This window comes from Phaethon aethereus, assembly GCF_964289735.1.
Source record: "Phaethon aethereus genome assembly, chromosome: 3".
Classification (NCBI taxonomy): Eukaryota; Metazoa; Chordata; class Aves; order Phaethontiformes; family Phaethontidae; genus Phaethon; species Phaethon aethereus.
Genome location: NC_138576.1, coordinates 81,148,574 through 81,436,931, shown reverse-complemented (window position 1 = coordinate 81,436,931; position 288,358 = coordinate 81,148,574). Strand labels below are relative to the sequence as shown.

Here is a 288,358-nt window from a genome sequence, read left to right as displayed (position 1 = left end):
GTCAAGTAAAAAGGAAAGAAAAAAAGAGAGGAGGATAGGGAAAATGAAAGCTGGAAACCCGAGGGTCCCCCGTGTGGCAATGATGTACCTAATGAAGACCAGAACCCCCAGTTTTGTTACCATAAGAAGGCCAATTTTGTTGTGGATGGAGAGGGGCAGGGAGTTCCCACATTAATTCCGTTCCCACAACTAAAAGTGGAATTTGGCCTGTTGCATCAAAGTTTGTCAGCATGAGACTTCAAAATTCTTTTGAGTTTTAAGGTTTAACACTCTATTCAATTCTGATTTTGCCAGTTGCTGTGCTGTTTTATCTTCACAAATCCATATGCTCTGCTGTTTCACAAAGGATAGACTTTTCCAGACATAAGTATCTTCAGCTGTTAAATCCCAAGGAATCCAAGTTCAACTACAAGGCAGACAGGCTACAAAAAAAAATAAGGAAGAAGGATTTTTTTTTTTCCACAAATGTCTTACCTTCAAAAACACCTAAGATTTTCCAGAAGCAGTAAGCTGGGAAGGAAATAGAACATCTAAGGATTTCCTGTGATGATACAACACCCTAGGAAAAATATTTACAGGGATGTGAATTTGAAACCAAATGGAGTTCAGTGACTTCTATGGTAATATCCCAAACACTCCACTGCCTCCCGGTGTGGTGCTATTACACTAAGCATAACCTTTATACCATAGTATATTTATGGTGTTCCACCGAGCATACGTGTTCAGAAAACAGTGGATATGAAAATGTTCTATGATAGTCTGATAAAAAATTGAAAAGTAATATTCCTCAGATCGAGAAGCTAGCCTCAGTCCCTGAGTGCTTCCCTTAGAGAAGGTCCTTCCTTAACCATTTGGAAAGAGGGGTTATCTGTCCTTCACATAGAAGACCACCGAGAACCAATCAGGAGGTTGAAGTTAGCTTTATTGAGGAGGAAGTGCATTTGGAGGACCAAAATCTTCCTCCTTCTGTTAGTAATCCCAGGATTACCTAAAGGATGAAATGCAGTGTTGCACCTCTCCCATCATCCATCTGGATGGCAAATGTACTTTCCTTTAAAAACAAGCCTTGTGGATAAGGACAAGGAGTGCCCAGACTTCAATGACGTGAAGGCTGCAAAAGATGTTATTCACATGCTAATGGACACAGCTTTGTGGAGGTCTCTCCTGCATAGTTGACTATTTTTAGTTTTAACGTGGCTTTCTGTCCTTATTCAGGCACAGCATTTAATGAAGGCAATGCACCTTCTGCTGAACTGAGCTGAACTTATTCTGTGAAATGGAGTAAAACCCACAAAGTCACTAATAATAATGACTCTCATGAAGTAATCTTTACAGGTGTTATCATGCAAAATAAAACCCCAAACAACATTCCCCCATTTCCTGGCAGAAAATTTCACCACTATCACTATCATTGTTGCTTTTACTGCTTTTATGGTACATAGTAGATATAGAAAAGAAGCTAAAACATGTCCAGGAGATGTCAGCAAGAAAAGAAACTCTAACTTCATGACAAGAGGTGTCCCCAGGGAATCTCGGTGGTATTTTGTGTTTCCTCTCCTCGTGCAGATACAAGTCCTAAGTTCCCATTTTTGTCAGTGGTTTTGTTATCTCCACCATGCAACCCCTTCAAACATTAAATATAATTGAGCTACAGGTTTCCCATGAATCTTAATTAATCAGAAAGATGAGGTGGCAATATATGATTCCTGTTCCCTTCCCTCAGTTAGTAAACACTGAATTTATTCAGATACACTCACTTTGTACAGGAGACCACGTGACACTCATTTGTTTTATGAATTCTGTCCCTTGCAAGCTAAAATTTAGCATAGATTACTAATTCTATATGATTTGGGACTGTTTCAATTTTATAGCCACCTTTATGTTTTATAATGTGTTGTTCGTGAACCAGAATGCAAATGTGACAGAGAAAAAATGCACTGTCTGTATTTACTTGTTAAGATGAATTGAATTTACTTTTTTAAATTGATTTTCTACATATTTATATAAAAACTGGAATTTCTTCCTCAATTTTACAGCTGGGTCCCTAAGGATAGTTAATGTTGCTATCTGTCCGTTCACCTGAGGATCTGCAAAGACTCACCCATTATTGCCTTATAAACTAGAAAGCATGCAGAGACACATGAGGAGAACCTTTGCAGGACACAGAAGACACGTCCATACTGTAGATGAGGCAGAAGTCCTTAGGAAGAATCAGAGCAACTTGAGTTTTGTGCAAGAACTGGGAATTCCTGCACCTAAACTAATATAGCCCATAGTACAGAGTGCAAAAGACTGCTGTATCTGTGCATAAGTGCAGGAAGGACCATCAATGGTTTTATTTGAAATGTTCTTTTTTGAAAGCTCAGGAAGCCGTTTAGTGTCAATGAAGTACTTGTTCAGTCATTAGTGGAGGACTTTCCTTCTGCAAGTCTCCTCTGCATGAATACCAGAACCAAAAAGAAACAGACAATCTGAAATCACATGTATCTCTGCATCTTGATGTGTCTGTTCAGGCAGCTCATAAGACTGAAATACAGAAAGTGCGTGTGGGCCAGGAGTGGGCTATCCATTTTTCCTTCCCTCGGGGGGGAAGTGGCAACCACTGTTTCTTGGCATTCACTCAGCCCTCCTGCTTTGGCATAATCAGGAGCTGGAAATGTACCGTGACTAAGTCTCTTTTATACCAAATCCAAACATTCTTGTCAACGCCAGGATTCAATTTACATTTTCAATGCCAAAGGTCGGCAGAATAACTCTATTCTCTGTGTATTAAGTCAATCCAATGGATGAAGGGGAAGACCTATTCAGCTTAATTTAGATTACCAAGGGACAATTCTGAGACTTGCTACATAAATTATAGTGAAAAAAATACAGAATATGGGGGGGAAATGGTCCTTTTTTTGTTTGTTTTTTGAAGAAAGATTTGTTGGTCAGCAACAGTCTGAAGACGTGATTTTTACCTTCAGATATGACTGAGCTCATCCTCAGCTGTTTCTAAATGAAGGTCCTACAGTAACCCCCACACACACCTCCACCAGCACTCAAGAGCGAGTGTGCAGCCACTGTAGGACTGGGGGATTCAAAGGCAGTATGACCAGAGGAGAAGGTAGGGAATCAGGTTGTTACCACAGTCATGGAGGTATTTCCTCAGAAATCTTAAGGCAAACTACAGACATTTGTAAAACTTTCATAATCCAGGTTGCCAGATTGCTAGGAGCATTTCTTGATTGTATTACCTGCCAACCTCAACTCTACCCTCAGTTTCACAGTTGGCAGACTTTTCACCTCCATCTCCATCATTTGTCTGTGTCTCTGATGCACTGTATGCTTTCTTGGTTCTCTCCTCATCTTTGCTATCTTTGCTCCTGAGTTTATCCTGTGCACCAGATCTGGAAGAAGCACCATGACTTTAACAATATCGTAGAATCATAGAGTCTTTGGTTTAGAAGGGACCTTTTAAGGCCATCTAGTCCAACCCCTCGGCAATGAGCAGGGTCAGCTTCCACTAGATCAGGTTGCTCAGAGCCCCGTCCAGCCTGACCTGGAATGTTTCCAAGGATGGGGCACCTACCACCTCTCTGTTCCAGTGTTTTACCACTCTCATTGTCCTATGTACTTGTAGCGCTTTCTTTTCTAGACAAGCTTCCTTCTTTCTTATTCACTGCCATACTCTTTGCTGTCATGGGCTGACTGAGCCTTCTCCCTTTTGTTCATTCATTTCCCCATGTCCAGTATTTTGAAAGTTTGTTTAAAGACCAGGCAGCCATTTTCTAGAAAAACTCTGTGCTTTATTCCTTTTTCCCTACTCTCTGTTAATCCTGTGAGGTCCAAAGCATCTCAGAGTCCTACCAGCTGTCTCCCTCTGTGTTTGCCGATTTCCTTTATTCCCTTATTATTCCTTTGTCTTACAAGTTCTTTCCTTTCACATTTGCGCATGATCTCCCTCAACACCTAAGGAAACACTGCTCATGTCGACATTCTTTTCCCCAAGCAGGCAAGCTAAAACCTTAAATAACCTCTTAGTTTCTGAAAATATTTTTTTTGTTTTGTGCAGGTTCCATGATTTTTCTGTCCTCTTTACCTCTGACAAATGATCCGATTTCACTAAGCTTTCCTCAACTTTGTATTTATGATGGAATGTTTTTCCAGCTTTTTTTATTTGCTGACCTTACATTCAGCACTAAATTTAAGGAAGGCTTTTCTTTTCCTGTGCTCTTTAATGTAGATTTCAGGTGAGTTTCCTTCATCTGGTGGCTGCTGCTGTCATGTTGTGTCAGAGTATCATTCTATTTAATGCAGAACAAGGCCATAGGATGCTAAGGTTGCAATGTTAGAAATAAGTGAACCTGAAGGGATGCCCAGTAGTAGCATTACATGGGTGTGCACACTTTTGAATCACTGCATTACAATTTAGCATGCCTACACAGATTAAGTGGGCATGTTAAAAGAGGCAACTGGGTCTTCCCAGTGGGATAGTGTTGCTGTGCCACTCAGGTGCACTTAGAGCCCTGTAAACTCCCCAGCCAGGCATTTCCACCTTCTGGGGTTAGAGATGCACTCGTCTGCTGAGGGTGTACAGAACCAGCCAGCTGAATGGCAACGGGAGGTCCAAGGCTAGGTTCACATTGTCTGTTTGGTGTGGGATTGAGACTGGTTTGTTAGAGAGCGGTAGACGTGCCAGGCAGGAACCGTACCCCATGGGGAGGCTACACTTTCCACTCCCCTTCACTGCTGGAACAACTGAGCGACCCCACCACCCCTCCATCAAGCATGGTAACACAAATCACAGGGTTCAAGAGTTCATTGTCCTCCACCTCATGCTTTTCTCTTCTGCCTTCCCAGGGAGGATTGGGCAATGGACCTTCCTTTCTGGACAGTCTTTTTTTCTAGAGGAGTGGAGATGAACTGCAAGGTGAATTGGATGTGAAATTAACTGGAAGTTTGGCTAAAATCTGTAAATTGTTTTTCATTGGAATAAACAGAGGCAGAGGACTGGTGCTGTGTATTTTGTGCCTTAGTTGCCTGACTTTGCCCATTTAAAATCGGAAATTGGCACTTACTGCAAATGTGTTACAAGAGTTAAGACTCCACGTGGCAAACGTAACCTCTGCTCTGCTGTGGTTCAGCAGATTCTGTTATGTTCAGTTGTGTTTACAAGCTGCCTCTACCACTTGACTCTGAACAACTCTGCTTGAACTCAACTACAATTTTCTTATAATGGTGGATTTCTATATGCTTTTTTTAAAAAAAGAGTGCGAAGAGAGAAAAAAGAAATATTAGAAGTGAGAAACCTAAGAGGGATTAAAAGCTCTCTGTCTTGGATGTCTCTGGAACTGTCTATTTGGGCTGTGTCTACCTGCAGCAGGCACAGGTAAGAGCACAGAAACCCACCGTGACACCCACAGTGCGAGGCGGCCCCATGTCCTGTCCCTGATGGTCACCAGCATCAGCAGGCAGGTGTGGAAAACTCTCCTAACGTTAGTCACAGCATGGATTGAGCCTGGAAGTGTGAGGTTTCATGTCCATTCCAACATTTACCTTAACTTTGGTTATTTTTATTCCAGATATTTTTATCGTTCATGTAAATGCTCAAGATGATTGAAACAAAACCTTGCCTTTTCTATATTAGATAGATTCCTCTCTCTTAAATAAAAACAATACTGCCGTATAAAGTTTGTGGACCAGAAACACAGAGGTTTCTGTGTAAGTTATTTCAGGGCAGATGACAGAGAGATGTGAACTTGATATTGCTGTTTTGTGAAGCTTCTGCTCTAACAGTATAACCCTTGTCAGATCATGACTGGCTCAAGCACTTCTCTTTAATGCAGAAAGTGGGTGTTTGGAGGGTTACTCTTAGTTTAGTTGCTTTAGGTGCCAGGATTGAAGCATCTCAGAAGATAATGTTTCAGGCTTCCCTGAGTTGTGCACAGTTTTCAAGGGGATCTGTAGTTTTAACATATGGAACGTTTGTGGCTCAACATGTATTTGTTGGACTTGTATCAAGCGCAGACCTCAGTGAAACTGCTAAGTCAAAACTTTCCTCAGATGTTGTCAGCCTTGCTGATGCAGCAGTTGTAGCTTGCTGGCTTGGTGCCATGGTGCAGGTTTGTAAACTGAGCATCTTTTGCCAGCAGATGTGAACTCACAGATTCCTGAGTGCTTCTCCTTAATCTTCTCACCCTTCCGTATGTACTGTTCTCCTGGGTGAGCTCACTACCACCTCAATGTCCTGTCTAATGCCTATGCTGCAATTTTGCAATCTAATTCTTCAAATTCGGTATCTTCCTCTGTGCAGACCTTTTCTATGCCCTCCACCCCCCACCCCCCTGGTTTAATCAGAAAGAAGGGAAATTCTTGTCTTTCCTCCAAACCCATTCCCCATGCCTTTTCTTTCGTCACTGTTGACGACTTTTCCATCTTCTCAGACACCCAGATTGACAACCATGAAATTATTTTTCACTCCTCACTTTCTAATATCTGTGTCCCCATCAATTTTTTTCTTCTTTGCCTCTATAATCTTCTAAACATGCCTCTCTCTTTTTCTTCCGTGTCACTCATCATTTTGCTCTCATGGCCTACTTCAGCTTCCGTTTTTGTGCATTCCCTGGCACTCAGCTTCCCCAATGCAGCCTACTCAATACTCATCAGCTAAAATAATTCCTTCTCTCTCAGCTAAATCAGTGTTTCTTTCTTGCTTTAAGTCCTTTTTTCTCTTACATCCAATTCAAAAGCACGGACAGAAGTTTTGCTTCTGCTGTACCCTACTGTCTTGGATTCTGGCATGATTGTTTGCCCTTCCCACTCCTCTCGTTTCATTGTTGTATCCTCCCTTCCCATCCTTGCGTGTGGTATTTGGGTCATGCTTCTTCCAGTGTGCAAACTACCCATTTCTTTTGTTTAAATCTTTGCTGACGTACCACCTTTGCTGGTTTTGTACCCCATCATTTTCTCCTAATGTGCTGCTTACTGTTCCCCGCTGGAACAGTACATGCTTTCCCATATCAAAGGTCACTACTTGTGTAATTAGATCACTTTAACATTTAAGAAAGGTGCTTGATATAATACAGTTCTGTTTATGCCTGTGTCATATTTCTTCAGCTTAAATTGTTTCTTCTGTCTTGGAAGTGGATATTCTGGTACAGGAACTCTGCTTTATCAGTTAATGGGTATTCGGTACTGATGTGGCCAATAGACAGGAATTTGGCAAGCACCTTTCTACAAGGCTTAGGGGGAATGTGTCTGAAAAACTCACTGCTGAAGAAGTTTTGCACCTTATATGTACATGTTTTTGGGGGGAATGTCTTGCAGAGAAAATACTGTGAGTGCTTATTATTCATCTCTCTCACTTTTCCCCTTTACTAACAGTTTCCTAAGAAAAAATGATAATGCTTTTCGTTTCAAAAACACACAGTATTGATTAGATGTATATATTTTATATTTATACAATTTGGGGAAAATAGCTGTCTTTTCCACTGATGAACTTGTACAGCTATTTGAGAACCTTATCACTATATTGGTTTTGTTTAACAACACAACTCTTCTTGCACGACAAACTAAATTAAATTATGCACTCAGTGGTATAAGTTATTCCCACACAGTTGTAGCAAATGTAATTGTTAATGGCAGCAGCTACAGCCTTCGTAGCTCAAACGAATTTATGACTGATGTGATCTGTTTGTTTTAATTATAAAAGCTGTTACAAGTGATAGGAGTATTACTTTGGAACAGGCTTGTCAAACAGAACTTCTCTCTTTGTAGATATTTTCATTACAAGATCCACTCTTCAAGCCAATAAAACTCCCTCCAGTCTAAAGAGGAAACATTAGAGTCTGTGGAGAAGTATTACTTCGCCTCCTGAGGATCTAGCTAAATGATGTGATACATACATACATACATATTTATTTAAACATTTTAACAATGTTTCAGGTAATGTATTCAGTCTCTTCTGCAAATCAATGAATTTTGGCTGCAATTCAGAAATCTTTTGAGGCAACTTTATACATGACTTCAAGAATAAATTGTTTCTGCTTGGGTTTCAGTCTGTCTCTTTCGTGGGTAATACACAAGGATAAGGGCTAAAATACTTAAACTCTTAGCTACACTAATTAGAGCTAAGAAAATCAAACCTTATTTGAGCCACTGCCTACTTTGAACTTGAACATAAAGTTAATATTTTTGGGAAGTGATTTCTGAATAGTTATCCTGTGACTGTTAGCTGAGACTGCTGAACATGATGCCCACTGACTTCATTTGGAAGTGCAAATACCTACACTTTTTTTTTGTTCAGAAACAGCATGAATACAGCAGGAAAAACCTCATCTTTCAAAAACCTCCATGGAGTAGAAAAATTAGGCCTGTTTTATTAATGACAAGCCTCCATGGAAACAACTAACATATGGAAGATAGGTGAAAAAATGTCCTTCCTCCCAGGTATATTTGTTCTACAGTATTTCATATTCTGTCCCAACAAGATAAAAAATTAATGTGGTAATTTCCATACACATGTCTCAAAGCACATATCAAGTAATATGCACATATAGATGTTAGAGAGGAAAACAAATATCTTCAACCATGTGGGATGAGAGCAATTGTGAAACAGTGGCTGTAATGAAGAAATTTAATGCAGATATGTATACTTTTCTCATCAGATCATTGTAGATTAAATTTCATGGTTCCACAAAGAAAATGAGAAACAATATAAAAATAGGACAATTGCTATTTGTCTTGTCAAAATATTTGCTGAAGGAATAAACTCCTTGAAACCTAAATGTTTACATTGCCACAGTCTAAACAAAAACATCTTCAAGGCAACTTGGCTTCAAAGATTAATCCTGTGTGTGGGAATAGGAACTCTAGCAACGGGACCAGCTTGGCTGGGCAGTTCTGATTTATATGTGATTTGTAAGGCATACGTGCCAAGTTTATGTTCCCCATGCAATGCCAAAGACCAAAGCCCCTTCTGGTGCCAGCCAGCACAGCTCCACTGTTTACAGACTTACCTAATAAAAATGAGCCAAGCATGTGTCTCAGAGTTCCTGGAATAGCCACTTCTATACTTAACTATTCGAGTAAAGTATTCCAATGAGAGATTTACCAGACTGCTACAACCAAGCCCTGGCTCTGACTCTGATGGAGTTTATTGCAACATGTATGTTACGCATCAGCATTGACATGGGTGTCCTCATGTATGAACATAACTTAATTGGGTCTAGAGGGATGCGGTCCGTGTTTGCAGGAAATAATCATAATATTCACTGGTATATGCATGCAGCCATGTGCCAAAAAAAGATAAATATCATGTAACTGCACAAGGTTATATTACTGGCACCAACAACTAAAGTCCAAATCTAAGGCAATTCCTCACCCATGGACCTTGTGCCATATGTATTGCCATCTTCCTTACCTGGTCCATAAAATTTGCAGTTGATTTGGAGGGTCAGTTCCACATGAGGACAAGCCCCTATTACCCTGGTTTGAAGAGCAAGTGGAATTCAGAGATTTACCAAGGGAAAAACTGAGTTATTTGCATCATGTCTATGTTGCCCTAGGACTGCTTTAATATATTTTCGGGACGAAAGACATGATAATATTACATGTGTATAATATTAAGGATACGGTTTGGCAAAGCAGGCATTAAGCATCAAGCTGCCAGTCAATATGTTCTCAAGGGATTTTCCACATACAAGCTGGTCAGGAATTTTTTTTTGCTTAAATACCTCTTCCCTTGAAAATGCTGATTTCTTGAAATTGTAACTTCTTAGGAAAAAATATAATTTTGACAAAATTTTTTGTAGTAAGGAGTCTCAGGTCCAGGATTACATTTCTGGTGAGGGAAGGAGAGAGAGCATGCTGTGTCCCATGTTAACAAGTGGCTTGGAGTTTGGAGTTATCGGGCTACTGGTGGTGAGGCTTCAGAAGCTTAGGGTAGCAGCTTTCGATTATCAGGCTTCTGTGTTTTTCTGAGTTTCAGAGGAAACAAAATAGAGGATTTCAATATATCCCAGATTCTCCCTTGTGCAAAATAAAACCAAATGCTGAAACTTGGTGTGCATGTACATGTGTGTATGTATGCTGTACGCGTGTTTGTATTGGAATACTGGTTTTCCAACCATTGCTGTCACACAGCTGATGTATGGTACCAGCTTAATATTAACTTTTGTGAGGTTAATATTTTCTGTGGATCCATCAGCAGAGGCCCATCTAGCTGCTGAATGTTCTGGCACTTACAGACTCTGTAAGGCAGCTGTGATCCGCTTTGTGTAGAGACTGTTTTCTGCCAGACAAAGCTAATTTTCACAAATTCCTAAACAGCACTGTCTCATGAAGACAAAAAAAAGTCCAGATGTAAACTGAAGTCCATATTCTCAACTGGGGTAAAATGGTGACTTCAGCTTTGCCATGCTGAAGTCCATGCAAAACCACAGCTTGGATTTGACCCACCATTTAGGACGTACCACAATGCTTGATTGCAGATCCTTTGAACCACTCTGGATGTTGTGGGCAAACTGAGAAAATTTTTATTTGGCATGAAGCTGCCACATGGGAAGCCACACTTCCATTTTCCAATGAAGAAAATCTTTGTAGTGAATGTTCTGGGAGAATTACAGTCCTTAGGCATTTGTAAAAATGCCTTCAATTCCTTTGAGTAGTAGCAGTAGCCTCCATGCAGATGCTAGCATGTAACTTTCCAACATGTAAGTATGAAATATCATGTCCCTTTCGCAGGGGCATATCTTACAAATTACTATTTTGGAACAGTGCTCTTAATCAAGGGAAGAGAAGAAAGAAAGTTTCTATATGACAGAAAAGTTGTCCAGTGCTCTTGCCAAACTAAATCTCATTGTGCAGATGTCCCAAAAGTTTGGGGATGTTGTTTACTGAACTCCATACCTGGCTTTGTTGTGTTCTGTGTTTTTAAAGAATTCGTAATCAATAAAAACAAGAAGACTGAATATTGGTCAGATGAATTTCAGTGTGAAGCATGTCATGTGGCCCGTTAGGTAACTGCTCTTAAGGGCAGGTGCTGTAAAAATAGTTTTGATTCAGTCATGGTTGTGATAAAACGATCTGATCATCACCCCCTGAAGAGAGCAGAAGTTCAGAACTTGCCTTTTGTTGTTATCAGTGCAAACAGTGCATGCATTTTCTCTTTGTTTCCAGACACCTGGTTGAACTACAGCCTTCTCCTTTGAATAAGTAGTAGAACAAGTAGGAATTCAGTCAATATCTGAGAATCCTTCTTTGAGTGATGGTCAGGCTTTTCATAATTAGAGAAACAGTGTTGTTTTCAGGCTAAAGCTTGAGATCAGCCATCTGAAATCCTCACTCCTCTTCCTACATTGCTACTGATCTTTTGGGGTGACCTTAGGGAAGTTGTGTTATTTATGCAATGCTTTAATTTTACTGCATGGAAATAGAAGATAATGACATTTTCTTTTCTTTGTTCAGTCTTTAAATATTTTCCAATTAAGAATACTATGTGGTTGCAATCTAGGGAGTGTTGACCTCAGCTGAAAGCTTTCTCCTAAATTCAGCCTGTTTTATCAGTCCATCTAAGAGTAAAGAATTATTAAATGTTGCTGATGTATTTTTAAAAATCCCGTTGCTTTGAAGTGCATCAGGTTCCAAACGCTGTTTGCTCCATTGGGGCTTACAGATCTTAGGATGATTTTTTGTTCATAGTTTCCTAGCGCCTAAGATTCTTTGAAAATTCTTCTCGTTATAGTTTCACATTAGCCAGAAGCTCCAAGATGACCCTGAAGCAAACTCTTTCAAATCTTCTGAAACTCAACAAGGGCCTCTGAGGCCCAGAGTCTATTTAGCAGACGAGGCTTGTGTGTGGTTTTGAGTTTTATAGCAGTTTCCCACAGTTCCGCTCTTAACATCTCTTAGAAATGATTTTAAAATATGTGAAAGAAGGAGAAATAGCCTAACAACTAGTCTGAAGAAGGTAAATAATCTGTGATTCAAAACATGGCACTGCAGCTTTAAATGCCATATCAAATTGTTGAAACCAAGCCAAACTTCAATCATATTTGCAGAGTTGGGTTTAAATAAACAGCACTGCAGTAGCAAATGGAACATTCTCACTTCACTGTTTATGTTTCAGAAAAGCCAGATCTGGAGGCCAACTCTGTGGTGAGGAACGGTTTCAGATTCATTTTGTTCTTGACTTGCTTTACATTTGGGCATGGAGGTAAACCACTACATGTAGTCAGGCCAAACACATGACCTGAAATTCTGTATGTGCTGCTTGTCATGCTATGTGACACAAACTAGAACATCTTTCCAAAGAAGAATTGCTGCTTTAATATGGTAATGTTTGCATGAAAATGTATGAGGTTTGGGGCATACTTACATGTGCATCTCATTTTTTCACTTTCCCCTAGACCTCTGTGTTGCTGCCTTTTTCTGCATCAGTCAGAGGTGAGACCCGATAAAAACCTGGTCTTCTGTAGGAACACTGATGTCTTAGGGAGGGTTCACCTAGGTCTGTGCCACAGTACTGAAACCATGCTTCCACCTGTATATGGAAAACCCAGTTTAAAATGTTGCAGTTCAGGTACATAGTGGTGAACTAAAACTAAGCACGGTGCTGACAAAAGCTCAGCAGAGGGCCTCAGCAAAACGAGTATCTCTATCAAAATACCCACCATTCTCTGCAAAAATCCTTGTGGTTCTACTAGCTCTTTGCCAGAGCTATCCCTCATTTCTCAGTTGGTAAGATGGATTTCAACACTCTCTGTCAGCAACCCATCATGCATAACCGACACCGTATTTGGTGGTCTACTGACCTTTTCCAGGCCAAGGCTTAGATCTGTAGACATGTGTGTCCTGAATGGTGTACTAGGAGAAGGCTTGCTCAGCGTGCACGTTTTTCTAGCAAACATTTCAGTAGCACCACAGTCATAAATAATCTCTTTTTTTTTGTAAGGCTAACTAAGCAAGTTTTAAAATTTCCTAGTTCTTTATGCTTTAAGTGCTTTTACATCTTCTGCTATTATATAGGATTTCTTCTGTTACAGCCTAAGGATCACAGTACTAACTGCACCTTATTATGATCAACTACCGTAACAAGGAAGAAAACATCATTTAGATTGCATGGTCACTAAATTATATTCAATTTTGGACTATATTTGAGCTAGTTATTCCCACTCATGATCATTTTTGTATAATGCCATAGTCATGAATGAGTGAGAGCTGAAATGCTCTGTTTATGTCCACATGAATGTGCACAATCCATTACACTACTAACCAGACATTTCCTGACATCCTACATTTTCAAGGAATCTTATCTTTCAACAAGATTTGTAACAGGCAGTTCAAGTCACACAGACACTCATATCTTAAACATCCTTTCCCCTGACCTTGACAAATGCAGTCTTGTCTGGTCAGAGCCTTTCAGAATGCTGCTTTAATGATCATTTTCCCAGCCTGTTGCTTTGATCTTGGTACCCCTTCCTTGTTGCACACAATTGGTTTCTCATCTCTCCCCCCCGCCCCAACCAAAAATGACTTCACTTCCAAGACCATTTATGGCTTTCTTCCACCTATCTCTTATTCATTATCAAGACATCAGCTTCCACCTCTGATTGACCTATGGTGTTAACCTTTATGGCTGCATGTTGCATCTTCAAGCGAGACCATATTTGCACTTGTTTTCAACTTGGGAAAGACTTCTTTAGTTGTGACAGTCACTTAACTGTCACTTAACAGTTCTCTGCTGAGTCGTTGCTTAAAGCTCTTTTTTTTTTCCCCAAAAAATGTCTAAAAACACTTTAATGCTGATGTTGCGCCAATGCTCTTTATGTGTGCCCATAGTGTGTCTGCATCCCTCTCTTCTGCCCTGCCTTACATATACATTGTAGGTGTTTTGTGAAGATCCTGTAGTAGGAAGTTTTGCCAGTGTGGGGCCCTAGAACATGATCGGAGCATTTAAGTGATCACAAAACAAAGCAATGAAGATCCTTTCCTCTCCTAATTATGTATATTTTTTTCCACAACACCTAATTTTATAAGCCCCTCAAGTAGGACTTTCCTTAGGACTATCCTATAAAGTTGCCCTGACATGACTACATTTGCTTTATATGAAAAACTCACATACATCCTCCTCAAAGTGATGATCTTATGCCAGCAAAACTATTGACATGAACATCACTATGTTGCCAAAAGAAAGTTCTAGTTGGCTTTGATTATGACTTTCAGGAAGGTAGTTTAAGTACACCTATAAAACACTTCTCCAGTGGGCAAACACTGCATGTGCACTCTATTTGTACTAAGGGTTTTTTACCAAACCAACCATGATAACAGAAACCCTACAGTGCAGAGAAGGGAAGAAAACCAATCAAGTCCCTAAAGAAGCCAAGCAGTGGCTACATGACTCCATTGACATCCATGGGAATTTTGCCATTATCATGAGTGAAGCTAGAATTTCGCAAAAGATGTTTATGAAACATAATAAAAGGAGGCCATAACCTGGGCACATACCATAACATCCAACTCTATAAATGCCGTGAATCTGCATCCACATTCTTTTAGTGATGTTTCAGAGGTAGGTCAAAGTCAGAGCTGATCTGAGTACTAAAAAAAATCTGCATTTACTTTTCAGTGGCCTGTTGTAGATTCCTAACACTGAGGGAAGTTCAATTCCTCACAAAGTGTAGTAAACAAATAAGAAGAGAATCACAACACTTTTCCTTAAAATGCAACTGACAGGTTGTAATGAAGCTGTTTGAAGACAGCTACCTACATTAACTGAAGGAATTTTCTAGGCTCTGAGCTGCTTTAATTTTCTGGGTTTTGTTCAGACAGCTAAAATGGAAATTTATAAGACTATTTAACCCCTCAATGTGGCTTTTGTGATAAAAGGTCAGAGTTGAAAATGGCCAGACCACAGGCTGTTCCTGAGAGGTGACTTGGGTATGTGTGGGGTAAAACTGGAAATGAGTTACCTGATGAGTCTAGGAAGTCTATTTAAAACATGAATGTAAAAAAAAATAATTCACAATTTTATTTAAAATGGTAAAGAAATAATACAAGCTTAATTGTATATGGACTGAAGCAACTTTAATTTTTCTTAAGTTTTGCCTGGGGACATCTGACTTCAGAAGAAAAAAGAAGGTGGTTGTAGAAAATATGGAAGGACAGTAAGTGATCTGTGTTAAAGCAATGATCCTTTCAATGATTCCTCTCTTGGCTGAAATATTTTGATGTGTGCTTCATTTGCTCTAGTTTTGCACATAAAGAAGAAAGAAATCTGAGTCAGGATAGCAGGGGGGTAAAATAACTGGAGTGAAAATAAAAATAGAATCTTTTGTAACTTTTCATGCTGACTTTTATTTTAGCAGTATGCCAGAAACCGGGGCTTCTGAAGACGTTCCAAAAGAATGGCCTTTTAATTATCCTACTGTTATATGGCTCGGTTATGAATCTTTTTGACAGAATAAGTGCAAAAAGCTAAGAAAATGTATTTATAATCTTTTCCCTACTGTCTTTGCTCTTTTCCTTCTCTCATGCATTTTTTTTCCCATATTGGAGTAATAAATATTGGCATCATAATAGGAAGACACACTGAGTAGTTCGCTAACAAGCTGAGGGAAGAAGCTGAGTGAGTTTCTGAAGGCAGAAAGGGAAGAAGCTGAGTTTCTGAAGGCAGAAACTTCACCCGGCAGTAAGGGGTGTCTGTGATGGATGAGACAATAACAGTGACTTGAAAGCAGGAGCAGGACTAAATACACTTAGGGTCGGGGTCTTTTTTTCAGCACATACTCTCTTTTGCCTCCTGGGACAGTTATTTCAGTGGGATTCAACCACTTGTCCAGGACCTTTGGAAAGACCTGGCTGTGGCATCAGATCCAGCAGAGCGTCTGGACATCCCGCGGCCCCAGTGAAGGGTGTCTATGCAGTCAGGGAGCTGCAGCGCGTGCGTGGCGAGTCCTGCACAAGAGGAAGTCCGTGCTCTTGCTGCACTTCAACAAGCAAACCCACCTCGCGCGCCCGCGCCCGTCAGCTGCGTGGGACATGTTCCCTTGACCAGAGCACGAAGAAAAGAGAGGATTGCGTATGCCCTGGTCCTGCCGCTGTACTCGCCACACAGCAGGGACATTTCGCCTTCTCTGCGTAGCTGAGCTGGGCTGGGGCAGAAGATGCAACGGGCCGTATCGCACTGGCTGCGGGGAATTGCTGGGTGTGTTATGGCACCGCAGCCAGAGATGAAGTTCAGGTATTAACCTGAACGTGTGTATTAACACACACATACTTCCCCTTTATTCGTGATGAAGGGGGCAAAATAACCTTACAATTTTCCGCTAAGATTTTTCCTAGTCTTGCTAATGTTTGACTTCTACAGACATGTAGACATGATGTTTGTGAAGACGTCTATTGACCACAGGGCTCGCTGTTACAGTAATCTGAAAATTCTTTGGGAATTTCCTCTGCATGTTCATATTCAAACAATCAACAATTTCCTTTTAAACATTGCAATTGCTTTTGACAATGTCCTTACCTCAATCTAAATTGCAACAGGGAATGTTAGGATTATTTCACAGAGAATAAAAAAAACTTCAGAAGGAAAAGATCTCATCTCTGATAAGTACTATTCGCATTAATGAATTCTCACTCTTTTTCTGGGAGATACCTTTGTACCTTCTACCAATCAGTAAAGTATCAATCAAGTATATTGAAGCAATTATTAAAAAAAAAAGTAAAAAGCATTTAAACCAAACATGAGGGCTTGTAATCTTACCAGAGACTCCTGTGCATTTCAGAAAGAGCAGCAGATAAAATGCTGATGATTCTCATCCAGAGATTTTTTTTTTTTCACTTTCTGCTGGAATGAGACCACAGGTTTAGGTGGATATATGTGCAAATCTAATGGAAATTCGCATAACTACATATAAAATGCTAAATTACCAAAGAAATCAAGCAAATATATATTTATATCCAGCATATATATTTTTAATGTTATTGTAGATTTTGCAAAAGACTAGTTGTGACTTCAGCATTTTGCTTTATCAACTCAGACTTAGAAAAAATCTGAGGAGGATATAACTTAATGTTTCTGTAATAATCTTTAAAATATATCCATAGCCCCTGATAGAAACTCTGTTCTAAGGATGGAGATCCAGCACATTATTGCTTTAATATCTCTCATTCAGTGGACTCCCTTGAACTTCAAAATGCCTAATGACCTTGCAAACATTTAAACACAAGTATGATCTTGACAGTGTTTGTATCCTGTCTTATGTGTCAGTATAACAAGGCAGAGAATAAAAAACTAGCCCTTTCCCCTGAAATCTGTTCTTTAGAAAAGCTGACCTTGTTTTTCTCCAACACCAGAGAGATTTTCCTGTTTTGTTTTATAGTAAGAAAACTTTGTTTTCCTCTTTGCTTTCATAAGAATAGTTGGAATCAGTTAGTTCATCTGTGCAGCCTGAGATAGGCCCTGCATTTTAGGTATTTATCAGCTTAGTACATATTTTTTTCCAGTCTGCTTGCCAGCAACTTTCAATTAAATTTATCAGTGAAATAGACCACAAGACAGTGAGTGACTTAGAGATCCTGACGAGGTTCTGTCCTTGCTGTATGCTCTGTCCTTGTCTCACAGATGGGGTCTAGGAAAGTTTAAGCATTTTTGGCAGAAGCTAAAATACCTTTGCTACAACGAAGTTGAGGGGGTTTTGGTTTTGGGTTTTTTGGGTTTTTTTTTTTTAAGTATTCTGAATGTCTGATGGGACCTGGATCACTACCTATTTCATCTTGTAATTCACACTGGCTTTAGCTGGAATTTTCTCCGTATTTTATATTAGATTGGAGCTTTGGCCTAAGAGTTAGGCACAAAGGTTTTTATGTAAGACTTACTTTCTTCAGCTTTCTTTTGCTTAAATAAGTCTGTGTTGAACCTACTGTAAACACCTTCATATAGCTTCCGAAGTCTTGAGGCTTGTTATTTTATTTTTTTCAGTACAGATTTTATTGGCAAATTAAATGCCTGATAAAATTTAACAGAAGTTTTCTGGGTTTGGTTTAAAAGAATGTTCAAAACGCTGATAAACTTGACAAGTGACATCTAAAGTCTCTTTAGATGCTAAAAGCCTGGAAATAGAGATACAATTTCTCTCTGAGAATCTTGTAGAAATAATTGCTAGAGCTAGTTCTGATTCTGTTTCATGTACCTCTTCAGATCACCTTTGATGACAGTGGCATTATTAGCCACTTTGGATAATTTAAAAAGAGGCTCAGAAATCTACACAAAGCCTTAAAGAAATTACTTTTCTCAAAAATTATTTAATTATATATTCTTCATTTACAGAGGAGGTTTTAAGCGAACGTTGAGATACCAAGGGGTAAAATAAAGAAGTAACAGAAGTTTCAGAAGTAAATTTCTTCTTGTGAGATTTTCATTTCAGCACCATGAAAGCCGGGAGAAGCAAGCATGGCTTAGCAAGACCAAACGTCTGGCTGTTTTGCAGCACCTTCTTTATGTGCCCATTTCAGAAAGTTTTTGCTCTGATGAAGAAAGGTAAAGTATAGATATACCGCAGATACTAGCACTCTTTCGCCTTTTGGTGTTGCAACATAGTGAGAATAGGGTGTTGCTAGTATTATCTCATCTTTGGATGGTGGTTTGGGGGTATCTAACAGGATCCCAATACCTGTGAGGAGGTCATTGACAAGATGGAGCCACCAGTGCATGGTAGAAGGATGAGAAATAACACACATAAACTGAAAGGAGAGATTCAAACTGGATTTAAGGAAAAACTTTTACACTGTCAAGAAGTGGAGGGTGTTGCCCGGAGAGGTTGTGCTGTCTCTATCCTTGAAGGTTTTCAAGACATGACTGGCAACTGTCAGTACCCTGAGCAACCTGGTCTGACTTCAGAGCTGAGCATGCTTTAAGCAGGAGTTTGAACTAGAGACCTTCTGAGGTTCTTTGCAACACAAATCAGCTTATGATCCTACAAAGACTGACTGTGACATCAGTTAAGGGTCACCTGGCCCAGTCCATCCCATGCAAGGATGGATGCAAGACATGTTGCAAATACAAAATGTGTTAGATTCTCTTCTTATGCCTCAGAAACATAGTACAGGTGGTAGCCAATGTGCTAGCAGGCAGAATATAAATCTGTTGCAACACAGAATATGGCAGAGTTAAAATCAGAGAAAATAGTGCCTTCTGGCACCATTTCCTATTAGAATGCCCAGGTGTCCAGACGCTTCCCTCTTCTTTCACCCCTTCTCACCCTGCCACCCCCTCTTCCCCTCCAGCTACAGTCCTTTCCATCACCCCCTGCCCAAAGCAGATTCCTTTCAAGGAAAGAATTCCACTTTTGAATTCTGTTATGTTCCTCTTATGTAAAATAATTGTAGCATTGTCTTTTCTTCCATCAGTGTTCTCCCTTAGGGGAATTTTTCTAGCCTTAATACCCATACCACCCTTTTTCAAATAGCTTAAGGTTAATGCAAAAAACCTGTTCATCAGCTTATGTTTCCAACAACAGTTATTTCTAGCCAGGGTGTTTAGGAAGTCTTACACCTCCCTTTGCAAGTTGTAAAGTTGTGGGTTTGGCCTCCATGAAATATCCTTAGTATCATTTCTGCTTTGCCTAGAACTGCCCTCAATCAATCCCCTATGAGATTATCTTGGAAAATGCAAAGCTGTGTTTAACACATCTGAACCTCTATAGTTACTGCTCTGAAGTTGTAAGTGTGAAGATCATCACCCTGAACTATTTAATATGCTTGTTGCTGGGGCTTCTGTTTATGAATCATTTTTATTGTATCCTTTGCACTTTTTTTCCTGACTTTTTCTCCAGCATGACTTTGTAGGAGCTGCCTGTGTGGTAGATGTCTTCCAATGTGCAAGGAGGGAGGTTTCTGCCCAATCCTTTACACTGGAATAAAAACAAGTGAAAATATTGAACCAAAATGTCATTGAGATGTATTCACTCAGCAAACTAGCAAATCCTGTAGTTTTGCACTGTCATGTATTTTCAGTTCCCAAGTTCCCCACTTCAAATTTGTCAGACATCTGTGAAGTTTTGTCTGCTTTCTGCTGCTGTAAACTGGAATTCAAATTAGTGTCAAATAACCCTGTGAAATTTTGAATTAGTTTTACGGGTCAAGTTTGTCAGTGAACTTGAGGAAATGAGACAAACAGTCCCCATCAAGTACCGAAAGACTCTGAGCCTCTACACAAGCCTAGAGCTTGAGAAGGGACAAATGAAAATGCTCTCAGGACAATTTTGCCTTAGCTGTTGAATTCTGGCTGCTTTCATACGATACTGAAGTACCGAGTTCCAAAATAATCTCTCATAAACCACCAGTTAGCCTAAGATTTGCTTTAAATTCAACCCCCGCAGGCATTGAAAAGGCTGAAGGATTTTGGATACATTAGAGCAAATTTCTGCATTTTAGGCTGAAATCTTCCCCATCCTTCATGTTTCATGACCGCTAGAGCTGTTGGTAAGATTGCACAGGTTCAGGATGCTCCCACTTGCAGAGGGAACAAAACCTCTACGTGTGCTTCTACATAGCAATGGGCTGCTGCCCAGCTTGTGCATGTGCAGCTCTACCAGAGAGCCAAGGTAGAAGTCAGGCATCAGTGCGTGGAGATGGCCTCTCTGAGGAGGTGGGAGACATTAGTTGCCAGCGCTATCTCATAGTCCTCTGGCAGCAAGTATACCTAGCCCAGGCTCCATCACCCTCCACCCCAGCTCTGTCCTTCCACTCCCCCTCCCATGGCAGGAGCAAATCAGCTCCAAAAAGACTCCGATCTCAATCGGGACAGCATACTGCAGCCTTGCCTGCCATGCCTTGCCTTTACGCTCACATTGGTAAACAAATTTTTAAACCAAGAAAGGGTCAGAATAGTCATCTTCCTTGCTTTTCAATACAACACAGGTCACGTCATATCACAGAACAATTTCTAGATTAAAAGTATCTTTATGAGTCCTCATAATTCTGAGTCTAGAGATGCAGATGCACTAAAGGGAAATACCTGCTAAATGTTTTTTGTCAGGAGACAATTAATCCCTTCCACCTACATTTGACCTAAGTAACTTCCCATTAATATCTTCTTGCTTCCTAACACCCAAAACTCACTCTGCACTAATGAAGAAACGGATTAGAAGCACTATTTGACACCTGCATCATGATCAGTCTGTAGCAGAGGGGTGTATGTCACTGTGAATGTACTGCTCAAGATGCAGTGTAGTTTAGCCCCGAGCATATGCTCAGTAGAAATGGAAAAGAAGGAAAAGCAATTTTTGTGTATTTCCTGTAGAAGGTATCCCCCACAATTTCATGCAGTAAAATGGATAAACTTCACTTGGAATAAACACAATCCCATATAAAAGGGTTCTTACATTAAATGTACTCTGAATATTGCAGGGAGAAGAAGGTGGACAAAAGAAAATGTGGGAAACTAGAAAAAGTAGGGGATCTGATGCCTATTGCAAAAATGACCCCTCCATGGAGCTTGTGGAGTCTCCATCCTTGGAGGTATTATAAAATCATGTGGACATAGTCCTGGGCAACCAGGTTTTAGGTGACCCTGCTCAAGCAGGAGTGTTGGTCCGGATGACCTTCACCGGTGCCCTCCAACTTCAACCATTCTGTGATTCTGTAATTGCTGTCTACAATTAGAGTAAGTTACAGTAAATTAATACTGTACTCAGAAGGGGTTTTGGCTAAAACATTACTTCAAACTCAGCCATTGCATTGACGTGAAATATCTTTGATTTATCTACTGTATGTGGGGTGATCAAAACAAAAATTTTCCCTCTGGTGACAGAAGAGCAGCCTTTTCTGTCTTGTTTTCTTCGTTGTTCATATTACTCTGTACTGTGCCATCAAAACCAGATGCATTTTGCATCTGTTGCTGGAAGCTGACTTAAACAAAAATGGAATTCCAATAGATTTACCAAAGGAAAAGGGCATTGCTTTTTCTCTGAAATCTGTTCAATTCTTTTTTTCTGTCCATGCATAGCCATAAATCTACCTGGTGTATTGACAGCCAAATGTTTTCTGACCTGTGCCAAACATAGTCAAATAAATTTTAACTCCTTTGATGCAGTACTTTACCAAAACTGGAGCCAGATGTTTCACAGGTGACCTGACAGAATACCATTACTTCCCAATTACTATAAATAAAAGGCAAAGCTGTCACAAAGAGTGTGCAAAGATATATCATTCCAACATTCCTGAAGATTTAACCCTTCCTGACCAGTCACAGACTGAACATCTGAAAGATGTTCTTGGGCTCAGTAATTAGACATAAGGATCTTGACATTATCACTTCTCACTTTTCTCAATATTTAGATGCTTTGAAATGAGATATTTGAGGGGATTCCAGTCATTTCAGAAGCTACAGTTGTCATACACAGACCGGCAGACAGACCTGCAGCAGCACTTCAGAGCTACGCAGAAGCTAGAATTCTGCCTCCTATCAGGCTCAATGAGAAGATAAATCGGTAGACTAGTATGGCTCCTGATACATCAGCAATAACCCAGTAGCCATTCCCAGCACAGATTTTTCCCATGTCATTGTGTTAGTGAATATAACAAAAGCTCTAAGAGTTTGCACTTTGTATTCCTCTCTGTGGCGTAAGCTAGGATCTTCAAGTATTTTCCAAAACGATAGTTTTAGCTTCAAGCATGGGTTAATTTATCTAATTGCACTGTGGTCATGGCATATACGTTGCTGGTAAGTGTAAGTGGTCTCAGTGATGGTGGGATAATACGTAAAATTAAGCCTAACACTACTAGAAATGTTTACACATTTTGCGAAAAGCAACTCTTATCCTAGGATGGTGGACAAAACAAATATTTTCCAGAATCCACTGAATTAATGGATTCATTCTGACTTTCATGGGCTTTCAACTAGACCCAGCGTACCCAAAATGTTGAAGGAACGTCACACCCTAAGAGAACCCTTTGGAGTGGTTACACTGAGCCAAACAGATACAACTGAGTCTTTGAAGGATGAGTTCTGTACAAATATTTACAGTGAAGACATGGGTAATAAAACAATGCAATTATATATCACTCTGGCAATTCAGTTTAAGCAGTAAATAAGCAGGTTGAGAAGATTTCCAAACAGTATCTGCGGTTAGTGCTTGAGATCCAGATGATATTATTTGCTGATTGCTGTAGCATCAGCTGGTGAAGTCACCCACTCACTCGGTTGATGCCAGCTAGAATACCATCTGCAATGGATTTTTCAGCTTAGATTCCCAATGGAAACAGGTTCATAATTGTCACTTCAGATGCATATGCCCAAGGTACATTTCCACCAAGGACAAGAAAAAAATCCTTCCTTACTCTGAAGGTACCGAAGTTCCCAAGGTCAACAAAGTGCCCTCCGCATCTATACTTTTCTCATGGGACATCATTACCACACCGCATCTATCCTGAGGGCAGGAAGTTAAATAGCACCGATCCCATGACTGCCAAATAAAATTCATATTTACAGGCCTGTTTGCTTACCCTACTCAAGGGCCTATAAGAGAGGGGAGGTTGGGCATACCTAGATTCATACCTAAAAAGAGGTGATGCCCTCTTACACACTAGCTGTAAGGATGGCCACCTAAGGTGCTGGAGTCTCAAATCTCCTTTTGTGCAGGAGGAAATTTAAACATCACATCTCCCAGCAACATAATCCAACCTAGGGTACTGGCTATCTCCTCTGGAATTTGCTCTATTTTGCATATATAAGTCTTTTGGTACAAGGACTTGAACTTCCCTGGCAGACAGCTGAGATGAGTTTTCTAACACTGGGTTACCACACTGGTAACCTGCTCTTGATCTAGCTGAGTAAATATTTACACATTTTACAGAAAAGTGGAACAGTTTCAGCCAGCTGGATGAGGGTAAGCCATGCCACATATAGCAGTGCCCAACAATTGAGACGGTAAAAGATCTGGTTTCAAATCAGAGGAAGGAACAGGAACTTTGCCTTCCCAAGCCCAAGCAAGGGCTCTGGGTAGAAGATGATACTGGGGAAAACGGAGCGATACCACCGTTACCTCTTCTAATGAGAAAGTGTTTGTCCAGCCTTTCATTTTTACGTTAGGAGAAAGAGCACAGCAGTGAACTCTGAGCAAATGTGGGCATTTAACTTTCATAGGGAGGGGAAGTGAGGTCTTTAGACACACATCTGTGCTCAGCTTTTCCTACTGTCTACTTTAAGCAGCTCCCCACATACCATGCTTCCTTCTGGCACTTTTTTTCTGGACCACTTTCTGTCCCCCTGCAATTTTTAGGATACCTGGGTGACTAAATGTATTGCAGTGGACAATAACGTACAGATATCTAGAAGTTAGGCACAGCTTTGGTGACTTCAGCCCTGTATTCCTCTATAGTCATCCCTTATTAATGCTTACTCTGACTGTTGGACAGGTCTGTATTTTCATGAATTAACATACCCATCTCCTACACTAAGCTTTTAATGAGTAACTAAAAATAACTGAAGTTTTAGCAAGAGGATACAATAGAGCTACACCATGAAAAAGTTCTGAGCCCCATAGTCCTCCTTGTGAGTCGTAAAGCGAGCAGGCACAAAGCAGCATGCCACCCTGCTCCCCACAGGCACACAGGCATCAGCATGAATGCAGACACGACTGTCTTTCAAAAACCACCCCCATGACTCTGAAATGCCAAAATCCAGTGCCCTCGTATTCCCTGAAAAAAGGCCATTTGGAGCAAATCATTTAGCCACAGGAAAAGGATTCTGCCTGCCTCTGTCTCCACTGAGACCCATTAGGCACAGAAGACAATTCACACTTAGCCAGAAATACTCTGTGACCAGGTTTGACAGGTATCACTCAGGAAGTAGGAGACTCCTGTATGGCTTGTGAGCAGTGAAGCAACAAGAACAGCCCAGGGTTAGTTGCAACTGTCTGGATTTAAAACGAAATAGATATAATAACAACAACCACCACCTTCCTTTTCAGCCCTAGTACTGTATTAATGTCACAGACCTCTGCAGATTTTCAGTCACCAGAGGGGGACAAAGAACCATAAAGCTGAAGACTTGGTTACGTTTTAATTTGCCTAAATCCACAAAACTTTCACTTCACTGTCTTCTCAGATGCTGGCTCACATTCCTACTCCAAAGCAGTCTATTTCTCACATCTTTTCCAGTTTGGTATACCCTTTTAGCTGCTGTAACTCACAGAGATGCATACTAGATTTCAGGATTGCAGAAAGCCAACAAAATTAAACCCTCATGAAGAAATAAGAGCTTGAGGTTTCCCAATATTCTTCCCACTAACACCACACAACATTCCTGTTGATTTTGTCTTTCTAGATGGAAATATTGTTATCCAACTGGTCATACAACTCACACATGGCTTCCTGCTACAGTCACTGACATTTCATGAAAAATTCAGATACTGCCAAATAGATTTCCCTAAGATTTACTGAACTCTTTCAGTACAGTTTTGGTTTACCTGACCTTTCTTTTACACTAGCTGAATTACTAAACTGGTCTTCTTTCCTTATTTGGCATTTCTGTGCAAAAGAAATTATGTCTAAAACATATTGACCACTTGGGACCATTGAGCTGTATACCAGCACCAATGAGGCAAAGAGTGCCTGATGCTCCAGTAGTATCTCCTTGCGGAGTTTCAAGGACTAGAAACTGTTATTGGAAAACTCTATTTATCCTGAAGTATACGCAAGAAAAACATTCTTCTCCTCATGCAGGAAAGTATGAAATGTACGTATTAATTTATGGCTTGCAACTGTGTGGTCCCTGCAATCACAGCTTTGATCAAAACATAGAACTGCACCCTTCAGAAGTGTGCTCTAATTTCCCACCAGTCAAGGAAAATAACAAACACTGCATGGAGTGCAGTTAGAATTGGCTTCTGCTGCTTCTTCTTTTATTACCCAGCCCCCACCCCCTTCAATGCAAGGCATCAGCTTCCCTCCCCCCGCCATGCCCTCTTCTTCCAGGTAATGAAGCATATAGACGGGATATATGCTGAGCTTCTAGAAGACAAAGGAGTGGGCCCTGTCCAGCCAAGATTTGCTTTCCTTCATAAGCAGAAAAGGACAGTAGCAATAACCTGTAATTCCTCCTAGGAACGACTAGGGAAGGTGTTTATCCCATAAAATAAAAACTTTGCTTCACAGACTTTTTTTCTGTAGATTAAAGCTTGTGACTATCTTATTTGGTATCGTGCTTACAACACATGAGGAGAAAGCCTGTCAGGTGTTCTTTCTCTCCCAGTGTGTACTTATCAGAAGGAAGGACAATATCATAATCGTGCCACATGCTGTCCTGTCTTCAGACATATATCGCCCCTGCTGCATAGTCTGGTATTTAGCATAATGCATCATGAATCATTTGCTATCTCTTTTATTTGTATGTCATTACCTAAAGTACATGTATTAAATTCTCAGTGTTTTTCAGACTCTCAAAGACGCAATTTCATGCCTGACAACTCCATAAAATATATTAGATATTTTCATTTCTTTTAAATTTAAACCAGAAACCTGGCTTCAGTAGATGTTTCAATTGTTTTTTTAAAATCTCTCCAAGCTTGTGACATTTGTAACTGCTCAGATGTTAACCCAAACCATTCACCCATTCACCTTGGTAACAGCATACTTTTGGTTTTTATGTACTGGGCTGGACATCAAAGACATGTTTTTATTGCAGAGATTTTACTAGCCAAGTCTGGATTCGTAACAGACCCCGTTCAGCAACAGCTGAATTGTATAGGCAGTTTTTCTTTGGGATAAAAACAGGTGAACCATGATCAATCAAGTCCTAAATTGAAATCTTCCCTCCATATTTGCTCCCCCCCCCCACCTCCCTACTCAGATTTTGGCTGGGCTGGGCTACTTTCTGGAAAGAAATTCTTTATTTGGTGTGCTCCTTGCCATAGGAAGCCTCAGTCTTCCTGCAGGAAGACCAACACATACACACACCCACGCACAGAGTTAACAGTATCTATCCAGTGGAGATAGATCCAGGGGCTCTATAGCTACCTTATCCAAAGGGAACTTACCTAATGTGGATGCACTGAACAATTCTTCTTTTATGAGAGATGCCTTTAGCACCTTGTGTTACTTTGCCTTTCCAACCCTCTTCCTGTAGAGCTTCTAGACATTCATATATGTAGCTGTGGATTGTCCTATACTGACTCAAACCATCACCTCCTCCTTCATTCCCTCCAGAAAACACCAGCTGGCAAAATAACTGCTTCTCGCTCCATTTAGTCAAGCTCTCTTTCCCTGCAATCCACACTCACAAGTCTTTAAATATTCGTGCTACGGCACAAGTAGGACCGAATATATTACCCGATCAACATTGCCGCTTCCACAAACACTTGTTTTAACAGTTAAGTGCTCGAGATGTCTAGGCAGAAATGAGACAGGGACTCAGAAATCCTTTTGGCAAAAGATACCTAAACTACATGTTAAGAAACGTAAGCAGTGTTCTCCGTCATTTTCGTTTGTCAAGCTTCACATATGAACCCACTTCCATTAAACAAGTCAGCTGTTTCAGTAGATGTTATCAACCAGTTTTTATGGCGAATATTATTTCCATCTTATTTCCAAGAGAAAGAAATGAACAGAGGATGCTGCTGAATGACAGTTTAATAGTAATGATATCTTATATTTATATAGTGTCTGCCATCCCAGAGCATTTTACAAATGATATTCATAAGAGTTACTTTGCACATCCTTGAAATACCTTCATCTCTCAGCTGGAGGTTGGGATACAAGCAGACAGTTGGCAAAGACCAGAAAGGAGATCAGCAGAGAAAGGAGAATTTTGGCTGAAAACTCATAGACTTGGGAAACAGCGTCTCTTATAGAAAAAAAGAATACTGTGGAATCATTAAGCTCCCCATAGAACAGAGAACTTTGGTCTTGTAAAAAAAACTTTGGTCATACAGAAACCTTCTTGGGAGTTAAATATCTACCACTGAAAGATGAAAGAACAAATTCTGCCAGGTTGTGAGTATATGTTGCCAAGGAACATCCAGAAGCCAAACACAGGCCATGCCTTCCAGGTTAAAGTACAAATGAACATGTACTTGAGAAGGTTGGGCAATTATGTTTATGGATCTGCTTTTACTTGCATGTATTGTCAGTGCAGCACACACAACTGTGTACCACGCTCCCTTCTATAATTGACTATACTACTAAGTGACTATACCCAATTACGAGGTATGCCGACATGCTGCAGTGCCTGATCTGAAGCTTATGATGGAAGCTCTCATAGAAATACTTCTGCCAACGTTTGGGTCTATCATTTGAAAGGAAAAAGGAGAGCTATACTCTCCTGCTATGACAGCTATACCTCATCATTGTTTTGGTGACTCAAGTCAGCTCTGGGTTGTTTGCAGCACAGCAGTGATTTACCAAAGAATTGGGGGAATTCTTTTTGTCACCTTCATGTTTCCCCCCAGCAGATTAAAGACAAACAAGTACGTGCTTGGTCCACTCAGAATTATGGGAGGTACAGACTTACAGCCTTCAGGAGTCAGGCATTTAGAAGGTGTGCTCTGTACCTCCGTTCTCGGTTTCCCAGCTCTCAGACAAGTACCTTAACCATCATTTTACATGATGTTTTCTGAAAGGTTAAAACACACTGATCTCAAGATGAAGCATAGTACACAACCGTCTCAACTGCATTACAGTTTAATGAAAAATTACAACAGTGCCAAACAGATGCTAGTAAGTGTCCTAGTCCAAAGCATTAAACTACAAGAGGCCTCTAATTTTGTTTCAAATCTGACTTTTTCCCCTCCTTCATCCATTAGTATCTTTCCCAAGGCAGAATTTTCCCACTAGCCATCAGGCTCTGGGAAAGCATTTGGGAGAGAGAGGTGATAAGGGAAGAATGATTTGAGAATAAAATGTCTGCAGCAGAGAGACAAAAGTAGCTGGTTTAGTGCTTCAGTATGTAAACTAGTTTGGGCTTTGAAGCAAATTCATTTTAGAGGCTGACAGTCCAAATGACAAGTGAGGGAACTCCTCACAGGAACATTTCTCATGGTTAGAACAGGGCAGCAGGTTAACCTGTTACTGAAGGATTAACTGTTCATAAGTTATGTGCTGACATGTCTGAAAAACATTTGGCCCCTTTGTCTATGATTCACTTTAATTCTGCCAGCCCTTTGTAACCCTGAAACACCTAAGGTTTCTGTCCTCTCAGAGGTCTCCCAACATGACAGATGGTTTGAGAAATACTGTGGCACTACATTTCAGTACAGAATTTACTGTGAGCTTTAGTAGAACACCAGCCTGCAAAGTAAACTTTCTCTTAGTTTGCAAAATAGCTCATTTTCACCTGTTACACTCAAATATGCTCAGGGACATTGCTTCTGAAAAAGAGATGCCAGAGTTGTCAGGAACTATAGCACTCTGAGGAATTCAGTCATTTGTACACTAAATTCTGAAACTGAAAAAAAGAAAGAATACGTAATTCCCTCTGATCTAAAAATCTGGTGATTAAAGATCCCATTCCTCCTCAGCCATGCCATGAAAATGAAGGCAGACAGGAAAGGGCTACTGTGTAGACCGTTTTGTCCAGTTCTGAGTAACCAATACTAGAGATCATTTTGTCTTCTTGCTCTTCCCTTCTCTAGTTTAATTTACCAGTGTACTTGCCCTTTGCTGCTTGTTTTTTGGTGTGGTAGGTTTTTGGGGGGTTTTTTGGTTGGGGTTGTAGACTTCTTTTTAAAGGTGAGATAGAAGATAAAATATAAGAAATATGAACCCAAACATGAAACTTACCAAAAGTTAGCTCCAATAAAGATTACAAAACAGACAGTACTGTGAAAGCCACAAGCCACTAGTGCTTATTTATGAGGAGCTGGAACCTTCATAGATCTGTGTGCTGAAACAGAGCCTGGAGGAGATCAGACCAGAACTCAGACTCGTCAAGGAATTTCTCCATTACACTGGCTTTTTGATCAGGCATCTAGAGTCCCGTTCCCCCAGGTCCTGAAAAATTTTCTTGCATTTTGCAGTGTTTAGAAATTCCTGCTATATGGCCAGTACCGAGATAGGCTGTAAATCTGACCAGCAAGGCAGCCAGTCATCTTGCTCAGGACTGATCACTTTTTATCCAGTTTTGACTGACACTCTTGCAGAAGCTCTCCACTTTGGATATTGTTATACGACAAATAAAAGTTGTAGTGCAAAACAGGTAGCTGAGACAGATCCTGCTGCTGCTTTAGGACTGCGAACAAGGTTGCCTGGCAAGTTTACAGTTGCTGGGTATGGGCTGTTGCAGCCAGAGCATAAATTCAGTTATTTTTGGGATGTTGTTTCACTGGAAAACTGATTTTCTGCTCTAAGGTTAGAGTGAAAAGAACTGAGGGATTATGTGTTGAATAAGATGCTCTGTGAGCTACGCAAACACGCAGGGCTGCTGCTGTCTAACAGGGTGGCCACTTCAGCAGAGATACAAACCTTATCTGAACTCGAGCACACTTCCTGATAAAGTGGGCTGTGCAGCTGCTAGGCGACATTTGCAACAGATAGTTTTAATAAGAAAAAGGAAAGACACTTTTTTTGTTATTACTACTTGGGCTGGAAAACCAGGAATGACTTCAAGCCAAAAAACTCCCAGCTTCTTGGGATATTTAACTCAAACCATGAATGTGCACTAGTATTCTCCTCAGATATTATCTCCAGATTCCCAGTATAATTCATCAACTCAATTAAAATACATGCACATTTTGATTTCAGTCTTACATTTGCTAGAACATTGACCAGTTGGGGGGGGGGGGGGCGGGGCCGAAGGGCAAAAATTTAATTATTTTTCCATGATGCTTACACTCATTGCACTAAGACTCTTCTTATACGGAACCTGAGATAGATACATTTCTTTCAAAATATTTCCTCCTAGAGTTACTGCCTTTCCAAGTGTATACACTGAAGAAGTGGCTGTGGTAATCAACGCTTTAAAAGATGTTGTATTCCTGCATCAGCAACTCCTGCTCTTGTTATACCGACCCTTAGTGATTGTCCCTTGCTTTCTCCGTAACAGGGAGAGGTCTTGTAAACTATGCCTATATGAGTTTAATGTTAGGACTCAGATGTACAGCTATTTCTATCCTCAAAGCTCCTTCATTCAATCAGTATAATGACAATGACATCCTCCACAGTGATGGACTGCAAGCAGAGCTGTACGTTATCTATTGCTCCTGGACAACTTCCATGTACCAAACACCGCCAAATCTGGTCATTGAAAGGTAAGAGTCCTTCACTGGTTGCTATAGATTTCAAGTAAACTCTGCGATAGGAAATAGAATATTTATTTCTCTTAAATCTTCATCATCAATAGAATCTTCATTCTTCTTAAAGCACTTGTAAATGCAAAACAATATAATTCGCTTAATGGAGATAACCTCCGATAGGCTGGAGTAGTACAGACCTGAGAAGAGTACTACAAAACTACTTCAGAAACAATTAAGGATACGGAGCTATGGTTGTATGAAATAAACTTCGACTGTGGGGAAGATGATGATAAGTACTCATAGAAGAAAAATATGTACAGGATTTATGTCTCCTCTTCCAAAAGGATGAGGGGACATTCACTGTGATTGGGAAGCAGAAGTTTTTTGGTTTTTTTTTTCAATGCGCAAGCAGATCTTTAACTATTTGATTTAAGGAAAATTCCACATGATTTGCTTTGATACCTCTACCTACTGTGCCTTTTTTATACTTCTGCTTTAGGCAGCTGGGTCTTGCTGCCAACAGAAACTGTCCCACTTTTTCTATGAACTTGCAGGTGCTGGTAGGACTTGGGCTTCCTCTCTTCCTCCTGCTTGGCCATCTTCAAGGGATAAACAACTCATATTCTTTCCTGCTGAGAAATGGTCTTTTATTTCTAACCCCTCATGTCCACTAGCAGGTGGACGTCCAAGTGAGCAAAAAAGCTAAGGGACTTTTTTACACACTAGTGCTGTATCTATTATTCTTCCTCCCAGAAAGAATTCTCCAGTGAGCATTGTACAATTCTGCTAATGATTTTTTATTTAACAAGAAGTTGGAGCTTCTGGAAATTTAAGGAGTGGAAATTTCACTAGATTCCTGCAGTACTGAGGCCAGCTATAGATGGAACTTAAAAAACTTACATGGTTAGTGCTAAAGGGGAGTTTTTGAGGTGACGCAGAGCTACTTTTTTTACACGCAAAATATATAACTCTTTCAGTTTCATTTATTTTCATGGGTTATTTTTTGTATTTCTCCATCTATGCCTTTAAGAAACCTAATACCACATCTTTTTCTATCCAGGTCCCAAATTATTCCAGGTCTTTTCCATTTCTACACAGAATATCAGTTTTCTGTATTACACTTGCTCTTCCTCCTCACAAACTCTACACTCCACTGGCCATGTGAAGTTGCATAGAACTATCTAGTATTTTCCCAGCCCTATCACTCCTTGGACATGTCTAAATCTTTTTTGTTTTCTTCATGGCTGGCCCTGAACATGACTGTATACCAGAGGGTTCATTTTTACTTTATATTTCTGGGGCTTTCCAAATGGTACGTCAAAATACAGTTTGCATCTCAACTCTAGAAATGTACATCTACATCTTAGATTTCCTATAAATGCTTATTGACATACTTATGCCAATGTTTATGCTAAGCCTTCTCTTCCTGTAGTATGTTGGTAAGAAGAAAATAAACATAGAGAAGCTATCTGAAAATGATCTGCAGTAAATCATCAAAGTAGAGTTTTCTTGAACACCTTAGTCATGAAAATCACAAACAGCTTCTGTGCACTAAACAACACCAAATGCTAACCCTGAAGCTCTAAGGAATCATGGAAACAGTTTGTCAGTGTATTTCCCAGTATTGATCCATATGAATTTTCATGCTTCCAATTTTTCATAATTCTCAGGTTGAAATGAACTCAGGGCATGCAATGTGAACCTCAGCCAAGAATTTTTCTTCCAATAATTCCTGCTTAAAACCATACATTGGCCTGACTTCTCTCGAAGCACTTTTCACAAAAAGCATGCAAGCATTGACCAACCCCATGCTGGATTCCAAATTTGTAATATGGTTTTAGTTTCATTGTAAACATATTGCATAGCTTTGGTTTTCTGTATTAAAATGTTTTATGCAATCTTCAGAAGGGTCTAAATGAGGAAAAAACAAAATGAACTCCAGTGTCAATAAGCCCATGACTCACCTCCTAGTCTTTGGACCCTGAAATCACACTGGCTCCAGAGCTCAATTCAGATATTAAGGAATAGTTTTTGAGAAATCTGCAGCTGATCTTCCAGGTTTTGCAGCAGACATTGCACATCTCTTCCAGAACAAATTATCTTCTAACACAATCCACATAATTACCTACCTCACAAGTAATTCTGCACCATCCTATCACTGCAGCACAGAGCAGCAGCTCATGCAGAAATCGTCCAGAGGAAGAGTACCTTCCTAGTGGACTGTATGTGAAAGATCTCTTGAAGGAAATCCTGATACTCGGACCATATGGATCTAGGAAGAGCAGAATCACTCTTAAGTTCAGATTTTTATAACTGAAAGGTCATTAGAGAGGCTCTTCCTTTCCTACAGTTTTAGCTAAGCTGCTTAACAGCTTGCAGCTGTACATACAAGTATCCTAAAGAGTTGGGAGCTTCCTAGGCTACCTTGGCTGTATCTGCTTTTTGCAACATTTAGAAAAAAACTATTAAAGATGACAATTTTCTTGGATGCATAACAGGAGCATTCAGGCAATCAGTTAAGGGGCTCTCCTCAACCATATTTACCATCATCCCTACATTTCTGAAAATAACTCAAAGAAATTTGCTTGACCTCCTAGTAATTTAAACTGATTTTTTTCACTTTGCAGTGAAAAGAATGAAGAATAAAATCTCAGATTAAATTACAACGTGTCCTGAGAGGCTGTTTAAGAAGCTACTGTATCTCAGCTATTAATTATAACCTTCCACAAAATGGTAGTGCAGTGCTATGATATATTTGCAGGGTCATCGACGTAAGCTTCAGATCAGGGCTTACGTGTATGTATTTGTGTGGATACCTTTGCTACTGTCATTTCTGGAAAAAGTGAGTATAAGTACAAATCAGCATGAAACCAATGAACAATTGCAGCTTATGGATTTTGTCTTGGAATAGCCAAAGCTCTAGCTACAGCTTTAAGAATATGACTATTAGTATCCGTAGAAGGAGGAAAAGGAGTTAGAGCATGCTTCTACAGGAGGACCACAGAGAAGATGCGATGCCCCAGGTGGCATGGTGGAACACAGTCCTCACCCCCTCACTGGGCATTTGTGAAGCCTTGAATGCGTTCAGGAGCTGCTGCCTCTTCAAGAAGGCTGATTTTAGCAATCCTCAACCTACGGGTTGGCTCAGGTTTTGCTGGAAAGCCTCTACAATGCCCTGTCCTGTGCTGCGCTGCTGTGTAAGTGTGGACACGTTTTTCAGCTGGGCTTTGCTGCAATTCTTCCTTCTGCAGAATGTACATTAAACTCTCCAGTGGAAAAGGGATGTTGTGACGTCTGACTGAAATTTGTCCCATTGTCTTGCTGTTGATAAGTGGTGTCAGAGTAGTGTGAAGTGGAGCTAGATATGACTCTTACTCACCTCTTCAGAGCTGGAGAGGTGTTCGGGGCTTGATGTTTCTAGCTATCCGCTCTTCAGTATTTATTCAAGACAGAGTTAATGACTCATGGTTTTAAAACAAACTTTGGAAGAGGAAGTTGGACTAAGACAAATAAGCGAATGTATTTAAAATTCCCCGAGTGAAGGTATTAGGAAGAAAGAACTGCTGAGAAGGAAGTCTTTCTCCCAGCTGTGCTTTCTCATGTCAGGTGAATTCACACTCTGGTTTGACTTTAAATGATGGTAAAACATCTTTAACACAAACAGTATATTTAACAAAGATAGAGGCGGCCTCATTAGAAGTGCAGTAGTTTCTCACACCTCGTCTGCTTTCAGGGAAGGACTGGTAACTCTTCACAGTGGATGTGCTGCAGACACATTCCAATTCCCGGTTGTCAGCAGCGGCTGCACCGAGAGCTTCGTTGCTGTGCAGCATGCCTAATTTGCCAGAGCTTGTCAGATAAGGAAATAAACTTATTTCAGCAACTATGAGTTATTCCCATCTAAAGAAAATCTTCTTGGGCCCTAATGTAAGGATTCTGTGAAAATTTTGTTTCATGATTGTCTTACCAAAAGTTAGGCTGAATTTTCTTCAGATTTATTGAGCACTGACAGTATCCCTGTGTAACTGAAGAGAATTTAACCTAGAAGATTTAGCTTTTTTTATCAATTCTTCTCTAAGAAATTACTACTTCAGTGGCTTGCACAAAATTGCAGACAAGCTGTGTTATGTTCTCAGACCAACATTGCATGCACATGGATCCTAAAGATTTTCAGACTTTTCTCTATTCAGTTAAGTAGCCATAGTACTTCCACATGTAAAAGCACAGCAAATTTTAATGCTCCCTGTCAGAGTCCCTGAGATCTGGATTATTCTTCAAAGTGTCTTTGCTGAAGACCTCCCTGCCTGCTGGTTGTGCTAAACTTCCTCCAGACACCATCCTCTCTTACACTAAAGTCAGAATTAGGCTTCTTGTGACCTTCTTTCAAGGTGTACCTAAATAAGCATCAGCTAACATAGCCCAAACTGATGACTGACTCCTTGACATCCATTTCCCTCTTTCTGCTGTGTTAGACCTGTAAATATTCATTTATCCTCTGCCTTTGTCCACTGCTCCCTACTACTCTTATGTTAGCTCCTGCTCAAAACTGCTTAGTCTTGAGGAGTCAGACTCACCAGAGTCTTTATCTGAAGCTCAAATACGTTATTTAAGAGTGGAGGTAAATTTTTAATTTTGTAGGTGACTACAGAAACTCCACTACTAGTCCTGACTACCATATCCTTTCTTTTCTTTGCCTCTGCACTGCCACAAATATAATATTTTCCTGACCCAAAGTCAAGGGACTCAGTAGCAAATCCAGGATTTAGACCCAACTCCTGTATGAACCAAGGCAAATCCCAAAGTTATATGGTGCATATGTGACCATACCTGTGAACTCTCACTGTTTAGTGTAGCTTGGTATTCCTAAATTCATGAGCATAAATAAAAGAAAGTTACTTAGAAGAAGTAACGCAAATATTTCTGTTTAATCAAATTAGCAAACATAAGCACTCTTATGTCCATCGTAATTGCTCTGAGCCGAGAAAGTCTTTACAGGTGAATTTGGGCAGTGTGAAGCATGCTGGCTACATCCAGTAACACAGCAGCAACAACTAAAACTGATATATCTTTAGGCATCTGGCACCTCCAGCCCATGAAGTGGCTCAAGTTAAGACCTTCTCTTGTAACATGCTAGGATTATTGCACAAAGGGAGAACTTCAGGTTTTCTGCTTCAAGAGGTAGGTTGTGCGGATACCCTGATGTGTTCAATCAAGACTCTCTAACCAATTTCCAGAGCACTGTGAAAAGCAGCATATTTTGAAGTAAATGATGCTAGAATTTGAACAGAGGCTTTGTAATTAAGACCAGTCCTACATGCATAACTGTTATACCTCATGTGAATGTGATGAGAGAAAATTAAATTTAAAATGTGCGGGTAGCCTACTGGAGCCTAACTTTTATGAATGTTGCCTTAGACAAGGCACATATAGCCTAGAAAGAAAAAGACTGACATTTTATAAAATATTCTGCCATTTTGTGCTCTCTTCTTAATTATTCAACACTAAAGTACCTACTTTTCCCTGTGATTTTACAGCACTCTTGTACCACTTAAAAAAAAACCCAAAAAACCAAAAAAAACCCAACAACTAAACCAAAAAGCAACAGGTCCTTTCCAGAGTCTTTGCTTCTTCTGACAGATGCCATCCACTGTGACCACGCACTTCAAACTGACAACGTCAGAGGACTGAGCTTTCATTCTCTGCAGTTGCGGGTATCCTTGTAACTTGAGTTCACCCACTTATTTTGCAGGAATTTTAATTCTGCAGCTTAAAGAAAATTCCAGTTTCTAGGAGCTATTTGAATATTACTGCTGGAAAACTTCTCTGTTGAGAATTCTCTGAATTCACTGATACATACAAAGGAGTTTTGTTTGCTACTGAGCTCTTGAGGTGTGTCAGCAAACCTGTGCCTTTCATACAAGCTGAGCTGCTGGAAGCCTCATATATAAGGCCTGTCCTAGTGGGTGCTGGGAAGGTTTCCTGTGCTGCATAAATTGTGGGATTTTAATACAGAAGAGGGGTGTTTTGCACCAAATAATCAGGTGCAAAATAGGGCTAAGGCCATCTATTTTAGCTAAAAGATGAGCTGAGTGTGGAATTTTCTTTAAAGGACACTTAACAGTAATTCTGCAACTTGACATAGTGTGACGTACATGTTTTCATGTCCAGAAATAGGTGACTGCCAGCAAGGCCAGTGTCAATGGGGCAGGTAGTATACACCAAACAGAACATATAGAGAACAATGCTAAGCAAATGTTAAATAAGTATGATCCAGCAGGAAGCACTGCCTGCTGGAAACCCCAGTCATGAAGCCCCAAAAATTTAACCAGAAATATTGGTGTTCCCTGAATTCCTTCATGACCAAACTAACACAATCACAGCTGCTCATTACTCTTTTGTCGAAAAGAAATTGGTTAACATTTGGGAGGAGGTAAAGAGAAAAGAGATGTGATATCACTGCAGGTGCAGTGTGGAAAGTGGTACCAAATGGTGAAACTTTTCCTTTTTCTGTATTAATTAGAGTTAGTATGAAAAAAGAATACATTAATTCTATCTTTCCAAATACAGTAGTTTTAGGAGGACAAAATCAGCTTTAAAAGATTATATTTAGCTCTTTTGCCTTTTTTTTTCTTTTTTCCATTAAATACAGTAAGAACATATATTGTTTAGGTATTTTTATTCTTTTTTGCATTTATCTCCTTCAAATTATACCGATTCAGCACTTCCAGTTCTCTTAAATTTACACTGTATCAAAATGTGGAGTTCTCATATTTTCTTTCAGTATTTTTTTTTATTGTCCATAAACTGGAGATGTTTCAGAGACTTAGAAAGAAAGGAGAAATAAAACCACAACTGAAAACAAGCGTAGCTCAGTTCTTTCTGTTATACTTGGTATTTAACAAGCTAAGTTAAAAAGGTGAGAGAACAAACAAAACTCTCAGAACCCGAGAAAAAATGTAGTTGAGACAGGATCAGCTTTCAACCTTTCAGTCGGTTCTAATCCCAGTACAGTATATCCAAGATAAAGACAACCTGAATGCACAGACTTCAACCTGCAAACCCCACGTGTCAAAGCCATACTTTTCTCAAGTTCTTCAATAGATATGTTCCAGCAGGTTAAATCCTTAGCTGATCCGTTTTTAGACTTCCAGTAGACACGTTGTCCAAGCAAAATGATCCAAGAGTACTTTGATACTGAAGTTGATGTACAGTTTGTCTCAGGCCATAGCGGATCTCATTTTATTCTAAAAAGAGAATACGGAGAGGAAAAGCAACGAGTCTGCCGGGGCTGGTTCTAGCCCATTTGAACTAAAATGAACAGAAAAGCCTATGTGTGATGAATGCTTGCTTTGCTGTGGCTGCTCCCCTATGCCTGTGTGGGTGTGCAGTCTCGGGGCAGAGGAAAGGGTTAATCTCAGACAGTTCATTGTTAGCAAGGTTCAGGCAAGAAATGGGGCGCATGTACCAGGAGCATCCGTCCGCCCTGGGACTTGAAATCCTGCTGCCTCACTTCCATGGAGGAGTTGGAAATGTCAGAAAGAGGAGAGAGGCCCTGGGCTTGGGAAGGTGTCTGAGGAGTGGCTCCGCTCCCTGGGGAGTGGCTGAGCTGAATTTGTAAGATGCTGAGCCCTAGGCTTTTTGAGTCTGAAAACTATTTTCATGTACCTGTAACCCAAATAAGACCAACCTACCACTGCAGGAGCTGACTTGCCTCTTTCTTTTGCTACTGGGTTTCTGCTTGGCAAAAGATCTCACCTGCAAGTACTGGAGAGACCACGGTGAGCGGTTGGGATGCTGTAATGCCCAAATCCACTGACCACAAAAGAGCCCCAAATTTACCCTGATGTAGGGCTCAGCCAGGACAGTCCCTCACTACCTGAGGTTGAACAAACACTTGAAAAGCAGCCCAGCTTCACACAGCAAGATCCTTAGGACACAAGGATCAGTGACAATTTCAAGCTGGCATTTTATTTCAGCTGTCACTTCTTTCCTGCTTTCTGTCACTCCAGTCCCTACTGGCCAGACTTAAAAATAAACTTTTTTGGCTCTAGAAAATTAATGACATTCCTGTGGAAAGCAGGTTGGTTGAAAGAAACACTATCAAGTCCAAGAAATAAACAAGACAGTATTATTAAGAGAAAAATAATCTTTAAGAGAAACAGATTTAATGATTAACAGCTCTTAATTTACCACAGGCAGAATTCCTGTGGTGATATATGGAAACCCTCTGGGACTCTCAATTTTTACTAGATAATCCATCCTGAATGTTAAAATACTGCTTTATCCCCTGCACATCACCTTTTGAACTATTCAGGCATTTTACTAATTGACCTCAAGAATAACTCTGGCCCAGATTGTCTGAGGCACATGGCTGCCTGACTCCCAACAACAAAATAAAAATTTGGTTGTTTTGTTGTTGGAGGTTTTTTTAAGTTTTTGTTTTAAGTTTGTCTTAGAGGCTTTACTTTTTAACAAAAAATGAGGAAAAAAAACCTGAGAATCAGTATCTGTGGACCATGAGTATTCCATTACTCTTAATCGTGATATTGTCCACTGTATTGTGCATTTGCTTGGTCACATAATTACCATTTATTCACAGTGCATTCGGTGCACAAGAATCAAAGGGAAAAACAGACATTTTAAATAGCATTCATTGTTATTGATTATAGGAGGTCCTTTACAGTCAAGGAAAAAACATATTTTCTCCCAAACCCATCTTTTAGAAGTAAGACAATGGACAGACTCCAACAACTGTAGCCATGAAAGAACTTTATTTCTTGGTATTTCTTGCCATAACTCTCTAAGTTTTCCTTAACAGAAGTGAAAAGTGATGAAGCTTCACTTTTTAGTAACTTGAATCAGCACCAAATCAGTCACAGGAGAAATGCTGTAAAATGGTTGTTAATACTTATAAAAGCAAGTATCCTACTAAAGAGGTACACGAAGTTCCTGGAACCTGTCACGGAGAGGCAACATTTGCCATTCCCTCCCCTCCTACAAGGGTTGGAATAAAATACTGACAGTTAATTTTATTAGTTAAAGCCAGAGAGTAAAAATCAAGGGAGACAGCCTTGTATAGCTGTAGATGCGTATAGCTCCAGTCAGCATTTGCGCAGGTGGAGTTATTTACACCCTGGCACAACCATGGGCCCAACCTGGGCCAGTCACTCTGCAGACACAGTCGAAGAGAACCCCTGCCTCGGTGAATTTGAGGAAGAAAAGACAGGAAGACAAAGAAAGAAGGATAATCCAAATAATCCTGACTTTTTTCATTTATAATTCAGGTACAGAAGTAGTCAGCACTACTGATCAAATCTGCATTCAGTTTTCAGAAACCTCAACCGTAACAAAACCAACAGAACTACCACCAAACTTCTTTACTTCGCTTCTGTACGTCTTTAAGTCTTTACTTCTTCACTTCTTTTCCACGCTTCAAAATATATCCTTCAGGAGGTATGCAAATAAATCACAACTACATGATGATACCACAGCACATGATGGGTTTGTGTCCACCAGAACGTGTCATGGCTGAACAGGACTGGTCGGGTGGTGGGACAGATGCTACACGGGGTTAGTCAGCACTACTAAGGCACACAACACCTATCTATTATTACCATCTTTTTTTTATCTTGCAGATACTAAACAAAACAACATGAAAAATGTAGGCTGGATGGTGTAGGCTGGCTAAGCCTTTGTCACATTTAGACTTCCAGACTTCACATCTTCTCCTGTAACATTTTGAATGGCTGCCTTCTAAACTCCCACCAAACCCCTTCTTGTGGCCCTGCTTCCTGTCTGGTTTTTTCTTCTGAACTGCCTGGAGGAACAGACCGCCACTAGACAGAAAAGCAAACCAGTAAGCATATGAGAAGGTCAAAGCTGTCATGTACGCAGCAGAACAACAGCATACAGTCAAGATGTGACCTGAAGAGATTTCAAGGTGCCAGCTTATACTTTTCTCCGATGGCTGGGAAGTGGTAAGTCTCGGTGATATCTGATTGGTGGCTGATGTGAAAAATCAAGGATGTTCCTAAAGGCCAAGTGTCAGTAAAATTAACATTTTTCTGCATAAATACCCTTCCTAAGTAGCATCAAAGAACTCAAAGAATGAGTCAATGAGTCATTTGGTCTGACCCTTACTTTTCAAGACTGATTTAGAACTGAGGCATTTAGCCTGGAAGCCTGATATTGAGAGAAAATAAAAGAGAAGATGCTATTTGATTTGTCTCTAATCCCACATGGCAGAAGTCAGAGATACCGAGGTGCTTTTTATTTGTTTGGGAGAGCTCTGACCTGCATGCAGGGACAAAAAAAGCCTGTCAGACCCAAATGCAGTTAATTTTATACTGCTTGGGGAAAGACCTCGAATGTGGGAAGAAGCAGGGAGGTTACAAAGGGAAGGCATTTTCTCAATTTAATGATGAGTCAAGTGTCCTTCACCGCAGTGCCTGCATAGCACCAAGCTGTTTACAGCAGAGTATGTTGATCCTCTGGAGGGGCATAACCATTTCACAGATTGTATTTTAAATTGTTTCTATTAGGACGCTGTCAGCTCCTGAGCCCTGGCTGCTGCTCTGTGCCTTACAGATTCATGTGTATGTGACTGCATGCCTGCATGCCCACCCACCCCATGCATGCTTCAACCAAGCTGCAAACCTGTCAAGGAGAAAGCCATCTGATTGCTAATGCTCATGGACATTTTCCTCCCATTTCTGCTATGTACTTCTTGTCTGTTTCAGGGTGCTGCCTCCTTCTCAGAAGGCGACACAGGCTGCGATCGGTGCTGTCGTCTTCACAACACAGCAGCCCTCACAGTGTCCCCCATCTTTGGTTTTTTTCGTCTATTCATTTTTCCTCTTTGCCAAAAAGAAGTGCACTGCAAACTCCTGCTGGGCGGTTTCACCCTCTGATTCAAACCAAGTTTTCACATTTCGAGTGTCCTGTGTACAGGGTTGCATTTCGATTGATCGTACAAGGCACTGCAGAGGTAGTAGCCTCACCCGATGGAGCTGTGTCCTTCTGCCAGCTTCACCTGTGCTGGCTGAGCAGGCTGCTGCCCTAGGCTCTCCCCGCGGCGGGTCCCTGCCCCTGCTGTGGACTTCTGCTCTCGGTGATCTGCCCAGCGAGCTGTTTGCGTGAGTGCTCTCTGACATGCCCAAGACCAAAAAAAGTCAGCGCAACTTTCAGTTCAGATCATCTCCTGTTGGCTACAGCAGGTTAGGAGATGCTGATGTGACAATATCAGTTGAATTTGGGTGGTCCTTTTCAAGGCAGAAGGATGAGTAAAGAAAGATAGATGAATTCATCAGCTGACATAGTCCTGAGACAGTCCTTGTGCTCTTCAGGAGTAAGAAAGCTCTGTGGTTTAATAGTAATTCACATTGTTCATTTAAACCAACCTTTCAATGCTTCCTGGACAAAGCTATGGGACCCCCCTGCCTGGGGCATGTAATTAGATGTGCGCTTCTGCGCACACTTGTGTGTGACGCAACGCCTGCACGTTCAGCAGGAAAGCCTTCAGCACGCAGCTGCAGATGTATGGTTTCTAACAAAACTCCACTGAGCCTCTGACTTTGCTAAATGGCACATTCGCACTCCACGCCCCAGCAGCCGCATGATATGACACCCTCTTTTCCTTGCTGTGGCCCTGAGTGCCAGGTAAAGCCAGACTGGTCTGTCACAGCTCAGTCCATAGTCCTGCCTCCCGTCCCACAGTGTGAAAGAGGCCACGGCTCAGGTGTTACAGTGTCTGCTCTGACAGAGCTGAGGTTAATGTGGGATGTTTCTGCAGAGCGTAAGTTTTCATAATTCTACTTGCCGATCCTAAGGTGTTAGTCTGAGGTTTTAACCACGCGCGGGAGAGAAATATCAATGGTTGGTGCTTCACTAACCATCAAAATTTTAGATACATTAATGTAAATGACACCCTGACAGAGGGACATACTATAAGAGGCATAGAAAAAAAATTAGAAAAAAATTTTAAAGATGCAGTGCCCCGTTTCAACTACAGAGAAATCCCGTGTGCTACCGACAGGTTTTACCGAGGTAAATCCTCCTATATGAAGGGAGGCTTAGTAGAAGCTCATGGGATGAATTGAGGCTAACTACCAAGGCATGAAAATATGGATTTACAGCAATGACAAGGGAATACATTTGTCTATGGCAGTGCCCCCTGATTGAATGATTCTTTTAGACTGCTAAGTGGAAGAGAAACCCTACTTGGCATACACTGTGACCTGGCCAAAATACAGATCACGTGACAAACTATTTGATATCTTTTGAAAAGAAAAAGTGGGCTATGAACAAGTTGTTTCTTCCAAAGACAGAACTGAACTACTAAGACAAAACAATGTTCTCAGAGAAACAGGGCGAAATGACTTCATGACCAAGTCATGAAATTCTGATTCGGATTTGAATCTTCAACTGGCTAGAGCATTCAGATCAGTGATTTTTGTTATGGAGATGCTAACTCTGTCAACTTGTATCTCAAAATATTGGTATTACCTACAAGGGTTTGCTGCATCACCATTTGACAGAGGTTAAATATTTCATTTTATTCAATGTATCAGATTCCAAAAAACTCAGGCATGAAGTTCTTTACATGATCCATTTTCTGATCATCATAAATTTACTTTTTACTGTGAGCTATTTCCTTTTTTTCACGTTGGGACTAGTGACTGCGTATATTGTGATTAAAAAAAGCCAAAGTATTATTCCGCATTACTGAATCTGTTGAACTCTTTAACGTAAGCTGAGCAACTATATCTCAAAGAGAAAAGACTTTTTGCTTTTCAGTTAGAAGTTCAAAGTGTGTAGAGGGATTTCAAATGTCTATACACCCTGTCAAATGCTAAATCGAATGGAATAACCTTATGTATACATACTTTACAATCCTCAACAGCTTTCTGATCTCTTTCAGGATAAAGCGATAAAGCAAACAAAAGTTGCTTTCTCATCAGAGACACTTTCTAGTTTGAAGAGTTTCAACTCTGAATTCTTTTAAACACCTGTCACCTTCCCCCTGTACTTATTTATAAATTCCTTGAAGGTAAAAATATGCTCGTTGAAAGTTTCTGAGCAAACACCAAAATATTAGAGGACTCCAAATTATAGTAAAATCTTAGCAGATTAGGAAATTGGACAGAAATATAAAATATTTTTGTGTTCCTTTCTATATTCTTTAATTTATATGTGCATAAAAGAGTTAATTAATAAGTATATTTATAATATATTTATATATTATGTATGCAGAATTTCTACATAAAGAAAATACCCACATTTACCTTCTGACTCATGAAGAGATATCATTAGAACTTAGTCCATAAAACCAACTCATTCCCCAGTTATCTCAACCTAACATTTATTTATGTTCCCGATCTACTTGTTGTACCACGTTATAAAGTAAACGTCTTTGGGGACTGGTTTTCTGTTTCATTTGTGTTCAGCTCAGGTAGAGTATGGCTTCCACCACGTGCGAGGACAGAGTCACTACCGGCCATCAGTATCAGTAATCATGATTTTCTTAACCGAACAGCTCTTGCAGACGTGTCCATGCATGGGCTAAGGGCAGGTCACTGGTGCCCCTCTGTGCTCTAGGAGTACTGCCATGAGAAGACCTCTGGCTATAATAATTAAATTTTAAAAAAACAAACCCAATCTTAACTGAAGCCAGATGTTTTGATTACTGTACACTGCACTCTTGGGCATCCTTCCTTCAGACACTCTTGCTTTCTTGCCCTGCTACTGCAGAGGGGCGATGCAGGGACCCCTCAGCCTGCCCAGCAGCAGTCACCTGAGCATTCATGTGCTTATCCCGTTGTGCTTCGGTGGCCCTACTACCTCCCTGTGTGCTTCCATCATTGTACGGGGTTTCAGGAGTTCAGTGTGTGCGGAAATCTGCTGTTATAAGACATTGGTACCCATACCGGCATGATCTACAGGGCTGCAAGTCTACAGCAGGGCTGGGGAGAGAATAGAACAGCTCTAGACCACCTCTCTTTACCTCAGCCACAAGACCATCTTCACATTATAAAAGGTATATATTAGCTTAAGCAGTCTATATTTACTTAAGTAATATTTATAATATGTTTTCCTGTCCCCAATGTTTTCTTTGCAGATTTTAATGAGTTTCAAGACTGTGATTATAAAGAGTGTATAAATATGACACTCAGCCCTGACTACAGAATTACAACCAGTAATTTTAAATATCCTACATCAAATTTTGAATTAATTTGAAGCTAACATGGTGTATCTCACCAGTGTTTGGTTGTATAGTTGATGAAAGCTGAAGTCTTTACCACTCTAGGAGGTTTTGCTCTTTTGAAGGTCATTTCCACTCATATATCACCTTTGTTAAAATCCAAATGGCTTAAAAATAATTCAAGCAGGAAATGTTCTGTGATAGAAAAAGAAAAGCTGTTTCAATTAGCATGAAGCAGCAATTCTGTAAAACTGAAATGAAAGATTTCAACAGCTATGTCTTGTTACACTACATCACCATCATGCAATAGCACTACTGCTGACATGTCTTCTTAAAGAGTAACAAAAAAATATTGGCTAGAAAAATCCACCAGCTTCTGAATTAATAGCAAAATAAGCAAACCCAGAAACAAATTTTCTGAACTTGAAAATGGTCCTTTGGGATTTTAAATTATGTCAATTGAATTTCATGAAAAAGATGGTTCATTAAAATAGGTTTTTCTCAGGGGACAAAAAAACTTAATACCATTTTACTGTTTAATGTATACATTACTCCAAAAGAAGAATTAAATAGTATGCAATTGAAAATGCCATCTGCAATGCAATCACAATTTGTCACTCTCAGCTTTGTTCATTCTGTAATTATCAAATCTCTTTACCTGGGGCAGCCTTAATCCTGTACATATGTATTAATTTGATGTACTTTGCCAATGCAAATATTGTTCTTTTAAATAAATAAATACATACATTTGGTGCAAAATCAGAAGTCTGTTGCTCAAATGCTCAAAATGTAATTTTTTTCCAAAATGGTCAAAGGGACTTTTTTTAAGGAGGTTTTTCTGCATTTTAACAGGTCTTTTTTGCTTTAGTCAGCATTGTTGAACTGGTTTATGAACCTTTTATTCAAGGTTCATTTATTTGATTTACCAGAAAACAAAGTGTTGGAACTTTTGAATTAAAATGAATTAAATATATCAGCAGCTATTTAACAATCTTTTGGTCATGTAATATATATATGAGAAGAGCAACATTGTTATGAAAAATTAAGAGGTTTGAGGAATAATTTTAATATTCTGTATCTTTGGAAAGGGCCCTCTTAGCCCTTTCCACTTTTGCAAAATATAAAACAAAGGAACAAAAAAGCCATGGTCTGTAATTCTGATATTTCATACAAACGTTACAGATGATATTTCCATCATGTGGGAATGAAAATTTGTTTCTATACGGAATATCTCTGTTTCACTAGAGAAAAGTAAACATACATGAGAAAAGGTGACAGAATTATAAATGATGGCACAATTTATAATTTTCTACATATAAACATTGCAGAGAAATTAACTCACCCACAGAATTATATTTAATGTGTTACATGTGAAGTTAAATTACATTTGAAAATGTAAGAAGAGAGGTGTTAAATCTCATTTTGCTGTAATTATCAGGTTGCCATTTAAAAGACAGTGCAGCCTGTACTAGAAAGGTAAGAGGCCAGTGTTTGGCTTCTAGGAGTCATTTTACATTCATTGAATAAATTGGAAAGACCAACCTGATTTGCATTTATGTATGTGATGTTCATAAAATGCATGGCTATGAAATTGTGTATCCGACCTCGTAATGATGCGTGGCCACACAAGCAACCAGCCATCCAACTCACTGTCCGCTGCCTAATCCCAGGGTTAGAATTCCACCTAATCCCACGGTGGAACGGGACCAAGGCACTGCTGTTACGAGTAGCAGGGATGCTGTTCCCGTCATGAGAAATTTTCGGGGAGAAGTAGGGGGGGTTACTATTACTGTTACTGTTACTATTATTATTAAGATAAGTTTGATTTTTGGGGGGTGAGAAAGCAAGACTTCTGGCATGCGTTTCTCTTCTTGGGCCTAAAACAGAAGCGGATTACTTCAAACTAGGCAGCATGCTAAATTGAAACTGAGCTGTCATTAGCTGTTGGAGGTATCTCTCTCAGCCAGGCTTTATTTGTGGGTGGTTTTCATACAAGCAGAATAGGAGACATGGAAACATAAACTCTTCTCGCAAAGTGGCATACCATCTACTGCAGATGTGTCTCATTAGTTACAGGTACTGATAGCTGAAATTAATCAACTAGGATTAAAAATTTGAAATCAGTCTTTTACCCAAACCTCAAACCAACAGTGGTCACATTAAACTAAATCCACTGACTTCAGTGGAAATATACTGATTAACACAAGTTGACTTCTTGAGCCAGGGTTCTTTTTTCTTTTTTTTTTTTTAGACATGAAAAAATATGGTCTACATTTTCTGTGCATCTGTCTTTATAAGGGCTACTGAAATGCATATTCTACAGATTTCAGTAACTTGAAGCAAACGTCTAACCAAGAATCCCTAAAATGATACAGGAAAATTTTCCATTCTCCTGAACCCCACATTGTCATGTATGCCCATATGACACAAATACAATATTACCACAAATAGCCACTAAATCAAAATGCTACCTACTTTGTACATTTATGCTTGCATATCACAGAATCACAGAATCACTAAGGTTGGAAAGGACCTTCAAGATCATCAAGTCCAACCATTAATCCAGTGCCACCATGTTCCCTAAACCATGTCTTGAAGTGTATGTATAATGATCACTTAGATGAAGAACAAGTTTCCTTAAAAAAACCCACAAAAAGTGTGAGTGAAGACATGGCTATTTCTAAGCAAGTTTGGAGTCATAAAATGTATGAAATGTCTGTGAAGGGATGTCTAGTGGTTAGTAACACCAGCAGCCGCTTTGGGCTCCGACGGTTGCTAACAGCAAAATCCTATGGTTATGGTGAAGGCTGCTTCTGCCTGCACGCTTCGAGGCACCAGAGATAACTGCAGAGCTTTGGCAAGAGAGAGCAGCAAATCAGCAGTGGGTGGCTTCGAGTAGGTGTCCCAGCACCGGTGAGAAAACTCGGTCTCAGCCACTTACGCTTTTAGGCTGACAGGATAGGATTAATTAGCTGAATTTGAAATACCTAGCCTAAGCTCGTCCGCTGGGCTCTCCCTATGACAGAGGAGGCACAAAAGGTCATTTTTTCAGGACCCACCCATTTAAACATGAGAAAGGCTGGATCACCCTTGGCAGGTGCCTGCCTTTCCCTTTCACCTCAGGAGTGCAGGGAAGTGGCTTTGATGCCTGTATCTTTGGTCAATGAAAGTCGGGCGAGTTGAACCCCATCATCATTCCTGTTTCTCATGTACACCCTATTACGTGCCATAAAGAAACGTGACAACCCTCTAGCTGTCTGGAAAGGTGCTGAATATTGCCTGAAGGATCAAAAACGGTTGGTTAGTGGTTTTCAAAATAAAAAAATATATTGCTAATCTGTGTTAAGCATTTTTTTCTTTTCTGAAAATCAGGAGAGTATTACTCCCCAAATTTACTGCATACTGTTCAGTTCTGCAGGATTCTCTTAAATCAAATACAATGAGTTTTTTAATGACACAGAATTTTTAATAGGATCTTTTTAATTAGACGGAATCTTCCCACATCGAGTATCTTAGGAAAATGAAGAGGGCTAAATCTACAGTACTTGAAATGATGCAGACAAAATTCCCACTGAATTTAGCCAGGGCTGAGGACAAATGGTGGGATCTGGAGGAAAGTAACAATCATTCAAGCAGCTGTTACGGATGAGAGTATTTGCCAACGCCTTCCCAGTGGCTTGATCTATTTGGTTTTGTATATTGCAAATTATAATCTTTGCAATAAGAAACTTGCTGAGCAAATAAAAGCAGTGGGACGTCAGCCACCTCACAGGCAGGTACATTGAGACTACAGCAGGAGTGTTTCCTAGTCACCCAAACGGCGCTCATTTCAGTGCAAGTAACTGTATTTCAGAAAGAAGAGCCTAATTTTGACTCTGTCACAGATATGATCATCATCCCCTTTCCCTTGAAATGCCTTTACTCATTAATTTTTATGAGTGTTTCCATTCTCAGAGATAAGAAAATTGAAGAAAAGAGCCATAAACTGTAAGTGTATTAATCTCCAAGTGGACTTTTTTAAGCTGAAATACACTTCCCTGTTTACGGAATGAAAGGAACTTGCAACCTTTCCAACCATTACCTGAGGCTGGCCATTCTCACAAACTGTTCAACTATCCCAAGAGACTAAGCCACTCATCAGGCTTAAATTTTCACCTACACTCTTCTGTAAAAGGCGATGCAGATTTGGAAGTCACTTCATGTGAGAATTCAGGAACTGGTGTCAAGAGGTGAAAAATGCTCAGTTATATATATCAGGCAGAGTTATCACAGATTTCAGTGAGATTTATAAGAGAAAGTAAGTTATGAAGTTTCTATCTAATGCAGCGTTTTAACATATCCAAGTGCAACATTTCATCATGCCTTCAATTGTGTGCCATTAGTTACATTACTTAGATTCCATATAGATTAGAAAAAAGCTACGTTGTTTTCATCTTTTTTTTGATTGAGTTTAAATAGTTGAATGGTCTGTGTATAAGGAATTAGAGCTACCAAATTATGACATCTTTTCCAAAAGCAATGTGACAGTTCAATGTTTTTAAAAATAGTGTCATTTTCTTGATGTGAACATTTCTGGTACTGTAATAACATTCTTTTTCATATTCTGAAGCTCTGAGAACTTTGGCAGTTCCAAATCCCCAGGGTTCAATATATAATCTTTTTTTTTTTTTTTTTCATTTACTGTGGGTTCACACACTCACTGAGTTTACCTTTGGGTTTCTGGGCTCATGAAAACCCAAAAACTCAAAGCAATACTCAACCATAATCATTAGTTTTCCACGGTTTGGAACAAAACAATAAACTTTCTGTGGAGCTTGGAGAGAGGATTAACATGACAGTCAGTCTATACTTTGTAAATTCAGCCTGAGTTTATTTCAAGGGTCGGTAAAACTTGGAAAATCTTTTTGACAAATCTGGGACAAATTGAGGATTATGAAGACAACTCAAAATATACCATCTCAAAAAAGACAAGTAATCCCTCCTGTGTATCCTTTGTCCCCCAAAAAGCCTCTGGCAAACCAGTTGCTATAGAAAGAAGCGAATTTCACATGGCTGTGAACTTCATAAAAAAACTTACAAAATTCATTCAGATGAGAAAGGCTTAATTATTCTTATGCTCTTTACAGTTTCGCTGTTGCATCTGTCCCACATTCAGCTGAAATACTTCTCATTTATGCTTACTTACATTAAACAAAATTCAGGCCTATAATTCAATGTTGATCAAATTGTATAAAATAGCTCGCTCTCTCTGAAACAAATGGGTCTTTATTTTTTTCATGTCTAAAGGCACCTACCTACATTTGACCCCATTCAAGTCATTTCACATTTAAGTCCAGATCTCAAAAAAATTAACCTAAGTTTAAAAAAAAACTGAAAAATAAATGTCCAGTCTTTCATTATTTACATACTTAATGTTGTTTGATTCAGAAACCACAATATAAATATTTTCTTTAAGAAAAATCTGTAAGTATCAAGATATATATATATAAATATTCTACAAAACGATCAGTGTGCTCTCACCAAAAACAGATGCCTTGAAAATATTTGGCTTGTTTTTAAGAAAAACACTTAAATCATTTTTTGAGGTCGAGCCATCTATACATTCAAAGAGCAAGTGCTTTCAGAAGAAATACTTCTAAAATATTTATTCATACATATTTCATATGTATATATGAAACAGAAAGTCTTTACTTAATACTCAGAAAATCCGCTGTGGTGCAGGTGTACAGGACTTTCCAAAAAAGACTTGGGAAAGAGAGGAATTTACCCAAACGGCCCCTTCAACAGCAAAGTTTGCAGCGTCCCAGCGCACGCCTTCAACTTCCCAGCTCCTTCCAAGAGACAAAACAGCTCCAGGCTGGCGGGTCGGGGCGTGCCGGGACCCCGGTGCCGCCGGCGCAGCGTGAAGCCAGCCGGGCGCGGGGGGGCACCCTGCGGGCGTGGGGGGCGGCGCGCAGGCTGCTGGGCGGGGGATCAGCCTGAATCGCGGCGGTCCCTCCGCAGCGCGGGGAGAAGCTGGGCTTGCTGCAGCGCTTGGCCGACGTAGCAGGTGCCAGAAAGAAAAAAACAAAGGTGTACAAGTAAGCCTTCTGCCTGGCAAGCGTTGATCTGGGTCAGCTGCTGGCTGAGGAGTCCGGACTTGAACGTGGCACCTGTCTGCAGCGCAGCGCGAGTCTGTCCCACGCAGCTTTGCTTTTTACTGAGATAAAACGTGGTTCTTGTACTCCGGTAATTTAAGCATATGAGTTGTGTTCTTCCTCTGGTTAAGCTTTCCTTAGTTTCCTAAGTTTTCCATGCTTTGGGAGCAGTCACTGATCTAGACTGGAATGCGGTCTTTTCTTTTTATTATTTGCTACGTTTATTTTCGAAGGAGGTCTCATGTCGCTGAGCTACAGCACATCTGACAGGGCCTTATCCCGAAACACTCGCTGACCGAGTCAGGAAATAAGGGCAAAAATCACAGCTAACTAATTGCAAACAGGCGAGGCGGGATCCATCCCTCCTTAATTTGACAGCCTAAAATTTAGGTATCTGGTCTAAACTAGTCCATCTAAACTCCTTCTCTCATCAGAGGAGAGACTTAAGCTTTCTCCAGGGAACAGTTTATTTCACCGTAAGTTGGGCAGCTAAAATACAGGGTCCCTGCAAGGTGCGTATGGCTCCCCTTCATTTTTACAGGAAGCCTAAATCACTGACTGAAACTAGATGCCCCTTTGAGGTGAAACGGAGCCCACTCTTGGTGCCTGCATCTAACGTGAACCTGGCACACGCCAAGTTATTTCACTGTCGGGTTTCTTAATTGCTCTGCAAGGAACAAACACTCTGAGCTGGCTAACAGCGAGCAGCCCCCACCACACACGGATTTTCAGCATAGTTTTAGTTACGCTTCTCCTCTGCTGTTGTGAAATGTGTGACTATACAACAGAGCAATTAAAAAATGGCTTTTATGCACAAATACAAATGTGTAACGAGGAGATGTTAAAAGCAAAGACGAATGAATACATGATGAAGTAATTAGAAACAGATCGCACTATAGTGCTCTTTGGAAGGAGTGTTTTTCACTTGGATCTATTGATGTATGGAGGCCTGCAAAGCACTTAAACATGGAAGAAGCAGCTTTCTAACACATACTAAGTCGCAGAGAAGAAACAAATAATAATAAAAAAAATCTTCCACTGCTGTTTCAACTGAGTACAGTGTTCTTTTTCCATACTTCTCCGAACAAATCAAATTACAAAGCATAAACAATACATTTTACATAAAAACCTGATGTATACGCAGAATTATTTTTACTGTGAAAGGCAATGTGCCAGTACTTTCAGTGTAAGATTCAGAAGGTTTTTCTTCCAGTTTTGTTGGCAAAAATAGTATTAGGCATGTACCAGGATTTAACCACATTAAGTTGAAGTGCTCTCTGGCCCAGCTGCACTGAAGTCAGTGGAGATTATACTTCGGGCTCCTTTATTCTCAAGGTCCTTTGATATTCCAGAAGATAGTTTACTGCTCAGATCTCCTCTTCTAGTAATCAAAATCATATTTTACTATTTCTCTCTCCAACATGGTAGTAATTCCTGCATTCTCTTTTGTTAGCACTCAAAGATATGCGAAGCAGGACCCTCTGCAAGCGGCTTTGTCTATGACTGATTTTTGCCCACTGGTTTTATAAAACATCAAATTCTAAACATTACACAATAATGTACATTTAATTCCAGCTTTTGGGTAGAAGTCAAACATGTGAGTTTCTGGTCAGAAAACAGGCAGGATGGTTTCCTGGCAACTTAATGCCATTTGGCTTTATAGTTAAAGTTCATAACATATAAAAAGACTCTTCAGCAATCTTTATTACATTCTTAGTAAGGAAAGAAAACAATCTCAAATACTTGAGTTAAATCCTGGAAACGGACAGTTCTAGCAATTTGCTATATAATCTCCCAAAAGTGGGTGAACTGTTGAACAGACAGTGTAAGGAATATTATCATTTATTTGGCCATGGTCCTTTACCAGAATTTGTGATGTGTTACATGAAGAGCCCAAACCACACGACACACACAGTCATTTGTAGAAAACTTTCCACTTCTTCATGCTCTGAGACTAACGTTGGGCTGAATTCTCATGGATTTCAGGAGGAAGTGACAGCTGACCACAGATTTGGCTCAGAGATCAACTCTGTTTTTACATCAGGGGCCATTCTTTTCTAGAGGGCAAGTAAACATTTTCACAGGCACTGGACACAAGAATATCAAGGCCATCACTCAAAACTAAATTACCTCTTAAGTGAGATGTGGAAAGAAAAGCCGACTATTTTCCTCATTGCTAATATTACAGTACATTCTTGTAGAACTGAAAGGATCTCATTGCGCCAGAGAAAGACCATCCAGCAGAGAACTTACAATCTAAGCGACAAGAAAGACTAAAGGCAGAAAAGCTGCGCTTACTCCCCAGTGTCAACTGCAACAGGATGAGGAATGACAGTCTGTCAAGAGTAAACCGTTTTATACCGTGTGTGACTCAGGTGAAGTTACCACCTCATTCTCTTTCTAAAAATTTACAAAGGTCTTCTTCCTTCTTGACCTCAACTGTCTCCATCCATCCCCCAAAAAAGAGCTTGCTATAATCGTAAACTTGAGATGAAACAGCAAAACCATGAGGGTTTACCGATCTTTAAGGGTTTTGTTAATATCAATCTAGTTAAAACAACGGTTGTTTCAAAATTATGCAGATAGGTGTCAATAATGAAACCTAAGATGGATAACATTGTAAGCAATTAGCTGAATTGTTTTTAAAGTGTTAACTCAGTATTTATATCAGCATATTGTACTATGTAGATATGCTTGCTTTAGACTTTCGTGCCTCTCTTGGCAAGCCTTGTAATTGAGGATCTTCTGTGTAAAATCAGTAGCAGTTCTGACATTCCTAATGGCCTGAGATTTACTTTTCCAGATTCAGACATGGTCAGAAGATGTACTTCAATGCATCCTATCAAATGTTAACCACTCATTTAGCAAATAATAGCAAAGGCAGATATCGAACATGAACTTTGTATTCATTTTCTTACAGAAAGCCCAAATATTGCAACATTTATCTAGAAAATTTTGCATATAAATTAGAGGAAATTTTGGCCTTGCATTTCCAATAAGAAAAAAAAGAGAACTGCATCTGAGATGTGTAAAGTGCAGTATAAAAACATGAAGAATTTTCAAAATGTAATCATCTTATCTTCTTTTTAACCCAAATTCATGTTGGAAAAAAGTATTTCATGGTTGTGTATATGTATAGGTGCTTCAGTCTTAAAAGTTTTTAAACCCACAGAATAGCTCAATAGCTTCTAAATCAACTTGCTCATTTCAGCCAATGTTGTCAGAATAGGTTGTAGACTACTCGGAGACTAATGCTCTCCTACAGGTTCTATGAAACTGTGTATCTTCATAAATATTTAAGGAATCATTAATACAATGAAGAGAGAGACAGAAGATAGAAAATAAGAATTAAGTGATGATAGTGATCCCCAAGATGGTATATAGGTGTTGAATGACTTGAACACTGTGAAAATTACTAGGGTTCATTTGACCTGCCACGTATAAGTTAAAAGCCAAGATGTGGCTTTAAATAGTCACTTTGTTGATGCCAGGATTCTGACTTTACTGATGCCTGTCCCTCAGTACCATACCTTGAGTCTATTGCTTGTTGTTCAAGCAGCATGAGGCTGCTTAAACAGGCATTCTTGATCTCAGCAAAATGGAGAGAAGTCAGTCCAGACCTAACAGCTCTGTAGGTTGGATGATTTTGGAGCTTTGCATTTACTTTATGCTAAGGATAAGGAAATTTTGCCTAGTCTGTGTTTTCCTTGAAGATATTCAGTCTTCTGTGAGCATGGAAGGAGACTGCATAAAGCTACAATGTCACCTGGAAAATTCTCAATAACTGAGGTCAAATTTGCAAGCTTTACAACCGCTAGGAACCAAAAGAGTCAAGGCGTGTCCTTAAAACACTGGGCAAAATGTCCTCTTCTTATACTACAAAGTTTACACAATTTCCCTCCCCTTTGCTTGTGTGATTCAGGCTCGGTTGCTGCTCTTACCAGCTGCCTGTATGGGTGGCATATCCATGAATTGTGTGGGAAACGATCCCACGCAAGCAGAGGATAGGCAAGATGACCTAGTACTTTCAGGCTTTTTTCTTCTAGCCGTGCTAGCTGACATAATCTGCGGTACGACTCTGAAATCCAGACACTATATATGAGAGATATATGAGTGTACAAAATCTTTAGTGGACAAAACACAAACACTAACAGTAACCAAAGTCTGCCTCCATAGGCCCTCTTAGTAGTCCATGGAGAGGGAGAAAGGCTGCTTTGGGGGTTATTTGGAGCAGACAAGTGTCCTCTGGAAGTGGCTCTGAGAGAGTGAACCTAGGTAGACAAGGTTCCTAGGGCTAACGTTAGGCTTCATGAATACCTTCACCTAATTGTTGTTTTCAGTTCTTTTGATATGCAGGAATATATCCAAACAATCCTAGGGCATCTGGCCTTCAAAAAATTGCTGTTTGAAGGACTCTGAGTGAGTGCAGCCTGTATGGTCTGAAGTTAGAGAGTGGCAGACGAATGCTGTATATCCCATGGAACTTCCCAGAGCAGCCTGCAGGAAATGCATTCATCATAAACCTGTGAAAAAGTTTGTTACTTTCATTCTTTAAAAAAGTGAAAACGGAAACATGCTGATGCAGAGACTGACTTGTTAAATACAGCTTCTGGAGGATCAGGTGTAGAGGGTCCTAATTCAGAAATTTTGAGGCCAATTGTGACTACACAATGCCTGGGAATAAGGAGCTTCTACACAGGACTGTGAGAGGTAGGAATTACAGTCATCCCCAGTCTCATAGGCAACTTGCTGTTTCAGATCAGGAGCATCATATACTATATAGGCTGGCCAACCTGGAGGCAGAGAACATCGTCACTTAGAACTTTCTATAAAAGCTAATAGGGTTCAACCAATTACTTCTTCCAGCTGATGCATGCAGACAACTAGCAATAGAGTATTTAAGTGCAGTTAGCATAAAATGAGGCTCTGGGCAGTTCTGAATGAAATTCTTCACCTTTAACTTAATTTTTAACAACCCTGTTTAAGTTGGTCTGTCATTGCCTCAGCAAGCATGAAACCAGAGACACACAGAGGACAGAGCTCGGTGTGTCTCTCATGCACACACATGTAAACTGAACATCGTAATAATAAAGCCAATGGAGTAATGGAGTAATGTAAAATTCCTCTCTCCTGTAGTGGGAGGAGAATTAAGCCTTGCGTAAATGCTCCAATTTCAATATATGTGTGAAACATGCAAGCTAATCTGCGGAGCTGCATCTGCACATGTAGTTATCTGAGCATGTTTACCATGTGGGTCAGAAAGCTCAGGAGAATAAGCTGTATTAAACAGTAGCCAGCCTTCCTTCCTTCCTTTTGGAGGAGAAGTGTCGGTGGAATAGGATGACTCCAAGGAACTTAGCACAGCTGAGCTCTTCACAGCTGGAAATAACAAAAGTAAAAGTCCTCAACATAATAAAAGATAAAATATTATTTCGGAAGAAAGGTGACTAGGGGTTTTTTTGGGCAGTGTTGGATGAAAGTGTGCTTCCTTCTTTACTTTTATCTAAGCCCATCTTTACCACAAATTAGAGCAAAAGGAAGCATGAAAATGTATTTTATTATCTGCACGTCTTTTGTCTTGCATTTTGAATGTATTTCTCCGTACTGTGGCTTGCTTGAACAAGTACTTTTCATTGTAAACACTTTCGATTGTTTATGCAAACTAAATGTCAGCCAGTGCTAAATGCATTTGCAACTAGAAATATACCAAATCAAAATAATGGCAGATGTATCTCAGGCAATATTAAAGGACTTTAAACTGCAACTGTATCCAAAACAAAAAGTCTACATCAAAGATGGAAACACATGGTTAATCTGTCACATCTGTTTAGTTAAGTGATGGCCTTAATTACGTTTAGTCACCCATGACTCTCATGAACAGACTCTACTTTAAATTTAGATTCAGACATTTTTCCATTTCTCTAATTAGCATTTATTCATGTGTAAACAAGTTCAACATTGGCATACCCACACACATTTACATTTTTTTACTGTGTGGCCTTGTAGAGAAAATCCTGCGTGCTTTATGCATATTCATATAGTTAGCCTCCTCGTCCCACATGTAAACTGCAGCAATAGCTTGTTGACCAGTGATTTTTTTTTCCATAAATAGGCTTTGAAACAAATATCCATAACTGAAACCTCGATTTGCAGAACCATCTTTCTGGTAAGCAGAAATTTGTTCTTTCTCACGCATCCCTTCTTCCGAGTATCTGGGAGGGAAATACTTCTGGGTTATTTTTTCCCTCCTCCTCTTTTCCACATCATACTGGTAGTGGATGGAGCATGGAGACATGTCAGCAGGCAGATGAAACTTCCAAATAAAATTTCCCATGTGACTGTGGCTGGCCACTGACATAATAATCAGCATGAATTTCATTAAGGGTTACACATTTGTGGGTATGGTCTTCTATTCAGCCATCTCCGGAATGATTTCTCTCAAGCACAGAATAATGCAGGCTGATCACATTCCTTCAGGTTTAACCCTTAAATGGACTAGATTAGACATAGAATTATTATTTGCTGGAGTTAATGCTACTGAGAGTCCCTCAAGAGAACCTATTCCAGGTCATGAAAAAGAGATTTAAGCATGTTGCTAGAGTTTCTACCCTTACAGTTTTATCTCAGTGACCTCTGTTAACAGGCAGAAAAGTCTTTCATGAACATCCACGATTTTTGAGTGCCCCAGAAATGTGATTTACCATGTGTTCGTGACCACCATGACCAATTTACAGAGGAAAGAATTAAAAATTTTAAGTGGCTGTTCTACAAGCTCTCAGCTGTGTCAAGGGGTCTGCAATATTCCATCACAACAGCAAGAGCAACAGAGTCGGATACATTCAGGCTGATGCTACACCTCATATGACACTTCACAATTAAAAGCGAAAGTTGTAAGCAAATACGTTCAGAGTGCTTTATAGTATTTTTCTCATCCAGTTTTATAAAATTCAAATTCTAACCTCTTTACATTTGCTGTAGCATTATTTACATTTGTCTGCACATTTTAGTATAATGGTGTACACTACATCTATTGCATAAACTATACCATTACATGCTGTTTTAAGAAAACTAACGAATCATAATTACAATAATTTTCCTGATAAAAAGCTTAAATTTTGCTATTTAAAAATAATCCTTATTTAGAAAAAATCTTCTTTATCCCATGGTAAATAATATCTCCTCGCTTCTGTCTTTGAAATACAATTTTCTTTATGGGCTACTTGTAATTGTAGTTTAGCCAGCGGTATCTGGTTGCTACAGCCAAGCATTATTTGAACATAATTAGAACTGCTCAAGATTAATTCTATTGACAATAACTGCATTATATGCATGTCAAATTGATACAATCAGCTTGAGACAGTTCTCTATATAAACCGCATTTATTTATACCTGGAGTCCCTCCACTGTCACTGGACTTACATAGTATTTAGAAAGTTGAAATCTGCAATTCAGGTTCAGCTACTATGCTATTTTTGAACTATTGCTAACAAATAATCCTTTCTACGCCATTACCGCTTGTTGATGCAGCTCTTAAATTTGACCTAGGTCCTTCAGTCTGTACTAAGTGTTTTCAAGTCCAGATGCACGTCTCCAGCTTGAGCAGACTGTGAATATCGTTGCTCTCTGAAACTCCTCTGACAGAAGGCAGCCTTAGTTTATGAGATCAGAAAGAAGCCCAGTTATAAGAAAGTTACACATCCATTTAACATACGGTGGGCATTTTATCTGAGTACAGTCTCTTTAAAGTTTGCTTAAGGAGTGGAAATGAAGTGACAATTTACATCTTGCTAGCTCTGCTCAAAGTATTACCAAAAGACTTGGTAGGAGAAAGGGGGAAGCAAGGACAGTGGTTGTGGTTGTGGTTATCTTAGCGTCAGGATCTGTGATGGGAGCATTTAACGTGGTTAAGTTTTGCAAGATGGCAAATGCAGTTGATGAGGGCTTCTAAAAACATAAAATTCAAAAGGCGTTAGAAAGATTTAAAATGAGAGAAGAGAAAACACTTAACGGGCTGAGAGTCATTAGAAGAAACGCGAGCAGGATCCTATTCAAACATTTTATTTTTTGGCAAGGAAGCAGACAAAAGCCTTTTGACAGAAGATTTTAAAGTCACTTATAAACTAGCTTATCCCATATCAAACTTCTGTGGCTTGTAAATTAGCATCTTTATATTTGTACTCCACCAGAGTCTTTCTTAACCCATATAGAAAAGACTGCTCACAAACAGCGAATGCTCAGAATGGGTGTTGGACCACAGAAGGAACAGAAAGCAAATTCCCAGGTTTTGGCTGTGGGGGAAAGTAAGCCTACATATTGTCAGAAAATCACTTACCAAATATATGAATAAATTTAAAAAAAATTTAAAAATATTTTTTGGTCTTCCAGACACAGTTAATACTGGTGTCCTGTTTAAAAACAAAAGAAAAACCCCTTTCTCCACCCAATGGCTATGACCAAATTAATCTTCTACATTTAAGTGCAAAGATGCCCGGTTTTTGCTAGCAGTTTCCATGTATCCATCCCTGCTCTCCAATTTTGACCGCATTTTTGGATGAAGATTGTGCCAGTGTCCACTTTTGAGTGAAGAAGTCAGAATCATTGCTGGGGAATGATTAACAAACTTCTTTATTTTTCAATTTCTTCTGCAGATTTGCATGCATTTACGCAGGGCTTAGTAGCTCTCAGATGGCTGGTCTGTTATTACTACCACTATTACTATGTAGTGTTAGTGTAGTTAGTGTAGTTAGTGTAGTAATAGTGTTATGTGATGATACCTTCAAACTTACTGTGATTTTTCTGTGTGTGTAACTTTTCTTCCCCAGGTTTCTTCTTTCTCTGATGTGACATTTATTCTATGGAGGGTTTATTTGTTTGTTTGTTTTAGGCCAGAAGTCTGGCTCCTCCAAAAGTGGCTCTGAGCATCTGGACTTGCTTTTCTACCATTTTTCTCTTGATGAGATCATCATGTGTATAGAGCTGAGTGTACTCTGTACAATCAAAAATGTGTTTCATTTTCTGGTGAATCACTGTGGCTGCCAAACACAACCCAAATGGCAGTCTGAGGATCAGTGTCTCCTAACGGGAATAGGGAATGTGCAGAAATGTTTCCTTAAGACACCTGCCAGAAACCTGCTGATGCAGCACGCGTAGAAAAATATTTGGCAACAGTCATTTCGGTAGTGAGAAAAGTTGCATTTACAGATATTTACTTAATTTCTTTGGTCTGTCCATAAAAAATGTCTCAGTCATTTCTTTCTACCATGAGCACTTAGTGCACCTACTCAGCTAGTTCTTCTGGTCATTTTAATGGGTCTTGGACAAAGTTTGCTCACTCATTTTGCTTCTGCTTAAAAACAAAATAACCTTATACAAGGCAGGAGTCACGGGCTCCTAGTAATAATTGGCACTGTGCTGAAATCTTCCTTAGTAAGGCAAAGACACCTTGGCGTTTTTAGTTGTGTTTTTTTTCCTTCCCCTTTCAGTGAGCGCATCTTTAGATAAAATCATCAGATGAACTCATTTTTACCTCATTAATGGATACCTTTCTGCTTAATAACTAACAGTGAAGAGAAACCAAAATACAACATGCCACAGAATGCTTCTTCAGGTCAGAAGAGTCTATTCTAAATAGGCGTGACATTAACGAAGGTACAGGTGGTGCAGGGGAACGTCTCAGCACCCACGGCTCTGCCTGCTCACCCGTCTGGTTAAACACGCTGGGGGCATTGTCAGGCTGTGGTTACCCACTGCAACTTCCAGGCAGCAGCTAACAACTAACCTGGGCCAGCATCTCCTCTCCCACCCATCCTATCTCAATTTCTTGGCCTTAATGGAACGTGGCAAGGGTGGCCGACAGCAGAATGTGTTCAGCTGAGTGAAATGCAGGTAGGAACAGCAGCCAAATGACTGCATATCTGATCATCTGGGTTAAAATCTCTCTGTAGATAAATTTAGTTTCACACCAAGATAGAATCTGCTTCTTTGGTCCATGTCAGGATTTGGCTGGTATGTATTTCTAAAATGATGTGACATCTTCTGCCGTTTAAGGTCACGGATTAATACAAGGAAAAGCACCGAGGAAGGTTCAGAGCAGAATTATCCATCGATCTGAACAAGAATGGCATCTGCAATTACTCATGCTGGGACAAAAGTCACAAGAACCATTAATCCTCACGCTTCAGGACATAATTGAGCAACAGCTGGAGTCAGGAATAATTTTCCTCTATGACAGAGCATTGCACAATTTTGTGTATTATGGGGTTTTATGTCTACATTTGAGATGACTGGCACCAGCTCAGTTGAAGACAGAAGGTCAAATTAGATGGTCTTCTGGTTTGTTCTGTAGCAGTTATTATGTTTGTACACTGATACAGTCACTGTTAACAATCCTAAGCTGTCTCGGGCGTCATGTAGGCGTTAATGGCTGCTTCTTCATTCTCTGTGTTCCATCTGCTTTGGATAACCTCGAAATTAATACCAGTTGAGCCTGTGGTTAAATCTTGTACCAACAAGTGGCAAAATGCGGATATAGAAGTGCAAAAGCCCATGCAACAAATAAACAACTTCTACATCAGCCTGTTTACCTCTGCCAGTACTTGCTAATTAGCAAACACCCTCTATTAGGAAGACCCCTCTGCCAAAAAAAAAAAAAAAAGGTTTCAATGGCTCTTTAGGATCACTTCAGTGCCTCACTATGAACAGTTGTCTCTCTATGATTAGCTCTCAGGTGAAGTATTAGCAAGGATGTTCAAGAGCCACAAAGTGGAATTTATGGAAATGACAATTCAGATAAGAATGAGTGAATAACTTAAATATAACAGTTATGGAGGTTCAGTCCTGCACTCTGCTCTTCTCAGAAGAAAACTTTGATGATGTTGATTGCTTAGCTAACTCAGTATGCAACCTTGTGTGAGTTAGAAATGCAAATTCAGTGCTAGATGATTTGATTCATACTGATAATGGAAGGAAATGGGGAAAAGGGGGATTCAGTCTCCCCCAGGTATTTCCAGTATCGCAAGTGTGCATAGTTTTAGGATTTATATTGCCACTCTCATTAAGACAAGGGAGATGATACAGCCTGTTCCGAATATTATCAGAGTAGGGAAATTTTCAAATTCTGCCCCACTTCAGGCTCATCTATGGAGCTTCTCTGTCTAGTCTGAGCCGTAGCTCAGAAACCAGACTCACTCATTGCCCCGTGCAAGCACAAAAAGCCTGAAAGTAGTCAGAGGAAAGCTCTGTAATCATCTAGTGTAATGGCTGCCTAGACAGTCTTCACATTTGAAATTGATAGTTTTATTCTCTACAGTTGCTTAATCAGGTGTTGTTTGGCTTGCTTTCTGCTTCTTAAGGGTAAAACTCACTTCTGTGTAGATTGTCTAATAATTAAAACCTCAAAAACTATTTATTCTTTAAATGCGATATTTGCATAGGGGACAACTTTGATTGCTATTTCCGAAGAGGTGAATTTTAATCCCTAGAAAATGGCTGTAGTTATGCAGAATGTACATCCTTTTATGATAGTAACAGACATAAAATAAATTGTATCCTATAACGTTATTTACTGAGAAGTTTCTGAGTAACTTCAAGCAATATTCCTGTGATAGAAGATCAGGACAAAGTGAAGCACCATGAATTTAGACATTTATGAAATCTCCTTGTATTTGACTATCTCTTTTCAGTGGTGCAACAAACAGAAGCAGAAGCAAAGAAATTCAAGGAAATTGTAAATAACATAGATGGTTCAGTAATAAATCAAGTCACTCTACATTTATATAAGGCATTTTATTCCAAGTATTTCCAGCAAAGCTCTTCTGAAAGTCTGGAAATCGAGACTTAGTTTATAGGCTATTCTTCACATTTCCAGGTTTATGTTTTTCATAATGAATAGTTGACTTCTAAAGGAAAAGCTTTGAGAATTTAATTTTAGTAACCTTTAAAATACCCTATAGAAGATATGTAATATGGATTATAAAATTATTTATGCTGTAAATTACAATTTCCAAGGAAGCAATCTGCAGAGAAAGATTAGCCACACATAATAATGTTTAAATGGAAATATTCTACCCATTTTTTTCTGTGTGTCAGATATAGAGAAAAAGAAAATTAAGAGGAAGAAAACTCAACAGTAAATTTTCTTTTTGTCTCTCCCTACCCTCTTCTTTCTTTACCACTGTGGTATTCATCTTATCTGTTCCACATTAGATGCACACCTCTTTATATGTTCTCTAACCAGTTCTTGTGAGAGATAAAGGGAGACTGGAAAGAATTGAGAAACATAAAGGCACTGAGAGGGACATGAAGTGAAAGATGGACACATCATAAATCAGAAATTATAAGAGGTTTTGGACCTGTGAAAGGACAAGCTTAGTACATGAGAGGTGCATTCTAACTGAAGTCTTGCTGTTCAATATCTGCACTAACTTCCACAGAAAGTGGCATATAGAAAGAAGTACGGTCAAGCTTATACCCCATCGATTTATTTTATTTTTGCTTATACTTTTTCATTTACATATGTTGACTTCGCAGCACCATGCTGCATAAGCTTCCATACTTTCCATAGTTCTTGATTTGCTCCAAGAATATTTTATTGCCTCCATGTATATTCTAAGCTTCTAATTATAAGGCTAAGTGACACCTCCTTAAACTGAGTTCTGATGAATAACTAACTGCATTAAGTGATAACAGATGTTTTTATTTAATTTATCTATTCACAGACTTACTTCAGTGTTGAAAGGAAGCTTAAGCAGCTTGTATACCAAAAGCCAGGAGTTTTCAAGAAGGAAGATTAAAAAATTTGTACTGACATATGTTCTCAAGTTTTTTAGAAAACTTCAAAAACAGTTTCCTGAAATATTCTGAAACCCAGGTCAGAGAGAGCTATGCTAATGCTTGAGTGCCAGTTTCTCAGACTGACCAAGGCCAGCTTATTACATCCATACTTATTAACTTTAACCACTTGCATCACACTATTGATGCTAGTTGGAACACTTCGTAACTAACTCAAGTAGGCACATATCATTATGAAATCAGAGCTATGATAGATGTGCAAATAAGTATTCTGGTTCAACTCTTAAGATAAGTAAAATGAAAAAGTAAATCAGGAGTAACAGAGAAGAAATTGTGGTTTAAGTTTTTTTAAATCATAATATTAATAATATTTTCAATATTATTAATTCCATTGGGTAAGCAGTTAAATATAATTGTGTCATTTGTACTGAAAAATAACTTTATTGAGTCCAACACTGAAATAATTGTCTTGAAAATACTTTGTAACCATGAAGAAGCAGCCCTGTATATACAGGAATGACATCCTTTTTCTTCATCTTTTTGGCCTTGCTCAGTAACATAATCCCCATAAGGCTGACTCTTAGCTAAACCTGTACTGAGGCTCAGCTTTGTAATTCTTCCACTCTTAGACTGTAACTCTTGACCATGGTAACCATGCCAATCCCACTCACTGGAAAAGGTCATCTGGCTTTAGCACCTGCAAATACTTCCTTCAGGAGGTGGGATTAGTGCTGTACTATGGCCAGACAACTGTCTTGAAGGAATTTAGTGAAGAAAGTTAAAATGTTAATTCCAAGGCTATACTCATCTACCTTCCTTCTTTTCCTAGGTCAGCCCTTCTCACCTTGCCTCTCCCTGCTTAGAAGTTTGGCTTCTCCTTAGCACCATGACCTGTATTCTGCATGTCAGAGAAGGCAACTCATTGCTGAGATCAGACAGCTCTTCTCTCTTGTGTCTTTAAGCCTACTTGGACTGGTTTGCGTAGATCACTGATGAGTGAGGACTGGGGTATAAACCAGTTGACATGGTATTCTTCTGCTTCCTGCATACCAACCCCTTCTTGAATTAATATTAATGATAAAAAAAAAATCCCAAACCGAACAAAAAAGTTGTACAAACATATGGATCACATGATATTGCTAACTTAGAGCAGATTCAGAACTAACCCGATACACACAAACAAGATGTCTTTTGGAACAATGTAAGTAAATAGAAAACCACTATATGGAAATTATTTATTCATGTGACATTGAACAATAGCTTTGTTTGGAGTGGCTAATAGATGCAAGAGTTACGTTAGGCCTCGGTCAGATTACAGAATATCAATCAATAAAAAAATGTAGAGTCTTCACAGCAGAGATGATTGCGTTTCCTGTTTCAGGAAGTCACAGACATGTTTCAGAAGACTTATGCTTGTCCTTGCTTGAACTAACACATGTAAACCACACTAAGAAAATAGCCTAAAATTAATTCTGACTCTGACTCTATGTGCTTCTTTACAAAAAATATAGTGCAAGTCTGAAAAAAGTATGTAAAGACAGTTTAATGAGCTCTAGCCTTTATTTCATAGTTTGCGCTATCTCTCTGGTCATGTCCATGCTAAGCCTGCTCCTTAACTGTTTTGTCATTGAAACAGTGCTTCTACAGCTGCTGTGCTGGTAGCCACAGTGGAGACATTGGTATATAAAAGGCAACTGGGCTTCCATCATCTCTTCATCTCATACTACTCAGAACAAGGCTGGGTGACATGACAGGGAGAAAGGACAAAGATCACTATTTTCATGTCTTTGCCAGTATCCCCACCATTGCTTCTGCAGGGACTGTTGTATTTCTCAGTTGAATAGAGAATTAAAAGCAGACAAGGATGCTCAGGTATAAGGGCCCTATCATTTGCTGGACCTCTGAGCTGGCTGTACATGAACCATTCCTGAACGGGGAGACGTATAGCCTCATTACTATGGCACTGTTACCATGAGCCATCTTACAGTCAGGCACTTACACAGCACTGGGGTTGGAGCTTATATGTGCCCCCGCATTCCTAGACTTTGTAGACTTTGTAGAAGCTTTAGCATGAAATTCAAATTTTGTGGCAGAGTAGCCTGCTTTGGTCTTACTCAAATTCTTGACTATGAATGTTTTTCTTCAAAGACACTGAGACCTGGACTCATATCTTAATTTTTGTGCAGGACTCGTTTCTAATCTTTGCAAAAAGGGACAGAATAACCCAGGATTTTGAAGGAGAAAAGTAATTATATCCATTTATTGGCCTCAGCTCTTAGGAATAGCATGTAGTGTAAGGAGGATGAAAATTGTGCGCACATTGATTCTGAGTCACAGGACAAGAGAAAAAAATCAAAACTGTACTCTCTTTTACAACCAACTGGCATAAATTTCACAGTTTCCAAAAGTAATATAAGTTACTGATGCATAAACATATTGAGAATAGTCTGTGCTCTGTTTATTTCTGGTGGAATGATGAAAACCATTGATTGAAGGCCAAGTATCAATCTTAGTCAGCCACACTGTAGTGAAATAATTGCAGCTCCGTTGATCCAACTCAATCCATCAGTCACGTGTACTGTCCTGGTAATTAAGTATTTAACAACCTTTGTTCTTCTGCCACAAAAGGCTGAGGCAAAGCAAAATTTGGATCAGGCTGTCTTGAAAGAGAATAGAAAACTCTTTTTGTGATTATTTGGAAAAATGAATTCCTTATTTTTGCAAAACTCAGTGAAGCAATTATGCATTTCTGTGCCACTGCCAAAAATGCAGCACTTATTTTCCTCTGTTCAGCAACTCTGTTTTTTCTATGTAGGCATTTATAAGTGAAAATAGCTGCATAAGGGCTCTTTGTGTCTGCTGATTTAAAAAAAAGATTAAAGTATGTGAGGTGGGGGTATGATGATTACTGTGACAAGGTATTAGACAGCAATATAGTCTACTCAGAGAAGTGATGAAAACCTCAGTGTTTAAGATTGTAAAACTAAAAGGGACATATGGCCCAAAATATTCGAATGGGAGCAATTCTTCCTTCCAGGTATATGGGCTAGAAGACACAGAAATTTTTCATCAGTGATTTTATTTTAAGGAAATATTTCATAAAACTCCGTTTGAAAATGCTCTTATTGAAAAGAGCTACTATAACCTCAGCAGAAAAGTATTTTTTTCTTTGTTTCCTTTGTCTTTCCTGTCTTTATTTGCTGCCATTTCTATTAGAGAAAATCAAGAAAAAAAACAAATGAAATTGTGAAGGGGATCTGCTTCAAATGCGCTCCTATCTCCTGTAGATAAGAGTGCAAGATGTGCTTCCATGTATGAGTCCCATGTGAGCTCAAACCATTTGTTTCTTTGGGCTCCAGGTCAGTGCCTTCATTCAGACAGTTCTAACACAGTTTGTATATAATGCATCGTCCTGAAAGCTGGTGGCTTGAAAACACAAAGGTGACTTGATTTTTCAGTTAATGTCACACTGTTTTCATAAAACTAGTAATTATGTCCCCTTTTTTTAATTTATTTTGGTAGTCTTTTTTTCTTTCCCTTTTTTTTCTCTTTTTTTCTTTTTTCTTTCTTTTTTGGTCAAAACTATGAAGTATGTGTTCAAAATATCCTGCAGTACCAAAGACTTTTTTCTGTGAAGGAAAAAGAGCTGAATCACCAAGACAATTTAGATAGACTGGGAAGCTGAAAAGAATTGGGAAGAAACTACACGTCAGGTTTCATGACACAAAGAAGCCAGGGAAAGGCTACAAAACCGAAGGTAGCCCTAGAAAGAGCAGGGAAGACAGAAACTGGCTCCTTACTTGAAAAGGTTACGATGGTGAGACAGAGATAAACACATCCTGCATTTTAGCTCTTCCATGCTGTAAAAGAGCTGTGATGCTATAAATACCCCACTCCTGGCTATGTGAGGATCCCCTTGCCAAAAGCTGTGAGCCAGACAGTAAGAGCCTCTGGACAACGAGCCTGGGGAGGTGAGAGCAAGCATCATCTGGCCGGGCATGAAACCCAGGCGTACGCAGCAAATCTCAGCAACACCAGGGATGAAGCCACCCCAGGAGGCTGCTGCAGCTCAGCCTGCCTAGGCAGGAGGTCAGGAACCAGAGCATATAAAGCTATTTTTGACTCCACTGGCCTGGTCTGCAAGCTCCTTGCAGTACAGTACAGAAAGGCAGACGGGGATTTGATGAAGCACAGGGGTGGAGTATTTGCAGGATTATGTTAGCTGAGCAGATTTGTCAAATCCTGTTGATTCAGTAGGTTTTTCTCTGGACTGAGATAACAAAGCACATTTTAGTAGTGAGATCCAAATTTTCTCTTTTCTTTTTTTTTGCTTGCATCAAAGCTGTGCTAACGGTTTGAACAGCAATGAGTCTCTTTATGCTTCATTTGCTTTGGAAATACCTAAAAGAGATAGTATATTGTTCCACGAGTGCAGAAGAATCTTGTATCAGTCGCAAATTCACTGATACTCCAGATATTTCCCACTGATTGACTCCCCTAACATTTAGAAAGAATCTACAGTAATATAAACCTCCTCCATAATCCATGAGATAAATGAAAGTAAGCAACCCAAGTACTTACTCAGCATGTTTCTTTTGGAAAGGGTGGGTAGATAAGTCCTTCAATTCTGATGCTCAAATTCAATGACATACACATTTATCTCCGTTTCTGTTTCATGCAAAGAGACTTAATTGTTTCCTTTCTCCTTCCTTCCTTTCTCCTGGACCACAGACAGGGTTTGTTTCCTGGATTGCTGAGTTACAAAGTTCTCTTCTGTGTAAGAGCAAGACCAAGAGCAATAGTTCTAGTATAAAGATGCTCTGTTCTGTGGGAAAGAAATATGGAAAACACATTTAATTAGGACATTTCTAACTTGCTGTATATAATATAGTATGTGTGGCAATATGGCACAATGTTGGTTCTAAGTTGCTCTCTCTAAAACAGCCACTCCAAACAAATGGTTATAAAATGTTTCTACTTCACCACATCATCATAGTCTGTCTATATATTTTATTTATATGAATGGATGTGCATATATACTTATGTATTACCATACGTTCAGCAGTTTACCAGTACGTTATCAAATAACTACTTATTTGGGGGAGTTCAATTTATGACACTTTCCACATACCTAATTTTCAGAAAATGCTGAGCATCCAGTGTTCCAGGCTATAGGGCAATGCAATAAATTCAGCACTTAGAATTGCCAGTCATCTCTACAGATTTTAGGCATACATTACCAAAAGAAAGGGGGTTTTGTTGGTTTTTTTTTTTTCCTGAGTGAAAATAAATAGTATCAGCTGTAAAAACCCATTCCAGAGTGATTCCAAGGAGGAAATTGACACATTCACTTATGTTTTGAAAATATAAGTATGTGAAAACTGATACTTATGGGGGATTTCTTGCAAAAGACTGAAATTTAGAAAATGATTGGAGCATCTCTTACATAGTTAGGAAAGAAGTTTTTTGGAGGGCTGGGGTTTTTTTTTCAGAATGAGCAAATGTAGAAAGAAAAACACTGACTCACTGATTCACATATCCTGTTCTGTAGCTGTCATTGTTTTTTTCCAGATATATTTTCCTGATGGAGGAATAAAGATCTGGATTTAAGCTGGCACTTAAACATATGTGCAGACAGGAGTGGCACACTATCTATCTCTTTCTTCTGTCTTTGAAACAGAACTTTAAATTGATCTTAACTTTGATGTGGCCCCTTTGCTGTAAGAAGTATTTTGGTAAAGTCGTGCATCTTGCTAGGAAGACACAAGACATGGCTTTCCAGGATTTAAGTGCAAATCCAGAGCACAGGCCCATCTCTTGTGTTTGCCTCTCCCCGTCACATGAGAGATTCGTACATTTATGCAGCCATTCAGGCTTTGGTGAGGTGCTGGTTTTTAGCTTTTTCTCTTTCTGGGAGAATTTAAAAAAATTAATCCCTCCCTTTCCCTTGCCCTTGCCCTTGCCCTTGCCCTTTCGCTTTCCCTTCCTCTTTCCCTTTCCCTTTCCCTTGCCCTTGCCCTTCCCTTTTCCCTTGCCCTTCCCTTTTCCCTTGCCCTTCCCCTTGCCCTTGCCCTTGCCCTTCCCCATCCCCTTCCCCTTTCCCTTGCCCCTCCCTTTCCCCTTCCCATTCCCCTTCCCCTTCCCTTTTCCCTTGCCCATCCCCTTTCCCTTGCCCTTACCCTTCCCCTTTCCCTCCCTTTCCTTTCCCTTCCCTGGTTTTGGTTCTTTCAAATACACCAAATTTAAAAAAAAACAGGAGCCATTTCACATTCTGTTAATTTTTATCTGAATGTGAGTCACAGCACACCCAGAGTTTCCTATGCCCGAATCCTACACGCACGCTGCGTAACCAGCCAGCTCTGGGAAGAGGCACTCCAGCCATGTTAGCTGGCTGAGTCCTTACAGCTGGCTTCAAACACCAGCGAGGTGATGGTAGCCAAAAGTCCCCCAGTAAGTTCCCTTAAGCAGTTGCTTGCTGTTGTCTGCTGCTCCTCCTGAGCTGCTAGCGTGCTGGGAGCGAGCAACGGAGGTCCACCCAGGCAGGAGAACTGCTGGTGCCAGCGTCCCCGCGCAGCCTGTGTGCCCCTGCGCTGCCTCGGCCGCTGCGTCCTGCCTCCCGCCTTCGCTGACACCGAAGAAACGTGAAATGGCGTGGTCTGGTGTGAGTGAGTGTGTGGGACGCCGGTAAGTGGGGGGCAGGCGTGACGGTAAGGTTGGTTTTGTATCTGACTAGGAATATCTTTCCACCTACAGCAAGTATGTCCAATCCGTGCCTGTACCCGTGGATCCCATGGGCGATCCCACGTGGCTCCCACCTCCACAGAACACCAGCCCCAAAAGCAGCAGGAGGGGTGAGGCCGAGGGAGTGGATGACTGGGTAGAGAAAAAGACCACAGCTGAAGAGCCTCTCTGCAATGAAAGACGGCAGTGTCATGATTTGGCCTGCTTTTATGTCACTTGTTCAGTATTTTTGCTGGGCAGCCCCCAGGTTCACAGACCCCCACAGCCTTTCTGGTGTTGAGGGCTTGATCTCAGACCGAGTCATACCCCTTGTGTTTGGTCCTGGAATTTAGCCCAAGCTTTGCATAGATACAGCACTGGCCAAAATACGTAAAAAGAAATAATTAACAGCTCAATGCACCTATGGGGATGCTTCTGAGCCCTTGAACAACAGAAGAAAAAAATAGCCAAGGCTTGTGCTCCATGTATTGTATGTGTGCCCTGGCAATAACTGTCGCACTGTGATTGCTTTGATGGCTGAGTACAAGGTAGCCGTAAAAATCTCTGCATGATTCTGCATTACAGTAACTAATAAAGAGTTGACAGCATCTGTAGGAACAAACTGTACTGGGGCAAAATTTCCAGCATGCAGAGGGGAAAATATGCAAATGTGCTTATTCTTGCACTTAATTTGTATAACTTTTCAGGACTGCAACTAAGCACCACGCAGATTCTCACTTGCCCCCCATTCCCCAGGAGGGATGGGGAAGAGAATCAAAAAAAACCTCACAGGTTGAGATAAAAACAGTTTAATAGGACAGTAAAGAAAGAGGAAACAATAATAATAATGATAATAATGATAATAAAGGACTCTACAAAAATAAGTGATGCACAATGCAACAATTGCTCACCACCCGGTGATCGATAGCCCGTCCCCAAGCAGCGATTCCCACCCCCCGGCCAACTCCAGTTTATGTACTGGGCATGACGTGACATGGTGGGGAATATCCCTGTGGCCAGCCTGGGCCAGCTGTCCCGGCTGTGCCCCCCCCCGGCTGCTCGTGCACCTCCCCGCTGGCAGAGCGTGGGGAGCTGAAAAGTCCTTGACTGAGTATAAGCACTACAGCTACTTAGCAACAACTGAAAACATCAGTGTGTCATCAACACTATTCTCATACTAAATCCCAAACACAGCACTATACCAGATATTAGGAAGAAAATTAACTCTATCCCAGATGAAACCAGGACAAGGACTATCATAGGCTTTCCACTTTGGATTTAGTTTCTGATCTGCACATGACATTACTCACATAGTAGTGAGTTGCAAACTACAGGTAGGATTTCTGCAAGCAGAAATACCAGTGCATTCAGGTAGCTTCCTCTAGACTCTGCATCTAAAGTCAACTTGTCTGCAGTTGCATGTGAATTAAATTAGGAGGACAACCTTCATTTGTGTTGCTTTCCCGTCTGATCATGGTGTTCCTTGCACTCCTCTCTTCAGTAAAATATAGTGTAACCTGAGGTTCATTTTGGTGCTGCTCTCACCACACATTCACTAGCAACATTTTCCCAGTCCCCAGATTCTGGTTCTCTACTCTGCAATGAAGCTTGCTTCTTCCAGTCGTTTGCCCAAAGAGACAGTCATTTCTAGTGATACCAGTGATTAAAGGACAAGCACGTACTGTGCAGGAAAAAGGAGTTCTTTTGAAAGGAGGAGGAAGATCATTGATTTGAGACACATGATGAAATTGCTTATGCAGCTATTAACAAAGCATCCTTAGAATGTTCCACCAGCACCTATAACAATTCCCAGATCAAAAAATTAGGGAAAAAGCTAGAGATAAAAATAAATTGTTCTCACAGTACTCTAAAAAGTTGTGCTCACCCAAGCTGACCCAACCTCATAGACAGAAACAGAATAAAATCCGAATTAGTACTATATGGAGCTTTACCAATTTCAGAAAGCTCAAAGCAGTTTTTAACAAGGTCAGCTTGTAGGAATAATTTTAAGCAGAAAAGTATGAACAATAATTGGGAATTGCTTAACAATATTTTCACTTGTCGGTCAAGAAGCTGCCATCCTATAATTCAAAAGGAAGGCCGCACTGATTAGAAAAACAGCCTGACTGAGAGTGAAAAATTAAATCAGCTATTTAAAACATACCTGACTATTGGAACATGAGGTAAATTGGCAGAAATTAAAGTAAACCAGAATTTAAGATCTAAAATTGATTAGGCAAACTAAACAATGTAATGAACAATATAAACCTTGCGGTATAAATCCTTTCCTAGCTGTCAATGGTAGAATTGTTAATTGTAGTATGAAAAGGACAGAACTGTTTGGGAAATATGTTATCAGATAAAGTTTGAATAAAATGAGAATTTCAACATTTTCCACATTCAGTACATAGGGGAAAAACAGAGGGTCTATTCATACTTTACAGCTATCATAGTAAAATCATAGAAAAACATCTTGATGTGATTTTAAGAGGTTATCTAGTCCATTTCCTGACCCCAAAATACCTTTGTCTTTCATGACAGCTGTTTGTCTCATGTTTTTACAGACCTCCAGCACTGAAAAAGGCAATCTCCTTTGGCAATTTGTTCTAGTGATCTACTTTTCTTGCCCATATAAAGTTGTTTCCCATCTAACTTTTCCCAATATCTTTTATTTCTTGCTTCAGATTAATCCCACTGTTTACTGTCCAATCCACCGTGGTCACTGAGAACATATTATTCCTTTTATCCTTGCAAAACTGTTTTATGCACTTGAACACTGTTATTATGCCCACTTGAGTCGTCTTTTTGTTAGGCGAGACAAATCCAGTTATTTCATTCTCTCATCATAGGTCATGTTTTCTAGAACTCTGATCATTTTCGTCACTCTTACTTGGATGACCTCCAACAGTTTCACATCTTCCTTGAAACGCACTGTTCAAAACTGAACTCCAGCTGAGGCTTTAACAGTGCTAAGCGGAGCAGAAGGATTATTTCATATGCCTTGTCTTGTTTATACATCCCACTGTGATGTTAGCCTTTCCACAACATCAGAACATTTTTGACTTGTGTTCAACTTATGATTCACTCAAACCCCCAGATGAGCATATAAAAAATGGCCACCATCCTGGTTTTTTGGTGGGTATTTTTTTCCCCATCCTGTACCTTTGTGGCTGATTTTTTCTTACACTTGTTACTACTGATTTTCATCCAGTCTTTTTTTCAGACCATTTCTTCTTAGTTTACTAAGATCATTTTGATTTCTTTTCCTACCCTTCTGGCCTCCAATCAACTATAAATTTAATCAGCACGTTCTCTCACTCCTGAAGGTCAGTCAGTCATTAAAATATTAAGCACACCCTAGATCCAGGGCAGCACATGAGTGGATATGTCCTGTCACTGACCGTGGACCATAACAACTGTCTGGAAGTGCTATCCATCTGATTTTGCATGCAGTTTATACACAACACAAGATTTTCCTAGGATACTCATAAGATAGTCAAAAACTTCATTAAAAGGAAGATATACAAGATCTTCTGTGTATTCTGTGCTCTGTTACTGTGTTAGAAATTGGGCATGATTTGCTCTTGGCAAATCCCTATTAGCTCTTAGTCTGATGAAATAGTTTCCACTTTGACGGAAGGTACTAAACAAAAACTACTAAAACTTGACATTTCAACCAGTGAATAAAGGTTAACTTGCATCCAAGATTTTAAAAAGAACTGGTTGAGTGTCTGTTTAAATTGCAAATATTATTTTCCAGTAAGTTTGGAAAGAGTAGGGAAGTTCCAATAGAACAGAAAAATCCTAATGTTATGCCAATATTCATAAAAGATAAATAGGATGAACCATTTATAATCCTGGTCTTCCCAGACATTAGTCTAGCTAACTAAACAGCTGATGAAGGAGTTCATTAATAAAGATTGAGAGAAGGTGATAAAACAGAAGTCAATTAATACAGCTTTTATGGGAAGTTGTATTTTCACAAAAGACTTCGTATTATAACCATAGTAACATTTTGATTGGTAAAAATGCAAGAATTCATACAATATTGCCAGACTTCTGTAAAATATTTGACATGTTAATGTGTTCCACTTTATTTAAAAAAAAAACCAAACACAACAACAAAAAAAAAGAAAACCCTAATAGAAAACTAGTTATTTGAGTAATAACTGAAATGTAATTGTTCACAGGAAGTCGTCTCTGAGTGGGTAAGTTTCTGTGGGAGCCCAGAGAGGATGATCTGGCACCAAATTGTTTTCCCTTTGTATTGTTTTTCTGCAGAAGCATGTGAAGTCATTTCTGACAAATTTTCAGGCAACAAAATAATAGTAAGAGTACTGATAAGAAAGAGGGGATTGCCTATGAGCTGGGTGCAAGGAAACCAGAAGAGTTTTTAAATATATTGCATGTAAAATCATGTGTTTAAGAGAAAAAAATGGGTATCAGAATTATATGAATGTGCCAAATATCTCATAAAGTCCTGACTTTGATCAGCTGGATCATGGTGGTGAGCAGATCATATTGCAAGACTATAGGTAAAGAATAGCATGTTCCATAACTGCATGAATAAGAATATATTGAGTCAAAATAAGGAGGTTTTTAATTTCTATTCAAGGAATTCCTGTATTTGGTACAGTTCTAAAAATAGCGTGTCTGATTCTGGTCATTACAAGGTTGGTTAAAGCATGGGGAAACATGCTTTGTTCTTAGCTTCAAGAATTTCTGAGATTTCTTTTTGCAGAGAGATAGTTAAATCACTTGACTGGAGCAAAATGTTAAAAAAAAACCCTACTTGCATACAGTAGGGACTCTAAGTTTATTATTTTTTGAAAGACTTCGTCATTTTTCAGTGATTGCAAATGGCAGAAGGAAAAATTAAAATGTCTAAGTATATAAAATGCAGAGTGTAAATAGTGTGCCTGCATACTAAGGGGAAACCAGTCAAACTTTTTATAGGTTTACAAAACTGGAATAAAGTGGAGAAAATTAAAAACTCTACATATATATTTCCTAAACTTTTGTATTTTGTTACAGAATGTGTAATACAAAAGGCCTGAATTTCAGTCTCTGCAAAATGGAAATAACCTTTTACTTTCCTCATTTTTCTCCATATTGCCTCCCCTTTTTTCAATGAGTTCTGCTGCAGATTCTTACCTGCTTTCTAATGTTCTCTTTTACTTTTCACATAAATTAATTAACAGATTTTTTGGTTTGTTTCTACAGTTTCTCAGATGTGCCTGTAGAGAAGGGGAGAAAGCTGTCCAAGACCCAAGCTCCCTGTATGTCTTAGTTCTACGTCACTAGTACATCTTGCACAATCTCACACAGGGTGAGCAATCAATCTGAAGATGACTTTGGAGGCCCCTTGGAAATGAACTCCATATCTACCTGTGAAATAACTATACGGATGAATAGTGATGGTATTTGTGCCCAATCTGTTAGCTCTTATAGACAAGAATGAACAATAACATCACCTGATGAAACCACAAATAGTGCAGCCCATTTGTTTAAATACACCACAGTAAGTCATGTAGAGAAGTACATTCTTTGGAAATAAAAATGAGCTTGCAGTTTTTTCTAACCTTTTGCAGACATAAACATTAGTCACTTTCTGAGATTTTCCTGTAATCTGTCCTAATTATATGTGTACAGCACGTTTCCATCATTAAGAATATGAACTAAACTTGCATAGATGGTTTTTTTAATTCCCAGTATGGAAACAAAACCACACTGATACACCGTGAGCGTTCTCTCTTTTGAATTCTACTTCAATGCTCTATTTCTGAGAGGCGTATATTTTATGAACACTTACAACTTGCACAGGATTTTTGTTGTTCATTGTGACTTTTTTCTTTTTGATAATTTAGAAGGGTATCAGTTGTCAATTTTTACGGCTTCCGTTTCATCAGTTTTCTTATAAGACATGATACACCCAAAAGATACTTCTCCCATTTACCGAGAGCTTTAAAACCAATAGATGAAAACCACTGCTTCTCTCAGAACTCCCAAAGGCTGCTGAGTCGGCTACAGCTCTGGGAACAGGAGATATCATTGACTGAATAATCCAAAACACCAATGATGCATTTTCACAGCAGAGATAATCCATTTCTGTGAATCATGAAAGAGGTATTAGGTTTTGTTTTCAAAGACAACTGCAAAGGAGATGAAAGGAAAATGCAGGGTTGGGCTGACTGACAAGATGACAGTATTTCCTATGCTGCTTGAATAGCATCTCATAGCTGTAATGTTAATCTTGGGAGATGGGATACATACCTTAAGTGTGGCAAAGCCTGCTGAATTTAGTCATTTATGGTGTCTATTCTTAACTGTTGATCATCCATTTAAAAACTTAAATCCATCAACACAGAAGCCGTAGAACAGACAAGAAAATTTGATGGGAAATCTCTTCTTTTTTACCACATCCATGAGTTAATATTCACCACAAAATAATAGCAAATGATAAAAAAAAAACCAAACCCAAAACTGGTGTTCAAGGCTTTGGTACATTTGAGCTGTGCCAGATATTTTGAATGAAAGTGAATGAACGTGCACCCAGGCCATTTAAATGTACTTTTACATCCAATATGCCATGTTTGGTTATTCCCAAAAGATATCTGACTGTATTAGCAGATGAGAGGTCACATGATATGTTTGCTGTTTGGGGAAATAGTGCGTCTTTAATGCATGCCTGTCCTGGGACATCTGATACACACTGTAATAGACTAAAAAAAAAAATAAATTTATTGCTAGTAGGTTATGACTTAGGTGAAAAGTTAAATGCTCGGAAGCCAGGAAAAGTAGATTTACACATATGTACGGAACAAAATTCCCTTCACCTGTGCATGTGAGGCACATAAATGTGTTGCCATGTAATTAAAACCAATGTGTAATATGTCTGTCCATGGCAATACTGCTAACTTGTCCATGCTGCTTTTGCTGCCTAGTCATACCTTCACATTATGCCATATGGATATTTCACTTGCAGCTGTTCCCGGCCTGTGGCACTCTTTAGTACTCTCTATTCAATTTTGCATTTTTGGATTCTCTTTCTTTTGCTGCTGCTCCTACCTTGAAGCTTTGTAAAGCACAATTCTGTAACTGCGTTTTGTTCTCTGGCAGTGATCAGAGAAAAATTAGCACTGGGAGTTTAAGCTCGGTCTTACACATAACAACAAGCAGGTTAACAAATGCGAACAGTTAAGTGGGACACAGAGCACTTCTATCTCCGAGATAACTCATTACCTTAACCTGGTCGGAAAGGGTCCCCCAAGTCCAGTGTCCATCAGATTCCAATGTCAGACAGCAGGTCACCCAACTGTACAATGTGTACAATGTACACCCATTTAAGATCTTTCATTTTTCAGAGAAATATTTTCTTTTTTTAAGAGAACTGTTAGTTCATCCCGGGGAAACAGAAGGGGACCAAACAGCCCTTTCCTGCTTTGCCGAGCTGTCCCCAGGACAAGAGAAGCAACTTACAAAGAGAACAGAGAGAGAAGGCAAGGTGGCAGATGCCTCCCACTGCTGCTGCCATCCCCTCCTTGTTTTCTAGCGATTGCAAGCAGAACATTTTAACTTCTGCTGTTTACTTAGTTTACATGGTACTGAGTTTGGTTTGTCCACTTTAGATTGCATATTGTTATTCATTTCTCTCCTCTCATCTGTATTTCTGAAGCAGATCTCTCCTATCCTCTCTCATAAACAACAAAAAAATAAGACAAAGGTTTGTCTTATGAATAAAGAAAACATTTGCCTTTAGCTGTATGTCACCCTTTTAATTTCTGAAAGACTTTTGAAAACCAGAGCAAACAATGAACAGATTTTACAAAAAGTCCTTTCACGTCTACCCAGAGGGCTAGACAGCTAGAAAAAATTTGTCAGCATGGTATTGTAAAGTGCATTCCTGGAAGCTGCTGGGCCCCTAATCCCACCATTTAAAAGTACCGAACTGCAGGGCTGAAAGACTTGAATTAGACAGTTTAAAGTTGCAAGGTTTTAAATTGCTACAAACTAAAGCCCAACAACTGAAGAGAAAAAGAATCATCCAACACTCCCTCTTCTGTTTACATCCTTCCTCATGCCTGTCTGTGGCTCTTATCCACAATCTCCACATCTGTTAAAAAGGTTTTCCTAAAATGTCTGTACTGAATGATTTTCTACTGTAGCAATACATTGAAAGATATTTCTGATATGAGCTAATTGTATACATGTACTTTTTCTGGAATTAAATATTAGCTATCAAAATGTTTCTTAAACTTTTTGTTTTCCAGATGCCTTTTTTATGCAAGACAGATTTTATTTTTCATAAATAATTACACTTTTCAATATCTTCTCTCCTTAAAAGCATAAAAATTTAGAACTACTGTAACAAATTTAATTTGCAAATAAAAAAGTATTCATTAGTCAAAGAAAAAGGGGGTGGGAGAGGTAAGGTCAGTATGAGAAGCTGAAGAGGAGGTAGAGGGGAAGGGAGGATGCAAACTTGAGATCATCCCTGATTATTTTCCTTTCCTTGCATTTGAGTACTTTGAGATTTTGGCTGGGGAAGAAGTGCTGAAATGCTGTGACCAAAACTGAAATTGTGGTGTTTTTGGACAGAGTGGAAACAAGAAGGATAAATAACTTCTTTACAAAACAACCCTTTTCTCTTGAGACCTCCAGCTTAATTTTGTAGTTCCAAGTCACTATATTCTTTTCAGCGTGAAGATATACAATAAGATTATTAAAATACTATTTCATATTGCAAGCTAAAGCAATACAGTTTTGCATAAGAACAGCGCAAACATGTATGTTCTTACATGCCAGGGTGGTGTGGCTGTTGTATGGCAAAGCTCTGAGGGGTTACATCTCAGCTCTAATTCAAGAGCAGATGCCTACAGAGAAATACTCAGGGCTGCAAAATGTTGACTGTGCCTAGTTACATCCCAGGAACTGTTCTAACAATTTCACAGCACAGATGATCAAGGTTCAGAGCTTGTGCCCATCCTTTCCTATGCCTGTTTGATCTACCCGGTCTGTTCCTTCTTAAGCGCAGAAAGTACATTTGATGGAAATTGAAATGTCATCAACCCTAAATGATGGCATCTGCTACCTGTATGTAGTCACGTGATTTACAGAACTTTGGGACAGCCAAATAAAAATTTAAATATATTTGGGTTTAATATTAGGGGGTTTATTTGTTCATTTCTTTGTTTTTTTAGGTATATGGGGAGATCAGAGGGAAAAAAATAACACACTGTTTAGTTCCTCTGGAAACAAAATGCTTTTACTTCCGGGCACACTTAGTGAGAGCCAAAGATACAAACTGCACGAAAATTGAAGCACTGTTTACAGAATAGGTGTGCTCTCCCTTCCTTCCTTATATAGCCACACTTAGCAGATTTGGGTTCATCTTTCTTTGTTCTGTGTTCAAGAACAGCGATATTTTTGAACTAAGGCTTGCCATGTGCTAGCAGAGTGCCTTAATCCCAGGCTGCTGAAGCTGCTCCACTTATATACAACACTGAGAGGTTTTGTTTAGGTCAGCGTGACTATGAGCTGTCTCTGACTGTGTTCTGGTTCTTAGGATAGGCTCTGTTGTTGGGACGGCCCAGTTTGGAGTCCCTGTTCTGATTGGATATTTGAAATTTTAAAATGGTTATCTTTACAACTCTAAGTCCTTTAAAAATGGATTGTTATTAATCCTTTAATGCAAAAAATTTGCATTTGCATGAAATTACTTTTCTGGATTTAACACATTTCTTCTTATCCCAATTTCAACTGAAGACAGAATCTGCAGTAAAAGCCCTCCTGCTTGCTGTCTTAGAGATCATTTCACTTCACTTGCCTGGTCACACAACATCCCTGAAGCCATTGGAGCACTTGCTCATGTGAGAACCAATTTGGGTTTACTGTGGCGAGTAAGCAAGCGTTGTGCTGAGCCCAGGCTAGAGCGACTCAGGTGCCAAGTTATCAACACGGTGTGCAATTTGGCAGGTGGCTCCAATTTGTTCCTTGTACCAGGATTTCTGTCTGCTACTCTACATCACTGAATTAAACATGTATGTAGCTGTCTTTAATGCAGTGCAGCAGTGGTAAACATGGGTATTCAACAGCATGAGGCAACAGCTCTCTGCAGACCACTCCCCGTGCATGGACCATAGTTTGGGAACCACTGAACTATCCAGTGGTTATAAAGGGCTCTGAAGAGGTAATTGCTATGTCAGTGGTAAGTATTATTATTATTTTGCTAGCTAGCAAAACCCAAAAGATAATGATACGATACACAATACTTCATACTATACCGGAAGACATACTTGTCCTCGGTTTTGGTTACAGTTTTGTGGAATCAGAAATGGAGGGGAGCCATATCTTTCGCTGCCCGTAAAACAAGAACAGCAAGAAGAGGGTTCTGATCTTATACACAACTCATGGAAATGTGAGGGGAAAGAATGCTTGTGGAAGTACCTGGCCAAGATTCAGATCCTACTGCCCCTGGCTTGTTCTCCAGCAGCACAGGACCTGGGGCATCCCCCTCTGCCTCACATGTAGAAGCACTTGCAGAGTGCTTGGGGAAATCTGGAATCTTTGTCTGTTCACATGGCTGCTCCTCACCCTAGAGACAGTTAACTTCACATTTATCAGCATGTACTGGTGATGACATTTTTGCCAGTTAAGTTAATAACTTCTGGATTTCTATTTGTTGCATATAATTCCTATTCCCAGAGGATTCCTGCACTGCTAGGCTTCATACCTTAACCCTCCCCTGAACTATGTGATACATGAATGGTCTACAATCCCCACTTTCCAGAAAAGGAATTGCATCACATAAATGAAGCCCAGATTTTCAAACTGGATTAGGCATCTCATTCTTTGCTGGATTACAATGGGTGTCAGGTGCTTACATATCTCTGTAACTTGAGTGATGGTCTGGGGATCACACAGAAAGCTACTAGCACCCCTTGAAATAGTTCCCAGCTTTCCTAAATCCAGATTGAACAATCATAGTAGTGGGATATGTTCACTGTTTCCAGCTTCTGATCCTTTAAATTCAAATTAGTAAGCTTTTATTTGCAAGCAATAACGCCAAGGAACTCACAGGTTTTGAAATTTAACAGCAAAGATTTTACTGTAATCACAGAGCTGCATGCTCCAATGCTATAAGGAATACATAAAAAAAGGTATGACTTGTGATGAAATTATTAGTGTTGGCTCTGTGGTGGATCTACAGGGCAATATCAGAAGTTCTGGTTATATGTTGTTTGCGTACTGCACCCCTTCCTTAAGCACCAACCTCTAATAATATATCACAAGACAGCAAGTCAGCATTCAGATGTCTGATAATCAGTTATTTTGTGGGTTGTGTATGGCCTTGCTGAAAGTGGGTCCAATCCCACACAGGCAATACTAATCCTTGCAAATACAGTCAGAATCTATTTGCAGATAAGGGCAGGAGCAGTCAGTACCAGTTCAGGTTTTTATGGTCATTTAAATACCCAACAAAGAATCTGTAATCCCAGTCCTGCAATTACCCTCACGTGAATGGAATTCAGTAATAATGCCTCATTCTTAAAGGATGCTTTCCACCAGTGCAGCCTGAGTGGCTTTACAAAGGGAGACACATACCTTCACCCTTTTTTACAAGCTGGGAAACCAACGTATGCAGAAATGCAATAGCACAAAATGAAAAGCCAGCAGTCAGGACAGGAATAAACCCCAGCCAAGCTGAGCCTGATGTGCTTTTCTCCAGTGTACTGGGGGAGCTTGGAAGAGCCATGCAGGAGTGGAGTCATGGCATCTGCGTTCAAATCCACCACTAAACCCATCGCACTCATATTAATTTCATTTTATACATCATAAAGGCTCATTTGTGTCTTCAGGAATTGCTTTTCAATCAACAGTTTTGAATGTATTTTACCTGATTTTTCAAAATCTGCCTACGGAAGAAAACAACATTTCTAGTTATAGAGACATTGAAAGTGGAGAGACCTCAGTTATGCCTTCTCTCACCCTTATGCCCTGATTCTTCACGGATATGAATAAACTCATACACAAGGAGTCACAAACACTTTATTGGGGTGTCTCATACTTCAAGCTAAGTCCGTGTGTACATGAGAAATATTATTCTTACAACTCTGTTTTCAACAGCATTCAAGTATTTCTGAAGTGACTCAGAGAGTTAGTTACAAGATCTACTGGAATTTGGAAGCTGTGCTTTTTAATGCTTTTCTGCTGGTTGTGCATAAAAAAGCCACCCATTATTGAGTACAAGGTGGAAAAGCATGAACCATTTATTGGAATTATGTTGTTTTGGGCGAGCAGCGTAGATATGGTTTGTTTTGTCAAAGAACTACTAAATAGTGACTTCTGAAAAGCAAACTCTCCTCCTCCTCCCCACTCCAATGTTATTAGGATTTATTCCAATTTTCACTGTAATATCTGAATGCTCAGTCTGGATAAAAAAGTCCATTTAGTCTTGGCTAGGGTTTTCAATGGGAGATGTGTGGCTCAGACTTCAGGAAAAATCCAAGCTCTTAATAAAGTGCTTAAACTGTAGTCTTTTCTAGGACTGGGAAGCATTAGGTCTAACCCATTTCCCATGACACTGGGGTGAAGAGTCAGCTTTGTCTTGCACTTTTGCGGTGCCATCTAGTCATCCAATGTCTCTTCTCTGCCCAGTACTGCGGATAAAATTTTTTGGCAATAGGCAACCTTCCACATCTGACTGCATCTGTATTAGCTACATGGGTCAACTCATCCCAGCCACAGCTGTCAGTTCACTCCACTCACCCCACTTCTCCTCCAGTCTTTCCCATGCCACATACCCCAGCTGGAGGTTACTGCTACATCTAACCTGTTCCCCTGAGTTGTTTCAAAAAGGATTGACCTTTTCAAGGAAAATTAACAGTTCTGGTTTAGGACATGTACATAGATGTTGTTTGTTAGTCCCTGACTGAAACAAGGCACAGGGCATTTCCAGTCATGCTGTCAGCACAACTATGAAATAATGGACTGGAGACAGCAATTTTTTGGCCTGCACAAAATCAGCTACAGGTCACCTTCTCTTGATACTTCACTATCTTGTCTGTTGTCTGTGTATCTCATATGTACAAAGTTTACATATATGCAGTTTACATATATATATATGTGTGTGCATCTTTTTTATATGTATAAAAGATATATATGTGTGTATATATATGTACACACATATATAAAAAATGTATATTATGTATGTATGTACTGTTTTCAGTACACCAGTGAGAAAAGTTAGCCATAACAGAATTGTCTTTGCTTGATGAAAGGAAAGAAAAATAAATTGAAAGCGCTCAAAATTGCCAGGCAGAATGGAAAATCTTTTAAGAACACAACACAAATGTAAGTCCCCAAATAAAAGTGTGTGTTGCCAGGAAAAATTACCTTTGAGCCAATGTAACAATGACAACAGCATGGAGAAACCAGTAAGAAAAGAAATACAGAGAGAGTAAAAGAAAGGCTCTAAAGACTCAGAATAAAGGTACAAATAAAACTGACAAGCCAGCTACTGTTTTCTAAACCTCTAAACTGAATAAGTTAAAGGTAAAGCTGCTAAAAAAATGCAGCGTCAGTTCATTAACCTCTCTTTCCACACACTCTTACAAAAGATACAGACCTGAACCTGGCTCCCTAAATAACATGAGTATCATCAGCTGCAAGGAGTATCTTAGGAAGATACAGATATAGAAAAAAACTGCCGTCATTCACTATCTTCTCCACAGGCTGGAGATCAGTGATGCATCAGACTTTCCATCAGTGTCACCTTGCAGCGAGCTTTGAAAAAAGGGTAGCCAATGTTCAAAGTTAATGCCTGAAGGGGTTCATTGCAAAAGGGGTGAAGTTCCTACAAGTCCCATTGGGCTCATACCCAGCTGGACTCTGCAGCTCCACAGGCATCTGAGCTTCAGTTCCAGTGGGCACTGAGGAACTGGTCTGGTAGCAGGGAAAAAAGTGGGAAAGTTGACAGAGAAATTAAAGGCACTTCTTGTCATGATATGCTCCCTTCTCCTCACAGAGAAGGAGCAGAGACTTTGCCAAGCATCGTTATTGGCATGCTAACCTGACCAGCATGATCAGGCCTGCAAGATCTTGTATGTTCTTGGAAGGTGTGTTTAAGCCTCTCCCTGCACAGACTATGAGTCTGGCCAAGGTGATGCTGACCTATCCCCGCTATATTCCCTCCCTTTTTTTTCTTTTTCTGTAAAATCATAGAACAATTTGGGTTGGAAGAAACCTTTAAAGGTCATCTAGTCCAACCCCCTGAAATGAACAGGGACATATTCCACTAGATCAGGTTGCTCCGAGCCCCATCCAAACTGACCTGGAATGTTTCCAGGGATGGGGCATCTACCACCTCTCTGGGCAACCTGAGCCAGTGTTTCACCACACTCAATGTGAAAAATTTCTTCCTTATATCTAGTTTGAATCTTTATAATGGTTTAAATAGTTTAAAACCATTACCCCTTGGTTTATTGTAACAGACCACGCTTTCTTACAAGCCCCCTTTAAGTACTGAGAGGCTGTAATAAGGTGTCCCCGGAGCCTTCTCTTCTCCAGGCTGAACAACCCCAGCTCTCTCAGCCTGTCCTCATAGGAGAGGTGTTCCATCCCTCTGATCATTTTGATGGCCCTCCTCTGGACCCTATCCAGCAGGTCCATGACTTTCCTGTGCTGAAGGCTCCAGAGCTGGATGCAGGACTCCAGGTGGGGTCTCACCAGAGCGGAGTAGAGGGGCAGAATCCCCTCCCTCCACCTGCTGACCACGTTGCTTTGGATGCGGCCCAGCATATGGTTGGCCTTCTGGGCTGCGAGCGCACATTGCTGGTTCATGTCCAGCTTTTCATCCACCAGTACCCCCAAGCATTTCTCCACAGGGCTGCTCTCAATCCCTTCATTCCCCAGCCTGTATTGATACTGGGGGTTGCCCTGACCCAGGTGCAGGACCCTGCACTTGGCCTTGTTGAACCTCATGAATTTCACAGGGGCCCACTTCCTGAGCCAGAAACCACATCCAGGTCCCTCTGGATGGCATCCCATCCCTCAGGCGTGTCAACACCACTCAGCTTGGTGTCATCTGCAAACTTGCTTGAGGGCATATTCAATCCCACTGTCTGTGCCGTTGATGAAGATATTAAACAGTACTGATTTTGTGCTGTGAAGCTTCCCCTGTGGGGCCACACAGAGGCTTGAAAGGGGTGGCAGAAAGACAGAGGGAATATCCTGGAGGGACAGAGAGACTCAAGGGGAAAATATATTCCTCAGGCAGCAGCCAGAGCTGGTGAGGCCCAGCAGCTGGTGTCTATCCCCATGGACCCCTGAGCTCCAGCAATGACTTCCATAATCGCTGACTTCTTCCATGCTGAAACAAATAGCAGTCCCCTTAGAAAATGAGGTAAAAGACAGCCATTGAAACTCCCCCACAGGGGACAAGGTTTGGTTTTCAACTTTAGTCTGAAGAATTGTATCCTTATCTGAAACTCTTCTGAAGGCTCTAACCCTTTTATGTCTGCACAACTGGTCTGGAAAGCTCATCACCTGTTTTTTCATTAAAGTCTCAGGGAACCTTGCTTCTCTCAGGCCTGCAGATAACTTAATGTTTCCAAGACTGTACCCTTGCATGTGTCGAATGCCTCCAAACCTCAATAGCTACTATTGGTTTGGGGAAAAATTCTTAGGGATGAGGGGTGTAAAACCTCCAGTTTTCAACCTGAATTATCTCCCCACCAAATCCAGACTTCCCATAGCCTTCAGCCATTCAGCCATTTGCTAAGCACAACTTGCCTGCACCAGTGCCCAGTTCATCCAGATTATTGTTATTTTCTGTTTGCTTTTTTCCCAGGCTGGTTTAGATTGTCTCTTTCTCTTAACCATACAAGCTCTTTTTCCTGCATGTTTTGGTTGGCAAGTGGTGTGGAAATCTTACACACCCAGGTGCTTCTGAGCAAGACTCCAGGATAGGTTGTCATTGCCACCAGTGTTTAACTGTCAGTGGCAAGTACTAAGGCAATACCTGAGGGACAGTAAATACTTAATTTGACATAAAACTTTACTCCAGGAAGGTGCTTGACATTCTGGCCCCTGTTAAATGCCTGTGTTTGTGCCCTGGTAGATGAAGGCCCTGCAGTATTTTCCTTGGAGTCAGATTTGGGAGGGATGTCTAGCTCGTAGGCTGATCCAGGTTTTTTTTCGCAAAGTTAACTTCATGTCATTTGGAATATATTATTAAAAAAATCACTAGTCTGAGAGAAAGAGAGCCTGAGAATGATTAAATACTTTAAATAAAAGAAGACAAATAATGTGAGAAACTACCACTAGCTTAAATTTTACTATCCATTACATTTCATGTTAGATGATTTAATTAATGAACTTGTCTGCAGCTAGTTCCATACAGAAAACGTCATGCATTTCATTATTTATTTGCTCATTGGTGTGGTTTCTTTGTTTTGATTTTTTGTTTTGTTTAATTTTCTTCTGTACCCCCAGCCCACTGAAGGCAAAGCATGATGTTCAAAAGGTTGTTTATATTAAAAAACAACAACAAAGCAACAAACTAAAACCACAGTCCTCTGCTCATCTATAGCTAACAGTTAATAATAGATAAACAATGTCTAGTAAAATAAAAGCCTACATGGCCACTTGCCCAAAACACAGAACAAGTCATATTTGGAGGTTTGGAAAAGCTGAGTTGTTTATTCTCCTGAGCACACCTCTGGAGCTAATATAGTCACTAAGTCTAAGTCACAGACTGTGTTTTGTAAAGAAGGTCATCCCACAGCATTCTTGAATCAGGCAGGCAAAAACAGAACTAATTAACAAGCATACAAAAGAGCAGCTATATATTTCTCTTAAATTACTTTGTATTTACTCTTAAGTTAAAGCATATTTTCAGAAGCAGCTAAGTGATGTTTTAATTACAAATAGGTAATCTGTTAAAATAAATTAAAGGTGAAATGTATGAAGACTGAAATCTCCAGGCCAATCTAATCTCTTCAGTCCATTTTTTTTAAGAATATGCTATATTTTGAGAACAGAAGCCTGGGAGCTGTCCTATACAATGTCTGAATACTGATTTAATTAAATCAGTCTAGAGTATGTATGAGAAAAGTCATTCAAATAGATATTGTGTAATAACATATTCTGGAATAGTTTCCATTAGAAATGCTATTCTGAAATGAAAGCTTCTTTATTCCACAATCATTTGGATGCTGTTGAAGTGGGGGATTTTTGTCACATTCCTTAGTTCCAAAAAGCACTTAAGATCCTTACTTTGTAATATGCAAGAGGTGTGAATGGAGAGAAGTGGTTTATTGATGAAGATCCAAGACAGATTGCAAACATCATTCTTTATTTCTTTGTTTACAGTTAATTGTCTATGAAAGTGCCAAAATAATGAAAAATGTGCTATATTTTAATAGCTGTGGCTACATGGAATTGATATTAAGATGCAAACTTACACTTCTTAGTCTTTAATACTGAGCCTAAAGTGCTTCACTTCTAACATATAAAATCATGACAAGAGTCACAAAAATGCACATCCATAAGAGGGAAGAGCTGAAACTGTCTCCACCAACATAATTAAACTGGTTCTGAAGTGGTGTATAAGGATAGTTGCTGCTGTGATAGGAAATATGTGGTCTCTTCTCACTGCTCCTGACTCGCTACTTCCACTGAGCTGTTCTTCAGCTTCAGAATTCATATCTCAGTCTTCTTGTTTCATAAAAATGTATTTAACTGTATGAAATGGTTTAAAATTGCTACACGAAAGATATTGCATTAGGACAAGTTAGCCCATATTATAAAATCTTCTCTTAGTAATGGCCTAGCTAAATGTCCTGAGACTACTTTCATTTTTTCTTATTATTACACAGGGGTGTTGTGAGGGAGTAAAGTGTTTCTTAGTCCTGCTTATCTCAGCATTTCTGTTTCAATGCTACCTTAAAACAAAACAAAGGTGGCTGTGAGCCCAGGGATAAACAAAGGCAGACACAGACCATGGAGAGTAGGTCAAGTTGTGTCAAAGACCTGATAATAATAAATGCAGGAGAGAAAGAAGACGATTTAACCGGATCTAAAATACTTTACAATCTAATGCTAGGCATATATACGTTTGTCACTGCAATGTGAACCACTGGGACATGTTCACATCACCTCTATCCACAGTTTCCTGTTATTGATGTATTTATGGGGACAGTTTCCAAGTGATACAAACCACCACAGAAATTAGAGAGGAAAGAAGAAAAAGAACATGTCCTGTCTTTCCCCATTGGATGATCTTTCCACTGTCATGTTACAGAGGTATGGCCTTTCTGTTAATTCACTTATTTTTTCATGTATAGATGTCAAGGAATAGATTTCTTCAGACAATAACATGCTAAATTCATTGAAAAGTGATGCTGTGTGGTGCAGAGCTTGTATTTAAAACTGGAAGACCTAGGCTATATATGAGGGACAAATATCTTGAGTGTAATTTTGGAACAAAGGTACACTCAGTCCGCCCTTGTGCCCCAAGACTTCATTTGTCTTTGAAGTCATAAAAAATAACTGTCAAAAAGACCGCTGCCATCTTTTGCAGTGGCATCAGAACTATTCAGGGAAATGCAATGAAATAATATAATTGTAGTAAAAGATTGGAATATATTGTGCTGGAAAACCACCAGGTGAAGCCAGGAAGGGAAAATCTGAAAGGAAGAGAGAGAGAGGCATATCTTATGCCCTATTCAGTGTATTGTGATAAAAAGCAACACTCAGAAACCAATATAGTTAATCTAAGATTATTAATCTCTAAGATGAGATAACACAGAAGTAAGAGGGAAGTAAACGTGCTTCGGACAAACACCACTAATTTTGACTCTATTGAAATCAATAGCAAAACTCTCATTGTCTTCCTTGGGCTTGAATTTCATCCAAAGCATTCTTCCAAGTCTGTTAATGTGCAAATCACTTGGGCATGCAAAGAATGTTGAATTAGTAGCCTGTCTTTTAGCATTACAAAACTTGTAGTCTTGTTGAAAGTAGAAGGCCAGTAAAATGAGAGGAAATGGCATGTAATTTTGGGGGAGGGACTAATTAGAAGCAAAGAAGAAGAGAAGGCAAAGTGGAAGAGGAATATTTAGATATGATTTATTACAGTATCATCATGTCCTGATGGATAAACAGTTCATGATGATGGAAAAAAAGTGACTGGCAACGCACAAAGTCTTCACTGGGAACAGAAATGTCAAGTGTGTATTCGAATGAGCTATTAATGAAAGTGGTAGAAGTCAACACCTACAGTATCTGATGTTCGTGGTTTAAAACCAATTTATCCATGGTGCTTTTATCATTATACCAGATTAGAAAAATGCCAAAGTAACATTTCTCAGGTGGTCCCAGCAGAAGCAAGCTTTGCCATATAAGCAGTCATCCAGGCTCAGATGAGAAGGTAAGGAGGGTGGTGGAAATTATTGTGAGCCACATATACTGTGTCGAAGCCTACCAGTTTTAAAAGTAGAGTGAGTTTGTATCATTTGCAGGCATCAAAATGCAGTCAGATGTTTTCTGAGTCCTTTGTCTTCATATGTTTCTTTAAAAGCTCATAACTACTAGCCTGTACATGTAGATCCTCTGTGGAGGGCAGGCTTGGGGATGATGAGGAGGAGTGAAATGAATGAACCTGATTAATTCATAATAATCTTTGGGATCAGAGAGCTGGCTGTGATGGAGATGCCACGGTTCCCAAACGAAAGGGGAATTCTACCTCACGCTGCCTCTCAACCAGAGTCAAGCTGGCTAAAAGAGCCAGACCTGTTTTGTGTAAAGCCACAGGGCTGGCACAGTTTCCTTAATTCTGGATAAAATTTTCCCAGGAAATTTCACTCATTTGGGCAAGTTCCCAAAACACAAAGGCCACACATTATAATATCCTCTGAAAAGTTAAGATTGGGCAAAGGAAGGGAGAAAAAAGATGAGACACTCCTATTTGTCCTAAATCTATCCAAACGTGTCTTTGTATTTTTTTTGTTTGGCTTGGGTTTTTTGGCTTTTTTTTTTTTTAGGGGGGAGGGGGCACAGAATGTAATATTTTATCTGTCCAGAAAAGACCAACTTCAACTCAAGTGGCAAGTAAAAAGACTCCAACAGTTCAGCAGCTGTTGCGATGAACTAAGAACTTCTGTCTTCCCTGAACTTTTTCCATCATTACTACTGATGGTTCAGCTCCTCTGATAGGATGTCTGTATATAATGCCAGGTTACACTATATGCAACATTATCTCGATATGTTCAGAGGAAACAAGAATAGAAAAGAATTTAAATCTCCAGTCCCAGCTGGTGCTGTATCTACACTAGCACTCTAATGGTAGCACTATGATAGGAACGAGAATGAATTATTGGCATAAAAAGCCCTTTATTTACATAAACCCATGGAGAGTTCTGCAATGACAACATTCAGATGTTATTCTGGAGACAAAGTCAGCAACGCCATTCTGGAACCAGACCATATACCAATAGGCAATAAGTTGCAGAAGCTGGAGACAGAGGGTGAAGTTAGATACATTTATTCAGGGCAATCTCAGCAGCCCCCAAAAGTTAACAGTCTGAAGGATTAAAGAAAAACAAGTCATACAATGGTCGAAAAGAGGTTAAAAGGGAACATGAGGTGATGTTTGGCCCATCCCCTTGCCCAAGTGAGAATCAGTCATGTCTGATTCTTGTCTACAATATGGACAATCTTAAGACCCTAAGCACCTTTCTCTCCTGCAATCTTTAGCACTTCCCTGTCCCTACTATTGGAAAGGTTTTTGTGGTGTCAAACCTGAATCTTTCCTGCTACAGTTCAAACTCATAATTTCTGTTCCTTTTCTTCGTGGAAAACAAGAACAATGTTTTCCTTCGCTTCAACATTTTAAGTGTGTGAACATCAGTACAGTGTCTCTCTTCAGTTTTTTCTAGTCTCACAGACACTAAACGTACACAATTCTATCAACTTTGCAGTCAATTTACAATCTAATTACTCTCATTTAATGAGCAATAAGTAATTTCAGGTACTATACTAATACAGTATGCCAGGGGTTTTTATGATGGTTTTACATTCACGTTTTCCCTATTGAAAAATAATACAAGAATGACAAACCCCCTCTCTTTGTAGTTTGAAAGACCCACGCAAACAAAAGAGAGAAATGACTAACTGATTGTTCACCAAAAAAAACAGTTCAGCTGACTCATTAAGTACTGTTGAGATGTTGAAAACTCTTTAAAAGCCTTTTACATCATATAATTGTTTTCAAGTGGGCCTCAGATAGTGACTTCCCAGGTCTCTCATGCACAAGCCTGGAGAGCTGTAGCCCTGCTGCCTCCAAGCCTGCCTGTGTTGCAATGGGCAGCCTGGTCACTGCCAGGCACAGGGGATGGAGGTGTCCTTCCATGCTCCTTTCAAGCTAGAAATGCCCAGGGCAGCAGCATGAAATTTTGAACTTTGCAGCAGAGCAGAGTGTCTGGGCCATGGGAAAACCACGCTGCCAACGTGGTATTTAAACTGTCTGGGCCTCATATGCTACCCTGATACCATATGTATTACTAAAATCCCCATTTCAGGCCTTGAAGAATCTATTTTGCAAAACCTGCTTTCTCCCTCAGGGTCTATATGTACCAGCACAGCAGTGCAAGTATGTGTGTGGCTTTGTACACTATTTTGGGATTCTGTTCCAAGCATCCTCATTCCCAGGTCTCTGCAGACTGCTTTTGCCATGAATTTTCTGTTTCTCTTTAGAAACAAACATCAAACAACTCAGGTTGGAAGGAACCTCGAAGGATCATCTGGTTTAACCTTTAAGCAACATTTCCTATTCCTCCCTTTACCATTTTGCAGTATTTATCTGACATTTTTCAAGTTGACAAATGATTATGCAAATCCTAAAAACTCCCAAAACAAATGCTAAAGCCTTTTGTGGCATTTTAAAATAGATGTTAACAGGTAGTGGAATATTTGTGGTAATATGACTATTTACCACTGTGCAAAAGGCAGTGACAATTCCAACTTTACTGATTGCTGCAGAAAGATCGTCCAAAAAGCTTTCAAGTCCTCCAGCTCTTGGTCCCATTAACCCAGTTGGCAATCTGTTAACACAGCAGTCAGTTGAAGAACAGCTTCTGGCAAATGTCCGTGCCTTTGCTACAGTACAGTAATTGTGCTTACCAGCTCTCAAAAATACTTGGCTTTATAAACAACAGCTTCACTAAATGTCTATAATTTCTCTATCTGAATTTGGGCAGAAATGCACACGAACTGTGTCATCTCACATGACAGTTCAGAGCCCTACATCATACAGGAGAGAGCTTCATTTGGAAAAAGTCTTTTCCACTGCACCATGACCTGGCTAGGGTCACCTTGCAATGAAGTGGTCAAGAAGAAGCTCCTCTGTTAATGTCACTAGCCCCAATTCCTGCCTGAGAGTCCACCAGATCTCCTGCAGGCAGTTGATAACTTCTGTTGCTTGATTTCCTTGGTTAGACTCTTCCAATGAAGAACACAACAGAGGTGGCCATGTCTTTACTTGACATTTCAGGAAAAATGGTCTTAGGAGATCTTCTGTGTTAATTTAGGGTTTTATGACCTGATAACCTGGTCAGGACCATACCTGAACATATCCTAAGTTCAGCCTAAAGCCCAAACATGAGCCAATAGATGCACAAAAATTGACTCGGACTTAGTTGAACTGAGGTAATTGTGTATACGGACTTGCTACCAAGATAAGATATTTCACAATATTTTTTATTTGTTTCTGGTGCAGGGAAGGCCTGATTTAGGCTGAATGGAAACCAAGTCTAAACCAAAGTAGGACAGGAGAACCACAGACTGTGAGACCATAAAACACCAAAAGGCCATGTTGTCCGACTGGGCTTATATATTTTCAACAGCAAAACCATATCTTCTGGAAAAATCACCCAGGATTCATTTGAATACTACAAAAATAGAGAATATTCTACTTCCTTGGGCTGTACTGGGGCTGACCACTCTCTCTGTTAAAACATATGTCTTATTTCTCCATGTCAGCCTCCTAAGGAGCCATGACCTTAATTGTCCATGTCCTTGCCCACCCCCTGGGACTCCCCCAATGCTGCCCACAGCCCAGGGCTCCATGTCAGCCCCCGGGGCCATCAGCCGCTGCTCCAGTGACTCCACAGCAGGACCTGTCTCCAGTTTCCCTCAGCCCTGCCCTGCCCAGCCATGGGCCCTGTAGAGCTAGGCCCACCCGCAGGCCCACATCCTGGCCCGGCCTCAGCCTGTCCCCATTCTCAGGGAGGTGCCTGATGCCCCGGGCTGGGGCTGCCCCAGTGCCCCCGACTGCCCGGCTCCTTTCTTGGGGTGGGATGGGCCCTGGCTGCCAGGCTCTGCCCTGACAGACCCCCATGAGCAGCACCCTGGCCCTGCAGGGCCCTGACACTAGCAGATTCAAGAGTAGTACCAGGCGTTTTTTCCCCAGAAGATACCCCATACTAGTTAAATTGCTTCTCTGTCTTCTGTTTGATTATTTAAGCGTATTGAACTGTTTCCTTTTCTCCTTGCAAGGTAATTTTATGAGCATTTAGCTCAAACCCTTTTCTGCGCCTTCTCCGGTTCTGAAAAGCCTTTTCAAAGCTGTCAATACCCAAGCACAAAGCACACCCCTGCTTTCCTACAAACTGTACCCATATCAGAAACAGAGATAATATTACCTCTCTGTTCATCTTCACAGGTAAGAAGCCAAAGGTCCTTTTGGAAATGGCTTCACCCAGAGGCTCATCTTTGCCTGTTAGACCAATGTAATAAATGCCAACCCGGACATCCACGTATGCTAGAGTCATGTGGTTTGAAAGCCATATTGTTACTTAAAAAGGTGAATTTTGCTGTGGAGACAAGGTCCAGAGCTCCATTTTTAAGTCTATTTTATTGTGATCATGCTTCTGTTAACTTTAATGGTGATAGCCTGAGGCTCCTAGACCTGGCAAACATGAACAGCTTTTCATCTTCATAAAAAGGAGCTGAGATTGTTCACTGAGTTTTCCATTGTTTATCAGCCCTAGTAAATATTTGCGGGTGTCCCTATTCATAAGCTATTTCATATTTGCAAAGGAGTCTTTCCAAAAAACGAGAGGGGAAAAAACTGGGGGAAATATCTGGAATGCCAGTGGTAGCAGCAGCCAGTGCAGTGAATGCCAAGGTGGCTGTAACGTTCTCTGTGGTGGGTCCGTTGTGTCTTCCTATCCCATTCACATTGTCTTTTCTGTATCAAGGACAACATTGCCAATTAAAACAAACCCTTCACATTACAGCCCTATTTGCAAACAGGTTTTTACTGAAGCTTCTTTCCGGAACAGTTTAAAGTAGCCAAGAAACAGACAGACAGACATCCTGAATGCAGTAGATGCTGTTTAAAGACAGGCTCAGAGCCATTTTTTCTTGGTCGTGACCTTCCCATCATATAAAGGAGAGTTCAGCTGTTTCAAGAACATGCTCTTGTTTAGTGTGGAGATTCCTGAGCATGCCATTCATAGCCTTCCAGTCTCTGATGGAGATTTGAAAGCACTGACACTGCCTTTGCTGAGAAAATATCCAGAGAGTACCTCAAGTCTTTGCTCATTTCTAGGGCCTTTTAGATACAAAAGTGTTATGCTGTAGGTGGAAAGAGACAAAAAAAGAGTTACTCAAAGCTTTGATGTTCAGTTTGGGCCAAAAATCCATAGTAAATATGAATATTGTTGTTGGGAAATGTCATCTTTATGTATTATTTTGATGTTTCATTTGCTTTCATCATTACCAGCCAGAGTAGGTCTCCCAGAGCATAAAGTAGTAGACATCATACAGGATCCATTCTTCATGGTGCAGCCCTCATGTTGTCCAGAGAAGACCAAGCTACCTGAACGACACCACCTATGTGGCAACAACTCCAAATGTGATCTTGCTGGATTTTTTTTTTAATAGAAAGTTAATTTTTATATGCAAAACAGATGCTTTTACTTCATCTGATCCAGATCACTTTTTTTTTTTCCAAAAATAGTTCAAAAAAACCCATTTTCAGCTAGCCTCCACACTTTGAAAAATCCAATTTGCTTATGCTTATTCTTTTCTGGAAAATACAGCTGAACTTTGGCTAAATTTTTCCCCATTCCCTTTGTCTGTGAAAATGTACGTGGCATTTCTTTTAATTTCAATTTCTTTTTCTTTTTATTCTGCATTCCTACCTATAAGATGGCTCCAATGGGGGACCTCACAAGAGGTTATAAAGCTAAATTAGTTATGCCAGTCATCTTAAATCTTGGGTAGTTAAATTATTATCAGTAAAGTTTGGTTTAATTCATTAAAAAAAAAAAAGAATCCTACTCATGGAAAGCAAAACTGCTAAAACAAAACCAAACGGAATGAACTAGAAAGACCATTCAAGAGGCAAATATAGAAACCATTATTCCTTTTTTCCTCTTAATCTGTCATTCAACAAAACTCCCACAATGTGCTGTCCGACACTGGTGCACTCTGTAAGTATTAACATAAATATACAGAGAACTGCTACTAACTGCTTGGTGATTTAAGTGGTTTAGGTTTATGCTACAGATTGAGAGGTCTTACATTGTTCCTTCTCGTATTGTTCAAGCCGGATTCAGCATATTTTTACTAGGTGGAAATGCTGTTTTAATCTTGTTTTACAGAATAAAAAGAAGTAGTAGGAGATCCATATAAAAAAAAAAAAAAAGGTACCCAAACAATATTACAAATGTCAATTCCAGTGCATCCAGGATTAATAGCTGTCATGTCTTGACCATGGGACCAAACCATGTCCTTCTGTGCATACATGCACAATTACGTAGTTTTACATAATAACACACATGTTGCTTCTTGGAAACCTGATTTTATCCACTGCACAGACAGCAGGGCAGAGGAGAACCTATTAAAAAATGTATAGAAAAACAATGATATTTTTAATATATATATTTTTATATTTTAAAGCACTGCCCTGGGACTCAGAGGAAGTGGATTCTCTTTCTGGCACTCCCACAAATGTCCTGTTCAGCCAGGCCAGTAATAATGCCAGTATTTGAGGATGTCAGAGTAACAGGTTGCATACCAACCTCAACCACAGTATTTCCTGTTTTTTGCAATCTGTACATGGTACTAACGCTTGGTATTTTTTCATGATTTTGGGAAAGGTGGGAAGGAGGGAAGGATATCGGGAGACAGAATTTTGGCAATACGTATGCAAGCTCAAATTTAGGAAGGTAAAAAGGAGAAGCCCCAAGTCCCACCGTGTGTCAGAATGGGAATAAAACACATTCATCTTAGTCATCTTGTCCCTTTTCTGTTTATGAAGCAAACCTAAGTCTCACCTCTAGCTGCATGCTCAGTCTACTTGGGAATATAAATTATTGTCACAGCTTATGTTGGCTTTATATGTTTTGGTTGCTTATGATGAAAGGAGTCCTTTTAAAGAAGCCTAGGTAATATTACTCTTGTTTGTCATGTTCTCCTGCAATCTCTTTCCCAAGATGATAATATTTGTAATAGAACAGTTGTCATTCTGAGTTTTTCATTACTTCCCTTGAGATAGTTGTCAATGTAAACAGACAAAATCATGTAGCAGAAACTGCATTGCTGTTCTCCAAGAGATCCCAAGTTACCAGCATGTGGTTCTCATTTGGAAAGACTGAGAAGGAGCAGTGTTCTTATAATAGTTCCAAACAAAAAACATTTACTTGAAACTGAAGAGTACAGGGAGAGGTGATGTCCTCAGGAATACTTTTTTTCATTTTTAAGCCAAAAGTGGTATAAAAAGATGCATTCATTTGCCAGCCTCAGTACTTGCCAGGATATAGAGAGAAGTCTCCTATATGACCTCAATTAACAGAAGAAGTACAACTGAAAATGAGAGCATTTGCACCCATGCATCACGGTATCAGATTGAATACATATACTGATTGAACGTGAAATGTATTTAAGGGTTGATAAAATCTAAAGCATTATTTAAGTTTATATCTTCCGGGCTGCTGCCACATAAAAACTATGCTCTTCTAATTGTCTTACCTAGCCATGAAACCACTTACAACTTTCCCTTGTGCCTAAACATGATGATAAAATCATAATAAATTTTACCATTCCAATATGAATAATTGTTTCTATTTGACTTTATTGGTGGTACATAAAACATCAGCCATAATGCTGAAACCTCCACAATACTACTGTTTATTATAAATGTAAATTCTCTCTGCTACAGAATATCACACGTACAAGTTGTATGTACCTAATCCTTTTCTAGAATAACAAATATACATGGTTTGAGTTAAAAGGATTTTATTAGCCAACCTTAACATCTGAAAGATTCATGTCCCAGACCTAACTTGTCTTTGGTTTCCTCCTAAGTTATAACACTTGGAAAGCAGAAATGATCTGACGGAGTAAGTGGGCAGAGAAGTTTATATCATAGGTAGTTTACTCTTAATAGAAAAAAAACAGTGGCTGTGAAGTCTCTTAAGGAAGTTTGGCTAAATAGGAGGAAGTGTAGATCAGAATAGAAATCATGGAGATTGGGTCTAGGACATGCTATTGTCTTAAGCTTACGGCGCTGGAATATGTGAAAGAGATGGCCTTGCTGGGCATGATATTATGGTTTCCTGATAGCAAAAGACACAATCATGAAGATATTTTTAGAGTAAAAGGAAAGATTTATAATATGTGGCAAACAGTTCAGCTTCTTATGAGAAAAAGGACTCCTGTCCTGAGGTAGAAGTAGAAGCAAGCCATATTATTTTTTAGGAGACAAATTTTCTGTTCTAAAGAATGTGAAAGCTAAAAAAAATTTAACTTTTGTAAAGAAAGTTTGTGCTTCGGAGTAGGTGTCTCCTTCTACATTGGAATTAAGTTCAGCTTTAATAAAGTCTTCTAATAAAAAAAAAATGTAAAAGATCTGCCTTGAATGACTTAATAATTGTTTCTTTTTCACTTGCTCAGTGAAATTTCCCCCAATTGACCAAATAAAGATAAGAGAGTTTAAGAAATCTCAAGTTTTCCCTATATAAGAAAAGTTCCCCATGTTGCTTGTCTTCTTCCATGTCTTTAATTTGGGTACTTTTTAGTTCTTTGTTTAATCTGAAAAGGGAAGACTTTCAGCTTGCACAGATACCAGAGTGTGAAGTGACCATGTTGTTATTTTTCTTAGTAATATTGTTGGTTACTCAACTGATTAGTCCCTTTTGGTACTAGTATAGTTTATATCCCAGGACCATAGTTTGAGATGGGGAGTCAGAGGAAATACATGTTCTATGAGAGTGGGTGAAGTCTATTTTTTTATGTGGAGTTCCCAAAAGCTTTCCTGAACGTGCTGAGGCAGAGCACAGATTTAAGAACAACCCACACAACCAAGATGATTGTCTAGTCAAGCACCCTGAGTCTAACTTGCAGCCATCAGACTTGTAGAGGTTTATTGGGAGTTAGGCACAGACAATGGAAGCAAGACAGGTTGTGAGAATTAGGGCAGATCTGTAGATATTCTGCCTACTCTGTGTTTGAGTTAACTAAAGCAAACCTCTAAACACTACAGAATGACTTTGGATATGAGAAAGTCCAGGATCGCAACCTTGAGATGGATTAAGTACCGTATTTCTTGGTCATTCGGGTCATTTTGCTGTTCAGGAATGTTATAAACTATGACAAACATGCTAATAAAACATGCTTTTATTACTGAATTTTCTCTCAGTGTCTCAATGCAATGTACAGTCATGACTTTTTTATGTTTCTGACACTCCATGAGACAGTATAAATGCAGTTATCCCAATGACATGCAAAGATGGGCACAGAAGGCATCTGCAGACTGCTAGGCAGGTATTCAGAGGAGAAATCCGGGCAGGAGAAAGAAGTACACATAACTAATTACAGTGATGTTAAAAAGCCAACCGTCCGCATAGGTTCCACTGGGAGGTAGAACAGGATGGGTTGGGAGTGGCAGCAGGGATTTCTGCCAGATGTGGAAAGCAGAGAGAGGACAATGCTGGCTCACTGCAGGACGCCTGTTTTCCTCCTACCGGTTTTGAATGACTGCCAGGGAAAGAGTATACTCAAGAATATCCCTCCCTCGAGTGCCTGCGTTCCTAACAAGTACGAAATATAGGCAGGAGGGCTTGACTATACCTTCAAAATATGAAGCAGAACTAGTCAAAAAGCTTGAGTGTAATCTTTCTGCTAGTAAAGGGGATTTTGTCCAACAGTTATAATGAAAAATTATCTAGTTATTTTGTTTTGAGGTTTCCAGCAGAAAGACAAAATACTAAAATAGGTCTCCAGGACCCCAAAAGTTAAACTTTTTTTTTATTTTTTTGCACAGTAAAATGTTTGAAGTATTTTTTCCCCCACATTTTACCTTAGTTTTTTCACCGGTGTGATTCCTTCTTTCTTTCGTTCTAATAATTAAAACAGCAAAATGGAAAATAATTCAGTTTCCAGTCAGAAAGACTTTTTACATCACCTCCATTCCCCAAAAAACTTCAGATTAGAAAATAATGCTCCATTTTATTATTTGTAGTATTTCAAGAGGAGGAAAACAACTCCCTAAGAAGGCAATGCTCTGACTAGAATAAGAGGAGCCAGATTGTCTGACTCTTCCTAATACGTAGAGAGCCCTCACATGCTACCAGTGCTGTTGTGCCATTGCCTTGAAGGAGGGACTAGGAAAGCGACTGCAGCCTTTTCCCTCTCTCACACTCCCGCCACCCATGGTGCAGAGTTAAGTTAGGCATCTTCAAAGAGAAAAGGTTCAGACAGAGGGACCATAAATCTATCTGGAATTGTTCTCATGGTGGTAGATTGTTAGTCTACTGGCACGCCATTGGGTTTGGCTTTGTTTAACGGCTTGGCATTCTACAAAAAAATAAATCAGGCCTTTAATTTAGACGCTAACTTTATGCCTTCAAGTTTCAATATTTTCATCCATTTAAAATGTACCCATTATTTCTGCAGATCACATAATCAGATAGTACTAATAACAATACCACCTAATTGGCTTTTCTTTTGGCTAGAGCATATTTCTCTAGTCGTCATGATTATAATAAAATATAACGTGTCAATTGTTACGCAAGAAAATTATTAAAGAAGTTTAATACTACAGGGGAGTTTTGTTCCTGCTTAGGTACAAAATTATTTATTCTGACACAAGTTTGGGAGTTGGAGTTCATTGTGATCCCAATTAAACAAAACCTGCCATAACTTCAGCAAAGCAGCATTTGCAAGTAACTGGCTTTTCTTCTTTGAGAGCAAAGAGGGAGCAATATTTCTCTCATACTCAAAGTCTGGATTCGACTTCCTACAGATCTGGTTTCTGTGGTTGTTGCATCAAGCCCGAGTCTGAGTGTAGTGAAAAATGTCAGGTTCTGTGCTGTAAGTGATTTGTAGGTCTCAGATTAGACTGGATCTCTGTTCCTCATATAAGTATATTGTATCTCCATAAAAATCTAACAATTCTTGGCAGATTAGTAATAAAAAAAACCACACTGTGCATGATTCCCTCTCTAAATGTGTCCTGGGAGAAGATCTGCTAGTTAAGAGCAAACACACAACAGGAAAAGATTACCACCAGTATAATAACAATGCAGCTGACATCTTTTTTTTGAGAAAATGCTGTGTTCTCCACAGCACAAATGCAAACAAGCTCCTGAGCAGTTAATTTATTGTATTTCCAAACAAAATTGTCTTAACAGATTACAAACAGAACAGCAACAGAAGAATTAGGGCAACTGTACAACACCAGGTGTGGAAAGAAAATATGGAGATCTTGGAAAGAATCCTTTTGTTCATCATCCTCCTGTCACAACAGAAGAAAGCTAGCATGAAATTTCTTGAAGCTTATTTTGACTGGGAAAGAATAATTTTCCTGTGTTCTCCATAGGCTGGTTATGGTTTCAAAGTAATTTTCATGTGTGTACTGCTCCCTAAGAAATCTATTTACAGGAATTAAGTAAACCACATACAAAAATTATTAATATTGTCCAAGAATGAAGGTGATATTTTCTAGCTCCACTTAATTATTGAAATGTAATAAACATAGGCAAGTGAGGAAGATGTTAAAGTGGACAAAAGAAAGCCAGGCTTCCATTTCATAGTGTCAGACTTATTCTTTGGGCAAATTCCATGCCTACTTTGCTTCTGTACAGAATATAGCCATTTTTTCCACTGAATTCTGCTGAGGTGCTGCAGGGCTTAATTTGTTTCAAAATGCATTCAGATTTTCTGATGGTATTGCAGAATGGCATGTCCTAAACTTGGTTTGGAAGTGCATACAAACACATACGCTCAGCTTACGTGCACTCAACTGCCTTAAGACTGAGCAAAATTTGGGAGTGAGTTGGACCCACCTCTTGGCAGATACCAGTTAAATTGTGCCAGGTAATGTCATGTGTGAGTTTGGCCTACTGTATGCACAGACTTTTAGTACACTTGGCTAATTATATTACAAAATCATAAGAACACCACCTTGTGTGTAACATAGAACAGACCCATCTCTTCCATCTTGGCGGAGTTGAGCCATGCCTTTGAGTTTCTTTGAGGTCTGGCCAGACCCACCTAACAGTTAAACAGGTCTTGCTATGAATTACACCTGGTTCTCTCTTTCCTCTGGATCAAGCTTTTTTCCCTTCCCCTCTTAAACCCAGCAACTTTGTGGGATAAATTGTCCTTAGTGTTCAATGACAGAATGAATTTTGGAAAAGAGAGACAAAAGCATTATTTATTTGTAGCAAGAAAACCATCATTAGGGCAACTCAAGCACTAAAGTAGGCTTATTCCAAAGTGTTATAAAATGCTCGCCTTTGGAGCCCAAATTGACATGTCCTTGTCCAGGTGACAAATCTCAGGTCATGAATCAACTTGAAATTGCTGCTTCTGTCTAGCCTCCTTTCCTTCTCTTAGCGAAGCATGTTTTCAGATAGTCTTTACTGAAGGGACAAACATAAAGTGCAGATGTTGTTATTTAAGAGAAATGACTAATTGCTATGAAGAGGCTTCTCCCTCCACTGGAACAGGCATGTTGTTAGAATGCACACCAGGAACAGGAACTATCCTTAGCAGTCATGGAGGGTTGAGATTTCTTCACAAATTCAATTAGATATGGAAGAGTGATCAGGCACTCCAATTAAAAGTAAAGCAAACCTAGCTTAGTAGGAGGTAAATCACGGTAAGGCTTAGCTGAATAGCTCAGTTCTGCTGCCTTCTTCTGCCAGTTCTTCTGCAGAAGACAATGGATCTTTTCAAGTGAAAAAGTTTCTTATGTCACTGGCTTAGTACCTTTAGCCAAAACTATAGTGGCATTAGGTAAATGTTTTTTAGAACTCAGCTGAGCAGATTCCCCTCGCTCTGGTTTGACAAACAACTTGTCAGCTACTAGGAAAGGTAACTGTGGCAGCGATGTTCTGGAAATGCTATTATAGTCTAAATGTTCATTGATTTTTCATGTCTGTGGGATGGTAGGAAAACAGTAATTTCCACTAGCCTACCAAGATGTGAGGAGAGATTGTTATCTAGAACTGTTTACAGATAAACACACCAGAAGTAAACATGGAAGCTGCTTGTTGCAGTGCTGTAGCTGAAGCACAAAAACACCACATCCAGCCAACTCCCTGATGAGTTTGTTTCCTAATTAATGCAGGCAGGGTTAGAAGCTAGATCTCACTCCCACTGAAACCAGTGATCATTTTCTCTACTGAGCAAGACAGTTAGCACAAGACTAAGGCATGTAATGCACAAGATGAAATTCAGTTCTCTACAGGGCCAGGTGGAAGAGCTATGTTTAACTCCTCATTAAACCCTTATGGATTCTCATGAGATCAAAGTTGTTCATTTAGCTCCTGTTAGTCCTGAAATCTTTAAGCCTCAGGCAGAAAATCATTCTGACTCTCGTGGGCGTAACACAGCATAAATTTGTAGATGTGAACAGATTTGGTTCCATGAAAGTTGGGTATCATCTCATGCGCCTCATATATAATTTTTCACAGTATGACAATAACGACATAATGCTGCTGAGGTGGCTCAAGCCTCTCCGAGGAAGCCCCGTGCCATGGCCCCACTGCTGCCATGGGATGGGAATGGGATAGTCCATCAAAGAGCTGGATATTAGGTGTCCCTTCAGGTGATGTATGTAGAAAACACATATCTAGGACACAGTCATCCTCGGAGTTTTAACACCAAACAAACAAATACTAGTGACAGTTTCTCTATTTTTAAGCATAAAAAACCCCATGAAGGCTCTAAAGTAACTGCAATAAGTTTGCAGTTGCATTGGACAAAGCCAGGAAGGAATGTTTTACTAACCTAAACTGAATCATCCTATGTCAGGTGATGCGGAAGGAAAAGAGAAGAACAGAAAAGAAAGTGTTTGCTCGATTTTTCATTTTAGTTGAAAGGTAAGACATTGTGTGTTAGTATTGGTTAGTAAAAATATGTGGCCACTTGAATAGTATATGAACGCTCCTAGCCAAAGACCAATAAGAAAGTTTTTCTTTAGAACATATTTCTTTCAGAGTTGCTAAGTAATCATTACAAACACCTCTGCAATTCTGATGTTTTAAGGTAATGAGATCCTAAGCAGCTTGAACACAGACTGAATTCTGAAGAACTGCTGTGTTACTATCCCCCTACAGCACTAGCAACTGTAAGCTCAGATATAGTGCACAAGCCAGCTCTCATTTAATAGTCCTGTTTAGGAAATTATGCTTAATATTAATAAATGAAACAATAATCTAAACCACAGCAGACTTCTGGTTTCATTTTACACAATAAAAATCCTTTGTGAGCTAGTGGTAGTGCATTTTATAGACACTGGGACAGCAGCGGGGGGACAGATGCTTCATCTGGAGGAAAGCTTTGAAAGATGCTATTATCAGCACTCTCTGGCTAGCTGAGCTTTGATATTTTGCTATAAAATCAATCCATGAATGTGAGTTATGCTTTGGGACAAAGAATTCATACTTGTGGTGCTAGGCACCACAAGAAGAGAGCAGATTTTTTTGAGGAGTACTCAATCATGCTTTTTGTAGAAATGGTTAGAAAACCTGAGCATCGCAGCATGCCTTTAGGTAGTTGTTTTAAAGTGTCTAAGTTTGAAAATTTTTATTCCTTCCTAAGAATTGTTAGCCAGGTTTCCTAGGCAAGTGTGATGTGTTTATGTGTATACCTAATAAATTTTTAACTCCTCAGACAATTTCAGGACAAAGGAGGTAGGATCTTCAAGGTATTGTTTCCACAAGTGTCTTTAAAGTTATATCTTATTAGATACCAGGAAATTCAATCACACATGTCAAGCCATCAGAAATCAGGCCTTACCCACTGCTCGTAGAAATACTGACTTTTTTTATAAGTCTCCTTCCAGTACTTACCTGATTCAATGTCTATTTACATAATTAGCTTCATGAAACTTGTTTAAACTTCTCCATCAAATGTCAGGACCTCTTTGCATTCCTGGGAAATGCATAAACAAGTTAATGTAATGTAAGATGTGGGGTGAGATACACAGCTAGACACACACGGGTGAGTCCAGATGTAGGATCTCGGCTGCTTAAATCTGCAAGCCCTTCCCCGAATGCCTCACTGAGCAAGAGCTTCAGTGAATTTCTGTTTGGTTTGCTGAGTTGCAGTGATGGGTAGCTCTCAACAGGATCCAGGGCAACTTTGACAGCTTACAGGCAGAGGATAAGGGAACAGGGGAAGTTGCTTTGGCCAACTCCATCTTTGTCAGTCAATGGGTCCCAGGTCAGTCTCTCAAAGATTTCATCCCAACACAGTTACATCTCATTGTGCAAAGGCAGATGAAAAGAGAAGCAAACCTAAGACTCACAGTATAGGTCAAAACAAGAGTGGCTAGTATTTGTTTTTCCCACTTGGCTTTCAGCTAACAAGAAAAAAAGTGCCATTGGGCTTTGGTAACTACCAAATGGCACAATATATTGTGCAAACTTTTAATCTTTGTTCATTTTAAAAAGGGGATGAAACAAACATGAACTCTAAAGTAGCGTGCCTGAAACTAAATGTTGGAGCCAGTATTTCCCTCTGGAAAATAAACATCAGTAAAGTTTGGCACATGCAAGTCTCCGAGTTAATCTCACCTCTAATTAAAAGTTATGTTGAAGAGTTCATTATAAATGAGTGGCATTAAAGGTACTTTACCTTTCTTCCTCTGTATCACACATCTATTTTGAAATTTGCAAGCTGTGACAGCCAAGAAGAACTATACAATTGACAGTCTGAGCAACAGGGATCTACACAGACCCTCGCTCAGTCAACTACCACTCCAGACTCAGCATTCTGGCTGAGTCGGTTAATATCTTCAGGGATACACCAACCTTGATTTAAGAAGTGAAATTCTGTCCCCACAGAAGCATATGGAAAGTCTTCCCCACATCCTGCCTATATAATTACTACCTAAACTTTTGGCTATGACAAACTTTCAGCAAATATGAAGAAATACAGAGGAACCTGGAGGCATTTGCTTTGCACATCTCTGTGTTTGGGATCTGCAGTGATGTTATTTGATGAAGTGGTTGGTCTCTAGAGCTCTGAGTAATTCTTAATTTCATTACATGTGACCAGAGATAGATTCAAAGTGACATACAAGCACACTGTAATCTAAGCAATCGGCAGCGCTGGTACAGATACCAAAACACAAACCAGCAAATTTACCAGGCTGCAGTATCAGTGAATTTGCAAACTGGGAGAAATCAGATTTTCCAATAGACTGCATGGCAGAACTGATCCTTTTCTAAGGTGCAAGAATAAGCATTAGCAGATGAAAATGAGTTGTAGTCGATTCATGAGTAGTAGTATCCATACTACCAGTATTCTCTGTCTACAGTGGTAGTCTCAAACAGTGAACTGCATCTGCTCATGGTCCATGGACTGTTTCTAAGAAATCCAAAAAATATAGTCAAGAAAAATCTACTGTCAGTAGCTTGTATTAACTCAACCAGAGACAGCACCTCCTTTGAAAAAAAGTAGAAGATTTACAATTTGAGAAAGGTTAGAAAATATTATTTTAGGAGTCTATTGTCCTGTTCCCTGCATTAGCAAATTAATAGGAGAGTTGACTCCTGAAAGAGAAGACAACCTGAGACAAATGGAAGAGAAATTATGTAGATGTAACAAAGAAATGACAAAAATACCTGCATAAAACAAATATGAAAAAATACCATTTGCCCTGAGAACATTACAATGAAATTACATTTCATTCACTCTTTTTCCATATAAGAATTGTACTGCCTAAATCCATATTTGAGTTACCAATCTGATGAAGTATATGGAATTGCTTACTATAAAGCCACAAAATTATAACATACTTTCACACCTGCTGGCACAAGGTCATTAGACTCCAACATAGAGAATCCTCTCTGTAGGGTTGGAAGTGTTGGACTTTACTACTCCCATGCTTGATGGCCCTAATGACTGTAGTAGGTGGGAGTTTATGTATGTCTGGAAATGTAGATTATATATTAGGAGGGAATTAGATCATTATTACTTTTTATTTCCTGGAGATATTTTTTTCTGTCTTCTGGTGGCCAACACTTTTTGTTAAACCTGACCAGGACTTGTGCCTAACTTTGTGAGGGCAAGTTTGCTATTCACCACAAACTTCATCACAGCTCTACACAGTCAAAAAGGTTTACAGAAAGCCTTCAGTTTCTCTACTTTCACTTAGAATTTCAGTATGAAACTGTTTTCAGAGTAACTAACTAAATTAAAGCTGAAAACCATTATAAAACAACGCATTTTTTTTTCTTCAGAATTAGTGCATTTTTTTTTTTCTTCAGAATCAGTGCCCAAGTCTTTCTAGAACACATGCAACCCAGTTTGTGATGCAAACTGCAGATTTGCCATGCTCCTGGAAGCAGATTTATGTATAGCCTGGCCTGCCAACCTTGTTCTGTTACTGGAAACAGGTTCTCAGAAGACTTGTGGAAGGATGGTGAAACTCAACTAGGATGTAAGCACTGCATATAACCTCTGCGGCTCTATTCAGCAGGACAGATTTTATTCACTATTAGAAACAGTGGAAAACCTAATTTGCTGATTGACCCTTAAATTTTAGATTATGCCCTTGCTCCTAACTCAGCTTTCTTCAGATCTCTCACTCTAGGACTTACAATTTGCTGACTTTTCACAATACATGGATCAACATTTTTTCCTTCTGATGATAGCCTAAACCATTACATCAGTACAGATGTCTGGATTACACATTAGATACTTTGATCCTTTCTTCACCCATGAGAAAAAATAAAATTAAACTTAAAAAAAATATATCTGGCCCATAAAACCAGCATTGCCTTGTTCTTGAAATCCCTATCTTGGATTCACATACTCCTCATTATTCAGAAAGTCAGCCAGTGAGCAGAGATACATTCCTTTGTATCTGGGGCCAACTATGCCCTTGTCTGAGGTCTTGGTGTGAATTAAATTTGAACTAATGGTTGCCCTAACTTAGCGCTGGCAAACGACCATTTCTCCTCCCTGCTCATGGAAGCCAGTCCTTGTGCAATACAGAGTAGATCCCATCTGTCTGTTCATGCCCACACTTATTAAGTCTGATGGAAAGGCTGCTCTGAGCCTGGCACCATTTTGTAGGGATGGCTCATGCTGGGGCTTGTCCAGAGCCTCGCTCAGTGTCTGAGCCCACAAAGCCATGATCTAAAGCGACGGCGCTGGAGCCCTGCTTTGAAATGGACCCAAGCACTACATTTAAACCTGGCGCCTAACCAGATGTGCATTTAGCCCATCTAGCAGCACCCTCCTGACAGGTTTTTAAGGCAAAGAGCATAAGGAGGAACTCCACCGTGAATGGAGTATCACAGAGGAACACACTCGCTGCACTGTAGGCTGAGGTGGAAGGGGAAATGGTAGCAGCCCTTTGCAAACAGCTCGGCTCACAGCCTGAACCCACTGCACTGTCAGCCCCTGGTTCCAGGGAACCGGGTATGCCCCTATTTCAGAGCACCTAAACTCACCACTTGTGAGAGCGTTTGTACGTTAACTCACAGGAACGAGACGTGATAAAGCGATTCTTCCATTCCCCTCTCAAACCTGGCTTACTCTTTAAATGCTCACCGTGCTCATTAGAGTCGCAGGCTCTGGTCTTGAACACTGGCTTAATGTCCCCAGTGAACCACAGCACAGCTGGTCTGCACAGCGTTTTAGGGAAAGGTAGGGATCTTTATGTGGGAACAGAAATCTGCCCGTGTGTTAGGTTGTCTGAATAAACATAGGTTTTGCTATTAACCACAGCACTGAGTGTTTATTGGAGGCAATTCACAAAGGATATTAGACAGAGGGCATTTTCTTTATACGCAGAAACATCTGTACACGTTTTCCTGTAGTGAATGTAACATACTTCACTATCTATTAAATGTTGTTCTTAAAAAACTAAGTTGAAAGTTCACCAGAAGGCAAGCTTAAGAATAGCACAAGAAGGCATTTTACAAGTTTCCACATGTAGTTTTGCCCTTGCGCTTCCACCTGGATCATTTGTGTTCCACTCCTTGCTATGGTGGAAAGAAAGGCTGTCAGCCACTTCCAATTATCTCATAGTTTTGTGATATACTACAACCACATGGGGGTTAGGACGAAAATAGTCAACTCCCCTATATTTATGGCAGACACTCAAGCAATGCGAAACTCTTTTGTGAAATCCTGTAGCTAAATATAATCTAAATATATGAAGAGCAAAATGTGAAAATACCATCAGCAAAACTTCGTCACCAATATACTGATGCTGCATGATCTGTCCTGTTCGGTCTCTCTCAACTGTATTTTCCATTGTCCAGAAGATTGGCGACAATATTTCAATATAGGGAGCAATTGGTACAAGTGTGGTGTTTCATGGTGTGAAAGACTGTTTCAAGCCCACCAGAAAAAAAATCAAGATAAAATAATAAGACAGCAGATACATTAACTGTTGCAATCAACCAAGGCTGCTAAAGTACCCATTACTGGCTTCTCCCCTGTGACAAGGCCTATATACTAACAATACAAACTCAAGCAAGACCTGTAAAGGAAAATATCTCTGAAACATACTGTTTCATTTCTATGGCTCAGGCCATAATGACCAATTTATTAAGCAAAATCCATCAAAAATTATGTTGAAAATTAAAAAAAAAAAAAAAAGGGGGGTGGGGAAGAGAGGATATGTGATGATGAGTCTCTATGCTCCAGTATTAATTTATGTGTTCAGCTTCTATTTAAAAGCAATGCTCAATGCTTCTGGCTAAACAGCGGTGGCATTTGGACCATCTCTTCACAGAGACACCTGGCTGATACCACAGAATCACAGAATCATTAAGGTTGGAAAAGACCTTTAAGATCAACCATCAGCCTAACATCACCGTGCCCACTAAACCACACCGGTGTCTTGATCCACGTTTCTCACTGTGAAGAGGACACCGACCCCTGGGAAGTTGCATGTGATAGATTTCAGGAGGTAATGAAGCTTTCTTTCTATTTTAAAAAGGCAAAATAGAGCAGAGGCTCCAGAGTTTAAAACAATCTTTCTTTCACACACACTTGCACTGCCAGCAACCAGTAAACCTGTGCCAGTTGTCATTTTCTTGCATTTTATAGCTGTTACTGCCTGGGTTAATGTGAAAGCCTTCCAGGCAGAAATTGTCCTGAGAACCACAGAATGGACTAGCTACTCTGCTTACTGCCAGCATGTAGGTTCTGGACAGTTAAAAGTCTCTTGGCTTTAAGCAGTGCAGCAGGCACTGGTTGTAAGACAGTTTGGCTGGCACCCCAAGGGTCAGCCTCCTCCCCTCCTGGTGCTGGACCTCCTGGTCCCTCTCCTTCAACCCCCTCCAAGCTGTGCGTGGGCGTGTAGCTGTCTCTCCCCCTCTCTCCCAGCTGCACCTAGGTGAAGCCCTTTCCCAGCCTTTCCTGGGACCACAGGAAGGTCCCAGCCACCCCAGCCTATGTCAGTTTGCTATTTGCATTAGGACAGCATGTGATGAACTTTATCTTTTACCTTCTGCACTGCACCACTGAAAATATGAAGCCTGCGGAAAATCTGAAGCGTGAGGCATTTCTTGTCATTAGCTATTTTCCAAGTTATTTTCTGGGTGATTATTCATGGCTAATGAAGTCAAACTTCTTGTCATCAGGTCATTGCAACATTTGTTACCTTGAAAATGGTTCTAGTCTGAACCTGTGATATTTTCTGTAGGCTCCAAAGTTTTCTTGAACATATTTTTTGCTCTCTGTTTCTCTGCCTTTTTTTCTCTGACACACAGATACAAACCTTTAGATTAAAGATTAAAGATTTTGAGAAGTATTTAAATAATTAGTTTTTAGCCACCCCAAGAGTGAAGATAAAGGCAACCACAAAAGAAGACAATGAGAAGCCAGCATTCTCTTGTAATCCTTTGCCATCAATGTGTTGATTAAAGAAAATGTTAAACTGTAGGGTATCAGCCAAGTCTCTAGAGGATATATTGGTACAACGAATGAAATAAAAATCTAAAACTAAAAAAAAAAAATCTAATTACAGTTTGCTTGCATCTTTACTGAATAAGAAATACAAAAGGAAATTTATCTTTGTTGTGGTTCAGATTTCCTCATCCTGCTCAAATCTGCTCTTAATTTAGAAATATGCTGGTTTCTGCTTTCACATTTTCATTAAATGTTGCTTAGACTTCCTGGATCTAAAGGAAGCCTTGGGATTGGCCATGAAAACAAATGTCTCTTGGAACAAAGCGTCGGAGCCATTGGGATACAGAGGACCAAATTCAGACCTTATGCATGGACAGGGAAGCAATCCAAGGGCAGGATGTACCTCTTGCATAGGTCAGAAAGTGATGTGTGAAAGAGATGCAATGCCCAGCAAGGAGAAATTGAGGTCTCCTTTTCACCTGTGCTCCTTCTGTTCTTTTTCTCTCCTGGGTCCCTCAGACTTTTCCTCCTCATGGAAGTCTTATAGGAAGTTCTGTTTCTTTCTGCCTTTAACATTGCTATACTTGCTTTGTTTCCATACCTCTTTCCTCTGTCATTCCTCTCCTTTACCCTCTCCTCCCATTTTTACCTGCTATCTCTTCTTCCTTATTTGTTCTGTCTCTGATCCTCCTTCACTCCCACGCATGGCTTTAACACAGAGCTCTGGCGACCCTCCTCATTTCCCCTATGGTCTCTCCATGATCCTCCTTTCATATCTCTCCTCTCTCTGTTCCTCTGCTTCATTTTTTCTTCTCTCACTCTTTTTTTATTAGTCCTTTTTAAAATGCATAGTATTTTTTTTTTCTTCCACTTCAGCACCTCATTCGTCATATATTTTGTCTTGGAGGATATTTCCTGAAACCTATATAAAGCGGCAACAATACAATCCAGACTCCTGGGATAACAGCAAGAGATGGGCTAAAGAACAAGCTTCCTCACTCAATGCTGAGCATTCAACACAAAGAAATACACTACACACTGAGAGAAGCAGAGCTCCCATCTGCAGAGCACTAACGAGCTGATGTGTGCAGACACTACCCCATCATATGGTGCTGAGCAGAAAGAGGAATTGTTAGGTGGCAGTTAACTGAGAACATACATCTGTTGAGGGGTCACAGTATTTCTCAAATATTCCTCAGCTGAGACTCACGTTTACTCCCACGTGGTTAAAGCACGACGTTCTGTTGCTCTGAATATGGATTTGATGGATTAAGAAGCAAGAAATTAGGGTTTGTCATTGATGATACAGGGCAGGAGTTTTTGGTGGACCACAGCCCACCAGGGTAAAAAATTTGAGCTATGGAGTAATATCCTGTAATTTACAATATCTGTCATTGTGGTTTTTCTTGTGTTCTTTGTTCTGGATCTTGGTCCCATTGATATCCCAGTCTCAGAAGACTGAACCCAAGCTGTGGGTTCAGGAAGACTGCCTGGGGAGCGACATGTCCACAGAGCCAGCACTGCTCCTCAGGTAGTGGTCAAAATGGGGTTTGGCACACGTCAGCCTTTGAGTGAAATGACTGGTAAAAGACAGAGATAGTCTAGGTTACTATTTTAGGTTTGAGAGTGTTTGCACTCAGTCCCATGGCAGGCTTCTTTTGCAAGCTGGAGAAGTGCCGTATATATATCTGCAGGTCACTAATTCACACTGCATCAGCTGTGCTGCATAGACACAAACTAGTATAAATACCCTTACCCAGTTGCAGTGTTCTTCATGTTCTGTCTGCACATGGTGCTAAATCCATCAGTTCATCAAGCTCCAGTCCTGTTAAATGAAAATGTAGCATTTCTTTGCCTCATACAGGGATAGCAAGTTACTCAAAGGCTGTAAAATGAGACTCAGATGAGGCATGACAAATTAATGTTTGTAAACCTGACTTCTTTCAAACAAGTATGATTTTTTTTTAAAAGTTGGGGGAAGAGCAAGAATGCTGCTACCTTTCACAACATCTATTTATGGGATAAAATTGGTGTCAAAACGCCCCTTTTCAGTGTTGACACTTCATTTAGTGTCAACTTTTTAGATGAAGGAAAAGAAGTTTCAACATAAAAATAACCACTAAACCAAAAAACACTTTTAAAAGTGAAATTTCATGGAAAGCCTCAATGACATGAAATCAGTCAGTCATGGTTTAGTGAAAACAATGTTTCTCTATGGAAACTTCATTCACCACTTTTTTTTCCCTGACTGACTACTTAGAACACATATAGGCATCTTCATGGATGTTCTTCAGGTACTGAGTGGGCTTTATAAACCTTCATAAACTTTCTGATTTGTGGTGTAATACAAAATTGCAGCCTTACACCTACCATCTCATAGACTGTGTTAAACTTTTATGAGTGATTTCCTTCATTAAGGACCCACTTAGCCAAGAATGGATTCCATGCCTGTGCAAAGAAGAATTCTGTATTTGATAAGAAGAAAGGAATCTTGTGTATTGAACTGATGTCAAGGGTAAAGAGAATCTCTAGGGAAAAGGTGCCTCAGATGACTTTATTTTATGGAAAAGATTGTTCACATGTACAGAATGGACTCTCATTTCACTATCTTCCCTTCCAATAGGCTTTGTATTCCAGCAGTGACATTAGTCAGAGCACAAAATATATGACAAAATGGGGAAGGTGAACACAGGAAAGGCAAAATATTGCATATATTTCTATTGCTAAACAAGGTAAAAACCAGACAGACTGCTCTCCCTGTCACCCCCCTCATTGGATGTTCTAGAGAAATGTGTTTTTCTGAATGCTTTCCACATGATTTTTTGTTTAAAGAAAAGAATAACATGTATTATTTATGCTTTTTAAACAAAGGGCATATTTTCACTTATAAAACTTGAACTGAAACAATTAAATTTAACAATTAAAAGAGTACAGTTTGTATCAGAAATTTACTATAATCATTCTAGTGTTTCAGACGTCAATAAACTTAGTTGGTTGCTATTTAATGTTGAAGTAATTACTCCAAAATGACATCAATTTGTGTAATAAACCTTTCACTCTCTGCGTTAAAGAGTCTTTCACACTAGTTTCTATAACCTACTTATATAAAATGCTAGTGTAAATATTTAAAAGGGGTAACTAAATTATCTTTGCCAGGGAAGTTTTCTTAATCTCTATTAATCCATCTTTTATTACTACTGTAAAAGGAAAATATCAAACGTTGGGCACGCTTAAAGTTCTTTAATGATGCGATCTATATTTTTGTTTGTCCTTCCAGCTTTCTAGGAATGCCTGCTTTCTCCCTTGGCTTATGGCACTTATGAAGGGCAAAAGCCTAGTCCAAATGAGAAAAGTACTGTGTATTCCTTGACTTCTATGCAGTATTTAATTTAAGTCTTCTCCCTTATGATCATGTGAACTGATGCTTTTTTGCTCTCTTATTATCTGAAACAACATTAGAAAGAAAAATTGTCATTCCAAGAAATCACCTAGGTCCTGGTTCTGCAAAATGAGTATCTGAAAACTAGGCATTTTGTTCGACTGGGAGAAGGCTGAGAATTAAGTGATTTTGGTAAAACTGGAACTATGAAGCTGGCCTACTTCTAGGGCTGGGAAGAAGATGAGAAAGTTATCCAAAGTGTTGACAAAACACAGAACATTTCTCACTGTGTGGCCTGTTGACTAATGGACGTTGCAACAGGCTGGACAAATCATTGAACACATACACATTTTTGAAACGTAATGGTCTTCCACTTACAACTTTTAAAAGCTCTAAATAAATCTGCTCAGCAATAGCTGGAACTAGAACAAATATTGGTCAATGAGAAGCAGAATATAAGTTGTGCTTTCAATAAAGAACATAATTAAAATTGAAACTAAATTGTTGCACATGGAATAGAACAAAAACTATAACTAATTAATTACTGTGGAACTAAATAAACACTGGTACAGTGGTGTGAGCCTAAGGGCCTATCCACGTGGATTCCTTTTTGGTATCAAGGCTGTGCTTGGTTACAACTAGAAGGCCCAAGATTTATCTCAGTTTAATTATCCTGTGGATATATGGGAGGTACAGGAGCCCAAGGTGAATTTAGCAGCTTTCAAGTGTCTTCCAGCTAGGGATCGGGACTCTAACTGTGAGAACTCGGTATTGCTTACAGCCAAGTGGTGTAATGGCTGGAAATTTAAATGAACCATAAATGTGATGACATGGAAATATGTACAAAGATGAAATACCTCATGTTTCAGTCATTGCAGAGCCATTAAATGACTCTATGTTGTAGAAGTCTTTGGATACCTAAGAGAATGCCTATAACATTTATTTGTGTTTTGATAAATATTTAAGGCTACTCGTTCCAGAAACAAGTGGCTAGTCCAAATTTGCCTCCACACACACCCTCCCAGTTTAAATGGGCTGCCATTTCAGACCATGGACATGGCAGAATATTTGATTGACTACACTTATATTGTCTCCAAAGGCCACAGTGATAGAATTATGTGCTTCTTACAAAATGTTGCTATTAACCATATTGTGCCCACCTAACCAGCTGCTAAGTATTCTCAGGGTTTGACTCTCCTCATTTTTTCCAGTCAGGTTGGAAGTTGCTCAGCAGCTCACACCCACACTGAGGGGAAAAAGTGTGGTCTCTTATCTATGAACTTTGCTGAGAAGAGGCAAAAGACCAAGCTGAAGCTATATAGAGATAGCAGCAACAAAGGATCTGGCCTCAAGATCACCATTTTAAGAAAACAATGGCATAAATAAGGCATGAACAATCTTAGGAGAGAATTCAATAAAGAAGCAAGGGAAGAAAAGAAGATGGAAACAATGTGAGGTCATGAGGTTTCTTGTAAATTCAACGCAGTAGTGAAGTCACCACTGTGTGCACCTGCTTCCAAACACGGCTATCTGTGTTGCAGAAGAAAAACCACCAGCATAGTTTGATAACATACTGATCTTTAATCTATAAAGAAGATTAAATTCAAAGTTTAACAGTATAAAAGGATAACAAATACTTTTTAAAACAAAAATACAAGATAACACACAGCTGCATCTTGGTTCCTCCTGCTGCCGAAGCTTACACAATTTCTGGGGTACAATTCCACTGCATACAGTGTTTCCTATCACTTCAGCATAGGTTGAAATTGAAATGAGACATTTTTATTTGCAAAAAAGCTTTTCCAGGTACAAGCTCAAGCCAGGGTGCTATTATGATTAGCTAGTCACATGTCAGATCCCACACATTATTTAAACAAACCAGAATGAAATGACTGCTAGTTGCAATATTCCTGCCTTTTCATGTCAGCTCCTAGATGCCAACAGCCCATCTACCACTGCATCGATCAACCCAGCTGCTTGTAACTCACAGTTGTTCAAGAGCTGAACCTTTTTTACTTGGGTCCCCTGCTCTAAATTCACATCCGCAAGTTCTTATTCCCCTCAGGCACACATACAAAAAAGCACTGGGGGGAGAAATGACAAAGGCGGCATGGAAACTTGTGAGAACTTCTTTCAGACAGCAAGGAAAAAGCCTCAGGCAGGGGCGACATGAGTAGCCCCTCCTGACGGCAACTGTTCATAATTTGTTCAGCTTTACCTCTAGTGGACCCCGAGGCAAACCAAGGAGCTGATGGGGGCAGCCAGATGGAGGGGAAGAAAAGGCTGAAAAATCTGTTTAGCCTTCCCTGTCTCTTTTTAGTTAGATTTACAATTTTGATGCATACAAAGTCTGCTCCTGCTTTGCACTGACCACAGAAACATGCTTCTAGGCCCAAGTTGAACCGGACAGGAGTGACACTATAATCCACCTTGCTCCTTGTGGGTTTACTGTATAATACCCCAACTGAAAACAAACAGGGGAAAAAATCCTACCAAAACTTATAATGGAAGGCACCTCAAAAATCGATAAAAGGTTATGTTTTTCTACCAGTATCCCAACTGTAGAATAACTGTTTTGAATCCATTAGCGGTTGCATTCTCATTGCATGACCTTTGGAAAGCATAATAATAGCGACAATAAAAAAACAAAATGAAATAAAATATTGCCACCAATGAAAAATCTGTTCAGTTAAAAACTGCAAAACCAAGTCAACAGCAATTTACACACTTCCCTCAGTCCTGCAAACCTGAAACACCCAACACTGCTTGGAAAAGATTGAGAATACAGTAGACTTTTCAACATAACTCTACTTAAATGACAGTATTGATTAAGAAAAACAAGGCATAATATTGAAACCAAAATACATAGAATCAGGTTTCTATGCTACTTTTTGCCAAAAAGCTATTTTTTTAAAAATGGTTTAAATGCAAACTTTTACATCTCCAACACGTTTTACATATTTCAGACAACAAAAGAATACACATACATTGTATGTGATAATTTTTCAAAACTAGCCATTACATTTTCACAGATTAAAAAAAGTCTGCTTAAATATTTCATTTCTACAAAAGTGAATTTACATTTTTAAGTACAAAGTGCAAATACTACAGTTGTTTTTATTGCCTTTTGGTGAGGAAATCTCCCACATGTCAGAGATCTGCCTTGGATCAGTAAGCTGTTCACCCTTGCTTCTTAGAAACTTGCTGAAAGAGAGAGAGTTGGAAAAATTTGCATTATTAATGACATTTTCAAGTAATCTAGTATAAACATTTATCTCTATTTTTCAGCAGCATCCACATCGCACTGTGAGAACAAAAGTTCTGCACAAATATATATGGGGAATAAAACAACCCCTGCCCTGTAGTCCTTCATGGCACCTACGAGCACGAGTATGAGCCACATCTTCACTATTTCTTACCTATGGTCTCTTTAAATCTATACCTGTCAAACACACAGTTTTAGCAACTGCCTGGGCAAGTCCCTGGTGCAATATACCTTTCTATGGCATGCGATGTATAAGGAACGGGCTGCTGGCCAAAATCTTATGAACAACCTATAGTTTCCTTGTAAACTTTTTGCGAGGCTGCAAAAGACCCTCTGGGTCTCATTGACAGCGTGTCTGCAGGTATGTGTATGTTTGTTGGGCAGGGTGGAGCTGAGCAAGGGAAATACACCTGGCCACCACCCCAGTTCTGTCAGATGCACCATGTATTTGACCTCTTTTAGAGCAACTACAGCTGAGGCTCAGTTAGCATATTAGTATATGTATCTGTATCTGCTTGCTTTCAGTAAGCTTGTATGTCCATGCACACATACAGATGTACACATATATAAAAAAAAATATTCAGGAATACATGCCTAAGCACACATAAACATATATATAACTGAACTGCCACAATAAACTAGTAGAAAATGAGCTCTTGAGTGTCCATCCCCTGAGTGGTGCAAATCTGACCACTCCTCCTTAGATGGGTCGTTTCCTTTCAGTGGCTTCCACCCAGCCCAGTTGCTTTTCAGTAACTTCCTTTCAAGTGAAAACTTTTGCGATGAAAGCCACCTTCTGCATTTGCAGCCGCGTTTTGTTTGAGCATGAAACTGCCAGCAGATGGTTTGCTGAGCCAGCCTTAATTCAAGGCTATCATTTGTCAGCAACAGCTTTTAAAATAATTGGTGCTGAGTCAGCAAAATTACTGGACAAAATTAAAAAACATAGACACTCTAAGACAATTTTATTACAGATTCTGCAAGTCAGGATCAGATTACAGGAAAGGGGAGAGGTCTTGTCAAGCTTCAAGTGTAATGCACGTGTGCCAGTAATTGCCATTATATAATTAAAATAACCCCTTTTAATGTTTTTGAGTTCCGACAGGATAATTGTTTTCAGGCTGCCTTGTTTAAAGCATAAGTGATTTGTGGAGGAACTTGAAAAGTTAAGACCACAAACATTTGTTTAAACAAACAGAAACTTATCACATCCCTCTAGCTGTGAGATTATTTTATATTCCATCAAAGGTATGTAGGAGGTCTCTGGTAGAACCCACAACCAATGTTGAGCTTGCCTTAGGAAGTGTGAACCTAACATCAAACAAATCAGAGATAAAGCAAGTAACAAATTGACTAGCAACAATGAGAGGAAGATTTCTCTTGGCTTGTGGGAAGGTTCACCCTGGGTTTAATTTTTAACAAATTAATCTAGCTTTCTGATAGGTGGGAAGACATTAACCGCAACTATGGTTTTGAGATATTTTTAGCCAAATTCCTATTTTCCCAGCTTCAGGGTTACCTAAACTGTTCTTATAACATGTTTATATGAAGGTTTTTAAAAACAATTCATCATTTACTGATGCTTTTGTGGGAATTAATCATTTAATTCCTCCAACATACAAAAGTGAGGCAAGAATGGTATGAAGATAATTCTTTTACTGGACCATTGAAGTAACTGGCAGAGTCACAAGTCCTTCTTCAGACCCATGCAAAAGTGCTGGGAAGTTGTGTCCATGTTGTCCAGAGAAGTGAATCTTTAGGATTAATAATTATAAAAAGAGACACACACACAAATGAGAAGCCCTTTTTAAACCTTTTTCCTGAGCTTCCATTTGAATCCCTCCTTTTCAATGTGTATCTTTCCTTGATTTAAAAATTCTGCTTTTGTGCCTTTTGTAGCTCTGAATGCCTTGAGTAGCCAAAATACCATGAATGACATACACTGGTGTTATTCAGAAAAACAAAATCAAGTCTTTGCAGAAAATTGATGCAAAAACAACTCACAGATTATGTTGTCAGGGCACTTGACATTTTATTTGCTACAGTCATTCTGCAGACCTAAACAATTTCAGTTTTGACATGCATCAGCAGACTGAGGCAAATCCTAGTTCTCCAGCATCATTTTGCTCAGCCAGCAAGGGCATTTGAAAGTGACAGCTCTTTTCTCTACGCTAAGAGTTTAAAAGGTGTTTAAAACCACCACACAATAATTCAGTGGGGTTTGCGAAATAGAGATTTTCACAGGGCATGGGAAACGCATGGCTTTTTTCACAAAAAGTAATTTCAGTCAAAGTTTGTGTCTATAGTATGACTCACGAGAAAGTTAACGGAATTCAGTTAAAGCAAAAGGTAAATGAAGATAAAGCCGCGCACATTTGAAAGTGTTTGGGAATGCTGACATTCAGGAATGCAGAAGACTCATACAAGGGCTCAATTACACTCATCTAATTATCACTAACCTAGATGTCAATTACACTTTACTAGGAACATCCACATGCAAGCATAATTCACTTCTTTGCATTTATACACATTTACTCTGCATCTGTAGTTGACTGATTCAGCTTTCCTTACATAGAACTTAAGTGAAAATATGTTAATCGGGACGCTGCTCTACATCTTCCTGGCAAGTCTGCAGAATGGCAGATGAATGCAGTTTGAAGCTGCAATGATAACTGCTAAAGCCACAGGAAGTTCTGCTGAGCAAGACAGGAATGGAGGTCTCGCTCTCAGTACTCACCTGCCTGCTGGATGAAGTACTCTCAGTGTTGGTTTTGGGCGCCGCTAAAGGAGGGAAAAAAAAAACGTTACTCATTTAGTTTGCAAATTATATGTAGCATCCAGAAGAACTGAAGCCCTCATTTTGGTATTTTTTAGAGCAGGGTAACTGCACAGCTTTCACTAAATAGGATAAAATATTTCAAATCTTTCATTGAAACATCCACTTTTTTTGAGGTGTTGCTTCTATCATGTTGTATGAAAGCTGAATGACAATCTGACATTTCTTGCCGGTTAATACGTGACATTTGCTTAGGACAGATTGCATCTAGTCAGTGTTGAAAATTTAAAACTTATTAAATCTTTAGTAGTAAATATAGCCTATTATCCCTGGTGGGAAAGAAGCATGGACAAGCAGACTGTTTGGAAAGCATTCACTTTACTTAAAGACATTGCACAGGAACAGCTCTACCAGCCAAAGATGTTGTCCACATTTAATCTATAAAGCAACAGCATTATTCCTGGTTTTTAAGTTTCTTAGTGGTGAAGTCCAAGACAGTGCTCTAAATGAGGGGGAAAAACCCCAGCTACATCAGTCTGCTGGCCCATTCACCTTCACAAGCAAACTTGGGAGGTTCGGGAGGACAGTTTTCAATGTCAGTTTGTTAGTCAGTCAAGCTGCATTGGGACAAAGAGGAATGAAACTGGACCTTGAAAAATACTGCAGAAACTACCATTCCCCTGAGAAAGTACGTTTTGCAGCTCTCTGGCTCTTATATTACTTCAAATAATTCTCACAAGACACCTGGGGACTCACACAGAATGATACAGAGCAGCCTCCTTATCTCAGCTTTCACACCTCACATGATGGAGTCTCACCTATTCCTAGAAACGTAACTCCAGCTGTAATGGGGTGGTGACTGATTTCTTTTGTGCAAGTGAAAGGTTTATCAGAAAGGAAATTTTAATTATCAAGCAGGAGAAACAAAACAGAATGCTGATATTCCAATGAAAGCAGTTTTTATTGTCTTGTCTTTAAAAATGGTTTGGTTTAGAATTTTTTTTCAACTGGATGCCATTAGTTTTTCACTGCAAAAGTTCTGAGGTATTTTTTCCTTCCAAAAATTAATGTTCTCATTATTGACTACGTTTTTTTGGGAGAAGCTCTGTTAAAAATCTCCAATTAAGGTGAACATAACTTTTTCTTTAGCTATATCTGTGTGTTATCTTCATATAATTTCATATAAAACCAACTTTCTTTTCCAAAGCAGGAGAATCCTAATCCTTGGGGGGGGGGGGGGGGGGGGGTGTCACTGAAATGGGCACAGGAAAATCTGGATTTTGGTTTGAGTTTTGCTATAGCTTTCCTTTATGTCCTGGAGTATTGGACACAAATTTAACCTACACTAAGACCAAGGAGTGCCAGCTGCAGCAGGACAGAATTGTCTGGATGTTAACATATGGAGTGACCATAACGGCCTCCACTTCAAGACACTAGTCTGCCAAATAGTGTAAATGAAAAAGCTGTTACATTTCACAGAATCACAGAATCATTGAGGTTGGAAAAGACCTTTAAGATCATCAAGTCCCACCATCAACTCAACACCACCAAGCCCACTAAACCATGTCCTGAAGTGCCATGTCTACATGTTTTTTGAACACTTCCAGTGATGGTGACTCCACCACCTCCCTGGGCAGCCTACTCCACTAGAGAGTAAGAGACACTGAGAGTCTGACCACTCTCTCAGTAAAGAAACTTTTCCTAGTATCTAGTCTAAACCTCCCCTACTCCACTAGAGAGTAAGAGACACTGAGAGTCTGACCACTCTCTCAGTAAAGAAACTTTTCCTAGTATCTAGTCTAAACCTCCCCTTGTGCAACTTGAGGCCATTTCAGTTTCCACATTTATAGCAAAAAGATAACAACAGTCATCCACCTTCATATACGGTTTTTTCACCTCCCTCACCTAAGTGAAAATTGCAAGGTATTATTATTAGGTCCACAAAAACCACAGAAAAAATATCCTGCATATTAAATATTTGTTTTGAGATACATGTTTCTGTGAGACATAGACAATTTACTTTATTAGTACAATGTAGAGGTATTCCTTCTTTCTCCAGTATTCCCTTTCCAGGACTGAATACAACCAATTTTGTGGACACCATTTTATTTCTGACTGCATTCCCTATTTGACTTGCTTTTCGTTTCCTATCACACCTTTGTTTTACTGCCCTGGCATTATTTTCAGGTCCCAGCGAAACAAAACAATTTGCCTATATTCATATTCTACAGCTTCTTGCAGTATGGGGATCTACTGTTGTTGTTTACAGTATTTTTTAAAAATTCTTCTTTGTTTTCAGGAATCATGTGGCTGAACTCTGAAGGGGCCACTACACACCGTAGCTAGTTGTTCCCCTTCCTACCAATCTGGCAGCAAGGTAAGATAGCTATGTACCAGCAGTTGTTCCACCTGCTTGGCAGATGACGACATTCCTCACTGTATCTCTAAACCACATTTGAGAAATGAGAAGTCATTAGAAAGCTCAACAATCTGCTTCCTTCCCATCAGGAATCCAAAAAGCACAGGTGTGATCCTTCGACTCATTTAGGACATAGTACTATAATAATATTAAACTGGCTTTTTGATGACTGTTAATGTCATCGTATCGTCTTAAGTTTCCTACTGTAATATATTTAATGGTCAGAATCAATGTGGAGTTCTTGATTCAGTTGGAGCAAAGTAATGATTTGCCTACACCGAAGCAGCTTTCCTGCCATCTGCCCTAAGCAACAGCTGCATTAGCTACAGACAGCTGTGTTCTTTTATTTTGTAGTCTTCTGACATATACGAATATCAGACTTTGCCAGCTTTGCAGAATCTAGTGAAAAAGGTAGAAGAGGTTCTTACTATGGCGTTTCTTTGTTTCTGCTTTACCTTCTTCTTTTGTTACTCCCAAGCAGCCCATTAATTCTTGAACTGATAAGGACTTATCATTGTTCACATCACAGTATTCCACAAACTTCTTCACACATTTCTTGGGTTTTGATTTCTTTCTTAGGAATCTCTTAAATGGCTTGATTTCTTTCTTGCCAATGTCACCACTGGAATTTTTATCTAGCTGTTTGAAATACCAGTGGACCACTCTCTCTTCCAGAGTATGATTCGGATCAGGCTCTGAAACCCTGAAACACAAGAATTTAGTCTTAATTTTGATATACAAGCCTCAGTTTATACCTTTATTTCAGAACAGTTAAATCACCATCAGATACTTTGTTACATAAAACTCCCTGCTTTTGGCCACTAGCTTCTTGTAGTGAATCCCTCTTTTTTCACTTTGGACAACTGTATCCTAAATTTTACACTAAGGGCTGGAATTTGCTCTTAGTTAACTTTCTGAAACTGTGTTGAGGTCAGCACCATACTCAGAAAACAGTGCTTTCCCCTTTCATTTCCTGAAACAGAAAAAAGTGAAGACAGAAATAAAAGAGAAAAAGACAGTTTCATGGTTGGCAGACATATTAAAACGCGTAATATACCCAGCTGACATAGGTCAACAGACAGCATCACCAAATACCTAAGCTCCGATTACAACCCATGATGGATGCTATTAGAGATAAAACACTTAAATATATTGAATTACAGGGTAAGTTATAACAATAAAGGCCACCTCCTCTTCAGATGGTAAGAACCTGACCTGCAGACACCTGAAGTTTGACAGCACTACTTGTGCCTGTTGATAGCATTGTTTTGTTTTACAAGCAACTGGGCAAAATATGAATCAGGAAGGTAGCACACATTCATCAAGTAAAGCCTGAGAGGAGAACAAAGGCTGAGACACAGTTGCACCAGCAGCTACAGATAAACTCTAATCTGTGCTGCTGCTGAGAATTCACCTATCAAGGGCATCTCTTGTCCATGGACTACCACACATAGTCCACAGTGGTAACTTTGAAGTAAATTCTCCTAGATAGATTCTTGGAAGTTTATCCTTTGTGAAGGCAGAATAAGAATTACCTCTTAAAGCCCTCAACAATTCATTCACCAATGCCAGAATCCTTTTAAAGACACACAAAAAGGATCTGAAACCCACCGGCTAGAAGACAATGATGGATCAGAGACTGCATGCACCATATCCGTAGACAATGCATCCAAAACACTAGTCAGGAACTCATTCTTCTTGGCCCCAGGACAACCTAGAAAACAAGATTTTTTTTTTTTTCTTATTTCCTCTTTTTACAACATTTAAATTCCGACAGAAGTTCAAACCTAGAGATAGATGTGACCCCCTGTACACAAATTCCTATAAACTGTGGACAAGTTCATAACATAATTCAAAGACAAGCATCTAAATTCAGGTACCTATCTGTAATATACAGCAGGAATAAAAAACAGCCTTTTGAACTCAAGCAAGTGGGAATATGGTTTACATATCTTGGGCCCCTTTCTTTCAATTTTGTCCATTACTTTTCCTTCTTTAAGATATTTTTTACATGGGTGTCACATTTGGAAAAGAACAGATTTGAAACAACAGAAGTTTCATGACACAGGCCATTTGAAATGCGGACTAGAAGCCCATAGCACAACACTTCTTTCAGATTTCCACCTTTCCTCCTCTGAACTACCATTGGCTTTCTCAGCATGCATTCTCTCAGTGCCTTGATCTTCCTCTCTGTAAAATGACAGTCAACTCCTTTCCTCTTTCACTTTCTCTTCGATGGGGGTTAACTCCCACTGTACAGCACCTAGCCCAATCAGATGCTGTTAGTTGGTACTTTGGTTCACACTCTGGGATCCTATGGTGATGCTAGATCATCCTCATAATTACATTCCCTATGCCACGAAGTTCTTCCCTGAAAGAAACTGACAGCACATTTCAGACATGTAATACATCAGATACATATATACTGAAAGATATACTCTTAGAGCAGTGCAGCTGGAGCAGATAAATTCATCTGACAAGCACATGGATGTTGACACATGGAGGTTTGCTTATGCGATTCTCCTCTTCCCTAGGGCCCTGAGCGAAACACCAGGTCTTCCCCTAGGCCTGTAATAGCTGGCTTAAACTCTAGGATGATCCACAAGCAGTGACACAGAGATGACAATCTTGAAGCTGGAGTCCATGGAAGGACTTTCACAGACCATTCTGTGCTGGAGGCCTGCTTTCCCGCAGTTCTGTTCTTAAGTGAAAAAGAGAAACACTTCAAAGTGTTGTGGAAAAGGAAGATTAGTCAATCAGTAAGGATTCGTTCTTTCATTGCACTTCTCAGTGACCTCTGGAGTAGGTCAGATAATCAGTAGGATTATCTGAGCCTGAAAAACCTCATCTTGCCCAGAAAATTATTTTTTAATACATCCCATGTTGATCTAAGGAAATTAACTCAGCTGTGTTGCAGTAAGAATAGCTCAGCTATTATGTATAGCAGCAGCACCCACTGCATATTAGTGTCTAACACATTCATGCAGTTATGAATTTGCTGCTTCTTACGTGATTGCCTTCAGCACCAGGGACATTTTATACCAGTAACTGTAAAAGGCATATAGCAGGAATCCACTGAAGCAAGTTTCAGTGCGCTAAAAGTACACATCTGAAGCCAGATGTCACTTTCCTAGGTAAGTTCTTCTTCTCTTAGCCTTTAACCAGTTGGGTTTTTTTCCTGTCACAACTGGAAAAAAAAGAAAAATGAAAGAAAAAAAACCAACCCAACAGCCACGACTATAATCCTAAGTTTGAATTCAGTGAGACAAGCACTTGAGCTTTCTCTGTAAGGCACAGAAATTAGAAGGATGGCAAGAGATTAACAGAGAGGGACAGAAGACTATACCAATAGGTTCCTGGCAGCATTTAGTGCATAATTCAAAAGTATATTCTCTAGAGCAAAGAGCTTGCTGGTAAGTAAGGCTCAGACACCACCACTGTGTAAGTAAATTGTGCATTGTGATTTAAATGAAGACACATAAATTTGCAAGTCACAAAAGCACATTTGCCCAGAGATGAGCAGGCAGAGCCCAAGCAGTTCCCATGCAGAAGGTACATCCAGCCATGTTAGCACGGCAACCTGCCTGAACCAAGCAACTAAGTCTCTGAGCAACCTACTGAGCTCAGCACTATCTCTTGCTAGCAAAGGTACTCAGCCTGTGGACCAGAGATGCTTCTCTTCAACAGAGAGGCAAAAAGAGGTCTGTTTGAGGCTCTCCCTGTAGACCTATCTTGAATGACACAAGCTTTATCCATTTTGTGCTGGGGCTGTGTTACTATCAGGCAGAAGCTTGAATCCAAACATGAGCTGTGAATTCATACAGGCTCGTGGAAAATGGAGATGATAATACCGCAGCGTATAACAATGCAGCAAAATATGCAGACAAGACAATTTGACTTTTTCTCTCTTTCTGTTCTTTTTTGGATAGAAATAACATTAATACTCAGTTTGATTTAGGAGCTCCACCTGAATTTTTCATACACTTAGTTATGAGTGTATTCCTGAAACATCTGGAAGAAACAAAAACGTATGCTTTAGGTAGTTTCCACTGCTGTCCAGGGAGCTGCTGAATGTACACGTGCTACAGATTGTAGAGATCAAAATCATGACTTAGCTTGCTATTTATGAGATACAGCTATGTAGGGAAAAGTACCAACTTCTAAATTCCCAAGAAATCAAGGAGAAAAAATTCCATCATTTAAAGCCCGTCTCTGACAATTTTCCCTAAGATTAAGAAAGGTTTCTAAATGTGTATTGCATAAAGTTGCAATAGCAGCTGACAGCAATAGAAATCTTCTCATAGAAAAGAAATCTCACTGTTAAAACAAACACAATCGGTTGCTGTGAAACATTCTGAATTATAACTCTACTACTTAACGTAAAATGACAGCCCACAAAATCCTCACCAGTTAAATACAGAGAAAATATTCCGTTTCTCCCAATTACAATTTTTGCTGATGTGTGGGCAATCACACAGCAATTTACCTTACAGTGAAATCTCTGTTCTCTGCAGGTGTTATTAACTCAGAATAATTCTCTGGAGGTTTCACGCTGAGCTTTAATTTTCAACAAACTTGCGGATGAAATGGCAAGACTGAGGGAGCTTTAGCTTGATTGTAATGAATAATTCACTCTTACTGGACTAAATATAGAAAGGGAAAGACTAGTCTCTTATGGAAGCCTTATGCTTCTCACTACGGTTTATGCGCTTCAGTTTCTTCTTCTGCAGCTGCTTGTCCTGTGTGGATTTGACAGCTTACATAAATAATAATTTGTTGTTAAAGGGTTGAAGTTGAAACCACATGGAGTTAACCTACAGGTTTAGAGACGTAACGTAGAGTTGAGTGTTTGCTTTAAGGATAATTTTATCCAGAGTAAACCTTAGACCAACAAATACATACCACAAATGACAGGAATATACAAACACCTCATTTCAGCTATAATATAAAGGTAATCAAAGAATTGTCATTGTACATTATATATATCATATGTATAGGTGTCTTTATAAATATATCTACCTTTAGTACTGGGGATGGATTTTTGGAGTTAAATCTGTGGGGCAGTTGTTTATAAACCTTCTAAAATATGCACCCAAGTGCCTTAGAGCTCCCTGCTTGGTTGATAATAATCTACTACTGTCAATCTTGGAAGATTATCTTTTACAGCACATCTGAAGTCATGGTTAGAAAAGTATTTTGTTCATTCCTGTAAAAATGTGAATACAATAGATAAGATTAATCACTTTAAAAGGGAGTTTACATTAATCTTCCTGCAAGAGAGGAAACCATCTTGAGTCAGTCAGTCACTCAAGTAATTAAAGGCATGACAACTTCCAATTAGCAAACTTAAAGCTTCTTTTCTATTCCCTATTTGTTAATATGAATATCAGGCTTAGCAGTGCACTCAAATGCAATGACCAAGTAAGTTTTGATCTGTCAAAAAACACTATTCAAGTTTCTTTTGCAGCTTTGACTTCACTGAAATATAGTGGTATACAGGAGAAAAGGATTTAACAAAGTTTGTCAGTGCTACTGGTTATGCTGGGAGAGCAGACGAGACAAGGAAAATATTCTTTTCTTGGACTTTTATTCTATACATACATATATGTACATTTCATGAGTTTATTTCTGTTGATCCATATAAATCACAAGTTTGTGTTTGCATAGATGTGCTGAGGGTCCTCCTCATTTTTTGGAGGACTTCCTGAGCTCTTTCTGAGCCCCATTCCAGAAAAAAAGCCCTTCAAAAGGTGAGCCTGAGCACTGAAATTTGTAACTCTGCTGGGGACTAAAAATCATGGCCTCAACAGACTCACTGGTTTTATGGCTCTCACTGCACCTCCTGGTAACCTCTCACAAACAGTAATTATCTACCTCTTAGTCTCTATCCTAGAGGGGTTGAGGACATTATCATCTCTGCTTGTTAACATCCTTGAGGTATTACCCTTTTTTTTTTTTTTTTCTGTTCTTTTTGCTCTCAAATATTCTTACCAGTTAAAAGAATTAAGTTAAACTCAGAGACAAATTCTCTTTTATCTGTGCTTACCCAAATTTCAGAAATTAATACAGTAGAATAGAACAGATGTTAGCTGGAGGGGAGCTACAGATCCATTGCTTTGTAGCCTCAGATCTCTATGCCTTACAGGGAAGAACTTCTGGAGAAGAGTAGGAAGCAGATTTCAGTTATCCACATAGATTTGAATTTCTTTTTGTTACTATTTTAAAATTATCTTTCTGTTCTAATTTCAGGGGGGAAAAACCAAAAGAGTTAACAAAGGATGCTCTTTCAAGGCCCTACCCTTCAATCCCAGACATTCATATCATACCAAAGTGCATTGAGTGGGATTTGTTGAACTTGAGCCTGCTGAAATGAGGTGTCTCACCCATAACAGTTATTTAAACTCTTTATAAAGGAACCTATTCAGAAGGCGTTCATCCCAACTACCTTAGACTTTTTTTAGAATAGGATAGGAATTCCCTTAAAATGTGTCTCTTCTTCCCCATTAACTACTGAGGAAGCACAGACAGCAAACTTACACTCCCAGGTGGTGTAAAATTGCTTGTGACGAATTCTATACGTATCTGGTTTGTAAGTTCATTTAGGCTCAAACTACTCTGTTACTCTTCAGGTAAATGTGGTGGAAAGAAGGGATAATGTTCATAGCAGAAACACATATGATCCTATAAACAGTTTTCACAGGCAACTGCATAACAAAGTTAAGCTAGGGCATTTGTTGATAGGAAAAGCAGTACATTACGTTTATTTCAGTTCTCGTAATATTATTGTTAAACAAGAAAAGGAGAATCAGAACATCCCAGCATAACACAGGAGTGTGAAATGACTAACTTTTGATTACCACTTTTCAGTTTGGTTTTTCCTCCATGAGAATTTGAAAGGCTTTTGAGAAGCAAATTTCTTGCTGGTAACCATTCAGAGATGTCACTGTGAGGACAGGCAGGGATGAACCACCTAGAACACTGTAATCCGCTCAGATGCCATCCAAAACTCACAGCAGAGCTTGAGAAGGTCTGTGGACCTTATTTGTCTTTTTTAAACATTCTCTTGTAGATTTTCATCTTTCTAGGTTTGACTGGGGACTGGAAAAAGATCTGAAAACTCAGATGATAAGGAGATCTTGCTCCTTTGCTGCTTAACTGGACACAAGGCAGATGATGTTTTTATTAGGTAGTCACTGCCTACACAATATCTACCCCAGTTTTGGAGACCAAAGACATTTCAGTATTCTCAGAAGAATCTGAAATTCTGAGCATTTAGGTTCAATTTGTGCCAATGCAAACACCTAACCTTTAGAGGCTTGTCACCTTACATTTAACCTGACCTGCAACACAGCCATGTGGATCCAGCGCCTGTGTAAGAAACACAACGTATTTGTCTGAAGTGTTGGCACAGTGAGACAAGTCAATCAGCCCACTGCTTAGGACACAGAGAGAAGGGCTTCAGGATTTGAAAGGGACGCAAAAAAAGCCCAGAAGACAAAAGCAACTGGATCCGATTTTCCAAAGGTTATACTTCTGCTTTTCATACTGCATTTCATGACTGCCTCTCCCTGAGATATACAGCTGGTACTTCTGACTACAGCAACACTTTCAACAGTAGCTTATTAAATTGAAATATTTTGGAATCCAGTTTTGTATAGCATGGCAGGCATCTGGATCTCCACATTATCACTCTGAGAGCCTTAACAATTAACAAACCAATATTACTTAGGGAGTCAAAATGCAGTCCTTTACAGTAGGCATTTATTACTTCCAATTCATTTGTATTTTCATCATGTTGTTATGTTTCCTCTCAGGAGATGGATATAAAATAGCCATATTTAATTACCCCCATTTAACTATCCATTAAAAACGAAAAGCTATTACCAAAAAAGTATGTTGTTGCAATTATGGGAGTGACCTCAGAAATAAGGTGCATAATTCTGGTCTCCTGCTGGAAAAATTGAACTATGGGGACTTGCTTAGTGGGGATGTTTTCTACATTACTTAATTAATCTAAGCAGTCTGCTCCTTGGAAACGTGCATGAAAAAACAGCCTTTTCTGCATACTGATGTTGGTTTTTTAACCTTTCTGGATATCTCTTACTGAGACTTTTGCCATTGGAGGCATCAGCTGAAAATCTCAAAAGCATCCACTCTCAGCTAAAGCCAGAAAAAAACTCTCTATTCAGATACTATGAACCAATGGTCATTAAAGCAAAAAGATAAAGGAAATTCAGAGCTCAGTTAGAAACTGAGCCCAGCTGCACACATTATGTGAGATCTATTTTCTAAGAGTCCCTGTCCATGGAGTGGTACCAGGTTTTCAGAGAGAAGAGCAGAACCTTCAAGGCAGTCTGCGGTTCTTACACTGTCGTAACACAGGATGGATGGAGATGTAAGGCCAGCACTCCTTAAAGATACCTTTCAGCCCCTCAAAGTGAGTTACATACATGATGGATTTTTTCAAATGCACCTTTGAAACACTGCCTTTTTTTTTTTTTTTTTTTTTTAATCCAAATGTAGGTGGTACAGAGCAACCACAACCTGTGGCACATAAATGGGGAATCCCACAGATGCAGTGACTTGGTGTCATCCTATCCTGCAATGAAAGCAGTGGCAGAACCACTAATTAGGAAGCTACGTCACGGCTAAAAGGACAGAAAGCATATTGTGGGATGTTGTAGGATGAGCTGGAAAAGGAGATGGGGAAGGGAGGAGCAGAAAGGAAGCAGAAGATCTAGCTATATTGCAAACAGTCAGGTGAAGTACCAGAATCCTTACTTATGTTTTATTTTGCTTATACAGATACCTACAAGTACTGAATTTGAATCAGGAGACAAATTTTCATCAGTGTTACCTGATTATTTTTTCTCCCTCCCACAGCTGGCAAATGAAATATTTAGAAATTGGATTTCCAACACAGAGGGGAGCTGGGAATAAGGGGAGGCAGGCATGGCTATTTCTTGGAACATTAACTGTATACTGAATTTTAACTTAGAATGAGTTTTTACAGCAGTGATTAAAAGAGGTTTATAAAATGGAAAATCTGGAAGTAACTGAAGTGAAACAAGAGTCAGCAAGAACCGCGAAAGCATTACTTGAACACTATGGAATGAATCAGTCCTTGGAAACCTGGCATCACAAAAATCTATCTCTCTCTTTATGTAGTATTTAATTTGGGATTGGCAGTTGTGTTACCTTCTTGGACAAATTCCATTAAACATGACAGATTACCTCTGCAAATACCATTTCAAATCTCACTGGCTCATCCTTAGCTAAATAAAAAAGTTGTAAAATGTCTAATACAAAAGCATAAATACAGCCTTACAATTGCTCAGCATGAAACTTTTACAAGGTATGATATTATGCAACAACGAAACACCCTTGGTTCCTGCTGAAGGAAGTGGGCATACTATGACAGACTGAAGGCTCAGGCCTTAATAATTAGACACTATTAATTTAATTTAAAAATTAAGGTTTGCTCCTAATTCACCATTACCCAGCTCATGTCTCCAGGGTTGATAGAGGGAGATCTCTGTAACTACAGCAGGTTTCCAAACCAACTTTCTTTGCAAATTGGCTTCTATTTGGAATGGATCCCCCAAGCCAAATATAATACTGTGTACCTCATTAAGCCACAATAAACTAATGTTCAAGTAATGATGAGCTTGACTTCATCTCAAAAAAAGCAGGGAAATTCAGAGTCGATCATGCCACCCTTAATTTGCAATCTACAGTAAGCACTGAGGAAATGCACACACAGCGCTTGGTGGCAAAGATCCTGCAACGACAGAAGCAAAATGGAGTAAATTAAAGATGGAGATGAATGTAACTATGGTTCTAAAGCGTCTGTCAGGAAGGATGCAATGCAGCTGACTTCATGTAAAATAGTTTACAGTGTGCGGTTTGATTACAAAGTGCCTCGGGTCATTTTACAGCAGGGAGATCCAATTACATGATAGCACTCCATTACAGGTTATGAGGACGGTTTCCTCACTGGACCACTACACGTGTGCTAGTTTCATTGTGTACGGTGTGGTCTGTTTCCCTCATGTGCTGCACATCCTGCATTTGGTCAGGAACCAGCTAGGAATATCCTGCAGCCATGCCAAGGCCTGGATTTCCCTGTACTGGTGCAGAAGCCCACCCTGTCAAACTTCAGCAGAGGTGCTGGAGTTTAATGTTACTCAGGTTGCCCAGAGTCAGTCACTTGGTAGTGACCAACTACAACAAGTAGTATCCGATAGGGCTGAGGAGAGAGGCTATTGAAAGTGGAAACCATCTCAGGCTTACTGACCAGGGTACTATAGAGGAAACAGAGAGACAGAGAAATACCCTGTCAATCATAGCCGTGCAGCAGTCGGGCTTGGTCTGCAAAAAAGCATGACCCCATTTTATACACAGGCTGACATGACATGGACTGCTGCAACACTGAGCACGTGTACACAAGTGTGTGTGTCCTATTTCTGGAGCAGGACGCGAAATCTCGTTGCAACAGCAACACATGAAGGAGGTTCTCATACACCTTGCTGGCTGCGGCTGTATAAATGGAGAGAGATGCAAACAAGACATCACATTATGTCTTTGTGTCCTGGGCATTTCAGGGGATAGGGGAAAAAAAATCTGAATGTACAACAGCAGCATCCCAAATGCTCATACCCAGCAAAACTGAGTCTTCTTGTGCATGTATATGGTGCATGCAGGAAATAGCATTTTGCAACATAAGTACTTGCCCGTTGGTGAATGGAACTGAAATAATGACACTGATTATAATTCATACACCCCACATTTCCATTCTAACTCTCATGTGAATTATTCTTTGGTATAAATATGCATACTCTAATGTTAATTTAGTAAACGGCAATCATTTTCCTTCTCAAGTGAATGAATGTAAAGCTCTCTTATTCAACATTAGAGGTCCATGCTGCATGCTTGGAGATACCCAACACTGCAAATTCCAAGAGACACAGACTTTCAGTCCATGACCTTTATATGACTAGAGTAAACCAAGCCCTCTGCAGATGGCTATAAAAGAGTTCACATGCTAGATTGTCAAAAATCAATAGGTGGTCTACTGTTGGTTAAAATCAGAAGGCAGAAGAGAAGGTAATGAGAAAAATGATCCTTATACCTTTAAAAATGCCTGGGATTAGATTAAGAAATTCAATATGTGTGTGCGGATTACAAGGACAAGACAAACAGTTAAACCCCATCCATTTCTGTCAACTGATATAAGTACATTCACAGAAGGTTTTGCAGCAGGGTTCAACTATGTGTGCCACCACAAAGACCAAGGCTTAAGCCAGAACAATTTCTTTGCGAGAAGCAGAAGGACATGAATATATGGTAAGGGTAGTGAAACGAGGAGACAAACATCAAAATTAGAGAGTACCAGGTAGAAAGCCAAGGGAGAGAACAGAGGCATAGAAACCAGTGGGGGAAAAAAGCGGCTTGAAGTTTCAAGCAAACGCACACAGAGAGCCTGTGCTTTGACATGGACACCTCTGACAGCACCAACACTGGCAGAATATTAATCTCCCTCCCCCATTCTCCTCCAAACAAAACTGAGATAGCTCCGGGGTTCACATGAGTAGGTTGCTGGTGGTTTTGTTGTCTCTGCTTCTGCCAAAGCCATGTGGATAACATGGCTGAAACTCTGCATCTTTAGCTGCATTTGCAGACACAGAGGGTTTTTATATCTTCCTATTGCTTCTGGCACTCTCGGTATGTGACCACGAAGTAGTTCTCTCTAGGCCTGGCTAGGAAACAACAATTCCATCATGTGGAAAGTGTCAGGATTGAGTAATTCAGATTTTACTCTGGTGCAGAATGAGCTTTTTTTTTTTGTCCTTTTTTTTAAGAACAAAACAACCCATCTTGGCCAAATAGCTTGGTGATGAGGGCACGCAGCTGAGATGGAGGAGACTGAGGTTCAACTCCCTGATCCAAACCAGACAGAGCAGGGAGTTGAAACCTGGCTTGCTGCTATCCCAGTGGAGTACCCTAATCTCTGACACTGGAGAGTCAGGTTCAATTCCCTGCTCTGTCTGGTTTGGATCAGGGATTTGAACCTAGGTCCTTTCCTCTTCTGTTGAGTGCTCTAATCATAGGCCTATTGTGTGTCCATAGAAGGGTTCCTTTTGTTGTGAGCAAACTCTTCAGAACAAAGAGAGTGTCAGAAACCACTTCTATTGCTACATGACAACTTTTTCTTCAGTAAAAATAACAATAGTGTCAGACTGGACAGCATGTTCTTTAAGTAAGGACTTAATCCTGCACGGTGTAAAGAAATGCAACCAACACCTTCCAAGAAGCCTGGCAAGTAGGTCAACAAACAGAGTGTTCTCACTAGATCAAATGAATTAATGAGCTTAAAGAAAAGCATGGGCTTCAGTGCTTTGCTGGCTCATGGCCACTGCACTTTGCACACTGAAGAGTTGAATTCTCAGTAAATAAGTCTTTTGCCTTGCATGTTTTGGACTCAAGACTTTCTGCCTTATCAAACAACAGAGTTGTGGATGCTTAAGTAGCACTTTAGCATTCTGCCATACTATAAGCCACTGTTTACCTTTTTTTCAGCATTGCATATACACAAGAGAAGCCTGTTGTTTGAAATAGGAACTCATTAAGTCTGTTGGATTTTATTTTCTAACTTTAAATCCATTCTATTTAAAATTGAGTATTTAACTTGTCTATTATTCAAGATAAATGTTTCACTTAGGACACAAAAAGAGGGTAGATAATACAACATTCCGTGGGATAAAGTGGAATTCCGAGCACAGTGGAAAAAACATGGGAGCTGGAGGGAATCAAACATGCAGACATCATGGGAAAGAGTGAAAAAAAGGAAAAGATCACTCATAGGGGCAACAAAAAGCATAGGGTATTTCACTGGTTCTATCTCAATTTGATAGTAATATTTCCATTCACAACACAGAGCACAAGCTTTATTTCAATTACCTTTTTCTTTTCATGAAAAAGGTTTCATTCAATTGTCTAAATTGTAAATGGAAATGGAACTCGGGGTTCTCACACAGTACCTTCAAAAACATCACTAAACTTTATTCTTAATGACGTGACTTAGTAAAGCACCTAGGCTTGTTCATAATATTAAGTGTATCTTGGGTTGTACTGATATCTGTGATCTGCTGGAGCAGAATTGATATGATCTATGAATTTCATGGACGTATCAAGACAAGGGAAGAGGATGGGAGTTCCAAATTCAAGTTTTACACTAATATTTTAGTTACCTTTAGTTTTTCCATTTTCTGTTTTTTCTGCATGAAAAGGATCACTTTTCATCTCTCAAGTATTTGAGAGATTCCACTAACGCCACTGACTTGTTTTGAAATGGTTACCAGGAAACACTGCAAAAGAGTGTAACTGCCTAGCTATCGAAGCACGTTTTAAGAAAAAATTGCTCTTCTTTATGACAGGCATTTATCTGTAGTCTCTACTGAAAATATAATGAGTATAGAATGTCCTCACTTTATCTGTCCTGTGTTACAGTGTTCTGCTTTATCTGTAAACAGAGATAATACACAAAGCAAGCAACTGGGGGGTAGAGGGGTTGGGGAATGAATCTTTTGCTTTTCAAGAAAGGAGTTCAAATTTTGGTTTGGTTACAAGCAAATTAACCCAATTAATTCCTGCTTGTCTCTGAATTACAAATATTACTAAGGGAAAGTGCTGAAGCTAAACAACTGAGAGAGAAAACAAATCTGTGAGGGGAAACTTGAATTGAGCCTATGTACAGGGTATGAATCCTTACTTCAATACAAAATATATTTGTAAATAAATACTTCAAAAAAATAAATGTATTCCTCAGTGTTAGGACTGAAAACAGGCCACTTGAGTGCTATTTGAGATACCAAGCATACAAGGTACCCTCCTCTGCACAGCTGAAATTCATTGTAGAAATTCAATTTCTGAAATTCATTGTAGAAGGAGGGAAAATTTCAGCATCAAGACATTCACTACACCCTGTAATGAACTCACTTTTTGTATATCACCATATCTTCCTGAATTAAGAAAATGGCATAGTATTACAGTTAGAGTAAGATCTAGTGGATCTAATGTGTGGGTTTTTTCACCCTCCCTCCAGAAGACCAGGTTTGATTTGGAACGAGGAGTCCACATTTAATAGACTCACTCAGGTAAGTTTTATGATGAGAAATGCATGCCTCGCCTCTCACATAAACCAGAGTTTTCTGACCTGCTTCCCAGGGCAACTTTCCTTGGGCAGATTGTAAAGAATGAGAGCAGTGTGTATCTGCTCACATACCTCCTTCTCCCCCAGCCTTCCACACAAAGCAACTATCAAGTGAAGCCTGCCTGCAAGATACCCCACAGCCAGATACGAATGAGAGCTAGTGACAACAAAGCATTCACCCGAACGCTTAGCTAGGTCTCCAAACTTAAAGCTCAAGCAGCTGCGGAATTTGACAAAACAAGGTTTCACTGTAGAATAAACCATACAGTTTTTACTCTCCTGGAAGAGTTCTGCTTTCCCAAATAATCCTAGTTTCTCCAAGCCACCTGCCTAGGTCAGGGAAATTAATGAACTTTAAAAGTAAAAACAACTCACGATGAACAGTGAGCCCTGTTTTTCTAAACATCGGAAATGCCAGCACCACAGCAGTGTGCCTTCTTTTTTACCAAGCCATACAGGGAGCTGTAAATTAAAGCCTAATTCCTGGACCTGGACAGGTCCAGCCACTGCACTGCACATTAATCTCTTTCCTTGAATCAGTTGCCAAGTTTACAATAAGGTTGTGTGACGTATACTTTGAACCATGAGCTTGGCTCCAAGAGAACTGTGCACTCTGTTAAAACAGGGGTCAAAATACCTGTCTTAAGAAATCAATTTTTTTTTAAACTTCAAATAAGTGATTTTTTGTAATCCCTATTAGATTAAACTTTTCCTATTGAAAAACTCATCTAGTGAACAAAAAGCTATGTATAAAACCTGCACAGCTTATACAATTAATGAAATGGGTTTGTAAACATGTGAGACACAGATGTTGTGGCTCTGTTTGCCTTTATATTTTTAATCAAGAAGCAAGAATAAGGGAAAAAGAAACACAGTAGACAAAAGATGAAATCAGCATTGTGTCAAAGAAAGTGGACAGTCAAAACAGAGAACATGATTTCAAACAGCTCACAAGAGATTGGCATTTTAATATTGCAAAAAAAAAACTTAGCTCTGCTTGCAACAGGAAAGCATTGGAATTTCATGAAAAAAATAGTAAAAGTTAAACTAATTCAGGAAACAAAGTAATTTTCTTATAAGAGAGACTAGCTTCCTTTGGTTCATTAGGAACCAGACTAAGTCCAGTCAGAGAAACATACTTTCCTTCAAAATCTGACATCAGGATTGTATACCTAATATTAATTATTTTTATCCATGACTTTGGTTCAAATCAATATGGCAATGTCAATGACATCTAGAGCATGAACTCTCGGTAGGTGCTGTTTACATAGTTTAGATAATCCCAACCTCTACAGCCCAGCTGGTGTTCTAATTATGCTGAAGTATGCTTTGCACAAGCAGATAGAAAAACTTGGATTCCACTAAATGATTAAGGAGGAAGAGAGATATTTACCAAAAGTTCTTAATTAACTAAGTGTCTTGGCTTGCCAGGGGAAAAAATCTCATACTGTATACAGAAAATAGTCCTTTGATATATATACAGCAACAGATGCATCAATCATATTTTTTCAGAAGTAATCTTCCTGCTTTTCTAAGAGAAAAGATGTTGAGACACAGTTGTAAGGGCTGGGAAGTTAAATTTTCTCTCATGCTTAAGTAGACTCCAATTTGTTAATAGGTCTGCATGAGAAACCTGAAAGATAAGTACGCAGAACAAAGGGGTGAAAACTGTGGCCATGTCTAGTGCTGTAGATGGTAACCTACTACTCAGTAGCTTTAAGGTGCATGGAAATCATTGATAAATGGAGACTGCGGATATGCTGAAGGTGTCACATCATATGTGCAGTGCACCCAACATCGCCTTGAGGCTGTTGAGCTCACTGACATGGCATAGAGTAACTCTTCTGCCCCGGAGGAATGTGCCACACAACAAGCTCTAGGCAAACAATGCAGGCACATACATGTGCCTACAGGAAAAGGTGGGCTGGCCAGAGCAGCTTATCCCAATTCTGGCAGGGGAATAGTTCAAAACTCCTGCTAGGTCTCACTGACAGGAAAATACAAAGAGCTCATTCATCACATCTCGCCTCCAGCCCAGACTCCTGCCTGAGCAAGCTGGCCTCTGCCACATGTGGAAGGAGTTGATTGTCCCAACTCATCTCAGCAGAGGGGTGCACACAGCTGGTGTCACCCCAACCTAACCTCCCACAACCCCTCCAGAGTCTTGTGTCTAAGCTGCCTCGCTCTGGAGCAGGAGAGCAGAATCAGAAGAATGAACCTCTGCTCAGGTGTTTGGAGAGCAGAAGACATGACATCTACACTCCAGGTCCCAGCATCTCTCTCTAGGCCAAGTCATTATTTGTGAAAGATATCTGGATTGTAACACTGACACTTCTTGAAACCTTCTAACAGTCCTTGCTACTGAACTTCACTTATTTCTTCCCTTCTGTGAAATAAAAAGCAATAAAAATACTAATGAATATATCAGAGTTCTCTGTTTTATACTGAGCTCTTTGTAGGGATTGGTAGGTGTACTGTCCTGGTTATCAGTGTCATTTGTACCACTTTAAACCTTAACAGAACTGGTTACAGTGAGATTATTTTCCATTCAAAACAATGAATTAGAAGCAGAATTTGAACCGTAGTTTTACTGATTAAATAAAATAAAAATAATCTTTAGATTATTTAGCATACCAATAAGCTATTATTTACTAAGTCAATTACAAAGTTACTTCCAGGAATTATATTTATAATCATCTGGATGATATCAACTAATGTTAGAGAAAGTATTGACACAATACGTATTTACTTATTTTTCTTATTCTTAATAAAATGACAGCATATAATTCTGATAGCAAAACCACTGTTTTCTTAAATTTGAATAGTACAGTCAACTTGAGTGAGGCTGAGGAAAATTGTAATTTGTTTCTCTAAAATATGTCACAGCAGTTCATTACAAAGAGCAGAAATAGGAGATAGGTCTCAGAATGGGTTCAGTACAGTTCAATACATGAGAAAACTCTTTATTGAGCTGGCTTCAGTCCATTCATAAGCAGAACCTTTTCAAGACCCTTTCACAGGAGGGTGAATTGAGAGGCAGAAGAGGATCTCTGTGTGTACACATGTGCATGTTAGTATAAACACAGATTTAAATTTAGGGCTATGTAAGATATCATATAAAAGCTTTCAACCTGCATAAATCAGAAACACATTATTCCTGCATGGTGAAATTACAAGCGCACATCACCCCAAACAAACACCAGTAGAAACTATACCCAAGTGCACCTTCACAAACCCTGTACAAGCACATATTATTTAGGGGAAAAAGAATCCAAAACTCTCTTGTATAAATATTTTAGAGAGTTTTAAAACGTTTTATTAGGAATATTTTTTGTGTTCTTGCAGCTCTTTCTTTGAAAAGGTGAATTCAGCTATACAGATTTCAGAGGAAGATAAAAATACTAACTAATAAAATACTTTGCTAAATAACTTCAAATTGATTTTCTGCCTTTAAAGCCTAAGGGATCAAGTACCAGATATACTGAAAAATTTCCAAGGGCGGAAATATGTGCTACATATCTTAAAGGAAAACCAGGAATCTTCTTTCCTCAGTGGTTCAGAGATCTTGTTTCATGACCATTTAAATATTACTTCTCTGAATTGAAATTACAGGGATGGATATCTCCAGCATACATGAAGGAGTAACTCTCTTTAATTGCTGGTGATTCTTTAGATGCATACATATACACATACATACACAACTAATGAAGTTTTTTACAATGCCTTCTTGCTTGAGATGTTGAAAATGAGACACACGTAGGAATAATGGCAAGTGAGACTGTAGAACTGAATGCCAAATGCAATTTATGTGTTAAATCCAAATTGCAGTATATTCTTTTCACCACCAGATATATAGTATATATAATACAGCTAACTACATGGTTGACTATGTCAGTCAACAGCTATGCCTGGATTTTGCTTTTCTCTTCAGAGAGCTAGCTAAATTTTTAAAACTCCGGGTTTTTTTTTCTGTGACCAAATCTACCCAGCTCTAGTAAACATCTTCTGTTATAACTGGATGGCTCCAAAACCTAGGAACTCTTTGCTTATCGGTACTTTTCCCCATTATAATGTTCACAGCACGGAAGGGTCTATAGTAATGAATAAGTCATAAAAAAAGCTGATGGTCATTCTGATTCTTAAATTAATTTCATTCAATAACCTTTGCTTTGCATTTAAATGTCTTCCAAAGCTAATTTCAAGTTGGACCACTACAAGCAAATCTGAATTATGAAGAATAGAATACGAAGACCCCAAAATTCAGACTCCATATCAATCCATATGGATGGATTCTGTAACTCTCCACTTAGGGGATAGTAGTACTCCGGGACTGAAAAACTCTTGACTTTCCACAGGTTCTGAGTGCCTGCATCTCATTTAGCAATCAGAGACTACGTAGCACGGAGAATATCAAGGGTTATGGAACCAACCTAAACCTTTGTCCTACAAACACTTATGCCTGGGCTTAACTTTACAACTGCATGTAAAGGTTCCTTTGATTTTAATGGGACTAATCACAGGAAGAATGTGGGTAAGTGATTGCAGGATCAGAGTTCAGCAGGTCATGAATTGTATTTTAGGAATATTTACAATGAATTGCTTGTAGATGACTTGCAGAGCAAGAGGCTTTAGCAAAAGACATTTCTAGATAGCAAATTCAAGAACTTCACAAGCATAAAGGGCAAAATTTGTGAATAATTTATTTCCCAAAATTATTCATGGATTTTTGCCATATGCTAACATCAGGAATCTATGAACAGTAGCACTCCTGCTGAGCTATAGAGAAGCAAATTCCTGAATCTTGTGAAGCATTCTGAATCCTTTGAAAGAATTCCCAGATGTTTGTATGGAGTAATTTCATTTCCTCCTCGAGGGCGCTCAGTTGTGGAGGCCTACAAGTTGTATTGAACCCAAGGAATAACATCATGTATTTGAAAACCATTGAGATAGTCTTGTCTACGCTGTCATCTTTGTGAACAAGAATATTTGTTCTACATCTCTTTACTGAGCCCAAAGAAACACATTCTCCACTTTCTAAATACCTGATGCAAAAAGGGACCTGGAGGAAAGCCAGCTGGCTTAAGTTCAGCCAGCGTGAAACAGAGGTGACACATGTTGGCAGACTGAAGCACTTTGAGGAATTGGCAGGCACTTTCACTGCCTCTTCTGTTGATGGCATCTGTCCACCCATTGTCCAAGGGGCGTTGCAATCAGCTAAACTGTAAATTTGCCAGGGATCCTCTTGTTATTCTGTGTTTGCACAGCACACGGAACACTGGGATCCCAGACTATAAAACTATAAACTACTATGACACAAACAATTAACTATACTAAGCATGGAGACTTCCCAAGCTCATCTCTGGTCCCAGGTTCTCCGTATTAATACTAGCATCCTCTAGCTGTGGCTGCACCAAGGTTTGCAGCACTTCCTTACTTGTCTTTGGTCTCGCGTGACTAGGAGGTCATAACCTGGCATTACCTTTGAGCCTCAGATGGAAACTCTGCTTAATACTGATATTTTACCTTCTAAAATAAAATCAACCTCAATGAGAGCGTGCACCACTGATTTTGTCTCTTATGCTGGAGACCAGTTCAACTGGTCTTCTCAGCAAAGCCATGTTAGTATCTAGAAAACATGAGCAACAAATATACTCCCTGATTGTCAGAGCCAGCCTTTTTCTGAAAAGTAAGTGAACAGAAAGATTAATGCAGCAGGCTAACATCTGAACATTTTCTTCAGAAAAATATACCTACTGATGTGAGATCGCATTATGAAAAATTTTTACTTCATCTTGTTCATTTTCCTTGACGAATGAGCTAAACTCATTGCTTGACACTTTCAGTCATTACCCAGCAGCCAAAACTGCTGTTGTTTCTGTATTATGTATTAACTTACCCAAAACGTTAGGAAGTGGCAAGTCTTGCACTGGCTTAATTTTTCACAAGTCCTAACTTTGTAACTCTGCCTGGTTTTCAAAAAGTCACTGTCTGATACAAAACAAAAATTACTAGAGTGGTTCATTATCAGCACAGGGTATTTTCAAAGTTGCTGGGAACAGAAAATCCCACTGGACTCACTGGGAACTAAGTGCTCATCTTATTTGAAAACTGGAACACTTCTCCAAGTTACTAAATGCAAAGAATAAATGCCTAACCGTTGCTGTTCCCTCTTAAAAATATAGCTGCAGATGTACATTCATTCAGAAATGAAAATAATTGTTTTCCCCTGTCCACAGATTGAACATGAGAGCTGTTTCTGCCAGATAACCATGTATCCAAGTATGAAAACACAACAAAGCAAGATATCCATTTTGCAGGGAACAGCCTTACAAGTCAATGGCATGTTTTTATTCAGTTTATACCTATCAGATGAAAAAGGAGAAGCCCCATACCATGCGTCTTAGAGGAAATAGTATCTTATTATGCAACTCCCACTCACTGCCATGATAAGGTTCAGGTGTCATTTTTCATTATGATTACAGCCCTGGCAGACTAAAAGGTTTTCATCTTTTCCGTTCAGTCATATGAGGTTTTCCTGCCATCTTTCAGATTGTGAGATGATAATAATTGCAGGCATTCTGTCAGAAAACACTGAGCTTATTCTACATCAATCTTCCCCTCTTCTTGTGTTGTTTTTTCTACTCCTCACCCAAGAACTGCAATAAAGTTGCCCCAACTTCTTATGAGATACCCCTCCCATGTCTTCACTGTACCAGAAATTATTTCAAGATTTTTTAAATGCATTTCTTGAAGCTTAGTAGCTTTAGGAATACAGCATCAAAGTTTGTTCAATGACAGCAACTATTTTAATCCCTTTTATGTTCCAGTGTGATCAAAGTTTCACTCTGCTTACTCTAGGATTTTATACTGGGCACAGAAAATACCTCAGTATCTATAGTCATGTACTTGCAAGTAGCTGTTTTAAAACGGTCTGAGGTATTTTCATTGTAAACTTCAGACTTCTTTTCAAAGACAGTAAATATCTTGATTTTCTTAATATTCACATGTATTTTCTGCAGAGCCCTTGCTAAAATTAACAAAGCTGTTTAACGTGCACTGTTTTGCACTTTCTTTTGGATTTCTTGATTAGGCTGATCTCTGCATCAAAATGTTTTACATAAATACATTTCCTTCTTCTTTTTGGTATTAGAAAAAAAGAATAAAGATAAAAGGAGAGTAAATGCAATGTTCAGTAGAAAAGAAGGGCTCACAGCTCTCAATTCTAGAGCATCTCTGTTTATTCCCAGGACAGCTAAATGCTATGCGCTTTTGAGCAGCTGAATACTGACTGACAGAAACCTCTTGAAGTACAGAGTATTAGTCCACGCACAGAGGCCTGGGGCTTGTCACCAGTAAGGAGGGATGAGCAGTCTACATGAAGTGCGAATTTAAGGAGAATGAAGTTTAAGATTTCATTAGACTAAACTGGTTTCATGGGGCCATTAGTTATTCCCCTCCCCCTCCCCCTGACCCAATATCCACAGTGTAGGTAATATTCCAAATACTTGTCTTAAGTGATATAAAGGAGTATCAGAAAAAATGCTATTTTTCAAACAGATGCTCTCATACCCTAATACTATTGTCAGACTTATTTCCCTGCTAAAAGCACTCCAGAGTGGAACAGTGCAAGAAAAAATGTTGCTGCATGATCCAACCTCAGTTCAGTAGCATCAACCACAACAGAAACAAAGCCAGGCTGTATCTCACTGCTTGTGGAAAACCACAGCTGTTCATTTTCATGATTTGTTCAGGTGAGGTGCGAATTACGTCATTTAACTTGAGCTATCAAAATATATTCAACTACTGATGTTAGCCATACTTGCTCCCTCTACAGTCAATGGACCCAGGCATTTCCAGAAAGAGATTCAACCTAAAACAGATACCAGTGGGACACAGAGACATCATTCTACCATTAGGATATGAACTCATTGAATATTTATATATCAAAATCTCTACTCTACTTTTAGGTATTATAAAAATGATGATTTGCTTGAATGGGTAAGAACGAATGCCTTGAGGATTTTTTTTCCCCCTCTTTGGTGCGATGACTACAAGCCTGTGATAGATTTTCCTACTCTGCCAAGTCTGGTTTGGCAGTAATGCACTCTGAGTTTCATCCAGGAGGGACGTGTATTATACCTTCTTGGTACAAGTTAATCTGCCATACCATTACAAAGTCTGTCCAAACTTTCACTGACTTGCAAGATACCATTTGCTTTTACATAGGAAGTTCAGTGTTTTGATCACTGTTAATGGGTGGGCTCCTTACTATAAGCAGTTCAGAGATATCCAAGTAAAATTACACCATGTGGAGGTACAGAAGTGCTAAATATAAACACAGATTTAAAGAGCCGTTAGAAACTTTTCAGTAAAAGACAAATAAATATTAACTGTCTCTAAATTAGTTCAATGTTTTAATAATGCTCATGATAATGAAATTGTTATCCATGAGGCTGTTCTGCTATTTAAAAGAAAAACATATGTGTTCATCCAAAGCTTTTTCACTGCTGGATTTAGAACACTGTATGTATTGAATTATGGATTAAATGTATGGATTAAAATGTCTATATAAATTAAAAGTAGGAATTAAAATATCTTTCTGATATGTCTTTTTTCATCTTTACTGAAGTTTTATGGTGAACAGGCTTCACTTACGGTGTTACTTCTCACTGAGGGGAAAACAAATATGTGTATTTATATATATTTGTATGCATATATACAATCACTCCAAAATCATCATTTCCCTAGTAAAGATCACAGAACCATAGAATAGTTTGGGTTGGAAGGGAAGATGGAAGAAAAGGGTCCATCGTTATCAGAATCAACGGCAAAACCACCAAGTGCAGGGGGCACATTTATCTACATATTTATACCATTGATGAGCGTAAACCAGCACAGCTTCATGAGAGTCAGTGGACCATTTCTGTGCATTCAGAAAAGGCATTTCTGGGGGAAAGCATTCTCTCACTTAATCATTCTTTGTCCCAGAAGACAAAAAAAACACAATCAGAAACTCAACTGGAGAGTGTTGGTGCAGAGACAGTGACTGTACAGCTGCTGGGTGACAACCTCCCAGGAAGCCAGCCCGACACAAGAGAATGTGCCTTTCTGGGCATGTGATCCCTGGAGGTATCCCACTGCAGGGACCTTCTCAGCTCCCATTGAGGGCAGGACCCAATGGCACAGAGCAGCACAGCAGGCAGGGCTGCTGTACTTAACAAGGGATTTGGCTGGAAAAGGAGAACAGCAACAACTGAGGTGAGAAACAGAATTTATATTCTTTGGCATAGCCTCCAGCATTTTTTTTTAATGTTGAGAAGCAAATGAAGTCAGTGTTTATTAGTGTTAATATAGCTTTTTAAAGTAAACATTAAATTATAGGTTAATATTAAATAGTGCAATGAATGAAATGCTATTGCTGAGCCAGGAGCATCACCTCTAATTAGCCAGCTTTTCTCTGTTGCTAGCTGTGACACAGCTGTGTCTTTCACTGGTGCTTTACTACTAGTTCAAATGCTTTCACTGTAATGTTTTTAGACACATTCACACAGAACTGGAAGTTACAGCAGCTCTTAAGTTATGTGCTTAATAGAATTAAAGAATTTTTTTTGTTTCCGATATTCGTATTTCTGCTTCAGTTTGGGGGAAGATATTGTTTAGTTAAGAAATGACTACAAATTGAGGCAAAAATACAGCAATATGAGGAACTGTGGCCAGACGATTAGTAATTAAAGGCAGGATGGGGAGATGGACAGAAGAGGGTGTGCAGGAAATAAATGTGATCTGCAGAGCTTTGAAAAATAATTTGCAGGCCTGCCTTCCTCTGGAGCAAAACTGCCCGCTGGGAGACTACAATATAATCATGCAGCCAGACAATAGGGTAATAATATCGAAGCTACTAAACCCAAAATCCCAGCCAGACTGGTGTAGGTTAAAGAGACAGAGTCCTCATTGGAGGTTCGGCTGCTCTGAAGCCACGTTCCTCAGGACCTACTGCTGCAGGCCTCCCTCTCTATACGGAGGTTTGACCATACGTAGTCATGAGAGGGACTGCCTTAGCCCAACGTCCTCCCTAGGCCACCGCTCCTCAGTACTCAGACAACCTCTCGTGCTACAGTGTGGGCAGCCTGCCTGAGCCGGCGCTTGCCATACCAGCCCGTGTGCTGCGCGCACCCCCTCGTCCCACCCACCCAGCGTACGGGCGCTGCGTTAGCCGCGCCGCGCAGGCCCCCTCTCTGACAACACATCTTTGCCCGGTCAGCATCGCCCACCGCCTCTGCCTCAGGCTGCCAGCACAGGGTAACTGTAGCGGACGTAACAGGTGGAAAGGGCCCTTCACTGAACTGTCACTAACCTGTATGAGGCCTATGGTATTGGAAAGGCATCCAGCTGCTCAGGGTAGCAGAGGGCTGGAGAGTCAGGCTTCCTCCTACAGCCCCGTACATTCCAGGAGATAGCTACTGCTCTAGAGGGGGAAGCAGCCATTTCTCTGCCTCCCCCAGAGCTACCAGGCCGAGGAGGAGCAAGCCCGGCCCTCCTGCACCTCTCCGTTGAGCCTCGCTTCTCCCGCCCTCCCTGCAGGCCCTGCCAGGCTCCAGGCAGGCCCCCTCCTTCATCCTTGTGCCAGGCAGCTCTTCAGTCCTGCCACCACTGCCGTGAAGGCTCACACCGGCTTTGCACCAGCATCTCCTGGTCACAGCTCAAACGCTTAACTGGGCAGGTCTGCTCCACATACAGCCTTTTTTCCAAGTATCTCCTGGAAAATAAAGCAGTATAGAGCTCAAGACGATCATTACAGGCCCATTCAAAACAGCCAGCAACTTCAAATGGTTGTTTGACCACTTGGAGCTTTAAGATTCAGTAGCAGAAAGGGATATTTTATATTAGCTCATGCAGCCAAAAAGCTGACTACATCATAAAAATATAACCCTTTTAAATCACAGCTCAGTGGAGAAAGTTACATGTCAACTGACCCAACAATTTGAAGCTCATGGGAAGGCAGGCATACATACATAATCTGCATTATCATCAGAAATACTCAATTATTTAACTGATACCTTTAAAAACAAGCAAAGTTTTAGTCATTCAAACATTTAAGAATGTGTAGTAAGGTAAGATTATTTTCTACTCAGCGCCGGTACTGGACTACAGAGATGAAACAAAGAACTGTGTGAAACTACAGTAAGCAAGATGAGGCAGACCAGTGGTGGTACCTCAACATTTTAGTTAAGAAATCGTCTGGTAGCTTATGAAATCTGATGTGCTCAAGGTCAAAAGCGGAGCAACTGTAAAAGTATAATTCTCAAAAGGAGAAACAGTTAAGCCTCTATCACTTTCTTTTTTTTTTAAAGATGCCTTTGAACTAAGACACTTTATATGATGGCTGTTTGGCTGTGGCTCTTGCATCATCGTGGTTTGAGCGTTTCCGATTATTTTGTTTTAACTTTGGAAAAAGAAGATGCACTGCCAACAACCAAAAGCAAACTGTACTTATCCGCACACAATTCGCCCATAACTTAAATCTGAGTTTTGCTCCACAAAATATAAACTGTTCAAGGTCAGTGATGGATTATCCCATCAGAAACAGAGTAAATAAAGCCATTACAGTAGGAAGAAAATTGGGCAGTTAGAATACTTTTGTTTTTCTTAAGTAACACAAACGTGAAATAAAGAAATGAGTTAAACAGCTCTCATGCATGATTTTCAAGAGAAAATATTAAGTTTTTGAATGCCAAGGTTAAACTAAGCTTATGAAGACCCATAGGACAAAACAATAGCTGAGAACAGAGTCACTACTAGGCTGTGAAATCAGAAAATAACCTGTAGTTCAATGCAACCATATTTAAGGAGGAGTTTTAAGGGAACTTTTTTGTTATTAAGTAAGATGATTGACTAGAAAAGGGACATGCATTAAGACATTTCAATTAAGTAATATTTTAACATTCTTAGCTTGACTTAAACTGTAGACTGTCACAGTACCAACACAGCAATCAGCAGAGCTTAGGCCCTGGATGGAAAGCAGTGTTTTTTGGTTTTGGGTTGCGGGGAGGAGGGGGAAGTGGTCTATACTCTCGTCCAAACTGAGAATAGAAATCTGTCTCACAGAGGCTGAGCAAAGATGCCAATTTTTCTAATTTGGATCCTTCTTGTATCACTGAATAAACCCTAGACATTAAAAATGGAAACGTTTCAGATGGTTATTAACTCAATGCTATCAAAAACCCAAAACACTGAACTTTTTGGAGAAATGCTCTAGGATCAAAAATTGTAATGAGAAGCATCTGAAGTAAGGTCTTCCAGAGAGCTGCAGGATTGCCAGGAAGGAGAAAAATAAGAGAGAAATGCCAATCTCATTTCACCAGTAAAAATCTACAGTGACTTCAATGCAATTGATGCATTCTCCTGCATTCCAGCTGGGTTAACTGAGATCAGCATCTCAGGAAAAAGAAATATTCAGCAGTGAAGAGCTATGCTATTTCGAGAAAATATTTCAGGACTTTTAGTAGATGGACCTACTGTATCTGCACATTCCCCCAAGTCAGTAGATTGTATTACTCTTACGGTTTATATGGCACTGTCATTTCCAAACTACAGTTTCCCCTCCCAAAATGTCCTTTTGTGTGAGAGGAAGCATCACAATTATAGGAATTTCAAAAAACTTACTGTATTAAAGAAAAGGAGAAACTTAAACAAACCAAAATGAAATGTAAACAAAACTAATGGTCTGACTTAAAGCCACAAAACCTTATAAACCCAGTAAAGTCTGAAAATCCAGCTTGGCATTGTGTCCATCTCTCAAGCCTGTGAGCCCTTCACTTATTTGTAGTTCGCTGTTCTTTGTGGGTTTTTTCTGCACAAAAGATAAGGGTACTTCTAATTAAAGAATGTTGTGTGAGGAAAATCACATTTCCCATAATACTTTTCAAATTTTTCCACTTACTTTTCAAATTTCAGGTCTTGGTAATACAAATTATATTACAGGAAAAACAGATAAATTCCCAGGTTAAGTAACAATATAAAAATCTTAAACTATTTAAAGGATTATCCAAATTTTATCCAGCCCTCACACACAGCAGAGTCTAAAACAGAACCTTCTTGCATTCGATGCATAATTTTAAATAAGAAAAAGATTTGCACTTGAGGTAAATTAGCCAAGTGGTCTGGCACTGTCTCAGTATGTTATCATGTCTTGCTCTCTTACATTCCAAGTGTCTTTCTTCCAGGTTGCTTAGAGCAGAGGCAAGACTAGCTTTACGAACAGGTAGCTTATCCATTGCCTAAGGCACTGCTCTCCAAAGTGGGGTGCACATACCCCAGGGGGGGCACAAGACAGTCCACTGGAGTGCAGGAAGAAAATGTTTTTTGTAATATTAATAAATAAGATTTTAAAAATTAAAATTGTATTTCATCTTTATTTCATCCTTTTTTAATTTCTATATTTGGGTATATTTTACAATGCACTTAGTATATTAGTAGAGTGGTACATCTACACAATTTATAAATAAATATACACCTATTGAGGGTGAGTGCTGAAGAATATTTTACTGATTATTAAAAACTAGTGACTAGTGAACCCTTTTAAATGCTCTTGACCAGCTGGTGCAGAAAACTGAATTTTTGTTTAACACACCAGTTATCCAAAAGTCTGAAATAAAGCATTCAAAACCCTTTACAGAATATGTTGATTCATCACAGGGCTTCCATTTTACTGTATAACACAGAGGAGAAAAAGGATCAAAATAAGAACATTTCAAAACTCTGACCATGAGAAAATTAAAAAACCCTTGTTTCTCCAGTATGTGACGTTCTCTAGACTTCTTTTTGGGTTCATTTTCATTATCTTGGAATAACTAGTTTCTGAGAAGGATCAAAACCACAAGTAACCTCAGAAAAATGCTTTGGTTTTAAAAAAAGGACTAGAAATCTAATGGGAAGAATTATTATTATATAACTTCCAGCCCAATCTAATAGATACAGGTGGCTTGGATCGTTCTTACAAACATTAGATTAGCCTTCAATTTCAGATGCTTTATATTAAGTTACCCTTAGGATGTGAGGATATATTCTTAGCTCAGTTTAAATCAGTGGGAATTTTGCCATATACTCCAAGGGGCCCTTACTCTCTATAATTTTGCCTTAAAGAGGTATCAGTGTTTGCCAAAAACTGCATTTTGATTTATTTGCAAATTATTGCTAAAAATATTTGGCTTAACATGTTGTGGGTTCAAATTTTCAGGTGGCATAAATCAGCGTAGCTGCAGAACTATGCCAATTTAATCCACCTGAGGATGTACCGGTGGGTTTTATCCTGTTTAAGATCATTCATAGCAGTAAAGTAATTGTTTTAGAATCTTCCTCATTTTTCAGTCACAGTGGTTTCACCCAGGGCTACTGCATTTTTGTGGGTATAAGCTGCAAATCAAGCAAGCCCATCCTTTCAAAAATGTATTATTCCTTGAAAGTAAGTACACAATTAACCTACATTTTTTATTCAGTCCTGGCACCACTCAGCAATCAGATGCTATATTTAAATTTAGACAACAAAAATGCAAACATGCCTTTGCAACATTGCTTACAATAGAGAAACTTTGAATAACAGTGGTTCATTTCTACTAAACACTTGATTTTTATTAGCCTTTTGTGCGATTTAACAACTAGCCATACCTGTTCAAAATCCTCTTTCAACCTCCCTTTCTTAAAAACTATCTAAAGTAAACTCAATTCACTATTACTTGATGTAGTGTTTGTATGATAAGAGAGAAATTTGCCAGTTGAGGACTTGGGCATTTAATGGACTAGCTGAGAGAGAAAAAAGAGAAAGCCTTAAGAGAGAGAGAAATTAAAATAAACACCTTAACACAACTGCAGCTGTGGAGTAACCTCTTCCCTCAGTTACTTCTATAGGTGTGTACTTACTCCATGCTGCTGCAGAATAGAATAGGGAAGTTTTTCTAGCTAACCCATAAGTATTTAAGAAATGTTAGGAAATATTGGTATTTGCCTTATTTTAAAGTAATATAAAGCACTTGGATGTCAAAGATTAAGCAACGTAAGATATGGGAGAACAAATCCATGTCATACATAATAATTTATTATAATTATGAGCTCACATTGCTGCAGTGGTTTATTGGACTAAAGTTCCCGTAATATAAAATATCATAAAGCAGAAAAACAAAATCAAAAGACCATTGCCTAAGTTAATGAAAATGCATTTATCAGGTAGGAGTTTACAGCACAGAAATTTCTTGTTGTTTCACAAAAAGTATCTTGACTTTGGATAAATCTTTATTACTGTACTGTATAAAATCACTACCAGTTTGGGTAAGAAATAGATGTCTGAAATCTTAAAACCCTTCACCCGCCCATCCTCCCTCTAAGATTCCAGCTAGCAAATGCTTCTTCGTTTTAAAGAAAAGGTAGGAGTGAGCAGCAAGTGCTATCTTTTAGCAAGTACAAAACTTGTTTCTTCAGCTTCTGTTCTGTTATACCCTCTTCTGAGTGCAAGTTCTTTTCACTCAGAAAAAACACACACAAAATCAAATAATTATCCAAGTCTGTAACTACGCAAGTGTTGTTTGAAATGAATTGCTGAAGATGGCCAACTTTCCACTGGTTTCCATGGACTGAAAATTGTAAAATATCATAGAATAGTTTGGGTTGGAAGGGACCTTTAAAGGTCATCTAGTCCAACCCCCCTGCCATGAGCAGGGACAGCTTCAACTAGATCAGGTTGCTCAGAGCCCCCTCCAACCTGACCTGGAATGTTTCCAGGGATGGGGCATCTACCACCTCTCTGGGCAACCTGTGCCAGGGTTTCACCACCCTCATTATGAGAAATTTCTTCCTTATATCTGGTCTGAATCTGACCTCTTTCAGTTTAAAACTGTTACCCCTTGTCCTATCACTACAGGCCCTGCTAAAAAGTCTGTCCCCATCTTTCTTATAAGCCCCCTTTAAGTATTGAAAGGCCGCAATAAGGTCCAAAATATTTTCCAAATTATCCATGAAATACCTGCTAACTTCCCTGAAGTTACAACAGCAGTAAGTAACTTCAGTAAGCAAATACTGACTGATTAAATGATGGATAAACATCATCAATCTGACTGTCAAGAGGGGTGTATTTCCCACTAGGTTTCACATATCTGAGGTTTTATGTGGTGCATGTGGTTCCTGCTGAACTCTGTGAGCAGCTAACAGCAAAACTGCAAGTCAGGCATGCTCCATCCCTTTTTTGTGAAGGAAGATAAATGGGGGAAATTTGCTAAGAGCCATGAAATTCATGCTCCAAATTGAATTTTTAGTGTAAATCAGTTTTTTATCTCTTAGTGTATATATATGTTCAGTACCTTAAGTGAAGCCATAATCCAGAGTGAGTACCTCACTCATTTGACCCTGTCTCCCACTGTCTGTCTCATAAAGTAATCAACATCTACCTAAAAAACTAACCAGATTTTCTGCCCCATTACTAGTCCTTTAGGAGGCAGTTGCCTCACTGCTTTAATAGTTGGAAACCACTTTACAGCTCAGGGTAGCATACGTATTTTTCTTGTGACAAAATTGTCACAGAGGAAAACAGTTTCTTTTCCTCATCATCCCAGAGGAACAATATCACCTCCGGACCTCATCTTGTTTGTTTAAATGAAGCAAGTGCTAGCTGCCTTCTCTTGCAAAGTAGCTGCTTTCCCTGATACAATAGTGCTAGCTAACTTCTCCTGTGTATCTATTTTTGTGAACACAGATGATCAGAATTGTACCCATATTTCTAGATAAAATCCAGAAAAAATAATAGGGCTACCTAAAATGTCATGAATGTTACCTTGCCTGCCTTGACTGTCCCGTTCATGTCTGTCTGTCCCATCATACCAATCTACATATGTTTTTGGGTCACACTTGCCATTTTTACAGCCACAGTAACTGGTCGGCTTATAGTTAATCCTATGATTGATTTCTTTATATGTAGAACACAACATATAATTATATATGGCATAATAACATATCATTCATATTTCCTACTTCTTTTATTATTATACCTAGTAATTAAATTTGTTTCATGACAGAGAGTATTAATGTGTGCTTCATTCAATATGAAATTCAACACTGATGGGCATGTTTAGTTCAGAATTATTGTCTAGATGGTTTTTTAGGTGGCTAAGCTGAAATATTTTTCATGACACAAAAAATCTGCCCACATTATTTGCTTGTTTCTGGTTCTTTACAATAGTTGACAGTAATTCATAATTCCCTCATAACATGTGCAATATCACTAAACCTGCTACACGTCAAGTTATTCAAACATATTAAAAGGCCATTTCAAAAATAGAGCAAGTCTACTGACTTCTGTGTAGCTCAACCATCCAGAGATAAGACCTCTCAAACACTTATAAACAGTGTGAAAAAATGTAAAATCTAATAAACACCAAGGTTTGTTCCTACAATAGAGAAGAATAAAATAATATTATTCTGAGGTAAATTGACAAGGGTACTCTTGGAAAAGTATGTAGACGATACATTGTTTAGACTGATTTGAAGACAGAGGCCAATTTCCCATGGATTTTTCTAGAACAAGGATTATGAAGTATGGGCCATGTTATTCTGGACATACTTTCTGACTTCTCTGGTATGACAACAGCAACGAATAATTCCAGTAAGTAAATGTGGCTGCCTTTAAACTATGGAGAAAAATGAGCCTTACTTTCTCTGACAACACCCCAAGACCCATATTTACATACATTGTTCCACAGTCAGAGACTTCAGTCAGTGGCAAATCAATATAACAATATCTAAAAGATACACTGCTTTGCTATAGGGTAAGAAATTGCTTTCTAATTTATTGCAGTGAATAAACAAAGCATTGGAATGCATGAAACAAAATTTATCTATTTCACTGACCTTGAAGCTGGCGTCCTTTGTACAAATCCTTTGTTTTGGTTGGGTGAGCTCTGGCACCATTATCACACTTAGGTTGTTCATACCTAAAGAACAAACAGGAAGAGAATAAAACCAGCCAAGGTTAATGTGATTTAGAACAAGTTTCCAATGTTGTAGTCCAAATTAAACTTCTTTTATTCAGGGAATAAGCTTGTTTTCCATTCAGAAGGGGCAATGCATATTCATCTGCCTATTTTCCACTTACCTCAAAGAAACCAGCACATCTTTATTCTCCTGGGGTTGATAGCAAACTAAAAAATTATTATCTATTCCAAAGTCTATTGAAAAAGACACCAAAAAACCACAAAACCAAAACCAAAGTCATGTTCTCCTCTCATCTACCAAATCAAAAATCCATAAGCAATATGACAAATTCTAACATCTGACACAGTATTCATGTTGGGAAACACCAGAGAAGCAATTTCAAAATCACAGCAAGGCAGGTACTGTAGTTAGTTACTACTGCAGCGCTAAAGCCATGTGCTACTGTATCCTCTAAAAAATAAAAAAAAAAAAATTCTTTATATAAGGGCTAACCATGAACACCTAACATTTTGAACAAGAGCAAAGAATTGATACGGTTTCCAGAAGGAAGGGAATTGGGCTGGAATAGCTTGAAATGGATTGTGAAAGAGATTGAATCTCCTCCTGCTACTTGAATATTCCAGTTCCTCTATGCTTTCTGAGTTTACTCAAAGTCACTTTGTCAGTCCACCTGGTAACAAGAAACTGTGTGCTATTTGTATTTCCAACAAACATTGACTTACACAACATCACTAGCAATATCTTTTATGCCAGACTGGGAGACATAGGAGCATCTACTGCTAAATCTCGTTTTTTCTTATGTCACACTATTGTTGCATGGTGGTTTTTCACTCAGCTTGACAGAATCTTTTTCTGAAAAATTTTCTTGTCTCGTTCTCCTAAAGAAGCTGCAGAATTGAGTGTGTAGCATTTCACAGAAAGTTTCAATGCTCAGTTAAACACACTTAGTAATATGACTTGTGTCCACATACCTGTGTGTGCACATATATACCTGTTCATGGAATCTGGGTTCTTTCATATTTCATAAAACTGCTAATCTTTCTTTGAAATTCTCCTATTCTAAGTTCCCCAAAATGACATTTAATGAGCAGCATACTAAAATGTCTAATTAAAATATAGTAATCCAAAATTTTTGAATAAAATATTCTTTTTAAAAGCATTAAATGGTGGCTATATCCTGGGTTCAGGCCAGACTGCCCATAAAAACAATACCTAAGTGTTCTGATCTTAATTATCAGGTGGAATGAAAAAAAAATAATATTATTTTTCCTTTCAGTGCTTAATTTATTTCCACATCATCTGATGAAACTGCCCACTGGCCCATCAAATTTTGGCTCCTGCAAGAAGGTACAGGGTTGTTTTCATGGACCTGGGAGAGCTACAGGCACTTTTTTCACCTAAAGAACGGCAGGAATAGAAGCTGCTTTGATAGCATGGGTTGGATTCAGATACCTGATGGATTACTACTTCAATCAGCCACGAAACGAGTGAAAGGGAAACCTCTGCGCAATACTCACTAATGCAGTATCTGGCAACCAGCCTGGTCCCCGATTCATCTGATACCTGACTCTGCATTCCCCTTGTCCTCTTCTGTTATTGTTGCCTACGCTTTCTTTTCGGGCCTCTACTCTTCCTCCCTTTTGGCTCATGTTTTTGTTAAATACACAGGTAGTTCATCATATACAAATTAAATCTACTAAAGCCCAATAGGTGTTAAAATGCTGCAATGTGAGAAGTCTACGTTTAACTCTTTAAAGCAACTGAAGAAAGAAAATTAATCATTAGAAATTTACCATACAGGAACAGCCATGCTAAGAATACTGATAAGAAAAACACACTTGCCTTCGTTTTCACTGGAAACGAGTGGGAAACAGATAGCACGTCAGAATGGAGCACTGTCAGGTTAAGAGTAATGTAGTCAAAAGACATCCCAAGTTACTCTTTTGAATTTTAAAGGAGAAAGAAACCTTAGCAGTGAATGTATATTTAGAGTCAGCACAGACTTATGAAGGCTGCCTTATACCTCTGAGCAGTCTGCTGGGAAGCAGAGATTTACTGAAGCGTACAAAGGTGTAGAGGATGGAGGCTTTCACGGGGTTTCTACAGTGTTGGCAGGCTCTGAAGAAGCTGATTCGTGTTCTTTAAATTTAGAGAATCTTGCGTAAGTGGATTGAGGATTACTTTGCCCATGGTCCTAGTTGCTAAAAAGTTGCATGTGAGAACACAGATTCATGGCCCTGCTGAGAAAAAAGGCTGAGGGTCAGCTGTGATGTCCAAGAAACTTTGCGAACCAGCTGGTGAGGACCATACTGATAGACTTTCAGGGGAATGATTATTTGTACCCTCTAAATATATTACCTCCTTTTAGTCAAATGGCTGTTTCCTCTAGGCTTTCATAAGCCAGCTTTATACCACAAACTTCACCTATTGTGAGTTTTTCCGTCTTAAATGTCCCAGAGTGGTTCTTCATTCACACATCTTCATTTTAACTCTAGAATGAGATTTTTTTTCTGTAATACCTTCACTGAAAAATTATTTATCTTTTTTTCAGATGACAGGACATTAGAAGGCAAATGAGTATTAATAAATTCCCTTCATTTTGGGGGTCTAATTTAATGCTACTACTATTTATTGTGGTATTCAGAGCCTGATCATATCACAAATTTCATCCTCATGAACGTATTCAGAACAAACAACAAGCAAAATATTAAACTGTTCTGGCAGCAGCTTTCTAGATCTGTCTACCCTTCCACTGTTGTCCCCTAGTGATTCGACCCAATTTTGCAGAACAGAGATTCCAGGATGCAATGAATCCATCTTGCTAACAGGAGTACTAATGCTATCAGTTCCTGCAGTAGAGTTTTTACAGGTACTCTTCTAATTTGTATTTTGCAGTGGAAACCTGGGAGATAGCATACACCATTCTGCATGAGCTGCTGGTTCTTTAAACAAGGGCAAACTCACATGTTTACTCTTTCCATTCTGTGAGAAATAATTACAAAAAGGCAACTGCATATTTATCGTCATATTCTGATCCCCCTTTGCTTCCCTCTGCTAGAGAAAAAAAATTAATTGTATCAATATAGATAAAAAAATTAAAATCAAGAAATTAATTAATCGGATTTCAGCCCACCTAAATCTTTCCCAGAAATGAGGTCTAGACATTCCTCTTAAGCTCCAGGCAGTAATCCCACCTGCTTGTTTACCAGTACTGTAGATTCCTAAATACACCAGTCATTCTTTATTTAGCATGAAACTCCTAAAATTGAGTACTCTACTTACCCATCTGTGCTCAGAAATGTCCTCTCCAGGGATATTACTAAATATTACTTCCTTAGTACTCTATTGAGAACTGCCTGTAAGTCCAGCAAAGCTGAACAAATTAGAAATGGTGAAGACAACAGCAGCTGATCTTCTGAGTATCAGTCATCAGGCAGAGCACTCATCAAGCAAAAGGAAGATTCTAAACCATATGTATGAAATTACTTAATCCAATTTGCCAGCATCCCAAATTTGGAGACATGCAGCAGTGAAAGACCTCCCTTCTGCAGCTGAGTGTCTGTGTAGTTGCCAAACACAAGAGGCCAGCAGACCAACCAGGAAAAAATGGAGATGGAGACTGATTCTAGATCCATAGGTGATTCATGAAAGGGTTGGGAAGACCTAGATTTCCAGTCTGTATGACAGTAGAAGCCAAAATCACACACACTGCATGCACACTATACATATGAATAGGAAAGTGAGCTGGTTAATTCATGTCCAGTTTCATGAATGGTTCATCCCAATGTACAAGATGGGACCTTTAAAGGTGATCTAGTCCAACCCCCATGCAATAAGCAGGGACAGCTTTAACTAGATCAGGTCGCTCAGAGCCCCGTCCAACGTTGAATGTTTCCAGGGATGGGGATTCTACCACCTCTCTGGGCAACCTGTGCCATTGTTTCACCACACTCATTGTAAAACATTTTTTCCTCATAGCTAGTCAAAATATGCCCTCTTTTAGTTTAAAACCATTACTCATTGTCCTGTTGCAACAGGCCCTGCTTTCTTATAGGCCCCCTTTGAGTACCGGAAGGCTGCAATAAGGTGTCCCCAGAGTCTTCTCTTCTCCAGGATAAACAACCTCAACTCTTTCAGCTTGTCCGCATAGGAGAGGGGTTCCATCCCTCTGATCATTTTGATGGCCCTCCTCTGGACCCTATCCAGCAGGTCCATGTCTTTCCTGTGCTGAGGGCTCCAGAGCTGGACGCAGGACTCCAGATGGGGTCTCACCAGAGCGGAGTAGAGGGGCAGAATCCCCTCCCTCCACCTGCTGGCCACGCTGCTTTGGATGCAGCCCAGCATATGGTTGGCCTTCTGGGCTGCGAGCGCACATTGCCGGTTCATGTCCAGCTTTTCATCCACCAGTACCCCCAAGCATTTCTCCACAGAGCTGCTCTCAATCCCTTCATCCCCCAGCTTGTATCAATATCACAGTTTGTCCTGACCCAGGTGCAGGACCCTGCACTTGGCCTTGTTGAACCTCATGATGTTCACATGGGCCCACTTCTTGAGTTTGTCCAGGTCCCTCTGGATGGCATCCCATCCCTCAGGCATGTCAACTGCACCACTCAGCTTGGGGTTGGCTGCAAACTTGCTGAGGGTGCACTCGATCCCACTGTCGATGGCACTGATGAAGATATTAAACAGTACTATTATTCTATATGGCAGGAAGCCTGCACAGATGAACAAGGAGTAACTAACAAAATTCAGACTTAAAAAGGAAACATGCAAAGTTGGGAAACAGTGTCAGGTGATACAGGAGGAATATACAGACACTGTCCAAGAGTGCAGGGTTGTAGTTAGGGAAGCCAAAGCACCCTGGAGCTAAATCCGGTAAGGGGCATGAAAGTCAACAAGAACAATTTCTTACAACCCTATCAGCAGCAAAAAGAAAACTAGGGCAAATGTGGGTCTGCTGCTGGGTGGGATGGGGGACCTTGTGACAGAGGACTTAGAGAAGGCAGAAGTACTCAATGTTGCCTTCTCCTTGGTCTTGTAAGACCAGTTTCCAGGAATCCCAGGTCCCTGAGACCAGTAGTAATGTCTAAAGCAAGGAAGACTTACCCTCAGCGGAGAAAGATCAAGTCAGAGATTGTTTGAACAAACTGGACATACACAAATCCATGGGACCTGATGGGATGCACCAACAAGTGCTGAGGGAGCTGGCTGATGTCATTGTGAGGTCACTCTCAATTATATTTGAAAGGTCGTAGTGACCGGGGATGGTTCCTGAGGACTGGAAGAGAGCAAATGTCACTTCTATCTTCAAGAAGGGCAAGGAAGAGACAAGAAACAAGCCAGTCAGCCTTACCTCACTTCCTGAGAAGTGATGAAGCAAATACTCCTAGAAGCTACTTCAAAACATAAGAAGGACAAGAAGGTGATTGAGAGTAGTCAGCATGGATTTATGAAGAGGAAATCACGCTTGGTCAACCCTGCAGTCTTCTATGATGAGATTACTTGCTCAGTGGATGAGTGGATAATAACAGATACTGTTTAGCTTAATTTTAGCAAGGCTTTTGAGACTATCTCTGATTACATTCTCATAGACAAACTGATGAAGTAAGTGCTAGATAAATGAACAGTGAGGTGTGTTGAAAACTGGCTGAACTGACAGTCTCAAAGAGTTGGTATCAGCAGCACAAATTTCACCTGGAAGCCAGTCACAAGTGGAGTGCCCCAGAGTTCAATACTAGAGCAAATATTGTTTAACCTCTTCATTAATGATCCAGAAGCTGGGAAAGAGAACAAGTTTAGCAAGTTTACAGATGATACAAAATGGGGAGGAGTGGCTGATACAACAAATTTTTGTGCTGCCATTCAGAGGGACCTCAACAGGCTGGAGAAATGGGCTGGCAGGAATCTCATGAAGTTCAAAAAAAGGCAAATGCAAGATTCCTGCACCTGGGGAAGATTAACCCTCTGCACCAGCACGGGATGGGGTCAACCAGCTGGAAAGCAACTTTGCAGCAAGGGCCTGGGATTTCTAATGGGCACCAAGCTGAATATGAGTCAGGGCAGCAATGTGCCCTTGCAGCAAAGGCGGCCAAGAGTGTCCAGGGCTGTATTAGGAATACTATTGCCAGCAGATCTAGGGAGGTCATCTTTCCCCTCTCATTCGCACTGGTGAGACGTACCTGGAGCATTGGATTCAGCTCTGGGCTCCCCAAACAAGAGAGACATGGACATACTGGAGTGGGTCTAGCAAAAGGCCATGAATATGATTAAGGGACTGGAGCATTTGACATAATAAGGAAAGGATGAGAGAACTTAGACCGTTCAGCCTGAGGAAGAGAAGGCTCAGGGAGGATCTTACTGAAGTATAAATACCCAAAGCGGGGAAAATAAAGAAAATGGAGCCAGACTCTTTTCAGTGATGTCCAGTGACAGGAAAAGAGGCAATGGGCACAAAATGAAATACATGAAATTTCATTTAAATATTAAGAAAAACTTTTTTTTTTTAACTGTCATGGTGATCAAACACTAGGACAGGCTGCTCAGAGAGGTTGTGGATTCTCCAAACTTTGAGATATTCAAAGTCCAACTGGACATGGTCCTGAGCAATCTACTTGACCTTGCATTGAGTAGAGGGGTTGCACTAGAGAATGTCCAGATGTCCGTGACAATCACCTCAAACAAACCTAGGGGTGGAGAACAGAGAAATAGCAGAAAAGGGAGCCTCTGGAATCTCTAGAGGACATCTCTAGGTCCTCATACAGTATGTGTACTTATCTTACCATTTCAGGACAAAATTTGGAGTCTTTTGTTTTGACAGTTTATGGATCTCAACTTCCCAGAAACAGCAAATCAACAGTAATTTTATCATCTTCACTTCAGCTGGTAATGTAACTGGCATGGTCTAGACTATAGTATAAACAGGTATCAGTATATCAGCACCTGAAGAATATGTGAAAAACACTCCCCATAGCAAGTGGCCTAAAATGTTTTTTCACAAACCTTATGTAAATGATAAAAAATTATTTTTGCTTAAGCTTGAAAAGATTTATGATTGCATCAAGATACCCATATTGCCCACATGCTTTACAGGAGCTTCTATGGCATTCCTACAAGGGCCAGACCTCAATAACCAGCCTAAATAACATCCTTTGGAACCTGATACTTGCCTTGCCTGCATCTGCTCTATGTGGCTTACAATACTTTACCATGTATCCGGCTCAGCTGAGACTACTGAACTCCACGCTTCTTTTAATAACACACTAAAATGATATTTCCTCCCTATGGGTTCCCAAGCAGTTGTTCCATCAAAGCCAGTCATATGAAATAGTTGAGAAGGTTTTTGGAAAAATAACTGAACATTTCTGAGGTTGGACGTGGTTTCTATCATAGACCGTCTTACTTGGTTCTTCTATGCTCAGGCTAAGGAGTGTGAGGTTTCCTCTGGGCTTATTCATTATCTGCTCTAAGCCTTGAATTCCCAGCACAAAATAGAAGTAAAAAAAGGACAAGGGGAGCAAATTGGCTGTGATACTGCAGTGAAAGAATGTGTGGCCATCTGGCCTTAACTTTTGATGTCTCTTAGAAATATTTCACTTCATAGTGGAAGAAACCTATATGACATAATTCCACCAGTAATAGAAATCTACCTGCTAGCACATGCACACTAAGGCATCTTCTCACTACAACTTTTGAGCACTGAATGTGTATTCCCTTACCTGGTTGATGTACCAGGGATGGGGCGTCCCGTATCCACCAGGACACACCAGCAGTAGCCCGTGGAAGGATGGCACTGCACTGGTTTGTAGAGGCCACCCTGAGCACACTCTGGAATGAACACGTTGTCTTTCTGGGGTTGTTTAGCTTCCTCCAGGGCTGACTGAAGTTCTTGATCACATGATGATGCTTTTGGAAGGAAAAGAAAAAAATTACTGAAGAAGCTATACAGAAAGGGCCTACTAGATTTATCAAACAGTTTTTATATCTTTCTTTGCATGTAAAGATTGTATTTGAAAAGGCTTGATACAGCTCAAATACAAGCTGCATTGGTTTATGCTGTATACTGTTAGGAACTTTAGTTTTCTTTTCATGCAGTTGCTTCATAATAGAGTCCTAATAATATCCTGACACCCCCTTTTCTATACTAGATATAATCTATGGATAACTAAGTACTTTCTCTGCCACCTGAAAAAAATCCTCACCCACTGTACAGTCCCTAAACTACTGATTCTTTTTAGAGGGAACAGTAAAAATCGAACTTCTTAGGATTCCTTATATGAATTATTCATCTAGATATTCATTTAGATTTTTATATTCTGCTCTTTCTTTCCAGTTTCGGAACAACCTCTTAATACAGTGAAAATTCTTCCACATTCTTTTCTGGTGATTCTGGTATTGGTGATGTATCATTTGCTCTGGAGATCAAAGACCCACAAGAAAATGTAATACATTTTTATCTCTTCATTAACAATATGTCCCAGATCTCTTCTGGATGTGACAAAAGCTTACATGTCTACACATTCCTAGCCTTCACGTGAATCAGGGTGCAAAAAGCAGAAACCCCAGGGCCAGAGAATGCCAACCAGTTCACACCAATCATTAAAAAAATACCTCTGCTGAGGATTTTTGATCACCACTAAACTGGTATATGTGGCACTGCAGAGATAATAAATGAGGCAGACTATTTACTCAAGCCATTATTTCTCCAGGAGCTTTAAAGTCAGTCTCCTATCATGTGAAAATTAGATGGTTAATAAAACAGCTTCTGTATAATTCCCAAACTAATCCAGTGAACAAAAATTAAATATTTGAAAAACAAGAATGTTAAGCACTCTACAAACACACAAATTACAGACAGGAATATTTCAAGTTACTAGAATTTCAGTCAATAAAAGATTCTCTTCAGTTAAAGAGAAGTTGTTTTATTGTTACCAAAAAAAAGAAAATCTGTGCGTAATATTTGCTCTACTTTCAAGTCAGTTAAAGACTAGTGACACACTTATTCTCTGAATCTCTAGTAGGATTTACTTCTTGATTTTTCACAGTTCAGCCCACAGAAAAATAAGATGAATTCTGACTGCATTTTCTAGCAACAAGTATTTGTAATGAGTTTTAGCTTCAGTCTAATCTCATTTACTCTTATTCACGGGGTTCAGAAAATGCTTTGCAAATTGTGGGCAAAAACTGACGGAAAGTCACTACTTATGTCCAGAATGCTTCTGCTTCTTGACAGCTTCTAGCCAATGAAGATGACCAAAATCAGTAAGATTTCTGTTGCAGGGGAAAAGGTGGCAGGAAGTTAAACACCTTCATACTTTAAGTGACACACAATTCCATCTATACAATGGCCTGGTTTCCAAAACAGTGTGTTTTGTTCCAATCCACGCAAAAGGTTTAAAAAACAAGCATATCACTTGCTAACTTGATTACAGGGCACAAATGGAGTGTTTCTTCAGTTCTTTGGTTGAATTTTTACTTTTGCCTCTTTTGTTTCATACAGTATTTGAGCAGGACAGCTAGACAAATTCATTGATGTTGCATGTTTTTCTGTTGGTCTACCCACTGACATAATCAGAGATTGAATAACTCTCAAAGCACCAGTGTTTAGATAATAAACTGTACTTAGAGAATCCGTGCAGTGAAGACAGAAAGGATCCTTTAAAAAAAGGAAATAGCTAATTATTTGCATGTTAAAACCTTCACAGAAATAGCTATGATTTCACAAATTAGAAAGCCATCGCCAACATCCTCACAGAGTAGCCAAAATGAATCTTTCCCTCAGTGAACCTGGATTATGATGAGTATCAAGTTACAAGGTAGGACAACGCTGGAAAGCACATCACTTAGCTTAGTTGTTCACTTTTTATGTTTTGTATATAATAAAGAAAAAAGGAACAAATGGGGTGAAGCAGCTGCAGTGAGAGGGAGGAAATCATTACTCCTCCTTAAACTCCACCACATTCTTTTCTCTGTCATACTGATAAAGCTTGGGATCATTCCATTAACTACTGTGACCTCCTCTTGTTTTGCATCCTTGTAACTAGCAACAAAATCTGGCAGATGTGCAGGTATTATTTATCTCTCTCAAACTCAGAGGAGCGATACATTTTCATGCTCTCAGCTTTGTTTAGAAAATACATTGGCGTATAGCGACTAGAGAGTCAGTCTATCCAGACAGACAAAATGTAGCAGCACGGAGAGGGTGTGAGGGAGAATCCCCAGTGCAGAAGCAGATACGGACTGTTTCAGCTGTGAGCATAAGCTACACCACCTAATTTCTGGGAAGATCTAGTTTCCACTGATTGAAACAACCAGCAAAGGACTGCACTGCTGACTGAAAACCACTGGAGTCACAGGCCAGCGTAGTCACCTGCGTTGTGGTGATTTAGGAGCAGGTGTTACAGACCTAGATAAATGGTCTTTACTCTCCTGGTTGACTTAGGCAAGGTTTTCTACAAGCTGCTGCTCAAGCTAGAAATTTGTCTCTTTTGCACTAAGTTAAGTTTGTTCTGGTTCTTTTTCTCCCTTATGTTTGGTTTTAAGTCTCAGAGGTAGAGAAAAGCAGTAATATGGGAGAGAGATCAAAGGAGGGTTGCAAATGTGGCTTATGGCTTTAGAAGGGACAGTCAGAAGACTGGTAAAACTTAACATTGCAAGTGAGACTGGAAACAGGACACCAGTGACAGTAATCAAAGGAAGGTTTAAAGATAAAAAGGAATGTTCTTCACGGCAGAATTCTATGAAAAACGGAGAAAAAAGCAGGATTCGTACCAAACACCATGGTAGAAGGGGTAGAGCCCTGTAACTGGGAGGACTCTAGTGATGAAAAGTCTGCCATTGAAAAGCAGCATCAGCACAGGCATTCAAGACAAAAAAAATACATAAAGGAAACGACGGTATTTTCAGGAAGGACTTTCCCCTTCTTGGAACCTTTAATTTCTTACTTTTCCCATACAGATAGGAAATTGTAACAAGAAGAGGAATTGATCATCAGTCCTAAATTAGCTGTCAGACAAAATGTAGATTATTTTTGACAAATTGGAAAAAATATAAATTAGTGTGATGGACACTATGTCTGTCAGTTCTCTATGTGCCAAATGACTGACCTTTATTACAAATCTGCTGAAGCCAGTTCATTCATTTTATTCACCAAAAGTGCAGAATAATTTACTATTTTCCTCCCTTACACAATGGCTAATGAGCTTCAGGTCAGCTATGAGGCAATCTGCTTAGTGACTGCCCAAGAGAGTAATTTCTGCAGAGCCCAATGCTTTTGGATGCTTTTGACATGACCATTTGTGCCACCATTACTACTTCCATGTTTGTTTTCCCCACTGTTCCTACTTAAAGGAAAACTGCTCTGAAGCGCATATCTATAATCCTGCCTGCTTTTCCCCAAACCAGAATATTAGTCCTCTGTGTAATTTCCTCTCTGAGGCAACCATTCATTCCCTTTCAAACTTTTCTTTCAATTATTTACAACAGGAGTACTGGAAAGATGCAATTGTAGCTCAGTAATGACTAGGAGCTCTTATCACAGAGCTACCATACGGCTGCAAATAATTGCCTTTGTAATATCGGAAGAGTCATGGTCAACAAACGTTCATTTCCCAGGAGAACCAGTGATAAATCTCATTAACTTGAAAATGCCTGATAGTTTGTCCAAATATTCTGACAACAACTATGATCTGGAACCATAACAGATGGATACCAGAAGTTCATCAAGTGAACAGTAAGGAAAAAGATCTATGCCACAATAAAAGTAGGGTAAATACCTTACTAAAATGCAACAAACTTTCTATGAAACATGTTACTACAACAACATTTCTTGTGGGAAGAGAAAAGCACTGACACTCCAGCTTCTTCTTTTCAGAGAATATGTTTACTCTGTCACTATTTCACTTAGTTCTTTCAGTTTTGTCTTGCTGGAAAAAAAGGGATGCTTTTCCAAGCACCTTAGTTCAATCAAATAGTTAGACATGGCTGAAAAATCCTTTCCACATAGTCTACCATGCTAGCCAGCCACACTGTAGCTCAGCTGGGATCCTTAATTTCAGGTTGATAAACCTTCCTGCAGTTTCTACCCAAAACTATATTTTATTCCAGGTTCATAAGCATTAGTGATTCAACACACAATTTTCAATCATGTAAGGAAATATGCAGTTTTGCCCAGTTTTACACCAGGAGCTTTTGTACCACCCAATGATGACCTACTCACTCTGAAAAATGAATTTTTGAATGATGAAGTAAAACTCTTGCTCACCACTAAGAATGAGCTTAGAAACCTGCTTTAAATGTAACGTATGTTCCTCTTCCTATGTCATATTGCTATTCCATTTCTTCCCTTTTAACTTTAAATGTTAGTTACTAAATATACTTTTCCTGTTCTGGTTCAAGATGCCTTCATAGTCCATCAGAAACAACCAGCTGAAATGCTGCATCTTCTGTCAATGAGAAACATACTTCAGCTAATGACAAACTCTGTGGATAAGCTTCATGTTTTGTATAAAATCTTCAGTCAATTCTTGTTCCCAATTATCCCTAAGAAAACAGTCTGGATTTCAATGAATTGAGTTAATTTACATGAACAGAAAAATACCTCAATAGTAGTAGGGTATAACATTGTAAATCCTTATTTATTAAAGACTCCATTTATTAATCTCTGGTGGGTTATTTAAACTATTAATTAATGTTTACTAGGGGATGTTCTAGAGTAGAAAAGAGGTGGCTTTTCTGGAAAAGTCATTCTGAATAAGCTATGTAACTGTGCGTTTGTCTGTGGCAGATCTAAAAGACCGAGCACCGTATTATGTAAGTTATAATAATCATCTTGATAGTCTTGCAACAGGAGATGTTTTAGCCCCTTGTTTCAGAAATTCTGACAGTTGCTGTGCTGTCTCTTATCACAGCTTCTCCCAACATGTGGAATTTCATGATTACAAACAATTTTGACTTTTTTTTTGCTTAAATGTAAATCTCTCTATTTATGTCTAAATTTCATAATGTTCTGCAGAAACAAGTTGCCAAATGTGCAGAAAATTACAAAGGCGTCTGTATGCTACTTTAACATTTCCTGCCACTACACAAACATTTCCTTCCAATTTCCTTAACCCCACAATGTGTATATGACAAACAGAATCCATTCCAAGAAATTCTGTTTTCTGCTGGTTCCTTCTCTGTCCTTTTCTCATTACCATAACGGGCATGAAAGGACAATTTAGACAGCCTGGTTTCCAGGGTAAAGGGATCTTTTATTAGGGCTTGAAGCTCCATATCCTCTACAGAAGTTAGTTAAAAAGAAACCTGTGTACAAAAATACTCCAAAAAGTGATATGCATGCTCTGGAGGAGTGCAGTATAACACTGCACATAGTTAGTATTGCAGTTCTCCCATGTTTCTGAGAGCATATACAGACAGAATATATTCATGTCTAAATTTCAGTGTACGGAGTATACACACATACATACATACATGGAGTATACATACATACGTACATAGAGTATACATAAATACATAAATTGTATGACAATTTCTGCTAATCAAAATTTAATGCAAATCATCTGTCTGTCCTAGTTAAGTAATCCTAACTTAGGCACCCCTTTAGAACATTTCAAACACTGATTTACACAAGTTTTGTGCTAATTTATTTTGAAACCATAATAATTAGGATGGATAGTCATCCTATTGACACCCATGCAACTCTCCAACAAATTTACATCTCATGAGGATAAGAATTTGATCCATTTGCTTAGGATGAACCTTCCTTGACCCAGTGAAGTTAATAGGCCCTGAGGAAACTGATTACAATGTGTTTTTATATTTTCAACTAGTTTTCATCGTCTTCAAATTTCATTGAATGGATTTCCACTTATACTACATCAAATTGTATTTCCACATATGACCAAAATGTTCACTTTAGAAAGGCAGTGGGAAGCAGGATCATTTCTATTCAAGTTATCCTTTCTCTGAAGAGGAATTTATGTTGACTGGATGGCAAAATGATCCATTAGAGCAGTGTCCCTGTTATTCCTAACTCCAGCAAATATGGACCTTCAAGGTAAACTAGCGGGTTCTTTATCTGTAGCTGACCAATTTCATCACCCAGAATCCATCATGTCTATTCGTGCTATAAACACAGCTAATGCAAATGACAAAAATTCCCTAAATTATTTCATTCTAGTGAAGGAGAGGTGTAACTCCATGGTTTCATATTCTTTCAGGGTTTCCAGCTTTTGTTTAGATCCTCTCTAGCATGACAGACTCCGTCTCTGAAGAGGTAGATGAGGTGGTATAATGCAGTTTAAGATGCCACCTTCATACCTTTTATGTACACAGAGTTATTTCCTCAACCCTCATGGTCAGAGTATGGGCATCTCAGACCAATCTTTCTAGAGAAGACCTCTTCTTACAAGAATTTTTCTGCCTGCCCTCTCTTGACAGTTTCAAATTAACTCTAACAGAAGTCAAATGCAGCTCAATGCCACAAACAAATGCAGGAAGCTCATGTTACTAGCTTCTTATAAAGACTATTCATTAACCTAAATCAAAGAAAGAGTATTTATGTGGCCCAATCTTCCCTCAGTAGAAATCCATGGAAAAATACCCACTAAATTCAATGGACAATACATCAGGCCTCAGCTGAAAATATTCATATGCACACATGTTTCCAGTTAAGCCCAATATTTGCTCATGGACCAAGTACTGATTGTAAGGAATAGGTAACATTAATAAAAACTCAACCTTAGTCCCAACATCTAGATGGCAACCAAAACCTAAGACTAAATTACAGTTATTAATACTCATTTGGCATCACATGTTTTGATTTACATTAGGTTCAGATACACATCAGCATGAGGGTTCTCAAGGCCTGGAGAAAGCTGGCAACATTCCTACCCATAATTTTTTCTTGTTTTTGAAAACTTGTGGGAACCAAATATTTCAGGCCCCTTGTGTGCATTTGCAGAGTGCTTTCAACGTACAACTGATCACTATTTTGCACTCTTAGAGCTTGGGTAGATGATTGTGGCTAAACACAAAGCTCATGGCTTCAACACAGCCCTAAAGATTAATTTATGTACTTTACTCCACTGAACAAAGCAGGATAAATCACAGACAGATGCTCTCATTTATCTATGTGGTTTCATATGCAAAGACACCACAATACACAACAAGGATCATCTGGAAATGCACCGAGCCCATCAAAACAAAGATCTAAAACACAGAGACCACCAAGCCCCCATTTGGCTTTGCCTGAAAAGAACATGATCACAGCCAATCTAATCTACCTGCATAAACCAGGATTTTCTCAGCTTTTAGCCTACGCATAAGAGGAAATATCGTTTTCTATTATTGCTAGGTATGGCTGTCTCATCCTGCCAAAGCAGAGCAGCACCATAGCGTTCAAACTGCAAAACCAAACAAACAAAAAAGCCACCATCCAAAATTGCAGCAAATTAAAATCACTGGCTTTTCCCAAACACAGTGACTAGCTGGCCAGTTTGCTATAGCAATCTAAAGGCTCATTCATTAAACAAAATTGCGCAAAGCTGCCATTCTTGCTGTATGAGTATATTGACCAGCAAATGTTAGTCTTCTGCCAGTGGAAAAATAACTCATTTTTAAAGAAATATTTGAAGTGAAAATAAAGTTGATTCACTTTTTCCACAGAGCTGTGAAAATTAAACTCTTTGCCAGGTGAGCTGAGGGTAAGTATTAGTTTGAAGAACTCTACTAAAAATTACAAAACAAAATGTGCAAACTGGGGTGCCTAAATTCATACTTTGGCACTTAACTAAGCCAGCCAGCTTACAGGAATATTTATCAAACCAGCACTCCCCCTCAGTGAAACAGGAGTGGTTTCTGTTCACCATTTGGGAAACTGAGATATTGACATCAGTGCCTGGATATGACTTTGGATACTTGACTTTAGGCACCCAAGTAATTTTAATTTCAGAAGTGTACAGTGGCTGCAGTTTGTGCCACGTTCCTGCCATTGGTCCACACTGCTAATGCTGTTGGCCCCAGGCAGTGTTTTCCAGCCTTATTGCTTAGCTCGTGCCTGAGGTGGCTGCACTCCACCTACCCTTTATTTTCTAAGTATCAATTCATTTCCAACCACCTTACAGACAGAACCCTGACTACTGTCGTAGAAGCCAGCAGAAGCCAGGAATTCTGGCTGTTTTATGGGAATGTGATCCAAGGTGCACCATTAAAAAATATGCAGATATATTTTTTTTAAAAAAAGAGACTATTATTTTGCATTTAGGTAGTTCTCCTTTACATGTCTCAGAGTATCTTACAAAATGGTCAATATACTATGCACCTCTGTTCAGTTCATAGCAGACTGGATGGGCATTATAGAATGGTAAGGATTTGGCCCTCTGACACTGATCAGGAATACAGAGATTAAACAGGCTGTTGAAACAGAAATTCTCCTTTCATCCTCACTGTTTCAGGGAGCGTTACTTTGACAGTCATAATGCAAAAGTTTATGCTACCATCATTCCCACTGCCTCTTCTGTGGCTAAGCAGAATGATTCCACCTCCAGGTCTCTCAGATATGTGCCCTTCAAACCTGCCCGATTTAAAAAATCCCAACATTTAAACATTGTACTAATGCTGAGAATATAATTGCACCCTTAAAAGCTAATTAATCACAGATGAATAAAAAACTGGCGACTTTTATACTGCTCTTCTTCATCTTGTCGAAGAGAAGGCAAGAAGCAGGTGGAAAATAAGCATGCATATTATTGCTCATGTCTCTAATTGCAAAAACTGTGTTGTGCAATGAGAAGTCTTTTAATAGAGCAAGAAGCAAATTCTGTAAAGCGGTATCACCTGTTGAGTCACACTGCTCCCGGAATGCATTAACTCTTGTCCTCTGTATGAGATTTGACAAATAACATGAACATTAAGCCTGGTGAAAAGGTAACGGCACTGCTTTAACCCTGCACAAATCCAAAGACTCATCTTAGATTAAATGTTGCACAGGTCTTTTGCCCCCCAACACACTATATCCAAACCACACTATGTAGCATGTAGGAAGTCAGTATTCCTATCAGGAGAGGTACAGGATTCACATAGAAGACTGTTTACTGATTTCAGTCAAGTTTTGTGTGCAATAAAGAGGATGAGCCAAAGAAGAGTAAAAGCCAATGAGAATATTCTACTATTTCCTTCAGCTCCAACAACTTTTTAATATTGTTCTATGTAGCTCTTTCTTTTTTTTTTTTTTTTTCCTTGTCTCATATGGCCATGGTTACACAACTCAGCTTGTGCTCTGGTTTCAAGAGCAAAGCCAAATCTTTGGCTTGGCTTTACCTTCAAACTTTGGAGAAAAACAAGGGCCATCTGAATTAAAAATAAAAATGCCAATTCCATCCCACTTTCATCTCTGTTTTCAAAAAGAAATAATTCTCTGAAGTGTAGATAATGCTAAATACGGTGTGATAGTGAAACATCCCTATGCTTTTGAAGAATGGAAGACCCCCTATCACATTGAAAATCCCAGGCCACAATTTCTGCTCCTGTAAGCTGGAACCACTCCACTGTACACAGTAGGGATCACCAACAGAAAAGTCGGTCCCTAGCATGTCCAGAACAATTTTAAAGGCTTTTTAGATGATGCATAGTAGCAAAGTCAAAGACTTTTTTAACCAGTAAAATTAGAGTTTTAAAGTGTGACTAATGATCTTTAATCCTTTACAACCCATGGTTACTTTAAGTGCTTAGAAGATTATTATTTTTAAGTGTTTAATGTACCCCACAAATGACCTGTACCAATGAAATAAGTCTTGCATAAATACTTCCCAACAATCCACTGTGTGTGAGAGTAAAGAACAGGTTTCAGAAAGTGTTATTTTCCAAAGTGTTTGCTTAGCTTTTTTCCCACAAATATTTTCAACCCTTTCAGACCTGCTCATATCCTGTGTCCCCACACACACATGCACATCTACCTCAGGCCTCAGTTATTTTGAAGCTCTCTATGGCCAACAGAGAAAATCCAAAGGACTGGTTTTGGCAGAACTGTTCAAATAAAACAGCTTCTAAATGTTTAACTTTTCCAGATAACGAGCATCGCAGGACACAGCAATGCTGCATTCAGTTACCTACTAAGGAAACATTTTTATTATCACTTATGTGAAGATAGTCCTGTTATTCTTTCTACATATTAGACATTGTATGCTTTGTTTTCTTTTTAATTTGGGAAGATTAAAGGTTGATGGCTTGAAAATAACACAAAAGGAAGCTCAGAGCATGACGGTCCCAGGATGCTGTGAAGCTGTTGCAACCGGAGCTGTTGCTGATTAAATCTGTCTATTGTTATAAAGCATTCTGGGCCAAACCAATTAACCACTAGCGTAATTAATGAAGTCCACAAGGGCCTTTAGTGGGACTTGTTTTCATCAATCAGGAGGAACAAACATAGGCTAAAGAGTGGAAAAGCCTGTGTATTTACAAACCTGCTTGCCTTAGATCATGCTTGTGACTAACTACAGTACAGTCCCATAGCAAATACCACTGAATACTAGAAATTTTACCTCGTACATGTAGGCTCATTTAAAGATAACATGGAGGTGAAGACACAGGCTCTCCCTTGCATCAAAGTCATAGGCATCCTTTTTTTGCTTGTGTTCGACATATATATTTATTGCAGTCATGCAATGGCAGGTACAGTTTGCAGAAAGGAGAGGAATTTTTGAAGTCGACAATCAGTTGCAAGGAAAAAGAGTGAAAATCCAATGCCATGATTTACATGAATGAAACAAAGAAACCAACAAGCAAAACAAAAGGCAGGAAGTCTAGATGCAAAATTGAAATGGAGAGAAAGGGTTTAGGATGTGCTTTTTCATTTGGAGAAATGCAGCTATTTCAACTGGTTAGTACAACATCTTTTTCTTCCCTTCTACCTCCTATACTTTATAAATCTGTAAAACTCCCTATTGTATTCAATAGTCCTGTACTAGACACGATAGCAACCATCTCCCTGCTGAAACTTTTGCTCGTGCTTGCATTGATCTGTCCAGACTGCAGCAGCCTCCCACAGGCAGAGCCAGGGTTGGAGCCCTGGAGCTCCTGGCCAGCTGCCCTGAATGTAAGCAACGAAACCGCGCTGCCTCCCTGCACTCGCTGACGTCAGATGCTTGCGCATACAGTACTTTGTAGGCTGCTTAAGTCTCCCCAGTGACATCCTGGGGAAGTAAAAGCAATGCAGGATATAGGCCAAGACCCCGAGCACCGGTCATTCAGACTAATGGTGGTGATGTTATGACACTTGCAGTGAGTTTTATGCAAAAAATACAAATGAACTTCCACAAAAAAAACCTCACAGCCTTGGCTATGGAAACATTCCCACTTAGAAAAGCACTGGATTAATGCCAAAAATATACTCCACTAACTTCAGGATCAAACACCCAGTTGCCCCCCGCAGTTTTGTATCCTTCAGTATCCTGCAGCACAGATACCACAACTGGACAAGGTACCCTGAAATGGTCTCTGAAATCCAGCATAGATAGGTAAATGACACCTTTCCATGCTTACTCAGCCTAGGAATCAAACTCTCCTATCCCTTGCACTGTTCATTTGGTTGGTCCTTAGAACTCTCAGCCTCAAAACCAAGCTGAGTCACTGCATTTTCAGAATACAGCCTGCAAATTCATAGCATGGTCTACAGTCTTTACTCCTTGGTTATTTTGCTCATAAGGCTTCCAGTTTATGCCTTTGGCTGCAATAGTCAAAAAGAGAAGGTGGAAGAATAGACACATGAGAAATCAGTGTTACAAGAAAAGCCTAAAACAGCTGCATTTGAGATTGAAGAATGATACCTAGGCAAAAATCGAGAAGTATGCACTGAGGATCAGCTATTGACAGCAGATTGCAAAGAAAGGACTGGAGACAGAACTCTGTGCATGCAACCAACAGTGGGGATGATTAATTACGCTAGAAATAATAGATGCAATGATAAAAATGCATAAGGCTCCAATAAAAGCAAGTATGAAAAAAGATTAATTAACCTTAAGGATAGTATTCTGACCCACAGACTTTCTTACTCAGTTAACCAGGGGACAAAACAATCCAAAGCAAGGGATTTTTCTTCTAGCCTTGCTGTGGACAGGGGATGCTCCACGTAAGTGTCACACAGGCTCACTCAGACAAGCGTATTGAGCAGGTAACTGCACCATGACATCCTTGAGGCTAGCACTATGGTTAGTTATGTGACACTATATTCTCAGACATGCATGAAGGTAGTCATGAATATTCAATGCTTCTGAATATAAATATGCTTCAATATGCAAAGCATATCACCTCATCTGGAGAGAATGAAGTTTGTATGGAAAGGTAATAAAGAGGGAATACTTTGTTCACTCATTCAGCTGGTAATACAAGTGGAGTAGCTGAGCCCTCGTGCTGACACACAAAGTCAAGAGGAACCCCAGCTATGCAACAGCAGCAGGATTGGGGTGGACTGTCCCATTATCACTGATCCAGCAGACTGGTATACCACATACTAGCTACTTAAAGAAATGAGTGTGCAGTGTTTCCAAGAGAGGCAATAACACCATCATCAGTCCTGTACCACTAATGTCCCCGTTTAGAGGAAAATTAAAAGAAAACTAAAAAAACTTCTCCAGGCCTGATTCTCTTCTCTCCTTACAAGGCACCACCCTTCTAACTGCAGTGGAGTCACTCCTATTTACACTGCTCTGAGCAAAATGAGGCTTCTTGCCTGCTGAAACTAAACTGTCTCCTCCTACAGCCATTTGCTATTATTATATGGGACTGTTTAGTTGAAGGGATGAACTACAGGATGTGTGACTACATTAGAAGTCACTGTTTCATACTTGGGATGTTGGTAGGGAAAGGGGGAGAAGTGACCTTTCAAACCACTGACATTTATACTGGTATTTTTGGCTTTGCCGCTTCTCTGTTGTATCGACTCAAAGGAACTAAAAATCATGTCCTTAAAATGATCTTACATTGCTCTTTAAACCTGATTAGAAACTGCAAGAACACTAAAATTATAAGTCACTTAAGCTAGGCGGGATTCAGCCAAACAGGAGAGCAATGAAAATAACGATTCTGCCATTACCTTCAGGCAGTAAGGGCTGCTGAGATTATGGCTTTAGCTCCCATGGTGGGAGTTTTGGGAAAGTCACGGAGGAAACATCCAACATCAGAAGTTACTGACACTTCTGCTTCCCAAAACAATTAGGTAATTAAACCAACAGAAAGGGTCCCTACCTCCTTGCCAGAGAGAATAACTGGACACAGTGCTGTTACGAAAGAAGGGTGAACTGCACCATGACAGAGTGTGATGGTCATGAACCTCTGCACCTAATCATGCCAAGCACACTCCTTCCTCTGTTAAGAGTCTCGTTGTAACAGACTCTGTGGATGAATTCACCAAATGATAAGTAAACATAATCAGACAGGATCAACCCTTGTCAGCCCTTACATTGATGGGAGTTTGCCTCAATACAGACCTGAAAATTTAGCCTAATGTACGAGGGGGACACACAACCCTTCCTATGATTTGAACCTGAACAGATCATGCAATCCTGAATTATTTTTTACTTTCTTGCCAAAACTGTATCTCAGCTTTTGGGGGCACAAGAGCCATTCATTTGACTTTAGACGACTCTGCTTTCAGACCAAACACCAACCAGTCTGCTGCTCTGATGTAACTGGGTGTAGTGGAAAACAATTCAAGGGCTTTACAGGTCACTCACACTTGAGGAATTTATGTATTTATAATGCATTCTAGTCCAACAAAAACTGCATCTAAGCAGTCATCCAAATAGAGATGTCTACAGAAGTCCTTTCATTTTGATAAGTTGTCTTTAGTGACTGAAGGACAAAAAAAGTAGTAAATTTAAATAACATTAAGATCTCACTGGAAAACAATGGAACAAGGTTCCATTAAACACTTAAACACTGTTTAAGTGGTGATAATATAAATTTTTTCATAGCTTGTTATGCCTGTAATAGGGTTGGTTGAAAAATTTTATTGTGATTGTCTTTGGTGAAAGACCAAGTCTTTAAATGAAAAGATGTTTTTCATTCAAAGTGTTTGTTTTTCATAAAAAATGTGATTTTTACTGAGAACAAAACAAACAAAAACCCACAACAAATTATTTCTTTGCGTTGAACTTCCCAGAGAACCACAAAATCCAAGATGCCTACAAGTTTTCTGAGGTATCTCTGAGTTTTTAAAAAGGGGAGACCATTATATCCTGCATGTATAGTCAGTCTAAGGACCCCAGCCCCTGAAAAAGAAGAAACTAATGAAGTTTCAAAATTGCAGTTCCCACAAGGCATTACAATGACCAATCAAGGTTTTGACCTTTGAGCCAAAACTATTCATCTTTTGGAAGTTTTTGTTGTTGTTATTTGAATTTTCATCTTGAAAATATAATTTTTTAGCTGAAAATGCATATATTTTCAAAAAAAGCTCCCCAAGAAGTCAGTTTTTTCCATAGAAGGCTGCATTTTCAACTAGTTTGGTATATTAAGCTTTGCCCTCTCTTTTCTCTTGTGTTTGTAATGCACCAAGAGAATTTAAGATCTGAAATTTAATTTACAGCCTTAATCTTATTTAAACATAGTTTTATTTGTGGTTGAATGCAGATACTTGGCCTGCCATTCTTAAACTAAAACAGGTATTAAAAATAGCTTAATGAAAAACAGTGGTCTGCCTCTTCAACCACTGCTTCTTCTCCAGTAACACAGAAATCTAGTGCATTATGGCAATAACAATTTTCTTTTTAGGCAGTTCAGAGTGCAGGGAAAACATAGTGTCTAGCATTTATCTGGAACAGTCTGCTATGAGAAAGGACAGAGCATGATGGACAGCATGGAGTGAAGCGGAAAGCAAGCCAGTAATAACACAATACTTGGGGTATATACAGCATCTCGCAGATGAAAAGATCTCAAAGTAGTTTTACGTACTTTTGCAATGTAATTTGACTTGAGCAAGTTCCCTTGTGCCAGTTATGACCCTTGGTGTGGCTTTTCATGGAAAGGAGACTCTACACTGGTTGCAAACAGAAAAGCCAGCATATTGCATGAAGAGCAGGCTAGGGGAAAGGGTCATGGATGACAGCATTAACCTGGAACCTTAACAGACCATAAAAGCAGATGCTGCAGTAAAGGCTTGGACTGATGAAATAGCTGCATTGCAGACATGTGGCCAATGCACAGGTTTTGGCATGCATTCCACTCCTCCCACGGAAGTCCCTGTAGGAGTTGAATTTCTCTTGCTTTTGTACCAAACGGAAAATGCTAACATTATTGATGAAGCCTCAGAAAGTTCCTGCATCACATGGCAATTTTTTCAAGAATTAAGATAATAGCCCATAATTTATTGGAAAATAATTAAGAAATGCATGACCTGTAGCATGAACTGTCAATCTTTTCAGGAAGTTTATTCAGAGATACATGGTTTGGCATGTAAGTCGGAAGTCATATGTGATAAATCATCACATTAAAAATCCCATAAACTGATCTACCAGGGAACATCTAGAAATTAATTCAGACTGTCAGAAATATGCATGTCAGGAAACTGAGGTAAAACTTTGACTACACCACCAGAGCTGATTCATGTTACATGGCTACTGGTTCTTCCATGGTCCGTATTTTCATTAGCAGCACTCAGAGTATTTTATGCAGAACGTGGCCAGATCAAGCAGTAGAATTGCACAGTTCACATAAGATATTAACAGGGAAATATTTTGCCATAACTGTTTTTGGCTTTTTTTTTAAACACTTCTTACTCAATTATTGGAAAGGTGGACATTTGTCATTTGACTTATCTTCATGGAAGCCACAGAAAATTCCTCTCCTCGGAAAAGTCTAGCCTGACTTATAAAAGTGAAATAATCTTTCGAGAACAGCTCACTGGATGACTTTGATTAAAATCAAGAGCAAAACTTAAAATTTTTGTTTTCTTAATGTTAGCATTTTTGAGAGTTTTTATCAACTTACAGATAAAGACATAAGGAGTTCTTAAACTTGCAAAATGTAGAAGACCAATTTGCTGAAGTTTTGAAAATATGAGTGTCGGAGCTCTCTGACATTGCAGGTATATCTTTCGTGTTGTAATATATTTTTTTACTGGCTTGACCTCAAGAGTAGTATTGGATTCTTAATATTTCAGAAAAAAAAAATCAGGACAATTGTTTAGAGGCCAGCTTGCAAATTTAGATGCCTAATTCTATATACTCACACTTGACCAGGGCCTCTTGCCCAAGAAAGTGCATCAGAATCAAGAAGAATTTTGCCTTTACTGTATTGTGAAAGCAAAGGTTATTGTCTATGTTCATTGCTTTGGGGGTTGTTGGCTGGGGGCGGGGAGGGCAGGGAAGTGAAGGCATCTCTGCATAGAACATGGACATTTTCTCCTAACTATGAGGTCACTGGGTTGATGATGCAAGGCCTGGCAGCTCTTACTGTCGAACCTGCTGGAATTCTAATTGCCTGTAAAATTTAGAAGACCTAGCTTCTATATACCACCCAGCAATCATAGTATAGCCAGATCCAGACTATTTGACTTGATTTATCTATTTCCCAGAAAGGTTATGTCTTTAGATATGATCCAGTCCAATATGTTACTGTGCACTAACATGATTTACATTATTTTTTTGCATCTGTCATTAGAATATAGACTGTTAGCCTGACATGCCTCTTAGGATTTACGAAGCTTATTGATGCTGTTATGATTACGCAATCTGATGTCTGGTGACTGTGGAAAGCTGCGGGGGGACTGCATGTCTAAAAACTAAAGAATTTCAAGCAGGACTGTTGTGTCATTTACTTGCTGCAGAAAGTAATGTGATATAATTAAAAATGGTCAGGAAAGATTACTATCTTTTGGCATCAATTTTTAACACATGCAGTAAAATAGAAATTATCAACTTTGCATAAACCAGATCTTTTTATTTTTCTTTTTTTCTCTACCCCCGTCTCCCCCAGTGAGGGTCCAATAAATCCCTAGAACATCCTGAGCATAAAGAACATCAACTGGATGTAAAACAGAACTCTTTTTTTAATGGTTTAGGATGGGAGGATTTTCCCCTGTAGTGGAAGGAAAAAAATGGAAATGTCAGTGCTTGATCTTTAGAAAGGTTTTGAACTAATACGTAAAATTAAAATGAAGATAAATGAAAATGCTCATGAAAAGGATTATTAAAGATAGGACAGTACTATAATAAGCATGATCCAGCAGCCTGCAAATTAAGACTGAATCATAATATACAAGCACTGTGGGGGAGTCTGGAAAGTTTTATCTTCTTGGAAGAGGCTGAAAGAACAGAAAGAAAACTGTAATTTTCCTTTACCAATTTAGGACAGGCCAGGCAAGTCAAGGCAAGTGAAGTAAAGGCAAGGCAAGTAAAGTAAAGGTGAGGCAAGGCCAGAGGACCAAAGAGTATGAAGAGTAATTTTCGTCACAGGTGAAGAGGGTGAAGAGTACCGTTCTCTCTTTGTTTAATAGCTAAGTCAAGACTAGGATATCATTAAAAATTGCTACTGAAAAGTACGACAAAGTTCTCCATTAGGAACTAAGTCAAACCATTTACTGATTGGACCTAATGGTGTGAACAATCAGGAGTTTCAAAGCCACCAATTTTTCAGCTGCCAAGGAGTATCTTGAAGCCAGTGTTCTAAAAGAATACTACTCTGAAACTATTCAGATTCTTGACGGAAAAATTACAAAAAATGGAAGAGAAGAAAATAGAACTATCTCCTACTCTTCAAAATATTTAAAAATAAAACAGTGGGGGATATAACAAGACGTGACAGTGCCTCACACATCTCTCTCCCCAGCAGTTTCTTAACAATGCTGGTTTTATAGTAAAATACAAATCACGAATTATAGTTCACTCCAAATAATTGAGTTCATTCAGGAACTCTAAAGGGAACATTTAGTGACTTAGCAACCAGATCCAATCCAGAGTCTGAGAAGGCCATAAGACTGTTGGCCTGGAAACTTCCGGTCCTCCTCTGTATTAGTTTTTCTAACTTAACTTCCTCACAATGCTTTTCTCTTTATCTTCCATGCACAACTTGCTGAGATAACAGGCCAAACAATAAATATTATACCAGCTGATGTGTTCCAGCACCGACAAATTTTACAAGTCCCAGAAGCCACATCTGTGGCCACCACAAAACATTCAGACTTCAGCTGTAGATGTCATGAAAAAATGCTAGTGCCTTTTGTGTAGGGAATTGACCTGAAGATGAGCCCAAGCTAAAAAGTTCACAGTAAAAATATCTGGATTTGAACTTGTCCAAAATTTGGCAGAGACTGACTAACCATCTGTAATGGACTGAGATTCCATTGACAGAATCATAGAATCGCAGAATCTTTGGTTTGAAAGGGACCTTTTAAGGTCATCTAGTCCAACCCCCCTGCAATCAGCAGGGACAGCTTCAACTAGACCAGGTTGCTCAGAGCCCCGTCCAACCTGACCTGGAACATTTCCAGGGATGGGGCATTTACCACCTCTTTGGGCAACCTGGGCCAGTGTTTCACCACCCTCATTGTGAAAAATTTCTTCCTTATATCTAGTCTGAATCTGCCCTCTTTTAGTTTAAAAATGTCACCCCTTGTCCTACCGCATCAGGCCCTGTTAAAAAGTCTGTCCCCATCTTTCCTATAGGCCCCCTTTAAGTACTGAGAGGCTGCAATAAGGTCTCCCTGGAGCCTTCTCTTCTCCAGGATGAACAACCCCAACTCTTTCAGCCTGTCCTCAGAGGAGAGGTGTTCCATCCCTCTGGTCATTTTGCTGTCCCTCCTCTGGATCCTATCCAGCAGGTCCATGACTTTCCTGTGCTGAAGGCTCCAGAGCTGGACACATCCATGTGTGGACTTAATAGCCAATTGATATGTTTGAAGACTTATTTAAAATCAATAGTTCTGCCTTCTACGTTCCTTTCATGGCTTGAATTGAGGTTCTTAGGGCTCAATTCAATGCCATATCAGGTACTCTGGACTATCAAACCTATATGCCAGAACATCACATATTTCCAGTAGGCTGTCATAACTCCTAGCCCATGGAGATATCAGATACCCTAGGTCATATGAAGGCAGGAGATGCCTATATTTCAGCAACTTATTCCCATGCTCTTGGTTTCTCCAGCTAACGGTTGTATTTACAACACAAGTTTGGGACTGCAAATCCCATCCTTGAGTGTGGCTGATACCTCACCAACTGCTGGAAGGCAACACTGTCTTTAGGGCTGGAATGAAGTAAAAAAAACCACCGTTTTTCCTATGTAATTCAGTAGTTTGCAATTAATGAACCACTCCTGATCAGGCTACTTTTTCCAGTGCAAACCTACTTGATATACTCATTTAAACTCAATTTCTGAGTGTCCAATATAGGCGTCATGCATTCAGATTGAGTAGAACTCTTTGGACATACGTGTATATTCTGCTCTGAAGTCCTCACCTGGCCCTCCTTCAATGATGAATAAAAACAAATTTGAGAATGGAAGATCGGCCAGGGTTCAGCAGGCCAACACATGACATAGTAGGAATCCCTGCTGAAAAATGGAAGCAACAAACTTTTAAAACACTTTCTTCCCCCTCTTCCCTGTGTTCTTTTCTCAGTTTGTTATGATACACATTTTGATTTCCTTCCGTTATAACCGGTTTCATATGTCAAATCTTCACATTGTGAAATAAGCCTAATTCAAAATAGTTGTAAGAAAACTTCTAATTAATTTGTAATAAATATGTGACTGGGAACATGCAACTGGATCTTATTTTTTTCTTGTTAGCTCACAAATCTTCGACTGCATGTAATTTATCTTTAGACAATATTAAAAGCAACATCTGGAAAATGCAACAATTAATGAGAATAAATACAAAGTCACTGAGCTGTTACTCATTTTCCTGTCTGTAAGTTATTCACTTTCCTATGCTTAGAAAGGAATAGCTATCAGAATTGGTGTGACTGGGCAGACACACAAACTCTTACATTTATTTCATTTGAAAGAAAATTATTTTTTTAGTTTTCCATGCAGGCTTTTTTAACTTCAGGGCTGAGTTTTGCCAGGATAGGCATAGCAGGGGGACGTTAGCCAGGTTCAGCTTGGAATGAACATGAGCATTGGAGTATGGAACAAGGTTTCTCTTGGTCCTTTGTAAGAAGGTGATTTTCAGGGAATGATCAGTGCACAGGGATCCCCCCGGAACAATTGCCTCTGAGAAACTAAACAAAGCAAGCTAACAAAACAGAAACCTCACGGACAACCAACATAGTTTCCATGTGAGAAAAACTCATATGTACAAATGCTTTAAAGCAGTCAGATGACAAAGCAATAAAAACTGCATTCAAATCTTAGGATGTCCCTCTGTCACATCAGTCAGTCTCACTGGCAGACTCTGCCAACAGACTCAGGCTATACAGACAGATAAATGCAAGCAGCTATTTTGTATAGGTGCAAACACGTAATTGCTAGTTACATTATCACTTTAAATTCCCTGTCTTAGTCTATTAAGAATGTATTCACAGTAGACAATATACTAACTGTTTGCATTTGCATTTGCAGCCAGTCAATGCTACACTACTCTACGCGGGCTTCAGTGTTCTCCCAGGTGGTGTTTTGGGAATGACGCCTGTTGGATCGAGTCCTCTGGGGCTAATTGGTAAAATCTTGGAACAGATTTTTAAAGCCCTGAAACGGATGGTCCATAGTAAAATGGCAGCAATAAAACACTACTCTGTTGTGTCAGAAAATTAAATAAAAAACTACATGTTCCTTTCATGTATGCACTGCCAAAGCCAAAAAAGAAACTGAAGATGATTCTACATTTCCGGAATACCCAGGTACAGTGGCTGAAATCTGGCCACTCTTGCCATAGTCACTATGTCATAGTTTGAGGAGACAATGAATTCTGATTCATTCTGGATGAAAAATGTCATAACCACATGGTCCACTACTTTTTGCATAGATGTGTTAAGAAATTTGACACCCTGATCCTGCCTCAGCAGGCTTTACACCAGAACAGAGCTTCCTTTGGGCCGACCCTATTTTATGCTGGATCATGTATGGCTTGTCTTCTAGCACCTGCTTAAAGGATATAAGCATAAAGCTGGCAGAAAGCATGAAGCTGGCACAAGCACTACATCACGTGTCTGTGCCTGATCCAGACGAAATGTGAACTACTGGGTGAACTAGTAACACGTAGTCAGAGCATGAATGGTTGTTCAGATGTTGTCTGGGAGTTCTGCCATTGATTGCCAAGCGCTCTAAATTTCTACCCACTCATTTAATGTGTTTAAAACTTAACACATGAATCAAAGTCAAGTTCAGTGAACTACAAAGAAATGCAACAATTTTTTCCTGTCTTCTATTTTGCCGGTCATACTGGATTATCTACAAAACAAACACCAATTTTTCAATCACTTTACAATGTTCATGAAATAAACTACAGAACTGATCAAAGAACATATAAATCATTAGTGCTAATAATGCCATACTATTCAATCTTTAAGGAAACAGAATACAAAAGTATTAATAATAAGAGAATAGAACTGAATAGTAAATATGTGAAACTGTACTTGTGTTTTAGCCAATTATAAGTTATTCAACCCTGGCTCTTTTAATTTATCACCAGAATCTCTAAAGAACTTACGCACATATGTAAATATATTCCAGATTATGGATGACTTTTTGTATTCTGTGTTTGCAAAGTTAATACAATTTTACACTGAGTATTATTTATTCTCATTTGTGCGATGTACACGTACTTAGAAATTATTCAGTACTTTGAGAATTTTTTTGAACATTAACAATATTATTGGCTAATCTCACCCTATTTATTTTTCATGGAAGGGCTCCCGCAACAGACTGTTAGAAAAATTTGGCTCTTAAGTTCAAGGTATCAAAATGAATCCTAAGCTTCACTGGCCATTGTGAAAAGGATAAATCTACCTTTCCTTTGCCTATACTCAAACTCAAAAACGGCATACATCCTCTGAATAATGTCACACTTGGTTCCCAAGAATCCCACAGGGCTATAAACTGCTCATAGAGCAGACGTAGCAAGGAAGACCTAAGAGATCTACAGTCCAGCCTGAGCTCTCTTCAGGGAACTGAATTTTCCCTGCTAGATGATGGGAAAGTATCTGCTCTGTCACGTAGTGTCCTCCACCCGCATCAAGGCTGCACCTAGCCCTGACGCTAGAGTAACTGGCAACTGATGAGGACAGAGTCCAAAATATCCAGCTTCTTCAAGGCAAAAAACCTTCTGTCCTCTGGTCTTTACAAAATACAAAAGCTCTAACAGTATACTACCTGGATTTTCAACTGGTACTGAGGTGGGATAAAATTCTTCAAAAGCGTAGATACCTTCATATAGGCTGGAGATCTAGTCACCGCACTCAGTGGGGTGCAGTTATGAAGTCAGCTGGCCAAGTGCAGGCGTCAACTTTATGATGAGGTGGGCTGCACTCTCGGTGCCGCTGATCGCACTGACTGCATCTCCACAAACTACAGCAGGAGTTTAGACACTGAGTTCACATACAGACAGCAGCACGTAGGCTGCTACATTTTGATGTCTTAGTCAGAACCCGTATAGTCCCACGTTCGGCGTTTTCACTGCGTTTCTGTTTATTTTTGATAGCTGTTGCTATAATTCTTATTTTAGTCAATCTGATGTGGCAAACCCACAATATTTTCTGTGAAATGTAGAAAGAAATGTGGAGTGCCGGGGTAAAAAGAAATCCAGGCGAAACAATAAAATTAGAAAAATACCTGCAAAGGCACCAAGGCATATGTATAAAACATAATCTCAGCAAGGCCTGTTATTTTAGCAATGAGGTGCATGCTTTTTTTTTCTAATTCTGGAAAGAAAAAGTCTTTTAAAAAAATCTGAAAAGCATCTTCAGTGTACAAAAAGAGCTAAAATGGAGGTGTTTCTACCCAAATCCATCACTCTAAACAGAGCTATTGTTACATAACCTGATGTTGATGGGGTTTTAGCCAGCAGTAGCATTATGTCATCAAAAGCTAATAGGTTAAATACTACTCTACAAATGCCTTCAGCGAGCGGCAAAGGCCTATTTCTCTGAACCAACAAAAAGAACATGCACTTAGAAGACTTGGATATGTAATCCAGTAATTTCATGCTCTGCATCTGTAAGTCTCCCAAATGCCATTACTCTGTGCTAAATTAATTTAAGCTGATTTAATCAAATGAAATCACTGGATAACTAATATAAACCAGAATTTCCTGAGCCATTGTTATCTATCTTCCAAAATGTAAAAGCTTATGCTGATTTTACTAGCTAATAGTAACTGGCAGGTCATTTGCAGAGTAGCAAAGGCAAACCGCTTCAGGATGAGTACTATAAATTTAATGTATTAACTTGTGAACCTTAACTCACAAAAACATTCTGCTAAGGAGATTGATTTCTCAGGTCAAGACAAGTTTCTTTATGACCGTGATGTGTTGACCACAACATATTAGGACATAAATGCAGGCAAAAACTAGAAAAAATAAAAGTAATACAGACCAAAATAGTCAACTCTTAAGTAGGATATTTGGACTTTGCCCGAAATTTTTAGCACTATTATTTTCCTTTAGTTATTTTCTACAGGCAGTGCTAGGTCATACTGCTATTTGCACATGAAGAATTTATTTGAAAGCACTTGGGTTACTATAAAACAACAAAGGGAAATTTAGCCTATTATGAATAAATTGGGCTTCATCTTTTGTTTTATAAACACAGTTCACATGCAGACATAAATTCTCCTCATTTTACTCAGACAAATGCATTTCAATAAGCTTTCTGGTGTTTGTATGACCAAGTCTGAACCAGAGTTTGCTAAGCAAACTGAGTAAAGAAGATATCTGTATTTATTCCTTATATTGAAGCCTGGGTGTCCAAAGATGGTCAGTTTACAATCCAGTGGATTCAGTCATGAGTCCCTTCCCATTCTGTACACGTACCAGCCCAGAGTTCATTCTGTGTGGATGTTCCCAAAAGCCTTGAAACCACTCTGAGAGGTAATAAGGGGAAAATCTAACCTAGTTTTTTCAAGACCTTAGAAGACCAGTTTACGGAATATCAGTGAGGCTCAGCCATCAAAACAACTTATAAGTATACAGTCATTGACACATCTTATATTTTGGAGTCTAGAAGAGAGATACTGCCTAGCACAACTGGTGAAGACACTGTTTTTAGCACCTGGATTCATCTTGATTGGTTATTTCATATTACAAATACAAGAGAAGTCACAGCAGAGAGCACAGCGGTCCCTTCTGGTGCATCAGGTATGCCTACAAATTACAGCAAGGCTGGCTATGTAGTGTCTGCTGACTTACTTCTGCTAGTCCAGGTATGGCACCACAGACTGTAGCATCTGCTAGCCCTCCAGAGATGGCTTGTACATAGTACAGTTGTGAGCAAGTCCTGTTGTTAGCAAATACAACACAATCATGCTAACTTATGCTAATGCACCATGGGTTAGCAATCACAAGACAGGTAGACTACACTTCTGGTTTCTCTTCCTTTATAAATATGTCTAAAGATGCATGGCAGGTTACAAGCTCCCAGTAATAAACCCACTTTTTATTTGAGTTCTTTTTTTCTAATTTTTTGTGTGTGTGTGTGTGTGTGTTAAAGCTTTGGCTTCCAGCAGCTGCATTGCAAACTTAGGAGTTCTTGGTTTAGATCTAGTCTCTAGCATTGTAAAAATTAAATAAACACTCCTAAAAGTGTCATATTTCGATGACAGAAATCCCAAGGGAATTCTGTTCTCGCTAGCACTGACTAAAGAAATGACAGAATAGATCTCCAGCACAGAAAGTGTTTGCTTCAAACTCTTGTCTACACTCTGTATGAGGTCCTTCCCTTAAGTACCTACTGGAGAAACAAGGAAAGGAAAGCGTATTAATAATTATTGCTTTGATGCTAAAAATAGCTTATGTAAAGTAATCTGTAAACCTCTTAGTAAGGATGTGTCTTTCATTCTTAGGATGATTGCTTGTCTTTTTTATCCTTTTGGGACTCACTTCAGGAAAATACTTAAGCACAGTACTTAATGTAAAGCACAACCTCAATTTCCACTGGATCTGAAGTGTGCTTTTGGGTGATTTACTGAATCATAGCCTATATCATTTATGTTTCCTTTCAAATTAAACATTTTTCCAGAGAAAAAGAAACCAAGAAACTCAAGATGATTCTCTAAAGTTTATTCCACTGAAAGTAAGGAACAGTGAGGAAGGCAACAAAATTTATAGTTCACCAAAGCACTGAATGTATCTGAATATTTTAGTGGCTTCATTCTTGGGACATTCACCTAACATTTGTAGTCCAGGTTTACAAAGCTCAATTCTGAAGAGTGGTGAAAAAAAGTAAAACCAACATTTATCAATTATAAAAAAGGCAACATTAATTCACACTAAACTGGTAATCAGTCTGGTGAGTGATGTAGCAAAAAGCAGGTAATACTGTCTTTCCAATTTCCTGTTAACTGACAACTAGTTCCTGATGGGAGTTAGCTTCTTTTCAGGTTTGCCTCCTAAGATTTACCACCAAACCCACATTACATTTACCACATGTAACCCACACTGACATTTTCCAAGCACCTTCTTGCTACACATCACAAAAAAAAAAAAAAAAGAAAATAGAAGTAGATGCAGAGAGGCAGAGAATTGAAGAGGAAGCAAAAAATAAATGTCACATCCACTCACAGATGCAAACAGATGTGAGCCAGAGTCTTTAGTGGAGTAATGTCAATTTACACCTAGTAAAGCCTGGCCAAAAATATTTCCATATAAAAGGAATGGTATGATGCATGAGCCTACAAAATCATCACAACGCAAATCAGTAAGTTGCTATCATATGATGAGAGTGGAAGCATAATGGTTATTAAAATGGTTTTCACTTAAATAGCTTCAGTTTTAACAAGACTTAATGCATGTCTTCACAGGAGTTTTGTGAAGGAAGCACAATATAAGTTTCTTACCTGAGCTTTTATTGGTTTTGTTTTGTCTACTCTTTACTTGCTCAGTCCATAATGTAGGATAACGAGAAGCTATATCTAGGAAAAAAAAAAAAAAAAAACAGAAAAAAGTTTGTAAATGTTACAATTTTTTTTTAAAGTTACTAGCAGCTGAACAGTAAGTGGCTAGTTTTAAAGATACATGGATCTAAAAAAGAAAAGAGCACACTGGCTTGTATTAGGACAGTTAAAACTTTTATTCATGCAAAGGCATGAATACTTCCTTCCGTATCCCATTCATACAAAAGGTTGAAAGAAATACTTTTACACTAAAAGTATGTTTAATCAGAATAAAATCTCCCCGTGTGGACCCAAAATACGTTGAAACTTCAGATCTAATTGTGTGAGATTTGCAGCGCGTGGTAAGGCAGCCATGGTATAGGACTATCATTGCATGTAGGCCTTGTGCTTTCAATCTGCAGAGCACCAGATTTCCCCAGAGGGAAATAAGCCTGACAAAACCTCAAACTTAGTATTACTAGGCAATATGCTGAGGACAGAATTTATCCTTTAGTTTCCTTATCTGACCGTACAGTTTTAATCTGCACCTTGGCTCAAGTTAAAAACCTGTCTCTGCCCTAAGAGGTGACAGTTAAAATTGCTAATGTCCAGGCTCCATAGCTACAGTGCCATCTCACAACTATCACACAAACTTCTTTGCTTGTAAGTAAAGGCTACTGTGTTTGCTGTCTTTATCTGGAAAAAGGTACAGATGCTTCCAATTTCTTGCAATTCCTTGCAACTGCCCCAGCAGTTGCCCTAATTCTTAAGGTAGCGTTTGACGTTGTGGTATAAGGTCCATACTGCATAGTTTAATACTGCACTGTTAAGTTCCTGTAGATGCTCACCTTCTTCATCACCTTGAGGCTGAGTCTCCAGCGCGGGAGCTGAGGCATCATCTGAATTCAGAATGGAAAAGATTTGCAAGGAGACTACAATTATGAGAGTAAGCTAAATAAGTGTACATACGTGATTGATACTAATGATTTGCACATAGCCCCGGCCGGTAAACAAACAATCATTTAAATATTATTTATAGGTACTACACAGCATAGATATATTACATCTACAGACTACAGATTATAAATGGATGGCTTTTGAGGTTATGGCTGATGAAATGATTGCAGGGTCTTTGATGAGGCACAAAGTCATCAGGTTGCTCCCTGGGCAGTAATTCTTCATTTTTAATGCTGCACATTGACACCTATAGATTATAACTGATCAAATCAACATTTCTGAAAAAGTAATTAGATAAATGTGTAGAAGGGGTAAGACCTGTGAAAGCAAAAGCAGTCTAGGGTGAATGAGTGGCTGCAGACATGTTGACACCTTAAAATGAAAGGAAAGGGTTTTTTGGCACAGCAGGATCTATTTAAGAGTCAAGCTGATTTTATAAGCAAGATTCACAGATTAAAGAACCAGAATATCGTTTGCATAATTCTTATCCTCCGGTCAGCCATCTCCATCCGTCCACTGCCAACCATTACTGCAAGGAAAGCATGAGGAAAATTTACAGAAATGATAAGAGGATGTGAGTAATTTTAGGTTCAGTAAAACACAGTGGAAGTAGAGCTGGAAAAGAAAAATCCAATACGAAAAATTATTTAAGTTAGCATTCTGTGAGAAAGAGCAGTACCCAAAGACCGATCTTTACCTTAATACATTTTTGTTATTTAAAATTAATTCAGCTGTTGGGTAAATATGACTTAGTAGGTCTTGCTAGTACGTATTTTCCAGTCATTGCTGTTTCTGTAGCATGGAAGTAACTGCAACACCAAGGTGCCCGGCAGTAAACAGCATCTTCTGTGTAAGGGTTTTATTAGCATTTCTTGCAGTTTCACAGCTGGATCTCAGACCAACGTAGTTTCCAGATTGTTTTCCTGACATTTTCACAGAAGCTAGAACCGAAGGTAACTGAGAAGCTTCCTCTTACATGTAGCCCTACTGGGGTAACAGCGAGCAGCAGCTTTAAGGCTAACATACTATCTGCTCCCATTTCTTCTTGCTACTGCAATTCAAAAGAACCCCCTCCTGTTTTCTTTGTTGTCACTGTCACACTTTGTTTTTTTTAATCTTTATTGTCTTTACGCAAATCACGCAGAGGATTTGGAGGTGCTCTGACCTTCACCTCTAGAGGCCACAGCCTATTTCACAGCAAATACAAGGAAATACTGTAGCAGGTGAAACCAAATTTGCAGCCAGGGAACACTAACCTCCATGCTTTTCACAAAACCAAAGCAGCATCAATAGAAACTTATTTGCACTGCAAAATGGTATAAGGACACTTCTTTTAAAAATGGTCATTCTTCATGCCCACACAATTACAGGATACCTTGCCCCAATGCCGTAACAGACTGACACTTCCCGTTAGGTTTGCCAGCATTTTTGTGGTGTCCTCTGGGTGGTGGAATATGGCTACTGATTAATTTCAGAGAGGCCATCAAGTATCCTAGTGTACTGAGAATCAAGACATAAACTTAGATCATCAATCACTATGTGATTCAGAAAACCCAGAATTTCAGAGGGTGTCTTACAGTAGGTAAATATTACCAAGAGTCCAGCCAGAAACTTGGGTTTGGGTTTAAATGACATTTTTCTACTCATCTTTTGGTACACAATTCCATTTTGTGACACAATGTTATTTTGAACTTTACGATATTATCAGAAATTCAGATATAATGCTGCACCTTTAGCAATTATCAGTCCGACCAAAAGTAGCCTCTTAAAATTTGCTCAATCAGCATTTAAAACAGTTCATCACATTTTAGATTTTTTTAAAAAAACTCAACAGATGTTTAATGATTGAGCTATAGAACCGGCCTCACCGCCCCCCCCCCAAAAAAAAAAAAGAAAGAAAGAAGTTTGCTTTTGGTCATATATGAACAAAACATTTGGTACAGGATATCAGTATAATCTAAAAGATATTAACTTCACTAAAGAACTACAAGAGGTCCTGAACTACCCTTAATCTGCAAGAAGACACCCACACTAATTTTCTGTTTGCACTCTCTCAGGTACGTCATCTTTTCATAAAACCCTGTTGTGTTAAGAATGAAGAGGCATGTGACATTTCATTGTTCAAAACAACATTCAACAGAGAGTCGCAACCATAGAGCAGTTCATGTTAATTAGACATCTCACAAGTTAATTGTATAGGTCTTCTGGGCTGGCACATGCGTACCAGTCCATATGTGCATATATTTAAACAGAAAACGTTCTGTTTGCTCTCAGAGTTCAGTTAAAACTCAAGAATACAGTCCTGCAGTCAGCTAAGAATAAGAAAAAAAGGATGTGGTCCCATCTCTGACACCTGTGACTTTCAGATAATCTGATTATTTCCCTTGCATAGAAGAAGGAACTGTGAGGCCAGGGAAGATACATTAGGAATTACCTTTTATGCTTTATTCCTGTTCAGTTTAATGTGCAAATTTGCAAACATGCAAACAGAGCCCCTGACCTCCAAAATCTGCAGCTAGAAATTTTCTTTCAGTACTGAAATACCCAGAGAAAGCGAGGTGCACAACTGCAACAGGCATGGCCCGCCAGGTCATCTTCTCCTGTAAGTCTCTGTGAGACACCTTGGAAGAAAAGACTGTCTCAGGCTAAGTCTATGCTGTCTCTTGGGTAGATTCCTCAAGACCACACTTGAAGGTCTGGACCATGTCTTCCCCAGCAGTGAGAACATCGTGAACCTGCCGAAGCTTGCCAGGGTACAATATGGGCAGGTACCCCCATCCAGGCACCCCTGGTTAGTCCGGAGGAACGTGCAGAGGAACGACAGGCAGGGAGTTTTATGGTTATTTCAAAAATTACTGCTGTGCCCTTTAAAGCTGAGATACAAATAGTTTTTGCTACACTGACTGTGAAGCCAAAGCACAGCTCTTTAACTCAGATAGCTGATCCTGTTCACTACTCTGTGATGGCCTCTAAAGAAGGTGTGATGTCTCTGACAACATGACTTTATTTAAAGCGTAAGGCAGTGACTGGCTGGAAGAAGGGTGGGGAGATGTCTCCACGACAGGGAAGAAGTTAGCATCTGAAAAGAGCCAAGGACCACCTGGGGAAGCAGGTCAGCAGCCCTTCGTGCTGCAGGCTTGTGCTGGAGAGCAAAAACAGGGCGTCAGCAAAACGCAACCACGTCACTTTAGACACAAATATATGATGTGAAGGAAAAGTTGATAAACTGTGTGCGTTTAAGTTCCTTGTTCTATGATCACTCATTCAGGGTTCAGCAGCTCGGCCACCACAGTCGCAAACAAAAATAAAGGATTCCAAACAAGTTTTATATATGGGATAGTTCGTTCAGTCCAAAGCTGAAAATCCAAAATCCTGACCTAAAGCAAATGGGTAACTTGAGGTTAGCGGAACCCACAATTTGTCTGGAAATACATGAAGGAACAATTTTTCAGTACTTTGTAATTATTAACCTTTAAAGAAGTATTGATTTTCTTAACCTAACGGCACAATAGTTTATTTAAATGTTGGGTATATTACAATGCTGCAAAAGTTCCTGTAAAAAAAAAAATCAATTATATTTACAGTGGACCAAACAGATAGTCATTAACGTTAGCACGAATATGTGTAACTTCTTTAAAATTAATTTATGCCAGTGTAACTGACAGCAACATTTAATACATTATTTTCAGCTGGATTTAAAATTCTTTTAAATGTTTGGCAAGAGTAAGCTTTAATTTTGTTTAAAGCATAGATGTCTCCCTCATTCAAATCTACCAGCTATGTTGGAGTTGCATCAGATTTTGTCCTGCAAACAAGATATACACCATGATCTATCTCTAACAACAACAATCATCTGGCCATGAATGTGTAAGCCATCAGATGAATTAACCACAATATAAAGCAAAGTGCTGGGTCCAAGATGACTCAAGCAGTGATTGCTATGGAAATTAAGTGAGGACTCCAGTTCCCGAGATTTTGGGACTGCAGAATGCTGGCTTTATCAAACAGACAGAATAATCTGTCCTCTAGGGCAAGAAAACAGTATGGGAAAGTATTTTGGAGTATAGCTATGGGAAGAAAAGTTATCTTCCAAACAGCACAGAAGAGCAAAGTCTGTAGGGCTGAGACCAGAAATATATAATGTCTATGCATATATAGACAAATACATGCATACATACATATACATTCATACTCATAAGTTTACTAAATATCTACAATGCAGACATAAAATGAATAGCATGTATGCATGTATCCTTATTATATATGCAGCTATAATACATGATGAATATATATCGATAATTATAAACCTATGGAATATCACAGTGGTGTATCCCACCGCTATTTTAATTTCTATTTAAAGGCTAACTAAGATATTTACCTGTTTTTCCTGCACCTTCTCGTTGTGGCAGCTTCTCACTCACTGAACCTGCAATTGGAAAAAGGAATTAACCAGAAAAACAATATTTTCTAAGAAACACAGTTCAGTTTTAATGATTCGTTATTGTTAATTACAGCAACATATATCAGCAAATTCTCCCCTGGCAAACCAAAGATTTTAGCTTTGCCTGACTGCTGTATTTGCGTACCATCAATTTACCGTCACACGCTACTTCTCGGCCACCGCAGGACCTAAGAAAGAGGTAACATTAAACACTACACAGACACAAGCGCAAGAGCACGCTCACGTGCTGCAGAGTCAACGTCTCCCTTCCCCACCGACCCAGCGAGGACAGGTCCTGCCGCAGGATGCATGGCCCCGGCACCGCTCCTTCCAACGCGCGGGGTCTTGCCCACATGCCTCGGCTGCTCCGAGGCGCTTCTTCAGCCTCTAGCCCAGCCCTGGCTTAGATGACAAACTGCCCCTTTCTGCTTTAAATACTTCACAGAAAGCCCTCCGCACACCCCACGCTGTGTGCGGGGGAAGCCAGGGCAGCACCTCATCTGAGTCTGAGCCTGAGCCGGTGGCAGGAGACATCCCCGGAGCTGTGGCCCTTGGGAAAGGAGACTGCGGTGGTAGGAAGGGAGTTAAGAAGTTTGCAGGAGGTGGGTTTTAACAGCTTATTTCTATCAGCCAGGACTCCAACCCAACCCAGCATCCACTCTTGATTTCAAGTCATCAAGAAATGGAGAATCTACTGGTTTTCTTAGTAGTCTTTAAAGGAGGTAGTTGTACTTAGGCTTTAAAATAGAAATACTTCCTTATATCTTGCTTATGTCCCTTTATTACAAACATTTGTATGATTCTAATTACTAGCCACTTATTGACATACCTGTCTCTCCTGCATTAAAAAAAACCTTTAAAAGTGGTATTTTTATCGTTAAAGAGCCACATGGAGTGACCAAAAATTAAAAAGCATAATGTCTATCAGTTATTACCACATAGTCTCTTACATACACCTGCTTTAATGAAAAAGAGACCCACATCTGGCAGATGCTCAGAAGCGTGTGAAATAATTTGGTTGTCTAATTTTCTTAATTTATTTCGCTGTGGAATAACCAAATTCACTGGGTTTAAAACAAACAAACAAAAATAACCAAACCTTGCAGCACAATGAATCTCTTCTAAGAGGACAATTTAAATAAGAGAACCCACTAAATCACAGTCCTTGTTTACCACGCTGACTGATGGTTACTTCAGCATGAAGTTTAGACACAGGAGTCTGCCAAAGAGAAGACAGCTAACATCACGAATCTGGCATGCTGATTTTAAAGCCTCCGTAAAAGAATAAAAAAATCAATGCAGCCAAGCTGGTATTACCTTCAGAAGGATTCAGCTTTTAATACAGCTTCTATATATCCATATCAAAAATATTCTAGCTTAGACTTGTTTCCTTTTTTGGTGGTAGTGTATTTTATTGTTATATGTTTGAATCACCAGAAATTCAATATACTTGGTGATGTGCATGAGTATTAATTCAGACAGGAAAAATACAGTCACCATCATTGCAGAAATTATATCCAAGGTTGCTTGGGACAGCTTTCTCTAAATAGACTGCAATACTAATCTGTGTTGTTCACTCTGAAGAGGAGGCAGATTCTTGCATTTATGCTAGCTGAAGCCAGAAGATCTGAGCTTTTTTGTGCTTGGCTTGAATTTGATAAGAGGCTCAGCTTGAACTCAAATAAGATGTTCCAGTTTTAGGAAGTACTGCATAGAAAATTACAGGTTTTTCTAATTGCACTAAATGCCAGTGATCCAATCTTTCCTCAAATTTCATCTACTTCCAATTAACTCTGTAGTTTCTCAATTTAATTTTGATGCACAGGCATATAATCATAATTCTCTTGCAAATACAGAGATTTTAGGTCTGATTATCATCCACACTAAAGCATTTTACACCAATTTGTGAGTAGAAATGAGGTCTCAGCATGGGGAATTTGTGTGATGAACTGCCACTGATAGCCCCTTTGTGCTAAAAAGAGTGTTAAGTAAAGGCTCAGTTTGACACCAGTGTTGTCCCTCTGTACATTCTATGTACATTCAGAAAGACTATTATAAACTGAACTTAAAATTCAGTTTATACCTAGGTAATTTAACACATTGGTGAAATGTGTATAATGTATATAGTAGTCCACATCTTAAACTAAAAGCAGAAAAATCTTTCCAGATTTCATTAACACCAAGATGCCTTCAGACTACTTCATCTGTGGAGTGAAATGGTGAAAAATAGTGAGTCAGAGAGAACTGAATTCTTTTTTCTATGCTTTGTTTTCTTTTACTCTAAATTTTGATGGAAAATTGACAGATGGAGGAAGACAGTGGCATTCACAAAGGCTAGCTTTATCATACTGAATCTAACTGCACTATGAAATTAGATGAATGCTAAGAATATTAGGTTCACTGGGCTAACATTAATTTTTTAACAGCCTTAGTAAGCTAAGAAAAATATTCACAGAATTTTCTACAAAGGGAAATCTGCATGCTTCACATAGTTTCACCTGAAATTTTCAATTTATGTAGCAGAAACTTTTCTTGTCACGAAGTTGAAGGTGAGGAGGGGTTATTGAGCTTGTATCAGTTTTTTCTACCGTTTTCTGAATAAATTTAAGGTGGAAGTACTTCCACATTTCTGAATAAATTTAAGGTGGAAGTAGTCATATTTTCAGCTAGGCAAGAAACAGAAATAGCAACTTATAACTTATCTAGAAGTTAGGCAATACAATCAGTTTCCAAGTTTTCAGTGCATTGTAAGCAATGAAATCACCACATAAATGTATTTATGGAATGGGAGAGGGCAAGGATGGATATTAGATTCAGCAGCATTATTTTAACAAGAATAATTTAGTAATGTTCTAGCTGGCACATTTGCTTAGCCATCTATCCATTTACGATTCTGATTTATTCAAAATTTTTAAAAAGCAGAAATATTCATACCTTAGTTTATTGCAAACCCCACAATTCTGCCCAGTTTCAGTCTAACAGCTTCTGAGGCATAATAAATCCTGCAGGGAATGTGATGAGAGTTTTGTGGTTTGTGATTTTAGTATATCCATTTTCTACAATTCTGATCATATGTTACTGGGCTTTTTAAAAGAGAAGGTGAAAGTCTATTATGATCTAGTTTAGACAATAATTTCTGATCTCCTACTAAAGGATATTTGATATGTAATCACTGAATGCAGATATCAAGAAAAAGGGAAGTAAACTTCCCATGTTGTTCTTTATCTCACATATTGGTGTGTCTGACTGTGTATGTATAGGGAAAGTACTATGTATGGGGACAGAAGATCTAGATGATTCAAGGATGGATATTTTCCCAGCTAACAAAAGCAATATAATGTAAATTTTAAAATTTCATTGCCTTTTCAAATATATTTGTTTTCATCATATTTTCTGAAGACAGGAAAATAAATTTTTAAAGGTACTTTTATTTTGGCCTTAAAAGGTGATCATGCCATTTTAATTGTAACGTAGCAAAACTACTTCACAGAATATTAAAACATGTCTCCATACCTCTGCAATCTCACTGGCAGAAGCCCAGAATAGTTAATAGGGCATAGAAACCCTACAATAGATAAACACTGTATTTTCCAATGATAATTTAACACCTGTTTCTCAATTTCTGCCCCATTTCCCAGGACTCCATGTCTATGGAATTTCTGCAGTTCCCTGCAGTGCTGATAACAGAGATGGGGAGTTGTAAAAATGTCTTTTTTATGTCTGGTGTTCTTTAGTGAAAGTTTTGGGGGACATTCATCATTTTTAAGGACCTTTCTTTTTAATGCTGTCATGGGAATGTGTTTGATTTACTCTCGTTCTCACCACTACTCCTGCAACAGTGGCAATTATTTACATGGAGTGGAATGGTATTCTGAGATTTATCAGGTGTGTTTTAGCAGTAGCAAGTGTTAGTGTGGGAATAACTGGAAAGGATGGAAGAAGAGCCTCTTTCAGATAAAGATGTAGTAATTAAAGCAAAGGTTTTACATAAATCAGTTGGAGAGTCCTGTATTTTTTAATGCTGCTTATAATCTTCATCCTTTCACAGCTTGTGTCTCTAGCAAAAAAGACAGCTTCAGTAAGAGCAACCAGAACAACACAATGTGCAAATAATGGCTCATACAGCTATTGTAGATACATAAAAGATATATATGTGACGTTTTTCTGTCCCAGGACCTGAGATAGCTTTAGGAAGCATCATGTTATACAGCTAAGTCAGATAAACTTAGAGGTTGTTTCACCTATCCAATATCACACAGTAAATGTGAAGCATGGATAAGGGATGGAATCAGGAAACCGAACTCCTAACTGCCCATCCTAAATTCTGCTCCATATTTCCTCTATTAAAGTCCAAGTTCTTCCAGGCTGTCATGCTCTTCTTTCCTATTTCTGGATATTCACCAAAGTCAAGGTGGTTCTACTGGGAGAAAATGAAAGGCAAGAAATTATCCCATAATTTAGGAACAGCACAGTTGATTAGACATTTATTCAAACTTTATCTGAAGTTACTGAAGAATTAACCTATAATTGAAAAGAAACACTGAACATTTTCATTAAAAAGAGAAATTTTCACACATTCCATGGCATCACATTTCCTATAACAAAATCATTGCAAAAGCGTGTTCACAATTGACTCTACCTGCCATCTTGATTGGCTGTGCACATTCTTCTCTAAAGGGAAAAGGTAGCAAAAGTGGTCCTGGGAGAAAAAAGTCTGGTACATGCAAACTGAGAAATTTGCATAAATGTCTTTGAAATAGCTATAGCATCGTGCCTGAAGAATACACAGCAGCAAGTGCAAATACGTAAACATGTTGGTGTCGGGATGCCACTGCTACAGGAGATCTGCCTGCAATATCAAAAAATACCAAGACAACACCTGCAATGAGGTTAGCGATGACACAATGTATTAGACTGACTACGGACAATAGCGTTGGAAGAAATGGCAACCCTGAAATACTAGTTAAAACAGGAGTACATTTACTCAACTTCAGTGTCCCCACTACTATTTTGATTGTAATTCCCGTGCATAGAGGTACTAAAGAAAAAGTACAAAAGGGAATCAACGGCGATCTGGAAAACATCAACAGCCCTGGGGAAAAAAAACCCCTCTGTTATCCTAAACATATGGCAATTTTAAATATATACTGGGAAATGGGAGAAGGGTGCAGCGGTGCTTTAGGCTTTTATTCTGCAAGAGCTAAGTTTTGCCTCATTATACCACATACTTTTCTGAGAAAATTTGTAGCTGCCTTCTCTGTTGAATGAGAAGGTTTCTCCAGACCTCTTAAGACTGAGCCCTCAGCCACTACCTCTGCAAAAAACCCTAGCATTTTAAATCTATTTCCAAACTCTGCTGTAGCTGATCTTCTTTCCTAAGGGACAAAGGAGAAGTGTTGAGGAGTAAAACAAGAGTGCACTGATACAAGCAGGGGAGGCAATATTTAGAGATAATCCTAAAGGGTCTAATAACAATTGGAAAATTACCTATGATATTCCATGGAGCAAAATCAGACCTTGCATACTCACCTGGGCCCTGGAGCAGTCTCTTTATCTCTGAGGTACTAAATTAAAATTGAGTGCTACTATCACCTTCTCCTTAGCATTTCTGTAAAACTAACTTCCCTTCGCTCCCCTCCAAAAATGAGCTGGAGCAGTCTGGCAGTTTATCTGCTAGGCACATGAATATACCTTTGAGAGGAACTAGGGTTTAGTTCGTGTAGGGATAAAATAATTGTCATATTAATCTACTAATTAATTAACCTGGAACTACACTGCAGCTCCACCTCAATAATACCAAATACAAATAGAAAAGGTGAAAGTACAGTAACTAACTCAGCAACATTTTGAGCCAAAAACAACACCATGTGTTGTGACACATCTGCCAAACTATTACTTGTTGAACTTTCAGCATCAGCATAACCCCTTTTTCACTGATGTCCATGTAAGGGAGAAAGTTACAAATTGATATTGCAGAGAAAGCAATGAAGGCACACTTTCAGAGAAGTCCTGGCTATGGACATGCAAAAACACCTCTACTCAAGAATACATTGAAGCACAAGAATGCTATCCTAACCATGTGTCTTCTGAAGATGTGATTCAGTTATAAACAATAATTACACTAAAATCAATGCACATTTTTCTCTATTTTAAGGCTTATGAACATTGTATATTATTTTTCACAATTGGCTGTCATTCCACAGTGACTTTTCGGACTGGATCAAAAGGATTAGTCTGAAGAGTATTCTTTCTGGCTAAAGCTTACATACAGGCAAGATGTATGGAAGATTCTGCAAACCATTTCAGCAAGACAGACCTTAAAAGTGGAATTAACTTTTTATAATCTTTGTTGAAAATTTCTCAATGTCTTTTCCTTCCTCCACCTATTCCTAAGAATTCCCTCAAAGGCCCTACTCCATCTCTTTTTCAGCTTCATTTACATTACAGGGTTAGCTTTTTTAAGGTATTTCTTCTGCTCCCTGACAGAGAATGGTGCTGCAGCACAAACAGAAACTAAATACACAGAGCTCAAGTATTTTGAGAGCTATTTCTGTGCAATTCTCTCAGCCTCAAGGAAGGTGAATAACAATTCTGGCAACTGTTCATACACTGGGGATTTATATTTATTATCAATGTCAATGAAATAGAGTCAGAAGCAAGCTGCTAAAAAACAGTGAACCTGTTAATTGTCCTGATGAAAGACAGAAGGCAGTACACATGGCAACGAGTTTAATTTGCCAATTAATTTCTACAGGCAATGATTCCATTATGTTCTAAATGCTTTGTTTCATTTTTATTTCTCCTCTTGATTTGGTTATTCATGGGATTTGCTGTGGGAGTTCTTTCATTGGGCTACGTTACAAATCAGGACATTCACACTTCATATTTTTTGGGGACATGAGCATTTTTTTCTATACTCTAAATACTTAAAACATCGAAAAGGCAAAGCCCTCTGGATTTTTTTGCAATGAGTTTATGTGCAAGAGAGTTTCAACATAAAGAAAGAACAAGAGACAGTTTCAACATAAAGAACCTCGGCAATTCAGTTGCATGGTTTCATGTATTGACACATAAATATGGTACAAATAACCACTGCAGAAAACACCTTCAATGGCTAGATTATAGTACAAATAAAGCAGATGGATCATAAAGTCACAGGGATGCTTAGGGTGGCAGTGACCTCAGACCTCACACAGGGCTAGCTTAAAAGCTAGATCAGTTTTCTCAGAGCCTCGTCCAGTTGAGTTTTGCAAATCCCCAAGGATGGGGTATGCACACTTCAGCCAGCACCTGCTTCTGGGCTGAACCACTCTTCCAGTGAAGAATTCTTTTCCTTAAGTCTAATCAGATGCCACAGATAAACTCTGCTATTCATGAGACAATGTCATAACCTGGCCAGCCAAAGTCGTCTTACCTGGGCACCGGGGAGTTTTGTGGGCCACAGCAGTACCGCTGATAGGACGACCATTGGGAGTGACACACCAGCAGTATCCAGTGTAACTATGGCACTGAACCTGTCAGAAACCACATCAACCATGTGCAGTTTGTCACACATATGTCAACATTCATGACACTAGAGTACACAAGACTAGTCTAGCAAACTATAGTGACAAAACCTAGAACAATATACCATAGTGGACCTTATCTCAGTCCTACATATGATTCTTTAGCATAAAGAAGAGTTTATTTCAAGCAAAGTGTGGTAGGTCCTTCAGAATGGAAGAGAAAAATATTGAAATATGCAGTTGTTTACACCCTATTTCAGAAGAGTGAGGTGCAGGTGTTACAAAAACTTCACAATGAAGTTTCTCAAGGGACACATAAACAGTTCCTGAAGCAAGCAATCTTGAGTTTTTTTCCACATAGAGAACATACTGTTCCACTCATTGAAGGAGCAGGACAGAGCGCTTCTGCCAGCGTTATTCATATCCCAAGCTGTCAGAAAGGAAACTCTCGGAATTCCTCTTAGAAATCAATTGCATTGTATTTCCTGAGGGCCAATATCATTTCCCTCACCATGCTTAAAGTGAGAAGGATTGTCTTCTGCACAACTCCGCAACTGAAATGCAGTACAAAGGCCACAGAAGGTGATCTTGATTCAAATGTGTATCACAGGATAAGCTTCTAAATGCATCCCTTCTGAGTTCCATGATCTAACCTAAGTAAATTAGTCTCAGACCATATGCTTATGCAGAAATTCATCTGAGAATAGGGAAGAATCCTGTATGATTCATGCTTTAGCACTAAGATATAGACTCTGGTCACAAGATTTCTGGTTCGAATCAGGAACAGATCAGAAATTCCAAGCATTTTACCATCTGATGAGTATTCAGGGGGCTACAAGAATGACTCAGCTGCCTCAGCCTAGAAGAACAGGGAGTGTATCCCATGAACAACGGTAATGTTTGGCTCTTTTGCTGGCCAAGTCTGAAAAAAAAGTACAAGGACGCGGTACAAACCATGAATTTTCCTTCCATTTCTTAATGTCAGTGTTAGGACAAAGTGCATTTCATTTTGAAATTACATTTCCCTTCACTACATTTCTCTCTTCTTCATCCTCTGCAAACACACATTCTGACTTTCCAACCATGCACGATACTGAATGAAAAATTCTCAACCTGACTATATGTGCCATCGTCATTGCATTCTGGGATAAACACTTGTTGAAATTCCTTGCGAGCTTGTTCCTGGGTGTACTTCCTTTCAGCCACACATCTGGAGACATCTAGAGAAAGGGAGAAGACAAGTCAGTTGGATGATGAAATATGAAGAAAAGATAGGTGATAATCTGAATTAAGAAAAAAGAAGGCATCTCTGAGACCCATGTAAAGAGAATCAGATTTGTAATCAGCAAAAATGTACAATCACTTGCATTATTTTTAGGAAAGAAAACCAATGGAAGACAATAATCCAGAACTGGGAAATGAGATGGAGAGACGCCTGCAGAGACAACCTTGATGCTCCAACTGCTGCCAAAGGGCAGAAGTCCAAACAGGGCTTCTCCTATCAGTTTAACACAGCAAAAGCTGCCACACTGTGCCCCACAATATTCTTTCAGTGGTGGTGGCAGCACCAGCTTTCTAGTGCTTCAGGAAAGGCAGGGCAGGCAGCAGGCATATAGCTGCCTTGTATTTCCTACTGTGAGTTTACACACCGTTTACTGCAGTTAGACAGTGATCTCAGTTGTGACTACAGGTGTGCCTACCAGGCTGGTAAAACAATTAAATAAAATACACTGTACAACATAGGGGTTTGTTGGGGAGGTGATTCGATAATAATTTTGGACATGCTTAATTCATATTATGCTAAAATTTAGTGGAACAGTTTATGATTTAGACACAGCACAAGTCAAGTCTACCACATGGTTCTTTTTTGTCCACTGTGTGCTTCCTTGCACCATTTCCCGCATTACTTGGTACTAGTCTCCATCTAAGACAAGGTAGAAAACCAGACAGTTTTAATTCAATAGAATTTCTATTGTCTAATAAATTATATTGTCTACTACAGATACTTAATTTCAATTAGGCAGCCAAGGGCTGAGAAAAGACACATGACATAAGCTGTTGTACCTTTTTTTGTTTAAAGCCACTACAAATTTTAGCATGTTCCTGATGCAGGATCAATACTTCAGGATCAGGAGCTAAGCAGTTTCAGGGGAAATGAGAATACCAGGCAAGCTTAAGGTAGTATTAATGATTTCAAGATGTGACTGTAACATCTGAATTAGAATGATCTCAAGCATACAAGCAGAGAAATTTGCTGCTTCTGATCCTTGTTTTGTTTAAAGACTGTTCGACAGTAACTGGCTGAGTCCCCTTTAGGACTAAAACTGTCCAGCGATTACCTGTGAGACAAGGGTGTTGTGGTGATTCGTGAATGTTTGTGCAGTTCTTAGAAAGCACGTGGACACACTTTCTAGTCCATGCAAGTCACACATCGAACAGAATCTGAACAGTGAGGCAACACCACTTTCACTCCCCCATCCGATACCAGCATATGTTGATGGGGTTTTGGCATCTAACAGTCCCCAGGAGCCTACAGGTGAGCCAGCTAAGTTCCCAGTCCCCCAGGCACCCTCTCTGTGCCAGTATCGTCCAGACATACGTGCACAGAAATAGCATGGAAGCTTGGAGAAACTGCACAAGTCCTCTGTACAGTATGAATCCTTCACTGGTCATCTCCACCAAGCTTTGGACAACTCACCTGGCAACATTAGCATAAAAAATTCCCTTCAAGTCCTAGGCAATCTGTTGTGGAAGTGTAGCATAATGAGGACAGAAATTGGTCCTCAGCATCTGCATCCTGAAAACAAAATTGGGGCCCCTTAATTCTAATCTTCGTATTGACTTCCCTTCTGGTCTTGGATTTGTGTGCACGACTTCTGTCCATTAGTTTACCTCTTCTCGCAGGAGCATTATGAGAGTTCATGTTGGTAAAATGCCCGAAATACTAGTTGTTTCACTTTGAAAAACTATGTTTCAGTCTTAACAACCTAAATAGTATTATGCTGTTTCAGGAGGAAGATCTTCACAGAGATTCAATATTACTTAAAATGGACAGAAAAGCTCATCTAGAAATGTGAGAAAAATAATAAGGAACTGAATTAATTTGTACTCTCGTACTTAAATAACTTGTTTCCTTAAGGGAAAATTATAGACAATGCACTGGGCATCTCAGGTAAATCTGCTAATGTATGCACTGCCAAAGACTTTTTTGGGAAAAAAAAAAAGAAATATTTGAAGCAAGCCTTGGTGTCGTAAGCCTTCTTCTGAGGATGGTTTGGTTATACAGTACTTAATAACATGTGGTTTTAATGTAGCTAGTATTTTAACTGAAAGTAAATCACTCCTTTGTTGGACCTCTGTCCTCGTGTTTCTAGAATGACATGTCGTTTAAATGTCTAAAAGGGAAAGTGATATAAAATCCATCACATAAGGTCTCTGGTATAGTACCAGCAGGGTTGTAAATTATCTCCAATATTTGAATTTTCATAAAAACATGCCAAGAAGAATGAGAAGTTCTCCAAAACTGTCCACCACTTGTTCCTAAACAGCCTGATGCTCTAAAGGCCTCCTATTCGTGGATGATCTAACATGCTTTAAAATCAACAATGACCAAATTTAGTGGATTATAAAATTCATGCCTGAAGTCTTATTTTGTATTATATAACCATGGAAACATCTTAAAACTGTTGGGCATTACTGTGCCTCAGTACACCTAAAATAAACCCATGAGGAAGATCTCTTATCAAGCTACCCATCTGAAACTGTGTATAGTCAAAATATTATTCCCAGTTCTGTTTTTTATTTCACCAAGGTATTACCACAGGGGAATAACTATGACACAGAGATGTGGTCCAAACCTGATAAAGAAATGTAATAGGGTGGTCAAGATAAAAAAGAGATGTTTAAAAACATTCTTCCTCAGAACATTAGATTATTAATTCAGCGGAGCTAAATTCCTTCCAAATAAAACAACACTGAAGCCAAAAGACGTTATAATATTTTTTTATAATAAATTTGTAAGATTACACCATCTGAGAATCTGCCTCAGTCTTGGTTGCAATACCTCCTAAACCTACTGCACAATTTCAAACTATTTTTCCAAAGGAAAAGAGGAATTCAAGAGATTTAAGTGTTAGACATGTATATCCAATAACAGCTGAAAAAGGATGAGAAAATTAATTCTTGCCATGATTGGGAGAAAGGTTGAAACATGAGCTCACATCAAAGTATCAGGCAAGCAACAGATATAGGGAAACCTTGTAGCTCCTAACAGGCAAAATCAGTGATGAGTGAGATCCTAATAATTAGTAGGATGAGTCTAGGCTTAAGTGGCTTGCCAGAAGGAGGTTTATAAGAATATTGACATCTAAGGGGATACCAGTGAAGTCTCTCACACACAGATTCAACTTTCCTCTTTATTTAGAACGGAAATAATTCAGATCAAGATAGACCCTGATTGTTTTGAAATGACGACTCAGAATGAAAGACGTTGGGACTTACCTGGTACCTCTGTGCTGATTAATCAGTCAACAGCTTTGATTTTGATCATCATGGACACTGACCAAAGCAGACTATACTGTTTTGGGGCAAACAGCGTCACACGGGTGACAAACAACCTGAGAGCAGAGGGAACTCCAAGTCTGCAAGGTGTCAGAAGGATGAAAAGCACCATGCAATGCTGTGCACCACTGGAACAAGTCAGTCTTTTTCGACTGTTGTAATATTGGATTTCTAGCTCTAAAAAAAAAAAAGCTTTTTATTTTAACTCTGGGTTTGTTTAAACTTTTGGAACCATCTCGCAGAAAAATAAGGGGCTTGAAACTGTTACTGGTTTCTGACTAGAATTCCCACTATACTTTATTTCTCTCCCTAGCTTAAGTATTAATAAAGGAGCCCACAGGCTCAAGTCAGGTCTATGACCTGGTGAAAAGACTGTTTGATTCCAAGACCTGTAAAAAGCTGGGTGAAATGAGGCTTTATTTGTCTATACTCAGACAATGGGAAAAAATAATTTTGCAGATACGTATGCCCAGCTGTACTTTTGAATCATGTCAATGTCCGATTCAGTGAGACTTTATCCTTTCAACTCCAGGTAAATGGGCTTCTACATCACAGAAGCTTGCTGGGAAAAAGAACTCTCCTAGCATAGAAATTGAGCATGAAGATGTATGAGTTTACCTTGAATTAGCTCACTTGGAGTGTATTAGCTGTCAAACTGGGTTAGTACAGGGCTTGATGCATAGTACGTTGGCCAGTGTGTTGATTCTCCACTGTGACTTAGCACCAGGACTGCAAAGGCAGCTAGAGGTTTAAGAAGAGAAATCATCTTGGGGTGTATAACCGAAAACAAAAATGGGTGCATGGGAGTGGACAGAAATACACAGAACTGAGGAGATTACAAAGTTGTAGCTGTTTGGGCAGGTCTTTCTGAATTGCCCTGGTGACAATTCTGGCTTCCAGAGGAGACCAGTGTCTGGAAGGTACAGATGAAATATAAAGCTGTGCTAAGCTTCTATAGGCAACAGGGAAGACTTTCACCTATGAAGTGTACCGGAAGTGTATCCAGAACCAGATTCTGTCACACGTGACATCCGGGAGCACAAGACTTCCTGAGATAGCACTGAAGTCAATAGGAAACTGCAGAACCGAAGGAAATTCTAGAATCAGGATTAGCCTCATGAACAGCACAAGACTGACTTGGAATTAATCTCATTTTATGCCTTATTTCCAGCAGTATAGCACTGAAAAGACTGAGCTTCAGAAAAAAAAGAAAACATTCATCAACTTCAACTCTGCTGGCTAACCCTTGAATAATATATCACACAGAAAGAAGTTTATTGCTGCAAAGTAGAAGTTTATCTTTAAAACAATGACACAAACTCATCAAGGGTGTAAACACCATCTCTAAAGTGACATTTAATACAATTGAATTTACAGCAACTTTGGTGCTCCACAGGGAGATCTAACCCAGATTCTCTCATGGAAAAGTAAACAGCTTGCCAAAAGAATAGATAAATCTCCTGCAAAGGTTTTGATTTAGTTCATCCGGTATTTCTTGGTTTGCTATATATTTCAGTAAGAGTAAAAGTACCTTTCCCAGTCCCAATACACTGAGCAGACTTTGCTTGCTTTCAGAGATTACTGTGTGTGACACCGGTTTGTTATGTATTTATGCATAAAATACACTTCACAGTTTATTTAGTTATTTTATTATAGATGGAATATCCCGCTGAACAGATCAGAAACTTTTATCACTTTGTTAAAACTACTTATAAAGTGGTTAAACTTAATCGTTCGAAGAAAAAGTTCCCTTGAGGGCTTTCCACAGATACTTAGCTGTTCTTACGCTAAAGAGAAAGCTTTTCTAAAGTCACATAGTTGTGAACAAGCAGACCTAATATAGACACACATAATCCAAATACTTCTCACTGTTTTCCTTATTTCCCCTCCATTATGCCAGAATACCTATATACACTTACTTGCCCTTAAATTTAGAAATATACAGTGCAACAAGCTATTTCAAGTTATCTATCCACCTGAGTGCTTTAGTGAATTGTCCTAACAATGAACCAGAATTTTCTTCTACTTCTGTGTTTCTTTCCCACTGCTATAACTTCTTTCTAACTGGTAGTGATATGATAAAAGTCAAATTTGTATTTAATTTACTACAGAATTTTTTTTTGAAAGCACAAGAGATCATTTGGTTTATATGGCATAAGTTACTCATAACATGAAAATTTTCTATGATATTTGATCTGGATCAATGTATATTCCAAAGAACTGATCATGCCTACCAACAAAGCATATAAATAGCTGTAGCCTCTAGCGATAGGAAACACACAGCAAGCTATACATGCTCAAAGTTTCAATATCAAAGATGCTGAGATTATTATCCTCTTGGGCTGGAAAGGATGTCAGCACAGACATTTAGGCTGACACAGCCATAAAATAAAGACTTGCTGCTTCGTGACAAGGGCTGGCCAACTCTCATTATTTATTTTTATTGCTGCATTCTGGATTCAAACAAAACAGCAGAGCAATCTTAGCCTAAACCCCTCTATTGGCATCTAACAGAGGCAGGCAGTGTGGTGTTTCTTTGTTGTTGTTTTGGGGGTTTTTTTTTCACATTTTGAAACCACACAGCAATTTAGATAGCTAAGCTTTAAGATAAAATAAGGAATGCTGTGCTGGATTCATTCTTGGCTCAATAATATTTCTCTCAATTTGCTAACCGTCACATTTGGAGAGATACAGTCTGACTAGAACAGAATCAAATATTTGCAAGAAAAGCTAAAGCTACAGCTTTCTGATTTTTTACATACCAAAGGCCAGACTAGGCTTTCTGAGCAGAACAGAGATTTGCTAAATAGTTTGCAGAAGTCTAATATGGGTCAATTTATAATTCGTGCACTGAAAGAAGGCACGCCACTAATTGTGGTTCCTAGTCTTCAGTGCAGCGTTATTGCTTGAGCACTAATAGTTTCTACTTCACTTGCTTTAAAATGTTAATTTTATGTAAAACCTGAAACATACATTGAAAATACGTGAGCTGAAATTAAAAGAAAACTCCACAAAACAAAAAAAAAGATTACTTACTTACAATTGCAGTAGTGCATATTCAATTCTAAAAAGATACCTTTTTTCTGCCTAAGGATTGTTTGGTTTTGTGCAGTCTGCCTTGGCAAATTCTGTTTGGAAAACTATCATCAAGAAAAATTGAGCATTTTAAAAGAAGATAAATTCCATCTCCAGCAAATTGTGGATATTATTTCAGTGTTACTTGTCCTGTGCTCCACGTACCAGTAGACACATTTAAAAGATAAAAGGATATTCCACAAAAAAAATATTCCAAATGTACTTAAAACTTTACCCCCATTAAATACCTACTGGAAAGTGTAATCAGAAGCCAACTCCTTTTGCTTTCAGAGACTACATAAATTATAACTTCTCTATGTAGATACCTTTTTTCACTGAGATGTTGAATAATTTGTTTCTCAAATTAACACTTTTACTGCAGTGGCTTGATACATAACAGCTTGACTCATAACACAACTGAAGACTCAAAAACAAAATGAGGTTGGGGCTGAACAATGTTTGTATCAGGATTGCCAGCATTACAGTCTGAAACTTGCAGTCATCCTACAGATTAAATGCAGTGTGTATGGGGAGAAAATATGTCTGAAAAAGGAGGAGACAGCTCCTGGCTACAAGTATTCTGAGATAAAAATCTGCCCTATAATCAATTTTTTACCAGAGGTTTTGTTTTAAAACAAAAAAACAAATTGATACGACTTCTCAATACATTCTCATTTTAATAGATTTTTCCCAGATAATAAAAAAAAGCTGCATCCCTATTTTTTTTTTCTTTTTTCTCATATCTCCTCGAAGATGAGAAGAAAAGGAAAAGGAGAAAAGGGCGAGGTGACGACAAGTGAAAACTGTTCTGCTTTCAATCTGCAGACTGTACAAGCTCTCAGTGCGTGTTCAGGTTTATTTTATAGACTGACACCTTGGTTCAGTCCCAATTTCACTCATTTCATTTAGGAAAAGAACCAAACCTACTCACTACGTCTTTCCCTCTCCAGATGAAACACCTCAGGAGCGTGTTCTACCTCCCAAATGCAGCCCACAAGGCTGCCTTCCAGGCAGCGGGTGGATGGCCAAGCCAATGTCCCTGCCCACACGCTGACCTAAGGGATGTGCTCGGGCACTGCGAGCACACATCGAGCTCACAGCTGGCTCCCGGGCAAACCGGAGCTTGAGGGCAGCCTCCATGAGAATACAGGGCAAGGTGTGCACTCAGAAACCAGCACTTACAACCCAAGTCTTTAGCTAAGAGGCAACAGTAATGCTTCCCCAAAGGATGCTTAGATTCATGAATTATGGGACCAAGATTAATTTACGAGCCCAAAACAACTACTGCCCAGCGATGTCTCCTTTCTCTTTACAACAGGAAAATCGTATCAGCATGTTTATCCAAGGACCTTAATTCCTATAATTTCAAATTATTTAAACATGCCCTTAATTCATTCATTAATTCATTGTACTAATAGTTCGAATGAGTGAAACTTTTCACTGCTGCTGAAAGCCCCATTTTAATGAAACACATGCCGAGTGTTTCTCTCTTTAAGGAAAGTAAATAGCAAATAGTAAAATACCTCTTTATGGGAAATTCCACTCATATTTTGATGTGCTTCGGTTCTTTATGAGAATTGTGAGAATGAAGATAGTACCTTTTGTTATGTCTATGATGGCCCATAAAAGAATGGCATTTTTAAACAGCCAGGCTCTTTAAGATACCGTAAATGAATTAAGCTAAACACGAGCTATCTAGGGTTTCCAATGGAGAAAGGCGATCTACACAGTTATAGAATAACAATGACACTACTGTGTGTGATGGCTCTCCTCGGTGCGCTCGCGAAGCAGCAAGGCCCTGCTGGGGCCACCTCTGCAACTACTGAGTACATACTCTGAGTGTCAGCCAGACTAAATGCCAAGCCACTCATGAATTAAATATCACTTTCTGTAAAGCTCCTTACATTACCTTTTTGAGTGCGGACTGCTCGGAGATGTGTCCCAAATCCAGTTTAACAGTTACCTTGTAAACCCAGGTTGCTGCTACGTGATGACAATGAAGTAAGGAAATGTAATGCAAGTAGGAAGTTGACATTTTATCATGATCAACAATTTGTATCAAACCTCCAGCCATTAGAGAAGTCTTATTTTAGTGAAGTATTGGTAGAGAAGCCATGAAATCCAAGTACCTCAGCTGGGACATTTCAAGAACTCTAAGTTAGGGCAGAGGCATGCTGGCAGGACTGTACATGTGAATTTATTTTTCCATTGACCACGATGTCAGTATACCAAATATTATTACTGAGCCACTTGCTTAATACATTCAGAGTATTAGTCTCCAATGTCCCCATTATGGGCCTGGTATATGCACTTAAAAATAAACTGAGAAAGGGAGCAAGTATTCTTATCATTATTTAAGGAACAAGAAGAGAAAAAGAAGAAAAAAAGAAAAAAGAAGGTATTTCTGAGTGCATTATCCTGCAAAGCTTGCAGACCTCTTTCAGGGCAAACTTTAGTTAAAACAAGAGGAACTCTTCTCAGTTAACTCTGAGGGACATCTCCGTGGGAGATAGAGGCTTTGAAGTTCAGGTGAAACATTCCCAGTAGCCACAGACATTCAGTCACAGCATTGCACATGCTCTTCAGCTTCCTCCTGACAAGCTGCCTAAATCTTGGCAAACATTCACATAGAGAGCTTGAATGCTCGAAATAAAGTTCAAACTACCCCAGATGAACCACAGTGCCAGCTGTTCCAATTCACCCTTACACCACTAGCAGAACTGTGAGCTGAACTGCCGTTGGCCAGTAGTCACTGTTCACTTGATGGTCCATCAGAGAGAAAAACTGTGGTCCCTCCACTAGACATTCCTATTACAGATATTTGCTCACTTTGAACAAGATGCAATCAGCTAGCAGACCTTCTACACTTGAGACCTGAAGTTGATGAGACGGGAGATGAAAAGCTGTCCAGTGGGAGTGGAATTATTCCAAGTTTCTGAACTCTGAAAAACTCCATTAATCCCACAGAAAATCTTCCACTAATCTAGATAGGACTAAAGCTTGTTATCATGTCAAAAAAAGGCAGTTTCATTCAAAAAACCTTCAATCCCACTTGCCTCCACCCAGCATTATAATTTTAGGTTTCAAAGTAAATACTTGTTATTTACTGTCACAGAAAACTACTTGAAAAGCCTAAAATTATTTGAAAACTGCTGCAGGAAAAATATGAGTTCACATTTTCAAAGTTCATGGGAAAAAACTTGTTCAGTAGTGGAGAATAAATAGGGTAGCAAACCTGAGAGATTTTAGCATAGATGGAACTGATAGGAGTCTGCCAAAATGAGTTGAAGCATTCTCTCTTTTTTTTTTATTTATAAACACAAAAATTTCATTACAATAGAAAATGTGAATATTTTTTGTACAATGCCATTCTACAGTGGTAAGACTAAATTTTACAAAGTAATTCTGAACAGTCAACAAAGAAAAAGAAAACAGACCTCTTCATATGGGATGTACAAGATGCTCCATAGAAAAAACAAAACAACTTGTTCCAGGTAGTCTCATCTACCATGATTTGTGACAGCCATTCAGCCTTACACTTGTAAGATAAAGGAGACCCTCACTTAGCAATGCCTCTCCCATTTCTGCTGGGGGAGATGCTTTTAGCTGATGTCCTGTGCATTCCGGTTTTCACAGAAGCACAGCCTTTTGGCGTAACCTATACCATGTTCCAAATGATGAAAAATCCCCATACCTGTAAAACTGCAGCTACTGGCCCTACAGCAGACTGCAGTGCTGGGCAACACTCCCTGCGCACAATGGCAGCTGCATCGTTCAGGGGTATAAATTAAAGGGTTTTTTTTCACAGAATCACAGAATCACTAGGTTGGAAAGGACCTTCAAGATCATCAAGTCCAACCATTAATCCAGCGCCGCCATGTCCCCTAAACCATGTCTTGAAGCGCCACATCCACATGTTTTTTGAACACTTCCAGAGATGGCGACTCCACCACCTCCCTGGGCAGCCTGTTCCAATGCCTGACCACCCTCTCAGTGAAGAAGAAACTTTATAAGTTTCCCTAAGAAACTGCAACTTGTACTTTTCTCATGCACTGACAAAGAGTATCAAAGGGTCCATTTTGTAGCCTTCCCGTGTGACATGCAGAGCTCCCCAGTCGCACCCTTACCAGCTGTAGAGGAGGCAGCAAGGGCTAAAGCAGTCGTGCCCAAGTTTGTATTAGCCATAGGAACAGATCTGCCCTGGCACGTATCAGAGCAGGCCTGTAAGAGCAGCTAGGCACAGCTCTGCAGCCGAGATGCCTCAAACCCCTAGAAGAAGGTGGGTCTGTGGGTGCTGCCGGCTGGGAAGAGCCCCTGGCGCATGGAACACCCAAGCCTTGGGAAAGCGCAGGCTGGCCCTCGCTCCAAGTGCAGCAGGGAGCACTCGACCAGCTTACCTGCGCAGGCGGTCACACTGTGTCCTGGCACTGCCTGAGGGGTGCAGACGTAGCCTCTGTGTCCTTCTCACCAGCTTAAAAGCGATCGCATCGCTTTTCCACTTCTTGTGTGTTTTGTACCTTTGGCTACGCCGGGCCAGACTGACTGTGAAGCATTTGTGTGTGCGTGTAGCGGATGCCCATCACAGGTGAAACTTTTAACAGTCCCTCTAACACAAATAATATTTCTCAGCTGTCAACATACACTTATTTATTAGATTCATAATCCTGTTGCACAGTAAATGTCTGTGTCAAGCAAGTGGCAAATCTCCAGGGCTTCAGAGTTTAGATTTTGTTTGGAAAAGTATCCAAAAATGTGGACGTTCATCTACAGTGTACACAGATTACTTGAGACCTTCGAAACTGCAAAAGCAGGCTGGAAATTTTACGAGATTGTAACTTCTTATAGCATTTCCAAGCTTAGCAATGGATTCCAGCACTGCCTGGAAGTGGATTGCAAAAAAAAAGGGAAACTTTATAAAACTTTGTAAGGTCTGAAGCAAAGCCCACTATCAGAACAGTCTATTTTGATGCTTATTTTGTCAAAGGTGAGTTTTTTTCAGAATTTAGAGGAAGGTTCAGGGTTCATTCATTTTCAAGTTATTTAAGCTGTTTCAGTCTCTGCTATAGCCATCAGGAACTAGAAGGACAGGAGTGCAAGAAAAGAAAAATGTATAAATTCTGTCACTGTTTTCTGTCCTTTAGCTTTAAGATTCAGGCCCTAAAAACAGTTTCCTTTGCGAAAGAATTACCTTAGCTGACCACTGTTGCTGCGAACAAAACATGAATTAAGAAATATAAAGGAGAAACAAAACCAAGCATATTTAAAGAAAACTAAATATTAGCATTTAAGAGATCAAGCCCAAATAGATCATTCAAATGTTGAGAATAGGTGAGGAGGAGAAAAGATAGTCAATCCAAAACTTGCTTTCACAAGAAAAAAAGACACTGAGAAACCAGGCATCAGTCTGGTGGTGGTTCAAACATCCATATGGATGTAAAAAGAAATCACGGTTCTGAATGTATAAACAAGAAATGATGGACTTACTTAAAATTACTCCAAAAGGTTGTGGACATAAACTGTCAAGGTATTTATATTGCTAGTGAATAGACTGATCCAAACAAAAAGCTGGTCACAATGTTTTCAACTAATTAAAATGATACCTGGAAGTATTTAATTTTCAGACAAAATTTTTGTGAGCTGAACAGGGATTTTTATGTAAGTAGACAGGAGGAGGCAGATAGACTAAGACTGTCTTTTCTGATCAATGATGGATGAATATCAGGCACAGATTTAAAATTGTGACTCCTATACTAGGGATCATATCTTTTCTCCCTTCATAACTTCCACACCCAAACATGCATGTTTCTTTCACTTTTTTCTGCATTAGCAACCTCAAAACTTGCTTCAAAACCAATGTTTTAATGTGGGGTTTTTTTCTGGTTTTTAAGGGGACAGATGAACACTTCCAAAAGGATTTGTTTTCATTCCAACACGGAATGAAAACAAATTCTGAAACCTTGAAAGTTGCCCTGAAATGGAACCATCACTTTTTGGTTAGTCCTACTAAAACAACCCTCTGCTCTTTGGTCAAGCATCACCTGCAACAACAAATTTCACCACTGAAAAGCAAATAGTTCAAAAGAGGTCTTAATCTGAGGACTTCCTTTGCTCTTTCAGAAGAATGTTTGATGGGACTATCAAAAGAAGATCTAGCAATGTTAAAACTGAAACTGCCTCTAGGCCAACAAATCGACTTTTTCTTCTACAAAACTTGTTTTTACAGCTTGAAATATTTCTGATGATTGCAGCCATGGGTAGCAATAAAGACATTGGTAACTTCAAAATTTAAGACTGCTTTGACTGAATAAGAAATACTACGAAAATGTAAAATTTAAAAGAGACGATCTCTTGCTGATATTGACCAAGTATATTATTGGCAAACGTGTCTATTGCCTATCAAAGGAAAAAACATTTAAACATTAAAATGATGTTTGCATTCATTTAATTGAAAGATTAAAAGCACCTGATTGATGAGGGCATGATGTGTTCTTGCTGTTAGCAATACTTAAGCTGTCTAAGGTGTCTACTTCCAACTTTACAATTGTACTGACACATTATTCATTAATAAATAAACAGCAAATGAGCACTTCTCCAAATAGTAGTTGTTGACTGCAGAAAAATTTGCCAGCATTGCTGGGGACACCTTCAGTAGGGATATTCAATGCATCTTTATGAAAAAATTTCTTGCCGCTGACATTGTCAATATGATAAGAGGAAAAAACAATAAAGAAAAACACTCTGTAAAACTAATTTCCAGAAAAGTGTATAATACTGTAATGTATAAAAATAACAAATACAAAGTGTACAATAATTCCCTCTGTCATTCATGAGTGTAACAAAAGCCTTGGCTCAGGTAGCTTCATTAAGTTATCCTCGTTCATAAAAGTAAATAGATCCATCAGCTAATACAATGGCTTACTATGAAAGGGCTGAAGAATGAGCATAGTGTTTCATGTAGGCAGAAGATGAGACAGAGTGTCCCTTTGAAGCAGTCTTGATGCTTCAGAGGTTTGCTGGAGCTAATGGAGAGAGATGATGTGGAAAATTGCCTCCTAGAGGTTGAATTGGTGTGGTCCCTGGGGTTTTCTTCCCTCCCGCCTCTCTCTTTTGGACAGAGAGAAAGGGAAAGTAAATCTTTATGACCACTGTTATTCTTACATTTTAAAAAGAAGATAATTGTGTTGGGAATCACCCTACACTTCGGTAAGGAATTGCGTTTACTAGCACCAGGCTACTCTAAGAGTGAAAAGATTTAACAGTGAATACTTTATAAGTACTGGAACTGGTGGTAGGGTTGCATGTTGCACAGTTTCTCTAAACAGAGGTTGGAAGTAAAAGAGAGGATTATGTAGGTAGGAATGGCCTGTGAGGGCTCTAAGCATTACAGACCATTTCACCGAATTTCAGAATTACACTGTTTGAGGGTTTACACAACTTTCAGTTACGTAAAAAAAAAACCCCAAACAAAAAACAACAAAAAACTACAATTTCTACATACTTTTTTGGGGGGGATTACACTTTAAAACAAATAAAAACAACAGTAACCAGATAGAACTTTTTTTTTTTCCCCTCTCCTCCCCGCAACTAAATGATTGCAATTAGGAAAGAGAAGACTGATTCTACCATCTCTAACTCAAAATAGCAAACTGCAGTAGACAAAAATCGTCAGGAGATAACCATCTTGAGAGTTACTCTGAGCCTGCCAATGACATAGTCCTTCAGAACAAGGACCTAACCTTATGATTTCCTTAATAGTGATTTATTATAGTGTAAATGGGTGGGGGAGTCATATTTTTGCTGATGGATAAAGATTAATTTATCTTTATGTTACCTATTGTTATAGAATTAACAGGCTGGATTTCAACCTACTTGCTTTTAGACAACTCTTCAAGTCCAGCACTCCTGGTTTTCAATACACAGACATTTTTAAAAACTCATTAAAGTCTATTATTTTTCATGATGGTCAAAAGGAACTTTGACTTGCTCACCTTTGCAGTTGCCCCGGTAGGCTATTTCCAGCTGAGGGTCTTTGCATTTTGCTCGTTGAAATTCACACCGGGACAGAAAAGTTCTTCCATCAGATGCACAGAGTGATTTCTGAGGGGAACCTGCACAGTCCAGGCTGCATTCTCTGTCTTTGTCTTGGTCCACTCTCAAAAACTGAAAAATAAGAAATTTATGCTGTAGGAATGCTATTGCCATGTGAAAACAGCTCTGTGATCCCCTTCCCCAGGGAACACATGCAAATATTACCCAAAACTTAAAAGAAAGCTCTGTCTTTTTAGCCTATTCAAATAGTTGATTCATCGTATCTGGGGTTATTCAGCTGCTGCTTTGAAATGGTAGTGTTTGGGACATTTCTGTAACATACACTAAATCCACTATCACAATCAGGAAATCTCTGAATCTCCTTCAAGCATTATGAAGCTGAAATCAGCAGCTTGGAGTCTTCAGAGCAAAACTCATGAGTGTTTCTGACAGAAACATTCTTCGCAACTAAACTGAGACAGCAATGGAGACTTGTCTATTTTATTAGCTACGCACTAACTAGCCTACTATAACAAGCTGAAAAGTCTGTTTGAAGATCCAAATAGGATTTTTAACACCAATACTCATCTAAAATTATAACCATAATATGTCCAATAACCTCAGTGCAAGAGGTGTGAAGAGAACATGAGCAAGGTAGGAGAAGCTTATGAAGCATCGTACGCCGCACAACAGATCATTTATTCTTGCAATGCCCATATTCAAAATCTAAAGACTTCCAAATAAAACAGAAATTTCAGATATATTTTGTAGAAATATTTGTATTCGTGCATATGCTTACCTATAAAAATACATGCCGAGACTGAAGAGGGAAATGTTATTGCTTGCAGTTTTTCCAGTGAGACCATTCTTATAACATGCACAATGGAGCCTCAGCTGCCATTCCAAAGTGCCTCATCATGCAAGCAGAAAAGACAAAACCTGAACCAGGCTGTCTGTTGTGTGCAAAAGAGTCTTGAGTCTTTTTTTTTTTTTTTTTTAATCTGTTACCGACCAAGAAAAACTTCTGACTGCTATTTTGAGCATGTTCTGAGCCCTGGCATGGGTCACCCATGGCTGCGATCACTCAGGAGTGTCCCTGTCCCGGCATAGGTTGCCCATGGGCCACAGTGCCTGGGGTCTGTCCTTGCACCAGTGTGGGTCACCTGTGGGCTACAGTATTTTTTTTCTGGACTGGAACAGGGCAGTTTGTCTCCTCCTTCACACTGCAGAGCCCTGCTACTCAAGCCCTGCTACTCAAACCCTGTTTGTTCTGCCCATTGCAGCACACGTTCTCCCTTTATCAGAAATTCAATCTCATCTCCTCCAGAAGAGAGTGAGTGGGTATAGGCTGACAGAAGTAATTTATATTCTTCCCATTATGAATTTCAACAGATGATCCCCTTTCTAGTTCTGCCATAAAGCCACATTGAACCTGGTCTAACTGTTCATCCCTCCACCCCCAAGACTCTGGGTACGGCTGATGAGTTTGGCATCATCCTTGGCACCGTGAAAAGCGGGAGCTGCTCACCCTGAAACACATTGCCAAAAAACTAATGGGTTCTGATGCCGCTGCATGCCAGCCAAAATCAAAGATAGTACTTTATCTTCTGAGCTCCTGAAAAACAGGGACTAGGGAGAAGGTGAACTCAGTCTTCAGATGAAGTTCTCTATCATTTTGCTGCTTCTGAATAAGCACAAAATTAAGGGAGGTATATAGCTACCAGGAGATAATCATTCTCATAAGCATTAGGAGGCACCTGAGAAAAGGCCTTCATCCAGCTGAAGCACTGGTTTCATTGTGCTACTTCATCATCATAAACCTTGGGTACAGAATATTTTGAACTTCATATTAGAAGCTGAGACTACTAGGGAGAAAAGTTCAAGCAAAAAAAAGAGGACAGAGAGTAGTATTTGAGCAGAAAACAGTAGTACAAGCTAAACAATTCAGAAAACATTTGCTATGTAAAGTTTATCTGCATTTCATTACACAAAAAAAATGTGTAAAGAGAGTCATAAATCTCTGTAATCTTCATACTTAAACTGTGGTCTATTTGCATTTCCTATCACTTAATGTGAGGAAATACAGATGCCTTTCTGGAAACTATGCCTGAAAATGGAGAGGCAATCTCAAAGGTATCACTTTAAAATAAGTCATGTGGTTGGATTTTGACCAGAATTTTTATGTTTTAGTGGCACAGTAACATAAAAAGGAAAGCTTCCTTTTCCCAATGTTTTTGAGCAATTTTTCATTTTTAACAATGATTATCTTCCGAAGCAAATTACTTACAAATTACACATAAACCTCAAACCTTTATTCCTGGAATTTAGCTATAGAGCTCCAGAAGTGGGGAAAAGATGTTCCTTCCCACCTCCCTTGGGTGCTATTTTGCAGATCCTTTTTGCTGACAGAAATTAATAATCAGCTGAGCTGAGTGGGGAGGAAGAAAAACTTAAATCATCTCCCTTTACCTGCAAAATGGGTAATAGTGAAGACAGCCTTCCATGACTCTGACCAATCCCCAAATTATGTTGGTCTCCAGGGCCTGCCCATGTGCCCTGATGAGCTGCAGCACAGGGAGCCCTGATGAGGTCCTTCAAGCCTCCCTTTCTTGCCTGGGAGGCAGCTGCAAGACTCTGGGTTTAGGCCTAACTAGGACTGTGAAAAGGACTTTTCAAGGAAAAATGGACCACATGGGGTCTCTGGCAGAAGAACTGGACCCACTCCATTGTTCTACCTCAGACTGCCCTATGGATTTGGTGATGGCAAGTCAAGTGACCTCCCTCTTCCTATTTTGTGAAGTAAGGATATGAGTACAGCCTTTCTGTGTGCATAAGACTACTCCTCTGTAATGGCTAGGCACTTTGCCACCCTTAATTTATCCTCAGCAACATCCCTGTTGAGCAGAGAATTATTTTTCAAAAGCACAGGAAGGCTTCATGACCCACAGAAAATCATGTGGTAGATCAGGGAACTGAACCCAGGCATCAGAAAAAAATCACAGAGCAACAGTCTAGCCTCTGTCTCATTTTTCTCCCAGACTTTCCTCATCTTTTCTGTTTTGAGTTGTTGCAGGAGTTAAGATGGGTATGCCTGATCGCAGTGGACAAACCACAGTAACACAGGGGACAGAAAATCCCCTTAATCGTCTGAGGAACAAAATCGACTCCCTTGAGAGGGTGATAGTTCACAGATAAAGCTATATTTTAAAGGGCATTTATCCAAAGAGTTTTATTTAAGTATTTTATTATTTCAAAGCCTTAGAGGAGATTAGGGTAAATTATGGGTTCAAGGATATTCAAGCAACCTGGAAAAGCAGAGGATGAAGACATACCCGGGAGACAAAACCACTTGAATAGCTTGTTGGTTAGCCAAACCTCACTGGAGAATTTGGGTTGTACATTTAAACAGTTTCCACCAAGCTAGTGTAACTGAGGGATTTAAGAGCAGGAAGGACAAAAAGGCAAATAACTGCAAGAAAAGATAGCATACAAGAGAGACTAGAAAATGTATTTATTAAAAAAAGATAGAAAATATGTGATTGACATTTGGAAAATACTCCATTGTCACCTTTATGACAGCAGCACAAGATGATACAAGCCCAAATCAGCATTACTTGCTCATATGTAGCCAAAAGAAGAGATAAATATGTCAAAACTGATAGAAATGCTGAAATAAGCAAGGGCTATGGGATTTCTCATGGGGTTTACTATCTGTTTAAACAGGAACAAGCAGAGCCAGTGACACAAAAACTGGGGTCATACTGATACACATCTTAGAGCTATACTTTACTGTGAAAATATTCCTTTTGATTAAAATAGGACAGTTTAGAGAGAGAGAAAGATGGTTCTAGATGGACCAGAAGGTGACTCATCCTGAATACTGTCTCATCTATTTCTGCCTTTAAGTTCATTTAACAAACAAATCTGTTATTGTAAAAACATGTGATTCACTGAAAGACAAGCTTAAAGCAGCATTTTTCTCAAACGCTGGTAGCAACTGAGCTGAAGCCAACAATAGTTGACCAACCTGAGGTGGAACTATTTTGAACAACCAGCAAAAACTGGACAATTATGGTTAAACCTTATTAAAAAGCAAACCACTTTTAACAGAGAGGTGTTCCTGCCCCTAATAACACAGAAACCAGCCTAGTCAAGTTTCAGAAAATTGTTTTCAAGTACAAATTTGAGCTTTTGCTACAGATTAATAGGCATGACTCCTCAAATGGAGCTGCTTTAACTGAAATTCTGCTTTACATTTTAATATCATAAAAAAAATTTACAGCCTCCAATTTATTTCAGCCTTTCCAAAGCATTATATTTACAACACCCAATTTCCTAGGGGCCTACTATTCTGTATGAGGTACTGCTTTAGATTTTTATGTAGTATTCCTGAGAAGAAAGAATGATAATGGGACTATTTCAGAAAAATTCTTGATTATTAAGTTTGCCTCTGTTAATAAAACCAAAAGTCACAATAAACTGCATGTATCCACTTCACAGATATAAGCATTGATATAATATTATTTATTGTTATGTGTTTTGGGCTTCACAAAACTCCAGTATTTTTCTTTACATCTCATAAACCAAAGGCTATTAATACCGGTTGAAATGTGCCCCCTTGTAGCACCAGCAGTCTCAGTGATCTTTCATCCGCTGTTACCGGAGTTTGCTAACACTAGAATTGTAGCAGATACCTGAAACTTTGCTTATACTGGGGAAAATTATTTCTACCCTCTTTTCTGCTCTGTTTTCTGCTCTGCTTCACCTTTCAGCTTTGTTCTTATCACTGGTCCCACATCTGGGCTGTGGACAGTCAGGATGCTTATTTCCTCAGCCATAAGCAACACGTTGCAGTCCATGAGAAAGTTTTTCCAGCACCTCAAGGCTAGGCATTTGATGGTTTCTTTACTGTGTTATTAAACCATCTGTCAAGATAACATGTCCACAAACTTCTTCACTGCTATGGCATAACACATACCTTCTCTTTACCTTACACTATTCACTCTTACGCTGGGATTCAGTGTCATTCCTGCAGGTCTACATCCTGCCTCCACATCACTGCTAGGACATAAAAGGTCTTCGGACGAAACTAGTCACAGGCACATTTGTGCATTTCCAATGCACAAATCTGTGATCCCACCATCTATTGTGCAGAGCAACTCTCTCCCCACCTAAGCAGATCACAGAGTGTACGGGGAGAAAAACGGTGCATGGCTAGAGAGTCAACAACTGGATACCTCTACAAGCTGACTTGCCAGTGCAAGAAAGCAGAAGAGTTGAGACCAGCCTGGCAGCCTGGGGTTATGGCAAACACAAACATCTCTCTCCATTGGAGGAAAAGCCGACGACAGATACATTTAGGCTGAGGCACAAAGATTAGCTCTTGAATCTGGTTCACAGCCTTTTAATCAGTAATGGGAAACGCTCTACTCTACATTTCACAATACAGTGCACAGCTGTGGATTGTCTTTGGTCAGAGGCCACTGTCTGATTAATCTGAGCAAGGCAGGGGAGTGTTCCCCAACTTTTTTTTTTTTTTTTTTTTTTCATTTGGGCCAGCTTAACTCTAAGAAAGTTTACTTGCAGTCCTGTAGATACATTCTTAACACAAACAGGCCGCACACAAAGCATAACTCATAACTATGCTAAACCTATTTTTACTTTGCCCTAATATAAGTTTTCCTACTACAGCTGAAGACCCAGGAACTGATTCTTTTCTGTCTGTGGAGAGAAACTCCATTCTCTTCTGTGAGATCAGGTTGGAGTCTGTGCACTAGGAAAAAGACAGACCTTCACATTCATGAATTTGGATTGTCCATCAGAAGTTTTCAACCTTTCTTCAACTTATAGACCCCTTCAGTTTCCACTGGACCTCTATACCCTCCACTGGCACCAGGTATTTAAACATACTGACAACGGGTTTTTATTCTGTTGCTTTTTGTGTACCCGCTAAAACTGATATACAGACTTTCCCTCTGACCAAGTGAAAACTACTGCTTCAGAACCTAAAATGAAGTTCGAGCCTGCTTGCAAAACAGGAGAATAACACCTCGTCTTGGGGAGCTGAGGGCTAAAAAGGCCCGGAAAACAAGCAGAAGGTAAAAGATGAATGCTAGACATGCCTGTCCTCCTTGGAAAAGCCTAGTGCAGACTATAGCTTTGAAAGGCAATTTCTTTATCCTGCATCTGGTTACTGTAAGCTGTTGAATAGAACGTTCCGACTTCCCCGCTGCTGGCATGGGAGGTCTGTGAACAAACCATGGTGCAGCGTGCTCTAAAGTGGCTCTGTGCTTAGGGCTTTGTGCTGTTGAAAAATGTGACGATTTACAGTGATTCATGTAGCTGTGCTGTTTCTGTCTGATAGCTGCCTGAAAGGCAGATGTGGAAATACCCAAGCTAGGAATATTTTGTTCCCTCCAGGCTCATCAACAATGGGAAAATTAGTTAGACAATAGTGATACATATATGTGTGTGTGTATGTACGTATGTATGTACATGTGTGTATATATATACACACACCATTGTGTGATAATATGTAAAGTCATATTCCCATGTGTATTTCAGACAAAGGCAATGATGTTTAAATGTCAACATGCTACAGTCTGCCTTAGAGAGCTTGCTAACCAGATAGCCTGTCTCGGTTAATCTGCTTTATTAAAACACTACTAATTTTTTCAATATTTATTTCATCACTCATTTGCCAAGGAATAAAGCAGAAGGTACACTTACAGAACAAACCCTACTCTCATCCCAATGCCACAGAAAACCATTCAGGCCTAGCACTGAAATGTATGGAAAACCTACATTCTCCTCATCCTTATTACTGAGTTATTTAGGACAGTACCAGAAGATACCTCCAAAATGACAACTCTGCATAACTTAAACTATCTTTAACAGATTAGTTGCCCTTGTGCTGTCCCACTGAAACAAAACAGTCCTTCATGACTGTTCCAGGACAAGTCCAGAGCTGCCTACTTCAAATTGTGACCTCCTTCTTTGTCCAGACATACAGGACACACCATTAAGGTTAAGCTTGCATGGAAGAATTTACACAGAAAGCCATCACACACAGGACAAATCAGATACTATTCTGATAAGCTAGAATGTGCCCATTCCTGCTGTTATAGTGGGCAAGGCCATTTGCACTTACAGCAAAGAACCTCATCGAAACAGTTCTGTGTTTCTTCTCAATGGTAAAGGTTCTTGGTGTAAATCAGAATCTTTCCACTATACTCAAATACCAAACAAGTGAGCAGACTACCGACTTTGGTGAGGTTATCTCAGACATCTAAAAATTAACATTTGTTCTTGAAAGTTCATTTATCCCTGTTCACACAAGAAATTAGTATTCCAGCCACAATACTGCATCACTCTCCAGGGCAGCAAGCCATGATCACGATTTCATAATGCGGAACTAGTTGTGTAGAAATTGGCACCTTTAGGATAAGATTCACCTGACTTAGGATAAGATGGATGACATCCTAGAAATGTCCTGTCCACTTTATGAAATGGAGAGTCTGATCTCTCCTATAATTGGCTGAAGTCTTACGAGATTAACCCAGCCCATAGTGTCCAAGAAAAACAAAGAGGAAGAAACATAAAAAGTTCCAGGTTCCAGACAACAAAAACAGAGGTGGGCTCTAGGTTTCAAAAAGAACTTTATCAAAGGTCTCCAGTAGGTTGCTGTGCATCTGCAGGGGGAGACCAGTACCATCTTGTTATAACCAGCACAGAGAATTCACTATTAAACAGGGTTGTGCTTGGATTGGTATGGCATGTTATTTTTTTTAAATGTTTATTGCTTTAACAGGTATTTTTTTAAGCGAGCTCTACTTTGCTGTATTGATGGAGGAATGGCGGGGCTGAATGTCAGCTCATCCATCACTCTTTTTACTGCTGCTTCACAAATGACTGAAAAAGGCAAAACGTCTCAGTTGTGCAACCATGTAAACTAGGAAGGACTGAGCTGAAATTGAAGCAGGGTGACACACATTCTTTCTTGCTTTGAAGAAAGGATGGACATCAATTTATTACACATGCGATCCCAAGTTTCATCATTACCATATCACAAAAGAGTTCCTCCCAACAGCTCACCAACTTAAAAAGATTTCAGGTGATTTGGTGGCTCGACAGTATTTCAGTATTTCCAATCTACTATGGATGAATTATTTTAGGGGCTGGGAAGGCAGGAAACCACAACCAATTTAGAGAAAGGTTTGGAGGCTGAGAGAAAACGGACTCTTGTAAGGGGTTCAAAAGTGCCGGTTGGGCAGATTTTTCTTCTATTTATGATAGTTTTGATGAAAAATGAACTGAATTTCTTTGGTCTCTGGAGGCATCGGGGAAGTTACAGCAAAAGAACATTCTGTGCTGTTTAAGCATTCTGAGTACACTATACCAGGGGTATGCCAAAACAAGGGGTCCAAATCTTCTCTTTTTTCTCTCCATTTGGCTTTGTCTTGAAAAGAAACTTCAAGGTAGTGCAGTCATGGCTCTTGAAGGGGTATTCTCTTGAATAGCTTAATTCTAGGATCTGATTTCACCCCTACTAAAGTAAATACCCAGACTTCAATAGGAGCAGATTTGGGCTTCTATTGAGTAACAATCAGCCCTGGTGAACTACCTTTTCAGAAGGACCTTTCACTGATTCATTTGAATGCTCCTACAATATAGTCTTTGGAAGCACAAAGCACTCACTCCAAATGAGTGATGCCAGAAGCTGTAAAGTCTAAACATCAAAAAAAATATATGAACAATTTGTTGGCATTGACTCCATATAGCAAGAAATGAACTAATGATCTTAATTTTCAAGACACGATCAACACTGTCAGTGACACTAAAACACCCATTATCTGACTATATTAATTCACTTCCAAGATTAGAAGTTCTCCATATTTCATGAAACCACTCATTTTTGCAAACTGAGCCTAGTGTATTCATTATAGATGAAAACAGCCCACACATTTAATATTGCAAATATTTAGAGGTAATAGAAATGCACCACAGCAAGGAGAAATTTCTTTTCTTCCAAAAAATAGTTTACCTAGCTTTTCAAGGGTCAAAAAATCTTTCTGTGATTTTTATTATAGTTATTTTGAACTCCAGTTTAACGTAAACAGATGGGTTCTTTCATTTCACACCCTCAAAAAAGCTAAATGGTATCCAAACTTAGTGTATCAGCTGGCTGTATGTGTTGTCTGAAAACTAAACTGTAGATTGGGATGGAAAGCATGACAGTCTTAAGCACAGTGCTGAAAGCAGTACTGTTAAAAACATGGTAAAGAAAAAAGACAACTCTTATCAGGAAGGTGGTGTCCTTCCTAAGTATGTACAACTGTTAATTAGAGAGATCTCAGCCTTTCTGTTTCTTCTGTAAATATATAGTTTTTCCTTCTGTGTCCAGTGGCATTACTTCTCTTGTTTTCAGAGTAGTACCAGCAAAGTATAGGTGTTCAACAGAGTCAAAAATCCACCTACAGGTAAACGGAGCGTGGGTTACCAGAGACAAAACAATCTACCATAAATTTATACTGAAACTCAGATTGAAATTGTTTCTGATCTGAAGGTTTTCTGTTCTGCATGTATTGCAATCCACTAGTTTCTAGATGTGTCGTGTCCAGTGTTCTGCATTTTTCCCAAGTCACTGGTAACTTTATGCCCTTCATTCTTGTGGTATTGTTATTCATAATCTTTTCTTTGGCGGGTTGCTGTCATTTATAGTGTTTCTTCTCAGTTGCCAGACGTCACACAGGGAGAAAATAAACAGAGGAACAGTGGGATGCATTGTCTATGTATTGAATTATCCTCTAGTTTACTTAAGCTTTTCATGAGTACTGACCCAACTTTCAGAATACAAGTGGGCTAGCACAACCGTCCTGTTAGCCAGTTTCCTCTCACACAGCTAATCTGTCTGGTTGGTGTCTTTATTAACCACAGCTACAATTTGGGAAAACAGACACATTTTACTTTTTAATCTTGTTCAAAGGCTGCTCACATGAAAAATATTTTGGCTTATAAAATGTTGAAAAGGTATTTTAAAATGCAAATAAAATCTAAGCCAGATCAACACTTCTATATTTAAGGGTTTATTTTTAGGATAAAAAAATATCAACACACACCCTTAAAGTGTCTGAGGTAGCTTAAAACAATAAAACTAAGAGCAATGATCTATAATGCAAAATAAGAAGCATTAGGTTGAACCTCTGTCACAAAGTCCAGAAACCTCCTCATCCACCAGTACAGCACATCAGACATGCAAAACCCTGAAAATGAGCTTCTAGATGGTCTCAAACGGTTGTCTTCAGGGTCAGGTATTGCCATCCTCATTGTTCCCTGGAATCATGAAAGGGAGATCTCCTTCCAAGCTCACCTTTGCTCTCTTCCTACCACACGCTCATGTAGCCACCAGCTCTCCTACCAGTCCATCAGCAATTACACTAGGGGATGTCAAAAAGACAACTTCCTAAGAAGCTCAGAAATCATTTATTAAGAAAGAAAAGGAAATCATTTATTAAAGGAATAGGGGGACCCCCTGAAAAGCTAAAGTGAAACAGTACTGGATGTTGTGTTACAGCCTTGTAGGGAACAATCTCCCTTTGTGGGGGGACAGAAAGGCTCGGCTAAACAGGGCTTTTCTATATCTGAGTTTCTATGCAACTCTATTTAATGCCTATCACGATCAGCAGGCAACTGGCCACTCTCCATATGGCTGGTTGCCTTCTCTTCCTGGGGAACTAAAGAACACGGAGGGCATCTCAAATGACGAAGACACAGTATGAGACAATATCACAACAGAGCATTTCTTTTTATAATTTAAATCAAGTAAGCAACTGATTCACGCAGGGCAGAAACTCGATAAGACATCAAAGGTCTAATCCCCATCCCCAACCCATAAAGCTAACTTGCTGACAATAACTGCAGAGCTCTAACTCTCTTACATTTATCACTGCCATCAGTTTCTTCAGAACAAAGTATTTTGGAAGGCAGGCAGGCAGCTGAGTCTGTGAGGCAGATTTTACTCTTGTTAAACTGTTGATCTTAAAACAACATGTTGCTAGGTTTAAATACTGTCATCTTTAAAAGGAAAAATCATGCTAAAAGCAAACAGTTAAATAGTACACATTTGGAACATACAAGGGTTTAACAAGTCAGTCTAATGAGAAAAAAACACTTTCCATAGGGACACAAGAACCTGGCTGTGGTTTTCTTAAACCACTGGCAGTTCTACTTCCTCCCAACTTTGGGGTTTTATGGAACTCTTGTATGTTTGTTTGTACGCTGGGCAAAAACATTTTTCCTTTAATTTAAACCATTGTTTTCCAAGGAAAAATGTCATTAGGAAGCCATTTATTTCTAATTATTATGAGGACTTTTGCAAAAGAAAAACCCTTGAATATGAAAAACAAAATTTTGAATGTATCTAGAAGTGGGTGGGAGAGGTCAACAAACCATGATCCAAACCAGGCAATTTACCAAAATAAAAAATATTTTTTCCAAGTTCTGTGTCACATTTTAAGTGGCCTCTGCTTTCTTTGTAGCAGAACACACTTTCCTTGCTGTTCTTTGCCTTCTACGCAGTTGGCCAGTAGCTTTTAAATCTGCCTTAAAAGATTACCCAGCGACACCAGAGGATGTTAAAGAATTGTTATAATAGCGATACAAACCATTAGTCCCTTTCCACCATGGACCCTTATGAGTGAGATTTGTTGATAGCAAAAGGAATTGTTAGGGATGAGAAACCTCATGGAGGAGAATTTGCAGAGTTTCCATCTGTGTTCAGTGAGCAAAGACCCCACCACTATAGTCGCTGTACCTAAAAAATCCCCAAAGAAGCTGTAACAACATTCACACATACTGCGTTGTGGATGCAAAATCAACAATAGAAGAGACTACTGCACTCCAGAAGTAAAAAAATACAATGCAGTTTCTAAACACAGTGGAGCTGAGGACAGAAGAAGATTGTATCCGTCGATTAGGATCCTTTGATAAAAATCACCTGTATCACAGATTTTTTGGAGATTTTTTTGAAATGGGATGCCATCAGAACCAATTCTTACACACTTAAGGAAGCCTAGACACTCTGTATTAGTGACGAAAAACTCTTCCAAATACTTTGAAAATAAAACAGATCAAATAAACAGAGGTCTAAAGAACAGGTATTTCATTTTAATCAGGATTTCTCGCACCCCCCAAAGTGGAAGAATTGAGGCCCAGTAAATGCCAGCTCTTACCAAGACCTTATCTAAACATCATATTTCTACAACCCAAGAGTGAAGATCTCTGGAGTCCAAAGTCTCTGATACAATATTTTATATTTGTGTCTTCTAGTCATACTAGAAAAATCAGAGAATCTCATCCTCTCAAACTATTTTTGTTGGAAACATATAATTACTCCATGTTACAGATATGGTTTATATGCAACGGAACTGACCAACAAAATATGGACGGGGGTGGCACCTATGAAATATTTTCCTATTTCACTGTGGAAAATAGCTCCCTGATACAGTTTTCCACAGATAATAGCATTTGGAAAAATATTTAACAGAGCCCATCCCCTTCTAACAGACATACCCATCCCATCAATTCTACGTCCTCCTCCTCCCTTGTGTACAAGTTGTTGTCTTTCTTGGAGTCTGGGACCTGGCTCTTGCAAATCGTATTTTGTCTTTTGGTGCTTGTGAGCTCAAGCAGAGCAATGATAGCCACAGCTTGCTTTCTCTGTTGTGTGTAGTGGCCTGGAAAGCCAACAGTGAGATGGCTAATTTTGACGAAATTTCATTGGCATGGGAAAAATGCCCATGGGGAAAATGCCAAGAAAAGAAACAGTGAAGACATTTTTTTTAAAGTTTCATCTTTGCTCCCTGCCCTCTGCCTCACAGAGAGGAGGAAGAGTAGATGCCACAGCAGATACTGAGGCATTCTCACCTCCCCTTGAGCTGTTACCTGAGGAAAAGGTGACTCACCTGAGGGCAATTGTTCATTCATCTCCCTTGCCTGTAGGCAAAGGTTGGCCAAGCACCTAAGCAGAATTACAAGCTGTCCACCACAGGCTGTTGATGCTCTCTGTGGACACTGATTGACCACAATAAAAAGCAATCTGGATAAATATGACAAATGTCAGTCTAAACATATTAAGCTATGAATATGGCTTGGGCTAGATGAAAAAGGAGATTTTTTAGGCTCCTCGGCAAATGTAACTCACTGTTTAACTGTTCAGAAACAAAAGAGTGAAGGTTTTACATTAATTCAGTTTATCCATATTTACTGCTGGACCGGCCATATTCTAGTTAAGATGCAGGCCTGGGAACCTAAAGAATTTGTCCACCATCAGATCTAGCACAGATTGTCTTTGATACATTGACTAAATTATTCTTCTGTCATTGCACAGTCTACCACTTGACCTTTTGGATGTCATCCACTAGGCTGATATCCCTAGCCACATCTTAGAGCACCTGAGGGCCAGGCCTTCCTGGTTTATTAAAGTTCCCTGAGGTCCATCGCTACTGCAATCTCCACCACAGCTCCAGCCACAACTTATTCATTAGCTGACTCTGACACACCTTGGACTCAGGCTCCCACGTAAGTGATTAAGTTCAGCGGTGAAGCTGTCTGACAGAAAGGGATGGCAAAGTACAGCAGATTGCTGATACAAATGCCTCCAATTACTTTGTGACATTTTCCCATTATTGAGACAGTCCATAGACAACGGACAGACCTTTAAATACTTCTTTCAGATTCACACATTCTAGAAAGTTAAAAATCTAAGTCCTCTGCAGCTGCGTTTGATACCTAAATGCATGCTCTCCTCACGACTTGCCTCTGAAGAAGAGAAATTCCACTAGCATCAGTTTACAGTGAATTTAGTCACAGAGATGTGGTGGCTTGTCCAAAGTCACAGAGGAAGTCTGTGGCAATGCTGGGAATTAAACCCAAGACTCCAGAAACTCATTCTTGTTTTTTAACCACATATGTCATCCTTCCAAACGTTCTTTCCTACAAAAAGATTTAGTCATGGCTGAAAAAGGCCCAGCTCATTAACAAAGTAAGGACACAGCAAGAGAAACTGTATGAATCCTTCAAAACTGGCATGTGGATTTTCTTGTTAAAAACATTTGAGAATGTTTTGTAAACTAAATTATGACCTCCTTTGTTTCCATTAAAAAAATCTTTGCTGAAGGTCATTTTTAATGGGATCTAGGATGATGTTCCAAGAGAAAAGCATGGGCTGAGCTCTTTTGGCTCTGCATGCCATTAATTCTCTCAAGTTTTGAAAAACAGTGTGGTACCAATTGGTTTTGTAGCTCTTTCAGGGCAAGTCCTGAATTCAAGCTCTCACACAGTTCTCCACTTCTGAGCCTAGAGGAATAGAGGATAGCAATAACACAGTTTGTAAGAGCTATATACCTGCAGTGTTCCTTCCTTAAAAGAACCAGGTCTACCTAAAACTCAAGGCAATATTTGGAGTCAGGACTCCACACTTTCTACGTAAAATGAACTGACTAAATCACAGACAAGCCATTTTATCTCTTGGTGCTTCTTTAGTCCTCATCCAAAAAATCAGACTATTACTACTTGTCTTTGTAAAGCATTTCATAAACCATGAATGAAAAATGCAATATAAGAGCAAAACAGAAAGTGCCAAAGCCACAAGATCAGGCTCTGAATGAGGCCACAGACTTGACTTTCACTTTAGCTCTCTTGGGCTTATTTATTGCTGAGCATGGATTACTTGGATTTTGTATGACAGCTTAGCATAGTGTTTTATTTAGTTATGGGATTTTTAGCTTTAGGAACACCTCAGTTTTCAGATACTTCTCTGATGTAGCTGTGAGACATGTAGAAACAATGACAGCATTGTTAACGTATCCATCAAAACACAAAATAGCTGTGATACATTAATGTTTCTATAGCAAACTGTTACTGTTCGGGCAGAGGTGCATTTTTCAAGGTTTTTCTAATTACCACTAATCTGTCTAAAAGCTGTACCATAGTGCTTCTCAACAGCAATATTTCAATCAAATTACAAGTTTACATGAGAAAAATAGCAAATACTCCAGCCAAGAAGGGTACGTTCCTTAGCATGGCTTCTATACCCAAATATTTAATCTTTTCTTCTCCCACTTGGAAAAGCAGAGGGGATTAGCACAACAAGGAGCTGATATCATGATTTATCTGCTGCATACCGTGCTTTTAATATCACAACGTCTATCAGATAATCAAAATAAATGACACTGGAAAGCCTTGAATACGCAAGATGTATGTCTGTTAGCTGCTCTAAGAGGAATGCAGCTGTAAACTGGCAAAACTCTTTGCCCTCCTTGCACTGGAAGTTTTAGTAAGGAAACTGGACTTTGCTTGAAGTTGAGAATGTTTTGTTTCTGTAAAATATTGTTGAACCACAAGAGGATCCAAGCTAACTAAATATGGAGCAAGAGATGTTTTTGTATAGCAGCCCAAAATATTCTGTTACTGATTCACTGGTAACTTATGACTGGTTTGGATATAGTCTTAACCAACCATCATTGGTTTTGGGAGGTGAAATGACATGAGTCAACTGAAATTAATATGATAAAGAACAGCTCACTCTTATTGCTTAAGTAAGTCCAGTCAAAGCTTTGCTTCTTGCAAGTGTTCCAGTCCTAACCTTTGAGAAAAGGCAAATACAAAGAGGCATAGCAAGCTCCATTTATCATACAATTCCCTTCTCCTGAGCTGAAAAACATAACAGCCTTGTACAGATGGAAATGAAACATAGTGTCATGTTTTCACGTGTACAGAACTCCCAAAGAAACAATAGACAAATGTAGTATTTTTCCAATGGTAGCTGTATTGCATACACAGCTTCATAAAGTGTTGCTGCCCATTAATAAACATTCTTCTTTCTTCTTCCTATTTCTAAGCCTAAAAATCATGTCCATCAAGAGATACTCCAAGCTCTTTCAGCAAGCCTGACATAACAGTACACAAGAATCTAATTAAGATCTTGTTCTTTTGGCTATAGTAAAGTCACAGCCAGAAAATATTAAAACTTAAACTCTGGAAGTGACTGAACTATTTAAAATAGAGAAAAATGCTATGAGTAAATTTAACCACTGAATTTTAAGACTATCTCTAACAAGCCCTGCAGAATTAGTACAGACAAATGTGAGGTTTTAAGCTGAATCTTGAACTCCACATAAAGGCGCAGGTGACCTGGTGCTGCCAACAGAAAGGAGACAGACTCCAGGAGTTATCTAGTGCTAAGCACACATAAAATTCCAGTAGAGAAAGTGAGTGATAAGTCTGGGGGAAACATGGTTCTCAGCAATGAACAGTCGTCTAATTTAAACCTTAAGCCTCAACGTGGATTGCCTTAGTTTTCATGTGAGAGAATACACACTGTTATCTGACCACTATAAAAGTGCCTAGCTTTAACGTTTTAGGGCTGCATGGGTTTCCCCAATCACCCCGTAAGTTGCCTTTTACCTTTGAGTTTTCCCCAGTTCTGCTCTCCTTTTGCTTATGTGTAATATGTAAGCTGAACACTTTTTAAATAAATTTGTCTTCTGGCACAGCGTAAACAGGTATCGGTTTGAACATGATCCAGCTCTGATAAATCATATGATGTATCATGGATTTCACAAAAACTAGAGCCAAAACAGACTTGCTTTTTCTATGATATCTGTTTAAGCTGCTCTGAAGAGATTGATAAATGCTACAAAATTCCCCTATGTTCTCAAAAGGCTTTAACTAGTCATGTATTTTATGTACACAAAAAGAAGATCCCTGCTGTTCCTTAAAGGATTCACACTGTCTGCAAGCTTTGAAATGCTGCCATTCTCAAGGGGAGGCAGTCTGTGACTGCTCATCCTTGCCTGCCTCAAAGTTACAAACTTGAATGGCAACTTAAAAGGAGGTGTCAGGATTTGTATGTTCCTTAGCCAAGACACAATACTTTGCTGAAGATGGGCTTGTAGATCTAATCATCTTCTTGCACTCTGTTTTATTACTGGCCCAGAGCTATCTGAAGTAGCAGTTTCTTCTATCTGATAGAGTATGCAACATGATGTTTCATGGGCCTCACTGTTTTCTCTCTTGCTCCCTTAGTGGATTATGTTTTCATGCTAAGTATAACTGAACTGGTAACTGCACGGATCTTACCCTTGATTCACCCTGGTTTATATTGTTCTTGGCTAGAAGAGGTAAGAATGAACAACTCCCAATAAGAAGTCCGACCATCTTTCTCCAGGGGAATTGCAGCTGTGCAGAGACCACATATCGTCTTTGGAAAATAAAAATCTGTAAAGCAGTTTCTGCTTGCAAGTCAGACCACTTTCACTAGGACAGATAAGTCAAGTCCCCTCCTTTGATGAAACAGAAAAATAGCAATTGCATTCAAATAAAGACACAACTGAAGGAATGGTAGTTTATTTTCCTCCAGCGTGAATCTGAAAAAACACAAAGATTAGATTCAGCAGGCCTGGAAAACTACAGAGGAACACTCAACAAAAGGATTTTGCAGCAATGCTTCCAGGAGTTCCTGCTTCTGGCCAGGACAAGAAATACCACAAGAACAGACACGGCTTAATCTGGAACTGAATATGCATGCAAGAATAATGAAGATGGAGGGAAGGGGAATGACAGACACAAAAACACAGGACTTTTACAAGCTCTGTCCAACCTAAAGAAAAGCTTGGGTTTCTTTACAGCTCAAGTTCAGTTGAAACCTTTATGTAATTCAATCGGGAAAGCTAGAGTGGGAATCAACACTCGATCCAGCTCTAGTATTCTCTTTACTTCAACTACCTGCATAATGTTGGTTCTTAATTGCTGATGAGTGATAGCCTTACAGGTGAGAGGCAAACAGCACAATGACAAACCCAGTGCCCTGACAGGGTGCAGCAGGACATGGCTGTAGAAAGTGCGAGGAGAAGGCATTGCTGGTAGCAGAGCCTGGAAGAAACCAGTCAGGTGGGAGGAAGCCAGCAAGGAGGATACAGCAATGGCACTGCTGCCTACCTTAACAGAAAGGTCTCAAATGGCCATTATAGACAGCTGCCGTTCCAGCTCCTTTATATTTTGTATTTGCTAGCATATCTGCATGATAATGTCCCTGCTCATTGCAGGGGATTTGGACTAGATAACCTTAAAAGGTCCCTTCCAACCCAGAGATTCTATGATTCTAATATTCTATGTTCATGCACATGCAAAGACTTGCAGACAGATTCTTCCCAAAGCTGATGCAAAGAATACATGTCATTTCCATATTATTAGGATACAGAGGCATCATATGGAAAGCACAGACCTTTCCTCACACATCATCTACCGGGACCAGTTGCACTGACTTTAGCAAAGTTACTCCTGATTTATATCTGTATAAAAATAAGACCAATGTGTTCAAGGAAATATTCTGCACAGCTGGGACAGTTTAGACACATGAAATAGATGTTTGTAACACCATGTGATTAAAGAAAAACCCAAACCACAGAGTTCAGATCTGAATCCAAATCCTCCTCAAGCTTGGTGTGTTTTAGATCCAAGATTTTGCTTCAGACCCTTGTCTATATAAATTGTAGCAATTCACAATTTGCTGTGATTTTAACTAATATATCATACTGAATAGATCAGCACCTACTTTGAATTTTACTGGCTTTGTGGTAACTGGTAAATGAAGTTGTGGGACATGAACATGTAATGAGTACTGGTCTAGAACAAAAGACAAACATGGAAAATAAACGTGTTAACAGGCAAGTGCCAACTTGAAGTTCCATTGAAATTATAATTTCCATTGTCCATGACTCAGATGTGAACATTAATTTGCTGTATCAGCAAATATGTGATAATTAGAAGAAGTCACTCCAGAGTTAAGCAACAGGGACACCTATGAGAGAACCCAACAATTTCCAGCACGAAAATTTTTTTCTGACTCCAAAACCCATTTCTGCTTAAAGCTAGAACTCTACTCCTGTGAAGATTATCCATTAACCTCAGCTGTTTCCTTGCTCAAATATTCGTAGGAGGGATTGAACTCTGCTAATGTCATTAACAGCAGCAATCTCATTTCTTTCCATAGGACAAGTCATTGATCACTTACGCGTTAGAAAGCAGATTTTATCTATTCTGAAAACATTTGAAATGCAAACAAATTTTACAGAAAGTATTAAACAAGAGAAATACCTTCCTCATTCAAGGGGTCTGCCTGAACTTCCAGCAAAGGCAAAGATCCAATAACTTGAAGCTGAAGTTAGAAAAATTCAAAACACAAATAACATTCAGCTTTTAAAAGGAAAGGTAGTTTATCAGATAGATTTACATACTCATTAGTATGAATGAGAACAGGAGTGACCCATCTATGAATGTATACATACTTAATACTTCCTTCCTTAATAGGCTAACAATTTTATTGAGTTTGAAAGTTTGCATTTTTAAAATGTATATACTGAAATTGCTTGTATAAGAAGTAATTAACCCAGGAATAAAATGAACTCATCTTCCCATTCTTGAGAATCAGTGGTCAAACCAAAATATGTCAACTATGCAGTTAGTTGTGGGAAAGACATTTCTTTACTAGAGTCTAAGCCGGGAATCCCAAGTTTGAGAAAGTGTTTTCCAATTAAGTTAAAGGTCTACTGACTCCAGCCACAGATGTTTTCTCTCACAGGTGGTATATGCTGCCAACCAAGTTGACAATTCAGAAATATTGGGAATATTCAGAACAAGCCTTCACTTCCCCTTTCACTCCGAGCTATGATAATCCAGTCATTTTAAGAGTTTTCATAGTACTGTAGTACAGATCCTCTTCTTCAGCAAGCAGTACTGAAGAACAAAAGTGCAAAATTCAAGGTCTGTGCTGGATGTACTTACAGTTAAGATGACTGCCTTTTTCTCAACTCAACATTTTCATAACTAATCAGTATTTCATCTTTTCCCAATGTAAGAATATCCTGCCCACTTGCTCCCACCCAACCGCTTACACCATTTCCATATATTTCCCTGGCGTAGCAAAAGGAACAAGTACCTGGGTGTAAGAGAGAAACCTCCAAAGCAGATCTCAGACCCCTAACCTCATGCCAGACAGTAAAACAGCATCACTTACAAGGACATAAACTGATTTTGTCAGCCCCAGCTAGATGATCTTATATGACAAAACTATGTATTTTAATCAAAAACAAGTAGTGCTATTACTCTGAGTCATCTGAGCACTAAAAATGAAGAGGGTGAACACAAATATGGTTTCTTGAGTCTCCACATCAACAGTGACACCACTCATTAGAAAAAACTATCAAAGCTGTACTTGTTTCCAAACATCCATAAATTAACTCCATTGCCTCAGAGTGATTCACGCTGCAACACCTGTGACAGCCAGATGTTGGGTTTTTTGCTTTTGTAGCAGCCAACTCAATGCTTTCAGAAGTTGGGAAGACTGTTTTGGTGTTTTTGTTTAAATAGGAGATTTTGATACATCAGTCTGTTTATGCATATATCTGCATACTTATCTACCTCTTCAGAATTAGCTTACATGTGAAATCAGAGGCTTGGTGGTGTTTTATTTTGGGGGTTTTTTTAATACAAACCATATGCCCTGCCACAGTCACCTTTTTGAGTACCTCAACAAAAACCCCTGAGCCTGGAAAGATCTGGGGATTGAACTATTTCAAGTTAAAGTGTATATGAGTCAAGGTCACATTGTCAAGAAAGTACATGGGAAATTTGCTTTACTACTACTCATCCTTTGATTCTTATATTAAACACAAGAAAAGCATAAAAAGTCAGATTTACAGAAAAATTCAAGTATTCTTTCAGTGACTTAGGTATGCTGTTGTGCAGTTCCAGTGAAGAATAGATTGTTTACTATGAGAATAGGCAGGAGAGGTATTGTTTTACCCAGAGAGTGAGTCCAGCAAACTGATTTATCAGTATCTTTCTTCAAATGGGTAGTTAGAAAGTAGGGAGTAACTTTATTTCCATTAGACAAGAGTGGGAAAATTCACCTATATTTGATTCATAGCTGCAAGTAACATTTATAACTTGATTAAAAACTTCAAGCCAATAGTGAAATAAGTGGGTAAATGTCAACTGTTTCCAAGAAGACCAGGACACCCTTTGTCAGCCCAGCTATATCGTAAGAGAATACACACAGATAAAATATGGGCTTCTGGAAGTACTTGATTTTGATTTTTCTGACCTCTGGCTGACTGGAATTTTCTTTCTACATTTAAGGGTGATAAGCATTCATTATGAAAATCCAAGCAAGCATGTCTGCAATGAGTCTTCATTCTGACACAGACAAGAGACTCTTAACTGCTTTTGTGTGAATAAAGCTACAGTGATAAATTCACACACTAATAGTAACTGACTGAGCAAAAATTTCTATGGTCTTTTATTGTGGCTCCGAGGATCAGGGAACTGTAGCCCCAGGTATGTCTGTGACTGATGGGTGCAAATCACAATTCTTCTAAAACTGTCAGTGTGACACCTGCAATAACACAACTGTAGAGTAGCCCATCTGTGTTATCCTGCGCGAAGAGCTTTATACACTGCAGCTACCTTTTAGACTCAGAATACCCGTCTCTACCTAAATGTCAGTGATCTTTCTGCTTATTTGTCCAATGAAATAATCTAATACACTTGGAAAATATTTTTGGAAACTTATTAATTTCAGGTTTTCTGTTAATTCTGGGGTTTGGACTCTGTACCAAGCCACTGTAAACAACATTAGCATATGCAGCTATTGTTTTTTTCTTGCGAGTTACATAATTCAGATCAGTGGTACTGAAAATAACCCTCTAGATCTGGGCATTTTACTCTAGTAAGCTGACAATCTTCCCTACACTGTGGTATTGTCTCAGTGGGAATATAACTACCTACCAGATATGGTTAGAGAGCTTTGCAACTTGTGTTTTAAACTCATTTGACTTGATAAAGTGTAAATCATTAGCTGGATTGATAAGTATGTTCATGGGACACATTCATTGGGATAAACAAAAGATGAATTGCATCCCTTTTTCAGGATTGGTAGCTCAGTGACATTTATTTCCAGGATCAGGAGTGGAAAGTTTCCAGGTGAGATCAGTGTCCAAGATTCTTTCGCCCAAGCAATGGCTACTTGTTACACTTAATAGGAAAAAGCATTAGCAACACACACTGCACCTGTGGAAAATCAGACCTGAACACAATTAATGATGCATCATTTCATTTCAAGATTTAAACCTTCTCTGAACTGTAGATTCCGCACAGACAGGCATCCCCGTTTACTTTTGGTTGCTTTTCTAATAACTCATACAAAAACCTTCTTTACCTTTGTCTTGCAATCTGTTATTGCTAAAAGCCAGGCATCATCTGTGATTTTTATGAACCGGCAGCCTATGCAGGGAAGCTGTAAATTACTTAAACTATATTACAGCATTTCAGTTGGTGTGTTCCAGGGCAGGTGGTAGAATTTGTGCTTAAAATGCTCAGCTTCAGGAATTTTCCTAGCAGCCTAAAAAATTAAGAAACAATGTATTACTTTATCCTGTGCTTTGTCCTTTTTAGAGTCTATTAATAGAAAAACTCCATGGTCACAATCTTAGCATTTTTCTGAACTAGTGAACTCAATCCAGTTGACAGGAGTCAGTGAAGTGCTGCTAACAATAGTGCCCTTCTTCTCAAACAGGTAAGATTTGCATGCTTCCAGAAGCTAGTTGGATGTGTATCTCCGCTGTTATTAACAGACAAGAAAACTGAAGGGACTGATGAGCTTTTGCAAGGATCCATTTGTAACACAACCTTCAGTAGCATTTATTCTCTCAGTCCTAAAATGAGCACAGAACAGAAAATATTATTTGTCTTTCCTGAAGACATCTATCTTTCAGGAAAGGTGCATGTTTCATCCTCAGACGCCTTAGAATATTGTACATTTTTCCTATGGTCAAAGTCCCTAGTCAGTATAGGATCTTCTAGGGTGTTTTAATTATTTTTAGTTTCATCCTTGTAGCTGAACAGTTTGACTACTAGCTGAATAATATGGGCACATCAGGAATCACCAAGGAATGCTGCCTATCATCACTAAACACAGCAGCATCTCACAGAAGGCAAAATAAATAGCAGATGTCAGTAAGCCATCACTGTGATCCCATCTGTAAAACACTATAGGTTCAAGACTTCCAAGTTGCAGCTGTGCAACCACTTCCATTTAAATAAAGATTCACTGCTAGAACAAGGAATAATTTTCCTCATGTTATCTAATGTGCATAAACAGCAACTTTTATCACAATAGTACAATAAAAGGTGGGGGGCTTGAGCGGCTGGTAGAGGGATTGGCATTCAGCAGAATTCCCCAAAGTTCCCTTTTGGGAGATGTGCTGCAAATTCACTGATACAGGACGCCTCAGTGTTCAGCAAGGAGTATGTAACTTAAATACACAGCAGTAGCTTAAGCTAAGAATATTGGCACTGTGTCCACAGCGATTTTGAGTGAACTCACAGACACACACACAGGGGATATAACGGCTTGAGCTGTAACTCTTCCTTTTTCCATTGTTTCTATTATGTGGTTTAGGGAACATCTTTTCAACATTCTTCACATGCTCCCATCCCACCATCCCCAGAAAGGGGGGTGACATTTAGTCCTCCAACCATGAAGTTTTGGCACGAATCCCATACAGCCCTAGTGCAGGAAAATTCCACCTTCTGAGAGCAACCACGAAGCTCTGAGCACCAAAGTTATATTACGGCATGCAAGCTGGCATCAAGTCCATCCTAAGTTCAGCTTCATGGTCTTTTTCACCTCACCACTATATAAGATTTTCCTGGTGATTGCTCAAACTGAGTGACACAAGTACCTGCCGAACAAATCCTCTCCTCGATCCCATCATTCCCCCTGTGGGAGGACTATGTGGGCAGTAGAGCTTTACCCTCAGATTATCTAAACCAAAAAGGCGAAGTTGAAGGATTTAAATTTCCTCTGGACAAAGAGGTGGAGAAATTCCAAGTTGTTCCTACCAGGTAGCCACAGGCTCCTGCTGCCTCTAGGCCAAAACAGCTTGACAGAGGCATTTAATTTGGAAGTCCCTGAGAGGGCGAGATATTTCTCAACTCTTCTTTCCAACTAATTCACATGTCTCTTCCACATCCCACAAGCAGCATTTCAACAGCTCCCTCCACCAGGCTAAACTACACCAACCAGCATAGCTGACCAGCATCGTTGACACCACTACTGCTATACAGGGGTAACAGACCACCTCACAACAGCACTTCCAGGAGTTCACAACCGCACACTTGAGAAAGTCTTACCTCGCATATATACAGAGATCTTTGCCCTGAAGACATTAGATGTGAACAGGACAGGGCATGGAGGTGGGCTGTAGCCACATGCTCAAATAGCTACTCAATGCTTGTACAGTAATGGCAGCAAAGAAGGGACTGAGGCCACCAAAACTGACATTCTCCTCAGGGAAACTGTTGCACAGTTAGGGGCCTGAAAGACACTGGATGGCATCATGAGGAGAAAGAGCTTAATTCCCAGGTGGGATATCAATCTATATTTTCAAGGCCTCTGTGGGATAGAAACATGCTTTTTTGACACTCCCCTGTTGCCACTTTCATGAGTTAAACTGTTTCCCGAATTCAGGTTTGCTAGTGCTGTACAACAGACCACAGTCAGCACCTACAGAAGGCATACAAGGTACAGGAGGAACAGGAGACAACTCTTATTCAGAGCTGCAGTACCTAGACTGCTTCCAGCTCTGGAGAGCAGAGGGAGGGCATGTACTCTTTTCCTATTAGGCAAAAAATTATTTTAAAGTCATCTTGAGAAGACACACCACCCTAAGAACAGCCTTTGTTAAGAATGGTCTCTCCACTAAATTTTGTTTCTAGCCTGAAAGTTTAGTTCAAACCAGAACGTATCAAATATTGCCTTGATTATTAAGGCAACAAGCACTACCCAGTGATGTTGGCACCAAAAGAAGCTGTTCCCTTAGCAGATATAAGCTGCCACTCACAGAGAAACCACCCACTAAAAGTCTACCTGAGGAATCCCAGTCTGTTCTCTCCATCAGCAGCACTATGCAAAGCAGCAGCTGAGAGCCAATAGCCCACGCAGTATTTAGGCAAACGTGCATTGATAGACTAGCCCCTTCCCTACACTTCAGCTCCACCAACAGCTCACCCAGACCCCTCCCAGGCTAATATATCAGACTCCCTAGCACCACCAGCTATAGAAGGCCAGGGAGACCTGTTGCACAGCTACAGCAGATCAACATGAAAAGGAACTGGTGCAAATGGGAAATAGGTTTTATTCCTCCCTTCCCCCATTAAATCCATATCATCACTCCATTTGATATGCTAACGAAGCGTGTGTTGTTAAAAAAGTATAGCTCTAACTACATTATCTTAAAAAACAAGGCTATTGCAATGAGGTGATGAAATCTACGCTACTTAAAAAGAATCTCACTGAAGAATTGGATTAATTACTCAAGGTTAATAGATTTATGGTGAAGGCAGATAGGACTTACTGATGCAATTTTTGTCCCCACATATACTCCTACCAAGTAGCTCATGTGTAAAACCTTTAACCGATAATGACCTAATGCCTATCCACGGCTAATGCTATGATAACACAGTTACACTAGGCTATGTGGTCTCCTCCAACTCAGGAGCGTTTGCACAATGCTCAGCTGTGCAGCATAGAAACAGTCAGAAAGAATCCACCCTGCTGCCTTCCCCATACATACATACACGGGCATGCACACAGACAGACATGGACATGTCCCCTCCACAGCTTCTGCCTCTGGCAGCCTACCTATGCTTTCACAAGGTTTGCCAGCACTTTTCAGTTTATATGCTGTGGACAGCAGGGTAAGCAATATGGAAAGCAATTTATTCATTCCCTGTTACAGCTTGCTCCAGCTCACACTCGAGGAGATCGAGGATGAGGGAACTTTATCTGCATGGTGGCTATCATGAGTGGTCAACAGTCCAGTAACTGCCATCTTGCAAAAATATTCAATATGACGTGGGAACCTACGAAGACTAGTGCTCCCTAGATGTACTGGGTGATGAGCTGTAAGACTGCTGGACACACATTGCGTCCGCAGTCTGTCTGAGACAGTCCTCTGTGCAGATAGCTATATTGACATCATAGGGATTCATTTCCCCAGGTTCTCCCCTCAGTCTGTTTTGATGACTTAGAGGATGATGGGATCCTTAGGTTTGGTATTGTGCTTATCTTCTTGTTTGTTATTCTCCTGCTCCAGGGGAAAAGTCTTCATTTATGAATAACTGAGGAACTCCAGCATAACATATGTGATTAAATCAGAGGTTTGTTTTCTCTATTGCCTATGTATTTCATAGCAATTTAAAGCTATAAAATCTACATTATACAAAGTACAATGCTACATAATGCCAACTAGAATAAAGAGGTGGTTTACTGGTGTTCTTACGCTGCTACCAACCAACACAGTTTCTGTCCTGTGAAACTGGAAACAACAGCTTGGCCTCTGCTTGCCTTAAATTGGTTTCTGTCACCTTTTCCAGATCAAAAATCTGGTTGCTAGGATTTTTCATTGGAAGAATTACTTCACAGTTTATACAGCTATTTTTCAGGGTGCCCTCAGGACTGTAGCACTTAAACGCTATGTTGGGTCGCTGTGTATGAGTCCCGAGAGCATGCCCCTCATAAAGGTTTGTGTTGCCCCAGGCTCAGGCACAGCTGCGGCCGCCCCCGTCTCCTGGTGTCCCTGAGGAGAGGCTCCCAGGCAGCACTGCAGGGGAACAGCCCAGATGTCCCCTGCCTGTGGGAGCTGCTTTTCAGCCAAATTTTTGCTGGATGGCCTCTGCCTGATCCACTGCTCCTGCCATGCTGCAGCTCCACCATGGGCTCTGCACACCCAGTCCCAGACCCCAACCTATGGGTCACTTCCCAGCTTGACATCAGCCCATCCCCAGGGAGGTGCCCGATGCCCAGGGTTGGGGCTGCCATGGGCCCCCTTGGCTGCCCTGCTCCTGGCTGCATGGTGGGACGGGCCATGGTTGCCTACAGGAAGCCCCCACTTCTCCCACTCCCTGGTCCTCACAGCGCCTGACACTAATGTAGACTGCTCGCTTTTTACATTGCATTTTTTACTATATTAAGAGGGTTTTGGCAGTTGTAGTCGTTCAAGTAGAAAGGAATTGGTCCCCCGAGAGGGATGTGTAATGATTTGCTTCAGACTGAGGAAAGGGAATTCATTCTTAATTGAATAATATGAGAAAAAAGACTTACATGTGCTAATTTGTTGGATTCAAATGTATTTAGACTGGGTTATAGGGATGTTTTGGCACTGGGTAATTAGGGTAATTAGAGAAGACAGTTACAAGATCCGACTATTTTGACACTAAAGATTTTGATATGGGTAAGGTCACTGTGACACTAAGATCATGCAAGTGATGTAAATGTAAAGGAACTGTTGCTTACCCAATGAAACAAGCAATCTGAAAAGTAATTTTCCACATAACAGCAAAGATATCTTTAAAAAATACATAAATGAAATAGCTTGGGATTTTTCAAAGGCATGTTTGAAGAATGGATCTTTAGAGCCATCTCCTCAAACCACATCTTTAAACTTGTATATTCTTATCTGCCATGCAAGGAAGACTGTGAGTATGAAACAGATAAAAAAACCCTGTGAGAATAAAATAAACATTATTTTTTCTTCGCTATTTCTGCAGGAGTAAATCTGCAGCTGTCTGTGACCATTTTAATATGCCTAGTCAGAAACAAAGTTAGCAAAAGTGACAATGAAGAACTTGACCTGTCTTAACTCAAGTCTCTTGTCATGCTAAATAATGATTCAAAATTGAAATGTCAGTTTTGCCCATACTTCAGATGTACCTGAGAGACTTTGGTGTATTGACACCACCACAATTCAACAGTATTTATTATGCCTTCAAATATTTCATGAATAGAGCCTGGTTTTATAGGCTATTTCAAGGCTGAAAAATATCCTGTAAAATCTGCAAAATCCCTGGACACTTTTGCCGCTCTGTAGTGAAGGCTATGGATTTATGAACAAGGGATTTGATACACTGGTTTTTAAATGAGCCACATCTTTGGTATCAACAAATCTTTTATCAGAAATTTATATTTTCATATTAAAAATGGTAGAGGAACTCTCAAAAGGAGAAAGGGTAATTGCAAAGAAGGCAACACTGAGTACTGCTATATTGCCTTCAATATTGAAATAAGATGGTGTGTTCACTAACAAGGAGCTAAGCCAGAGAATTTGAAGAGTTTGAAAATTTTTCAGAATATCTTTCAGGTTAGAAAAGGTTCACAGAAGTAGATTCAGTTCATGAAACTTTTGAAACTGTATTAATTCCTGTTTAGCTATGCTTACTGACATACCACAAAACTATACACATTACTATAGTAACCTGTAGTTGCATCCATGTCACAGTACACTACACAATTGCTTGAAGTTCTTTCTGATTAAAAACCCTTTCTACTCAAAAACTGCACTTTTATCTTCTGTCACCTCTTTTAGGAAACAAAACTCCTTTGCATTACTACACATTTCTAAAGTGCAATATAATGACTACTTCTTCATCTCCTGGAGAACACCAGCACTATAAATGCAGGATTTCAATAAAATCCACAAAGTTTATAAAAAAACTTTCAAACAGAAAACCTGTTGGTTAAGAAATGTTCTCTTTAAAAATTAAACATTTCATAGGCAAATTGCCTTTTAAAGAAACTTATAAAAAATTTGCCCAAATTTATCCGTTTCTTCCCTCTTTATGCTAATACAGTTTTTAATCACTTGGAGCTTTGCTTACATCATTCTTATCTTGAAAGAAAACATTTAGCCATTCAGCTAATCAGATTGGCTAGCAGAGGTTTCACTTGTTTAGTTATTGATAACAATTATTTTTAAATCCCAGATAATGAAAAGCCATCTATCCATAAAAGAAAGAGATCAGTTAAAAAACAAAAAATATATAAACAAAGAGTCAGTGCATGCATGTACATGACTTAGGCAAGAGGGGAGCATTTTCCCTAAACTGCCTGGAGCTAGATCGCTATCTTGTATATGATACTGATTAAAACGATCTTCTCTTGTCCATTGCTGTTTTGATTCTTTGAAAATATATGCACCTATCTTTGGATATATGTGACTCCTCTCCCTATTTTTTCAGCCTGTCTTATAGCTGATATCTTTTTTGGCCTTTCACAAATGCTTTTTTAGTAGGTGAGGGAACCATCCTTTTCACCAACTCAGTTTCCACGGGCTCCTAAAGAACTAGGATTTACAGAGATTATGGTAAATAAATAGGAACAACTGGGCAACTGTAACAGTGTCTTGAGTGTGAGCTTGTACTTAGTCTCAGACATCAATCAGAAACACAGCAGTGATTTACCAGTCAGCTAGGAATAAAGCAGAAATATTTGCCCCCCTTTTTTTTTTTAACCAAACCTGTTTCCTCCGGTTCTGAGAGGCATTGTAGGCACACTGTCAATTTGGTCATTATCAGAGCTTCAGGACTAGCTTCCAAGCCCTAATACACACTTTTCTAGGAGGAAGGGGTCCCCAGAAAAATTCCCAAATTGCCCACTACGTACAATGGAACTGCACTTCTCCACTGGACAGATTCACCACTCTCCACAGGGTAAGGGAAGCTTCCATAATGAAGCTGAGTGTTGCTGATAAATTATCCCCAGGGTAACAAAGTACTGAGTACGTATTTTATTAGGTGATGAGCAGAAGAAGGATAACATCTGGATTCACAGTCCATCAGGCTAAATCTGCCAAGTGTTCGATTCAAGTTACAGTGTATTTGAAGAACACCATAACAGTTAAATTGATTCCCATGGCAAAGATCCTAATGCAATTTTGAAAATGAAATAGCAATAGTGCAATGGTGTTCACCTTTGACAGGAAAAGCGTGATGAAGAAAAAAGTCTATCTGAGAGACAGCATATAGTCAACAGCTGTTTGAGAAAGCAAAACAGTGAGCAGCAGAGATCTCTGGGCTAGAAAAAGCTTAAAACCCTGATCAATGTGCTGCAATAACAATGCAAGTGACCCGTACACTGAAAGACCAACCCTTCATTTCATAGCACCATTCACAGCTTTAAGTTAATGGACATGAGGGAGCGCTGGCCACATGAACTGAAAATAACAGCATTAACTAGTTTCATGCATCATACAGTCACTAAGACAGGGGCTGGCTGTTGAAAACACCAACTTGCCACATTGCATGCTTTCAATATGCCATCTGCAGAAGGAGTTTTAACACAGTGCGCAAATGCTTCTGGACAACAAGGCAGACCCTCAGTTAAGGTAGCAGCGGGTAAGCAGCATGATCCGCACCCTGTGTATCGCAGTCAAGCTCAGGCAGGATTCCAGGCTATAAGGGGACAGCAGGACTGATGGAGAGGTGTGAGCTTGGAAAAACAAAGTGCTTCATGAAACCAATGCACACTGAACTTGTACTTGTCTTTATAATGCAGTCAGAATGAATAACAGGTACCTTAGCACTCCCGTTAGTGTTGGGTGTTTTCCATTAGTTCTCTTAACGACTCTGTTGATGAACAATACACATACACATCCTTAGCTCTAATTTAACAGTTGTATATGCAGATAAACGATGTGACTCTGATGTAATATGAAACCTTTAGAGATTGCCTTATAGCTTGCTTGTAAGGAAACATTATAAAAATGAGTCCATTTTATTTATAGCCCATTTTATTTTGGAACAAACACACTGTTTCGGGGTGGAGGGGAGGGAATAAAAAAAAAAATAGTGAGACTGGAGCTTTTTCCTTTCTGCACTTTTGGAATGAGTATATCTTTCCATTCTGCTGACCTTGATTACTGCCTTTTCCAGGTTCTACCCACCTCTATTTTACCTGAGCCCGTCCCTCCACCAATTCCAGGTATCTTTCAGCCAATCTTTGGCTCCCAGAACAGTTTTTGGAGCCTTCTTACAGCATGGCATTTAAGAATGGCTGTGTTTTAGAAGAGATTCTCCCCTTACTGCCAAGATCAAAACCATGATTTTCACTAAAAAAAATGGATTGACAGTCTTATAATAATGGTTTTGGTGGATGTGGGATTTAGCTCCAACTTATCAACCTTGTATCAAGACAATGAACTATAATTGCCATGCAGAAAAGTAGACAGTATTTTAACAGGTTTTATTTCACAAATTATTGGCCCCTTCATTGGAATTTTAAGTTCTGTAATCATACGCATTTTACAACAATATGTAAGAAGCATGAATATGACAAGGTTGATTCAAGAAAGTAAGTACCACTCAGCAGCAACAGACAGCAGGATGAAGTCATTTTGTGCCATTCCTCTGTACACTATATGCCCAGGGGTAATCCTTCTGTCAATCACCTTCTACCTATACGCACAAAAAGCTGACGTGTTTCTGTTTTATTTGAGGGGCATGGATATGAACAGCCCAACCACCCAGGCATGTACAGACAGACAGAGACTTTATCACCTCTCTGAGGCTTCACATGCTCATTGACAGTATCTGTTTCAGATACTGCAATCATTTCCAAGCTTCTCTGCACACTTCTGCCCCTACAGGGAAGACCCATAGTCAAGTTTATTCTCCTTCATTTCTTTCAGGACAGCAAAGAAAGCTTCCCTTGGTCTAGAGTCAAGAGGCCACGCATGTCCAGCTTTGCCTTGCTCAAACTCCCACAGGACTCAGGAGGATGTGGTGCAAAAGGTTGGACTTACCCATTATAAAGAGTATGGAATATTTGAATTGCCATCACACAAATCCTCTGGCATCGATGCACAGCTGCACCTGCAGCTCCTCTATCCATGACACACGACTATCGGAGAGCTCCAAACTCACTTCTGTTGAGCACCTGCCTCAGGCACTCCGGCTCTCCAAGTCACATGAGGGTCTACAAAAGCAAACTGATATTCCAGAGAGCCAGGACAGAAGCTGTGATTGTGACCCCCTCTCCCTTTATCAGGAAGGACTGCAGCATGGTGAGGCAGAATCATTTCTGATCTCTCAAAACGGTGGAGTAGGGGGGCAAACCATCTCACTTCCCCTCACCCACGCTTCTCCACTACTTGAACTGCCCTGCAGACACCTGGCTCACATCCCACCACTTTTCAAACAATGCAGGACACAGAATGTGTGGATGTGACACATGCAGCCTTTCAGAACAAACTGATATGAAATTAAGTAATCAGCTCCAATTATATTTTATTAACAACTTCTAAATGTCACTCTACTAAATAGTAGTGTTCTAGCAAAAACAGAAACAATAAAAAATAATCACAAAGGTTTAAAAGTTGTTGACCTATATTCAAACAAGAAACATCAGGCATGAGAAATAGAAAGCATCTACTTCTGCCTCTCTCAGACACACGGGCACACCTGCTTTGCTGTTGCTGACAGCAAATAGCTGCGGGGCTCTTCCTGAGAGACATCCTGCATACCACAAAATAGCTGTAGAATATGAACTGTGACCCCTTTCAGCTTTGATAAACTTGTCATTTCTCTCAAGCTTTTCCATCCATCATGCACACTCTTTCTAATGTTTAACTCCTTTATATGAAGATCCCTTGAGGGAATTTCATTGTATCTCTGACACTGGTTTAATTGCTGTCAGGTGGAAATAGTGAGTTTTTGCATGTGATTAGTCCTATTTGTAACCACCTAATTTCATTGAACACTTCTGGTTGCCTCTTACTTGCATTAAATGAGTGTGATTTCCTGACATGGTTGTAAAATTAATCTCACTTTGGAGTTTCCTCACCCCCAGGTGTGTAGAGAAGACTCAGGAGAGCAGTTTTAAAAAAATAATTTACTATTGTGTCAAGGAGAGAAACTGTGTAACGTTTTGATTGCTTCTGTCATAATAAGCAATTCAAGCAGTAAAAGCTCTCTACTCTCTCATCATTTAGGATGATAGTCAAGAGAGCTACTAAAATGAAACCGACTATTGCCTGAGGCAGTTCCTGAAATGGACCTGATCTGAGATTTGAAGGGAGATGGTGTTTTTTTCAGTCTTTAGATAACAAAAATTTATCAACTGTCAAACACAGTGGCTCTGCAGCATCTCCAACACATTCAAAACCTGTTGAGAAAAACTTAGAAAACTTGTCAAAAGAAAACTAACACTAAACTCCTATCCATCATCCCCTTTCTTAGATCAAAACACACAAACAAACAAAAAAAATTCAGATCAAAGTGGTCAGATCAAATTGCATAAACTTGAGGGAACAGAAATCTGAAATTCGGGTTATTAACCCCAAGGAAATTTTAGGTTTATATGGGGATTTTCCAGTCATCATTGGAAAACAAAATTAATTAAAGCATTGCATGGGAATGTATATAGTCCACCCCTGCATACACATATATGATTGACATGGGTAGTCTTAAGAAAGGAGATGGCAATCTAGGGAATTTATTGCAGCTGATGGATAACATTTTGAAGCCCCAGGTAGCCTGTAGGAAGAAGATCTGTACTCCTTGATAATGCTTGACACCTCTTTGAGGTTGTCAAGAGAGCCTTTGGGCAAGGTTTTCCAGAGGGTTCTTCATGCTGCTGCTAGAAAAAGAGTACATTCAAGAGGTGGTGAATGTAGCAGCAGGAAGAGCTCTCAGGTCTTTGGTCTGCCTCTACAGGATGGAAGTATCTTGCATTCAGATCCATCTTCTTTTCTCCCTCAAGAAAACATAGGGAAGGGCAGTAGTTAGGTAAGCTTCCAGCTTCACGCTGAGCTATATGCAAAAATAGGAAGAGGCATCCAAACATTCCCTTTATATGTTGCAGGAAAGACCAGGCTGCATTGGTTCAGGGCTTTTTTTCCTTTAGGGGAGAAAGAGTTTTTCCACCATGAAAGGAAACACATACCACAGCCCGAGAACCCCAGCTTTAGGGCAGTGATAAGGCTGAAACATTAGGCTCTCGCAAGTCAGGAAATACCAAGCAGATGACACTTGGCCCTCCGCACTGTGCAGATCCCCTTTGGCCAGCGGCATGACAAGACAGGGGAATAGACCCTTTTGCTCATCTCCTCCAGTAGTGCCGAATTGGTTGCCCTAATTCTTTACAAAAGGTACACTCCATTAAAAAAAAAAAACAAACAACAGGAAAGTCAATACAAAGTAGCCAGACTGGATACTATGTAAAGGATGTAAAGAACCAGGCTGTGGACACCACTCCACAATTAACTCCACTATTTGTATACCCTCCATTATTTGAGTTCAGCCTTGTCTGTAAGCAGCTGCCATTCAAGATTTACTCTTATTTATTGTTGAACTTGATAACGATGGTAGACCAACAGGGCCAACCAAGAATGAGGCTCTTCTGACCAAAACATGGTACAAATCCAAAGAGTTTACAGTCCGTAAATAGGCAAGATATGCAAACACTGGGGAACAAGATGTACTAAGGCAGGAAGGTCAACTGTATGGGAAAGGAGAAGGTTGGAGCAAAATCTGCAGAGGCCAGAGACAGCCCAATCAAAACCAAAAGTCACAAAGGATGTCAGTTTTGAGGTCCTCTGGGGTCACTTCTAGCAGCAGGGTTTCTGCTAGCCCTTTTCTTTGGTTTTACCTCAATGCCACGTGTATTGTGAATCTGTGATTATCTCACCAGTTACTCTATCAAACCAGCAGTGCTATGCTTCTGTGGGTTTGTCACCAGCCACCCAGATGCATAAAGCAATCTCTATCAGCAATATTCAAGCCATTTCATCTTGGTGTGAGATCTGGCTTTGCCATCTAGTAGGAAATACTCTTATCTATCTCTATTGCCTTGCATCTCTCCTGTTCTTGTGTCTAGTGAATGTAAAACACTGACATTTCAGAAGAGCAGCACTGTATACCCATTTTGCAATGGAGAAAATTACTGCACTAGATGCAGACAAATAGATATCTGAGCTCTGCTTTTTGCCATTTTTCCTTCAGAAAGAAATCAATTATCAGTGCATGAATATTGCCTTGTAATTTTATTGCAAACTAATGGAAGTCCATCACTAAGCAATGACAGAGCTTTTGCTCTGGGAGTCATTCAGCACCTGGAAAGGGGAAACTTAAACAGAAGAGCAATTTACCAAATGAACACTTCTTTCAAAAAAAAATCTTTCCCTTTCTCTCAGAAATGTAATTCATGGAACCTTTCAAGGAGAAAAAAAGATGGAAAGATAAAACCTCCTGTATAAAGTTCAGATTTGCAACTAAATCCACTTAGGCTGAAATCCCTCAAAAATTTGACATGCTTGAAAACTGCCTTCCCGGGAGGACACAGTCTGAAACATAATCCTATTAAATACAGTGTGGAAAATAAGTTGTCCACTTTGTTTTGTCTTGCTCACCAGAATTCATGTAATAAATGTTGCAAAAAGAAACAGTATGGCTATGTACAATGAAATTAACGGGCCTTATGCTTTCTGCAGGCTGAACCCCTTCTGGAGTCCCACAGCCAAGAGCAGCTCATATGTTAGGCCGTATTTTCCCTCTTGTCCACACCAGCTGCTCTGAGCTCTCATTAGTGCTAATGATTAATTTGTGTCAAGGCAAGCCATGTCATTAAGGACACCTTCTTTTTACAGAACTGTATTCCACCTTTCAATAGTTTCTCTTGAAAAAATCTCTTGAGATTTTTCCCATTTGAGGGCCTATCTGATGGACAACTGAGTGGCAAGTGCTGAAAAATGAAGGTGGCCAGTTTTCCCCCTCCTCCCCTCCAGACTTACCCATCTGGGTAGAGAAACACGGGATTCCCCTACTTTCAGCCCTTCCTAGAGGGAAGAGAGCAGACCGTGCTACTCTTGCACTCCCTCCGGTGGTGCATCCCTAAAGTGTCATAGAAGAAGACAGGTGACCTCCTTGCCCCTGGGGATGCTGCGTAAGTATTTGCAACGTAATGGACAGGAGAAATGGAGAAAGATCTCTGCTTTTTGTCTGACGTCTCTGAAGTCTTTGATGGCTGCCTCCCAAAAAGTTAGCCATCCTACAGACCAGAGACAATTTACTAAACAAATAAACATACAGTCAAGGCAGAATCTTCTTTAGTTTTTTCTTGCCAGTCTTTTCCATTTCTGCACCTTCTTGTAGGGATCAAGGTGTCTTTAGAACTTGTGCTATCCTCTGCTACAGTGTAGCATACTTGGGACCAGGTTTCACTTATTCGATACCATTTTTTGGATAGAAATTTTGACTTTAAAAAGTGACACTTGCTACACTGATTTTTCACTTTAACAGGCACATCAGTCCACATGATGGCTACTCTCTGGCCTTTAGCAGTGCTACACAGCACTATTGGCATAAAAAGATGTCACACAGTAACTGCAGCACTTGACAAATATAACCTTACAGAGCCTGGGTCAGCTTCACTGGCACCCCTTTGGCTGCACTAAGTGGCATCAATGTGGGTGCCAAAGTGAATGAGATTAACTGATTAAAACAGTGATTAAATGCATAAATAAGTCTTCACCTACACAGATGGACATGAGGACAAGTACATTAACTGAGGCAACTGAACCAGAGCGAATTGGAAGCCCTGTTCAACACATCCTTACAACACCTGCCTCTGATAGTAACTCTCCTTTTAAGACCATTAGGTTCACCTTCTGATGAACCTCCCAAATAGGAATCCAGTGTGTTTGGATGCCTATAGAAAGTCAGGATGAAAGCAAAAGCACTACAGCCAGCATGTCACACACCTATCAGCCTCGTTGAGAAGAAATTATCGCAAATTAATATTACTGCCTTTCTGATACACTGCCAATGCCGTATTTCCAACTTGTATTCTCCAAAAAGCGGTCCCAGACCCTAAGCTCTACCATTAGCAGAAAGATGCCACTGTAAAGAGCAGAACCTAGCAGAGAAAGAGGCTTGGGCATCAGTTCTCTAGATTGCGTGATCTAGATCCCAGGCAGATCACACATCTGTGATACTTCAAGACACATGGTCTGGTTTAACAGCATTTCTGTTCACGTAGTCGTGTTATAGTTAAAATATTGTTAAACGGTTTGTGTGTCCACCAAAATGTCACCCTCCCTTCTCTCCCTCCTTCAAAGTAGCAATGAGACTCAATGGCAGACTTTTACTCACACTGAGCTCGACCACTCTTTTGCTTTACTCCAGATAAGACCAGGAGAAAGATAATGAAACTGAGTCATTGCCTTCCCTGCCTGACATCCACACACACTCCCAGTCTGTAGATTTTCTTTGTACTACAGCTTGCTATATGGCTTACAGTGAGTCCATCCTGATCACCTTAAAATGATTCTTTATTTGACATTATTTTCATTTCAAAAAATGTACAGAACTCTCCTGAGCATTTACCTGCTTATTCACTGACAGTATCTTGCTTTAATACTGCCCAAAGGTCAGAATATTGTTAAATGTATGATAAATCCAGCCTGAACAAAAGACTGTGAGCACTTTACAACAGCAATTTTATCCTGAAAATCTGTAAAATACCACATGCAGCCATGGCATAAATAAAGAATGAGCATTCCAGAGCAATGGAATTTTTCTGTGTTTTCACGTAAGTACTCTTTAGGTGCTCTAGGACAGACAGTCAAAGATTTATAGCACATGTATGACAGCTAATTTGTATACAGTTTAAAAATTAACATCTAAAAGACAGGAAAGTATACTATTACATCCTCAGAACAAATTTAAGGTAACACAAAAGAAAAAAGATCTTTACTCAGTGACTCAGAAGGTGACAGAACAAGCGGCCTAAAGTAAATAAAGAAAAAAAAGCTAGGTTTTGGGTAGGTATGAGGTAAACATTCTTGAGCAAGCTTCTAGCAGCATAATGAGCAAGCCAAGGAGAGAGCTGGAAAGGATCGCCTTCAGGAAATGTTTTCTGTTTCCATCCTGACGAGAATTCTAGGACGTATTCTCTATTAGCCTGGGTATTCAGCAGCTGATGAAATACTTAGTGGTCATTTTTAAAACACAATAAAATAAAAAGGGGAAAAAAATTCACCGAAGGGCAGTTACTAACTCATCAAGGCAATTTCTTCTGCAAGGACTGGCTCAAACTTCGGTTTGGGGGACTGACTCCACAGAAACTTACTTCACGGGTTCTGTGGTAAGACGTGATACTACATTAACTTTGCTTCTTTGAAGACCACTCATAATTTGGTAAAGTCATATTAAGAAACCCTCTGTTACCACACCAATCTAAATGCCAGCCCATATGCTTTTGGGTAGCTTTCACCTCCCCATCACCAAAGTTTGTATCCTTGGATCCCATACACACAATTGCACTATGCCAATGGCTGTAATTCAGACCAATTCCCTATGCAGATAAGGCAACTAGGCAAAGATTGAAAAAGTGCTGGAAGAACTGCAGTTATTTATGCTATACCTGCTCTTCTCTGCTCAGTTCTTTTCCTGAAGAGAATTACTAGGTATTGCTTATGGCCAATTTATTGCTACGTCTTAAGTTATCTCTCCTTTTCCTTTGCCACAAATTATTCTGTGTAACATCAGCATATCGTAAACTATAAGTTTTTTCCTGAAGCATTTCCTCTTTTCAGGCTCACAGCCAGTGTTGCACTGGAACGTGTTTTATCTATCACTGCAGATAAATATGAAGGCAGTGATTATCAATTAATAACCGGAAGTGTAGAGAGAAATGTCAGCAGAAGCATATCCGATGAGAATATGCCGGAGCATTGAGACCAAAATGACGGGCATCCCCAGAACTTTATGGTAGAAGACAGTTGAGGGGCAGAGGAGGGGAGGTCAGCATTCACAGTCAAAAGCTATTTTGACTATATTCTTTCTGAAGAAAGCATTCTAACTTTTTACTGTGAAATGACCTTCATTGAGAATCTTTCATCTCAACCTTCTGAAAATCTACCTCAAAACACAATATTGAATCAACCAGAAAAATTAAGAAGAATTTTGGGTTTGAGCCTAAAGAAAACAGAAAAATACTTGCAAATCCCCAAGTCCTTTGCAAAATGTAACCTCCATTCACTCTGCAGCTTCCCCAAGAACGTATGAATTTGTTCAGATGAAAAATGCCACTCCTGAACCAAACTCAGACCTTCATTTGCCATTCAAAAATAGGTCTTTGATCTCCACTCTTTCTTACTCAGTTTTTAATTTTCAGGCGCCTCTGCACTTCCTGGTCTCAGGCCTGACAGGAAATGGAAGTACCAAAATACCACGAAAATGGCTGCGCCTGTGGTGAGGCTGGTCTGGCTGAAGAAATGGAAACACTAGCAAAGTCCTGAGCGAGCCAGATCTTGAAAAGATTTGTAGCCTGATTTCCAAACCAACACGGTTCAGATAGGTTTTGGATAGCAGCTAAACCTTTGGAGGCTTCTAAAAATGAACCAAAGCCCGAGGTCTGCCAGCTGTCAAGGAATACACATGGCTGTTCCTCGAGGCATTCAGTGGGCAATCGGGGGGGGACAAAAGCATCACAACTGGCCAAAATACGCATGATCTACTTCTTTTTGTTTCCCCAATCCTGCTCTTCCCTCCCTACCCACATTTACTTCTACTCTTCACTTCTAGTTTTAAAATCTTATGGGTGTGCAGTCAACCTGCCATCTTCATTATGTCTTTCACGTGATAAGGTACAGCTTATGTTGGCTGCATGCAGAAAAATTACTTCTAAGCCCTGATCAAAAGTTTTGCTGACTCTTTCCATAATAACCCTCACAGGTTTTGTTTTTGTTTCTTTAGTGAGAAGTGTCTTGAGAGTTTATTGCAAGGAAGCATTGTTGAAAGTGTTTTATTTTCAGAGCTGATGTACCCTTGGTTGTACCAATGCCCATTTGCAGTAACAATGCTGTTAGGATCTGGAGCCACTTACAGTTTTATTTATGGTCTTGGGTTTTGAGTCACAATTAGAGTAACTTTTCCAAATGTTTGGGTTTGCAGGCGCCATCCAAATGGGTCCTTAACTTGGAAAGCATTGATTGTGTTTAGCTTCCCTTTACTGGACTACCTTAGTGGTCCATCTTATATTGGTGAGTGTTGTGGAAGCTATCCAGCGCATTAAGTGCTATTGAATACTCACAAAGCATGTGCCAAGGGAGAAAAAGAAAACAATTGTTCCCTGAAATATTCAGCCTCTGATGAAAGGAACTTTTAACAGGCAGAGGTGTTCATTTCAAGCAGCGATTTCAAGCAAACTTTCTTCCTTTGTAAAATCTAAGATCAATATTGTATTGAGAAGGACACATGGTTCAGCAAGATTTTGAAAGAATAAAATTAAATAGTTTGTGGTATAAGTCATCAAGATTTTAAAATAAGAAACACTTGTGTCCTATTGTTGGTACAAGTACATGCACACACACAACACCGCAACTGAGATAAAAGCTAATCTGATGGTTCCAAAAATACAAAATAAACAATGCCAAAGTAAGTGTGGTGGTAAGTGTAGTGATCATAAACTTACTTATTTGAGGAACAAAATGAGCTTTCTTCAAAACATTGTGTTTCAGAACAAAAGTACCTATATCCTCAAGATATGACTATTCCCCTAATATGCCAACAAGACTCAGCTCTCATCGGTTTCATACATCCAGAAAGAATGGGTGCATCTCACAGAGCAGAATAAAAACACAGCATTGCAAAAACATTCCAACAATGTGTTAGAAGAATTGCAGACTATTACCTGCCTTTCCATAAACAAGGTAAAAGGACAAGGCTACTTAAGATATTTTCTGGAATGTAAGAATGTTTTACATTAGTATTTGACACAAGGGGAGGAAAAACTGGGAGCAGCCAAATTGGCTACAGTCCCTCCAGATCTCATGGTTTCTTATGAGACAGCTCTCAGCCTACCTTCCCAGAATGAAAGCCATTGTTCTGTTGCCAATGTTTATTTATTTGAAATAACAATAAATATAATACTAAATAACGCTCTCCTCCCCCATGCATCCCTGTGGCTCAGTTAGCAATTCCGAACTGGAATATTATGTTTCCCCTCACTTTGTCTGTTATTGCAATATGCTCCTACTCAGGAGACAAGAGTCCAGGAGCTACTTTAGCAAAGAGTATTTTTTGATGACGAGGCCAAGATTGGCACAAACTCAAAATAGCTTTGGGCTATCTCTAACCCAGCGAACTCACAAGAACTTTGAAACTCTTGGACCCTAGTGCACTTCCTGGCTCCCCAGTAAAGATTCCGGTGTGCATCAGCCCACCCCTCATGGTCTTCTTCTACCCTGGCACAGAGGCAGGGACCCAAGCGAGTTATGGCTGGGTCTACAATTTGGGCAGAGAGGGACATGTTACAACACTCATACACTCACTTTAGATACAGCCGTGAGGACCAGGGGACCAGACTGTAGTCTGCCTGATGTATCTCAAGTACCTGCTGACTACTCTGATGCATCCACTTGCCAGAAATTGTCCTGATAGCTATTACTAAGGTTGTAGGAAACCACATGCTCATCAGTCCCTGCAGACCTGCAGTCACATATGACTGTTAGGCAATCAGAAATTTCTTGGAGGTGTTATTTGCATGAAAACTCTGTAATTTCTTGCTATTGGACTATTGCAAAGCTTCCAACATCTGAAAATCACCTATCACCTGAAATATAGATAGGTGGTTGTTGTGGGGTTTTCTGCTTAAGGGAAATCTAATTCAAAAAATGTATTCCTTATTAAAAGGGGATACAGCTCTGTAAACTACAGGAAGTCTTCTCTAAAAGCAATATTTGCTCTGCTTCTGGAGCTAGCAAGGACATAAAAGTTAAAACAGTCCAGAAATCTGTTTAGACAGACGAAAAACAAAGACAGAGAGAGAGATGCTGATACCCTCCTCCTTGACTGGCCATCATCCAGTTTGTTGCTTAGAACCCAGAGCTGTGCAAAACCCAGGCAAGGAAAAAACCTCTGATCCATGTAGTCATCTTTTTAAAAGTGACCTTTAGAGTGGCTTTTGCTAGAGGGAACTTCAATTTTATTATCACGAGGTTGCTAAGCTTCATCTTATGGCAGATTTACCACTACAGTTGAGGAGACTGTATCCCTGGTATTACCATCCATGACAGTGTGATACTCTCAGGGATGTGCATGCTCTCCCTGAAATCATCCTGCAGTTTTCATGAAACTCAGGTCCACAGTGAAACATGCTCTGTCCCTGTGGCCTCTGGTTATTTATGAAAAAGCTGGTCTTTTGTTATTCTTCCAACCACAAATAAAATCTTCATCTGATGTGTAGAAAAGAATGGTAGTTCTCTGTCATCACACGATGGCACAGCAGGTGATAAAAGTCATATATCGCCTTGGTCTTTTTAAACATCCTAAGTTTCTTTCTCCTTATAATTATGCAGATACTACCTATGAATATTTGGGAAAGATACATGTGGGAGGGGTTATACAGTCTATGAGCTACAAGCAAAATGACTGCAGGAGTAAAGCATGATTTAGTGCTGTGGTATTTGTTGCTGTAATAGCATTGGGGTTTTTTGTTGTTGTTTAAATAGGGAAGTACACAAATAGTAGAAATAAACCTCCCTCATTCAAAGTTTAGTCTTGTGGAAAGATGTAAAAATTATGTCTGCATGAGAGTGTGTGTGATGTCTTCTTCCTACGGGTATCAGACTCTTCATTGCCTATTTTACGGAAGGATTTCTAATGTAGCCTAATATTCATATGGGCTAGCCATCTCTGTAATAGTCAGCAGAAAAACTAGCATGGGCTCACTACCTACAGTCCCCTAATAAACAGGCTAGCTACCTCTACCAAAATATTCAGGTTTAAGTCAGTCCGAAAGCTTAAAGTCTCCAAAGCCATTACCTTTTCGGTAGCAGACAGTGGGGATTCCACCGGGATTGACTTTTCTGGTCATGGTTCGTAAAGATGCATGCTACTATAAAGTAGAGAAAGGAATAATACGCACTCTGCATGTGTGACAGAGGGAACGAAGGGACTTCAGACATCCCTCAGCTAACAGTGAAGTCAAATACATCTGTATGAGTCCATGACATTTAATTTTTAAAGAGTTTGCCCAAGTGCCGTCGGCCAGATTTTTGTTCCCTTTTGTGAGGCCGGCAACCACTCACTGAATGACAGTTACATTCAGCTGTGATTTACATCTATTAAAAGGCTTTGGCATCATTTGAGTCATGTATCATTTAAAGATGATATAACAGTCACAATCACTCTTGCTTTACATTTAGACAAATTAAGTGTTGGTAGCATTTCCAGTTTACTTCTATACTAATATTTAGAACTTTTTTATGTACAGAAGAAAGACCATAACATGTAATCTCATGAATTCTGTTTGTGAAAGTGAACTTGGAATTAAACTGCAACGTTAATTTGTGAACTAGAATAGTATATATCACCTGACAGTCTAAGGGTGCTTCCAATGAGGTTCTTAAAAAGTAAAAGATGATAATCACTTGACTTATCTGTCCCACACTTTCAAATGCCACACACTACAAAATTCATGAAGCAAACTCATCCCTTTAAGGTTTTCAGTTAGCAGCTTCTAATCTACAAATCATTTCCAAAAAAACTAGATGAGAAGGCAAAACTTTTTCTGAAGAATTTCAGGTATGAACAGCTCAGCCATCCCCCACCACCGTTTCTCCTTGAGCTGTCCCTATCCCCTCTTACTCAAAAAGAAAAGAAAAGGAGAAAAAAAAAAAAAGGAAAAAAAAGAAGGCAAAAAACAACTCTCAGTATTTTACAGAAATTTTCTGAAAGACTGAGACAAAAATAGGGTCTATTTCACTTTGCAACAGCTTGTAACTTTAGCCTAACAAACTCTAAAGGGCACAGCCCTCACCAAAACACTTAAAAACAGCTTGAAAGGGGTACTCGCTGCCCGTTATGTTTACTCAAGCACTTGTTTAAAAACACATTTCAGGAAAATGTTTTTATTTCTACAGATTGCATTAATTATAGCTTTGCAAACACTGCAAGCTCTACAAGAAGACTGAACTGAGCTATTAGCTGCAAACCTCAAGTCTTGGCTAGAGAAGTGGTTATGGCTTATTTAGCAAGCCTAATGAATTGGCTCACCCATCTCTACGCAGAGTTCCATGTTTAGCATCATGGAGCCTGGAATAGCCAAAAAGGCTTGTTCCACGTCGCTTTATAATTAAAAATAAATTAAAATCGGGTCAACCCAAGACGGTCCAAAAGCAGACCTCACTGCAGCATTATTCCTCTTCAGGAAAATAAAAGCATTAACACGGACATTAACACTGGCCCGAAGCTCTGCGGAGACCCACGGTAAACTTCCACTTCGCTGCCACGGGCCGTGCTCTCCCCTGGAAAAACGCGAAGGGGCGGCGGTGCCGGCTGCTCGCCGCCCCGCGTTGCCGGAGGAGCCGCGGCGGAGCTCCCCGCCTCTGCTGGGGGCTCCGTCCTCCGCCCAAAAGCGGGAAGCAGCCCTTTGCCCGGCGCCTGAGGGGCGTGGGGCGGCCGCACGCCGCCCGGGGAGAGCGCATAGCCCGCTCAGGTGCGCCCCGGGGACCGGCCCGCCGGCCAGCGCCCGGCGCCCAGCGGCGGGGCGGCCTTACCGTGAGGGCGGAGAGCTTCTGGGCCGGCACGGCGGGGAGCAGCTCCGGCAGCAGCAGCAGCAGCAGCGGCACCCACATCCTGAGGCGGCGGCGGCCGGCGCCCAGCGGCTCCGGGAAGCGTAGGAGGGGGACTGTCCTTGGGGTGTCGCTCCCCCCCGCACGACGCCTGCTTTGGCTCCTTTTCAGTCGCTCCCGCTGGGAGGTCCCAGCTTAGGTCCTCTATTTTCTTTTTCCCCACCCCAGCCCTTGAGATTTGGGGACGGGAGTATAGCAGAGAGGCGACAGCTTCTCCCTCTCTCTGTCCCTCCCTCGCTCCCAAGAGAGGCAGTCCCGGTTCGGGGATGCTCCCCAGCCTCTCCTCTCACGGCGCCCTCCCGCCGCGCAGGCACTGACTGCCGGGGGGATACGCCGGACCCCGCCGCCTCCCCCGGGGCGCCGCACCTCCCGCCGCCTCGGACGGGCTGCTACCTAGCCCTGGGGGTCGCCTTCTTTCCCCTCCAGCCTCGTCTTCCCCTTGGCGGGGGAAGCGGGAGGAAAAGATTGGGAGGGGAAGGGAGGACCCTCCCACACCACCCCTCCGGTGTCCGCCGCCGGCGGGGGGCCGCGGGGAGGCACGGCAGCGGCTGCGGAGGCTGGCGGTGTGCGACCTCACCCAGCCGCTCTTCCCCTTTTTGCTCTTATCCTCCCCCCTCCCCAGCCCGGCCTCCGCTTTCTCCTCCCAGACCCACAGATCCTCGCCGATTAACCCTCCCCGGTGCTCCCGGGGGGACGCCGGCTCACTCCCCCCCCCCGCAGGGCTTGTTTTCCCCCGCCTCCTGATGAATCAACACGTACAAATAACCGGCAGCCCCCTGCCGAGGGCGGGGGGGATGTGAGACGGGCCCCCACCCCCGACCCGGTGCACCCCGACCCTGGCCCACCGGGCACCGCCGGGGGCGGGGAGCGAGGACGGGGGCAACCAGATTTCTGGCGGGGGGCGGCAGCCGGGGTCCCTGTTTGCCCGGGGCGGGAGTACCCCGGGAAGATGCAGGTTGCCGCGGGGCTTCCACTACACGTGCAGTTACACGCCAGGTGAAACCTTCCTTTCGACAGTTTTGCGGTGTTTCTCGCTTATCTTCTAGGAGCCAAATAGCGGTATTTTATTATTTCCTTGCTGTGAACGGCCAAAGGATCTCCTCTCCCCCCGCCTGAAAGAAACCCTCCTTACTGCAATTTTGTCAATGGGGAGGCCCCCCCTGCTCCTCCCTGGAGAACCTGTGGCTCGCTGCCAGCCTGCATTGGTCCCCACGGCTCAGTGGTGCTACCAGGGAGGCTCAAGCTAGCAGGGCTTGCTTTATTCTTAGGGTGTGCGCAGCTGTGGGAGAGGACCCGGGCGTGAAAGGGCTTTAGGGAGGCTGCAAAGTGGCACACTTCCAGCACACAGTGACAATTTCCCCAAGGGTCCAGATCTGACCTTGCTGGCTTGTCACACCCTGGCAGTCACACATGGCCTCAGCCAGGGCTCAGGATGGAGCGCGCTCTCCAGAGCAGTAGCTGCATGCACAGTGAACCAAGGTGTAGAGAAGTAGATATTAATTACAGACAGACTTGGGTGCCCTACTTGAGACATCTACTGCTGACTTTTCCAAATCCTACGACGTCCAAGGCATGCAGCCAACAGTCACAGCTTCTCTACGTCTCAGCTAAGCTGCCAGAGTCACAAGGATTTGGAAAGCCCCCTTTTCAAAAAGTTTGGTTTCAAACAACTCAATTATCAACACAAAGTATGTGAATGCATGTGTGCGTGCGTGGCCCATAATATTTCCTGGCCTTTTTAAATGTGAAAAGAAAAAGAGAAGAAAGCTATCATATGGCATTGCCCAGGTCAGAGTATGTTTGGGACCCTTCACTGCCCCACACAGACCTCCATCAGTCTCAAACTAGTGACGTCTCACACAGAGATAGCAGACTGCCATTTGCTGCAGTAGGTAGCGCAGGACATTTTGCCAGCTTCACAGCCCTTGCCTCTCAGCTAGGAGGTGGTGAAACTTGGCAATGTTGATGTCCCTGTAAGAGCCAGAAGGAGCTTTTACTCTTGTGACCGTGACTCCAGCATCCTTCACACCTTAAAGTTATTCTCCACATGTACCTAGTCCCATTTTCCCCTCATCAAACCTCTCCTTCCCATTGCCTTGTCAATGCAGTCAGTCTCACCTCTCCAGAATGATCTTCCCAGTCTTCTTCCTTCTCTGCCAGTTTGTCCCAGTCTGTTTCCCAGTTCGGGTCCAGGTCCCCTTCATCATCAAGCAGCCCTACAGCCCCATGCCTGCCTTCCTTTCTGCTACTCTCCGTAGCTTGCTAAACTCACAGTCCCTCCACCTTCAGCTCAATGCCCTCCTGTGCACTGCCAGCATGCAGCTGGGCAAAGGCAATTCACGGCAGACGGTCCCGTTGCTCTCGGTTTATCTGTCAGGACTTACTAAATGGCACAGCAGTTTGGATTTGACATTGCAGGAAAGAATCCATGCTCAGAATAGATGAGAAATTCATCTAATAAAAACAAGCTGCAGGTTTTTGAGGGTTTATTAAGTTAGGCAAATTTGAGTGGATTTCCACAGAGTTGGCAATAGCCAAAAGGCCAAAACTCTCCAAAAAGGGAAGCCTAGAGTCCAGAAACTGGTGGCATTATGGCTTTAAAATAAAGATGCCTTGCCAAAATATACACTATTATTTTGTCTACTGTCATTTCCCCAGTTTTTTTTTTTTCTCAAATGAGACTTGACTATGCTGCTTAAACTTTCTTCTTCCCTTTCCTTGCTCCCCATCCCAGAAGATAATTCAGCCTAAAGTAAATATTTTTTAAAGGAAAATGTGAGACCAAGTGATAAAAAACTGGCAAGGCTTAAGCAACTGAAAATAGCATTTTATAATGTAAAAGACAGAGTGATTTTAACAGGCAGAACTTCCAGCCACCACCGTGGTGGTAAGAAACCTACCTGCCTCTAAGACTTTCCAGTCTGACTAGATAAGGGATATAAAAAGGGAAAGAAATGTTTTTCCTCATTATAGCTGGGGAAGGACTATGAGAGAGTCATATCAGTATTCCTTACAGGTGTTGATCTCCCATTTAAAAAGGAGACAGATTTCCAGAAGGACTCATGGGTCCATTCACATACACTGTGAGTGTTCCCTCTGCATAGATGCCACTGAAGGAAATTTTTGGTTTACATTACTTGCTGTAGTTTGTCAGTGGTGGCTTTATCCTAAGAGCAGTCCTCAGCCCCCATGGCCAGATATGTTTTGGGTCATGTGTCCCAGTCAATTTTGACCTAGCTGCCACCTTACACCAGGACCATGTCCAGACTTGATCTGTGCTACATAAGGAATTGTACCCAAGTTTCCTGAGGTCCTACACTTCTGCTCTCATAACAAGACCCACGTTTTCTCCTCTTCCCCCAAGTCTTTCCAGAATGTTGTAGAAAGCAACTCATGTTGCTTAGATGAATGAGCCTCATGGAGCAAGACTCTATAGTCTAACAGCAGTGGATCCAAATATACAGGAAATACTCAGCAGAATTTACTAGAGCATGAATGCTTTCTTTTCATCCTTTTAATTAGGTCAGGAAAACCAAAAGAGAATTTTCTCTCTGCTATAGAATTGTGAAGGCTCCTTTAAAATCCTGTGGACAGTTTACCATCCTGCATTAAATTCAACAGGATTGTTCCAATAAGGATCTTGGAAATTCTAACCGTGAGAAAGGAAGAATTATCTGGTTCTGAACTATCAAGGCTACAGAAGGTAAATCCTCTTAGCTTTCAATGCAGTACTGCAATGACAAGGATGGACCGCTAGATCCAAGCTGTGTTACTTGGCTGGGGTATGTAAGTGTTCAGGGGCCTGCTTCTCATAGCAGGATCAGGTGTTGCTTGGCAGAGGATAATGCAATTCTTAGAACAAGATTCTTTTTCTTCTAAGGATTCCTGGTACCCTCTTTTAAAGAATTGCCCTGCGCTCTTACCTGCTTTTCAAGTTTGCTGTTTCTCAAGCAGCAAATGCATTCTGCAGCCTTGTTTGAGGTATATGAAATGCTTGATTCATTTTTAAAGTTTGAAAAAATAATGGGAAATAATATTAAAAGTCAAGCAAGCAGTTCCCATAATATCTAGAGTATACGCAGGCACTTAGAGACATGCAAACAAGTACAGAACAGTTATTTGTATGCTCTGTGGCTATGGCCTACCTTCCTCCCTCATGTTTCTGCATTACTGAGCAACATGAAGTCCTGGTCAGTGACAAAGACTGATTGGGCCCGTAGCAAATAATAACAAAATAGGAGTAATTAATTTTTTTACTTGTAAAGCATTATCACTTAGCTGCTTATAAACAAAGGTACTAAATCAAAACCAACCAACATCAATGGCAAGTCTCCCGTGGCTTTAATATGAATATGAATTAAAAGCTCACAAACAGTGATGTAAGACTCCAGCCCTACTGTCCTTGTGGTATCATTAACCTGTATTCACAGGTTTTCATACTTGATATGGGTGAAATCCCACATATATCACATGTTTAGTTTAAAGGAATTATAAAACCTTCTGCTGTCTTACTTCTTTGTGTTTGCTCTGAGTAGTAAGGAAGATGGAGTCCAAGAGGTAAGTAATCTCTTTGTTCTTAATCAAAACATAAAAATTACTCATTCATTTAATTATTTTTTTAAGGTAGAAAATGATCTTTGTAAACTTCTTTAATGTGCATTTTGTTTTAACACAGCTATGAGCAAGCAGCTGATGACTGATCTGTGCTCTGTGCCACATGAAACATGGGGAGGAATGTTTAAAAGTGTTTATGGGAACCAGGGGCTTGAGATGCTGTTTTTTGAGAGCTACATAGGTGAGCCAAACCCTCATCACAAAACACCAAGGCCCACACATTATTTCGTTATGAAATATAAAGTTATCAGACTGCCCTTTTAGAAGAGGGAGACAATGTAGAGGTAAAGTCAAAATTGTGGAGGAACAGGCCCATGTGTGGCTGATTGTTCTTGGGAAACATAGATAGCTCTGAAAAGTGTCACCCTTCAGTTAGACTTTCCAGTTTCAGCATGTTGCATTTTTCATTATAAGACCTTACAGTGTGGAGTTTTATCACGCTTTAGCAAGCAGTCAGTATGAGGAAGAGGACTTAATCCTTCAGGGCAACAACAACAAAAAAACCCTGCTCTGCATCTTGTGGGGTACGAGCAGAGCAGCACTAGTACATTTCCCATCTGTCAGAGAACGCACTTCTGCCACGCTCTCCCCACCCGACGCCAGCACGCTTCTTAGACTTCTCAGAAGGAGGTTGCTTGTTGCAACGCAGAGAGAAGCATCACTGCTGACTCACTCGCATTAAATCACCCTCCTGGATCCCCGCAGCTTTGTGGCCAGAGGTGCTCCTCTTTCACCCAAGTGTGGAACTTGGGATGGTGTGGCTGGGGCAGGACCAAACCCTGAAGAAACGACTGGCTCCTGAGTTAAAGGAGCACCTGGGATGGCAAGAAGGATGTGAGCACTGACAGAAAGAAAAAAGAAAAAGAGGAAATAAATAGTCTTTTGGAAATGTTGCTGACAAACTCAGTCTGCTGCCTGATCTTCTGAAAACAACCATGTGATTCTGCACAATTCTTGGTGCCTTGGAAACAAAGTGTGGGGAATGTCAGCGGGGGAGCTCTGTCTGGGGAGGGATAAATTCATTGCCAATGCTTTTAACTAGATTTCCACCAACCATGAAAATCATATAAGAAAACAGCTATTACAATGAAATACTGGCTGTAGAATGCTTTTCTGAGAGCCAAGTGGAGTAGCTGAAATGACACAGGATACAGTAGAAAATAAGAACACAAAATAACACTGGCAGGTGTAAGTCATAAAATAGCTTCAAAATCATTTGGCACAAAAGTAGAATGTGCTTATCTCATATTAGTATTATGGACAGACTTATTTTTCTATTACTACCTGTTTGCTCTATGAGACTATGGCTCATCATCTTCCAGAGGAAGTTCTTTATAGTTGCAAATAAAAGAAGGAGCAAACAGTTTGAATGTGAAAATGTAGGAAGTCGTCTTTCTGGGAAATCCCTGGGCAGCTGTCAGAGATGTGCTACTCCAGCATCCCATATGCATTGCTTCTCAGAAGAATAGGAAGAGGTCCATTGTGGAGTTAAATGGAAATGCTTTCACAGGAAAAGTGTGGTATTTTACCAGTGGAAATTTCATGCAGTCCTAAATGTGGAATAAAAAGCTAGGTAAAGTGCATGAATATTTCTTATTTCCAGTCCCCAGCACTGACATTTGTATTGTGTACCAGTTTGCCATTTCAGATTTGTAAAGCCATACTAACCCAAAAACCATTACGTTCTCATGCCTCTTCCTCAGCCCTGTGTAAAGCCAGCTCCGTGGTCCCAAGCCAGCCACCTGTGGGCACAAAGTGTTTGCGAAGCCTTCACCATACTGAGCAATCTCAGCCCAGATGCCAAAGCCTAAATGGGGCCAGTGCCAGAGCCACACTGTCTCCACCGACAGAGATCAACCCAGGACAGGATGGAGGCGAAGCCGCCTGAGCGTGCAGGGCAGCCACCCTTGTCCCCTCCCACACCGTTCCTGCCTCGTACATCAACAGAGGGCTTCAGTCTCCAGCGCTGTTACTGAGGCACCTTGCACAGAGATTAATGCCTTTTAAGAAATTAGGAAGTAGAAAGCAAACAGGCATAGGCGAGTTGTTCCTGATCCCTTCTCCCCTTCCTTCCTACCCCCTCCTCATAACGGGCACACAAGGAGGAAAAGTGTATTTTCTTCTTTCTGCCCTCAATGACTGTCCAAGGAAAACCAGAACAAGTCTTCTGTGCTAGGTGGGAAAACATAACTCATGACTACAAACAACAGCCTCATCTGCAGGTGATGAGGGGGTGAAATACTGGAAATGTGAGCAAGAGGGTGTGGAGGACCCTACAACTGGGGGAGAGCAGGAACAGCTGCCCAACCGGCCTTATGGGGAGTGCAGGTCTGCAGCAGACAGGCCTCAGGCAGTTTTCGGTTGCCTCTGAAGGTCATCAGAGGAGCAGGCACTTCTGGTGCGAAAGTGGCACTACCAGCATGCTGCTGTCTGTAAAAATTGCTATGCTTGACCTAGCCAAAGTCTGCTTTACAATAGGTAGCAGTGGCTTTTAGTCCACTGAGAGTCACCTTTTCTTACTAAACTCCCTTCAGAAAGAGGAAAAAATTGACAAATAATGTACAAAGCTCACTTAAACCTTCGAGAAAAAAAATCACACTTTGAGTAAAATGCCCTTTTCTCTTCACGTTTATGATTTTCGTTAGCTGGTTTTGCCCAGCTGGTAAGTACAGTTACATTCTCATAGACACGGTAGCAGCAGTGAAACAGCAGGTTATCATGGTATTGGATATGGCTGCATTTCTGCTTTTAATTGGTTCTCTCCTTTTGGATTTATTCAGTATTTTAGAGGCTGTGATTTTCATGGGCATCCCACTGCCTTACCAAAAGCCACTGGCTGCACCTCCTGCAATCATTTTTTTATACTTCTGCTGACTACTAAACTAATTAACAGTCATACGTTTTGGAGAACATGATGATAAGTGCCAAGGTTTCTTCAAAACCCTTAAAAAATCCTGTAGTGTAATGTCAAGAACTCTTTTGGGCATGTGTTGCTTTACCACTTTAGAGAAAAGACAATATTATTGTTTTGTTTTAAAGTGAGGCAAAACGCAGCAAGTTTCATGGGTTTTGGCAGACTGGTCTTTGTTGCTAGCATTTCCCCTTAAGCTGAGTTAGTGGTGAGCTGCTGGCTCTGCATGTCTCTGAGGCACACTTGAGGTACAGTGTAACGAGGGTGGCAAAAAGACAAATTTATAGCAAGAACTAAGTGGAAAGACATCATGAACAATTGAATAAGGACCTGTCTGCTTAGACAAACAACCTGCCAAGGCTTTTTCAGTCTAGGGCTGATGTTAGGCAAAAAGATCATTTCTCAGAGCTGAAGAAAACCTTTCTTTCTCATTGTGGTTTTAAAGCTCTGACAGGCTCCATAAACATTAATCCATAAGGTGTTTAAAATGTTGTGCCTCAGCAAAGATTTGTACAGGTTCTGTGGTTTTTATTTATTTCTATGGAGTGACTATGGCATGAGAAGAAAGATTCTTGCTTTTGAAGTGTAAACACTGGCCCACTTGAGAGACAGAGATATGAATTACACTAAATATTTAGTAAATGATTGGTTTCCACTGGGAGAACAAAGTATTTTGCATTGGAAGAGATACAGAAAAAAGTAGGGGGAAAAAATCCAGTAGTTTCATAACTATTTTTCTAAGAAAGAATGTGAAACACTATCTGCAACTGGCACCTTGTAACCCTTAGGTCATTTGGCCTTTCCTGAGCTCACAAGAGCTGATCAGAAATTCTTCAGTGCAATAGGGTTTGTATGGGCTTGTGTCAGAAAACGGTAACTTTTAAAAAGCTGTGCTCTTCATGGAGGCACATCATTTGCAACAAAATCCTTGTCGGGAAAGATTACTTGGGCCCCAACAAGCGTTTCTGCTAAAGATCAGACAATGCTCTCCCCCTGAGGCTAGCCAAAAGGCTGGTGTTTGAGATGTCCGGCGGTACAGGAGACCCCACTTTGAGCTCCTGTGGTGCCTGACTAACGTCCAGCTTCTCCTGCCTCCCATCCTGGCCACCGGTTCATCGAACTGTCCTGGAGCAGCTCAGACAGATGAGCACAGAGGAACAGAGTGACCTTTTGGCAGCCGGCAGGGCCAGGGCTGGGGAAATGTTTCGCTAGAGGAGGAACTCAGATTTGATGCCCCTGATTTGGGCAGAGCAGGGACTTGTCTCCTGCATCCCAGGTAACCATTCCAAGCAGCTGGATAACGTGCGGTCCCTGCTTGGTTTCTCAGGAGAAGCTTTTGCTGGTATTCTGTCTCAGCAAAAAAAAAATGCCTTGCAGCTCTGTTGGCAAAGACCACTTGAGTTGCCAGGATGTGTTATTTCATCCTTGGAAGCAGTGCGCTGCCGGGAGTTGCACCACCCCTCAGGGGTTTATTGATATAAAAATTCCAGCATAGCTATACTTGCAAACTCTTCCTAGTGTATACTATGCCTGTGAAAAAGAGTATTTGAGAACATTTGGCATTAACAGATTTTTTTATTTTTACACATTTTTACAGAAACGTGGGATAAACAGTAAAAATAAGTTAGGCTAACAAATTCAGTGCCTAAGCAAATATTATAGGGTGCTTTGTTAGACTGGGGCTGACACTGGAGTTAGGGAAGAAAAACAAACAACAGTGTTACTTTTCTTTGAGATTTGTCTGTGGCCAGCCCTAATAGCTGCAACTAGAATCTAAATGTCATCTCAAAAAAACCCAAACCATGTGCTGTCCTTAATTCCTGTAAGTCATATTGATTTCAGTTGCATTCCTCTGGTGTAACTGAGAGCAGAATTTGGCCAAAAAGTATTAGTACTGCTCTTTTGCCCACAGGTTTTACATATTTCATGTGGAGATGTCTCACTAAATATCAGATAGCTGATCATCTTCTACCTTGGCAGTCAGCATAACCACCAAGGCCAGACTTGATGCTGTTGATCTCAGTGCTACAAATCAGAGAGAAAATGTGCACAGATAATCTGAAAAGAGCAACAGAGGGCAGGTCTAACTTTCCAGGTGTCATTGCAACAGGTCTGGACTATACAGATGTCCCCTGCCAGCATGTGCATCTTGCCTTCAGCAGAATGCCTGAGAAACCGTGTTTACCCCATGGCTTGGTACATCAGTGCCTAATCCACACCCTTAGGATGGCTCTGGAGAGCAAACTCGTGCTCACAGTCAGGGCAGTGCCCAAAAATACCAGCTGTCCTTGAGCTACCATTTGTGCCCCAGCCATTATGAAATTTCTCCTGTTTCCCTCCTACATAGCTCTGACCTATTGCTTTTTCTTGACTGTGCCTTCCTGTGGTTGGGAGGCAGGACTTGGCTTTTCTCTCTGAGGTGCCTCACTGCTGCAGGTGCCATTACAAATATTTTATTAGTTCATTTTCAGAAACCCAAAGAGAGAAAGAATCTGAGGTAGAATTGAACGCTGCTTTGCAAAGGCTCTGGAAGGTATGTCCCACTTGGCACGGAGTTTAGTCATCACAATTGGCAGGACAGCAGAATGTCCTTTTCTCTCTCAAAGATGAAATCTGCATGTCTGCCAACTCCCTGTAATTATAAGCCCCAAAGAGTGTCTACTCCAGTGTAACTAGAGATCTACGGGCTTTGGCATTTCATGTATCAGTTACCACTTAGTGCTACATCACTGGGCCAAGATGGGAATTTCCTTTGTGGGGAGACCTCTTTTATTAATAATATACGAATCACATTCATTCTCCAACATCAATCTCCTGGCTAATTTCTTTTTTGTCCCCCAATACAGAACTCCAGTTGAATGCTCCCGGGGAGTATCCCTTCTCTCTTGCCTGTCTCTTTGCCTGCGTTTAATTCTGCATCAGTATAGAGAGTCATCCTTTTTCCTCTGTGCAGTTAATTCCCACTCCAAAACAATAAAGACCCTTTTGGAAGAGCCTCTGAAGGTCACTATGGGTTGAACCAAGGTTCAGGCTCCTGGGCTATGCCATGCCTGTCCATGACCTCAAAGTCACACCTGACCATAAGAGTCACACCCATAGCATGTGGCAGTGAGAATTCAGGGGGCTCCTGACTCCTGACACGCTGGAGTCATAATTTAGGAGGCATATCACTGGCTGCAGGCTGAACCTGAATCAGTATAGAATTTTCAAAACCTGCAGAGAAGCCGTTAAACAGCTGGCTACCCAGTGCTGAATGCTGTCCTGCCTGCCCCATGCAGCAGGTGGCCACCAAAACACCTTTAAACTGGAGTGCCGGTGACACAGACGCACAGGTTTGTCTGAAAAGTGATTCACCAGGTGTGGTGGATGAAGGCAGACTTGGGCGGACGTGTCGTCCCAAACACCACCCGTGGAACACGCACTCTCACCCACCTCCGGTGTGACCGCTTCCCGCTGCCGACGCAAGCCGGCACCAGTCGCCCGTGCCGGGCGGGGACAGAGGCGCGAGCTACCCAGGGCACCTTGGGATCGTCGCGTGGGCACTGAGGAACGTGTGGGACGTGCCGTTTCCGCGGGCAACCGGAGCAAAAAGGCGGGCCTGAAAGGTATAAAAGGCGGTGATCGGCGTGGCTGGGTGGAATCCTGCCTACTGAGACGGGGTAGTGCAGGGCGCTGTGAGGTTGTTGGTCGGATCTGCGGTGGTGTCTATCCTCTGCTCAACCTCTATCTTGGCTTTTTCCTTTCTCTCGCTCTCACTCCTTCCTTCACCAATAAAGCTTGGAGCCTTCCCAACCGACATATAACTTTTTTTATGTTTTAATCTTGACTGGGGTGATCATATTGAACTCTAAAGGTCTGGGCTTTTCTGGACCCTTACACCAGGTGTTACGGGGGAACTCTTGACTTTCATGGACCCTTACGGAATAGAGTCCTCAGAGGCTCATTTAATCCCGATAATTACTGCCCTTCATACATTCACTTTCCTCCATTCCTGCCGCTATCGAGTAGGGATCTACAGCTGCAAGACAAGTCTTTTCCTGCCTATGACTGAAAAGTTCTCTCAGGAGGTTAGGAAGGAAGAAGATCACAAAGAACATTTTGCCAGGAACTTTCTGGTCCCCAGGAGGAATCAGTGAATCTTGGGGAGGGGTTCAGCCTCACTAGGGGCCTACCCAACACTATAGGTGCAGTGACTGCTGCAGACACGGGGAATACGTTGACTTTCTTACTTTGTGGGTGAAAAGACTGTGGAATACAGAATTTCTGGAAGGTGAAGGAGAAAGCAATACAGCAGACGTTACAAAATTATCTGGCTGCCCGAATCCCTGCATACGCAGGGGCATTTGCTCAGCTCCCATTAACTTTTCTCTCAAGGTGAAACTAAAGGAGAGCAAAGAGAAAAACAAGAAATGTAAGAGGAGAGCTGAGAGGGAGCAGAGGTTCTTTCCCCAAATATCACCAACTGTAAGATACCGAATCGGTTCATGAACAGCAGACCCTGCCTCTGGCCTCAGTTGTGCAACTGAAACAGCCCATGTCTGGTAAGCTGTGAGCTCCAGCCACAGCTTTCCCTGCCGTCGGTACATACACACACCATGGGTCTCACCTCTTCAGTGTCCCTGGTGTCGGGTGATGCAGTTGATCTCCCACCGCAGCTCTTCTGTGCCTCTGTTTGAGCCTCTCTCCAGTACCTGGGTAGTGACATTCACAGGGCATTTAGGACCATAATCTCTCCAAGCTTCTGGCACTCTGGTAGCTTGGGCTGGAGTTAACCAGCAGGGATCAGAGAGATTGAAAGGGCTGAGAAATACAGTGATATTATATAAATCTTGTTTCCTTATGAGCAACTTCAAAAAATTGTATTCAAATAAGCCAAAAGTATGGAGAAACAGCCTTCATGTGTTTGCAACTTGCCAGTTAGAAACGTCTATGTGCAGTGATTTACAGTTTATTGCTAACCGCACTCTCATTGAAACTTGAAATTATTTCACACCAGAAGGTTTTTGCAGATTTTGAAAACATTTGGTTTTGGTCTGATGGGACTTCTGAATCTTTCAGGGGGTTGTTGGCTTTGATTTTTGTTCTTTGGTTTAGAATTGCAAGCTCCATCCCTTCCTTTAACTTCCCTCACCTCTTGTTCTCATTATTTACGAAAACACAATTATTTTCTGTGCTTATAAACAATTTTTCTTTTTATGAACTGTAATGAGAAGGGATTTCTCTGGCCTTTGAGGAGTCAGCCTAGGTGGGTTTTGGGTCTCTGTACTGGAGTCTGAGGTCCATAGCTAATTTTAAACAGTTAAAAATGAAGGAAGGTGCAGCTAAAGTTTCAGTTGGTTTGTTTTTTGAAGCAATCACAGATAGGCTCAAAAACCTAGTAAGGCAACTCTTTTACTTCTTTTGACTATTCCAAGCAGGCAAACTTTTCCTTACCTTATTCACTCATAGCTTCAGTGTCTATCCATGAGATTACCTGTGTGGGTTTGTCCCCAAAAAGAAAAACTTCAGAAAGCCCATGTTAACATCTGAAAATGTAGCAGGAAATAGAGTTGTAAGCGTTTATATAATTTTACTTGGATTGTGCATTGCAAATCAAGGTAATTTGTGTCTTGATGAGGTTTTGTTAGGGTATGGCTATATGTGAAAATGGTAACATTTGGCTTAATGCAATTATCCTTTGACTATTAAGCCCCTGCTTCCAAAACCCCTGAGCCGAAACAATGCCACAAGATAATAATTTTTACTATGACAACAGGAAGATAATGTAAAAGTTGAAGATAAACACCAAATATAACATTAAAGAAGCTTTCAGGAAAGGTTAATTGACGTTAGTTTCATCACTGGAATAAGTATTTTCTTGTTACTATTTTAACATAGAATACCATTTCATTTTTTACAGTATTTGCAACGCAGTCAGTATCCATGACAAAGCTTCTGCTGGCAAGAGCTGCAAAAATAACCATTATTCTTAGAATCATAAATATATATTTTCTGTAAAACACATCTCATCTTTAGTGATAAAACTAACATGAATGTTTTGAAATGACTTTTTTTTTTGTTTCAAACCAAGCATCCCCCAGGAATTTTCAGTGGAATTGAAAAATTCCCAGCAAAATGTTTGATTTGGTCAAAAAGCCTCTTCAAGATTAGATTAAAGTATTTCAAGCAGTTCTACTGTAGACTCTGAATTATGTCTTTAATCCAATAAAAACCCCATTTAATGAAAGCCATCTGCAAGTCATATCATTGTTACTCCTCACCCCATTCTTACTGCTGCTTGAAGCATCTTTGTATTGGCAGTTTCTATCAGTGGCCAGTGATTTCCAGCAGAAGCCTAGCAGTTGAAACATCAGTCCAGCAATTAGGACTTTCTGCTTCTTACTGCCTCGCGCGGTGGCTCACACGGCATGGCTGAGCCAGCCGTGATCACTGTGCAGCTCATTTTGCCTATCTGATAAGCGGATACTGAATCTGCCTGCCAGGTGTGTTGTAGGGACACAGCACTTAATGTTTGCAAAGAGCTGCTGTGGTACTTGAATAGAAGTCCTGCAGAAGGGCAAAGTTTCATAGCGGAGTTGCAGCAGAGAAACATATAAACGTACTTGATGCTTCTCCAGCCTAAAAAGTTTTACTCAGGCTTCCGTGAAATGAAATGCTGGCTAAACTAATTTAAGAAATCCCAAAGTCTTTGTTCCCATCCCTGTGCTACCTCTCACAGCCCACTTGCTTGTGCGAGGACCTGATGATGGGACCACACTGTACTTATCAGTACATTGACCTGAATGAGAAATGATCTTGGTGAGGGGACACTTATTTTTAAGTAGGTAAGTTTCCTGATTTGCTTTCAGCATCTTCCAGAAAAACTCAGAGTGGAACGACTGACAGGGCAGTGAATTGCAGTACACAGGCAGGGACAAGCAGATGAGATGGGCCAGGAGTCCTTAAACCATTGTCACCAGCAAGTCACTTCACTGAGCTGCACCTCAGAGGCTCCTCTCCATGCTCTGTGCTTCACAGTAGTACCTCCCTGCACACTAAAAAAAGGCGACATTGAAAAATGTGCATGAAAGATGGGAGAAAGGAATCATAGTCATCCTCTCTGTGGACCTGGGGACTCAGAGGCACCGAAAGTAAATGACTCACAAAAAGTGGATTGGACAGCAGTAAGAGAGTAACTCTGAGTGCAAGTGCCTTGCATGTTGATTAGAAAGACCATTCTTCTTCGCATTGTGCAGTACAGTTTTTAGATACCTTTCCAACTATTTTTACTCTTTCCACATCTAAAACATAGCTTTGGCTCCATTCTGATTGAAATTTCCTGTGACTGGGGTGCTGGGGAGCGAGCTGTAATTTTACAGCGATCAGGGAATCATGTATGGAACAGGAGAATGAAACTAAAGCAGGGCAGTTGGCTTGGAATATAATTTCTTTTTGTGTGCACTTAAACTCCAACAAAGAAAAGGAGGAGTCTTTGAAATAATGTGTGTTGCCATTATTAGAAAATGCTCACATTAAAAACAAACTATGAGAACAGTCAAGAGTAGACTCCTGGTGAGAATGTTGTTATTGTGTCGGTCTTGTGAGCAGAGCTTCAGATGTGTCCCTGAAGGTCCCTCTGCAAGAGTGAGGATCTGAGCTGCATGCCTGTTTGTCACAGTACTTTTTAAAGATACTCCTCCAAACTTCTAGAAAAAGTTTTTCATGTTGCTGGAGATCTGAAGAAATTGAACTTATCTTTCAATTTCCTGTGTTTCAATTTTTCTGAATGTTATTTTTTTAATATGTATTTTTTATATTTTCTTTAAATTCAGCTAGATGGTCACATGTCTGAAGAGGTGACTCTAGGGTAACTTTTGTGTGTTTTACTGTTTATGCATAGTTGTCTACCTCTCAGCAGCATTTTCTGACAGTTTTTGAAACAGAGGAAGGCTCGTATGAGAGCAGCATAAGGCATGTCTCTTTTTCTTTATCCCATCCCCCAAGTGAAAACAAAACAAAACAAAAAACCAACCAAACAAAAAAAACGCCAAAGAGACAAATGACAAATCCTTCATCCTCACGACAATATGCTGTTGACCAGGAGGTGTATTCTTCTTGAGAAGGGGAGTGCTTTTCCCCAACATCGAAATGACAGCTCTAATTACCCCATGCATTTGTGATTTGCTTTGGAAACTTATTTTGACACATGCAGAGCCTGAAATTGGAATAGCTTAAGGGAGAAAGGAAACCTGTCACCGATGTGAGTGGCAGAGCAAGAACAAAAGATTGTAAGTTTCCTCTTTGCCACCACAGATCTCTGGGTTGCCATCTTTTTTCATAGCAAATTAGGAAAGAAGAATTCCTGAAAGCAAAGCTTTGTCTTATCAAGTGTGATAACATCTGACAAACTGTACAGATCTTCCCCTCTCCCTTCCCCTCTATTTTGCAAAGGTTGGGGCTAGGCCAACGACAGAGTAGCAGGTCATTGACCTATTAGCCTCTGCGATCATTTTACCCCAGGCCCTGAAGGATGTCTGCAGACAGGTCCACTGGGAAAGAGAGGCAATAAGGTCACCACCTCCCCATTTCCTTTTCACTGCTATCTCTGCAGCAGCAGCTTCTCCAGGCTTGACTCCTCCATGAGTAATTGATGTGTTGAAAGTTAAGCATGTGCTTAAGTGCTTTCCTGGAGTGGGGCCAGCATGTGTAGCACCTGGCAAGGTCTAGTCCCAGGCAAAGGAGGGGCTTGGCTCAGAGCAGCTGCCCATATCTCCCCGTGAAATTGCTGAGAAGGTGGGCTTGAAAACCACCATTTACCTCAGGCTTCTCCCTGCCAGCCCGGCCCAGGAAACTGTACATTGCCCATGCAAAATCTGCAGAAATCCAAACCGTTTTAAAATGTAATGTCATAGATTTAATAAAGAAACAAGATGTTTATCATGATCTGCATATGCCTGGTTGTGTTTTACTACTCTCCTTGCCCCATCTCCTTTGAATCCATTGATCAAATTGATAGAGGAATAGCAATCTGAGAAAATTAAGGTCCTCCAAATTTCATTAAAGTAGGTGGCCAAAAATAGGTGCTAAGACAGAGAAAGAGCCAAAGCATCCTCCAACTGCTGAAATACCAGAATCATCTTCAATGTTATGACATATTATTACTGCCAGGCAGTATTAGCCTTAGTGCTTCCAGAACAACTTCTGATCCTGTGTGCCATTAATCAGAGCGCATCATATATTGACCTGGTTCTTAAAGCTGGAACATCTGCGAAAGAAAACTAAGAAAACGGTACCTCCTCAATTCCTCAAGACTCCCGATAAAGCTGAAGGGTTACTATGGGTATGAATAAGCAAAGCAAAAGAAAGGGTGGAAAAAGTATATAAATTCTTCCTGTTTCACCAGCCCTCAGCAATATTGTGCAAGCCAGGGTAGCTCTTTGCATTATGCTAATTGAAGAGCTTTCTGAGTTTGAGTAAGGATTAGGTACATATTTTGTGTTAAGAAAACAAACCAACTAAAAAATTCCTTTAAGAACTTATTTTAAAAATTGAACCCTAAGTGATTCATTCAAGTGCTCTTCTAGCAGGCTGAAAAACACCAAAAAGTGTAACAGAAAGATTGAATTCACTTCTACTGTTAAGCAGACTTGAAAATAGCTTCACTTATCTTTCAATTATGGAAATTGCTGTGCAATACAAACTCCTTGATGCTCCTGAAATAAAAAGGAGTATTTAAAACATCTTGAATAGCTCAAATGCAAACTCAAACTCTGAGTCACTAGAAATTGACAGTCAAGTACGTATATTGTTCTCATATTGTCCCTTGTTAGAGAGAAGATACTCAGGATGATTTTGCCCACCTTGCAACTTGGGCTTTCTTTGGAAGTACAGTAACCATTAATAGTGCAAATGGTAAATGAAGTGTCTCAAAGAAGCTTTGGCAATTTCAGGAGATGGAGTAGTGAGATTTGATGCCTCCACTGTCTCATATGAAGCAGTATTTTACAGCCACCATTCCTATTACAGCCACCAGCAGCATCACTATGTTTTGATACGTTTCTGTGCAAGGCCATGTGCGAGGCTTTGAAGGCCCTGGAAAACTCCAGGTGCTCCTGCAGACACCAAGTGCGGTCCAGGAGCCAGCTTCAGCAACACCTGTGTAACATTATCTGTTACCGAGCAATGGGGAGTCACTCAACCACTTGATCTGTAGAGCCAAAAGACAGGAGTGAGAAGCTTCCATTTTCTAAGGTTTGCTGAGCACCAAGCAAGCTTGAAATAAACTGTAACCTGTAGCTGTTGATTCTACCTTTAATTGCAGATGTACTGAAATGAGCAGCTACTTCTCTTAAGAGGGAGGCAGAAGTGGAAGCAAGCATAATAGCATTTTCTTTTAATGTTACTTTATATTCTTTGACTATATAGATAAGCCAGGTTCAGACCCTGGTTTCATGGCTAGGAGCCAAGGGAGCCAGAGTTCTAAGGTAGATATGGACTTGATCCAAAGTCCACTGAAGTCCATGGCAGCAATTTCACTGACCGTGGTGAATTTTAGATCAGGTTCCATAGCTATAAATATGAAGATTCACTTGAAGATGAAAATGAATGTGAAGTTAGTAAGCGCAAAAGGAGAAGGTGAAACTAAATGACATTATCATTACCTCATAAAGTGTTAGCAGGAACTTGTGTTTATTAAAGCAATGTATTTTTTCTAATTCTTCCCTCTACATTGTGCCGCTCTGCAGAGCACACATGGCACACTGCTGTGATTATGTGTCTTAAGCCTCTCGTACCACTCACTGACTGATAAAGAGGTCAGAGGGGGAGTCTGGGTGATGATAGTGGAAAGAAATGTTCCAGAAGAAGTCTTACAAAGGGCTGTGAACTGTGGAAATTCACTCTCTCACTGTCACCAGCTATTAGCAGAGCCATTAATAACACAACATCCAATGTATAGGTGCATTAGCTGTTGTCCTGCTCTAGTAATGGACCTTCTACAGCAAGGAGTGATGGGTGTCTTTATACTAAAGGCTAGCGATAGCCCTTTGCTAACTTCCCTCTTCCCTTCACTCTGACTTGCAGAGGGAAAAGAGATAGATCACACACACCTTTCTGAAGCAATCATTCCTGAGAGGTTTTTTAACTCTTTCAGGCAACAATCTTCCATGTTCTTTGTGGCAAGTGTCGCACCCATTGCTTTTAACACTCCTGTTAACATATTAAATTATTCCGTTTAGGAATTTGTAAATGTTCACTGTTGGGTTACTTTGGTTTGAAACTGAGTCATCTGATACTATTTCTATTCTCAGTTGGGTGATCCGTGTCCCTGAAGAAATTGTATGATTTGCATTTGCATGCACAGTGGACACATCCTAACATGATGGTGAAATTTCAGCCTAAGACTTGCAAACGGTCCAATTTCAAGCTTCACAGCAGAACACCCACTTTTTAAATTTTAAAGCTTAAATTGTGTAAATTGGCAACACTACAAGAGTCTTATATGTTGAATTGGATAGAAAATTGCTATCAAAGTCAAGTGAACCTTTAAAATAAATTTTCCTTCATTATTTATTTTGGTTCATAATAATTCAGTGTATATCCTGTTCACAGATGATAGTCCATTCTCTAACCAAAGCAAGTATTTTTAAATTAACATTATAATTCTTTCTTTTGATGGCTTTTAAAAGGTTCTGATGAGAAGTATGTTTTCCTTATAAGACAAAATTGTCATTATGCCTCTAGAAAGAAAGAGAAATAAGCAAATTGGAATGAGGCAATGATAAAATGCAAATTTGTGGTCAAAATACGGAGATGTTTGGCATATTTCTTTGTACCTCTAGTGAACTCAGCAGAAAACCAATCAGTCTTTAAAAAACCCATGGCATTCCTATTTCTGTCCTGCAGATTCTAGTGCTGATAACCTGAGTTGAAATATGAAGCTCTGATGAAATCTCTGAGGATAAATTACATTTCTATGAGCAACTAAAATCAGATCTTGTTCTTTGTGGGCATATACAAATTTATGAATCTATTTAAGTTTCCAGAAGATCATAACTGAAAAAATAATCCAAGAATCGTCCATAACTGCAAGGAAATATGTATGCTTATGCCATTGTCTCTTTCCCTTCAACATTTCAATCTTTTCTTAAACATTGAAGTGATCACATTTCACTGGCATGAGCGCCCAGAGAAAAGGAATTAGTAAAGTTGGTTGAATATTCTCCCATGAGACTATTACAAAAAATGCATGTGCAACAATTCTTGCAGGAAATGCTTTCTTGTTTATCAAACCTAGATAACCGAAATTATATTACATGATGCCACAAACCACAGGCAGATAGGCAATTCATGGAATACAAATTTTGAAGAAAGTATATTCAGGGGAAAATATCATCGTGAAAACTTGTGGATTGTCTGAGAATTGAAGATGATGTCCACAACAATAAATACTTCATATCTTGAATTGTTAGCAAGGGTCTAAAAACACAGAGTGACAGAGGGAGCATTGAACAGGAGTATTTTCAGAGTCCTTCCGTGATGTGTGCACTTGCATGGCTGGAGCACATGTGCAAACTTACTGTCACTGTGGTTGCAATCTATCATAAACACTAGGAATACCAAGTTTGGCCGTGGCAGGGGCATGGGGCTGGCACACACTCTTAACCTCTCCCTGCAGCACTCATCACAAAGCAGCGAGGCAAGACAAGGCAGCAGATAGAATTTCTATCACTAAAAGCAGAGGAAGCCTTATGGCACAGTGTCGTGGTTTAGCCCCAGCCGGCAACTAAGCACCACGCAGCCGCTCGCTCACTCCCCCTCCTGCAGTGGGACGGGAGAGAGAATTGGGAAAAAAACCTCGTGGGTTGAGATAAACACGGTTTAATAGGACAGAAAGAAAGAAGGAAACAACAATGATAATACCAACAAAGGAATGTACAAGAACAAGTGATGCCCAATACAGCAATTGCTCGCCACCCGGCGATCGACAGCCCGTCCCCGAGCAGCGATTTCCACCCCCCGGCTAACTCCAGTTTATGTACTGGGCATGACGTCGTATGGTAGGGAATATCTCTTTGGCCAGTCTGGGTCAGCTGTCCCGGCTGTGTCCCCTCCCAGCTCCCCGTGCACCCCCAGCCTGCTCGCTGGCAGGCCAGCGCAAGAAGCTGGACTGTCCTTGACGGCTCAGCAACAACCCAAAACATCAGCACATTATCAACAGTTTCTCATCCCAAATCCAAAACACAGTCTCACACTAGCTTCTGTGAAGAAAACCAGCTCTATCCTGGCTGAAACCAGGACACACAGTATGTACAGCAAATAAAGCTTTTGTGTCTCTTAGGGAGGACTAGTATTTGATGAAAAAGGGGGAGGTAAGCACTTCCTGTCATTTTTTCATTAGATGAGTCTTATTTGGACTTCTTTTCTTGACCGAGCGCCTCAGAAGAAACCTTCCATGTGTTGTTTAAAATGGACCCAAACAAGCAAGACAAAGATATAGGTCTGGTGACCTGATGGTTAGAGAAAAAAGAGACAGGCATGCGTCTGGAAGGAGGTGTCTGCTGACAGGAAGTCAGTGGAAAGATTATACATGTATGTGCGAGTGCCTGTTCTTTTGGGAGCTTTTTGGGCTCTCTAGCACCTCTCCATTATGGAAAGCCAGAGAAGAATGTGCTGAGATTGCAATTTTATTTTTTCTGAATTTTTGCTCAAACAGATAATACTGATGACAGTGTCTTTTTTCTTGGGAAAGTTAGCATGACAGACTCTGTTCATTCTTTCTTTTAGTGAAAAAGCCTTTACAGAACCACATCTATCTCACTCCATTTGATCTCAGTCTTCTCTTCTTAGACATCTTCTCTTGCTGTGCTATTTGTTGCTGAACAGGCATAGGTTAAATACTCTACTATGTATAGTGCATGGTAGTGCTCAAGTGGCTGCTGGATAAGGGCTTAAAACAGACTATACATCTGGATTACTGCCTTATAGTCAAAATCAAGCTCCATATTTTGATTTGTCATATGAATCCCCTACCTAATAAGAAAGAAGAGACCTCTGTTGTGCTCCAAGCTAGAGAAAAGACGACAAATATTTTCCCTCTTATCCTGGAAGATAAGTAGACAGTGTCTTTCCACATTCTCTCTTTAACCTCTGCTGTTCACCTTTTGGTTCCTAAGCTTATTATAAAAGTTTGATTCCTCTTATGAAATCACCGCCTTATGTCTTCTGTTGTCTGGGCCTGTGTCATGTCAGGTTCTTTGACACTGACTCTTAGGCTGGCCAGGGTGAAATCAAATCAGAGCTTTCTAAAGCTACTAGCTCAGACTCTCTGGCTTGTATAGCTGCCATTAAATAACTGTTCTTTGTGAAGCTAATAGTCCAGTACCAGTGGCTGGGGAAAATCAAAACAAAATAACAGTAAGCCCTGTGGTTGTGGAATGACATCACATGAGTTTGGTTCATACTGGGCGTGTTGAGTGGAAGTTTGTTTCTCTTTGAGTGCCGTCTTTGTCAGTCATGATGTGCTGATGTGCTATTGGAAAGGGTTGTACAAGACAAGTCTGTGGGGATGATCTTAATGAGTGATCCAGCAAGACTCAGGTATTTACAGAATTGGTCCTCGTGAAGGAGAGCTTATGTTTAAGCAGAGAAGAAAAATGAGGAAAGCACATGAAGTTTATGGAAAAGACATGAACATGACCGGAGGAAAGAAAATAAACTGAGAAGGGAGGAAGTACAGGACAGAAACCAGAAGCAGCAGAACGATGCAATGGCACCGAACATACCAAGAGCATGAGGACTGATATAGAAACAGCAGACCTTGCTATCACTGAGTTAATCAGAAGAAAGCAGAATACCCATACTCTATAGTAACGATGTCAGATGGAGAATTCAGCAAAATGTTTTGTTTCAAGTAGTGTGTGAGACATTCATCTTAGGGAACTGGACCCTGAATGTAGGCCTTGACTTAAAACAGCACAAACAGTTATCAAAAACTTTATTTTAAGCTACATTCATGTTAAATATATGATCTTCTCTCTCTATAATCATGTACACAGTTGTTAAACCGTAAAAAAATCCAACAACCCAAAACTTTCCAGTTTACCTCAGCTCGCCTTTATATCTATTTTTTTTACAAAATCAAAAGACATCATCTAATACTAGCTGTGTGTCATACATCTTGTTATTCACAGCTTATGAATAATTGCTTGTCATCTGCCAGCCTACCTCAGTTACAGTCTGGACACCTACAGAGTTGACAGATTGTCCTGTTGGCAGCCCATATGGCATGTAAGTGCCTCTCGTCAGGCTTGACTGAGGAGATCTGCATTTATCAGTCTGCAGCTCTTTAACCTGCTAACACCTATTCTTAACAGGATAATTTTGCACTTGAAGTAACTGGGTGAAAATAGATGAAGTTTCTAAACTAAACGAGAGCAAATTCAGTAGGCCACCATGAGGTCACATTCTTTTCTCAGAGTGCTTTGATCCTGCTACAACATCTTTGAACTCACTGTTTTTTCTCGTCTGCAAAGGTGTAAACCAGGATAACGACTTCCCTGTCTTTTCTCTGTAACGTAGCCTATGAATCTAGGAATTAGAAATGGAAGACTTTCTGGATCATAGCATAGCTGAGGTGGGAAGGGGACTTCTATATGTCTCTAGTTCAGCTCCCCTACTCAAAGCAGGGTCAAGAGCAGCTCACTCAGTGCCTTGAATCTGTATCCTTTCCTTGCAACCGCAAAATCAAGAGCCCCATCCTTTGAGCTTCACCCCTGCAAGGAACCTTTGTGGATGCATAATGACCCACCCATTTCAGTGGAACGTACTCCTTTCACTGGGTGATTGCAGAACTCAGCTTTCAGCCCACTGCTGGGAGAAGGCATGGCAGATACCAGACTACCTCCCGATGCCTCTTTCTTCCTTTGCAGAAAGTCAGCAGGGATATTCTTTTACCTGTCATTCTTAGCAGGGTCATTTCAGCATGGAAATGCCTCCTACCTACTTCACCAGTAGGAGGTCCGTCTACCTGTGTATTCCATTTCCTCCACTGGTCTGCCCGTATCCCAGCCTGTTGATTTTTTGGGCAGGATGCATGGCTCATCTGTTTGCTCAGGCCCTTGCCGGAAGACGTGGTGGTGAACATGTCTAGTTTATCCTGGAGGGGACTCTGAGCTGAGTTGACACAGATCAATAAGCCGTCTGTTTTATTTGCAAATTTCTAGTGGTAGCCAGAGGCTGTCTGGACACATTTAATAAATAAAAAAGTAAATAAAAAGCCACTGCATTTCATTTGAACTTAATTGGCATAGGAAGAACTCACAAGGGAGCTATGTAAGGTTTTATGGGGGGTTATTTTGACAGAAGCCATCATTTGTTAAAAGACAGAAAAAAGGAAAAAAACACCATTGCCAGAACTTTGTTTGTCATTCACGCTGCTCTTCTACATTGCAAATCAGCAAATGATGAAATCCAGACATGAAGAAATACAAGGATTCACTGGCTCTGAGGATAAATTTGTATTTCTTTCTTGTCACTCTCATTTTTCCAACTCACATCTGCAATTATTTCAGAACACATTTAGATTGGAAGAGTAGAGGAGATAAGGATATTTAGGATGCAGAGGGAAATAAATAAGGAGAAAAGGTTAAAAGAAATAAATAAGATGAGTGAACAAGGAAATTTGAGGTGTTGGAGAGGTATGGTTGTTTTCCCATAGGCTAGTTTCTGTTTTAGTATGCTCTGTACTTATGTATTCGTGTTCCCTATTCTTTCATGCCTCACTTGTCTTAAGTTGTGTTATATCAGTTATCTAAAATAGCTGCTAACTAGTGAAATAACATTGAGCAGTTTCAGTACAGCAGACCTTTTCAAGATGGAAGTCTTCAGCTGGGAGAAGATGAGGGCTCTGTCACTGTGTGCTAAGACAGACAATCCTAGAATAGGCTGCAATTTGCTGTACAAATTATGTTTCCCTTCTGAATAAGAGATGTTATCCACATAAAGTTTATATTATATATATACACTTATATTTGTATTTATAACATGTTGCCTTTTTCTTTTATATCTCTGCCACCATCAAAACCTACTTTTTCTCAAATGCAAAAATAAAAATTACTTTTGCCCTGGCAATTGCTGGGGCCCTTGAGTGCCTTTTCCTGGGGCTGCGGTGACACCTAGCGCTCATATCCTTAAAGCAGGAACAGCCTGTGCTTTTGACTTGTCAAGTTTTAAATATCTTCTCATTATTATGCAATGCCAAATAACAGTGCCGAGATCGTTAATGTAGTCACACAACTATATTTATAGTGTTTTGGATCTGCGGGGAGGGTAGGGGAGACCCTTTAATGTGAACATTTGTATGATGGTGTCTGTTGAGGCAGTGCTGGCCTGAGGGCCAGGGGCAACAGCAGCTTTCTCACGCAGCTGCGAAGTTCCCACATCTCAGCTGAACATGAAAGCATCATTCGGGTTCCTGGCTGAGGGAGGCTTTGCAAACAGTTTTGCCAAGGTCTAGGCTTCCAAATGGCTACGTATAAAGCCCTGTATGCAGGGCTTATAATGTCCAGTATGTTTCTAAGACTGCCATACCAGAAGGAGTATCCAGTCTTTAAGAACATGAAGTATTTGGAATATCCCTAATTCAGTTTACCAAGTAGTTTACAAAGTAGTAGCTCCAGTGGGATTCACTGTGTGCTCGGTCATGACTTTGCTGCCACTGTATATGTCAGACCCTGGCCAGTCAGAAGGAGCCTCACAAAAAGCAGGACATCACTAACCTGTTGGTCTCCTTTATCTCGGGTCTCTGTAATGCACAAGTGCTGCTGGGTTTGCTACCACAGCCCTCGGTGCAGTGAGCCCAGTGTTTGCACCACTCCAGCCCAGAACGTACATTTCTGTAGTTTCCCTTCTGCCTGTTTCTGCAGTCTCCACGGTGGAGATGCAATGCTGTGCAAGTCACTGGGAATCCCCCCAGAGCAGGCAAAAACCAGCAGTGTCTCTACTCTTCTTACAAAAACCTCCACAAACAAAATCGGGAGCCCCCCCCCCAACTTGCCATCTTCGTTAGGTACCATTTCCTCTGATTCTGTTGGTTTTTGGAATGAGAAAAACCCTTCCTTCCCATGAAAGGTCCCCCTAAAGAATTGGTGTAACTAGTAGGTTACTCAATTAGTAATTTTTTATAGTATGGTAGTATATAGAAATTGGGTCCCTTCAAACAGATTGTGAACCTAGTATCTGCTCTTGCGTTACCTGCCCAACCTT

General features: G+C 39.8%; 1 protein-coding gene across 1 annotated transcript; it reads right to left on the bottom strand.

Annotated features, from left to right (window-relative positions):
• Window positions 1-118,014: 118,014 nt before the first annotated feature.
• Window positions 118,015-262,706, bottom strand: SMOC2 (SPARC related modular calcium binding 2; the record flags this gene model as incomplete). The annotated part of the gene is made up of 13 exons (XM_081998145.1): window positions 262,516-262,706; window positions 218,020-218,191; window positions 203,510-203,616; window positions 202,306-202,405; window positions 194,829-194,876; window positions 190,342-190,425; window positions 189,458-189,532; window positions 163,195-163,381; window positions 155,396-155,478; window positions 124,906-125,008; window positions 123,723-123,997; window positions 120,837-120,880; window positions 118,015-118,038 (listed from the first exon to the last, which is right to left on the bottom strand). The coding sequence occupies exons 1-13, from the start codon at window positions 262,591-262,593 to the stop codon at window positions 118,015-118,017; spliced, it is 1,380 nt and encodes a 459-aa protein (XP_081854271.1). The 5' UTR covers window positions 262,594-262,706.
• Window positions 262,707-288,358: the final 25,652 nt, after the last annotated feature.